Raw genomic sequence first — 280,140 nt, 5'->3', positions numbered from 1 at the left:
TTTTTGTGTTTTTCAATTTCAGTGGACTAGGAGAAGAATAGCCAGAAGCCAGAAAATAAAAGCAGTTAGAATAAAATAGATCATTTGAGGAGTTGAGATATAAAAGAGGGAAATTGATCTGACTGGTTTACCTGAAGCCAAGACATGAGGAGACCCCAGTCTAAAATAATATCCTCTGAAATGCCACCACTAAGGAGTTCTTTTTCAGGCTTTATGTCTTTTTAAAATGCAAAGAGGCTTCTAATTTATAGCAGCTGATGACACATTAAGATCAATAAACTCATGAGTGCTTTTTGTGTTTTTGTTTTTGTTTTTAATAGAGCAAAGTATAGAGAAAATGTAAGAAGGCTGATTGCCTGACACAAGCAGAAGGGATTTCTACCAAGAAACAAAAAAGTTTTTTTTTTAAGTGAGAAGGGCCTATGGTCCTGAAACCTGAAAGTACCAACTTCACAAATTTGTCCAAGTCCTAGAGTTTCAGAAAGGCTGTGAATCATAAAATCAAGATCCATCCATAAAGCCCATAATCTATCCTTTGGCCACCATAAAATTAGCTGGGGAGAAAGACAAGTCAACCTATAGGAATTACACCAATTGATAAACAAGATGGTTTAGCATTTGGTTGTTGCCCAAGAAGATTCCAGTCAGACTGTCAGGAACTTAAATTTCACCTTTGTCGTTTTTTTGGTGGCAAATTACATCTCTGTGCTGAGTAGTCTCATCTCTAAAATGTGAATAATAATATAGCCATCAGGTTGCGAGGATTAAATGAGCTAATTGTGCTGGGCACATGCAGTGAGCCCCCGTTCTCCACAGTTTCCATGGCTTCAGCTACCTGCAGCCAGCCACACTGGGAAGCAGGTGATCTTCCTCCTGAAGTATCATCAGCTCACTCGCTGCCTAACAGACCTCACAACACCTAATCTCATCAGGTAGGCATTTTACCATCTCACAGCATCTCAGGAAGAAGGCTGAGCCCAGCGCAACAAGCTGTGCTGAGAGACTGCATTCACGTAACTTGTGTGAAACTATATTGTTATAATTGTTCCGTGTTATTAGTAATTGTTGTTAAGCTCCTACTGTGCCTAACTTACAAGTTAAACTTTAGCATAGGTATGTACATATCAGAAAAAACATAGTCTGCATAGGGCTGGGTACTGTCCAGTTTCAGGCATCTACTGGGGTCTCAGAACTCACGTATACCCCACACATAAGGGGGAAACAACTGTACTAGGTGCTCTGTAAATATTTACTGTGATGATGATGGTAATGCTAATGAAGAAGAGGAAAGTAAAACAGAATATGATAGTGGTGAACTGGAGTGTTCTCAAGGGTTGTAGGTGTGCGAAGAAAGGAAATGGTCAGAGGTTTTCCAGATAAGAGCATATCAAATGAATTTATGACTCTGGGTAAACTATATCTTCTTTACAAGCTCAGCAGTTCAGGTTCTTAATATTACTGGGATTTTAAATCCTCAAACAACAACAAACAAACAAAAAGCCAAGCACCTGGTGGCTCAGCTAGTTAAACATCTGACTCTTGATTTTAGCTCAGGTCATGATCTCAGGGGCGAGGGATTGAGCTCTGCGTCAAGCTCTGTGCTCAGTGGGGAGTCTGCTTGAGATTCTCTCCCTTGGCTTCTGCCCCTCCCCCCCTGCTCTCTCTCTCTCTCTCAAGTAAATAAATAATTCTTTAAAATCTTCAAAAATTAGGGGTGTCTGAGTGGCTCAGTGGGTTAAGCCTCTGCCTTCGGCTCAGGTCATGATCTCAGGGTCCTGGGATGGAGCCCCACATCGGGTTCTCCACTCAGCAGGGAGCCTGCTTCCCCCTCTCTCTCTGCCTGCCTCTCTGTCTACTTGTGATCTCTGTCAAATAAATAAACCCTTAAAAAAAAATCCTCAGAAATTAGAGATTGACACCACAATCTACAGAATGAGCCCAGAGGAGCATTAGATTCTGACAACATGCGTCAAGTTCCTTGCCGGGAACAGGAAGGTCTTCTCCTCTTCTCCTTTCATTTGATGTGGCTTAATTTTTATTTATGATATATATTTGGGTTACACGTAACATTTTGTGATTTTTGTTCTTGTTTGGGGGGGGAAGAAAGCTTTTATCTCTAAAAAAAAAAGGTTCAGACTTCTCCCTTTTCCCTTCATTTTATAGATCAAGAAATTTCCTGCATTTTTCAGATGACAGGTATTTCTGGAAAGAACTGTTACTCCCCTGACTCAGATGAATTAACAAGCTTTGTATACCCAGGGCTGTACTCTGTGTTCTCATGAATGTTGGCATTTCATTTAGAATACTGCCTTAAAAAGCATATACACCCGGTAAAAACTCTGCTCTATGGTGGACAAGCCCAGGACAAGCCGCAACCTTTCAAAGAAGATAAAAGAGGGAATTAAGCATTCAGTCATAACAAGCCAACCCCGTCTCACGGAGAAAATGACATGGGGTATTGTCTCCTTAACTCCTGGGGTGTTGGCACCGTTTGCAGTTTCTAGGCCTTTCTAATTATAGATGTGCTGTGTAACATTGCCTCCACCTGTATGTAAAACCTAACAATGTTGAGCACTCACCACTATCAAAGACTTTTCCAGCTTGAACTAATTAATTCCAACCATCTGGGACAGATAGTATTATTACCCAGCTTTTACAGACACAGAAAATTGCAAGAGACCTTCTCCAAGGTCACGTAGCGATGGGAGTGGGGACTGGAGTGTATTTTGGAATTACTAGCTTGTTATGTGCATGAGAAGGCGACAACATTACAGAGTTTAGATTTAGGAGTAATTTGATTTTTTTTTATCAGGGTGTTAAATAGATACTGCTTTGTTTGCCACTGGCTCACTCTTTGGTTTCTTCTGTAGCTTGTCTCCCAAATGGAATGATCATACCCTTAGGAATTACCATGCACGGCAAAATTCTTTGGAATACCAGGTAGTTTCGGAGCAATGAAAGGTTGTTAACGTAGGCCAGCTGTTTCAACTCTCTTCCTCTATTACACCTGTAGTATCTCTTTTCAGTTGAGTGATATTAGAACACAGAGCTCTTGAAATGTAAAATGAAACCTCTGAAAAGTCAGTTATAAAGGCTTCTCTGTCCTCTTCTGGGAGCCAACCAACTAATTCAGATTCTTCGGAAATCGCATATTCCTCAAAGAAGGTCCTTTAGAGATAATACCAGCTTTTTCATCACTAGTTTTAGAAAGACTAAAAATAGCCCATGTTTCCCTAGTTATGAGAAAGTTAAATTTGAAACAACACTAAGTAACTCATGGGTGGAAAATCACCACCGTTGCCTTGCAGCTTTTCTGCTGGTCAAATAGTTGTGATTTGAAAGCGTGTTGTATCTTCTGGTATTTATACTCATGGTGAAGAGCCAAGAAATCATATGCTTGGAAAAAAAATATATATGTGTGTACCTTTCCAAAAAGTCAAAAGCTGATAAACTTTTATATAGGCAATGATTATGCAAAGTAAGCAATGTCAAGTGAAAATTATATCTTAACAAGAGTTCCATGTTGACTCAGACCGGTAAGACCAGCAAAGAAATGATTCTGAAAACTTTTAAACTATGTAAGGAATTTGGTGAATACAACTAAGAACTTCTTCTAAATAGGGATCTTTTGAAATCCAAGTTCAAAGAACATCTGCGTATTGTTTGTATGTGAGTCAGCATGTAATAGAATGTGTAACTCAGAGGAACTTGGAGTTTGGAAGGATAATGTGTTTTACTCTCAAGGCTGTTTTCAATATCAAGTTGTAGGTCTGGGCTATTTAATTTTTAACAAGTTCCATAAGTAAGTCTGATTCACCTCAACCTTCAGGGATCCTTGGTATCATTCCTCAGCACCCTTCTCCTTCAGGGAAGCTGAGCAGTTTGATATATTAGTTGAAGGACAATCTTCCAGGATAAACCTAAATGTGAGAAAGTTTAAGGGAAAATTTCAGAGATATATTCTCACACAGCTTTCTGAAACAGAGCAGGAAAACGACTATGCTGTGGTGATCACAGTATGCAGATGTCTCTCAGGTGTGCTACCCACATTCTTGAACAACTCCTGCGGATCAGGTGGCCTGAGGCAGGACGCTAAGACAGCTGGTAAGCTCTGCACACTCATTCCTTCAGTCAGCACGCCTGGGTCGGACTACCTGCCAAGGGGTGTGATGCCAGCTGTCCCTCTCCTTGTTTCATAATTTAACAAAATACAATCCCTGGAGCTCACTGATGACTTTATTTCTTTGTAGGAAAACATTTATCAAAGCTAAAACAGGGGTGACACACCACTATTCTTTATACCATCTCTGCCATCATCCAAAACTTCCTGAAAGAGCCTATTTAGAGACTGAAACTTTTCCATGCTGGATGCAGGCCCAGAGTGCTTTTTTTTTTTTTTTTTTTCTCCCGTTAAGTGTGGGTCAGTCCATTTGGCCATTTTCAGTTACGTTTTTTTTCCCCTCCCTTATATCCGTAAATAAAACCTGTCCTACACAGTATTGCTTGCCAAGATGTGAGAAGTCCTCAATAAATAATTCTTTCTGGGCTTAAAACATAAAGATTTAAATATTTAAAAATAAATATTTGTTCTTTTTCCCTAAAAAATATTTTGTTCAAATTTCCTAAAGTAACAGAAAGAAAACATAAAGAACCTTCTTATATATTAAGAGGGTATTTTTGCATAGAGTTAATGGAGAAAGTTTCCAGAGGTGGCAGGATATGAGGACATTCTTGTTTGCTTTTTTTTTTTTTTTTAACCACTAGTGTTTATTGGCAGGAAAGGGGGTACCAGACCTGAGGTCCTTCCTAGGGTGGCTGTGAGCTGGGTTCTGTCATCTTGGTAAGACACTGTGGCCACTGTTTCCAGAATTGAGGAGAGTTTGGGCCTCTTCTCCCTGCCTGTGCAATGTGGGTTCTGGCAGGGTGATTGACTCTAATGGCCCAAGGACAGCTTGGTGGGTCTGCTCCTGCTATCTCCTCGGTGGTATTAGACTGGCTTTGTTTACCCTGCAAAGTTATAGTGGCAAAGGACACCATCCATAGTCAACTTTCTTCACAGATCCAATCCTAGGAGAATCCAGGCATTTTCCTCTCCTGTCTTTGTCCCTTCCTCGGTAAGGGACCAGCCTGGTGAACTCCCTAGACATTGGCTGAGGCCTTCATGTTCCACCACTGATTAACATTCTCTGCCACAGCGGCTCAGTCTTCAGAAAGGCTCCATGTATGGGCCTGGGGACAAGTTCAGTCACTAAGAGCTGGTGTTGGGGCCTTAGTCCTTCAGGTATGTTCTCTCTTCTACCTCCTCAGATGTTGATTCACCAATGCCTCATAAGGTAATAATAAGGAAGGACTGGAATGTCTTCCCTTCCTTCTCAGGTAATGGAAATACCCCTCAAGCAACAGCTTTATTTATTTTGGTTCTAACTTTACTGTTGGGAATTTCTGGACAAAAAGGAAGGGAGCTTTGACTGGGTGTACCCTGTAAATCACATCAAAGACAAGGACGCCTCCTCTTTCCGTGTCCCATATCACCCCAGTGCACATGAGAGCTCATTGTCAGAACTTGTTTCAACATTTTCTATTAATTATCACTTGAAAGCATTACTCAAAGCTAAGCTGGAAATTGAATATCAACTTTGCAAAATTGAGTAGAATTTAAGGTCTTGAGATACCTGTTCCTCTATGTACGGTATTAGTAGTTGTTACCAAAGAATGTATACTGACTGAGACACCTGGGTGGCTCAGTCAGTTAAGTATCTGCCTTTGGCTCAGGTCATGATTCCAGGATCCTTTGATCAAGTCCCGTATCAGGCTCCTTGCTCAGCGGAGAGCCTGCTTCTCCCTCTGCCTGCTGTTCCCCTGTTTATACTTTCTCTCTGACAAATAAGTAAGATATTTATAAAAAAAAAAAAAAAAAAAAAAAAGAATACGTACTGACCAAATAAAATAACTAAGAAAAAGTTTGAAGTACCTATAAAACACAAACAACATAAATACAACATAAATAGAAATAATTTCCTCAGTCCCCAGTGTTTAGTTTAAGGTCAGATTCATTGCAATCTCCTAAAAGACATACTTGTTTTCTAAATAAGTTTTCTTGGTCCAGACTGTGGGATGACATGTAACTGCCAAGGCAGCAGAACTCCCTGAAAGTTTCCAGCATCAAGTTTCCTTGAAACAGGTCCGTACAAGGCTCAGTCTTCTAAAGCTGATGACTTTGCCATGGTAGGTGCTGACCATTGACTGTAAGCCATCCGCATTCTTACATAACGTTTCCAGTGGTTGTACAGTTGGAAATATATATGGGGCATACCCTTGGCAAGCGTTTGGGTTTAATAATCCTTATCTTGATGTTGATTAGAAACTTTCAGCTGGATGGTTTGGTATAAACAGAACTCTAAAAAAGAAGATGGGTGTATGCATCTCCGTGGATCTGTTATATCAAAATTTTCATGTGACATTATGGGACAGTGATCTTTGTTATCTACAGTTCCCTTTAAAAAGCAATATAAAGGGATTGATTCAATTGATTGTTATTTGGCAAATGTGTTTTGAGTAACAGATATGTTATTAGTCACTACAGCAAAATAAAGAAAAAATGAACCAATGCAGAGTTCAGAGTCAAATGCAGTAACACAACAAAATAATTAGAATAGGTTAGAATCAAAACACAGTAAAATAATTAGAATGTCTTTGTACTTTGTCTTACAAAAGTAGTCTGCATGAAATGCTATGGAACTTCCAAAGAATGAGCTACTAATTAGACCTGAATTGGGACAGTGAGTTGAACAGAATTAATTCACGTTATTCACAAAGATGATGTAGCTACTAAATATGAGCAAATATGATCTTGGGGTCTATAATAGAAGTATAATATTTAGAATCAGAATAGTAGATATAGGTAGTGACTACTTCGTACTTATCCAATTATTTATGGGAATATTGGGTTCAACTGGGGACTGAAATTAAAAGGATATTAATAAACCATAAGCTGATTCAGAAGAAACCATCCACAGTGAATAAGATGAGTAATATTTAGCTCAACTGGTATATCCAGAGAGAACTTTAAGAGAAAAACATACTAGCAGTCAGTAAATATGTAAAGGATTTTTTTGAAAAAAAAAGTATTATGATTATTACAGAAGACCTCAAGAGTAAAATAAATAAATTGATTAAAATACATGATGGATGGAAACTGAAAATATGCTAATTTTGGCTAAAGTTAAAAGAATATCCCAGAATCAGAGCTATATAAAAGAAAAAATAATCTGCCTCTTGAGTTCATAAGATTACTTTCGTCCCGGGGGTTTACTTAATTGAGGCTAGACCTTTTGTCAGCAATATTGCAAATGCACTCAAGTATCAGTTGGGTTGTTAAACCAAGTGACCTTTTTTGTCTCTTCCAAATCTTAGATTTTATAATTTGGAGTTGTGGTTTTAATATTACACATTATTTCCAAGGCATAACAAAGTAGATGAGTGTTCTTTTACTCTCTGCCTTTTGATTGTCTTATGACCAATGCATGACAGTAGGGGGTGATAAATGAATCACTTAGCAAGTGACAGCCTTAACATACTATACTAAGGTCTTGGTGGTTAATAATAAGGTCATTCTCTACCACCCAGAATATCTTGTGATTCAAAACTAGTGGGGGAAAATGTACATCAAGAAACAAACAAAGGAAGTTAGCATGTTGATGTTGAACAAAGGCTAAGTGAAGGCTGAGAGAAAGACAGCACCAAGAGGGACAAATCATGGAGCAAAAGGTATAAGAATCCTTCAGCCAGAACAGGAATACAGCTGACACTTAACACGGTGTTTACTAAGTGCCAGACGCTGTTCCTGGTGCTTCATTTCTGCTTACACATCAATCCTCGAAACAACCCTATGAACTAGGTTTTATAATAATCATCCCCTTTTGATGAATGAAGAAACATAGGCACATAGAAGTTAAGTAATAATGCCTAAGATCACATAGCTACTAGTTGATGAACTGGGATTTGAACCCAAGTATCCCCACTCTAGAATTCACACACTTAACAACTATATAAAGAATCTCTAAGCTGAGAACGAAGGAACAAGTCATAGAGGAAGAAAGAAGTAAGGGTAAACATTAAAAAAAAAAAACACACACACAAAAAACAAACTACTAAGCAGAAATGAACTAGCAATTCCAGTTCCTTAAATTCCACCTAAAAAAGGTAAATAACCATTATACATGAAAGTCTTATTTAAAATCAGGGAAAATGGGAAATTTTTCATAATGACATCCTAATTCTCCTCTGTTTTATTTTTTCAGTGTTACAAGATTCATTGTTTACGCACCACACCCAGTGCTCCATGCAATATATGCCCTCCTTCATACCCACCACTAGTCTCTCCCATCCCCCCACCCCCTCCCCTCTAAAACCCTCAGTTTGTTTCTCAAAGTCCACAGTATCTCATGGTTTGTCTCCCCCTCCGATTTCTCCCAATTCACTTTTCCTTTCCTTCTCCTAATGTCCTCCATGTTATTCCTTATGCTCCACGAGTAAGTGAAACCATATGATAATTGACTCTCTCTGCTTGACTTATTTCACTCAGCATAATCTCCTCCAGCCCCATCCATGTTGATACAAAAGTTGGGTATTCATCCTTTCTGATGGCTGAGTAATATTCCATTGTATATATGGACTATATCTTCTTATCCATTTGTCTATTGAAGGGCATCTCTGTTCTTTCCACAATTTGGCAATTGTGACCATTGCTGCTATGAGCATTGAGGTACATATGGCCCTTTTTTCACCACATTTGTATATTTGGGGTAAATACCCAGTAGTGCAATTGCAGGGTCATAGGGTATCTCTATTTTTAAGTTTTTTGAGGAATCTTCACACTGTTTTCCAAAGTGGTTGCTCCAATTTGCATTCCCACCAACAGTCTAAGAGGTTTCTCCTTTCTCCATATCCTCTCCAACATGTGTTTATTTTTTTTAAAGATTTTATTTATTTATTTGTCAGAGAGAGAGAGAGGACACAAGCAAGGGGAATGGCAAGCAGAAGGAGAAGCAGGCTCCCTGCTGAGCAAGGAGTGGGAAGTGGTACTTGATCCCCAGACCCTGGAATCATGACCTGAGCCAAAGGCAGACAGTTAACTGACTGAGCCACCCAGGCATCCCTGTTAGAATCATTTTAACAAATTCACTTTTGAATGTCTTTCAGGCACTTGCCAGTTGTGACTCATGGATCTGACCTAATGCCCCAATGATACGAGCCTGGAAGGATTTCATTTGCAATTATATACAGGGACAAAGGAAAGAAAGCACCTCTTTTAATCCTCATCTCTATACCCAAGCTCAAACTCAGGATGAATGAGAATTCAGGCACACTCAAATGCGGAGTAGTTAGAAAAGAGTATGTCTTTCACGTGGCTGGTGGTGGGGAGCAGTAGAAGAAATGTCCAAATGCTATTCCACCCCGTAAACATTAATCTGCCCCTGCTGCTATGGGCCAGGAGAATATAACGTTCAGTCCTCCCTCTGGATCCTAGATATTTCTCTCCCATGAATTTGGTACGGGTAGTGTTGGATGGGGGAAGGGCTCACAAAAATTCTTTACTATTTCTAATGTTCTGGCCTTGTTAGAGTTTAAGCCATGATGCTAGGCAGAAATTCTAGCTTCTCCCTTCTACCTACATGGCAGGATGGATCCTTGAATCTGGGGATAGGGGTTGACTGAATTCTACCTTTACCAGTTACATTCGATATGTTCCACATTAGTTTTACAGAATGTGGCCTGATACACCAACATGTTAACATTCGTAGAGACATCACAAAGTTTTTACTTTGGTAGATGTAACCTTTCAAGCAATTTCTAAAAGTTTGTTAATTAAAATCTTGTAAGATGTACCTTAATCAAACACCACCTAGAGCCACTGCAAATGAAAGTCCAAAGCAAATAAGCAAATGAAAATCCAAAGTAAATACCCAATTGTTACCTCTAATTCAAGTCCAAATGTCCAATCTGTGTTTACATGATGAGGGAAGAGGGCATAAGGATGGGAAGGGAGAGAAGTGGCCCACAGGGAAGTCTAGGAAACATCTAAAGGCATTTGAAGGCCTTAAACATGTGTCATTTATTTATACAACTTGTATTTTAGAATCTGGAAAGCCATAAAATCTTACAGAAAACCCCTAATAAGAGTCAAAGCTAAGAATTTGTGGTCAATAGGGGCTCCATGTGGGAGAAGAGAGTGGGAATGATTCCATTCCCTCCTCCTCCAGATTCTGAGTCACAAATTTAAAGCAATTAGAAACAAGCATTACTCAACAGAAAGAACATTCATTTTGTATTAGTTATTCAATATTCTCCCCCAAATGCTCCAGTGATGCATTGCCCATAATGCTATGGGTAAAGTGTAACATTACCACGTCAATTCTATATTTTGCAAAGTCAGCTGTGGATCCTTCTGACTAGATTAATATTCAATACTTTTTCAGTCTTTCAGTCTTTCCGGAGCTAGAAATTACTTGGTGTGGCAATATATATTTCATAACATTAATCAGAGAGATTAGTTTTTTCTCCTTTTTATTGAGGTGTAACATATATCCCATTAAGTGCATAAACTTTAATTGTGTGTCTTGATGAATTTTCATTTTTATTCACCAGTGTAACAATACCTAAACCAAGATACAGCATATTCCAGCACCCCCAAACCTGTTATGCTCCTTCCAGTCAATTATTACTCCCCATCTTCCAACATTCAACACAATCACTGTCTTAATTTCTATCACTATAGTTTTGCTTGTTCATGAACAAGTTATATATGTGTCTGTATATATATGTGTGTGTATATACACATAAACCTCTATATGCATATATAAACAGGTATGTATGTGTATATATACAAATACATAGACACACATATACAGAGAGAAACCAGTAGAGTAGGTACTTTTATGTCTGGCTTCTTTTACTCAACATTTTATCAGTGAGATTCACCCAATTTGTTGCCTGCAAAGGTAGCTCATTCCATTTTATTGCTTGTAGGATATATTCTGTTGTATGAAGATATCACCACTTACTTATATGTTCCATTGGTGAGCATTTGGTTTGTTTTCAGTTGGGTTTGTTATGAATATATCTGCCATAAACATTCTTGTGACATTGCTGGGGATGCCTTCCAGTGGGCAAAAACATGAATTTCTCTCGTGTATGTACCTGGTTCATAAGGTAGACGTATGTTTAGCTTTAGTAAATCCTGACAGTTTTTCAAAGTGCTGTTTCCATTTAAATCTCCATTAGCAATATATGAGAGCTCTACTTGCTCCATATTGTCACCAACAGTTGGTATCATCAGATGTTTTGTTTCTTTTTAATAGTACCCACTCTGATAGGTGTGTAGAGGTATCCCAATCTGGTTTTAATAAGGCATGTTTCTGTGTGACTAAGAGGCTGAACATTTTTCCACATATATACACCACTATGATTAGTTGGATATCCTCTTTCAGAATGTGCCTATTTAAGTCTTTTTCCCATCTTCAAGTTCTGATGTTTATCATTTTCCTAAAGACTTCATATATTCTCGCTATAAGATCTTTGTTGGATGTAAAGTCAGCAAATATTTTCTCCCTTTTTACAACTTGCCTTTTCACTCTCTTAATGGTATTTTTTGATGATTAATTCTTAAAGTTAACACGTGCAATTTATCAATCTTGTTCTTGTGGTTAGTGTTTCTTGTGACTATTTAAGAAATCTTGGCCTGTATATCTGGCCTACAGCCAGAGGATGATGAATTTCTGATTAAGTGAAAGATATAAACAGGATTATCCTATCATTCTGAAGTTGTAGTGCTTGATTGTTTAGTGGTTATATTCAAAAAGATAATAATCTCTATGGAAAATCAAATGAGCTAATGAAGTTTTCCCTTTGATTTTAGCTGCTAAAGGTTTAGAAATTATCTGACGTTCTTGATAGTCACTTTCATGTCTGTCAAAAAGACAAGAGATAGCAAGTGTTGGCAAGGATTTGGAGAAGAGAAAACCCTTGTGCACTGTTGGTGGGAGTATAAATTGTCACAGCCTCTGTGGAAAGCAGTATGGACATTCCTCAAAAATTAAAAAATAGAACTGCGATACAATTTAGCAACTCTACTTCTGGATATGTATCTAAAGAAAACAAAAACGCTAATTTGAAAAGATACGTACATCCCTGTGTCAATTGCAGCATTACTTATAGTCAAGATATGAAAATAATCTGTGTCCAATGATGGATGAATGGATAAAGAAAATGTGGTGTGTATATACAATCGAATATTATTCAGCCATAAAAACAAAAGAAATTTTGCCATTTGTGACAGCATGGATGGAACTTGAGGGGATCATACTAAGTGAAATAAGCCAGATGGAGAAAGACAAATACTACATGATATCACTTATGTGTAGGATCTATAAAACAAAGCAGAATAAAAACCTGAGCTCATAGGCACAGAGAACAGATTGGTAGTTGCTAGAAGCAGAGGGTGGTGAGTAGAGGGTGGGAGGAAGAAATGGCTTAAGGAGGTCAGGAGGTACAAACTTCCAGTTATAAAATAGATAAGTCATGTGATGTACAGCACGGTCATTGTACTTATTAATACTGTATTGCATGTTTGCATGTTTGACAGGTGCTAAGAGAGTAAATTTTTTTTTAAGATTTTATTTATTTATTTGACAGACAGAGATCACAAGTAGGCAGAGAGGCAGGCAGAGAGTGGGGGGTGGGGGGAGCAGGCTTCCTGCTTAGCAGAGAGCCCGATGTGGGGCTTGATCCCAGGACTCTGGGATCACGACCTGAGCTGAAGACAGAGGCTTTAACCCACTGAGCCACCCAGGTGCCCCTAAGAGAGTAAATCTTACAAGACCAGTGCTCTAACCCCTGAGCTATGGAGCCAACTGCAAGAGAGTAAATCTTAAAACTTCTTATCACAAGAAAAAAAATCTGTAACTATTCCCAGTGACAGATGTTAATTAGACTTATTATGACAATCATTTTGTAATTTATACAAATATTGAATCATTAAGGTTGTTGTATACCTGAAGCTAATATAATGTTATATTTCAATTATGCCTCTATTAAAAAGTATTCAGAAAAAAATTTTACCAGCAGCTAGGAAAGAGTGTGAGGCCCAACATAGAGGTATTGCCTGGGTTTAACAGCCTTCTAGTCAATGATCTTATGGTACAGTACTACATTGGGCACCCCCACACACACACACAATCACATATTGTACAATCACCTATGTACATGTGTTTTCCTTACCTTTGCAAGAACTTATATCACGGCAAAATATTAAAAAATAAAAAGAACAGAAGTCCATTTATATGTTGGACTTGGAGAAGTTCCTTAACTTCTCTGGGCTTCAGTTCACTGTCTGGAAATGAGGATGGTGATAATAGCACATATCTCGTAAGATTGTTGTGGAGAGTAAATAAATGAATGCATATAAAGTACTTAGTAAGAGTCCAACAAATATTAGACATAGTTATTACCATCATGGAACACCAAACTTGGCCTAATTATAATGATGCCCAGTTTGTTTGGGTTTTTTTTAGGATTTATTTATTTATTTGGGGTGAGGCAAAAGGAGAGGGAGAGAGAATCTCAAGCAGACTCTATACTGAGAACAGAGTCCAAAAGGGGGCTTGATCTCACAACTTTGAGATTGTGACCTGAGCTGCAACCAAGAGTCAGACATTTAACCAACTCAGCCACCCAGACACCCTTGTATCCAGTTTTAGATGATGACAGACTATGAGAGAAGTTAAGCATATACGAACTTAGCAGTAAATCTTGTCTTTAAGCCCACATCTGTATTTCATGGGCTTTCAATTCACCCTGTGAAAATTATAAATTTTTTACTGGAAACTGAACAGAACTGAATTTGGGTAAAAATTAGAAATAAACACAAGAGGTACCAAAACTTGTCACAAAATTCTTTGAGTTATACTTGCTACATCATACCCTGTTAGGAGAATTCATTTAAATGAATGATTTGTTTAAATGAATGACTTATATAAATGAATCATAAATGAATCATAAATGATGATTTAAATGAATCATCCTAAAGGGACTCTCCTTTGTTTAAACTTGATGCAAAGCTTCTTGATAGCAGAGCTGCCTCTTATATGTCATGACGTTATCCATAATAAATAGCTCAGTGCTGGGCATGGTGTTGATTTATGGATCATGGAGAAGACCTCAGAGAAGCTAGTTGCCGAGACATGTTATTTCCAGATCTGTTACATTTTAGACTTCTAAAGTTTTGCTGATGTTTTCTATAGTCTGATTTCTAACTCAACACATGTTTTTATTTCTGCTTTGGAGCATGAAGAGTTTTCTACAGCACTGGTGACTCATCACTGATGGAATTGATAGGACAGTGATTCTCAAAGTGTGTTCCCCAGACCAGCTGCAGCATCACCTAGAAACTGGTTTGAAATGCAGATTCTTAGGGTCCATCCGAAAACCTGTGAATTAGAAACCGTATGGTGTAAGGCCACATATTGTTTTTTAACAAACCACCTCCCCCCGCCCCACCCTGGGTGATTCTGATGCATGCTAAAGTTTGGGAAGAATGTGCTGGAAAAGTATTAGTAACTTACCCATTTAACTAAGTGATGTAAATTGACTTACTTATTAATAACTTGAAGATCAAATCTCCAGAAACCATGCCAGGAATAATCATTTTATTTGCCATCATTTGTTTATCCCTTTTTGGACTATATCGCTAACATGAATCAAATTTTTAAAAATACATAAAAGTATAAAAAGAAATCTCTCGTCTCTACTCTTGTGTCCTGGAGGTGAACCACACTGAAGTTTGTTTTGTATCTTTCCAGGGTGATGTTATACATATTCTAGCAAATACGTGTGTTCCTTCCTTGATTTCTTTTCTACATAAGGTGTAGTGTACTCTCTATATGCTGTCCAAATGTAGCCATCTTTAATAGTGCTCAACATATATAGTTTCAACATTAAGTTTTGTGGTTTTTACCATTTTTTGTAAAAGAGGGTATGCTTTATAGAAACTTCTTAAAATAAGGATTTGTTTTGCATTTACATGCTTCCATTAAACAAATTCTAATTATGAACACTAACAATATCATTTTATTTGATTTTCAAATATCCCATTTAAATGATCAAATATTCAGAATTATCATCATCATGAGGTATTATTTTTCCTACGTCATGTCCAAAAAGCTCAACCTCCTACAAATGTCAAGGCTTCATCATATATAACTGATTTAGTTTTCAGATTTAGATCTGAACCATGTGTTACTCATTCAATAATGCTGGAATTTATTCCAAATTATGCTGGAGGCCACTGGCTTTTAGCTTCCTATTAAGAATTATATTGAAACTCCTTTTTGAATTTACTTTTATTCTGTTCTCCCATACCTGGAATAATGCCAATTCATTTCTTACTAAAAAAAATGTAACCATATTCTCCTTCTTTATTCTTTTAGCAATATTGCAATCCTGACACTTGATCTCTGCAAGCAATTATCTGTTGTTGTTTTTTGGTTTTTTTTTTTTTTTTTTAGTTCTCCTTTTAATATTCTTTAAAGGAGTTGAAATATTTAAAATAGCCCTCTGGTCTGTGCCAAAACGTTCCCAGCTGTCTCAAAATAGGAACCAAATTATACCAGGGGACTTATCTCTTGAAAAGAAAGCCCACAGGAATGGTTCTAAATTCCCTAACTTTGACTTCAAGTCCTGTAATATTCTGCTTTTCCAGAGGTATCTCCCCTAACACTCTCAGCTCCATTTAATTATGTTATTTTTAGTTTCTTGAATTCTGGTGGTGTATTTCTCTTTCCATGACCTCATGAAGGCCAATCCCCATGCTAGCCTGTCAACTTGTTTGCTATCCATATTTCCAGGTTCCACCATGTAACTGAGATGCCCTGAACCCCTAACAATACTACTGCTTGTTTGTAAGTGGGCATATTTAATCTCACTGGGCTTTATAACTGCCTTCTGAGATAAAATGTGAGCATCCTTACCCCATGTTCAAATAAGGAAATGGAGGTCTACGGGTCTTAATCCTTCTTCTGGACTCTTCTGCATTGACAAGCTGCTCCACATACTTGGCACTCACTCTACACTACCTCATAATGTTATCTTTCTACGTGTGTATGACTTGTCATCACAGCTCAATTTCCTTAAAAACACACAGTTTATCGGACTGTCCTTGGGTTCTCCCCCACCCGTGACTTGAACAGGAAAGGAACATAGTAAATATGAGTTGTTCGACCTATTAGGATCAAAGAGTCATAAAACTTTAAGCAAAAAGGGAGCCTTGCAGATCACTTAATGAATACTTGTATGTCTTAACAGGTTTAAGGTTTGCATTGTCCTGGAGGTAAGAGATACAATGCCCCTCATTTTTACTGAAAAATTTGAAATTAAAATTACTTTAGTTTTAAATACATGCTGACATAGAATGATATAAAATGTGAAATTTAAATAAGTTTTAAGATGAATCATGAAATAAGTTTTTAAGACGAAACATGACACTTCAAAGAAACTCCAGAGAAATATCAGAACTATAATTGGCTGCTTTAGGCTAACCAGACTTCTAGGGGGTAATTTTTTTTTTTCTCCTCTGCAATTGGTGCTGTTTCTGTTGAAAACGTTGAGAAGCATGAAGTGCAATGCTAACTGAAGCCTGGAGAGGGTAAGCAAATTGCCCCAACTCACATATTAACTCAACCAATATTGACTCAGCATCTGCAGCTCAGTGTACAAACACCAGGGCTAAAATAATAAGCAAAACAGACAAGGACATCCACCTTATACAGTTTGTATCTAAGTGTGGGTGAAGGGAAGAGAGAGTCATTAAATTAATATTCAATGTATGTAACCCACAGAACCAGCCACTCTCTTGGTTCGTGCAGCAGAACGTATTAATTAAAACAGCTCAAATCTTTATTGCAGACTTTCCAGAAAATACCCAAGGGAGAGTCCATTCTTATTGCACAACAAAACATCTTTAGCATCATTTCCTGTATCTTACACATTCAATATGGCTTTCAGCAGCTGGTCACTGAGAAAAAAATTAGCTCTCTCAAAATGTTCTTCCTGACCTTCAGCCTGAAGAGCTCCTAGCACTTTGGTCTCCCACATCATCTCTCTTCCCATCTATTATTTTAAAATTTATTTAAATTAAATTTAATTAACATATAGTGTATTATTATTTCCAGAGGTGGAATTTAGTGATTCATCAGTTGCATATAACGCCCGGTGCTCATTCTTCAAGTGCCCTCCTTCATGCCCATCACCCAGTGACACCATCCCTCCACCCACCTCCCCTGCAGCAACCCTCAGTTTGTTTCCCATAGTTAAGAGTCTCTTATGGTTTGTCTCCCTCTAAATAGAAGATCACATCTTTGTTATCCATTCGTTGGTTGATGGACATCTTCTTTCTATCTATTCTATCCTCGAAAATGAAGCTACTTCTTATAAGAGATTTCAATTGTTTGTGGTAGTGGAAAAAAAAATGTGAAATCTCACGAACTGATTTTTCATACCTGTCACTTTTTTCATCCGCACAGCATGGTAAATGTAAAAGCGCAAAGTACTTGACCTAGGCTGGGGAGTTAGGGCAGACTTCTCTAGAAAGGGACCCATGAAGCTGAGCTCAGACTGTTAAAGAAGTATTGGCCAAGAAAAAGGGTGAGAACATTTCCAGGCTTAGGGGTCACAGTAAATGAAATTTCTTGGTGGAAAAAGCATTGAAATAACAAAAGGCCATTGTGGCTAGAATACTAGGTAAGAGGGTGAGGGGAAGAAGCCAGAGAGGGAGGCAAGGTCCAATTTTGCAGAGCCTTGTGGACCATGTTTAAGATGTGGTCCCTTTCTCTGAGAGCAGTGAGAAGTTATCAAAGAGAAGAAGGGCAGTCATGGGATCAGATTTTCATTCCAATACAAAGAAGTGATGGAAACTAGAGATTTGGGATATGTGCAGGAAATTCTAAGTACACTTCCGGTGAATTTAAGTCATGCCAGAATTGTTGAAAAGAAGAGTAAAAATTCAGAATCTCAGGGCACCTGGGTGGTTCAGTCGGTTAAGCATCCAAGTCTTGATTTCAGTTCAGGTCATGATCTCAAGGTTGTGAGATCAAGCCTCATATCGGGCTCCATGTTGAGCATGGAGGCTGCTTAGGATTCTCTCTCTCTCTCTATCTGCCTCTCCTTCTCTTTCTCTCTTTCCCTCTCTAAAAATAGGGGGAAAAATCAGAAGATTTTTGGGAAGAAATGACAAGGACTTATTGCTTGATTAGAAATTGCTGCGGATGGAGAGAGATATCAAGGATAACATCCAAGGTTCTGGCTTGGGCTACTAGATAGATAATAATAGATGTTTAAATAGGAAATTCTAGAAGGCCAGATTTTGTGGAGAAAAATAAAGCTTAAAATTCCTTGATGAGACAGGAAAAAAAAAAAAAAAGCAGTGATTTTGCTCCAGCAGTCATAAACCTTCAGAATTTTTTACTTATTCTTACTCTATTTGTTTTTATCATTTTATTTCATCAATAACCACTTAAGAAACACATAAAAGCACTTGGAATTTACTTGGTTATTTTTTTTATTGCTTTCAAAGAATGATATATACATAGTATCATTTAGTGAAATTGGTAAGAAGCAATTTGTTCTAAATTTCATATGAACTGGGAAATATAAGTGTAAATATTATCTATGGTCACAAAAGGAGCAGACAAGAGATGTTGGGCTGTCCATCATTGTATATCAAATCACTCTAAGACTTAGAGGCTTAAAACAGCTATATTATTTTATTATTGTTTTTCATGATCCTGGGGGTTGACTGGATGAATGTAGCTAATTCTTTAAACTTTCCTTAGTTAGATGTCTGGCTGGTAATTATTGGGTTTTTGGCTGGAATACCTCCATAAGGCAATATGTTAGCCTCTCCATGTGGCTAAGCTTCCACACAGTGTGGGAGTTGAGTTCCTAGACCACTATGCAGAAGCTGTGTTGATCTTTATGACCCAATCTCAGAAGTCATATAGCAAGGGGTAACTGGGTGACTCAGTCTGTTAAGAATCTGCCTTTGGCTCAGGTCATGATCCCAGGGTCCTGGGATCGAGGCCCAAGTCATGCTCCCTGCTCAGAGAGGAGTCTGCTTCTCCTCTCTCTCTTTACCTCCCCCTGCTCATGGTATCTCTCTCTCTCTCAAATAAATAAAATCTTTAAAAAAAACAAAAAAACAAAAACCACAACCCAACTGCTGTACTCACAGTCCTGCTTGGATTCAAAGAAAGGGATACAGTCCACCTCTCACTGGGAGGAATGACAGTTTCACTGTAAGATAAGCAGGTACGGTGGGAGATGTTTTTGTAGCCATGGTGGAAAATACAGTCTGCCACAAGAAATAAATGGACTTGGAAATAGCCTCTTCTCTACTGACCAACATCTACAATAGGACTTGGCACTGAATGAGTATTTGCTCAATGCTCAATGAATAAACAGGTAATTAGAAAGATATACAATCTTCCAAAGTTAATTCATGTTTATTATTTTTCACAATAAGCTACTTTTTATCTAGAATCTTTCTTCAATATAGAGAGAAGTGAATTAATGGGGAAAAAAACTTGAATAATACTATAAAACTATTAGTTTAACTTTGATATTTTTCTTTGAGATTCTAATTTCTATGACATAATTCCTAAATTGTTATAATTTCAAATATTTCATTTGGTTTTGTAGACAGAGACTGAGTAGTTAAAATAGTCAGTGTTTTAGGCTTAGTAATGGCACTCCTGGTCTTAATGCTCCAAACCTGTGAATTTATCTTATATGGCAAAAGAGACTTTGCAGATGTAACTAAGGTAAGAATTTGGGGAGGAGGAGACTACCTGGAAGATCCCAGTGGGCCCTAATGCAATCTCAAGTGTCCTTACAAGATGGAAGCCAAGGGATATTGGACCACAGGAGAGGAAAAGCCAAGGCTGCTGAGGTTGGTTGAATGCCGCCAGGAGGAAAGGGGGAGGCTGCAGCCCCTAGAAGTAGAAGAGAATCTCCCCAGGGCTCCATATGGAACCACCCCCACTGACATTTTGATTCCAGCTCCTTAAGACTTATTTTGCAATTTCGATCTCCGGAGTACTGGAGAACAGAGTTGTGCTGTTGTAAGCCCTGAAGTTCCTAACAATTTGTTACAGCAATAATAGAAAACCAATACCATTGATAACCGAATGAAATAGAAGAAAAATAGTTTGCATTTCAAATAATTCAAACCTATATGTTCTTCTGCTGACATAAATAGGAAATTGATACGGTAAATTAAAAGGCTGAATGAAGAGTATGCCTATTAAAATGAGTATATGTGATTATAAAAAACTTTCTTTTGAGACAAATAGTATAATCATTAATCTTCATCTTTTTCAAGGTACAAGTTCCTGCCTTTAAAATCTTAGTTATAGTTTTAGTGACATCTTGCCTATGTTCCAGCTCTAAGACTAAGATAACATGGGCCAAGAGTTACATAGATGTAGGTGACCACATCTTGCATAATATTTTAGTTTAAAATAATTTCAAACTTATAGAACAGTTATAAGAATAATACAAGAGGGCGCCTGGGTGGCTCAGTGGGTCAAGCCTCTGCCTTCAGCTCAGGTCATGATCTCAGGCAGGGTCCTGGGATCGAGCCCCGCATCGGGCTCTCTGCTCAGCAGCGAGCCTGCTTCCCTTCCTCTCTCTCAGCCTGCTTGCGATCTCGCTCTCTCTGTCAAATAAATAAATAAAATATGTTTTAAAAAAAGAATAATACAAGAAATTTCTATAGCCTTCCATCATATTCACTATCTCTATTCTGCTCCATTTGCATGCACACACTCTTTCTACACACACACAAACATACACTGTTATTTGAACCATTTGAGAGAGTTGGAGACATTTTTCTCCTTTCCCCCCAAATACTCATGTATATTTCCTAAGAATACAGACACTCCCTTTCATAAGCACACTCAAAATTTCAAAACAAAGAAATTAAACATTGATAAATGCTATTATCTAACCCAAAACCCATATTCGAATTCTGCCAGTTGCCCCCTGAGTATCCTTTCATAGCAACTTGTTCTTCCATTCAAGCATCCAATCCAGTAACTCCCACTGCATTCAGATGCCACAGCTCTGAGATTTCTGTCCTGTGTGACACTTCTTCAGCCTCTTCCCTCACCACAGCACGCTTGACAAGTGCGGGCCAATTATTGCATACAGTTATCCCTCAGTTTGGGTTTGTCTGGGGATTCTTCCTAGTTCAGGTTTGTGTGCGTCCTAGTTCAGGATGGATGATACAACATGCTTCAAAAAGTGTATCTCGGGGCATCAAACCAGGAGCCCCTTGACATCAGGCGGTCTCGGTGTTGGTGATGATCACTTTGGTCTCCTGGCTGGGTGATATATAGGAGGTTTCTCCATGATCAAGTCACTACTGTTTTTCATTTAAAATGAGTTAAAGAAATTTGTAGGGAGAAACTCAGAGACTCTGTAAATGTCCTTTCCACTTCATACTTCCACTCATGGAATGATTTTTTTTTTTTAATGATTTTATTTATTTATTTAACAGAGAGAGAGAGATCACAAGTAGGTAGAGAGGCAGGCAGAGAGAGAGGGAGGCAGGCTCCCTGCTGAGCAAAGAAAGAGCCTGATTCGGGGCTTATTCCCAGGACCCTGAGATCATGACCTGAGCTGAAGGCAGAGGCTTTAACCCACTGAGCCACCCAGGCGTCCCTGGAATGATTTTCTAACTCCACCATCCCCTCAGTGTTTGTTAGTTAGCATAGTATAAGGCAGTTCCTCTTTCTTCCTTCCTTTCTTTTCTTTCTTTCCTTCCCACCCTCCTCCTCCCTTTCTTCCTCCCTTTCTTTTCCCTTCCCTTCCTTCCTTCCTTCCTTCCTTCCTTTCTCTCTTCCTCCCTCCCTCCCTCCCTTTCTTCTTTCATTATATCAGTATAGACACAAAACTTTTAACTTTATTCAATAGGTTATTATGCATTAACCCTTATTACCTCAATGTTCAATTTGCCCCAGTGTTGGTTAGTGGGAGCTACTTCAGTACAAATTCTAAATCCTTTCGATTTGTGCTCATCTTATTTTGAGCATATCTTTACAGATACAGTAAGATGTTCCTGACTCATCTTGCACTTCTCTTGCCCCAGTTTTGGAACCAGCATTTCCCCCAAGGAATTCAGGTTCTACTTAACGGATAAAAGGTAATTAGAAACAATGATCTGGGTGACAGGTGTGCTCTTCGCTAAAATCTCTTCTGGGCCTTGTGAGTGGCTGTATCTAGAAAATTATATATACATGTACACATACAAACATATATATTTAGATTTATTTCTGCATCTGTAACTGCTACTATCTGTATAGCTCAGTCAGTTTGGGCTACTATAATAAAATACCATCTTAGATGTGTGGTTCAAAAAACAAACATTTATTTCTCATAGTTCTGAGGCTAGAAATCCCAGATTAGAGTGCCAGCATGGTCAAGTTTCTGGTGAGAACTCTCCTCCTGGTTTACAGACCACTGTCTTCTAACTGTGTCCTCACATGGTAAAAAGTGAGGTAGCTGGCTTTCTGGATTCTTATAAGAAAACTATTCTCATTCATGAGGACAGCTCCATTATGACCTAATAATCGCCCCCAACCCCAAAGCTCACCTCCAAATATCATCACATTGGGATTAGAGTTTCAACAATGAATTTGGGGATGGACACAAACATTCAATCCATTATAACGTATAAATATATTAAAAACCACGAGTTAATATTTGTGTCTCCAATCCCAATCCAGTAGCACAAGACACACTTCATTCTTTCCCTTTCAACATTTCTAACTCCCTTCAGCAAAAATGAGAAACCTGATTTTCATTATCCTCAATATATTTTTACACATGCTCAAGTCTAGAAGACACAGAGAATAGTTTTGGAATTGCTAATCCACTGAGAAAAGCAAACCTATTAGAATTAATGTTTGTTTTGGGTCCTTTGTCCTTGAGGTAAAATGTCAATGCCATGAAATGCATAAATCTTAAGTATACTGTCTTAATCTGTTAGAGCTGCTGTAACGAGTGTTATAAATTGGGGGGTTTATAACAACAGAAACTTGTTTTCCACAGTGCTGGAGGCTCGAAATCCAAGATTAGAGGGCCATCATGGTCAGGTCCTGGCAAGAGCCCTTTTTTTTGCTTCCAGACAGACTTCACACTGTATCCTCACACGGTGAAAAGAGGGTAAGAGTTCTCTGGAGTCTCTTTGATAAGGGCACAAATCCCATTCATGAAGGTGCCACTCTCATGACCTAATTACCTGCCAAATGTCCCACCTCCTAAAGCATCACTATAAGGGTTAGAATTTCAACATATGAGTTTTGGGGGAACACAAACATTCATTCCATAACATACGTGATTTGATGAGTTTGGGCAAATGCATACTCCCATATAACCCACATCCCTTTCAAAATTTAGAACATTTCCTCACTCCATAAATTTCCTTTATACTTCTTCCTAATTATCACCTTGCCAGAGACAAAATGCTCTTCTAGTTTTTTTATCCTAGATTTATTATTTCAGCATAGATTTTTTTTAACCTATTCAAGAAAATTATATAAGTATCATACAGTTCAGCAATTTAGCTTCTAGGTATTTACCCAAAGAAAATGAAAACACCAATTTGAAAAGCTATATGCACCCCTATGTGCACTGCAGCATTATTTCTTATAGCCAAGATACAGAAGTAACTGAGTATCCATTCATAGATGAATGGATAAAGAAAATGGGGTATATGCACATCTATCTATGCACACACATACACACACATACACAGATGTATATATACACAATATATACATATATATACACATGCAAACACACATAATGAAATATCACTCGGCCATAAGAAAGAATAAAATCTTGCCATTTGTGACAACATGGATGGACCTAGAGACTACTATGTGATGTGAAATAAGTCAGACAAGAAAAGACAAATATTGTATGATTTTACTTATATGGGGAATCTTAAAAACAAACAAACAAACAAACAAAGCTAAACAGAAATAGACTCATAAATACAGGAAACAAACTGGTGGTTGTTACTGGGGAGAATAAAGAGGGATGAGTGAAATAGGTGAAGGGGAGTAAGAGGTAGAAACTCTCAGTTATAAAATAAGGGGGCATCTGGGTGGCTCAGGTAAGCGACTGCCTTCAGCTCAGGGGGGAGTCTGCTTCTTGCTCTGACCCTCTCCCCTCTCGTGCTCTCTCTCACTCTCATTCTCTCTCAAATAAATAAATAAATAATCTTTAAAAGATAAAATAAATAAGTTACAGGATTATAATGCACAGCATAGGAAATAGAGTCAATAATATTGTAATAACTGTGTATAGGGACATATAACTACCCTTATCATGGTGAGCCTTTTGTAATGTATATAAATGCTAAATCACTATGCTGTATGCCTGAAACTAATATAATATTCTATGTCAACTATACTTCATTTAAAAAAATCGTGTAAGTGGAATAATACAGTGATACTCTTTGTATCTAGGTTCTATTTTTCACTGAGCATAATGTCCAAGGTTTATCTATGGTTTTAGGTATTCTTTCCTTTGGCTAATTTTCCAGTGTTTAAATATACCACAATTTGCTTATCCATTCACCTATTAGTAAGCATTTGGATTGTTTTCAGTTTTTGATGGCTATGAATATTCTTGTTTATGCCTTTTTCATTCTTCTTTGGTAAATATTTAGGAGTATAGTTTCTGAGTCATAGGATAGGGGTATGTTTCACTTTAAAAGAAATTGCCAAATCTTTTCTAAGTGTTGTGTTACTTTGCAGTTCATGGGAGTTCCACCACATCTTGGCCAATATTTGGTATTTTCAGTGTTTTTAATTTTATCCATTCTATTGGGTATGGAATAGTATCTCATTGCAGTTTTCTAAATTTTATTTTAATTCTAGTACAGTTAATATATAGTGTAGTGTTAGTTTCAGGTGTACAATATAATGATTCAACACTTTCATATAGCACCCTGGGCTCATCACAAGTGCACTCCTTAATCCCCATCACCTGTTTCACCCATTCCCCCAACCAACTCTCCTCTGGTAACTGTCAGTTTGTTCTTTATTGAGAAGGGTCTGTTCTCTTGGTTTCTCTCCCCACCCTGCCTCACCTTCCTTTGCTTACTCATTGCAGTTTTAATTTACCTTTTTCTGATGACCAATAAGATTGAACAATTTATTGTGTTTATTTGACATTCATAAAACTTCCTTTGTCATGTGTCTCTTAAAGTTTTTATCCACTTTTTTCTTGGATTTATGTCTTTTTTAAAGATTTTATATATCTATTTGTTTGAGAGAGAGAGAGAGAGAGCATGTGTGTACATGTGGAAGCCAGCAAGGGCAGGGGGAGAAGCAGAGGAAGAGGGACAGGGACAAGCTGACTCTGTGTGCTGAGCATGGAGCCATAACTAGGGCTCCACCTCAGGACCCGAGACCACGACCTGAGCTGAAACCAAGTGTTGTACACTTAACCGACTGAGCCACCCACCCAGGAGCCACTTGGATTTATGTCTTTTTATGATTGAGTTGTAGTCCACATTTAAAAATTCTGAATATAAACCCTTTGTCAGATATATGTTAACACACATTTCCCAGGCTGTTGTATCCTATTCATTTTTTTAAGTGTCTCTTGACAGAAATTTTTAATTTTTAATTTTGAGGAAGTACAATTCATCAGTTTTCTTCTATGGTTGTTTCTTTCTCTGTCCTAACTAAGAAATCTTTGCCTTTCCCTGGGTTTTGACAGTATACTTATGTTTTCCCTTTAGAATCTCTATAATTTACCCTTTACATTTAGGTTTGTGACTTATCTTGAATTAGTGAGGTAGAGGTTACAGTTCTTTTGTTTCCATGTGGCTATTTAGTTTTCCAAATAATTTATTGAAGACTTCCTGTCCTCATTGAATTGCTTTAGGGCCACTATCAGTGTGACTTTATCATATAGTTTGAAATCCAGGAGGATGATAGCTCCAGCTTTGTTCTGTTTTCTCAGGATTGCTTTGGCTATTCAGGGTCTTTTGTGGTTCCATACAAATTTTAGGACTGTTTCTTCTGTTTCTGTGAATGGACATCTTTGTCCAAAGTGAAATAACAATATCAGTGTTGGCCAATTTCTGCTCTTTAGTACATCCCTTTAATCTATTCTGTTGCCAGTATTATACATCTTTGATAACTATAACTTTATATTACATTTTGAAGTGAAGTAGTCTAAATCTTCCAGCTCTGTGATTTTATTTCATTATATTTTGCCTATCTTAGATCCTTTGCCTTTTCACAGAACTTTTAGAATCAGACTGTCACTTTTACAAAAACATCTGCTGGGTTTATGGTTAGGATTGCAATACATTTCTAGGTCAGTTTGAGAAGAATTGACATCTTAATAATATGGAGTCCTCCAAAACATGAACATGGTGTATCTCTATATTTATTTAAGTGTTATTTAATGCCTCTTTTCGGTATTTATAATTTTTAGCATTGAGGTTTTGTATTCTTTTGTTAAATTTGTCCCTGTTTTAAGTTTTTAATGCTATTGTAATGGAATTATTTTTTACCTTGATTTTTTAAATTGTTTACTGTTAATACATAGAAATACATAGATTCTTTATATTGACCTTATATCCTGAAATCTTGCTCAACTCACATTTAGTTTCAGTACCTTTTTTGTAAATTCCTTAAAATGTTCCATTTAGGGACATCTGGGTGGCTCAGTTGGTTAAGCCTCCAACTGCCTTCTGTGAAGCATCTGTCTTCAGCTCAGGTCATGATCTCAGGGTCCTGAGATCTAGTCCCACATCAGGCTTTTTGCTCAGTGTGGAGTCTCTGTCTCCCTCTGGCCCTCCCCCTGCTTGTGCTCTTACACATACTCTCTCTCTCTGACAGATAAATAAATAAATAAATAACATTTAAAAAAAAAATGTTCCATATAAACTATTATATTACCTGCAAATAGGAATCATTTTCCTTCTCCCACTCAATTATTATGTCTTTTGTTTCTATTTCTTGTTTTACCAATAAAATAGTAGTAAGGGAAGAGTCGACATTTCTGCCTTGTCTCCATCCTTAGGAGAGGAGCAGTAGTCATTCACCATTGAGAGGGTCCAAAATATGCTGCTTCCAAATATGTCACTTTGGCATAAGAATTATTTTGAACTGAAGGCAACTGAAAATCAGTAGATGGGAGAAAATTCCTCTGCCTTCCCCTTTAGTGCCTAAATGCAGGACATAAATTTCCCTTTGTAAATGTATCATTGCCATAAACTTCCTCCTTCCCCCCACCATCTCCTGAACCAGGATGAGGAGAGCAACTCTTATCACTAGAGATGAGGCTGCATAAGCAAACTTTACTAAAATAATCCTTATTTCAAATTAGTTTCTCCAATATATATAGTTACTCAAACCTCCTTTCCTGTGTCTAGTCACTTCTCTACATTACTTCGACTTTGTTAAAATGGTATATAACCCCTTAGTCATCTAATCACTTCTTTGGGTTTTCACTTCTTTTCTGTGATGCTCTCATGCATATAAAAATGTTAAAATTGATGAAATGTGTAAGTCTTTTCTCCTGTAATCTGTCTTATGTCAGTTTAATTTGCAGGCCCCAGTCACTTGCCATTGAACTCAAAATGGTAAAGGAAAAGTTGGGGGTTTTTTGGTTCCCTACATCATCAAGAATGCTATTAGCTTGATACCCTCTAGTTCCATCCACATTGTTGCAAATGGCAAGATTTTGTTTCTTATGCTACGTGAAATATGTCAATCAGAGAAAGACTATTATCATATGATCTCTCTGATATGAGGAATTTGAGAGGCAGGGCAGGGGGTCGTGGGGGGTAGGGAGGGAAAAAATGAAACAAGATGGGACTGGGGAGAGAGACGAACTGTAAGAGACTCTTAATCTCATGAAACAAACTGAGGGTTGTTGGGGGTTGGGGGTTAGGGATAGGGTGGTTGGGTTGTGGACTTTGGGGAGGGTATGTGCTATGGTGAGTGCTGTGAAATGTGTAAGCCTGATGATTCACAGACCTGTACCCCTGGGGCAAATAATACATTAAATGTTAATTTAAAAAAAAAAGGATGCCATTAGCTGAAGGGTTTTCATAAATGCCCTTTATCAAGCTGAGGAAGTTCCTTTCCAGTCTGAGTTTGTTGGGGGTTCCGTCATGAGTGTATCTGCTTTATTATGTGCCCCAAACTCTGTCCTTTAACTTTGTAAGCTATTAAGACTATATTTTTCTACTTGTGTTCTAGCCACTCTGCATCACAGATACTGGGCAGTGTCTTCAATTAAAAAGTCATGCATTAAAAAAAAAATGTCATGCATAGTACCTTCTTTCAAGAATTAACTCCCTTCTAGTTTCTACCCACTTTTGGTCACTTTCCAGTGCCTTCAAATAGACATTGTTTAATTTTTTTTCTTAGAGTATAATTGTTATAATTGTTTTCCACAGCAGTTCTAATCTGATACAAGCTACTCTGTCATTAACATAAATGTTAAACCAAATGGCCACTTAAATATATACTTTTATGTTCAGTGTAGTTGCTAAAGCCCTGAAAAATACATCTTGTTTCATTGCCCACAGGTGACTAGATTCTTAATTACCTGCACATGCATAAGGCAGAGAAGAAGGAGAGCTCACCTAGAAGGTCAGGAAACACTTGAAATGGTTTTGATTTTAAGTGCTTTGTTGACTACTGCTCTGTCCCCAGTTTCTGAATGATTAGTTTTGCAAAATGTACATTAAGTACAAAGTTCATCATTAAAATAATTTATTGAAAATTTCAAAGGAATTGTGGCAATAGAGGAAAAGGTAGGATGTTTCACAGTTTCTTTGCAATTTCAGATCACAACCAGAGGAAGAAAATGAGTTTATGAAGTCTCAATAATAAAATAACTGGTTAAAAGAATAATGAAATGGGAGAAAATCTTTTATATGAATTTCAAATAATTGTTTCCTATTAGCTCTTTTAGGGTAGGAATTGCATTTTATATATTACGTTAGACTTTACACAGTGGGTTTTTTTAAAGCATACAGAAAACATAGCATTCCATTCAGTAAACATTTTGGGATTAGCTATGAAAAAGAAAGTGACACATCTTAAACTTACAAAATGTTGTATCTCAGTTTCATCTCCATTAAACTGGAAAAAAGAAAATGATTATTCCATGGATCCATGTATTTCTTTTCCATAATAATAGTTGGCCTCTCTTAAATATTTACCACAACAAATATGTGGTGAAATATTTGGGATTGTAGGGGGCACTATTTATTTAAATCCACATTATGAGAAATGAGACATATTGTACTCAAACCAAAGAAGAACTCTTCATCAAAACCTAGATACACATGAGAACTGTCTCTTTAAATAAAAGCACTCGGTCTGCTTGGAAGGATTCTATTAATCACAAGCTTGGGTTTAAAACAATTGTAAATAAATCTTGATGAAAGGACTTATCAGTTAAATAAAACTATTTAGTTCTTCCTCTAAGAAGGCAAAACTATACCTGAAGCCCTTGGCTTTAGGTCTTGCCAAAGACTCCATTCTTCACTGGTTGAATAACTTCCTTTGGTAAAAGAATGCAAAGTTATTCTGTTTCTTATTTTAATATTCTTATAAATAGAGTTCAGTTACAGTTCAGTATCATTTGAGGTCGTCATTAATGATGAGAATCCAGACTAGATAAAAAGATCTAAGTTCTACTATTCCACTTTTGAAGCAAGAAGAAAGAAAAATACTTGTCAGTCATGAAGTAAACCTAAGTATCTTTCAAAACTATTGAACCTACTGAAAGCTTTTCCTAAGGACAACCTACAATCGATATAAAAGGCACTGCAGAGAATGAATATTTAATGATCAACAAGCCAATATGCTGAATGTGAGGAATAATGGCTTGGGAGAGCAGAGAGAAGGATTTTGTTACATTGGTGGATCAAATGAATTACAATTAGTCTAATGATGAAAACTTTTAAGTCTTTCCTTTATGGCCGTTGTCCTGAAATTCTAGTCTTGTTTTATTATAAATCCTATTTTCACGTCCACTGAGCTTCTCCACACGCACGCAGATAATACAAACTCTTTATTATCCGTGATGGGTCTATGAACCTGAGATTAAATTTAACTTTATTATTATCTCACTTATCATTTTTTGCCTCGGGTACAAAACAGAAGACGTATTGACTACCTACAATGTTTTTAAAAAAGCTGTTTCAAAGACCTCCCAGCTTCCAGTTCACCTTGGTCTCTGAATGAAAGATAAGGAATAATTCGATCAAACGGCAACAAAGAAGTCTAACAGGTCAGTCTGACCTGGGAACAGTCAACCTACAAAGGCTTGAAATCAATCCAACTGGAAAAATTTCCCCCTTTAAAAACAATGGCTTTGTTAGTCCATTCCCTTAGAGATGAAATGGCCGCCGTCCTTTTGTTCTGGGAGGAATTTTTTTTTTTTTTTTTTTTTTTTAATCTGGAGATTCTAACCTGTTTTTCAGAGGGATCCACTCAATTTCCTCAAAGCCTTGGGATTATAGGGGGCCAGTGAGTACGGTGTGTCTGTGCCAAGTGATGAGCCAGGGAATAAGAAGGGAGATGACTCTGTGTGTGTGTGTGCGTGTGCACCTGCATGTGTGTGCGTTTGGGGGGAGGTAGCTATAAAACAAGCCTCTCTTTTGAATATCAGAGTATGTTTACTGTATTATTAGTCTTTTGTGCTTCCTAAGTAAGCTTTTTTTGTGGGTATGGTTCTACTTTTATCCTTTCAAGTTCTATATTCAACAATTCATTGTTTTTGGCTTCTTGGAATACTCTCGAGATTTTCGGTTCTTACTTTTCTTTTTTTCACACTAGAGAAATGAATGAGGATATTTACAAGGGATGTAAGGCCCAAAATTTGGGGGCAAGTTAAAGCAACCAACAAATAGAAATTAAACAATTCTTAAGGCACTGTCATGTTGAAACAATTAAGCTAAGCTGTGTAACTTAGAGTAATTTATTTGACAACCCTATGTATCAATTTCTCTATCTATAAAATAAAGCTTAAAAACAGTACCCAGTATATAGAGTATTACAAAGATCAAATAAAAGTAATAGATTTAAAAACACTTAGAACAATGCCTGGCAAGTAGCAAGTGTTTTAAATGTTACACATCATTATTGTAATTGTTTGCATTTTCTTTAAAAAAAAAAATCTAATGAACAGTGTTATGCCATTTATATCAAGCAAAATCCTTTTTGATACAGATCAATTATATTTCTATATTTCTGTATAATTTTGTAAAGCAATCATGGGTTCAAGTTCTTTTATTTTACTTTATTCTATATAAACATATCTATGCATTACGTCTTCCAGGTACTTGTCATTAATTTGTATATGGTAATATATGATGGTTTTACATACTTACATATTTTTTGGCACTTGAATTAATGTTAATTTTCCCCATTGCATGTAATATTTCATGGAAAATTTTGATATGTTAGTTTTCCTCCACCGAGAGAGAGGAAATGGGTAATGGGTCAAAGAACATGTTATAGATTACCCTGAAGGAAGATGTAGCCATTTTATATTTGTACCATTAATATATAAAGTATACCCTCTGCCTCTCCCCAAAGACTTGTCAAGAATGGGTGTTATAATTTTTAAATTTCTTTCTGTAGTGTGTCAGGGAAATTTCAAATTGACTGGGTTTGCCCTTTTTTTTCCAATACAGCTGTGATATATTTTTTTAAATTGTGGTTTAGTTTATATTTTCTTAACTGTACACTTTTTGACCATTCATCAAGTGGAAAGTGGTTATTGACTTACACAATCACTGATTTTTTTTTAAAGATTTTTAAAATTTATTTTTTGACAGACAGAAATCACAAGTAGGCAGAGGCAGGCAGAGAGAGAGGAAGGGAAGCACGCTCCCTGCTGAGCAGAGAGCACGATGTGGGGCTCGATCCCAGGACCCTGGGATCGTGACCTGAGCCGAAGGCAGAGGCTTTAACCCACTGAGCCACCCTGGTGCCCCTTCTCATATGTTCTTGAGAGAAATCTATTATCAGATTATTTGTGGTATCTTTTATTTTAGAAATTTTTCTATTATTTTTATTTTATATTTTGTTGCATGGAGATTAAAAGTTGTAAATATATGTTCTATGAATCTATCATATTCCTGGTAATAACCTTCATTCATCTCTCCAGTGATTAGAAGTGCATGTTCTTTCTACATCTGGGATAAATAAGCTACTCTTCAGTTTTTAAAAAATTCTTCTATTCTTTGATACAGCTGGAATTTATTGTAGTGTTTGAGTCACATGTGTTTATGTTTCCAAGCTGATTCCTTCCAACTTGTCAGCCTACTATTTGGAAGACAGCATATTAAGCAGTTATCTCTTGCCCCGTATTTGTTTTGTCTCTGCTCTAGGTTGGGTTCATGTTTCAAAATATGATAACTCAATTCCATATGATTTTGATCACTGTTGCAGTATGTTCAGTTTTCCAACTAGGCTGGGTCTAGGCTAGATTGAGTCTACCTTTATTACCTATGAACGTGTTTTGATATTGCCATCCATTCGCTTTTCACTAGTAATTCTCATAGGAATTTTAGTTGGACTGCATTAAATCTATATGTTAAAATAAAAAATATTGGTATTTTAGTTTCTCTAAATAAGCATATGGCTTGGTTCTTTAGTTATGTTTTTATATATTTTTTTCCATTATTAACAAAAAATACCCTGTGTTTCAAATCAAATTTATTCCAAGGTATTGAATGCATTTGTTGATATGGTGAATTATGTTTTCTAGTTGCGTGTAATGACTAGTTGTTGCTTGATTACATTGAAGTTTTAAGTATGCAACCATGTAACATGCAAAGTCAGATCTGTTCACATTCTCTCTGTAGTGATAGTGGTGATAAGATAACCTTATTACGTTTCTGTTTTTTGAGTAAGCGTGAACTTAAGCGTGAACTGACTCTAGTGTTTCTTTGTTAAGAGATCTCTAACAAGAGACTGTACAATTGATCCTGGCCCTTTTCTTTTAAACATTACCATTAGAACTAAAGTTGTGTATTATATTTGAGCTATACGTTTGGGACTGAAGCCCAAAAGCAAATCTAACATAGAACTAAGAAGAGTTATAAAGGTGCAGTTGTTCAGTGCTTGGAGGTCTGACTAACCTGGTTTCTATCCTAATCCTGTATTTATTAGTTGTGCAACATTGGGCATATTTATAATCAGACTGGGTTTCAATTTTGTCATTTATAAAGTGGGTATAAAAATATCTACTTAAGGAGTGCCTAGGTGGCTGGGTCGGTTAAGCGTCAGCCTTTGGCTCAGGTCATGATCGCAGGGTCCTGGGATTGAGCCTTGTGTCAGGCTGGGCAGGGAGCCTGCTTCTCCTTCTCCCTCTTCCTGCTGCTCCCCTGCATATGCTCTCTCTCTGTCTAATAAATAACACCTTAAAAAAATACCTACTTAATAATCCAATTAAAAATGGGCAGAAGATATTACCAAACATTTTTTCCAAAGAAATATAGAGATGGCCAGGGACGCCTGGGAGGCTCAGTTGGTTGAACGTTTGCCTTTGGCTCAGGTCATGAATCCAGGGTCCTGGGACCGAGTCCTGCATCTGGCTCCCTGCTCAGCTGGGAGCCTGCCTCTCCCTCTACCTGCCGTTCCCCCTGCTTGTGCTCTTTCTCTCTCCCTGTGACAAATAAAAAATAAAATCTTAAAAAGAAATACAGAAATGGCTGATAAATGCATGAAAAGATGCTCACTGTCACTGATCCTCAGGGAACTGCAAATCAAAACTGCAATGAAAAAAAATCACAACTGTCAGATATTGAAACTGTCAGAATGGCTAAAATCAATAATATAAGAAAAGAACTGTTGATGAGGATGTGGAGAAAGAGAAACCCTCTTGCACTGTTGTTGGGAATGCAAACTGGTGCAGCCACTCTGGAAAATAGTATGGAGGTTCCTCAAAAAGTTAGAAATAGAAGTAAGCTATGATCCAGCAATTGTACTACTCAGTATTTACCCAAAGAATATAAAAATGCAAATTCAAAGGACTGTATGCCCCCCGATGTTTATAGTAGTATTATCTACAGTAGCCAAATTATAGAAACAGCCCAGTGCTCAGTGATGAATGGATAAAGAAGATTGGTGTACACACACACACACACACACACACACACACAATGGAATATTACTCAGCCATAAAAAGAATTAAATCTTGCTATTTACTAGACATAGATAGAACTAGAGTATAATGCTAAGCAAAATAAATCAGAGAAGGACAAATACCACATGATTTTACTCATATGTGGAATTTAAGAAACAAAACAAAAGAACAAAGAGGAATAAAAAGAGAGAGAGAGAGAGAGAGGCAAACCAGGAAATGGACTCTTAATTACAGAGAACAAACTGATGGTGACCAGAGGGCACGTGGGTGGGGGGGGGGGGGGGGGGGTGAAACAGGTGATGGGGATTAAGGAGGGCACTTGTGTTGAGCACAAGGTGTTTTATGAAACTACTGAATCACTATGTTGTACACCTGCAACTGACATTACAGTGTATGCTAACTAACTAGAATTTAAAAAACTTAAAAAACCCCTCTGTTTAATAGGGTTATAATGAGTAATAAAAAATTAATATATGTAAAATGTAAAATGCCTACATAAGGCATGGCACACCATCAAGAGGTTGTGGTGATCATTAGGTTAAGTCAAATAAAATGATAAATATGGAAACTACTGGCCAAACATCTGTACACACATAATAGTCCTCAAATAAAAGCTGGTTGCCTTCTCCTTTTTTGCTTTTCTTTATGGTTCCCTTTCAGCATCCACAAGGGGCTTCTACTAACCTGTCTAAGCATTTTATTCTCTGTACCTCAAGGAGCACACACCATAGAGAGCTTCTGGCAACAGAAATCTTCCGTTTGATAGTCACCTGTGCATGGAAGATGAGAGGTCATCATTTCTGAACTTTCCAATTCCCCCCATAAAGACAGACAGAAGAGCAAGGACAGCAAAATTAAAAGCCATGGACAACATCTATAACAAAACTAGCTGATAAGGTCCGTGCATGAAGCTCAAAACACCTGTAATTGAGGAAAGCTCCAGACAGCCCAAGAGCTGGGTGGTATTAGCAGCTGTATATTAGGACACAGAGGGAAGAAATGAAACGCTGAGAGATCTGAGAATCTCAAAATAGCCAACAAACACTCACACAAAAGATTGGAGGTTCAGTGTGAGGCTAGCCACTGAAACTGGAAGAAATTTGCATACCACGATGACAGGGGTGTGCAAAGTGTCTAGGGGAGAACGATGAATGTTCAAAGCTAATCAGCCAAATTTCCACTCCAGGACAAGCACTGCACGGAGGAGAACCTTGTGAGAAAATAATGCTAGTTAAATAGAACAGGGACAGTAAAGACTAAGGAAAGAGACGGTCCATGTGAAAGTAAAGTCAAAAGATCTCAGAAAGTAAGCGGCTCTATTTTTTTTTAAGATTTTATTTATTTATTTGACAGAGAGAGAAAGAGATCACAAGTAGGCAGAGTCAGGCAGAGAGAGAGGGGGAAACAGGCTCTCTGCTCAGCAGGGATGCTGAGGCAGATGCAGGGCTTGATCCCAGGAACCTGAGATCATGACCTGAGCCGAAGGCAGCAGCTTAATCCCCTGAGCCACCCAGATGCCCCAAGAGGCTCTATTTTTAAACACTGCACAAAAGGAACAGAAAAGAGCAGTACAGCTGTGAAATTAAAAAAACTGTCTCCAATCCTGCCTTACTTAAATCCTTCCCCAAAGTTCAGGAAAACTATTGCACATAAAAATTGAGAAAAAATTATCAAGCTGAAATCCCACACAAAATTCTGACAAGGAAAAAGAGACTGAGAAAGAGGATTTTCAAGGATAAAGGCTGCATATCAAATGTTATTTCTGTGCCCAAACTCAGGGATAGGGTTCCCATGAACAGTTGCTGGGAAATTGATTTGAGAACGAGCCTTGGACAGCCATAATGTTGAGACAGGATGTGTAAAAGTACAATCTGTAATAGCAATACACTTGACAATGTATATAAAATACAGCTATTAACAACATGGAAAGATAATAGGAGTAGCAAATATAAAATGAAATTTAGTTGTTTTCAGTGATCTTATTCAGTGATATTAATGGCATTATGTTCTGGGGCCTTGTGTTTGTATACTGTGTGATTAAGCAAATTAATAATCTCATAATATTCTAATTCTGTCACCTCTCTTGTCCTTGGAAACCAAGATTCTTGGCGTGGAAAGATTACAAATGGTCAAGGTACAGATACAGACAATAAGTAACAGATACAGATATAGAATATTGCCCAACTCTGTCCTAGAAATAGTGACTAACTTATTATTAGTGAACTTCTTTAATACCCAGATTGTGGTCTGGGAATACCTTTTACCATGAAAAGAAATCAGCTTCTTAGAGAAATGGCTAACTCCAAGTCTAGGTCAGGAAGTATACAAGAGAATCCTGGAAAATATTGTCATTTCTGGTAGCAAGGAAGTTCTTAAGGATGACTAATATTATATGATGAAGCCTTAGGAGCCAACTTAAAGAAGTTCTCAAAGCCCAAAGATGAGAAAATTTAATAACTATGAGTTGAAACCAAAACAGTGACCCATTTGTGAGATTTGTGAGATTCCAGGGAAATAACTCATTGTTTTATTAAAATGGTAAACAAAGGGAAAGAATTCAGTATTTTTCCTCTTTCCTATATGAACTATGCCACTGAGTAATTATATAGTATAGGGGGGTATGTTTCTTATTATAGAAATATTCCAGCTAGGGGCTCCTGGACAGCTCAATGGGTTGAGTATCTGCCTTCAGCTCAGGTCATGATCCCAGCGTGCTGGGATGGAGCCCCACGTTGGGCACTCTGCTCAGTGCAGAGCCTGTTTCTCCCTCTGTTCCTCTCCCTCTACTCATGCTTTCTCTCTCTCTCTCTCAAATAAATAAATAAAATCTTAAAAAAAAGAAAGATTCCAGCTAATAAGTGATGACAAAATGAATTATTAATGCCATTCTACTGCAAACTCTAATGAAATCATGGATGTAGGCATTAAGTGTTGATGCCCGCTAACATCACAAAAAGTGAGTCAATCAAACATTTTATACCTCCTGGTGAAAGAACATAATACCATCAATGTGGTATTCTTCCCCCAACCAAAATCAAACCCGACTCTGACCAAGCCTGTAGGACCAACCACAAACCATCAGGAGTCAGAACAAAGGAACATGGAGGTGCACTCAGCAAAATTCAGACACTGGGAAACTCTACCGCTCCAATGATCTTACTTCTTCAACAAATATATTGCAAAGAGCATTGGAGGTGGGGGGACAGGGAGGGAGAGAGAGAAAGAGGGAAATGGAACATAGAGATTAAAATAAATATTAAAAAATAGGCAAAACTAATCTGTAATGTTTGGCAATGGATACATGGATGACAAAATTACAAGGAAAAGCAAGGAAGTGATTGCCACAAAAGTCAGATGTGTTTAATATTAGGGCTGAAGGGGTGGGTCATCATCAGTAGGTTCCTTAGCAATATTCTATTTATTTTTTGACCAAGGTAGTATCAAGAATGTGTACCTTATAATATTTATTAAGTTGTGAGTTTGTTTCATGCAGTTTTCTGTGTCTGTGTTATATTTTACAGTTGAAGGCATGGTATAATAAAAAATATATTTGATCACAGTTCCTAGCCCACAGTTCCTAAAACCCTTTGAATTTCCCAAGTGATAGATGTATTTTTGTCAAAAGATGCCCCTTTCCAACACACCCGAGTTTATGCTAACAAGGTGACTTAGGATGGGACCCTTAGAGAACCTCAGGATAGAGCTGGTTATGGAAAAGACCAGGTGATTAAAAGGTTGGCCCTTTCAGCCCCAACCACCGACCTCCAGGAAGGGATCTGTGTGGGCTGCAGATTAATCTTTATGAAAATTTTTTAAAAACAAGTTTTGTTTAGCTCTCAGGTTGGTGAATGCTTCCATGTGCTGGGAGAGTAGAAAATCTCAGTTCCATGACGACAGAAGCCTCTGGACCCTTCCAGACCTCATTCTACGTATCTCTTCATCTGCTTGTTCTCCCGTGTCCTTTATATCTTTTATAATAAATGGGTATATGTAAGTACATGTTTCTCTGAGTTCTGTGAGCCTCCCTACAAATTGATCGAGCTTGAGGAGGAAGTCCTGGATCTCCAATTTATAGGCAGCTGGTCAGAAGCAGAAATGACACCCTGTGCGTGTATTTGGCATCTGAGTAGAAGCAGCCTCGTGAGACTGAGGTCTTCACCTGTGGGATCTGATGTTTCTAAGAACTGAGTTAAATGTGTAGGACACCCAGTCAGTGTTCGTGGAGAATTACATTTTTTGAGCTGGGAAACACATACTGGAGAAGGCTAAAAAAAATCTAGCCATATCTTTTTGGACACAAGGTTTGAAACAGCTCAATTAATATTTAAAGTGCTGTTTCAGGTATATGTATTTTAATGGAAAACTGTTGAAGTTTACTTAGAACGCCAAACTATTAAAATAGGTAACTCGAGGTGCTTACATGAAAAGTGGTATTTATTTTTGCTTTTCACTTTTTTAGCAACAGAAAAGTCTCTACACTAAAAACCATTGAGAGAAATGGGATCATTTCCTGGTACCATAGGCTATCTGGTAGGGTATGTGAAGAAAACATGAGAACTTCTATCTAGTTATCTGTCTGTCTGTGCATCTATATTCTTAACCTTATTTCTTTCTATTTTTGTGTATAGTTTACTGCATTCATATTAGTATTCTAGTGCTGTATATAATTTGTAATTAAGTAAATATTGGGCCTGCATCCTCAATTTTTTTTATAGATAGGGAATTATTAGCAGAATGGTTTAGAGGCCACTGGTCTACTCACTTGAAGAGTTCAGGAGTGAGCTGAAGGTTGAAATGAGGAGGGATGGCAGGCCTTGGTATCCTGGAGGGAGTGCTGTCTTGGGAATGCAAGTCTGTCCATTGCCTCAAGTTCATAGGCCAATGGGAAAGAAAATGAGTCTTATCAATAACCCTAAACATGAGTTCATATACAAATCATAAATACATGGATAATAAGTCCATATTTTATCCTCACAACATCCTCATGAAATCTAAAGAACTAATTTTATAAAAGAGAAACAGAGATCCAGACAAGTCAAATCAATTAAAACATATCTAGGAGTCAAAACTAAATCTTCTAACTTCAATCTGTGTCCTTAATTTTGGAGTGATAATGGTATGTTTTGTTGTTTGTAGTGGATGTACATTCCTATTTAAGATATGTAGACAATAATTTTTTTGTCCTAAGTTAAATAACAAATAACAATTAGGTGTGGGTTTCTAGAGCAGACAAGCAAATTGTAAATTAGTGGGAATTAACCATAATTTTGTAGGTACTCAAAAAGAGATCGGAAGTATACTTAACCAAAACAGATAAATCTTTGGTGGTGTTAAATTACTGGCCTGGATCAGCAGCCTGACTTCTCAGTGTTCTAGATACCCAAAGTTAAGATTGTCTAACTTTCTGGTAACTAATCAGACACTGACTTACCATGCTGGCACACTGCAATGTATTTTAGGTAAACCTAGTGTTAGCCCTACTTACTGTTGGGAGAAAATAATGATGATAGTATTTTCACTGGCTCTTTTCTTCATTGCCAGCCAGCCTATGTTTAGAAGAGTGATTATATTCTGAGGAATGCTTGTGTAACATCATGAAGGCTAATTGTTGTTGTTCATTTAATTTACGGCTCCTCCTACCTAAGTCATTATGATTTGCAAACATTTGTTAGAATTTGGAGCACTAAGCCCATTTGACTGCATACCATTTGCAAGGGGGAAGATCTCAGTGTCAAGCATGGATTCTTAGCTATGAATCAGGACTAGAAGGTGCAGAAAGAATGCATGAAGAGTCAATCAGTAGATTAGGCCTGGATGCTGGGCACCGGTCACGATGCATCAACATTGAACCCATTAGGTTTCATGGATTTTGCATTCTTCGCACTCTCTTTAGAGGATCACTGATCAGTTAGCAGGGCCCAAGGAGAATGGAGGCAAAATGGAAGGCTTCCTTCAGCTCGCTAAGGGCAGGAGAACAAGGCCAGAGGCATAAATTAAAAGCAAAGTCAATAAGTCTAAGTAGACTGTGATAGTCTCAAAGGTATGAGACTTCAAAGCCACAGACTTGTTATTATATTTGTCATGAAGCAATAAATACTTTGAAATTGAAAATACATCCTCCTTTTTAAGGGAAGACTCCGACTGATTGGAGCAAAGATTAGCCGATTGCAAGTGTGACACAGTTGTGATTCATTGTCAAGAGTAGATTACGCACACTAGTAGTTTCTTTAGTCATGACAGTTTAACCACTCAAAGTAAACATTTTCAAAGTGGTTGCATAACAAACTGGTGGTACTATATTTTTCTTAATTTCTACCTAATATGAAGAGGTCAAAAGTAGAATTGCAGAACAAGTTGTTTGTGTGTGAGCTGGGATAATTTTGGCATCACGCTATAAGAATGGTTCCTTCTACAGAGTCTATAAATGGAATAGAAGGTCTGTTGCAGCTCCACAATGTGGGACTTCCACAGTTCCACAGTATGCTGTTCCACAGTATGGGAGGATGAATGAGTTTCTCAGATGTTCTCAGGTCATTCTTATAAGAAGAAACTCTACTTCCTTATTATTGCTACTGCTCTGAACTTGCAACAGGAAATTTCTTTCTTGAGATACCTGATTTACAAATCTGCAGACTTCTACACAAGAACATTCCTGCTCTGACAGTTACCCTTCCGGAATATTGATGGGAGAATCCACTCAAGTCTCCAAGTCCACTGGGAAGAAGGATCGATGATTAGAAACCCAGGAGATATTTGTGAATAACTCAAGACCATTGGCTGCTCTCATGCTGTTTTCTTGCAATCATTGCTATAGCAAGTCAGTCCATGTATTTGACTGTGGATGTTTTACCATCCTGGGACACAAGAATTAAATGTCATGTGGCTGTTCACAATATATGTATTCTCGCAACAGAAAGAGGAAACAGGTCATCAACAGTATCACAAAATGCCAGCACTCTGGGTCTTCTCACTTCTACAGTTCTTTAGTACCTATTGAAATGGTTGGCTGACTAGAAAACTTCTGGAATGTTGTTTAAAACAACTGAGTCTCACTCTGAGCCAAAGGATTTGTAGACACGTTAGAATTTTACCATGAGCATATCTGACTTTCAAAAACATATATGGAAGGACTGCTATATATACGAATGTCTGTTTACAGTCAGTCCTTGATCCGTTGTGCTGTCATAGGGCTTGATTGACATTGGCCTGGTCCCTGACTGGGTAAATATTTTTGAGTTGAATTTTATGATAAATGCTTTGGTTTTTTATTCAAAGCCACTATGAAAAAGAAGCACATAAATTTCCTTACTGTTTATGTACAATATATTGTTGCCTTCCATCCAAGATGTCTTGATATGAAACATGAGTGAAAAAATGTTCTCTTTGAAATTAGTGCTAAGAAGAGCTTTGCTTCCCTTCAGGAACTATCAGCCCCTTTTGCAAATGGCAATTATGTAACTGGTTGGGGCACTTGGCTACTGAGCTCAGAGGTTTAATTTGGTTACTCAATGGTATGTTTACTCTTACCTGAATGTTTTTCCTTGGATCCTAGTGTATACTTTTAAATATATATATTTTTTTAATTTACTGTGCCGGTCTTATGGAGTTATTCAAACCCCCCATTCAGTGAGGTGCTGGTATAAGTACACCAAAATAAGAATAAAATAAGAAATTTTTAAAAAGGGATCAAGTTTGGGAATAAAATAAAATGATACCATGGAATTCCCATGAAATTACTTCCTCACAACTTAAATCAATGTATTGGAGTTTATGGTTTGGGAATTCCTGGAACTCCTTTTTTTTTTTTCCCCATTCTGATTGAGTGCAACTTTGGGAAAATTAACTGAAAGCTCTACCCAAGGGAGAAGTCAATGTTAAAATTCTAAGGGATTTGCTATGTCATCATTTTTACCACAATCACAGCATGTTAGAATTTTATGTACCGAATACTTTCTTTTATTTACTTTTTATTTTTTGAATACTTTCTTGTTAGATAAACTAGGGAAGAAATAGTTTGAAAGCATCAATTAAGCATTTACCTTTTTTCCCCATTAATGTATGAGAAATTTGACACTTATATCTGTAAGTGAAATTAGTAGGGAGAGAATTTTGGTCATTCTTGATGGCAAAACTTCAGGTAGTGAAATATTTTAAAATATTGGAATGGGTACTATTATTTACATGGTTAAAAATTCAAAAAATACAAAATTATATCTAGTGAAAAGTTTCTCTTCAAATCCTGCCCTCCAGCTGTCCAGTTGTTTCCTTCCTAACATGCAACCAATCTTAACAGTTTCTGATATCTTTTCAGAGATAGTTTATGCTTATACAAACAAAAACACACACACACACACACATTTACATACAGGTGTATATAATTCCCTCCTTTTAATAGAAAATGTAGCGTACTATTAGGTAATTGTTTTTCATCTTTTAAGAATTGTGCACATAATGTATCTTGGAGATCAGTTCAGAAGAGTACAAAGAGCTTTCACTTTTTTTAGTTTTTTAATTACTAGAACATAGAGCAGTGCTTATTAACATTGCAAGTAACACATTGTTCAAATGAAAATTTTCTATTAGTTTTTCTTTTTTTCTTCATTCTTTTTCTTTTAAAAAGATTTTATCTATTTATTTGAGAGAGGGCAAGAGAGAAAGAGAGAGCGCGCACAAGTGTGTGTGGAGGGGTGAGGGACAAAGGGAGAGAGAGAAGCAGACTCCCTGCTGAGCAGGGAGCTCATGACCTTGATCCCAGGACCCCCAGATCAAGATCTGAGCCAAAGGCTCACACTTTACCAACTGAACCACCCAGGTGCGCCTCTTCATTCTTTTCTTAAGCCTTCATAGGATGTCATTTATGGCTGTTTTGTAACTTGCCAGTGCTTTAAAAAAATCTATAAAACAATGAATGTTGGAACACTGAGAAAAAATAAAGCAAAATAAAATTTTAAAAAATCTATACTTTTTGGGGTGCCTGGGTGGCTCAGAGGGTTAAGCCTCTGCCTTCAGCTTAGGTCATGATCTCAGGGTCCTGGGATCAAGCCCCACATCAGTCTCTCTGCTCGGCGGGGAGCCTGCTTCTCCCTCTCTCTGCCTGCCTGTCTGCCTACTTGTGATCTCTCTCTGTCAAACAAATAAAATCTTAAAAAAAAAACAACTATACTTTTTTTCAATCTTTTGTTATTATAAACAATGCTGAAATGGATAAGCTTATACACATCTACCATTTCTTGGGTGTGTTAAGATCAATTCTTATGTGTAGACTTACTGACTCAAAGGACATGTGCATTTACAATCTTGTTCGGTAGCATGACTTGCTCTCAGTGGAGTCATTCTGATTTACATGCACATCTGCACTGTGACTGCCTGTTTCTCCACACTTTGCCAGCACACAGTTGTGATCCAACTTTCTAATCTGTGTGGTTCTGATAAATGAAAAAGTGTTTTTTCAATGTGGTTGTAATTTGCATTTTTCTAGTGCAGGAAAAAAAATTATGCTTTTTTTGTTGTTGTTGTTGTTAAGGACAAAGGATCCCTAAATTATGTGGAGTATAATCTGACCCTTAATACTGTTCTTAGAGTCTGTAGCAGGTTAACATTGGAGTTCAGAGATCAAGAATATGGCAACATGCCCAGAACCAAGATGGAAAGAAAAGTCAGCAGGCTCCATTTCAAGCATATTTGCCTTGATAAAGTCCCTGAAGATGTCCCTAGAAGGTAACTTCTGTTTTTATGAACATGCAATTAGAAGGTAAGTTTCAGATTCCCCAATGACCACAAAAGTTGCTTATAATTACTTAGGAGAGGTGGGTTTGTTTGTTTGTTTTTTTTTTTCCCTTTGCTTCAATCTATCTCTTAGAAAAATGAAGTAAAACAGGTTCTGTATTTATAGATAAAACTAAGCTACACAATAGAACTGTAGGGGATTGGACAGAATCATTTGGGTCACATGAGGGTTATAAAGATTAAATGATATGTTTAACACTAGGACTATTCTGTTTAGGAAGGAGGCATATTGCTAATTAGCATAATTGCCTCATGACTTGCAGTAACTATCAGTACGTTTGTTTTTCTGATTTTTTGTTTGTTTGCTTGTTTTTTTTTTTTGGTGTTTTTGCATAAGAGAATCATTCAGTGGTGTTTAGTGCTGTATCTCTTTAAAAATAATGATATCCGTAGGAAGTCATAGATGTGTTAGTTACATGTCTGTCTTTGCAGCAAGTACTTCAAAAGCAAGTTGGCACACAGCACAATAAAAAAGACAAGATCATGAGTTAGGCCAGATGGATTTGCACTACCTCTCACTAGTTGTGTGACCCTGAGTAAGTTCCTTGACCTTTCTGAGCTTCCATTTCTTCAGCTGAAATACGGAGATAATAATCTGACCTATTTACCCCGGGTCTTGTTGAGGAAATACTGGGACATTGTAATGTGGAAAGGCTTTGCAACTATAAATGGCAATGCATCTGTTAGTGGATCTAATGTTGCTAGTATAGAAAACTTAGTCAAACACAATACCCTCGGATTAATTCTCTGAAAAAGTCTCTCTTAAAAAGCTTTTTAGCAAATCCAAACTGGTTTATTATTATTATTATTATTATTATTATTATTATTATTACTATTTTTAATTTGGGCCCAGGTCGTCTGACACTTAATGGCTCAATAATCTTACATCTCTCGCAAGTGGAATAGCATCTTCGGGACAGCGTTGAATTAAAAATATGTCTATAGAAGAAAATATTTTATGAGCCTAATAGATGAAATATAGATGAAATTCATTCCGTTTAGCAAAGAAGGACTTCATCTGTGTTTAGAGAAAAGTGGGTCGGGCCTCGTTTATTATCTCCCTGGTGTTGTATTCTTTCCACTTCGTATTCCAAGATCTAACAGCTGGAGCTCATTTCTTTAACCTTTAATAGGTGTGTGCTAATAAACTTCTTAGTAGTCCGAAGATAAAACAGACCAGGAGTCGGACACTCGGAAGAGACAATCAGTGCTGGTTCCTAGCAAACCTCCGCCCTGATAAGTCTGCAACCTCCCGACTCCCTACCCCCACTCCTGGCCCGCCCTCGCTGCAATGCCCCACGGCTCGCTGGAAGCCTGAGGGCTCGCAGGGATAACAGGGGGCAAGAGCCGCAGTCGGCAGAACTCCAGTCGCCCTCGGGGGCCTGCGTGGTTCGGGGACGCGCGGTTCAGCCAGGTGCGCTGGCAGCCGCCGCTGGGCGCCGCGTTGCACGTGGCAACAGGTGCAGCGCAGTCCTGGGCTGACGCCCCGGGCCTGGGGCGCGTCCGCATTTAGCCTGGGAACGTGCGGGGCTTCGGGATCCGGACGCGGGAGCGCCAGAGAAAGGAGTGAACGGGGCTGGTCGAAGCCGCCAATCTGCCGAGTAGAGCGGAGACGAGCGGAGCGCGGCGGGAGTCTCCGGGGTCTCCGTGCCGAGGTACAGCCACGCGCGTCTTCCCGGTTTCTCCGGGCGCAGCCCCCCTTGAACGCCGCCTGCCCTTTGTCTCCAGCAGCTAGGTGCAGGCTGGGGCAGCTTGGAAGGGGTGGCAGCGGGCGAGCAGGGTAGAGGCGGCGGAGCTTTTCTATTTACAAGTTTCCCGAACTCCCCGCCTTTGCTCCACCCCCAGCCGCTCGAGAGGCGGGGAGGCTGGGGCGCCCCGGACTCCGGGTTCCCGCCTGGCAGCTGCCGCGGCTGCTGGCGTGCAGGGGTGGGGTGAGGGACGAGCCGGGTGTCCTCAGGTGCAGACGTTGCCCGCCGGGCACTGATTGCACCGCGGGTCTCCGTGGTGGGGCGGGGGGGGGGGGGGAAGGTGCTGAAGCGCCTCCGCCCGGGATCCGAAGAGCGCCGGGGCTCTCAGTCCGGGTTTCCCCTACTCTGCGTCTTGGCTCCCGGGAGAAGGAGGAGGAGGAGAGGGAGGAGGAGGAGGAGGAGCTGCGGGTAAGTGCGGAGTTGAGAGGATTGCCGCTGCCCAGCCTGCCTGCGGTGGAGATCTCGGGGCGGGGTGGGGGTGGGGGGGCGAGAGGTGGGTAGGACAACGTGAATGCGACCGTCATAGGGTGACGGAATTAGTTTTGAGGGGGGGCGGGTATTCTAGGGGCTTGGGTGCCAAAGTTGGGGGAGAAGTGGGTAGACGACCCCACTGGAGCGGAGGCTGCGGAGATCGGGTCTCCTGTGGGGTTCGCGCAGCTGGTGCCGCGGGGACCGATGCGGATCGCAGTAGCTGTCACCTTGAAAGTGACCGAAGGGGTTTACAGTAGACCCAGACTGACAGGCATATGCTTGCGGCCGGAAGCCGCCCACCAGATACTTGACCCGCCAGGGCCCCGCAGTCCCAGCCTTCTCCGGTTGCGGTTCGCTTGGGCCCATTCTCGGCATAAGCAGTCAGGGCTGAAATGTGGCATTAATGAGGTTGCTGCAATTCCCAAGGTCTTCTCGTCCCGAGCCTTACTACTTCCTGCGGCTTACTTGCGCTTTCCTAGCTCTCTAGAAAAATCCACTCCTAAGTAAAAGTCACCTGATCGACTACTACTCTACAGTAATTATGGGACTTATTTTAATTTTTTTTCTCCTTTTCTTTCTCAAGATGTACTCTTGGCAAATAACTAAATGGTTTGTTGACTTTGACTTAGCATAATTTATTTTGGAGTGAGAATGGAGAGATTAAATCATTCAGCCTGCATAAAGTTTCACCTACTCTGTTAACTGCTGTTGACTATGTAGCAGTTTGTGTGCTGAGAAAGGAAATCCAGTGTGTTTAACTCAAAGTCTTAGGCAAAACGCAGGGAGTAACAGGGTTCCTGTTTTGCCAGGTGATGGGATTTCAATCATCAGCACACTAAATCCTTAGCCCTGGGGGTGGAGGGTGGGGTGCAGGTGTTAGGAATAGGGGGAAGTTGGGCTGGCCCTCAAGGAGGGAGGGGAGTAAAAAGGAAATGAGTCGCTGCTGCTTGGGAAAACTATGACCTCCTTTAGGAGTCTAGATACACCCAGATAGCAGTGTGTGGTTAACCCAAAGAGAAACTGGAGTTTGGAAATGCAATACAGTAGACCAGCCTTCCTCCCCCCCCACCCCCAGGGTTAATTAGGGCAGGAAATGATGGACAATTTAAATTGAGCCTATGATGCCTTATTTGAGTAGTGCTTTGCCATGTGTAAGATGCTCTGATTTTTTTTTCTTCAATACAGTAGTCCATAGGGAAAGTTTAAAAAAAAATGATTAGAACTATTTATCCTTAAAAAAAAAAACCAATGGAATTGAGTTTAAAATAATATATATTACTTACTTGTGCTAACTTTTCCCTCTCTTAAAAAAAATCAGCATTATGGAGAAAATAGTGCTTGCAGAAGACCTGCACCTTTTAATTATATATAAATAATACATGGTTACAATTTTGGATTATTTCATAGCATTATAAAATCCTAGCTAGATTTCTTTCTTGGTATTTCAGTTATTAGATGGAAGTGTTTAGAAAGCATGTCAGGTAATAGCCCTCCTTAGTTGGCCTTGTTCCATGTATGCTTGCTGTATAAAAATGGGTAAATTCAGAAAAAGTAGGAATTAAACAATTCCACCACCCAAATAAAATCCGTGTTTTCTGCATGCTGGTTAATAGATAAATAGATGTATTTTTTACTTCTGTAGTTTATACAGCTATACTGTTGCATGCTGATATATATATATATATATATATATTTTTTTTTTTCCTGCTTAACCTATGAGGGAAAAGTTTGCAGGTCATTACAGTTCTCCAAGAGCTCCAAGAGTCTTATTTTAGTGGCTACATACTATTACATTATATAGAGGTAACAAATTATTTATAAGCTAAACTTTTATTTATAATTACTATTAAATATATACTGTTGCAACAAATATCCCTTATAAAACTTTATCTACAGGGCCTACTTAGGATGGAGTCCTTGAAATACAGTTTTTGGCCAGAGATCTCTTGATACAGATGGACCATTTGCTTTCCAAAAAAAATGTTTTACCCAAGTATGATCCCACCAACACTCTGAGAGTATCTGTGTTATGGTATTCTTGTTAGTAGGGGACTCATTTCTAAAAGGAAAATGAATTCTTCGAGCTTTATAAGTGAACAGTGTTTTCTTGATACCTAAATTTCCAGTTCTTTAATTACAAATCAGTACCATTTTTTTTCTACTGGGATATTAGTATTTTCCAATTTATTAGAACTTTTATGGATTGATAATAAACTTTTACATTTCGTATTGCAGATTTTTGGCTTTGTAAAGATGTCTTGGCCTTATAAAGACAAATACCATGAGTTTATAGTGGTTTTGACTTAGCCGTGTTCTATACTTTCATGTAGCCAAGTCTGCCGACTTTCTCAAAAACAGAAGTAACACTTCTGAATCATAGCTTAAGGACTTGGTGACAGTGGCAAACTTTTAAAAGAATCGACTCCCCTCCTCCCCTCCTCCCATTCTGAGTAAGATTCCTTTCAAATCCATTAGAACAACCTCCATGTCCTAGAGTAGAGACCATTGCAAACCAGATTGGGTTTGTTGATAAGACATAGTTATGTACACTATATATATATATATATATATATATATATATATACACACACACACACACACACACATTATAGTATATATAAATATGGCATATTTATATATACTACATATGCTATATACTACTAGGAACAACATTCTTCAAAGTCAGAGCAAAGTTTTAAATGCCAGGGAATAAAAATGTTTCTGATCTGTTGTTCTGTGATTCTGTAAATATGTGATTAGGCTCACTATACCTTTATTTTTATTTATTTGTAGTAGTGTCTTGCCAGATTGTTTGTATGATCATTATTATAGTTCTTACTGAATTGTTGATGGGTCCTTTTTTGATATCTAGACAGATGTATATGTAGTTTAAAATTTTTCGCAGATTTCCAACCCTATTGACAGATGAAATTGAAGAGGTGGACAAAAGCGTAACTTGAGTTATCTTTCTGTACTATGGAAGTTTAAATATACCTTAAAGACTTTTTAAAGGCCTTGCCTAGCGCCCACAAGTAAGCCACCAGCCTATACATGAGCCCCAAGGATAAGGCTGGGGTGTGTTGTGTGTGTTTTAGGGCATGTAAAAATGAGCCCAAACTTCCTCTGTGAAAGGTAACTCCCCTGCTTACTTGGTAGGGACCTGGACAGCGGCGGCTGTGGTCTTTGGAGAGGTGAGGAGTGACTGAGAATGAGTAAGGCCATGCTCCAGGGAAAGGATTAGGTCATATGAGGTATGGCTTCACCAACCTGAATTTTTTTTTTTTTTTTTTTTTTTTTCCCCAGAAAGGCCTGCTTTAACCAGGGTTTCCCATATGCAACTTCAGGAAATCAGTTATAACCAGAAACTGAGATCGACTGGCAACTACTACTTCTAATGATGTATTTTTCTAAATCAAGTTTATACAGGATTGCTCTGATGATAGTTTTGTTTTTTTTTTTTTTTAAGAAGTGACTGCAGTATTATTTGAAATCAGAACTTGTTATCCTTCCATGTGGGCATTTATCCATGATATTAATGCATGACTTTATCTTATTCACTTGGCTCAAGATGAGAAAACCTTTTCTATTTTGGGGCTGACCGATTTGGGGGCTAATCTTTACTATGTAGATAGAATAAAACTTCATTTTTCATACACCATAAGGGATTTTGCAATTTGTGATTGCCCTGATGTTTACACAATCAAGGAAAAGAAGGTTTGCTCAGCAAAGAGAGAATAATAAGGCCGAATCTCGAGGTGTTAGGTAAATAGCTTTCAAGCACTTCAGAATTCCATTTTCACATATACATCTTTGATTCGAAAACCACTTTAGGTATTCATTAAAGCTCGTAGGTTTTCTGTAGTCTGCAGTGCAAGCCCAATATTGAAGAGAAAATGTTTAAAGGCAAACTGTATTTACGTCTTGCTAATAGGCTTATGTCTAAGCTTATGAGTGTTGTGTGTACATATTACTTGCATGAGTAAAGGTAAAAATCCCACATCCCACCATTATTCTTACATGGAAGTTTTATTTCATTTTGAAGTTATAAAACTAAATAGGTTTAAAGTTTCTTAGTTTCTTTTGAGGAGACAGGTTTACTTTTAGTTGGATTGACTCCATTCTTTTTGAGCAGTGAAAGGAGATCACGTGCAGATTGTAAACTTCTCAAACTAGCTGCAAAGGGCAAAGCGGTTGCCAGAAAATTAAGTCCCGTTGGTGTTAATTTTGCCTGAAATCGTACTGATTTCGTGCTTCAGTAAAAGTTATGCTAAGTGGGAGGGTGGACCTGGCCAGCTTCCCACGCTGTTCACACAGCAAAAGAAAGCTCAGACTGGGAAGAAAACAGACTGTGAAGACACCAGGGTTAGGGGTAAGATGCCATGGAAAGAGGGGTTTAAAGCCATCAAAGTACTTATTTTCACTCTTAAAAGAGTGAATTTAAGAATTTAAAACTTAAAATTTTTAAATTTTTTGTGAAAGCTCAATGGATTGTGATTCAAGGTAGGATTCTGGAATTCCTACTTGTTGGTGAGGGAGTCAGAAGGTTTGGAGAAATGAGAAATGGGTTAAAAAGGGTAAATTTTTTTACTTGCAAGAAAAATGCACTTGTTTTATTAGCTCTCCAATCTGGACTCTGTGTGTATAATGCAATCATTTATGCAGAGTGTATAGTTACAATTATGTTTACATGTTAAATGGTAAATAAAAGGCATGAAGGAGAATCCTTGCTATTAGAAGCTGAAGTTTGGTAAGCTTCAGAGCATGAATTGAGTACTTCCTATGGGCCAAACATCACAAGGTAAAAGGGCTCAGATGTAGAAAAAAAAATTTGGCTCCAGTTTTCAGAAGAGTCAGCAGAAAACTCCCCAAAGTGTGGTTTTGGAAATGGTAGTGTTGAGGGTTCTAGAAATATCCTTCCCAGATCATGAACATTGTGCCATATGTTGGAAATTCCATCTGCCACCTTGACCAAAGTTTGGTAAAGCTAAGCCTGTTGTGACATTTTTGGTCATCTAAAGACTCTTCATCCTTAATCAGGGATCCTGATTATTCTCAGAATTGTCTCGAAGCAGGATACCTAGCACTGTGGTCTATTTTCACTTATTTGCTCTGGATAATCTTCTTAGTGACCTCTTCCAATAGGTTTTTTCTTGAAACTTGTAAGCCTCTCGAGGATAGGGTCTAAACCTTATGTTGGGTACATTTGTACTTTTACAATTATTTGTGCCAGATGGAGCCTGGAATAAATCCTCTGAGCACTAATGGCCTGGGAGTTTGAAATTCTTTCCTCTGTCAGTCACAGCTACTAGAAGGTCTTTTAAGCCAGGGACCATAATTTACTGCTTGCTTTTCTAGACTCTCTGTCCTGGCCCTCACACTTTCCCCTCACTCTCTGTGGTAGCCTCAGCCAGCAGAGAGAGGCCTGTGCCCTTCTGCAAGCAAGTGCTGTCATGCATTAGGGTAACCTGGAGCTGGAAGGTGTGAGGTTCCTATTCCTCTGAAGTTATAATTCTGTTTTATTATGAAGTGCTATTCTCAGAACATCTGGCAAACCCATGTGCAAATACTTGTATAGAATTAATTCCACTTGTGCTAAGTGACTACATTCTCCATTGGTGCAGACAGTCACAAATTGACAATTTCTCATAGATACTTGGGCTGTTTCTTTAGAGAAATATGTAATTGCATTTTAAAAAGTAATTTGGGTGAATTTTTGGTCTGGGTTGATTTCTCTCTTTGCATTTAATAAGTTTTGTTTCCAAGTAGTCTTGCATTTCTGTAAAACTTTCTGATGGTCCAGAAGACTTGCTGGCTATTGAATTTGATTCTATACTCTTAAGAGTTGACTTTTTATTTAAGGCTTAAAAACCGCTGATAGTGCTTAAAAGAGAAACTAAAGGCAACTATGCAAAGGAATTTAATAGTACATTTTCCTTCCAGTATAAGAGGAGTCGGTGTATCAATAAAATGTGGGTGGAGATAGGAAAAATCCTGCATTTCTCTTTTCATAAAGAACTTTAAATGATTTTATATTGCAGGTGCGACTGTTAAGTTACAGAATGGTTATATTGTGTTATGCCGAACACTTAAAATTTGAAACCTTATAGGTAAATAATCAAATGAAAATTATTTTCTCCTTAAATGGTCTAAGTACAGACTCCAAGGCAGGATAATGCCCCCCCTTTGTTTTCATTAAGATTGGAATAATACAAGTGGTATTTCAACATTTAGCTAGTTTTGCTCACCCTGATGTCCAGTTTGAAATCTTGGAGACATACTTTGTTAATAGAAATGGAAAAAATGTTACTGGTAGCCAGTACGTTTAGTACCAGAATATAATGGGGAGTGCACAGACTTCAAAATATGACCAAGCTGGGCTTATGTCTGAGATCATCTGTGTTAGCTGCATGGATTCAGTAAGTTACTTTCTTCCTTCTGCACCCCTGTCCCCTCATTGGGACGTGGGGAAATACCTGTTGCTTAGGCTTATTATGCCACAGTGCCAAACATATGGCACCTCTGGTGATTGACAGCTGGGAAATTTCATTTCCTCAGCTGAGCTTTGAGAAGGTGGTAGCTGGGGCCTGCTGGTACTCTCTGCTGAGAATTCGATTCCAGGCACAGGAGCCTGATTTCTTTTCTTGCTTAAAGGAATTGGTTTTTATCAGTAACAGTTGAGAATATTCTCAGACTCTAGCTTTATTACTTCTTGGTTTTCTGTGGTTCCAGTTTAGAGAGTTGGTGATATTTTGATGTATTTGAGCTATGGGTTTTTTTTTTTTTAATAATCAATATAGAGATGAATAATCTCGAATTGCCTCTCTCTCACACACATACAAATAAGATTAAAATAATAACTATGTTTTTGGATAGTACCTTATAAGCAGGACATAAGGACCTTTCTGTTCAGTTTGGACACCAACCTGTGAAGTAAAGGTCTGTCTTATACAGGAGGACATTGACTGGAACTATGTGGATAAGTGTTTTGTATTACGACGAGTTAAGTTCTAGAACCAGGACTAGGACCCGGGTCTTCTCTCCTGGCCTGTCCCCACTCCTGGTAGGATATGGATACTTGACTACTCTTCATGCCATAAAGAGTAATCACTGTTGCTAGGATTTTCTTCATACTGGTGCTGAAGTAGGATCAAAAGCAGCACTGGTTTGGGTACATAATATTTCAGATGACGTTGCTTGGAATTATGGCTTGTTATTTTTCCATCATCGAACTGCAGAACGTAAAACAGAATGTTAAATCCTGTAAGCCACTAAGATGAGTGGCACAAACGGAAAACTGATAGTTACAGACATTTCTGTGACATTTTACGGGTTTTACACTGTTTCAGAGAGCACCAAATAAGATTCTAACAGTCCTCTGAATCATTTGATGGTACAATACTACATTGTAAAATGTACCCATTTTACAGGTAGCACCCGAGGGTCATGTATGTTGAACAGGGACTAATACTTGTCTTTCTGAAGCACATTTTTCTATAGAAATATTGAATCCTATTTCCTTATTTTACGCTACATGGAGGCAGGTAATTCTTGAGCAGATGGAGTTAATCCCAGGTAGAAATTTAACTAGGAGGTGAGGCCCGAAGTCTGTCAGAACAGGGAAGAGAATGTCCCATAAAACCACAGTTACACCCTGAGTATCAGTCCTGCTTTCTAGCCCTAAAGGTCAACAGTTCTGTATTACCAAAATGACTTCTAAGGAATGTACGGTGTTAGGACTTGACAAGCAGGCCATTTTAGGGAGTTGGCTTTTTCTTCCTTTGCGCAGCCCTTAGGAGTTAGATCTGTACATATACTGACCTTCTGTGAGAGAACACTTAGTTGCCAGTGGAAAGTCTAACAGAGGTAATCATTTTCCAAGTAAAAGGTACAGGAAGTGGCTGTTTAATAAAGTTTGGTAGATTCGGTGTGAGGTGCCAACTTGCGTAACCACACACACACACACACACACTCTGACGTTTTTCAACTGGTCTTGGCAGGATTCAGATGGAAAATTATTTCCTTTTCACCAAGTGGACTTTGAGAAGATATGGCAATCTGAAGGTTTCTAAACAAGGAGCTTCTCCTGGGCATTTAACACTTTCAGGGAGACAAGTCCTTATAGCTTTGAAACTATGCCCCGTGTAGCCAGACTAGCCCCATTTCCCTCCAACAACCTGTGCTACCTTTTGGGTAATTCCATTACCCAGCTGTGTATAATTTAGAAACAAAAGAAGGCAGAGTCTTCACATCAAGTTATTTCTTCAGCCAGACTGTACAACCCCTGACAGTGTCTTTGATAGACATTGTGCACAAATGGTGGTATGGTTTTAGTTGCTTACTATTACAGGAACCGCCCTCTCTCTCTGGGCTCAGTGGTTTTCTGGAACTTAGTCTTACTGTTTTTTTTGACTCTTCTACTTGTTACTGATTTTCCTGAAAAAGCTTAATTTATGATGGAATAATTCCTATCAACAAGATGATGTAATCTTGACAATAAGAATTTAATTTTGTTCACCTCTTTATCAGGAGTACCTAGACTATGCTTTTAGTAAGCTGCTTAAAAAAACTGTTGAAGAATTCTGACCTAGACTAAGAGCTCCTAATTCAGATTCTCCGAGATCTCTTGATTTGAGACTGTAGGTAGCTGGTATGTGGTCCTAAACTCATTCTCAAAGTGATTTTTTAGGTCTGGGGCTATAGTGCCCTTACAGGGTCATGGATAGAGACCTACTCCTGTAAGAGGGTCTAGGTGAGTGTACGCAGGAGCTAACAGTAAAACATAAAACTCTGCAAGTCAGATTGGATTTCCACAAGATCAGAATGGTAGTTGGTGTTGTCAACATGTAAGATTTTCACTATTGTAGGAAGGGTTAGTTGGAAAGTAGATTATAGAACAAGAACCAGGAAATCTTTAGCTTCTAAAATGAGTTAATAGATGTGTTAGGAAATATACATACTGCTATTCACTGGCCACATGATATATGAAAAAAAATTTTAAAGATCTTATTTATTTGGCAGAGAGCACAAGCAGGGGGAGTGGTAAGCAGAGGGAGAGGGAGAAGCAGGCTCCTCACTGAGTAGGGAACCCATTGTGGGGCTCGATCTCAGGACCCTGAGATCACGACCTGAGCAAAAGGCAGAGACTTAACTGACTGAGCCACCTGGGTGCCCCCACATTTTTTAACTGATATAAAATTAAGTACTGTGCAATGCACCTAGGTTAAGTGTATGAATATGAGTCTTGACAAATGATCTCCATCTGTGCAACCATCGAGCTCTAGAACATGTCCATCACCCCTGAAAGTTGCCTTGACTCAATGAACAAGTTGCTAAGTTCTGGTCCTAATGTGAGGATAATAATAAAGCTTGTTTCACAAGGTTGTTGACAGTGTAACAGTAGCAACTGACAATGGTGTGTGTTAGAAAGTTTCCAAAAATTTCATTTAACCTTACAACAACCCTAAGAAATGGATTGTTTACTGTTGCTTCAGTTTTCACAGAGGAGGAAGATGAGGCCAAGATGACTTTTGACTTGTCCAGGCCAGGTAGGTAGCCCAGAAGCTGAGTAAATGAGGGAGGTCTCCATGAGTAATGCGTGCCCTCCACATGTAGGCAGTTCTGCAGAGCTAGGTCTGTGGCAGCAAATGCTGGTTGACCTTATTAGCTGTGGGAAGGAAGGGGGAAAGACACGAAGGGTACACATTTGACCTGGGTTTTACTATCCATTGTTACTTATTAACTATGTTTCTTGGGCATATGGGCAAGATCCTCAACTTCGGGGAAGATTTATAAAAGGGGAAGAGGCATAGGAAGTCATCATGAGACCTGTCTATGCTATGGGGCTGTCACCTGGGAGACAACTGTGAGAACATCCTGGGGACTTGGAAGTGCTATGTGCTGACATCCTTATCTCTGTCTGTGGAAGAGGTCGCTGCCTGCTTCACCCCTCCTGGCCTCACATACTTCTGGGGACTGTGGGTGGACAAGGAGGGATTGACGATGTGTCAGAGAGACATCCCCACTTGATAGTCTTGATGGGCCAAACACTGTGTTTACACAGCATTCTCTCTCACAGGTCACTGACATTCAAAGCCTTAGATTTTCCAGCTCTTATGTCAGCCAACGTCCACAATATTCTAAGTGTCCTTACTGACAAAATTAAAACCCAACTTTCTCGTGTTGTTCCTTTAGATCTTTGGACGGAAATGTTGCTAGTTGACAGGATCTGAAAGGCTCAGACACTCAGCTGCCTGTTCCTCATCCTCAGTCCAAGCTCCCTCTTCTTCAGGGAGTTCCACTCAGTCACTCTCTCCAGGTCCACACTGGTGGAGTCCATGCTCCGGTTCCCTTAGGCTGCGTTGCACCTCTGCTTTTGCAGTTTTTATAATTATTTACTTGTACTTTCTTGTCTTAACTATTTTTAGATATTTTATTTATTTGTTTGACAGAGTTCTAGAGAGTACAAGTTGGCAGAGCTATATAGGCAGAGGGAGAGGGAAAAGCAGACTCTGCCGAGCAGAGAGCCCAATGTGGGGCTCGATCCCAGGACCCTGGGATCATGACCCAAGTCTAAGGCAGCTGTTTAACCGACTGAACCACCCAGGCTCCCTCTGGTCTTAACTATTGGCTCTTTGAAGGCTCCTTAAACACAGGGACTGTCTTCACCATTGTGTCCCTAGTAGAGCAGCTGGCATGTGGTAGGCAAGTAATCAATATTTGTTGAATGAATGGAAGTTCTTGTAGTAAAAGGTCACTTAAAAGCAGGGATACAGAAACGGGCAGGGTGGTGTATGAAGTATGCGACCTCCCACTTTGTTTCTTTGGGACTGATCTAGTACCCTTGTAGAGGATTCCTCCTGTTGTAGCTAATTGGAGGTTCTGAATATTAAAAAAAAAATAGAGGAATTATCTCCTGCTTGAAAGCCTTTATTATTAAGGGAATAATTGTAAGAAAGTTGGTAAAATTTAGATCGCTAACTGTAACATTTTGCATTTATATAATGGTGGGAATAGAATTTTTCTAAACTGTAAATGGGAATTAAGTTAAATCACACTGACATTTTAGGTGTAAAAGTTAGAATGTCATCATCCCAAAGGAGAGATGTTATTTTAATGTCTGATTAAAATACTTTATACAAGGGTCGGAATCATTTAGAGAAAGGCATGAATAGATCCTGAAATTCTTAAAAAAAAAAAAAAATGGACTGTTGAATTCCAAAAATATTATTTGAGTGAATGTGGGTAAAACCTTTTCCTCCTGCTTCAAAGTTCAAATCCTCTCGCATCCATCTCTACCTTTAAACTCTGGGCCAGCTGTTCATGCAGTTAAGGCCCACCCATCTGTGCAAATGGGAGCCGAGGTCTTGGCTTTGGTCCGTTTGAGATTTCTTGGCCATAACCGAGCCACAGATTACCATTAAGTATAGGAGTCCTCCTTTCGCTGAAAAAAAAAAAAAAAAAATTTTTTTTTAAAGATTTTGTTTATTTGACAGACAGAGATCACAAGTAGGCAGAGAAGAGGGCAGGGAGAGGGGGAAGCAGCCTCCCTGCCGAGCAGATAGCCCGATGTGGGGCTTGATCCCAGGACCCTGGGATCATGACCTGAGCTGAAGGCAGAGGCTTTAACCCACTGAGCCACCAGGATTTATTGCTGAGGGTAGTTAATCCTAAGTATCAGTTTTGATTGACTTTGATATGCCATTGATATTAAAGGCTGTTGGAGTCAGTCTGTGATATAGTTGGTAACCAGACCTGGACCCTTATCATGAAGCTAAAGATTTTGTGTTGAATATATTAGTCTTAGAAATATAAAGCCAAACAAAGTCCAATTTGTGAATTTCCAAGTTTTTCTGTAGCACAACAATTTGTGTATTCAATGTCCTTAAAAAAAATTACACCATCTATTCCTCCAAGTCTATTGAGGACAGATTCTCTTAAGATCCCATAGGCTTCCTCTTCCTACACTCCCCTCTGAGAAATACAAAAAAAGTAGCTAATTTTGGAACAGTGAGATTCTGTTCTGCTTATGAGGGTTAAGGGAGGGGACTTGGCTGGGTTTCTTGCTTCCTGAGGTCTATGCTCTATTTCTTTGTACTCCTGGCACATTCCCACATTGAGCCATCCTAGATTCTCAGAGTGGATGGAGAGGAGACATCTGACAGGTGTGCTTACCTTCAGGGCCAGAGACTCCCAATAAGTAGATGTCACGGCCAGAACCAGTGAATGAAGCTTTACTCCTTAGTTCCCCCTCTGAATCAAGCTTTTCTTCTCAAATCCTAGAGCCACTGTATTGTCCTTAACATTTTCATGAGGTCTTCATTTGATGTTTTCAGGAAAAATCTGGAGAACAAACATTTTTACACAGTCAACCCATGGGTTCAGAAAAGATAGACCGTTCTTTACAAAATCCAAGATGTGGGATGAATGAAAGCGATTAATTTTGATGTGACATGATGTCCTTGGGGGAAAGGGACAAAATGAAATATATGAATGTATTTTTTCCCTATTTTTTTTTATGTGCTCTCCCTTGAAATTTCACTTGTCAAGTATTCAAACCTAGTTTGAAGTTCTTACGTCTCATTTTAGTAGTGAGCTGGAAAAACCAACTAAACTTAACTTGAAATTTGTCTTATTATAGTTGTCTTTAATAGAGGTGTAGCAGTGATGGTGTAAAGTTCTAACATCAGATATATTTAGTATTTCTGGTGGGCCTGTACCAATTATAGATGTTATAGTATGTGGCTATATTTGTAAATAGCACAAGGAAATACTTAACCTTTATTATACCATGTTGGTATATTCTTTTTTTGAAAGGTGACTAAAATTTTCTTTGAGTATTTTTATCAATACCTACCTTCTTTCCGAGGTCAACAAATCCAAAATCTGTGTTGTTACTAGGAATGACATTTGAGGAAGAAAAAACCCCAAAACTCAAAACTGAATTGCTTTAAATTTTCTAGCAAATGGGTTAAAACTCATAAAAGTAGGAAATCTCAGCTTTGTTTTGTTTTTGTTTTGTTTTCCCCGATGAAATTATGGGTAGTATGGACACTTATGGATTGCATGTCTGGAATGGGAGCCCAGCCTTGGTTGGGCCAAGGGAGGGCTGTGGGTGGGTTGGGCTATAAAGGTCATGACCCTGCTGTGCCTGGGAGGGCATTTTCCTTTGTAGCCTTTGGGAGATTCTTGCAGTTAATCCCACTGGGACTTGCCTGGTTTATGAAGGGTTTCTCACTGTCTCATGATTACCTAGGGCCAATTTAGGAATCAGAGAGGGGCAGCTGGCCTAAAAATAGTCAGAGTTTGGGAGGAGGGCCTGAATGGCACAGCGCCACTGCTCCCTTCCTGCTGCCAGAAGATGATGCCATAAGGAGACCGTCAAATGGGGAGTGTGTCTGAAGACAGGTGGGAAAAGTGTAAAGGAGAGGGAATGTTTTCTTTCTGGCTTCTGTAGGGAGAGATAAACATTTTAAAGATTGACTTTCAAAAAAAAAAAAAAACCCTTAGAAGCAGTAGAAACAAATATGGGAGGTTATTTTTATGGGGCTGGGCTTAGTGGGATATATTTCTAGATGTTTCTAATTTGTAAGAAAACGTTTTGTATTTAATGTTGGTCACAGATTGTTGAGGAATGGAAACAGTGATGTGCCTTGTTTCCTATAGTGCCTGAGAACACAAAGTGAAGCATTGTTTGAAACCTTGAAGGTGACAGGTCATTTAAACAATTTTTTTTAAATTTAAGTGTAGTTGATGATGTTATTCGACTAGTTTCAGGTGTACAATAGTGATTTAACATTTATATATCAAAGTGATCACAATAAATCTAGCTGTCACTATACAAGTTGTTGGGATATTAACTGTATTCCCTGTACATTGCATTCCATGTCTTCTTTTATAACTGGAAGTTTAAAACTGGAAGAAAGTGGTCCAGTTTCATTCTTTTCCCAAATGATTATTGATGTTGGGCATCTTTTCATGTGTCTATTGGCTGTCTGCCTGTCTTCTTTGGAAAAATACCTATTCAGGTTCTCTGCCCATTTTTTAAATCAGATTTTTTGCTCTTTTGGTGCTGAGTTGTAGTTCTTTATATATTTTGGATATTAATCCCTTTTTTGCTTTATCATTGTATATATCTTTTGCTATTTAATAGATTGCCTTTTCATTTCACTGAAGGCTTCTTTTGCTATGCAAAAGCTTTTTTTAACTCGATGGGGTTCCACTTACTTGTTTTTGCTTCTGTTGCCCTTGTCTGAGGAGATAGATCCAAAACAAAACAAAAAACAAAACAAAACAACAACAACAACAAAAAACATACTGCAAAGGCTGATATCAAAGAATTACTGCATATGTTTTCTTCTAGGATTTGTAGAGTTTCAGGTCTTATGTCTAGGTTTTTAATATGTTTTGAGTTTATTTTTATGTATGGTGTAAGAACGTGGTCCAGTTTCAGGTGTCTCGTTTTCCCGGCATCATTTTAAAGACTTTTCCCCCCTTGTACGTTCTTGCCTTTTTTTGTCATAGATGAATTAACCATACAAGTGTGCATTGATTTCTAGGCTCTTTATTCTGTTCCACTATTCTATGTGTGTGTGTGTGTGTGTGAGTGTGAGAGAGAGAGAGAGAGAGAGAGAGAGATAATGCCAAGCTGTTTTGATTACTGTAGCTTTGTAGTATAGTTTGAAATCTGGGCACATTATGCCTCAGCTTTGCAAGATTGCTCTGGCTATTTGGGTTGTTTTGTAGTTAAAAATTTTAGGATGATTTGTTCTAGTTCTGGGAAAAAAATGCTATTGGCATTTTGATAAGTATTGCATTGAATCTGTAGATTGCTTTGGGTTGTATAGACATTTTAACAAGACTAATTCTTCCGAGCATAAGCATGGCATATCTTTCCATTTATTTGTATCAACTTCAGTTTCTTTTATCCTTATTTCAGAGTACAGGTCTTTTACCTCCTCAATTATATATACTTCTAGACATTTTATATTTCATGCAGTTGTGGACCTATACATTTTAAACTGAAGTTTCTGGGAAGATTAGTTAACATACCAACAATACTTTGGATGCATTTGGTACACATTTTATGTTGAAGTCGTATTGGTTAGAAGAAAGTGCTAGACAGTCTTTCCCAATGGTAGCTTTTTCCGATTCAAAACCTAGTATTTATTTTCCAGTCTCCTTTTCTTCTTAAGGTGAAACCAGATTACTTCAGATATTTAAAATACCTGTGGCCAAAAGACCAAGAGCTTTGTTTTCCCTCCCAGCCTCCTGGGTGACTGGAGGTCTGATGAGATAAGAGGTGAGTGTTTTGTTTGAACACATTGATTTAGGGCTAGATGGTCATTGATGTATTTTTTCTTTTTTTTAAGGGATTCTTTCACTGAATCTGAGTGTTGATTACTAAGTCTAAACAATATTTTTTGAGTTAGGGTAACAGGAGGACCTGCTTGACTTTGAAGGTATTTCTTTTTATCTTTGGTGCAAGTAATGTGTTACTAACTATTCTATGTCAGTGAGTCGATTTTGTAGCATGAGGGTTTTGAGAGGGGATTCGCCAGCAAGCTGAGTTACAATGCAGAGAACTCTTGATTGCTTTGTGGAGAATCCATTGTAAAGACTCAAGGGGCTAATGACTTACTCTTTCAGGAGGGGGAGATGGGTGTCTTGGACTTAGAGTAATAGTGAAGGTGAGAAATAGTTGCATTTGGAGTATGTTTTGAAGGCTGTGCCTATTTTAATTGTTAATGAGGTGAGAGGAAGAGAGGGTAATGAAGACTGATGCTGGGTTTTTGGCGTGATCAGCTTGGGTGCATAGAGGCATCTTTTATTGGGAGAAAGGAACAGTGGAGCAGGAAAGAATTCGTGTGAATCTAGAAGTCTGGAGTGATTCTAGATGCAGGAAGTTTGAGATGCCTGTTAGGTATGCAAGTGCAAATGGTGAATTAACAGTTGATCTTCAGATCGGGGGCTTTGGGGAAAGATCCCAGCAATGAGATGCACGTGGGGCTTGCAATCAGAATATATTCAAAACAAGATGGTGCATGTGGGAAGAGAGGGGACTAGGGCTTGAGCCATGAGTTACTCCTACTGTTAGGAGGTTGGTTGGAGAAGTCAGCAGAGGCATTTGCCAGGGAGCCTCCTGTGAGTTGAGAATAAAGCTAGGGGAGTGCTTCTGAAGCCAAGTGAAGGAGGTGTCTTGGAGCTCGAACCCTATAGTGTGAAGAGTTTTGTTTACCAGACAGAGGACACTTGGGTTCACTTTTTGGAGAGTAAATGTGTGTTTAGTGATCATTCAGAATCTTGATGAGCTTAAGAAAACCACGGTAAATTCAGCCAAAATTAAAAACAAGAACAATACATCACTTGAAAACCCCCAAACATGAGATTTAATTACCCTTAGGCAGTCTCATTTCAGGGAACTGTGTACATTCTATTAATCATTTTTGAAATATCAGCAGATAGAGGAATATCAGTTCAGATAGAGGAAACAGAATATTCTCTGAGGGCCCCCCACCTCCACAAATTTTTTTTTTTTTTTTTAACCTGGCCACTTCCCACAGTGCTGTTTTGAGAGCTTCACTTGCTTACTTAGGAAGCCCCATTCTACATCCTATTAAAATATTAAAATATAACCACACTTCATATATTTAAACAGTTGAGTTGCTATTGAGTTGTTAACTATTGATATAATAGTACATCTTAAATCTTGCCACGATTTTCCTCTTCTCTGTTCCTTATTCCTCAGGTCTCAGCTAAGTATGTGACCTTCTCAGAGACCTTCATCCTATAATAGCAACAGGAATGCCTGTGCTTTTCTTCACTGAATACAATTTCTGTTTGTATAGTTGTTTTGTTTATTTTGTTCACTCTGTAGTGACACCTACCCGAGTGCTGGACATATGTGGGCACCTGATAAATTTGAATGAATGTCATCCAGTATTAGAAAACTGGTGCTTCAGTAGCTTTGGTTTGGTTTCCCAGCTCAGTGTCTTAATTTTTTTTTAAGATTTTATTTATTTCACAGAGAGAGAGAGAGATCACAAGTAGGCAGAGTCAGACAGAGAGGGGGAAGCAGCCTCCCTGCTGAGCAGAGAGCCCAAGGCGGGGCTTGATCCCAGAACCCTGAGATCATGACCAGAGCCAAAGGCAGAGGCTTAACCCACTGAGCCACCCAGGCACCTCTCAGTGGCTTTTTTAAGTGAGCTCGGTATCCTTTACTTAGAGCAAAAGTTGCCTTTTTAGGTGGGTAGCTCATTGAACTTCCGCAAATATGTTGTCAGCCACAATAAAAAAAAATAGAACTTTTTATCATGTAGTTTCTTTGTGTCCCTTTCAGCCTTCTCCCCTGACTCCCAGGTAAACGCTGATCTCCGTATTTCTTCATGGCTTTGTCCTTCCAGATTCGCAGAAAGCATTACTCTTCAAGTTGCTTTTCAAAAGGGTAATTACAATATGGTCTTAGGAGAGAGTTGGGAGTATGACATGTATCTATTTTTTTATATTTTTATTTACATACTAAAAACCATTTAGGTACCTGTTTCCACAGCGCATAAACTAAAATTGGAAAAATACAGAGAAGGATTAGCGTTGCGCCTTCCCAAGGGTGACACACAACTTCATGAAACATTTTGTATTCGTATAAGCTGAGTCCTGGGCATGTAATGTACAGTATAGTGACTATAATTGATGATACTGTATTGCATGTTTAAAAGTTGCTTAGAGACTAGATCTTAAAAGTTTTCATCACAAGAAAAAAAGTTTACCTCTTCTTGGTTTTGATCCATCCCCTGTGAGTGATGTTTAATGGATAGCTAAGAAAATCTGATTTATTAGCATTTATTGAATGCTTGCTTTATATTAAGCACTGTGTCTGAGACTTCTGTAAATACAGGGAAGTTGATTAAACAGCTCTTATTCTTGGAACCATGTGGTCAAGTTGAGATTTACTTAATCCTGGAAGAGTTTCTTAGTAAGTGGTCCTAGAGTGGAAATGTCCCATATATAGGTCGCTGTGTTGGTCTTTGGCAATAATATCAATACTGGTGCTACAGGGTTTGAAGGGCTCCGTAGGAACCTCAGTACCATGATTTAACTATGGAATACTTGCCGAGAAACCTGTTCCTAAGTTGTGTGACACATTGTGGGGTTATGTGTCTTGTGCTGAGTTTTAGGCCCTACCTGGTGTCCCCTGGGCTGGCCAGGCTGCTTTACCTGGAGTCTGCAGGACTCACCCAGTGACTACCCGCCATGGGTCCCCCTGGTCCTCTGGTGCCCCCTTCTTAATTTTAAATAACTCCTGTGGAACATAAGGAGAAGCACAGAGGACCACAGGGGAAGGGAGGGAGAACTGCATGGGAAGGAATCAGAGAGGGGGACAGTCCATGAAGAGACTCTGGGTTCAGGAACCAAACTGAGAGTTACAGAAGGGAGGGGGAGTGGAAGAAAGGGGTAACCGGGTGGTGGGTACTGGGGAGGGCACGTGTGGTGATGGACATCAGGTGTTGTGTGCAACTGATCAGTGTTGAACATTGCATCAAAAACTAAGGATATGGGGCACGTGGGTGGCTCAGTAGGTTAAGCCTCTGCCTTCGGCTTGGGTCATGGTCCCAGGGTCCTGGGATCGAGCCCTGCGGATCCAGCCCTGTGTCGGGCTCTCTGCTCGGTGGGGAGCCTGCTTCCCTTCCTCTCTCTCTGCCTACCTATGATCTCTGTCTGTCAAATAAATAAAATCTTTAAAAAAAAACAAAACTAAGGATATGCTGGCTAAATGAACATAATAATAAATGAAAATAATAAAAAGAAATTAAAAAAACAAAAGTCTTTGTCAGCAAATGTACTCTGGTTACTATCATCTTACCCTTCTCTGAAATCGTTTATTTTGTGACTTCATGTTGATACAATGAGAATTTAAAGGAATATTTTTAACAATGAAACTTGCCAAGTTAAGGTATCTGTTCACATGTATAAGTAGATTTTTTTGGTATGTGATGGTCTAACTCAGAGGAGATTCTCCCTGGCAGCTGGGTCATTGCCACAGCAGTCAACACGGTGATGCATGCTGGAGGGTAGACCCTTCCATTTGTGGGTTTAATATTGGAGATACCAGATAGTGACGAGGCAGCCCAAAATTCTAAGATACATAATACTGTATTTTTCTCCAATTCTTTAGATTGGGAAAGTTGAGGTTGCAATGAAGTTATGCTATTAGCTCTAGCTGTTCTGGTTTGTGGTTTTGATTTGTTTGTGGTAAAATACACATAACATAAAACTTACCATTTTAACCATTTTTAAGTATACAGATCAGTGGCATTAACTAAATTCATAATGTTGTGTAACCAGCACCATGATCTAGTTCCACAATTTTCCATCAATGCAAACAGAAACTTTGAACTCATTAAAGGCTAATTTTCCTTTCAGCCTTCCCACCAGGCCCTGGTCACCTCTCTGCTGCTGCTGTATGAGTTTGCCCATTTTGGTACCTCAGGTACAAGGACTGCTACCATATTTGTGCTTTGGTCTGGTTTATTTCGTTAAGCCTGTTTTCAACGTTCATCTGTTTGTACCATGAGTCAGAATTTCCTTTTTATGGCTGAATAATATTCCATTGTATTTATGTACCACATTTTTTGTTTACTCATTGCCTTTTTTTTTAAAAAGATTTTATTTATTTATTTGACACAGAGCGAGAGACAGCGAGAGAAGGAACACAAGCAGGGGGAGTGGGAGTGGGAGAAGCAGGCTTCCCACTGAGCAGGGAGCCCGATGCAGGGCTTGATCCCAGGACCCTAAGACCATGACTTGAGCCAAAGGCAGACACTTAATGACTGAGCCACCCAGGCGCCCCACTACTCTTTTTTTTTTTTTAAACATTTTATTTATTTATTTGAGAGACAGAGATCACAAGTAGGCAGAGAGACAGGCAGAGAGAGAGAGGGGGAAGCAGGCTCTCCCCGCCGAGCAGAGAGCCCGATGTGGGGCTCGATCCAAGGACCCCGGGATCATGACCTGAGCCAAAGGTAGAGGCTTTAACCCACTGAGCCACCCAGGCACCCCCACTACTCATCTTTTGATGGACACTTGGATTGCTTCAGTCTTGTGGTTCTTACGAATTTGTATACCGTGGGTATACACATACCTGTTCAAGCCCCCGCTTTTGGTCCTTTTGGTATATACCTCAGAGTGGAACACAGGGTCGTGTGGTAGTTCTATATTTAACTTTTTGAAGAGCCACCAGATCGTTTTCCATAGCTGCTGCATCATTTTACATTCTGACTATGAATTTGAGAGAGTTCCAGTTTCTTCACATCCCCACTAACATTTTGATAATAGCCATGCTAATGGGTGTGAAATGGTATCTCATGCTTTTGGATTTGCGTTTCCCAGAAGACTTTTGATGTTGAGCATCTTTTCATGCACTTATTGGACATTTGTACTCATTCTTAGGAAAAATGTTCTGTTTTAAAAAAGATTTTATTTATTAATTTGAAAGAGCAGAGCAAGAGAGAGCACAAAGGGGGAGGGGGCACACAGAGGGAGAAGTGGGAGCAGGGAGCCCGATGCAGGACTCGATCCCAGGACCCCAGGATCATGACTTGTGCTGAAGGCAGATACCTAACCAACTGAGCCACCCAGGCACCCTGGAGAGAGATCTTTTCAAGTCCTTTTTCACATGGTGTTAATGTTTTGAATTAAGTTTTTTATTCCTTGGTTTCACTTCATAGTCCTATATATTAGCTTTCTTATGGGTGTATTAAGAAAGTTGGGTTGAGTGGGGAGGAAAGTTTGTTTCAGTGAAAGATGTTAAAAAGTGACAGTTTTTTTTTTTTTTAAAGATTTTATTTACTTACTTGACAGACAGAGATCACAAGTAGGTGGAGAGGCAGGCAGAGAGAGAGGGAGGAAGCAGGCTCCCCGCTGAGCAGAGAGCCCCGATGCAGGGCTCAATCCCAGGACCCTGAGATCATCACCTGAGCCACCCAGGTGCCCCATTGTTTTGTTTTTTAAAGGATAGATTTATTTGAGAGAGCATGAGTGCATGCAAGTGTCGGGGAGGGGCAGAGGTGGAGGAAAAATCCCACGTGGGTTCCCCACTGAGTGTGGAGCCCGACATGGGGCTCAATCTCACAACCCTAAGATCAGGTTTGTACTGAAACCAAGAGCTGGACACTTAACCGACCCAGGTGCCCCTGACAGATTTTATATTTTGAAGAAAAATTTTGCTCTTAATGTTTTCAAGTTGTCTGTGTGCTGCCATGCACGTGGACCAGGCAGGCCACTCCACCTTTCTGACTGGAGTGAGGAAGGTCTGAAGCCTTATGTCTCCTTTGGGATTGTAAAGGGAGGGAGAGGAAGAGGCAGGGTGGGGAATGAAACTCCTTCCTCTTTTATCCGTTTATATTTTAGAAAGGCAGAGAACTTTCTCCCATTTTTTCCCACCCTCTTCCTCTACTGTCTTCTAACTCCTGAGACTGAAGTCGATGGCAGCCAGAGAGTCAGGCAGCAGCGCAGCTTCTATCATTGTCTTCCCGACCATGTTTTTTCCCCATTGACACAGTGCCCTAATTGGTGTCCTGCTTCTTGGTCTTTATATATACCCTAAGTGCTGGGGGGGGGGGGGTCATCTTTCTTACATTGTAGATTAAATGGGCTTTAGTTTGGGGCCCAGCCTAGGAACCTAATCATCATTAATAGCATTTCTCTAGGAAAATGAATTTTGAGTTAGAATAAATTTCCAGGGGTGCCTGGGTAGCTAAGTGGGTTAAAGCCTCTGCCTTCGGCTCAGGTCATGATCCCAGGGTCCTAGGATCAAGCCCCCGCTCTCGGGCTCTCTGCTCAGCAGGGAGTCTGCTTCCTCCTCTCTCTCTGCCTGCTTCTCTGCCTAGTTGTGATCTGTCTCTCAAATAAACAAAATCTTTAAAAAAAAATTCCAAATGAGTTTTGAAGAATACCGTGCTCGTAGGTTGGGGACTTCCTGTCCCAGCAGTATGGCACAAGGGGGTGTGATGGGTTGCCTGGGGTTGAAGGAGGATACGTAGTTGCCAGGGCTGTGGAGTTGGTCAGACCATGGGCTTTGGAATGAGCAGATTTACATCTGAATTCCACTCACCTATGGCGTGCTTGGTGCCTAAGCTTCCATCTTGGAAATCATGCTGTTCATACACATAGATGTGGGTAGAGTGTCTGAATGCTGGTTGACACGAAGTGATGAGGGTGACGTGAGGGTTTTTCCTCAGAGGCCCTGCTGTGTGTTTGTGCTACATCAAAGTGCAGCATCTTACCTAAGTTTCCCTTTGTACTGAATCGCCACTGATGCAAGCACGGGGCTTGCATCTGACTTGCTTCTGGAGTATTGAGGGCACGTCCCTTCCCGGCTTCTGCGGTAGGTGGAGCAGGCTGAGCTCTTGCGGATCCTTCCCTCCTCCATCCCCCACCCCTACCCCCGTGTTGCAATGGGACTTGGTGTTCTCTGGCGTCCTAAAACGTTTTAAAAGTTGGGTTCAGAGATGTTAATTTCCAGTGATGTTCAATTCATTATTATTTTTGCTTTTGGGAGGATTTCTAGTCTTTCTGTATGTTTCATTGTGCAACTTTGTTCTCTTGTGTCTTCACTGACATGTCAGGGAATAAACAGATGAGTTTCTCAACCCAAGTTAACTTTGCAAATCAAGTAGGAGGGAACATTCTGCATGTGTGTTGCACATGCCTAGGGAACTGGAAGAATGATTTGGTTTCTAGTAGGTAGTTTGTGTTTCATAGGCATGTATTTTTGGAGGAGATTGAATCTCCTTTTGATTCTCTATCATGGATTAAGCAGTCTTGTCATAGAATCATCACATAATTCTCATGTCACTACTTTTTTAAAGACCTGTGTTGATTTTTTTTTTTTTTTTTTTTTGCCCCTTTCTCCTATCCCTTTGATTATTTGTGATGATTGGCAAGCGGTTGAGCAGTTTTAGGAATTGAGAACACTCCTCTGGTTCTTTGCTCCGTTGAGTAATCCAGTGTTCTCATGCCTAGAACATCTGTATCATCAAGAGATACCCGGTTTAAAAATGTGAAACATAGGGTGTTTGGTTTAGGGTGTACGTTCTCTCTGTAGAAAAATGTGATCTGTCTTGAGACCCAGGAGAGGACTGAACGTCCTGGCTCCTTATCATAATTGGCATCAGCGATGGTGGCCACAGTGCTTCCCTCGTATGACATTAAAGCAGATGAAGCTGGCCTCGGACCAGATGATTTTGTCTCAGTGGACACACAGGGCAGTCACAGTTATGAATCCCTTTATCTCCGTTGTGGTGTAGTTAGTGGAAGATAAAGAGCAAGAGGGATTCGGGCTTGGGTAATGCAAGTAAATACTGACTCTTGTTTTCATTGATAGCTTTGGGACGCAGACTATTTAATATGTTGCATCGGTGCAGGATGTCTTTGGTGTTTTGCTTTGTTTTGTTTTTAACAAGTTTTCTGTAGGTTTGTCTCTAGTTTGTGCAGCTTTTGCTTTTGGTATCTTTGATGTTCTCACTGCAGGATTCCACTGCAACTCAATGCCATTTCCCTCAAGATAGTTGAATGCATAGGGTTAAAGAGGATAAAAATTTGCTTCTATCCCAAATGCACCACTAAAGAGCCCCTGAAAATAGAGTTGAGAGATCCTGGTTCTGACTGCAAGCAGCTGTATGAACTTGCAAGTCCTCGGGGCTGTTCTACTTCAGGATTCTAAGGGCACTGTTAGCATCCCCTTCCATGTCAGTGGTACTGCTGGGGTGTGAGCGATGACCCCTAGAGTCAGGCCACAGGGTCACTATTAGAAGTCCTACCTGACTCCCTAGACCACCATGTTTTTCACAGAATAAAGTTGGGTAGAATGAACTCTGATGCCCTGAGCACTGGGAGAGACCTCCACCATCCGTGGTAGACCCCTTCCATGACTGGGCCCTGTTTCCAGGAGAATTGTAAAGGGATTTTTGTTAACCAAAGTAGTGTTTTATTTCCAGAGAACTGATGTCATCATTAACAAGACAATTGCTCTAGGAAAATGAATTTTGAGTTAGAATATATTTCCCAATGAGCTTTGGGCCTCCCCTGCTTCTCCACTGGGACTGCATGCCCCAGCAGTAGAGCTCAGGGTCATGTGTGACGTGCATGGGGCTGGAAGAGGACACGTTCTTGCAGGGGCTGTGGTGTGGGGCGTGGGTCAAAGTGCCTGCTCGGGCAAGTACAGGTTTGCCGCTGGATCTCACGGCTGGAGTGTTTGACCTCCTATGCAGACCGCCTGCCTGCAAGACTTGTGGGCAAACAGTTCAGGTGTCTGTGTGGGACAACCCGTTGTTGGGATTTAAAAGGCATTCATTTTAGGCCTGTATTGACAATTGGGAAAAGTCCCAGGTTCAGTGACCCCAGTACTCCTAATGCAATTACACTGGTCCAAGATGCCGATTAAAGGACTTCTAAATCTTCCGATTTCAGTTTCTATGAAAGAAATGTTGATCCAAAAACTACAATCTGTAAAGAATGGGCTTTGCTCTATTGGAACATAAGTATTTTTACTATTTTGGTATTTAGAGAAGATTCCCAAGATGATGATAAATATTTAAATAATTATGAAGCAAATTTATTTGTACATAGACCCTTATACATAAATCGTTTGATAATCTGTGAGCACTCAGTTTCCTGTGTGTAAAGGCTATGAAAATCGTCAGATTTTTTTAGTATAGGCAGTAATATTCCTACACTAAGAAATTGAGAAATCAAATTGTATGTAGATTAATAAAGATGATATCTTAAATCTGAATTACTATTTTGATACAGATACATACTTAAGATGTTTCCTTCAACTTTTTTTTTTTTTTTATACAAGTCCCTGGAATATTCTGGGTTCTTTAATTAAGAAGCAGTCACCCAACAATGGTGATTGCTGATTTAATCTGAAAAGCAAAAATCTCTCCTATTTGCAGAAATGCTCTGAATAGACCAGTAAGTTGCTTGCTGTACAGAACTTTGTGTTTTTGTTTTGTTTTCAGTCTCACTGTAAGTAATGTACAATATAACCAAGAAACATCTGTGTGCAAGTTTTCCCCTTTAGGCTTCAGACAAATCTGTGATGTTTTGTTGGCAAAGAGTCCAAGGAAAATTCTTCAGTTTGGGCAGGGGGGTGGGGTGGTGGGGATTACACTCAGCTTTATTGCTGCTGCAGGACCCAGCTGGTCTTTGAATAACCATGATCTCCTGCGAAGATTCATTGAATGGTCTGGTGTTTGGATTTCTTTTCGTCTGTTTGCAGTTTCTGTTCTATAAAGACAGTTTTTTATGTACAACCACAAACCATTTTTTTGGGGACAAAAAACTGGAATAAGACCTCTCTTAATTTCACAGCTATTCATTTTGATATTCTCAAGAATGTAGGTAAGTTACCTTGATATAACTGAATTAAGGCATTTAAATTAAGCCAAAACTCCATAGTTAACTTTTAGAAGTGATAATTAAAAAAAAAAAAAGCTACTTTTAAAAGCTTACATACTTTTCATCTCCTTAGATTTTGTGATATTAAAACATCCCTACTTTAGGGTAAATTCTAGAATATGTAAAAATGCAAAGATTACTATGAAACAAATGTGAGTACATTCTTACCTATTATTTAGAGAGGATTTTTTGAAGAGGAAGAGAGTTACGTGTGGTGTGCTGTGTTTTGTGCTTATGTTGTCAAATACCAAAACTCTAAGCAACATGTAAAAAAGTTTATATGTTAAAACAGACTACAGTCATTTTATGGTTACGTCTGCAGTAGCAGGGAGCGTGGTAGGAAATGATAGGTACTTTGGTGTACTGTCATCTGAAATATCGAGATGGTAAGTTTTTTGGGTTTTAACTCTGAGGCAGAGGGAGAGGATCAAGTGTAAGAATAAAGAATAAGTGAATGAGGCAGAAGGGAAGGAGGGGTAGAAGGAAACTTAGAACTTCTTGAATTTTGAAAATGCTTTAAGTATGTTTAACTTGGGAATTTACCTTTCACAGTATCTTAACAACAAAATAGGAGGATTGGGGGAATGCAACTTTGTTACTGATGCTGTCTTGTGACATGTTTAAAGAATATAGGATGTCCTGAAACCGTTATTTGTAAAGGCAAATGCTGGAACATTTTACTTCGTGAAATGACTAAGCGTGCAGGAATGTGGTTTGAAGAGTTTGTGAATGTGTGGGGTCCTCCACATGGTGGTTTTGAGGTTTTAGGAAATTCTGAAGCCAGAAAACCTGGGAATAATAAAGTCCAGGAATCAGAATTCTTGAGCCTCAGTAGGTTAGTGAATTGGTTTTGTGTTGATTCTTGAAGGTGGACTCTAGTTAGGTACTTTTCTTCCGTGGTGGTATCTTTGTCATAATCAGCTAGGGGCCTCAAGCTCTCTGTGGCCCTGAAAGGCTTCCAATTGTATAGTGGGAATTATCTAAGACTGTACTACATGGTTAACAGAGTAAGCCTGTTTTCAAATGCCAGTTTTCATAAAAATGTGACCATTGGCTTAAAATAAACTTTATTTACCCACAAGACTTAAACAGAATATCAGTTAATTGTTTAATCTTTACTAGTGTAAAAATAGTTATTTTCCCTTGGATTCTTTTTTTCTGGAGTGTTTGATATCGGTTTTGAGTACTTTGGTATGCCCTCCATTTTACCACCATTCCTTGTTACCTACTGGTGGTCTTGTAACTGGGGTGATTTTCTTTCTGTTTTGTTTTTTTGTTTTTGGAGGTAAGGGGCTTGTATCTACTTTTAGGATACTTGGGAACATTTGATTGTTCCTACAAAAATGTTCTAATTTAGCAAAATGCAGGGCCTTAAAGATACTTTAAATAAAACCTCATGTGCTTTTGAGGGTGGATGAGGAAAGAGAATGATAAATTTTTGAGTTAGTTTTAATTGTTTTACCACGGCATAAAGTTTCTCTGATAGAGTTCGTAGATAGTAGTATTTTCACTTAAAAACCCTTAAGTCTGGGTGTTATAGAAAGAAGTAAATTACTTTTCCTTGGGTGACTAAACTAAATAGTATTTGTCTCTAAGCTTAATATTAATTTTAACCTAGAACTTTTATTTGTTCTTTGAACTTTTCCTTTATCATTGCTCGGAGTGGGAAAACAAAAACCTTTTGGCACCTTTTAGTTGAAACAAACTAAAGAAAAAAGCATGGAAATCTCTTGGAATTAAGCTTTTAGTGTAAATTACCTTTTGTATCTACCTAACATGTGATTATTTATGCAGCTTTCCCGTGCTGTATGTTGTAGTTTCCTTCTTAAAATATTAACATAAGTGGAACAGTCTTTTGAAATAATGTTTTATTTAACACTCGTGTGTTGGGCACTGAGTGTCTGCCAAGCTTTCTGCTGCTCCGTGCAGAAAGCACAGAGGTGAGCCTTCCGGCTTTGTCTGGCATCGCGTCTCCTCCCACCACTGTGTTCAGATCCATCCCAGCAATTTCCTGCCCTTGGTCTTTCCTCCTTGGGACATCTTTCACACTTCATTCAGCCAAGCCAAGTGTTCGTATCCATTTTAAGAGCATTGGCAGACTCATGCTGTTCCCAGAATAGAAGGCAGAACCTTGAGCTTACCCAACTGCTGCTCTGGGTCCCTCCCATGACCACTTGGAGCTTCTTACTCTTTCCAGTCAGTGTGGTCATTTCAGAGCCTGTACGATTTCTTCTGATGGAATTACCGGCCTTTCCACCTCTAGTTGTTATTCCCCTGACTTCATTTGGCACATGTGAGTCTCCTGTCAAACATGGTGTGTTGGTTACCTCTGTTGTATATGGATTTTTCTCCAGTGAGGCACTCACCTTGTTGCAAACACAAGTGTTCCCAGTCCAGTCTACAACAGCCCTGGCCTGTGTGCTCCGTGTGCTCTGGCACGTGGTAGACATCAAACACATGTTTCAAACAGTTACCCTGGTTGTATTCATTTTGTAATTTGAACAGTGCACAGTTTTTGACTGAATACAAACTTTGGTCCAAGATCCAAATGCACAACTGCCATTAATCACATGTAAGATGTGAACCATTCAAGGAGTTTTTTTTCATTGCTAAGTAAAACCAGACTTAAAACAAGCTTGATGAGGGCTCCTGGGTAGCTCAGGCGGTTAAGCATCTGTATTCAGCTGAGATCATGAAGTCCTGGGATCGAGTCCTACTAACCCTAACCCTACATCAGATGCCATTTCTCAGCATAGAGTCTACTTCTCCCTCTGCCCCTCACCTCACTCATGTTCTCTCTCACTCTGTGTGTCTGTCTCTCAGATAAAATCTTTAAAAAAATGAGGTTGATTGATGATCTTTATGAAAACAAACTAAATTTCAAAATGGTTCACAGTGATCCATGAGCTTTCCTTAAGGTCTATAAGCCCACCACCATAGTTGTCATAACTAGTGCATCTGCGGCTAAATTATGAAAAGACCCTCTTCTCCCCTATATCTATCCAAGTCCTTTCAGAATATAGATCTGAGTCGAAGACATCCTGGTTTCTAGAAAACCTCTACTAAAGTATAAATAGGTAATCCTGGAGATCTAAGTACAAACCCATTCTCTTTTCATTGAAGAGCCGTGATCTGTGGAGGAGAACGTTGGGTCTATGGTGAGTGTGGCAGAGATGGCCATTTGCCTCTCAAACCCTGTTTTTCCCCTCTCTTTTATGTTGATAGACTCTTGAGTGGAGTATGTGTAGCCTGTATCGATGTCCATTTCTCAGCAAAATGCAGAGGGTGCTATTTTGGGCCATAGGTTGAGGTCATGCACAGCAGAGGAATGAGAAAGGTAGAGCTGGGGTTTCTGACAGCTGGGTCACTTAATCCTAGACAACCTATGCAGACTTCTGCATGAGACAGAAATAAAGTTTGGTCTTCTGCCACTCCAGCTGAGGTTTGGTCTCCTGGGTCTAGACTTTGAATCTCAGCATACTATCGTATGCTCTATGACTTTGGGCAGGGAGTGTCTAGACTGGGGAAGTAGGAACTGCCTAGAAACATGGTACATTCTCCACAGTTGTCAGCGATTTGGCTGATGATGGTCTAAGAGGATTTAATGTTGGATTAGGGTTCAGAGTCCATGGACAGTTTTTAAGGCTTCCTCTAGCCTCAGTGACTTTGAAGTGTTCAGTTTTGTGTTAATAAATTACTGTATTTCATCACTTCTGAAATAGATGTTTCCACACTGGAATGTTTGTTACTGGGATGTTTCTATAAGACAGCCTCTTAGCTTTGGCATATATTCAGAGCAGTATTTGACATTGGACCTGATGGTCCATAGGCATCCCCTAAAGTAGCTAGAATTAGCAGCAGAAAAATGTTGAAGCATGAATACTGGCTCAAAATGAACAGGTTCCAGTAGCAACCAGGATTCCTGGATTGAGCAGTAGCAGAAGAAGTGACTCACTTCAGGTTCAGAAAATGGTTACCTGAAACTCAAGTTTGTATTTTCTTCCTGGAGCCCAGTTGGTGTTCTCTCTTGGCTTTTCCTAAGGTTCAGACCAAGAACAACTAAGCTATTTAGGATTTAGGAGGAACTAAGAGAACAGCCTGATTTGGAAAGCTGATTCTCTATGGAAGGAGGAAACAAGATAGATTGTAAAGGTTTGAAATACTCCTTTTACCTAATTGTTCAGTTTGTGACCTATGGTCAGAGTTAAGACGAGTGGTGCAGGAACGGTTATAAAAAAGAACAGCCCACCTTTTACTTTCAGAGGCTGTCACTTTTCCTCTCCACTAATTTTATTTACTTCCATCTTTTAAACAAAATAGGACTGTAAATATTGTCTCTGTGACCCAAGTAGTATACTATTTTAATTTTTTTTTTTTTTAAAGATTTTATTCATTTCTTTTGCAGAGACAGATCACAAGTAGGCAGAGAGGCAGGCAGAGAGAGAGGAGGAAGCAGGCTCCCTGCTGAGCAGAGAGCCCGATGCGGGGCTCGATCCCAGGACCCTGGGATCATGACCTGAGCTGAAGGCAGAGGCTTTAACCCACTGAGCCACCCAGGCGCCCCTATTTTAATTTTTTTTTTTTTTGGCCCTGTTTTTTCTCTTGGACTATCCGGCAGAAATAGTTGACAACCTCCAAAAGCACCCTCAGATTCCTCTCCGTTCTGTTTTTCAGCTGTTAGAACTTTCCAGTGTGTACTAGTTCTGTGTTGTTCCCGGAGACATCCTTATTGGACCTCTGACTTCCTGCTGCCATACAGGCTATTTGCCATCCAGGTGTAGGACACAGGGTCAACCAGGTGTTGCCGGGGCATCCTTTTTCCTTTGTCCTCTTGGATGACTCTCGTACCTAGTTTAATTCCTGTTTCCTGGATGACACTCAGACCTGGCTTAATTCCTCATTCTGGTGGCTTTCACTCTTAAATTCCTGAGAAAGCATGTAAGAGGTAAGACTGAGGCTTTCTTTGCCTAAAAATCCCTTTATCAACATTCCTATCTGGTGTATGGTTTGGTGGGATTGGAATTCCAGTCTGAAAACCCTTTTCTTTCAGAAATTTGAAGATAATGCTTCATTGTCTTCTAGCTTTCAGGATTGTAGCAAAGTCTGTCATTCTGATATCTGGGCTTCTGTATGTCCTTTTCTTCTTCCTTCCTGGCCTCTGGAATGTTTTTCAGCGTAGTCGTTAAAAGACGAGTACAAGGGCATACTGCTTGGCTTGGTCACTTCCTACCTACGTAGAGCACTTGGAAAATCTTTCTGTGCATGAGTTGCATATTGGCTGCTATTAGTAGTTATAATCCAGCTGTTCTAAAATATCACAGTGAAACTCTGTGGTCAGATCTTGTTCATTTATTGTGTAGAACAAACAGTGCACCTCTTTATTTTGGAGACCTTGTCCTTCAGCTCCAGGAAGAACTCTTGTATTACTTCTTTGATTATTTCTTAGCATGAAATATTTTTTTCCTCATTTGATTAACAGTATCAGTTGAATGCTGGATCTCTTGGATGAAGCCTTAATTAAAAAAAAAAAGTACTCTTTGTACTCTTTGGGTATCTTTTGTTTAAATTTTTAAAATAGGTCTTCTGAAAAATTTTAATTACAGCTTTCATGTTAATTTTTGAGCATTCGTATTCTCTGTTTATATTACTTGAAACATCCTGTTTTTGCATGAATATGATAAATTTTTTCAAGATAGTAATTTTCCTCCTTGCCTGCCCCAATTTTCTCTGAGAATTTTTTTTCTTGTTTTCTTTCATATCAAAGAATGTCCTCAAATGTTACGTTGATGCTTGGCTTCCTTTTCAAGAGTGAGTTCTCTGGACTCAGTTTAAGTTTTGCTGAGAATAATCCTCTCCTATTTTGCCTACGGGCTATTAGCCTGATTATAACCTTATTGTGGAGTGGAGCACTGGAAGTAGGCTGGTAGTGCCATGATTCAGTCTGCAGAAGAATTTCATTACAATTCCCTATATGCACCCCCGTGCCTTACCCTCAGCCTCCCCTAGATCTAGTAGCTCTAAATTTGGGATGTCTAATCCATTTCTTCTACGATTATATAGCTGTTTACTGAGTGGGGGTAGTTGTCCAAATGTGCAGGGAATTGGTAGGTACCAGGGGCTGGGGGGTGGGGTGGGGAGGGTATGTCCAGTGGATCCTTACAGAGAATTCCAGGCAATCTCTCCACCTTCTGTTATTCATGTGTCCAATTCCTGGATCTTTCTGGGGTTGTGCAGGGTGTTCTGCCTTGCATCCTGTGGTGTGTTCTCTGTGACCTTGTTTGACCTCTCTGTAAATCCTGCCCGCTTTCCAATATTGAGGTTTGTGATTGAAGTGTCCTATACTATTGAATGCTTTCTGTTTCTTCGTTTTTTTCCTATTCAAGAAATCAAATATTTAGATTTGTGATAATGACTTCAAATTAGGAAGTCTAAGGATGCTGGCAGCATATTTTAACGTTGTGGAAAGAAGTGGAAAGATGACCTTCCTGGTCTAGGAAGTATAGGGAAAGATACTGCTCTCCATTTTTAGTTACAGAATGAAACATTTTGGAAGTGCTCTTTTGTTCATAACATTTTATCATAATTTTCTGTATCACTTTTGTATGACTCTGCGTTGCACTCACTAAACTACCATCATACTCAAGGTTAAATTTGGCATTTGAATCCTCCAGAGCCGTTAGTGAGTTTTAAATGAAAAGAACTTGTGGAAACTTAGAACGGAAGTGGAAGTCTGTTTTGATTTTTATTGTTAAATTTATACCTACTGAAATTCTAAACTGAAGTATTAAAACATCTTCTTGCAAACAGAATAAATCCTAAGGACCCAGGTCTTTGATTTTCCTGGACCCCGTGGGGTATCAGGACCTCCATAAATGACTTAGCAGTCACAGTGTACCTCTGAGCTGGGTGGCATCTTTCCCTACATTACATGGCCACAACGGACACCTGTATGAACTCAGGTTTTTGGTCAGCAGGGAAGAAGGGCGGAATGCATCATAGGTTAGCACCTAGTGGTGGCTGCTGTAGGATTAGAGGCACAGGAGGGGCACAGGAGCCCAAGGAAGGCTGTAACTGCAGGAAGGAGCTGAATGGAGGAATGGGGCCTGTTTGTGGCCTGCGGATGAGTGGGATTGATACATTTTCACATTTCTTCCGTGTCTAATCCAGGAAGGGGGTTAGTTGCGTGCTGGATGTACTTGTGTGTGGTACTCTGGGGACACGAATCACTCATCAGTTGCCAAGTTTCTGATCTTGTCCTTAAAGTTGCAGATACTGGTGAGATTTGCTTTTGCTGGGACACCTGGGTGGATCAGTAAGTTAAGCGTCTGCCTTCTGCTCAGGTCCCAGACCCAGGGTCCTGGGATGGAGTGCCGCATTGGGCTCCCTGCTCCTTGGGGAGTCTGCTTCTCCCTCTGCCTGCCGCTCCCCCTGCTTATGTTCTCTTTCTCTCTTTCTCTGACAAACAAATAAAATCGTTTAAAAAAAAGAAATTTTGTTTTGCTAATGAAATGTGCTGTCAGTTTTATAGTCCTGACCAGCTATACCAAACTTGTTGAATAAATTGACTAAAATGGTGCCTAGTGTCAGCTGTTCTCATACTGCCTTTGAAGTCAGAATTAGGCTTTTTTTCACAAGTATTTCTTCACTTATACTATATGATAAAGCTATCATATAGTAACTTTTGCGAATTGACAGGGGAGGATTCGTGAAAACCAGGAACCAATTTTTAGTGATATTTTTCATGTTTGTTACCAGGTAATTTAGGAGTCTCATGGTATCTGGGTATCTGGTTTTATGACTGGGTATCTTATTCAAGATAAATATTAATTGACTGTACCCAGAGAGTTGAGATTACACTGTTTTTGCACTAATTAACCTTGCTGCTTTGCTGAGTCAAAAAATGAGAATGAAATAAACAATATATTCTTCCATGGGGGTATAGTACCATGGAGCTATACCAGCTCCAGGAGAGTATAGCTTGAGCGATTGCTCAAGCTAATGCATTAGAGAAAGGACTAGAGCAAAGGTCAGCATACTGTGGCCTGAGGGCCAATTCTGGCACGCAGCCTGTGTTTTGTTTTGTTTTTGGGTTTTTTTTTTTTTAAGTTGTTAATGGGGACATGCCCATGCTCATTCACTCACTAATAGTCTGAGGCTGTTTTTTCCTACAACACCTGAATTGAGTAAATGCCACGGAGACTGTATGGAGCATAAAGTCCGACAGACCTACTGTTGGGCCCTTCCTGAAAATAGTTTGCCAACCCTTGGACTAGATGAACATATGAAGATTTCTTGGAATTAGCAAATTTAAGACGATTGAAGGAAAAACGAAAGGAACAAGGAGGTTTTTCAATGTGTAGGAGAGGCATTGTGATTTCTCTTTGGGTATAATTTTCTTTCATACCAATGCAAGTACATAGAAATTACCTTTTTCCTTATCTTTAGATATTCCTGGCTTGTATGTCTGAATATTTTTTTTTTAAGATTTTATTTATTTATTTGACAGAGAGAGATCACAAGTAGGCAGAGAGGCAGGCAGAGAGAGGGGGAAGCAGGCTTCCTGCTGAGGAGAGAGCCCGATGTGGGGCTCGATCCCAGGACCCTGAGATCATGACCTGAGCTGAAGACAGAGGCTTTAACCCACTGAGCCACCCAGGCGCCCCTGTATGTCTGAATCTTATCAGTATAAGAGGAGGGGGCAAATGGAATGAGCTACTCGGTTTGTATCCACAAGGATTTGTAGATCTTGTGGTTTTCTCATATTTAGGAAGTGCTTTTTAGAGAATCTTGTTTTGCCAAAACAAGAGATGACTAAAATGATGGCGTTCTTAATGATTACTCCTTTCTTTCAAAGTAGTTATGGTATATTTAAGACTATAACTTGCTTCACCCCCCTGTCCCTCCCCCCCCCAAAAAAAACCCCTTTAAAAATAGGCTCAAATACTAATTTAATTCTTGTTCTCTTGGAGTCCAACTTGGTAATTCTTTTTTTTTTTAAATTTAATTTAATTTAATTTATTTGGCAGAGAGCGAGCAAGAGCAAAAGCAGGCAGAGCAGCAGGGAGAAGGAGAAGCAGGAAGCCCCATGCACGGCTCGATTCCAGGACAGTGGAATCATGGCCTGAGCTGAAGGCAGATACTTAACTGACAGCCACCCAGGTGCCCCCAGAATTGGTAATTCTGACTGGTGGACAATAATCTTCCAAGCAGTGATTGAGGGAATTAGGCTTCTTCGATCCTGTGGTTCCACTTGGTTCATCTGTGTCAAGCTACTTAAGGAGGGAACACCTAGGGAGGATCATATGTGAGTTTTATGGTCCAGGCCTAGAAGGGATATGGACAATGTCTGCTTACATTTTGTTGGCTAGAATTCATGGCGTCTACCTGCAAGAGAGGTAGGAAAATGTTGTCCGTGTGCCAGGAAGAAAATAAAGAAATGGGTTTTAGGGGCACCTGGGTGGCTCAGTGGGTTAAAGCCTCTGCCTTTGGCCCAGGTCATGATCCCAGGGTCCTGGGATCAAGCCCCACGTTGGGCTCTCTGCTCAGCTGGGAGCCTGCTTCCCTTCCTCTCTCTCTGCCTGCCTCTTTGCCTACTTGTGATCTCTGTCTGTCAAATAAATAAATAAAATCTTAAAAAAAAAAAGAAATGGGTTTTGGTGGCCAGCCAGTCTCTGCCACAATTACTGGTCACTACTGTCACCTTACATTTTGAAAGGAGTCAGATACTGGTGACAGACAGAAGCCTTCAGTTATTTTTTATCTTTTTTTCCTTTTTCTTCCCTAAAGGCTGTGAATCCTTAATAAGTGATCTCCACTGAAGTGGTATCATTGGGACAGAGGAACTATAGTGTCACTCAGGGCAGATTTTAGTGAAGATCCTATTTTGGTACGATGTGCCAAATACTGAATATTGATCAACCCATGTTAACCTTAGAAGTAAAACTGCCAGTTATTTTACCAGCAAAAGTTGGGTCTATTTGGGAATAAAGGAGCATCGCAATCCAGCAGAAACAAGCCGTGTCAAAACTGTAGGCAAGTCTGGGAAACAAAAGAGGCACACTTTCTTAAGGAGAAAGGGGGTCCATTGGAAAGGCTGTTAAGATCTGACTGAAAGTCCACTGGAGGAAACGGCATTCAAAGTGTGGTGGCTTCACCTTGGCTGACCTATTGCCCTGGGAATGGGGAAGGCCACTCTTCCTCTGGCTGGCGTAGTAGAGTAGTACACACATGCAAGGTCAAGTACGTCCCTTCCTGTAGCGTCTGTGGTCGTCGGGCAGGCGATCTCCCCCTACCAAAACTCCTGAATTCATTTTAGTGAGATTGCCCATTCCTGATTTTCCCACCTGTCGTGGAAGTAAATTCTTACACTACCTTAATGCTTGGCACAAATATTTCCAGTTCTGCCACTGCTGGGCAAGCTGTAAGATGGCGCTTCCCAACCTTGCTGAGATTGACTGTTGCCCTGGGGGCGTGCTGTGGTGAATGGTGAGCATGAGTCATGTGTGTCTCTGCTTGGCAGGGGCTTTGAGTGAGTGGGCACTTGGCTCTGGTCCTTTCCCAGTGTGTGGAGATGGTGGAAGTTTTTGTTGAAGTGAAGACTCCATCAGCCAGACTCTCCAGCTGACCGTGGGTATGAGCAGGGCTCCCAGCCAAGACCCCTGGGCATTTGCATTAAACTGCTAAAGTTGCTGGTGGGTTTTGTGCTGCGCCTGTCCTGGCGGGGAAGAGGGCAAGTGTTCGTGCTTTGAGATCTTCACCTCCCTAGCATTTAAGGATCCAAACTAGCATTCTATTTATAATAAAAAAGGTAAATCTTTCTATTAATTTCTAATAGTGCTAAGCATTGGAGCTATGAGTTGCTACTCATTTAGGCATCTCCCAAGGAAGAGATACTTAGGAATTTATGCCAGATTTTCACCTCATTTTTTTTCCCCCACTGATGTTGATCTCTGAAGTGAAGGACTTTTTAAACTTTTGCTGTCTTTACAAGTGGTGAGAGAAAGTCAGGGAATCTGGAGGGAATCTAATCTCTCTTGTCACTACCTATACAGCTCAGGTGCAGGTGTGGGTAAGGGGAGCAGGGATGGAGATCCTCTCACCAACTGGGCAACCCAGAGCAAGAAATGACTCAGAGGGGGCAGGTGAAGAGGGACGACCATCTCCACTCAGCCCATTGGAGGAGAAGGGATTGACCAGGGCCTGTGGCTGCCGCCAGGGAGACGTGGTTTCTGACCTTCAGGGCCTCATGTACGGTGCTGGTTGGAGTTCCCGTAATTCTGGGGGAAATAGTACTCCTGGGCAATAGTTATGTTCCATTATGGTTAAAATGTATGTATAGGCTCTCTGGGGCCCAAACAATTGCTTAAGTGTATTTTTTTTAAATAATAGAAACTGTGTTCTGAATTCTAAACAACCAATTCATAAAAGGACTTGAACAATGCACTGATTTTCCATGAACGGAGTTGTGCTAGTTTGTAACAAAGCACCATGAAATGGGTGGCCTAAAACAACAGAGATCTATTCTCACAGTTCTGAAGACTGGAAGTCCAAGATCAAGGTGTCAACAGGGTCGAGCTCCTCTGAAACTTTTAGCAGAGAATGCTGCTTTGCTTCTTCCTTGCTCTTTGTTTTTTAAAGATTTTATTTATTTGAGAGAGCGCATGAGAGAGAGGGAGAGAGCATGTGCGTGGAAGAGAGAGAGAGAGCACAAGACAGAGGGCACGAGATTGAGAGAGAGATCACGAGACAGAGGGGGAGAGAGCACGAGAGAGCACAGGAGATAGAGGGAGAGTGAGAAAGAGCTTGAGACAGAGAATGTGCAGGCAGAGGGAGAAGGACAAGCGGACTCCCTGCTGAGCTTGACCAGGGCTGGATACCAAGACCCAGAGATCGTGACCTGAGCTGAAGGCAACCGCTTAACCGACTGAGCCACCCAGGCACCCCTACTCTCGTCTTTGCTCTGGGTAACTTTGCTTGTTCATTGGCTTGTCAGCCTGACCCCAGTCTCTGCCCTGCCTTCACGCTGTCATCTTCTGGGTGTGTCCCTGTCTTCCCATAGTATTTTATTCTGTTTCCTCTCTTTCTATAAGGACTAGAGTCATACTGGATGAGGGCCCACCCTGATGACCTTATCTTAACTTGGTTACATCAGTGAAGCTCTTCTTTCCAAAAAATAGTTGACATTTATAAGTGCTGGGGGTTGGATGTCAACATATCTTTCTGGGAGAAACAGTTCACTCCATAACAGGAGTTGAAAAATATCTCTGCTCCAGTGTACTATTTTAAGTCCATCGTGCTTAAAATGGAGGGAAAGAGGAGGGAAATCATCTCCTAAATCATGATTTTTACAGAGTGGACTAACTCAATAACAATACCAAAAAGTTTAATTCAAAAATGGGTAAAGGACTTGAATAGATATTTCTCTAAAGAAGATAAGCTGATGGCAATTAAGTACCTGAAAAGATACTCTGTATCGGGAACCCTTAAGCAAACGTTAATCAAAACCACCAGCAGATACCACCTCACAAACATTTGGGTGGCTGTTATATTAAAAAAAACAACAACAACGACGACAACAGAAAAAAGTGTTGATACAAATAGAACTCTGCATGGCTTGTGGGGATACAGTGGTCAGATGCTGTGGAAAACAGTTGTGATTCCTTAAAAAATTAAACAGAATTACCATATAATCTAGTAATTCCACTTTGGGTATATACTCAGAAGAATTGTGAGCAGGGTTTTGGAGATAGCCACCCACCGATGTTCATAGCAACTTTACTCACGACAGCCAAAAGGTGGAAGTAATAGAAGTACCCATCACAGCATAAATGGATAAACAGTGTGGCATATGCATGATGAAATGTTATTCAGCCTTAAAATGGAAGGAAATACACCTGCTACAACATGGGTGAACCTTATGTTGAGTGAGAGAAGATGGTCACAAAGGAACAAAATATTGTATGATTCCTCTGAAGAGGTACCTGAAGTAGTCAAGTGCATAGAGACAATGGTAGAATGGTGGTGGGTGGGATGAGAGAAGGGGAGGTTATTGATTAATGGATGCAGAGTTTCACGTGAAAAATTCTGGAGATGGATGGTGATTTCACAGTATTGTTAATGTACCATTAGATAGCATTAAGTACAATTAAAAATAATCTTATGCTGATTTTACCAAAATAAAAAAAAGTAGAAGTCATAAATTAAGAATTAAAGAAAAATAAATAAAACTGTGTAAAACTCACTGACCTGCCCAATAAATCACACCCCTCTTCTCATCTAGGTTCTGGCCCAATAGAGAAATAGGACAGAGTAGGGGATCTGGCCTTGGAACAATCCGGTCATCTCTGTTGAAGGCTAGTTGGGTGGGGATAGCTTAGTGTGAGCGATCAAGGAGCTGGCTAGCAGCACACCCCAGGATTTGGTCCCCTCAATTACCACAGGGCTGCTCTTGGAGGTGCAGAGTGCTCCTGTACCCCCATAGTCCCCATGGGCTGACTCCTCCCCAACAAGACAGTGGGGATAGCTCAACCACGCTTGCTCTGCTTATTCTCCTCATTTTCTAGTCTGATACATGACTGTACTTTTTTGGGCGGGATGAGAAGGTCCGATGGAAGGTCCAAAGGATATACTGAACTCCCCCATTTAAAAGAAGCATCAGGCGTCGGGGAAGAAGCCTTCACCTGCAATGTCCCTACTTCTGGTTCTCTTAACAACACCTCCTACTTGCTATTTAACCCGTGGTTAACCAGTGCCTCCCAGTCGAGAGGTTGCTTCCCCGTGAAACCACTGTCTCTTTGGGTACACGTCTCACACTTCCCACGGGCAGTGGAGATATCGAAGGCTCTGGCAGTTAATGACCTCACTTCCAAGGCCCCTCTGTGCCCAGGGCTTCAGTTTGCTTTCCTCTTTTCAATCTCCGATGGTGTACAGGCATGTTGTCTTGCATAGCTTTTTCGGGGTGTGGAGTGAAATCCGATGACAAAGTTAAGGTGCCAGGAACATAGTGGTGCCTAAGTTTGAACATAATTTTTCCCTGGGAATGTGACGGTAGAAGTTTAGTTGTAGGGTTATCTAACTTTGCAAGTTCAAGTCCAAATATGTTAAAATTCAAAGGAGTTACAAGTTCAAAATAGGGAGGCTGGATGGCTCAGTTGGTTAAGCGTTTGCCTTTGGCTCAGGTTGTCCTCTCAGGGTCCTGGGATGGAGCCCCAAGCCCTGAGTAGGGCTCCCTGCTCAGTGGGGAGTCAGCTTCTCCCTCGGCTCCTCCCCACTGCTTGTGTGCTCATTCTCTCACTCATTCTGCATTGTCTTAAAAAAAAAAAAAATTAAACTAAAATTTTCTTGGCCCTTTCATAGATTCATTAATTCCACAAATGCTAATTGAAAACCCACCCTGGGTACTCTTCTAATCACTGGGGAGATTTTGGTGCATAACTCCCCACCCCCGTCCTGCCTGCCCTCCTTGAGCGGCCTTTCTGGAGACCTCGAGGCAAGAATAGAATTAAATTCCAATAAGCCTATCTTAGCAGGTCCTGTCAGGCTGAAGTATTCTTGAAGCCTGGGCGGTGGTCTGTTGTTCTGGAAGCTGTCGTCCAGGCGGCTTCACAGGAAGGGCTGTCTTTGGGTGGTCTCTGAGGTCGTGCTAGTTCTCAGCGGCCCATGTGTGAAGAGGACACAGGCAATCACAACACAGTCTTTTACCCTTTCCTTTAACCCCAGACCACATTTTGGTAACAACCCAATCCCCTAATCCTGAAATAGTAATGCAGGGAAAAAGTACATTCTTAGAACAGAGTGCATGGTGTTCCTGACGATCCCTGTGCTACGCCACGTGGGCTCCTGCCTGGTGCCGCACCTTTCACTCTTGGACGAGTGGCCCTGTTCAGGTTTCTGCCCCAAGAGCCACTTCTCTTGCCTCTTGCTCTGGATGTACTTATATCCAAGACACCCGACTCCTGAGGAAGATTGAGCTCTAATGAACTATCAATCAAGAGCTTCTTGGGGACACTTTGTTGTATTGGGATGTAATTGTGTGTGTGTGTGTGTGTGTGTGTGTGTGTGTGTGTGTGTGTGGCAATTCTCGAGTCCTTGGAAAGACCACATGGATTCCAGCTTCTCCCACTCACTACTACCTTCTTGTCCTCCAATACAGAGTAGAATTTGGGTGACTCCCTAGCCTAGGGCCTATCAGACCTATTAGTAACAGTTGAAAGCTGAGAACATTCTAGTTTTCTGTAGGGCACACAAATCTGCTTTGCCATTTCAAAGCCATAAATACTGTTGACCACTAGTGTCCTCGGACCTGTAAAGACATTGTTGCCTGCAGTGTGACTGTGTCTCTCACTGGGGCCTGCCTCCTGGCTCTCTGCTATCTCGCTGGGCTCCTGTGAAGCTTCTGCTCTCTGTCCCCACTTGCCAGGGGTAGTTCAAGATATATCCGTGTGGCCTGTGCAAAAAAAGCTGCCTGCTGAAAGTCTGTGCTTGTGCCAAGGCTCACAGAGCTTTCTTTTAGTTGTGCAGTGCTGGCCTCGTTTTCTTCCAGTTACGAGCTTGTGCAGTCTTCCTTCCATGGAACCGGCCACTTAACTGAGGGACAGAGTTGCCATGAGCTGGGGTTTCCAACTCAGATCAAATGCATGTATGCTCCTAAGCTTAAAGTTTCTTGCCCCATCCGTCCTATTTAAAACCCTTATCCTCACTGAAAAAGTGAGCTGATTGTAGGATAGAGGATGCAAACCACCAGCGTGTAAAAAACTCTGACCTGTGCTTTGAACCGAAGTGCCAGCTACCTTGCTCACAGCAGAAGCTCAGGTTACTCTGTGAGTGTTTTGCTCCTGCAAACATTACTCCTTGTTGATTTCTTACGGTTTGTTGCTTTGTATAATAGAATTACAGTTTTGAGAGGGCACAATAAAGAATAACTCCTTTTAAAGGCGCCTGGGTGTCTTAGTCAAGCTTCTGACTTCGGCCCAGGTCGTGATCTCAGGGTCCTGGGATCGAGCCCTGTGTGGGCTTCCCTGCTCATCAGGGGGTCTGCTTCTCCCTCTCCCTCTCCCTCTGCCTCCCCCACCACTCCACTCCTGTGCTCGTTTGCTCACTCGCTGTCACTCTCTGTCTCAAATAAATAAAAGCTCTTAAACACACACCACACACACACACACACACACACACACACACACACACACACACAACTTTTCAAGAGTGCGATTGGGAGTGGCTGACTGGTTGTTGAAATATAATCTCTCTCCTGATGGTTTGTGAAAAGCTACTGCCCCAAATCCCATATGCTGCTTGGGGTTGCTGCAGCCACTGCAGTTCTTTCTGGATGATTCCGTGGCCCTCCCCTGTGATGCCACACCTGAGGAGTAAACGCTTGGCTCACCAGGGCTCTGGCCTCCAGGACTGTGCTCCCGGGCTGGGGTCAGCATCTGCTCAGGATTGGCTGTGAAGCTGTGTGAGGAGTATTCATGCCTTTTTCTTCTTTTTGGTCATGAGCCATTGAGGAAAAAGAGAAAGAGTAAGGCAGTAAGATAATATTACGGATGAACTTGTAGATGAATTATAATTGCAGATTCTCTAATTAGAGAATCTTATCTATAATTATACATGAATTATAGGTGAAAAGTAGTTTGATGCATGGGGCTATGTTTGAGAGACACACTGAGCCATCAAGGCAGAGCAGAAACTGGGCAGGCCTCACCTGTACCTTTCCCCTGTCGGGGCAGAGCCTGCTCCTGGGGGAGGAGAGTAGAGCTTCTGCTGTGTGAGTAGCAGGCTTGGGCCTCAGGGAGGGTGAGGTGAGGGAGGGACTGGCCTCCAGTCAGGAGTGTAAGGGGTGCCAAGAAACCTTCAGTGGTCAAGATAAATAATATTTAACATAGGGGCGCCTGGGTGGCTCAGTCTTTAAGAGTCTGCCTTCGGCTCAGGTCGTGATCCCAGGGTCCTGGGATCGAGCCCCGAGTTGGGCTGTCTGCTCCTCCGGAAGCCTGCTTCTCCCTCTCTCTGCTTGTGTTCCCTCTCTTGCTGTGTCTCTCTCTGTCAGGTGAATAAATAAAATCTTAAAAAATAATATTTAACATAGTATTTGAAAATGAATTGATCAACAAATATATATATATATAACATGAACTATATATAAATTTAAACAATATATACATATTTATATATAACTATACATACACACACACACACACACACACATATATATTTAAAACAACTTATAAGATAGGGCTGATACTCCTGACTTTTCCCTTTGCCTCAGGCTCCAGAATGGCTCAAAGGAGCACTGTTACTGATCATCTTCAGTTCAGTGCCAGAGGTGGATGCCGCTTACCTCACCCCAGTCCTTGCCCAGCTAATTCTTCCCAGAATCCATTAAGCACTTTATTTCTCCTGGGTGGAGTGAGTAAAAGGACAGAAGAGGGCAGGAACATTACACTAACTGAACTCTCTCCACATGTGGATGTAGAAGCAACCTTCTCCATGACAGTAAAACTGCCCAATTGTCTATAGATGGGAATATTCACCCTTAGAGAGGAAAGGACAAAGCCTACATTAGCTTTCAGAGGTAAGGAAAGTCTATCCCCAGTTAGGATAACAAGTTTTACAGTTGGATGTGGAGGTAGCTGGCTGGGACGGTCTGTGAATTTTATTGATCATCTTGACTCAAAAGGTATTCTTTTCTCGAAGCTCTCTGGTTACGTCTTTGTGGCCCCAAGGGAGGTCTGTGGACTGAGAGCTTCAGCATTACCAAGGAGAGGGAGAGAAATGCAGGATCTCAAGCCCCAAGTCAGACCTCCTGAATGGATCTGCATTTTCTTCCCGGAAAGGTCCAGTTGTATGTAACATCCAACTCTGTTGCGGTACCCCCATAGCCTTCATTTTGGAATCCATTAAGCCAGTGCTGGCTCTCCTCTTGTTTAACTGGCTTCATGGGAAATCCTTACACTCTTAGGAAACTGACTGCTTGGTATGCTTGTTCTGGGTTCTCAGGGATAAGATCTGCTTTACTAAACTCTGCTGGAGGAGGTTTAGTTTGTCAAAAGGTAGGTTGTAGGAGCTAATTTGGGAGTTCAAACTTAAACTGTGGAAAGTGGTACTATCATGAGGCTTAGGGGTAAAACTTTTAGTACCTTGAATAGTTTGAACAGAAGGGAGAGTTTTTTGAAGATGTCAGTAACACATGGTGATTATTTTTTGTTCAACTTTATTTTTCACTTCAGAATAAATTGGTAGCTCAGATATTGTACACCTGTCTTCTTTTCTGTTCTAAAATAAGTTCAAGACCAGGTATACTGGGTTTTGAAGCCTAGAGAGCTCTAGTGCTATGATTTCTGATTTCATAAGAACTTTAAGAAGAACTGATATGATTCTATGATTTGAAAGCCATAAATTATAGCTGTGTTTGTATTCAAATCTTATGACTGGTTTGCCATATGTAGACACAGATAAGGAGTAAAATTCAAGATTTTTATGGCTATAAAGTCCTGAAACTGTTTTCACATGTGACTTCTGGACACCTTTATTTTGTAATTCCCATATGAGGTAGCAAGTTTATCTGTACTAAGTTCAAATTACCGGGTTGGGCATTACAGTAAAAGGAGGATATAGAAGACACCTACTGATGTATAAATAACCCTCTACTGAGTTTATAGTTCAGTAGGTGAATAAGGCACACAACTATTGTATAATCTAGTAGTAATGTTCTAGCGACCAATTTGGCCAAGTAATGTAGTTAATGTCTTACAGTTGGTTTTCTCACTTATAAAATGAGGGTGTTTGAATTAGATCTTTAAAATATTTTCTAGTATTAATATAATGACAGTGAATTCAGTTATATCCTAAGAACTTAATTTATATATAATTTATCTTTTTAGGTATATCTGTTCAGTGTAATAACTGGTGGAATTTCAACCTTTGGAGAATAAACAATCATTCTTCTTAAGCTAAGATTTGGAAAGTAATCTAATTTTTCAAGATTGTTGAAATAGCTCAAATCTTAAACTACCAGTTCTTTTCAATGGCCATTTCTTTTGGTACAGATTAATTTTTAACCTTACAAATCACTATAAAAATGTATAATTTTGGTAACCTTTCTATTCAAGAGGAGCTATTCTATCATATTCTCAAATCTTAGTAAGCAGGGAATTTGTCTCTCATCCAAAATTTTCTCTGAAAAAGATCTCTTTATTTTCCCAGATAGCATTCTTAAAAAGGAAACTTGATCGTTCTACTTTGTTCTGGTAGATAATGCTGCTGAAAGACAAGTTGAGAAGTTAACTGTTCAGGTGACAATAATTTATCCCAACCTTTTTGCCTTTATTTTTTTTTAACCTTTGATTGGCTTTAATAAAAAAGCATTGCCTAAATAGTAACTTTGAAGGTGTCACAAATGACATTGCAATTATAGAAATACAAAGACATTACTTCGTGGGTCAGGTGAACTTATCAAAGAATGAGTCCAGCATGTAGTAGAAACTGAGGAACTATTCTTTAAGTGGGAAAGGAATGAAATTGGCCATCAGACAAAATGGCTGACTTTAAACTTTGTTGACAAAATTCCTGAGGGAATCCTGGTCAACCTTTTCCTGACCATAGCTTTATCTTCATAAAGATATCTTGAAACTGTTGTTTTCTTGAGTGAATGTTGATCTTCCAACTATTTCTGGAGCTGATAATCTTGTTTTTAGTATCCAGTCTTTGTACCACAAATTCTTTACTCTTAGCTACTAACGTAGAAAACACTTCTGTAAATTTATTTCCTATGAAAACTGTCCTGAAGTATTCTTCTCAATGCATTTGGGGGGAGAGAATTTTTTTTTTTTGGATAGCTTTTCTCACCTGGTTTGGTTGGTTTTTGTGAATTAAAAAAATCATAAACCTGGGCACCTGGGTGGCTCAGTGGGCTAAGTCTCTGCCTTTGGCTCTGGTCATGATCTCAGGGTCCTGGGATAGAGCCCCACATTGGGCTCTCTGCTCAGCTGGGAGCCTGCTTCCCCTTCTCTCTCTGCCTGCCTCTCTGCGTACTTGTGATCTCTCTCGCTATCAAATAAATAAATCTTTAAAAAAAAATCATAAACCCACGTATACTAAACAGTCATGTGAAAGTTGGAATAGTTAATCAGTTCTTTACATTTTCATTACTCATCATAATTACTGACTTATAAATCTAAAACATTTTAAGCTTTGGAGTTTCACAACCATTAGAAATGTTTTCATACTATAATGACTTGGAAAAATACTTGGGGGAAAATGCTGAATAAAATAAAATACATGAACTTTTAAAGTAAAACTCAGGTCATATATTTATTATGCATAATAAATAAGTATTTATTATGAAAAAATATATATGTATGTTCCTCCCCCTCTCCTTTTACCTAACAATTTAGCAAACTAGATCAAGAGCCTAAAAAAATATCATTCGTTTGGCTTGGTAATGCTTATATTTCTAGGAAGTTTTTCCAAAGGAAATAATCATAGGTAGTTCAAGATTGCAAAAATGTTGAGTGTTATTTATGAAAGAGAAAAACTATAAAAAAAAAACAACCACCTAAATATAGAATGTCTGTATCCCATTAAACATTTGTATTCTATTCATTTTATTTATTTTAAAGATTTTATTCATTTATTTTAAAAATAATTTGAAATTCCTTAACATACAAACCATTTATTCCATTTTTATCAGAGTTTTTTTTTTTAAATAATTTTTTATGTACTTTGGAAGAAGGAGCTCAGGTAGTAAAACTCCTTAATTGAATCTAATGACTGTGTTTATGTAGACAAATGACTTCTATGATTTCCATTAAAAGCTTCTGTTTACAGTGCTCATATTTTTTTAATACCAGAATCTCTTAAATGAATATTGACTTTCATGAAAACAGACAAGGTATAACATGTTTACTGCTTTTTGAAATTATATTCGACACACATAAGTCTAAAAAACTGAATAAATGTACTTCTTGATTTAAATATTTAGTTTGAACATATTTTACACCCCAGGATTAAAAAAAAAAATAGTGTCTTCGTAAAACTTCTATTAAGGTGGTAGCCACACAACTATTACTTCAGTGATTTATTGACTTAAGAACTATGGTGGAAGGGGTGCTTGGGTGGTTCAGTTGGTTAAGCATCTGCCTTTGGCTCAGGTCCTGATCCCAAAGTCCTGGGATTAAGCCCCAGTCAGGCTCCCCCACCTCTCTGTCAAATAAAACCTTTAAAAAAAAACAAACAAACCCAAAACTATGTAAGTAATTGATACTTCCCATCAGTATATAAATCATACAGCCTTTGTTTTAGGATTCAGTCTCCTTTTGAGTGTGTGTGTGTGTGTGTGTGTGTATGTGTGTGTGTGTGTTGATAGCACACATGCATGCTGTCGAGCTGAACATTGCAGCCTTTCTTTCTTCCTGCAGTGAAGGCTGGTTTCAGGATGCGTGGCCAGAAACACATAGAGCACTGTTCGTGAAGATACAGATCCTCTCAGTTCTTCCCTGGTTTCTACTCCGCTGGTTGTATTTAGGTCACCGAAGTTTGATTACAGAGAAAGGATTACAAAATGGAAAAAAGATATTTCTTTAGTCACAAACTTAGAGGTTATAGGGTGCCATTTTCCCTCCTCATGTATGTTTTATCTCTTTCTATTTTTTTTTTTTTCTTTTTGGGGTGCAAAATGGTGGTTCATTAAAGCACAGGGACAGGACCATGGGCAGAAAGAGCTGCTGCTTGTATGTTTTATTTCTTTAGGCAGAACAGTGTCCTCTGATTGACATTTAATACCAGGATTAGAAATTCAATCCAAGTGACCATATATTTCTATGACTTATTTACCATCCTCTCTTGAGTATTGGGCCCTTTTTAAGCACTTCAATTTGACCAAAAGCATAATCAACTTCGTTATTTGCAAAAATCCTCAGATTTGAAAGTTTTCATGGGTTGTTTTCAATGATTTTTTTTTAAGTGTACAATTCAGTAGTTTTCAGTAGTATACTTACAGTACTATGCAACCATCACCATGATCTTTAGAACACCTTCATGACTTTTAAAAGAAACATCCTAATTAGCCATTACTGCTCATTCCCTTCCCTCTTATCCTTTCTCAGCTCTAGAGAACCACTAATCTACTTTGTCTTTCTAGATTTGCCTATTCTGGACATTTCATATAAATATAATACATAATAGATAGTCTTCTATGTCTGGCTTTTTTCACTTAGTGTAATATTTTTTTAAAAGATTTTATTTATTTATTTGACAGACAGAGATCACAACGAGGCAGAGAGGCAGGCAAAGAGAGAGGGGGAAGCTCCCCGAGGAGCAGAGAACCTAATGTGGGGCTCTATCCCAGGACCCCGAGATCATGACCAGAGCCAAAGGCAGAGGCTTTAACCCACTGAGCCACCCAGGCGGCCCCTAGTGTAATATTTTTAAGTTCTAACACTTTATCCATGTTATAGATGTAACAGTATTCCATCTTTTTCTTTTGGGGATTGTTTATGCCATTGTATGGGTATATAACATTTTATTATTTACCTGCTAATTGACATTAACTTCTACTTGGTTATTATAACTACACTTCTATTAATCCCATACTTTTATACAAGTGTTTGTGTGGGCATATGTTTTCATTTCTCTTTAGTAGGTATTTAAGAGTAGAAATCGGTGTCATGCAGTTTAACATTTTTAGGGAATCAACTTTTTTTTCCCCCCTAACTTTGAGATGTTTAAGAAAGGGAATAAAAACAGGGTGTTGGCATTTCTCTTTTCCCTAAGTCTTCATTGATCATCAGCTCATTTGTTGTGGTTGACAGGTCAGGACCCTTCTGAAAATGAAAAGACATTGTTACTAATTATGTTGGAACAACAGGCATAAATTGGAATTGTCCTCAGCAAATTAGCACCAGTGGCTAATCAATAAGAAGGAAAGGCTATTGTTAGATTGAGCTTCCTTCCCTTGTATGACAAATAAGAGTCAATGGGAATATGGAGGAGGTATCTCAGAAGTGAAGTCAGTCACACGGGCAGTTTTAGCACTGTCTCTGGCTTCTGCCCCATTCCCTCAAATAAAAAAGCATCTTTGAAAGGAGATGATACTTGAGCTAAGGATATCTTTACTCCTACCCACGGGTGTATGTTCTAAATGTAAAAATAAAGTGATTGAAATTAATCAAGCAGTGACTTACTAATTTTAATAATACTTACTTGAATTGATCATTTTATTTCTTCCAGGGAACAAGAAATCATTACAACTTCAAAGCATTTTAGAAACTTTCAACTGTGCTAAAACTTTGGATATGGACAGTTTTTCCTTTCCTCTCATTTGAAAGGATTTCGAGAAGAAATAAAATGGCAGAGGTTTAAAGTTAATATTCAGGATGAATGATGATAATTCAGATGAGAAGACAGAAGATGAACTTCAATCCTTACTTATCAGTGATAAAAATGAAAACACATATGCATACAACCAAAAATCACACATACAGAACTCGTCAACCAATAAGGTAAATTGGAATCCTGCCAAGCCAGATGACATGGTGGTTGATTATGAAACCAGCTCTGCTGTGGACATTGATGAAAGTCTTGCTTTAACCCCTCAGTGTGTGGAAGTACTTGATCAACCAAAGTCTTCAAGTCAGTTGATTGGTAAGGAGGTGTTTGATATCCATGAAGACTCTACACTTCAGTCTTGTGCACACGTTGTAAATACAGAGGAGCCCAAATATCTGCGCAACAGTTGTCATTCCCTAGAATCATTCCAGGACCAGAATGCTGAGACATCTCTGCCTTTTGTGTGGAAACCCAGCAATGGTGATTTGTACTATGAGGACTCTCCTACTGCTTTGGAGCTAAACCAAACATTTGACATGACCGTGGATCATGTTAACTGCACCTTTATAGCACAGCATGCCATTGAAAAGAGCCTGTCTTTGCATACCTCTGGAAATCTGCAGCCAACTGGCATGGGGAGTGGAAACCCATCTTTGTCCTGTTCCATTCATACATCTTCCCATTCTGCTAACATGCACATGAGAGAAACAAATTATGGAGAGAGCTTTGAAAACCAACAAGCCACTGCAGCAGAGGCTCAAGACACAACTTACACAGCATTTTCTGATGTGATGCAAACTGATACTGTTGTTCCAGATACTGGCATTCAGTGTCCATATTCTTCAGGACGGGTCACCAGTGACTACACAGATGGGTCACAGCAAAGACTAGTTGCAGAAAAAGTGGTACAAGCTCAAACACCAGTTTCTGAAGGCATGGACGTTCCCAATGAGTCTGTATTACAAGAATTCTTTTGTTTATCTAAAGATGAACAAAATAGTGAGACACATTCACAGAGCTCATATGGGCAAAAGGAAATGAGCCAAAATCTAAGAGAAAAAGTGTCCAATTGTCTTATAGATGATGAATGCCCATCACTGGTGCCAGCTTTTGATAAAAACGAAGCCCAAGTGCTGAACCCAGAGCACGAAGTCACTGTGGCTGAAGACCCACAAAATGCCTCTAATGAAAAGGATTTAGAAACCCAAAATCGTACCATTGAATTGATACTGAGTAGCCCACCAGGACAAAAGATGGCTTCATCAGTTGAACTGAGTCAGGATGCAAATGATATGGTCATTAGCACAAATAACCCAGTTTGCATGTCAACGCCAGTCCTAGATTCTCCAAATGCAACCTTTTCTATTTCGCCTACTGAAGCAACCAAGAAATGTAGTAAAGTGGAGAAGAGTCCTCGAGAGCTTAGAAATTTACCAAACTTGAAGGGGGCACCTATGAACATGTCTAAACCTAATTTAGGAAAATTGACAACTAAAATGAACACCCCTATCGGCAGCAAAGTTAGAAAAACCGAAATTATAAGTTACCCAAGACCAAACTTCAAGAATGTCAAAGCAAAAGTTGTGTCTAGACCGGTGTTGCCATCCAAAGACCCTGCTTTATCAAAGGTCACGCTCAGACCTCCCTTAACCAGTGCCTCATCACCTGCCTCATCAGGGTCTTCCTCAAGACAGCCGACAGCTTTGAACAAAGCACCAAGGTCTGACTTGAATGTAGATACAAAAGCAGAAATCCTAATTAACAAGACGCATAAGCAGCAATTTAATAAACTCATTACTAGCCAGGCTGTGCATGTTACAACTCATTCTAAAAATGCTTCACACAGGGTTCCAAGAACAACATCTGCCATGAAATCGAATCAGGAAGACCTTGACAAAGCAAGTTCTAATTCAGCATGTGAGACTGGGTCCGTGGCGACCTTCTTCCAGAAGATCAGAGACCTACTCCCTGTTAAAATGGAAAGCACAGAGTGTTTGGAAATAACATATGCTTCCAGCATGGATAGGATTAGCCCTGAAAAGAAGGGTGAAAAAGAAAATGGGACACCTACGGAAAAACAAGAGCTAAAGAAGGAAATTTTGAATGAGACCTTTGAATATGGTTCTCTTTTCTTGGTAAGTGAGATTTTTGCTCCCTTCGGGGAATGGTGGAGGGAGCTGAGAGATGTATTAGCAATTGATTAACACATTAGTCAATAATATTGCAGACCTAGCTGTGCAAATTTGCTTTCGGGTGTTAATCTACTATTCGGTATTTCTTTGTCTTGTAAGTTGCACACTTTAGAGTGTTAATTGCTTACAATATAGGAAAACTGCCTATGGGGAAAAGAATCAAAATACAGAATTTTGTATTGCATACCAACGTTCCTTTTAATAAGGTGAAAGAACAAGTTACTTTAATATTGTGGTGTAATTAGTTATTTGAAGTTAAATATCTGCTTATATTTTACACTTAGGGTAAAAAAGAGGGAGAGAAAGGTTTGTTTAGGAACTTTACAATGTGTTGGGCCACATTCAAGAAGTGGCAGGGCTGGGGAGAGCTGGTAAACAGGATCGACATAAAAATAACTCCTGGTCTCTTCTGGAGGAAGCTGCTCTGGGAAGTGGAGCCCTGTCCTGTCAACAGGGGGGTTGGGATTCTGCCTCTGATCAGCTAATGTGAATTTGGTCAAATACTCTTTGATACCCAGAGGGGAAAGGGTTGGCCTAGAAGAAGTCTGAGGTCTCGTGCAGCCCTAACCTATTGATTCCTGAAACGTTAAAATAAACCTCTTTTATGCATGTACAGCAAAAAAGCCGTCTGTTGTCTGTAGCACCTGTCGCATATTTGATGTGTGTGTGTAGTGGGGAGGAGGATGTGTGTGTGTAGCGGGGAGGCGGAGACTCGGTATAGTTCCGTTTAGGCAAAAAGTTCACATGCAGTTTAAAGATGAATTTTTTTTTAAACATACCTATATTTTTGTCAACAGCATGAAGAAACTAGTTTTCTGAGTTTCAAAAATGTTGGTCAGGTCATTCTTGGGCTTTTTGTTCTTGTCCTTAGCACTGATTTTGCAGTAGAAACTTAACATGTCCTTCTGGCCCCACATGGGGTTTCCTTGGGCTTCTGTCCTCTGCGCCAGGAATGGAGTTGGGTGCCGGGTGGGAAGGCAGATGTGACACCTCTGCGTTCTCTGCGGAAGGCTCGTGTCTGAGAGGAAAGAAGCAGGCAAGGTGGAGTGAAGGGTTGAAGAGCTATTTTAGAAGTGTTTTTAGGGTGTGTTAGGCAACTGCTAGGTCCTTTTAGGAAATAAGCTAGGAAACACTGGATAAACCTGAGCTACATCAGTTTAGAGATGTTTTGGCTTCTCTAACTTTTGGGGGGGAACAGTAATACCCCGCTATGGTGTCTGAACTAATGCCATTGTCAATTTCAAAACTCTGATTTTAAGTTCAAGTCCAATATAGGGAACTTGTTTAATATCATTTATAATTTGATGTTTTGCCAAACTAAATTATAACCTCTGGTATTTCTAATCAACAATTTTAATTTGGTGTTTATAGATGTAGGTAAAAACAATAGATTTATTCCTCCTTGATTTATGGGAGGCTTTCATCGTTTATCGACCTCTAACTGCCAGAAAAACAAGCATAATGTTTCTCCAAAAAGCATTTGCCATAAATATAAACTGGCTGTATAATTTAAAAATTAAAAGTCTTTGTGTGTGTTGAGTAAATCTTAGGCTTTCGTGCTATACTTGGAGGACATAAAGCTGTTTTTCAGGTTCCTGTTGAAGCCAGGTAATAGAATCATCGGGTTGAAATGGAACCCAAGAATCTCAAGGAGATTCCCCACGGAGCATGCAGCCCAACGCAGGGCTCCATCTCCATTCATGACCTGAGCCAAAATTAAGAATCGGACACTTAACTGACTGAGCTACCCAGGTGCCCTTGAGTTTACTGAATTTTTAAGGTGCCCACCATCTCACCATTTTTTGGTCAGGATTTATCTGAAATTTCAGAAAGGTTCTTACTTGGAGGCAGGAATTTGATTTTAATTTGATACAAGTTGAGTGTAGCTCCCTATTACAGAGGTTCTGTATTGGGGGACCATGTGTTAGCCAGAGGGGCGGTGATCACAGGGAAGGAATGGATATTTTCTTGATGTGTGTGCTCTGACCAATTTGCTCAGGTTTTGTGTATATACATTTCATTAGGGTTTTCCCTGTATTTTTCCAGTGTATACATTTTCATTCACACAACGGGTCAGTTGTTAGCCACACTTAAAGGCTTCAGAGGGGCAACTTAGAACACACAGCTGCTAAGCAGCAAAACAGAGATTCAAACCAAGGGCTCCTGACTGGAATCCTGGCCCTTTCTGCTTCATACACCACAGGCTTTAAAAATTTTTGCAGAATGTTGACTTGAAAGGCAGAGAAAATCTGATTTGACCAGCTTACAGAAGTAAATCTTCAACAAAAATGTGTTTTACTTTTTAAAAGATTTTCTCTGAGGGATTGCCTTAGCCAGCTTTGTGGTAGAGGTAGGAGTTTTTGTAGTTTCTATGTAATCACATGCTTTTTCTGGCCAGTTTGGTGTAGTTGTCTTAGGATATTGCCTTATTTTTTTTAATGTAACCCTATAAATACTTTAAGTTTTTTATTTTAATTCCAGTATAGTTAATACACATGTTATACTAGTTTCAGTTGTACGGGATAGTGATTGAACAGTTCTGTACATCACTCAGTATTAATGATAAGTGCCCTCTTAAACCCCTTCACCTATTTCATCTAGTAACCATCGGTTTGTTCTCTGTATTTAAGAGTCTGTTTTTTGATATGTCTCTCTCTCTCTCTCTCTTTTTTTCCCTTTGCTTGTTTGTTGTGTTTCTTAACTTCCACATATGAATGAAATCATATGGTATTTGCCTTTCCCTGACTGACTTATTTTCTCTTAGCATTATACCCTCTAGCTCCATCCATGTCATTGCAAATGGCAAGATCTCATTCTTCTTATGGCTGAATAACATTACATGGTATATATATGCCACTTGTTCTTTACCCATTCGTCCGTTGATGGACACTTTGGCTGCTTCCTTAATTTAGCTATTGCAGATAGTGCTGCGGTAAACATAGGGATGCATCTGTCTCTTTAAGTTAGTGTTTCTGTATTTGGGGGTAAATATCCAATAGTATGGTTACTGGATCATAGGATAGTTCCATTTTTAACTTTTTTGAGGAACCTCCATGCTGTTTCCAGAGTGGTTGTACCAGTTTGCATTCCCAGCAACAGTGCACGACCGTTACTTTTTCTCCACATCCTGGCCAGCACTTGTTATTTCTTGTGTTTTGATTTTAGCCATTGTGACAGGTGTGAGGTGATAGCTCATTGTGGTTTTGATTTGCATTTCCCTCATGATGAGTGCAATTGAGCATCTTTGCCAGGGGTGTGTTGGCTATCTGGATCTTTTTTGGAGAGTGTCTGTTCATGTCTTCAGCCCATTTTTTAGTTGGATTTTTTTTTTCTTTGAGTGTTGAGTTGTATCAGTTCTTTATGTATTTTGGATTCTAACCCTTTATCAGATATGTCATTTGCACATATCTTATCCCAGTCTGCAAGTTACCTTTTAGTTGTGTTGATTGTTTCCTTTGCTGTGCAGAAAGTTTGTATTTTGATGTAGACCCAGTGGTTTATTTTTGCTTTTATTTCCCTTGCCTAAGGAGACCTATCTGGAAAAATATTGCTACTGCTTTTGTCAGAGAACTTTCTGCCTATGCCCTCTGCTTGGCTTTTTATGGTTTCATGTCTCACATCTAGGTCTTTAATCCATTTTAAGTTCACTTTTGTGTATGGTGAAACAGTCTTTCCTCTTTTGTTAAAGATTAATGACTACATATTTATGGGCTTATTTCTGGGCTCTTTATTTTATTGATCTCCATGTGTATTTTTTGGCCAGTACCATTATTGTTTTTATCACTACAACTTCGTAGTGTAACTTGAAATCTGGAACTATGATACCTCCAGTTTTGTTTTTACTTCAAGATTGCTTTGGGTATTTTGTTTGGGTATTATGGTTTCACACAAATTTTAAAATTATTTGTTCTAGTTCTGTAAAAAAAAAAAAAAAAAAATTTTTTTTTTTTTTTTTAAGATAAATTTATTTAAGAACGAGAAAAGCATGAGCAGGAGGTGGGCAGAGGGAAAGGGGGAGAGAATCTCAAGCAGACTTTGTGCTGAATGAGGAGCCCAATATGTGCCTTGATCCTTTGACCTTGAGATTATGACCTGAGCCAAAACCAAGAGTCCAACACTTAACTGACTGCGTGCCACCCAGGTGCCCTGCTATTGGTATTTTTTCATTGTTTTGGATGGTGTACACATTTTAATAATATTTGTTCGTCCAATCCATGAGCATGGAATGTCTTTCCCTTTCTTTGTGTCATCTTCAATTCTTTCATCAGTGTTTTATAGTTTCCAGAGTACAGGTCTTTCCCCTTTTTGATTAAGTTTATTCCTACATATTTTATTATTTTTGGTGCAATTGTAAAGGTGATCTCTTAATTTCTATTTCTGCTACTTCATTATTACTGTATAGAAATGAAACCGATTTCTGTACATTGATTTTTGTATCCTGCAACTTTATTAAATTCATTTATCAGTTCTAGTAGTTTTTTGGTGGAGTCTTTAGAGTTTTCTGTATATAGTATCATGTCATCTGCAAATAATGAAAGTTTTACTTCTTCCTTACAATTTGGATGTCTTTTATTTCTTGTCCGATTGTTGTGGCTAGGATTTCCAGTACTGTGTCAAATAAAAGTGGTGAGAGTGGGCATCCTTGCCTTGTTCCTGACCTTAGGGGGAAAAGCTCTCAGTTTTTTCCCATTGAATATGATGTTTGCTGTGGGTTTTTATATATGGTCTTTATTATGTTGAGGTATATTCCCTCTCCACTTTGTTGAGGGTGTTTTATCATGAATGTTGGACTTTGTCAGAAGCTTTTCCTGCATCTGTAGAAATAATGATACAGTTTTTAATCCTTTCTCTTTTGTTTCCCTTTCTCTTTTTGATATAATGTATCATGTTGATTAATTGGTGAATATTGAACCGCCCTTGCATCCTAGCAATATATCCCACTTGATTGTGGTAAATGATTTTTTAATGTATTATTGGATTTGGTTTGCAAGTATTTTATGAGGATTTTTGCTTCTATATTCATCAGAGTTACTGGTCTGTAGTTCTCTTTTCTTTGTGGTGTCTTTTTCTTTTTGATATCAGGGTAATGTTGGCCTCATAGGATGAATTTGAAAGTTTTCCTTCCTCTTCTATTTTTTGGAATAGTTTGAGAAGAATAGGCATTAACTCTTATTTAAATATTTGGTAGAGCATTCACTCTGTGAAGGCATTTGGTCCTGGGGTTTGTTGGAAGTTTTTTAATAGTGATTGAATTTTTTTGCTAGTCATTGGTCTGTTCAAATTTTCCAGTTCTTGCTTCTGTTTTGATAGGTTATATGTTTCTAAAAATGTATCCATTTCTTCTAGGTTGTTCAATTTATTGGCATATAGTTTTTCATAATAGTCTCATACAGTTTGTATTTCTGTGGCGTTGGCTGTTATTTCTCCTTTTTCATTAGTGATTTTATTTGACTCCACTCTTTTTTGAGGACTCTGTCTAAAGATTAATGAATTTGGTTATCTTTTTAAAGGAATAGCTCTTAGTTTCATCTGTTCTGTTGGACTTTTTTAGTTTCCATATCATTTATTTATGCCCCAATCTTTATTTCCTTCCTTCTGCTGGTTTTAGGTTTTGCTTGTTGTTCTTTTTCTAGCTCCTTCAGGTGTAAGGTTAGGTTGTTAGGTTTGAGATTTTTCTTGCTTCTTGAGATAGGCCTGTGTTACTGTAAACTTCCCTATGGAACAGTTTTTGCTGCGTCTCAAAGATTGTAGACCATTGTGTTTTCATTGTCACTTGTTTCCATGTAATTTATTTCTTCTTTGATTTCTTGGTTGACCCATTCATTGTTTAGTAGCCCTTTTTCCAGATTTTTTTCTTATGGCTGATTTCTTATTTCACAGTGTTGTGGTCACACAAGATGGATGGTATGACTTTAATCTTTTTGAATTTGTTGAGACTTGTTTTGTGGCCTAATATGTGACCTATTCTGGAGAATGTTCCGTATGCACTTGAAAAGAATGTGTAGTCTCCTGTTTTAGGATGGAATGTTCTGAATATATCTGTTTATCCATCTGTTCCATTGTGTCATTCAAAGCCATTGTTTCCTTATGGATTTTCTGTTTGGTTGATTTGTCCTTCAATGCAAGTAGGGTGTTAAAGTCTCCTATTATTGTATTGGTATCAGTTAGTTCCTTTGTTTGTTATTTAGTGTTTAATGTATTTTGGTGCTTCTTTGTTGGGTGCATAAATATTTACAATTGTTATTTCTTCTTGTTGGATTGTCCCCTTTATTATTATATGCTGTCCTTCTTTGTCTCTTTTACAGTTTTTGTTTTAAAGTCTATTTTTTTCCAGTGAAAGGCTTTTCTTTTGACTTCCATTTACATAATATTTCTCCATCCCTTCACTTTCAATCTGCATGTGTCTTTAGGTCTGAAATGAGTCTCTTATAGGTGGCATATAGATAGGTCTTGTTTTTTATCCACTTTGTCATTCTACAGCTTTTGACTGGAGAGTTTGGTCCAATTACATTCTAAGTAATTATTGACAGTTATGTATTTATTGCCATTTTGTTACTTGTTTTGTGATTGTTCTAGGTTTCTCTCTGATCTTTCACTCCCCCTCTTTCACGGTTTGCTGGTTTTCTTTAGTGATATACTTGGAGTCTTTGTATATATAGTACTGGTTTGTTTTGATTTGTGGTTAACATTAGGTTTGTGTAATGTCTGGATTTTTAATAGTCTATATGAAGTTGATGATCACTTAAGTTTGAACCCACTCTTTACTCTTCCTACCACGTGTTAGGTATATGATGTCATATTTCATATCCTTTTATTTTGTGAATCTCTACTGTTTTTTCAAGAAATACTTATTACCTATTTTATGTTTCCTACTTTTCATACTCTCACTTATTATCTTTCTTTTCCACTCAGAGAGTCTGCTTTAGTAGTTCTTGTAGTATTGGTTTAGTGATCATGAGCTCCTTTACTTTTTGTCTAGGAAGCTCTGTCTCTCCTTCTATTCTGAATGATAGCCTTGCTGGATAGAATATTCTTGGCTACAGATTTTTCCCATTCAGAACTTTGCAGGCCAGAAGGGAGTGGCATGATCTATTCAAAGTTTTCACTAAAAAAATCTGCTGATAACCTTATGGGATTTCCCTGGTATGTAATTGTCTTTTGCTCTTATTGCTTTTAACATTCTTTATCACTGGGGTGCCTGGGTGGCTCAGTCAGTTAAGCATCTACCTTTGGCTGGGGTTATGATCTCCAGGTCTGGGGATCGAGCTCCACATTGAGCTCCTTGCTCAGCAGGGAGTCTGTTTCTTCCTCTCTCCTGCTCCTGCCCCCAACCCTTGCTTGGTGTTTGATCTCTGTCTCTCTCTTGCGTGCTTGCTCTCTCTCAAATAAATAAATAAATCTTAAAAAAAATTCTTTATCACTACTTTTTGCCACTTGAATTATTGTGTGTCTTGGTTTGGACCTTTTTGTTAGGATCTCTGTGCCTTCTAGATCTGGATATTTTTTTCCTCCCCAAGATTAGGGAAGTTTTCACCTATTTCTTCAAATTTTCTCCCTTCTTCTTGTTTCTTTCTGGGATCCCTATATTGTGAATGTTATTACAACCCGAGTTTCCTAAGTCTGTTCCACTTTGCATAATTATCTTTTCTCTCACTTGTTCAGCTTGATTACTTTCCGTAACTATGTCTTCCAGGTAATTAATTCGTTCCTCTGTTTCCTCTAACCTGTTTATTCCACAAGTGTTTTTTAATTGCAGTTATTGTATTCTTCATCTCCGATAGGTTCTTTTTTTCTTTGTGTTAAGGGTCTCACTGATGTCCTCCACTCTTATCTCAAGTCCAGTGATTATCTTCATGATCATTACTTTAAATTCTCTATCAAGCTTATTACTTATCTCTGTTTTGTTTAGGTCTCCTGCTATGATTTTGCCCTGTTCTTTCATTTGGGACATATTCTTCTGTTTCTTCATTTTGCCTAACTCTTTGTGTCTGTTTCTGTGTGTTGGGAAAGTCAGCTCCATCTGTTGTTCTTGAAAGCAGTGGCTAGGGCCCACATTTTAAATAACACGGTCATGTTGGCCCACTTCACAGGAACCTCTCTGCTGCCTCCAGGACCAGGCCTGTCTGGGTTGCTTCAGTGCATGCAGGTGGGGGCAGGGTGCTGCAAGTTGTTCCTTTGGGTCCTCTTCCACTGGGATTGTATAGCCTCTGTAGAGACTGGAGGCCAGGCAGGGTAGCTCTGTGAAGTATGGAAAGTGAGGTCTTGGTGCCACAAGCCGTAGGTGCCATTCCTTCTCCACAGGGGACACTCAGCCACTGTGGAGAGAGGGGCTGGCCATGGCTGCTCCATGAAGTACATCTGAGTGGGAGTACAGTTTTACAAGGTGCATGGATCTTCTGAGGGAGTTCAGAGATGCAGTCTAACTTTCCCTCTTATATACCCCAGGCATTTTTCAAAATGCTGCTTCTAAGTTGTATCTCCTCAGCCTGTTTGTTCTGCTAACTCTTTTAAGGTTGAGGACACAGCTTCCTAGAGCCCTCCAGTCTCTCCTTGAGCAGCCTGCTGATTTTTAATATTCCAGGCTTTAAGTCTTGCTGGTTGTAAGAACTCACAAAATCAGCCCCTCTGATTTTCAAAGCCAAATGATGTGGAGATTAGTCTTCCCCATGCAGGCTCCTTGGTTTGATAGTCTGTTTCTTAATGTTCTCCTGTGCTCATAGCTCCTGCCTCCTGTTATCTAGAATCTCTGGGTTTAGCTTTCCACCATGTCTCTGACCTTACCCCCCCCCCCCCATCCCGTCCCCACCTTTAATGTGACCTCTTACTCACATTTACTTGTGGAGTTTGTTGTGCTAGTTTTCCGGTACTTTTCTGGGTTATTTGCACTGATGGGAGGATTATTTAGTTTATGTGGGATGACATAATTTTAGGGTCCCCCTCTTCTACCATCTTCCCTAAAAGTCTTGCCCTATTGAATTTTTAATTCACCTGGTATATGAATGCTCAGTAGCATGGGGCTTTACATATCTGTGTTGGAAATTATCTACTTATGACTTATTAAAGACAGAAGGGTACCCATGGGGAATACACAGCATGGATGTTAGAAGTATGAATTTAGAGTTACATATGCTTTCAGATTAGCTCCATCATTTGTTGGAAGAAGGACATTGGGCAAATAACCTAGTCTCTGTGAGACTCAGTTTTTCTTTATGTAAAGGGAGAGTACAAAACTAGCTTACAGTGTTGATTTTTCGTTGAATAAAGCTCGGGGTCTTGTTTTCTGTGTGGAGAATGGGAATATTTATTGGCCACTCACTGTGTACTGTATATGATGATGATTGTTGGGATACTAGAAAGAAAAGATACCACATCTGGTCAAAACTCATACCTGGTGTGGTGGGTAATTTTAAGAGATAAAGCAAAAAGGCATATTAAATATTGGGAGTATGTGTAAGCTACTATGCTGCAGAAGGTGGGATGGTGTGGTGACAGTGGGGAGAGTTGTTGAAGCTTCTAGGGGAACTATCATGTTAGCCACTAGTTGGAACTCCAAGGGCAAGTATGAATGGGAAGGGTATTCTGGGTAGAGGAATAACCTACATAACGATGAAGAAACGTGAGAATATCTTCTCATTTAGGGGACTCCAGGGTAGTGAGTATGGTGGGAGACAGCGGTGTAGAACTGCGAACATTAAGGAACAAGCTGAAGGAGATCGCAGGGGTTGCTAGACCCAAAGGGGCTGGGGTGTGCCTTGTTAGGAGTTGCCCTTATCTGGAAGACAGAGGCAGGTTGCCTAACCCAGTTTCTCCTTTGAGGAGGTTACATAAACAGTGGAATAGAACTTGAATTGGAGTGGAAGCTGGTGAGCTCAGAAATCCTGAGGAGGTGGTTTCAGTAATCCAGGGAAGAAATGACGCAGGCTTGTGCCAAGGTGGATGCAAAAGGGAAAGAAGACTGTCAGGAGTTTAGGAAGTAAAAAAAAAAGGAAGTACCTAGGAAAGAAATAGCTTTCATTGTTTATGTTGGGTGCCTGGGTATGTTGTGGTGAATATGGGAAGAGATAAGTTTTGAGATGGATGGGTAAAACTAGTTTAAAGTTAGAAACTACTTCATATGCTTCTGTGAGATGGGGTATGCTAAAAGTAACAACTTCTAGTCTATGATGATTAAATCAAATGATGATTAAATTGGAAACATGTATTTTTGAACTTTAGGTATTATTCCATAAGGGTTATACGTTGATCTGTAAAAACAACAATAATATGATTATTCTTGGCATTACTAAGTAGAGGTGCCTGAAGAAATGCTAGGTGGACAGGTAAAGAAGCGAAATACATGGGAAATGCAGGAGAGTGCTGGCAAGGACCCATCGACTGCAGAGAGAACAGGATGTATAGGTGGCGGTTAAAACAGTGGACAAGATCACCTAGGGAGAGCTTATCACAAGGAAAGACCGGGGTCACGTTTAGTACCCTTGGGACAAGTAGCATTGAGGCAGGATCCAGAGGCGGAATAACCAGACAAATAGAAGGAAAACCAGGAATGTTCTGTGTTGGAGAAATCAAAGAAAGATGGCGTCCTCAGCCTCCGATGCTGTAGGAAGGGGCTGCAGAGAACAGCTTGAAAGCTGTGGCTTGACTTCAGCTTGTGTTGCTGGTCATCTTGGAATAGTTCCACTGATGGCCACTAAAGTCAGATCACGATGGACTGAAGAATGAACTATGAAGAGGTTTAATTCCTTCATATTAAAAGTGAAAATTAAATATCTGGCGTATCTGCTTAGAATTGTTATGTGGTTGTAGCACCACAAGGAGAATGGTATGAGGAAGGTCTGATCTAGTTTAAAATCATAACTATTTTTTCACAGGGTTCTCCTTCAAAATCTGCGGCTGCATCATCTAAGCCTGACTCCTCCAATCTGAGGAAAACACCTGGTTCAAAAGCCAAAGTAGGGCCCTCTGTTTCCTGTTTGAGGCGGAATAGTGACAGTAGAAACCTCAATTCTGATCGGGCCTTATCTCCGCAGAGGATCCGGCGCGTGTCCAGTTCTGGTAAGAATGAAAGAAATGAGTTGTGCCTGATAGCATTTTGTGAATTATTTGAATATAAAATAAAGCATGTCAGAAAGCAGAAAGACAGGTTTTGGTTATAAAACTAACACATTTTGTCACTATAACATTTACGTTTTTGTGTATCAGCATGTTATGTAGGGAAGGTAGAAAAAAGAAGTCTTAGACACAGCTCTGATCTTTGAGCAACGGAAAGGCTAGTTAGAGAAAGATACAGGTGCGTAAACCAACTTCTAAGTTATTAAGAAAAATCATAAACAATTGGGTGCCTGCTATATACAATAATTTCACAATTAAGTTATTTTTATAAATGTTTAAGTGCTTAATAATACATAAATGTTATATACTAGACTCATTGTGGGCCCTCACTATGTGAAAGGAGATTAATTTTTCCTTGAGCTTTATTGAAAGATGTATGATAAAATTTCAGGGATATAAGAGTGACTGAGAAGTTTAGCTGCGCCAAGACAAACTTTTATTTACATTGGTTTATATTTTAGAAGTAATAGTTTCAAAGTCCTGTTAGGTTTATGAAATTTGAGTCCTTTAAGAGTAGCTATTAGGTGTCTTACTAAAAATTTGGCAGATAGATGGACTTTTCTGGGTTATAGATCAGAACAGGAAGTGGAAAAGTCAGCGTGTTCTGTACAAAGACAAAACACTGCTACCCATTCCAGTTGACTGAGAACACTGTGCAGGGAACACCCTTTATTTTAACAGGTACTACCTTGTGCAAATTAAAGGCATGCCCGATGGATTTAGAAGTAAGTTCCCTTATAAAAATAGTAACTACTGTTGAATGATCTGGGGGGGAAGAAAGAAAAAAAGGTACCTCTAGAATGATGTGTCAACACATGTGAGAACATTTAGCAGAAACTAACAAAACCAAGCAGGTCCCAGAGGATGTCATTACCTCTCTACACCTTGATAGTTTCAGGTTCTATTTGCTAAATCTGTCTTGAGGCCTGATGTGTGAGAAACCTGTAATGACTAGAAGTGTTTTGAGGGTGATTTATTTAGATTCAGGGCTGGCAGTAAGATCCTGGGTTGGGAGGAGCAAAGCCAGGACGTTGTATGGGTGGAGGAAGAGGGATCGGCGGTACATTCCATTCCCATCCCTGGAGGAGCTGAGTGGGAAGAAAGAATTCACTCGAAGTTCTTGTCCTTGGGAAGAAAACCAGAAGGGGAACAATGATTCTGATTTTAGATATTGCCACCGTTAGGGGGAGTTGAGGCACAGTGAGATCAAAGCTTTGGTTCTTAGTGTTGATGACAGGATCAGTGGTTGATGATGGGAAGGGTCGTAGACAGATGATGGGGAGTCCCTCCCTGTTTGGATGTTAGGAGCACCTGTGGCTTGGTGGCGCTAGAGAGCCATGACCAAGGGCACCTTGGCCTTTAGGTTAGGAGCTCTGTGTTCTAGTAATGTTCTGGCACAGTGAGCTACACAAGCAAGTCGTTTACCCACCCTGGGCTTCAGCCTTGTGTTGTGAAGTGGGAGGGTTTGAGAATGTAGGGACCTATCAACGTTTACACTCCTCTTTCTAGGGGCAGTTTGGGTGCTTGCCTAACTTTCTGAGCGGTGTCTACTACTAGTAAGTTTCTCTGGACCACAGGATGCTCAAAACCCAGAAAACCGGAAGTGCTCATCCTCTCAGGAGATGAGGCCGGTGCCCGGGATATGCAGTAGTCCCGGCTCTCTGGGGTTCTGTGACATCAACGATTTCAGTTAGCCTCAGTCAGTTGTGGTACAGAGGCTGGTGATCCTCCTTCTGATGTTTTGTTACAAAGTCAGTAGTAGCCTGATGCTAAATCCTACCGCCTAGGTCATTCACCTCAACCCAGCTCCTGGTGCAGGCACTTGATCCCCTCACACCATCACAGGAGGAAGGGTGAGGATATAACTTTTGTTATAGTATATCGCTATAATTATTTTATTATTAGTTGTTGATCTCTTTTTATAACTCATCTATAAATTAAACTTGATCATAGGTATGTATGTGTAGGAAAAAGCAGTACACGTAGGGTTTGGTACCATCTGTGGTTTCAGGCATCTACTGGAGGTCTTGAGATGCCCCTATGGCTGGGAGGAAGCGGGGTGGGGGTGCTGAACTGTATTTTCAACAATGGGAATCTTTTATGTAGATGATCAGTTCCACTGAAGAGTTAAGAATTTTAAAGTCCCTTTTCTGTATACTTTATAATATCCTGCCTTAAGAGAAAAGTAGGTCTGTTTACTCTGAATGAAAAGACAAGGACATTTATTGAGCATTTATTAACTTATATAAAGAAACTTGATAACTCAGTTACGTATTTAGACTTTTGAATCTGTGTTACTAAGTTTTCTTTTACTTGGTGGTTTTCTATATAGAAATGGAAAAAAAAATTAATGTAACCAGAAACTTCATGGATTCACGTTTGAGTTTTTATTTGAACTGTTGGAAGACTAACTTGATTATGCTGTATTAAAAAAAAAAGTAATAACAGCAATTAGCTTGTTTGGATGCTCACATTAAATTGAGAGGTGTTTGTTGTAGGGGACAGGAAATTTAATCACCACAGAGTTAAAAGCAGAACAGATCAAGGAGCAAAAACAGTGTGCCTTTAGATCACTGAGAGAATGTTGCCATTTACCGTACAATGTGGTGTTTGTGTATTAGAATATTGAAACCAAATGGACATCCTCTGTACTCTGTATACAAAGTTACTCTCCTGAAGGTAAGCGGCAGGAATGTTCTAGCTGGGGTTTTCAATAAATCCTTTCAGAGAACTAAGTAGAAAACCAGATCTGGACTTGAAATAATAGACATTTTCTTGAAGGTTTAACCTGAGTATGAGAGAGAACTGTGATTAAAATCAATGGAGCTCTTGCATTTTCCCTGTCAAAATCTGGAAATGATAATATGCAGCATGATGACCATAGCTAAATTTGTATGAAATCAGATGATGACTGATGACAACAAGCCAGATGCAACGTATCTTTGTTAAGAGTATGTGTGTGTTTTAACCACTCTAATTAAATAAGATGAGATTGTGGGGGAAAATAGGATAATAATAATTATAATGCCAGCGATAGCAGCGTATCCTTAAAAAATGCTTACCAAGTTTTAGGCTCTGTCTTAGGATTAAATGTCTTAATTATATCATTGAGTACATTTAACCTTCAGAGTGGTTTTGTGAGGCTTGTCCTCATTTGACAGACTGAGGAAAACACCACACAGAAATTAAATAATTTGTCAGGGTTACACAGCTAGTAAGTGGCAGAGGTAGGAGTCAAACCAGGCGGTAGGGCTCTGGAGCCCATTCTCTTAGTCTTCACATTATCAGGCTAAAGAACTACTCTTGGGGCACGTGGGTGCCTCAGTCATTAAGCATCTGCCTTCGGCTCAGGTCCTGATCTCAGGGTCCTAGGATTGAGCCCTGTATTGGGCTCCCTGGTCAGCGTGGAGTCTGCTTCTCCCTCCCTGCTCTATCCCCATCCCCGCCTGTGCTCGCTCTCGCTCTTTCTCTCTCTCTCTCTCTCAAATAAATCTTAAAAAAACTACTCTTAGTATGGCTATAAATTTTGAAAAATTAAAATTCTCACATTTAACTGAATGGCTTAGAAATTGGCATTTCTCTTCTCAGGCCCTTGGCCCGAGATTTAGAAGATGTTTAAATTTAAAAGATGTTACACGGTTATTGCAAATTGCTGCTGAGTGAATCACTGCTTCGTTAAATCCTTCATGATTCATTCAGGCGTCTCGACCTATCTGCCACCTTCTTCTGAAGGCAATACCAGTTCTTATCAGGCTTTAGATGATAAATGTGTGTTTTCCTTCATATAACGCTGTGATTGCCCTTCCAGTGACCAGCCTGAGCAAGGTAGGATTACGGAAGTCAGACAGAACACACTCCTGGCCTGTGGATCATGTAACCTACCCGGAGAGGGCAAGAGCGTGTTTATGACTCAACCACAGAGCCGCACAAAAAGGGTGTATAAAGGGTGTGGAAATGGCCCCTAAGTGCCTTAGGACTCTGGGGAAAAAGAATGTTCCGGGGTTGGTCTGATTATACCAGAGCCTGAAGAAAGACCTCATGAAAGAAATAGTCTTTAGTTTTTCTTCTGGAGAAAGAAAAGTAACATTTCAAAAGGATAAACCTTTGCTTTAATTCAGTTTATTGTGGGTTAATAAAATAAATGCCTCTCAAACCAGGAGGACATCCCATACTTGTAATGACTTGCCTAGCGTTATAGGTTTCTGAGCTTTCTTGCTAAGTTGTTTTTTCCATAATTGTTTTCTGTAAGCTAATTTTGTCTATTTAGTGTTAAAGGGAATTTAAAATCATTTCTATTCACTTTTATATCATTTTAGTCTTTTCTAGGTGAGTTTGAGAGAAATAGCTAGCAAACTTATGAGAAGGATGCTCACTATAAATTCTTTAAAAACAAGAAATTATTCCCTAATAACTTATTCTAAAAGCTAACTTCAGCAGGTTGGTTTTGATGTTTCTATATTTGCATGTAATTAAAATACTTTTAAAGAATGGATCTCAAGTTTTCTTGGCATAAAAATAATAGTCATAGTGGTGTTTTGAGCGCCAGCAACATGCCATGCTCTGTTCTAAGCTTTCTAAATGCCTGATTTCATTTACTCTCACAACTCATGACGTATAGACAGGTACACTCCTCCCACTTCTGCAGATGAGGAATTGGAAGTTTTGAAACCTTAGGTAACTCGCGCAAAGTGACACGGTTCATCATCGGTGGAAACTGGAAATGGAACAAGCAGTCTCTATGCTCTTAGCCTCTATAAATACACTCAGGGGTCCAACACCCTGACTTCTCATCTAACAAGGGTCTCGTGAGTGCCTGCCTGTGCTGGGAATGGGAGACAGGCACAAAACAGATACATTCTTGCCCTTACAGAGCTTACATTCTAGTCAGGTGCACCAGAAAATTAAATTCAGATGTTGAGAATGTAAGATGATAAATGCTGAGAAAGGCGGTGAAGGGAGTTAGATCTTAGTATCAGGTGGCTGAGAAAGGCCTCGCTGAGCAGGTGACAAATGAGCCAGTGCCTGAAGGCTCAGAAGGAGGGAGACATTAAGACATCAGATGACGGGCCTTCCTGGGCAGAGTGAACTGCAAGTGCAAAAAGATGGAGGTGAGGCAGCTTGGGGGGTGGGGGGAGGTGCTTGAGGGACCGGGAGCTGCCCAGTGTGCGCGGTGGGGGGCCAGGGAGTGCGGATGAGGCCAACCAAGTGGGGTCTTACAGGCGTCCAGGGGGCAAGTGTCTTCTCTTTTATTCCTTCCTGACATGATCACTACAGTCTTGATCATTTTACAGGCATTCCACTCCATTCTTCTCACTCGGCGAGTAATTCTGGAGAAGATTATTTTCTAGAATGACCCATGCATGAGGCATCATAGGTCACTAAGCACTTTTCTCTTACTGTATGAATTCAAGAAAAGTTTTGAGAGTCTGCTGTGTGCCGGGCACTCTACTATATTTGGAGAGTACAAACACGATGAAATAATAGCCCCTTGTCATGATCTCACTCACTGGAGGCTGAGCTGGAAAGGGGAGTTGAAGCACACCATCTGATTGCAGACTCTTCATTCTTTAAACCGCAGCTGACCTGTCCTGGCCCCTGTGATATTTCTCATTTATTATGCTGTACTCGGATTATTTTTGTACATGTCTGTCTCCTAAATTGTGAGGTCCACAAGGAGAGTCTAGGTCTTGGTTACTTTTACATGTTTCATTGCTTAGCACAGTGTACCTATTACACAACAGGTGTTTAAAAATGTTGTCTGGCCTGATTTGAAGGGAGACTTCTGTGAAGGGAACACCCCTCACTGGGCCTGAGGGCAGACCGGAGAATAGCAAGGACATTTGAACTGGCCCTGAACGTGCCTGTAGAAGTTTGCCAGACATGGAAAGTTGCTGGCATTCCCAAGGGTGCAAGTGGACAGTTATGAAAGGGTATGGGAACACCGAGGGCAGGTCCGCATGCCTCGAGCAGACTGAGTGTTGGGGTAAGTGATGGATGAGCCCCAAAGATTTTGAGGTTGATCAGTTCTCTAGCAGTCGAGATACAAACTTGTTAAGAGTTATACCAGTGTATGGGAACAGGAAGCAGAGTGAAAATATTCAAAATCTTTTGGGGGAGGAGGGTCTGGTCAGCTTCTGTTGGTGGCAGATAGTCCCACGTGTCTCCTCAGTTTGCTTCTTGGGCGGCCATGGAGTGAGACAGCAAGATAGAGTGGTAAGGAGAGGCTCTCAGGAGGAGACAGATGGGTGTAGTTGGGACATGTTGAATTTGAAGAGACCGAGAAACCCCTCAAAGTGTGTGTGTTTGAGGTTTAAGACAGTCAGAATGTATAGAGGGCAAGGAAAAGGGCTGATAAAGATCAAAGCAGCAGGGACGGCTGGCGATCACCTCAGGGACGCATCCGAATGCATCCAGGGCACAGGCGAGGAAGTCTGAGAAATAAAAGGGATACTGCAGTGTGTCTGTGTGGACCCACTTGGAGAAGAAATAGGGAACTTTGAGAGTCGAATGTTAGAGTAGCGGCTGTGGATAACGGGCTGGGCGGCTTCTTCCTTTCTATTTGACAACTTGCTTTGCTGAGGTTAGGTAGGTGATGTCTCTGAAGGGAGTTTGCGCAAAATGTGTTCATTTGCATATTTTTATACCCTTAGAGAAGTTTTGAGTCTCAGTGACCTCACTGTTCAAAGTAGCTCTGCCGAAGAACCTTGGCTTCTACTGAGCCAGGATGGTCACGGTGTGCCTTTTCCCACTGTGGTGAGGAGCCCCGTGACTGCGAGGTGAGCTCCTTCACCACCAGATAAATCAGTCTGTTGACAACCTATGAAGACCCTTTTTCATCTTTGTATGGTAGCTGGGGAAAGGATGAACCCTTCTAAGTCTTGAGTTTATTACACCTTTAGTTGTGGGACACATGTTCCCAGGCCCGTGACTGTGGAAGTTAATTTTGTTTTGCACATGAAGCAGGAGACATCTTGGGAACACACTTGCAGCGGCAGGTACGGACAGTATCACCACGAACACTGGGCTTCTGTGCAGTTCCAGTCCATGCGAGAACCTTGCTTTGTGGGATGTTCTGGTTTCTCTGTCAGATTACCACCCTGTTAATACCTGTGGTGTTTTTGTTGTGACTCACCTGTACTACCATGACTTGATTTTTGCCTTTACTCTTGAGTTTAAGCAAATAGTGCTGGTTATGCAGATTGTTTCTTGTGTCCTATGAATACAGCCTAGTCTTAGCTAACTCAAGAATGTGGGCTCTCAAATCTCTGAAATTCTGTGTTCTGGGAGATAATCCATTTAGTTGACATTTCGGGAGCGTATACTGTGCCCATCATACTCAGACCCAGAGGAATTGTGGAATGAGTAGGACAGGGTGCTTGCCCTCACCCATTACCAGTCAGCTAGGAGAGGTGATGAGTTCATCCCCATCACATGTGTCCTTAGGATATTTTAAGGAAAAAAAAAAAGCCATAGGATTTCAGAGGAAGGTAAGATTACCAATACCAAAGTTTGCTGAAACTCTTTTTTGTTAGAATATAGGTAATTCTATAATATGATTGAGGTATCCCCTTACAAATGTAAGTACCAGCCTTGGTTTAGTGTTGATGCTTTCTGCTATTTAGTAATTTTTGGCATCAAGATCCTAGATCTAGAACTAAGAAGAATACCTCTCGATCAAGGTAATTTTTAGGTCTTAACGTATTGATACACTAGGAAGTAGAAATGAAGGGACAGTTAGGGTTCAGACTATGGAATGTAGAGATTGAAGACCAAGTCAGTAAAGGTCATTGGAAATACAGAGGAGGGTGGTTAGGCAATTAGTCTACAGTCCATTGGTGTTCTGGCAGTTAACAAGCAGAGGAAGTCCAGACAGAGCCCAGCCCTGTCAGTGTGGGGGATGGAAAGGGAGAAGCATGGTTTCAGACAAGGTAAAGCTTATTTTATCCCTCTTGGATCTTGAAATTAACCAGTTAATTTGGATAGCTCATCAGGTTTCTGCTGCCCTCGTTCCAGTAGGCTATTTTTTTTTTAAGATTGATTGATTTATGTTTAAGAGAGAGTGCACACGAGTGTGGTAAAGCCTGGGGGAGGGGCAGAAGCAGGGGGTGGAGTAGAGAATATCAAGCAGACTGCCTACTGAGTGTGGAACCCTGCATGGAGCTCCATCCCATGACCCTGAGATCCTGACCTGAGCTGAAACCAATAGTACGATAGTTAACTGACTGAGCCACGCAGGCACCCCTCAACAACGTAGGCTATTTTGGAAGTATAACCCTTTCAGTGAAAATTGGAAAAGAAAACAAAAATTCCCCTTAATGTCATCAATGCCAAATAGTTTTTGACTTCGTAATTAATAACTATTCAGTGCCTTTTCTTTTGGCATGAGTTGATTGAATTTTCTTTTTCGTTTAAAAGGCGTGGTGCCTTCTTTCCTGGATTCTTACATTCTTATTCTTAATAACACGATTTTAAACAACCTTACAATATTTCATTATCAAAATGTGCTGCCATATATTTCTTCAGACTTCTTTGAACATTAGGTTTGTTTTGTTTTGTTTTAAATTTATTTTAGAGCATGAGAGAGCAGGCACGGGTGGGGAGGTCAGAGGGCAAGGGAGAGAGAATCTCAGGCTGACTCCACGCTGAGCACAGACCCTGACGCAGGGCTCAGTCTCACGACCCAGAGATCACGACCTGAGCTGAAAACAAGAGTCAGACTTAACTGACTGCGCCACCCAGGCGCCCCTTTGTTTTGTTTTTATAGTGTGTGAAATAATTCTACACTGAAGAACTTTGTACATGAGTGTAAGAGCTTGGTCAGATAAATTCATTGGATACATTCCTTTAGATGGAATCAGAGGGTGTGAGCATTTTTAAGACTTTTGATACATGTTGCCAAATTGCCCTTCAGAAACAGCATACAAGTCAGTGCTCCTTCTCTGAGTATGTTAGAGTGTTTTCCAACACCCTTGCCAGTATTTTGACATTGCTAACACTCTTTCCAAATATTTACTGTTGCAGAAGGTGCAAAACGGTATCTTACTTTAATTGGCATATGCTTGGCACTCAAATCTTCATTGAATAAGTGTAGACTCAGGGATCAAAGTGCTGAAGTACAGAAGTGAATATATAAGATGAAAACATGCCTTCCTTGAAGTTACGTTTTGGTGGGAGAGACAGGTAATACATGAGTTAAAGTATATAGGATGCTTGATAATCTGAAGTACTAAAAAGGGGGGGAAATACTAATGCAGAGAAGGGGAATGTGAAATGTTGGGGGTTGTTTTTGTGTGTGTATGAGAGAAATTTTGCTAAGTTTGACCAGGGAAAGATGGCTTTTGAATAAAGGCCAGAGGGCATCAGTCTTGGGAGTATCTGGAGGAAAAACATGCCTGTCAAGAGTGGAAAGCAAGTGGAAAGACCCTGAGGTGGAGATTTACCGATGTGCTCTAGGAAAGCAAGGAATGGGGTGAGGAAAAGTTGAAACAGACCATGAGGTTTGATAGGTAGTGGAGAACCAGGTCATGCACAGTCCTGAAAATCCCAAACATTTTGGCTTTTAACTGAAAGAGCTTAAATTTTGACAGGGTTGCTCTGATACCTGTGTAGAGAATGCATTGAATGGGGGTTAGGGCTGAATCAGGGAGATTGGTGAGGAGGTATTGCTACAATCATGGCGGGAGATTGTGGCTTCTTGGGTCAGGGTTGTGACAGTGAAGGGTAGTCAGATTCTAGACAGGTGTGTTGAAAGTGAAGCTGACAGGATTCTCTTAGATGAGGTGAGACCAAAGAGCAGAGTCACAGATGCTTTTATGCACTTTGGGTATGAACAACGGAAGGATAATGTTGCCATCCATGGAGATGGGTGTGGATGGTGGTGACACCGATGTTAGGAGATGGATATCAGGACCTAAGCTATAGAGCTATTAAGATGAATAATTTATAAGTGAAGATGTTGAGTGGAAAGTAGGATATACAGGTCTAAGGTGCAGAGAAGTCTGGTCTATGGATATAATTTGGGATTCATCAATATTTAGATCCTATTTAAAGCCACCAGACTGGATAAGGCCACCAAGAGAATGTGCAGAAGAGATCAGATCAAGGGCACCACTGGGGAACTCCCTAGACTACTCCAAAATAATCTGGAATACTCCTAAATTTTAAAGGGCTAGGGAGATAAATCTTAATAAATTATATTAAATAAATAAAATTAATAAATTTTATTGTTTCTTGTGAGACCTACAGGCATAGAGAGGCTAAGTAAACTGTGCAGACAGTGTTTGCTGGAACTGGGTTTAAAACCTAGGCAGTCTGGCTCTGGATTGTCCACTTTTCTAAAGATATAATTTATTTATTTGACAGAAAGGCAGGCAGAGGGGGGATGGGAAGCAGGCTCCCCACTAAGCAGGGAGTCCGATGTGGGGCTCGATCCCAGGACCCTGAGATCATGACCTGAGCTGAAGGCAGAGGCTTTAACCCACTGAGCCACCCAGGCACCCCTGGATTGTCCACTTTCAATCACTGTATCATACATACTGGTTCTCAAATTTTATTTCTTTAAATTCTGTTATTTTAATACCACAAATAAATGTCTTATCTGAAAAAAAAATCTTCCTTTTCCTATTCTAAATTTTTATATTTCTGGGATTTATATACCAGTCTATTAATCTGTCAATATAGTTTTATGCCCATAACAGACTATGTTTATTTTGTAATATCCTATAATAACTAATAACACAACTTCCTTCTTACTGAACTTCTTTATTGTGATAAATGTTATATAAAATTTACCATCTTAACCATTTTAATAAAGATTTTATTCATTTATTTGACAGAGATCACAAGCAGGCAGAGAGGCAGGCAGAGAGAGAGGTAAGAAGCAGGCTCCCCACTGAGCAGAGAGCCCGACTCGGGGCTCGATCCCAGGACCCTGAGACCATGATCTGAGCCGAAAGCAGAGGCTTTAACCCACTGAGCCACCCAGGCGCCCCCCCAATCTTAACCATTTTTTAAGTGGGTGGTTCATTGGTGTGAAACAGATTCCATTTGTTGTGCAAGAGTCACCATCATCCCATCTCCAGAACTTTTTATCTTCCCCATCTGAATGTCTTGACCCATTAAACACTAACTCACCACTCTCCATCTCCCCAGCCCCTGGCAACCACCGTTCTACTGTCTGTCTCTGAATCTCACTACACTAGTTACCTCACATAAGAAGAATCATGCAATATTTGTCCTTTCATCAGTGGCTTGTGGAATATCTTCAAGCTTATCCATGTTATATCATGCGTCAGAATTTCTTTCCTTCCTGGGATGGAATAATATTTCATAGTACATATGTGACACACTTTGTTTATCCATTCATCTGTCAATGGTCAACTTGGGTTGCTTCTACCTTTTGGTTATTATGAATAGCATTATGGACTTAGGTGTACAAATACCATTATGGACATGGGTGTACAAAGATCCTCCTTTCATTTATTTTGGATATATACCCAGAAGTGGAATTAGTGGATTTTATGCTAGGCTGTCTCTTTTTCTTTTGGGGGGAAGCAGCCATACCATCTTTCATAGTAACTACACCATTTTACTTTGTACCAGCAACGTGCAGGGTTCCAAGTTGGTCACGTCCTAACCAACACTGTTATTTTCTGTTTTGTTTCTATAATAGGCATTCTAATAGCCAGTTCTAATGTTGTATCTTACTGTAGTGTCGATCTGCATTTCCCTAATGACTAATGATGCTGAACAGCTCTTCATGTGTTGTTGGCCATTATGTATTTTCTTTGGAGAAAGGTCCATTCAAGTACTTTGCCCATTTTTTTTTTTTTTAAATCAAAGCTTTCTGTTCTTCAGCTGTAGACATCTCATGTTTATGCTCCAAAATTTTTGGCTATTATTATTTATGCTAAGCTAATTTAAACAGGTTTTTTGAAAGTTGTCCCAAGTTGTCCTTTAAAATAATCACATGTGGATTTAGATGGGAATACCATTCAATTAATATATAATTCAGGGAAGAACTAACATGTATATTTACTTATTCAAATCTTTTATGTTCCTCATTAAAAATTGTTTACCATAATATCAGCACTTTTTGATTATTTATAGAGATAGTATGTGCATATACATGTCTCCATGTGCATTTACTTTTTATTGCTAAAGGATCTTTTTTCTATTTTTCCTGCTACATCAAAAAGCTGTTGATTTTTTTACAGTACTGATTTTGTAAGCAGCTTATGAGATTTATTTACATAGTTTTTAGACAATAACACTATATACCAAAGTGAAATTTTCTAACATCTTCATTAAGATTAATGAGAAAAGTTGGTCCTTTTGTGTTGAGTAAAAACGAATCTGAAGCCACAGTTTTGAGTATAATTTATTTCTCCCGTAACTTATCATTAATTTTTTTTATCCCTTTGGGTAGACTTACATTAGCTTTATAATAATTCCCAGCTACTGTAGATAATTAACATAAAGGTCACTCTCTCTACAGAGTTGTGCTAAAAGAACCCAAGTTGTAATTATAGCTGAAAACATATTCTCATGCTTTGTGTTTTAACTATGCCTGCTTGGCATTTTCTCTTCCTGACTAGTTAAGGGCCCTGCCTTATTGATACTTATTATATCTTATAAAATACAATAACTTATGTTTTAAGCTATATATATTAATACGTAGTGTCTGTATTCCAGATTGGCGTCCTTGTCCAGTGAAAATCCCCACGGCCTCTAGTCCTGGCAAGTGCACTTGCCTCCTAAGCTTCTCTCTGATTTCAAACTCCATTTCAGACTCTTCCCTGCTGGCCTTTGGTCAGTTATGCACACTACCCACCCTGGAACAAACCCTGGAGCAAAAGCCAAGAAAGCTGCAGTTAAGGGCTGAAGTTCTTAGCCTGGCATTTCATGCCATCCTGAAAGGTAAACTATCTACCTCTCCAGTCTCATCGTTCTTTTCCTTCCCCGTGATGCCTGCACACCTAGTAAGCCACATAAACCACAGTCCTATTAAAAACATTTTAATGAGGGGTGCCTGGGTGGTTCAGTGGGTTAGAGCCTCTGCCTTCTGCTCGGGTCATGATCCCGGGGTCCTGGGATCAAGCCCCGCATTGGACCCTCTGCTCAGCGGGGAGCCTGCTTCCTCCTCTCTCTCTGCCTACTTGCAATCTCTGTCAAATAAATAAAATCTTTAAAAATTTAATGAGCTCCTATGGACTCTCTAGTATTCATAATTACTACTGAAAACATTTGGGAGCGATTTCTATACAAAATGTCGGGTGTTTCTAGCACCCTATACATTTGTGCTTTGCAATTACCTTACTTTGCAGTTACGTTTCCTATGTAGGCAAGTAAATACTTGTGCAGCATCACCCCTCCTGGGAATCCATTGTCTAGATTTTTATTAAGATCTGTATCTTCAAATATAGGTAAAATAGTAGCTAAGGTTTTGTGGGGAGGGAGGTTGTTGTTTGTTCTGTGGTTTTGGGTTTTTTGTTTGTTTTTTGTTTTTTTTTGTCAGCTCCTTAACACTTCTTCAGAACACTTTAATTTCATCCAATGTAAAGAACAGCTCATTTTGTTCAATGTGGGAAAAATCTCATGAAAAACATATTAAGGCTGAATTTCTCCTGGTCTGGTTAAGAGTTCAGAGAGAGGAATTTGCTTTGTCCAGCAGATGTTTCTGTGGCCTGGGAAACTGCTCTCATTACTTTGAAGGCCTTTTGCAAGCTGGTGGGACTCCCCTCCTTTCCCAGCCTGTCCTTTAGCAGTGGAGCAGACCAGGCTAGAGCTGAGAGACGGCGCTACCTACCTGTGAATGCCTGGGGAGCTTTCTCCTGGACAATGAATCCTTTAACATAAGTGTCAGACCAAAGGCATACCCTTTAGGAGTTCATCCTTCAACTTTAATTTCCAGTCCTAGGAACACACCATTATGTTCTCATGAAGAACTTTCTGGTAGCAGAGGGACCCTTTTCATCATAACCATATAAAAGCATCACTTAACTCGTTGATTTCTGTGTTTTTTTTTTTTTCTTAGTAAAATTAAAAGGACTGAAGAATACCTCATGTTTACAGAAGCACAGGAATAAAAATGATTAGAATCTACTTACCTTAATTGTTGATCCAGTTTATGCTTTCTTGGTTTCTTTATCTGTTTTGAACATCTTTATCTGATTAAATACTTGACTCCACTGACTTCTATAATATCTATTAGTGTTTTAATGTTTTATGTTAGCTTTTATGATAAAATATGCTTATTATAAAGTGTGAAGAGAAAAAAGCATATGAAAGGTGGGAAGAAAAATTATCCATTTCTGCCCTTTCCCCTTATTTTTCCTCTAAGTCCCCCTGTTTTGTATTTCATAACAGCCTCCTAAAGTTCTGGTATATCTCCTGGAATTTTTCAATATGTAGGTGAGTCTGAGCTTAAAAAGCGGGGTAATATTAATATCTTTTTTCCACATAATAAATCATTTTATTAGATTTTTAGTTTTACAAGGCATTCCTCATTGATACTCTGTTGTTAAGTATAGAACATTCGACCGAATTTTCCAAGGTGGGTATCTGAGTACCTTGCTTGTTCATGAGGCCATACTTCAAACTCAGTAGACTCTCTGTGTTACTATCTAAGGCTAAGTGCAAATGCTACCTAGTCCTTCCATGTCTTCCCTAGACAAAAGATGGTAATAATTACAGGGTCAAAACAAATCTGTTGTCTCTCTGTAAGATTATGCTAACAGCATAAGCTTAAAATAAACCACTTAGGCGAGTAATGTGTCTTCAGGTAGGTCTTCAATCTTGATGGTTTACATCTGGGATCAGTTAGATGCTATGAAGCGAATGGGGTCCTGTAAGGATTTCCTTGTTTAAGAATCTGGTTCTCAGGTTACTCAGTCTCTCAGCCCAATGTTGCTATGTCTTACTTTTCATATTGGTTATGATGTGTATGTTTTACTGCTTCTTTGTATGAAGTCCCAATTATGGGTACTTGAGGTCAACTTTGCTCTTCAGTTAAACCTGAGGACTGTTGGTGAAACAGTGAAACACCTTGGTAGCCCCCTTCTAGAAAGAGGAGCTCAGGTGGCCTCTGGCCTGATTCTCCTTTCCTCCACCTGATGCTTCTATTCTGCAGCCCCAGAGAGGGAATGCTGGGCTGGCGGTAGGTTGCCTGCCTTCCTGGCATCTCTGGCACTGCTGAGGTATGTGACTGGAGGAAGCCATTTTACCACCCAAGTAACTCTCTCATCTATGCTCTGGGAATAGTAATGGTGGTGTACTGTTAGGATTATTCTGAGTTTCAGAGGAACAATTCTGTGGTGCAGCAGGCTTTGTTCCGGGCCCTCAATGCCCAGGAGTCAGACTAATGGTTGAATAGGGAAGACTTTTGCTAGGACTGCCAGTTGCCATTAGGTGGGAGGGACAGCGAGCCTTGGGAATGGGGTAGGACAGGTCATAGCAATCACAGGCTGGCAGGGCAACCTTGCTTCCGGTGTGCGGCTGCGTGTTGGAATCAGAGAGGCTACAGGTCTGTAGTACTTCTGAGGCACACTGAGAAATGTCTGTAAACCCATGATGCTGTCAGAAACAATGCTATGAAATATCCCTTTCTGAAAAACAAATTGAGTTTCCAAACTTGTTTAGCTTTGACTACCTTAGCTATGGCCCAGAAATATTCCTCTGTTACTTGCTCAACCTTGTTCATTGTTTCCGATGATGATGAAGACTTCCATGTTTTTGCTGTCAAGGGGCCATAATTTAGTAACTGTATAGTTTAAAAGATCAGTTTTTTCTGTACCTCCAAAAACAAGTAAAACTGGTAGTTAAATATAAGTCTAAAAATCAAGTGAATAATTGATTATCTATTACTTGCTAATTACTATAAGGACTATAAAGAAAAATGTCTCCTTTTATCTAGTTAATAGACTATTTGAAGAGTCCCATTAATATTAACAAAGGACAAATAAGCTTGTAAAAATTAAGTGTTTAATGCTTCAGTGTAGATGAGAGAAGGCATTATCGAAATTTATTTACTCCTGGCCTGTGAAAAAAAATTTTAATAGCTATTACTATCATCTGTATAATTCTGCATTTACTTTTTCCCCAATTTCATTGAGGTCTAATATGACATTCAAAGTGTAAAGACATTTAAAGTGGTGATTTGATGACACATGTTATAGAATGATTTTCGTTATGGAGTTCATTAACATATCCTTCACCTCACAGATTTTTCTTTTTTGTTGAGGATATTTAAGTCCAACTCTTAGCAAATTCCAATGATATACTAGTCTTATCAACTACAGTCACCATGTTACATTAGTTCCCCAGACCTTATTCTTCTTACAGCTGAAAGTTTGTCCCTTCCCCCTAAACTCTCTTTATTTCCTGAACCTTCCTCGTGGACTTACAATAAAAATTCATTCCACAAATATTTATTAAATCTCACTTCATGCCATCCCTTGGCTAAGTCCTGAGGGACAGAATGGAATCAGGTCTTCTTCTTGTTCTCAGGAACCTTAGAGAGTAGTCCGAGAGCCCAATGGAAACAGATGTTATTGTGAAAGCAGGTGTGGATGTGGTAAAGGGAGGCGTGGCCCATGGCACACAGGGAAGGTGCCCTGGCAGGATTGGTTTTACAAAGAAGTTCTGATTCTCAACAGTGCTTCTCACGCTTGGGTGTATTCAGATCACCAGGAGATTTTGTTAAAATGGAGGTTGTGATTCAGTAGATCTAGCGTAGGGGCTACAGATGAGTGGCAAGGATTCGAAACAACTGTCGCTTTGTATTCACTAGGCAAGATAGGGGATTAGATGGAAAGGAGGCTAGTTCATTCACAAAGATGAACATAAGCAGAAGAGTAGAGTAAAAAGGCCTGGAAAAATAAAAGTAAGGTGTGTATATATGTGTGTGTGAGTGTGTATGTATGTGTAGGGATGAGAGCATGGCAAAGCATAATGGGGAAGAGGTTGATAGGAATCAATCCTAGGACTGTCATTTACAGCTTTAAAATTAAATATTAAAGGGATTAAAAATAAGGTCATCCTATAGATCGGGAATCACAAATTTTAGACTGGGTCATAACCTTTTTTTTTTCCATGTTCAGAAGATCAACGTGAGGGACTTGGAAAGGGTGGAAGGACAGAGCTTTAGGAGTCGAATATAGTTGTTGAGGCAAAATATCAGGGGATGAATGAGGATTTGTAGGATTTGGATTGAGCGGAAGAAGACGTCTTTGAAAAGAAGCAATGTGAGTCATGAATTAGCATAGTACTTCTTGGTGTGAGAGAGGAAACTAGCTTGATCGGAGCAGAACACACGCCAGCGTAAAAGAACAGCCTGTGAAATGAGCAATGGGAAACCTCACCAAAATGAAACTGCAAGGTTGGGCGCGGGGAGCCCTCCTGCCCTACCACCGCTCTGCCGGGAGCGGTGCCAACAAAAAGACTAACTTGCGAGCAGATACTGCGTGATTAACCCAGCAGGCGGAAGGAACTCTTCCTTCTCCCCGCCCCGCCACAACGATCCAGCCAATCAGACGCCGTCACGGCGCAGCCAATGAGAAGCCACTGTCCTTTTCAGCGCCCAGTTTGCTCGGGTGGGCTTTTATTTGTATCAACCTTCCCAGCTTCCCGCTGTCCTCGCCTCTGTTGGACGTATTTGCGTATAACTTTGCCATCGCTTGCTATTATTCTCTGCTATTCCTAAATAAACTCCTCTTTTGGTAGTAAACCTAACCAGAAGTTTGATGTTTACAGTTAACAAGTACAAAGATAAAGCTGGAGATGGGTAGAGCTTTAAAGTGGATGACTTTCAGTGCCAGATCTGAGGAGTTTAACCTCTTTATTCTTAGGAAAATTTTATGAGCAAAATCACTGAACTCCTACAAAGCCTTGAGCCTTGCTTTCCAGAAATATCACTTCACTCACTTAAGGGGCCATTAGGAATATAGGACACCATCGTTTTCATGTAAATTCCTTTTCAGCTCTTCCTATTTTTCAGTGGTGTAATACCCTTAGCACTGAGAGTCTTCATGTTAGATTATATGGGGATGTGGGGAAGGAAGGACAATTCCAATGTTCTGGAAAAGGAAAAATGGATTTATAATTAGCATAAGGGAGGAGGGTATGGAAGTGTTGAAATTCAAACATTCAACAAAGAATTTAAAATGGGAGTGGCATTGGTATTCAAAAAAAGGATAAGGCTGCAAGGGAGAATTTGGGATTCATCCAGATGGGCAAGGGTTAGAGTGAAATAAATGAAGATTCTGCAAGAGAGATGGGTGTGAAGAAAGTTTTAAGGATTGAACTTGGGAAATGCCCGTAATCAGGTAGCAGGAGTGAGCATCGGGATTGTATGATTTCAAATGTGCCAGAGAGCATGAAGCATACATAGTTCATTGCTAAATGGAAACACTTATGCTGCAAGAAAGAGAAGTTTGAGTGAAGCCAATTTAAGTTTGGCAAATTGGAGCCAAGATGAAGAGGAGATTAAAAAAAAAATCCAGCGCCACCTGGTGGTAGGCGTTAGGCATTTTTAAAAATGAATTTTTAAAAATGAATTTAATTGAATTTTTCTTTCTTATTTTGGTTTTTAAATTATCTATTTTTTAATATGGTACCCTAGTGTATGAGTGGACTAGTTTGTTTTTTAATCAACAGTATGAGTGGAAGTCGGAGCTTTGATTTTAACTTTTCCAGAAACCTCTGTGTCACGTGGCTTTTTTGATCTCTTGTCACACAAGACCTGAGCTAATTACTCCAGTTTACACGGTTACAGCTACCCTTCGCATGTCCTGATGGTCTCATCATCGCCTCTGCTCTTCTGCCTCCAAGTCATCAAAAATTTAAAAAACATCTATCTAAAAATTGCATGATGCTGAATATTCAGTTTGTGTTTTGACTCAGTAGTTAGTGCAGGAAATGAAGTTTATAAGCTTAAACCTTTCAAAATGAAGTAGAAACTTTTTTTTTTCTTTAATCCCAAGGAAAACCTACATCCTTGAAAAATGCACAGCCGTCTCGGGTGAATTTGCCTAGACCACTTCCTAAATCCAAAGCATCTTTGAAAAGTTCTGCACTGAGGAGGACGGGAAGCACCTCCTCTCTTACCAGCACCCACAGTGATCTGAGTACTTACAGCAATAATTGTAAGTCGGTCTTCTGTCAAACTTCTGGGATCGTTGCAGCCATAGTTATAAGAGAAGTAATGTGCTCAAATAATTGTTAGAATTTTGATTTTGTGATTTAGGGGAAAATAGGAATGCTGCTTCTCCCATGGACTTTCTCAAAAAGTTTGGCAAGAAAAGCAAATTCTTCAAATGATGTTCTCTTTTGATGAACATGCTGTGAAATACTGAAATATTTATGTGTTGGGGGTACCAAGTATTTTGTTGCATGGAGAATTCTAAAGTGTATCATTTGAAACAATGGTGGGTTTTGGTTTATTTTAGGAAGGGAAGCAGTCTGGGGGCTGTTGGAACCCATCTGGACATCAGAATAGAACTTCGGTGTGATTTGCTTTGTAAAAGACTGTATTTTTTATAATCTTGTATTTGGATGCTAGAGTCAGGGGAATTTGACTAGTATAACTTCAAGCCTAATTTTAAGTAGTTTAAACTCAATATTTCTAAAGTTTTCAGTTAGGATAAATTCTGTTTTCTGTATATAAAATGGGTGAATTCATTAAGCTTTTTCATTCGAAGGTATATTTGGTCCTAATATTTATTTGTTTATTTCTTTTCTAAATTCCCTCACACGATAATGAACAGATTTATTAATTTGAACAGCTGTGGAGTGTCTACTGTGTATAGGCACCATGATAGATGCTTAGAGGAATATGGAATGTAAAAGAAATGGTCCTTATCTAAAAGGTAGTTGCAGAAGATATTTACCTGGGTAACTGGAATACCAGATAAAATAAGATTATTAAGCATGAGGTGGAGAGGAAGGCAGTTCTCTCTGCTTTAAGGAGGGATCAATTAGTTTCTTGTGTGGGAACAAAGACAAAGTGGGGTCCTAGTTATTGAACCTTTTGGGGCAGGGGCCTTTTCACTCAGGAGCTTATAAGCTGTTATAAGGTTGCCAGACATTCCTTCTTTCTTTCTTTTTTTTTTTCTTTCTCAAATAACTTCTGCCACTGCCTTGATTGTATATATGAGGTGAAGGAGTGAGGCTCAGAGAGGTTGTTGCTGGCCCAGGGGCACTCAGCAGCATGGGACAGAATAGAGAATGTGAATGTGTGGAGGAGAAGGCATTGAACTAGTGGCTGAGTTAATGAGCACATTTCCGCGAGGTCCCTTAGCCGCGGTAGCTTGTCTCCTGTGATAGTGAGTAGCTGTGTCCTGGAACTCCGGGACTATTAAAATGTGCTGCTTAAAACTAAAAAGGCTTATTATCCACGTATTGTTTCACTTTTGGAGTTGTGGATAAATAGGAAAGGTTTGCATGGAGCCAGGAATGCTCTCTGAGTTGGAAAAGGGAATCACCCGTGTATTATTTTAAGGTTATTTCCCTTGCAGCTTACTCTGTTGGTGTGAATTTTAAAAACAAACCGACAAAGCAGAATCACCAGCGGGCTCTCAGAGAGCTGGGTAGCAACGGAACGTGTGACCCCCTGGAAGCAGGCACGTTCTGGAGAGCTGCTCTCCAGCCTTTTCCGTTGCCAGCCATGTTGACTTGGCCACCGTTTCAGGACTGGGTCAGACTCTCCTAAGGAGGTTGTAAAATGCTTTTGTCCGTTCCTTTTTGTCCTGTAACAAAGGAGTTTTCCGTACACCCACAGAGCCTGTCTAGCGCTGGTGTCCCTGTTGCAGATTAAGCATTTAAATCAATGAGTCTTTTCTTAGTTTGATTTGCTAGGGGGTTTAATCTGTTTTGTGTAGTGCCTTGGAGCTTACAGATTTCCCCCCCCCTCCGTTCTAACTCACTAAGAGCAAGCAGGAGGGATAGGAGAGTGAACATGGCTGCAGTTTTTCCTGCTTAAGATTGCTTGGATCTTTTTAAATGACTGTACCAGGAGGATTTCGCAGTTGTACAGAGACGGATATTTCTTCAAAAATATTTATCAATTCTACACTCACCCCACCGGCTGGTTCAGAGAAGCACTATGATGCTACCTTATTGACACTGCTGGTCCTGGGATCCTACAGCCTTTGTATAGTTCCTTTGTTAGCCACGCTTACTGGGAAAAGAAGTAGGTCGACGATTTCTGGTTTGATTCTTTTCTTTGTAAGCATGCTTAAATTTTACTCAATAAATTGATTTAGTACCTCTTGATTGTTATTTTGGTAATTCGTAATTTGTTGATTGTAATATTGGCGCGTTTACGTTTAAGTTGTGAATGGTTCTGAATAGAATCAGATTTGTTCTGTGTTTTCTGTGTTTTCAGGCTTAATATAATTCAGTAGCATTGTCGAGGTGCTGAGTATATGAAATTACCTTATTACTAAAGACTATTTGGTCTCCTTTCTCCTTCAATAAGCTGTAGTTTTGTGTATGTAGCTCATACTTGTATGAGGATAGAACAATATTTTCCTAGAATTAAAATATCGCTTCTTTGATTATTCTGCTCATTATATTCAAATAAATTAAAGATGTGTAACTTTGAAAGATTACCTTAAAACATGAAAAAATCATTTTGAACTGATTTTTTTCCTATTTCTAATAATGACGGGTCATGTGAGAAAATAATCTTTTGATCACCGTTTTGATTCAGACTGAGTTAAGCATTTAAACCCCTTTCAAGAATGTGTTCTCGCTTTGCTGCTCATTTCTTTGTGATGTGATACTGTTAGTGGCATCATTTAAGAACTTTTGAGGTCCATAGTGCTGTTGTAAAATTAGCAGCTGGTTCTTGGTACTTTGGAATCCTATAGAAATAACATTATCGAGTTAAAAGACCAATGACTAAATTAAGAAATATAAGACAAGACATTTTTCTTGTTTGGAGGTTTTAGCAGGTTCTTTCTGTGTATTCTTGTATGCGTAGAAAATTTAGAAGTTAAGATAGTGATTTTCTTTTGGATATTAGCCTAAAACATTACATAGTAGCTTCTAGGTCAGATGTACGCATGTATAGAGTTTAAACATTCTTAAGTTCTCCTAGACTCCCCTAAAGTCCAATTTTTAAGATTATATAAAAATAGGTATTGTAGGTCTTGAATAGAGTTGAAGGTTTGAGGGCCATTGTGTATGTGTGAGAAGGAAGCCTTTAGTGAGTGTATAATTTTGCCCTCTTACCAAATGTGAAATCCAAGGCTTTCTTCTTCCCAGTTAGCCACACACACACACACACACACACAAATGTTTGTTTGTTTTTAGAGACAGATGGTGAAAGGGGAAATGCAGGAGGTGCACACCAACAGTGTTTGTACTCTTCTGGAATTTAGGAGAATCGGAGGGTAGCTACAGAAATGGAGTATTCTTTGCCTTTGCCTTCATGGCCAGCCCTGGCTCAGACGGAGTCACACATAGAAAAGGGCGTTCACCTCAGACTCATCCCAGTGTTCCTTCCAGCTCATGGGAAGGAGGATGATTTTCCACTCTCTCAGCCTCGGAATCCTCACCTGAAGAACGGGAGGGCAGTACTGTCACCCTAAAAATGCTTGTAGCAAAAATGTTTCTCACCACTTCGATTTCCTTCACTTCAATAAGATGGTGTCAAAGAGTCTGGAAGGTGGGTGTTCAGGTTGTTGAAGTGATCAGGCTGGTAGAAGGATTCCTCTTACTTACCTGCAGGCTGATGGCAAGTGAGTATTGTCTCACCTGCCTCCACTGGTCAGTTGGTCAGAAGTACCTAAAGTGGATCATTGAACGGTTTTCAGGCTGCTTCCAGGTTCAGAGGGAAAGTTTGTGTTTGACTAGTGATGTCTGCCATAGGTGAGGAAGGGGACGAGAGGCAGTGGACATACTCTAGCCCTGTATCATGTGCTTAATACTTACGCATATCCAAATAGATGACTAAATAAGAAAATACTGTTATCTAGACTGGCATTAATTTTGTTTTCATTTTTGCAATGGTTTTCTGGGATACAGAGAGACATTCTTGTTCGTACACTGTTGAATAACTCTGCTTTTGGAATTTGGAGTGTAGACTTCAGTAGCGACTTGACTTCAAGCCAGGTGGGCACATGATCTGGCACAGTGGGTAGCATTACAGACTGACAAAAATTCCAGAAATAAGCAGAATGTTGGCTCTGTGTGTGTACGTAACTCAATAAACAACAACAACAAATAACTGTTAGTCAGATGCCAGAATGTAGTATGAAATGTTAGTTTGCAAATACGTCTGAAACAATGAGAAGCCCTTCTGTAATAAGAAAATAATTTCTTCTGCCTGGGCTTCTCTGAGAATCTCTTCATATTCTCTTCAGACTCCATTATTTCTCTTACTCTCTTTCATTTGAGTCACACTTGGACCATGGGGAAATGAAACTAAGGATTCCAGAAAATCTGTTATTCTGACATAATCGAGGCTACTAGAACCAAGGATCACAACAGAACAGGGGCAGTTTTAAATTGTTATTACAGCTGCTGGGACCTGGGTGACCGCATGTGGGATATCACTTACTGACTCTTGAGATGAACTGTCGCTCAGGGATCGTGGCCCTTATAGACTGTGCTGAGGAGAATTTTGAGGATGTTGTAGCTTCAGTGGGTCTATAATAGGAAAGCCTACAGTTCTTCCCTCCTATATCAGGAAAAGCCAGTCCCTTCGTTCTGCATCTCCTTGACTTTCACACTGCTACCCCACTCACAAGACTTCGCTCTGGTCACCAGACGTGTGGCAGTTTCTACCCCAGCAAGCAATTCCTTGGGACACCAGCCGGGTGATCTTCAATCCTGACACCGTCTACTGGGGATGGCAGCAGATCCCACAGGTTAAGGGGTCACTCCTGCAGGACTGGCCCCCACGTCCTTCAGATGCCAGTCACAAGTCCAGGTTGTCAACTGTACTTTTCACAACGAGCCTTCAGTGGGCGATTCCAACAACTCCTCTCTTGGGAATGATGAATTTGCAAGAGCAGCGCACAAAACTGAAGTAAACGTTTACTTTACTTACTAATAAATGCCCGGTTCTTATAAAAGGGTTTAACCGAGGATATGGAGGACCATTAGATGGAACTGATGCATAGGGCAAGGTATGCAGGAAAGGTGAAGAGGGTCCATCCCCTCTGCAGGTGTGCGCCAACTCCGAAGCTCTCCCGTCTCCACAGTTGGAGATTTTTATGGAGGCTTCCATAAAAGGGCGTGATGGATCCTTAAGTTAATTTTTAGCCATTTTCCCTTCTCAAGAAAATGGAGGGTATAGTTGAAAATTCCAAGATTCTAACCATGGCTTGGTCTTTCCAGTGACCATCTCGCATCTGGGAACCCACCCAGAATCACCTTTTTAGAACAAAAGATACTCCTGTCACCAAAGAAATTAGGATTTCAGGAGATCTGTGTTAGGAACTGGGGGCAGAGACCCAATATATATTTTCTATATCTCACCATATTTGGTACCTGAGTACCATATTTGTTCAGTGAGGGCCCTGCGAAAGCATATGTACCATTTCCAAACTTGATTTTTCAAACCCCCTCATTATACATAGAGAGATGAAGGGGTTCATAGCTATGCAGTGGCCAAGTCAAGACCAGAACTCAGATCATAGATTCGGTTCCACAACTTGAAATTATGGTAGTTATTATATTGGAACTTTGGTCACCAAAGAGTTTCTCGTTTGGATATAATATCTCTGGATAATGGAAAATTTAGATACCATCAGGATACCCAATCAGCTGCCATGGTAGGGACTGAAATGAGCAGGATAAATAGTTTCAGGATATCCTGCCTTATAGAGAAGGACATCGTTCAAGTGGGCTTTACTAGGAAGCAACACACCAACAAAGAGTATTTAGGGAACTGAAAGATGTGTAACTGTTGGTCATAAAAGTGTGTACAGCTCAGCATAGATTGTCCCCACCATTGGTGAACTGGGAAGGAGTGGAGGTGGGAAATGTGTCAGTCGATCAGAGAGACAGAGAGAGAGAGAGAGAGAGAGAGTGTGTGTGTATGTGATCGCACCTGATCAAACTCAAAACTTTTATCCTTGTATATGGATTTGATCCTCCCATGTTACGAAGTTGATGATAGATCTGGGTCCAGTGTTTACACTGAGCCTAAAGAGTGGCAGTTGGTTTCCAGGACAACACCTCTAGTCTGGTGTGACAGAGAGCAAAGGGACAGGAGTATTGTGCCTCATGAGAATTTTGTCTTGTGCTTTAGTGAAAAATCCCTTTAGTCTGTTCTTTGGAAACTGAAGGTCTTTGTTTTTAAAGCTGAGAAATGAGAAGTACGAATGAATTTGCGATCATACGATTTTATATTAGGTCTATAAATTCAACTCAGTTCAACTTCTCAGAACCTGAATAGGTGACTTATTTGCTACTGATGAATTAAAAAAAAAAAAAAGTTTCAGGAAGGCTAAAATCCCGGTTGTTAGAATACATGGTTAAGACTTTAATAACATCATTGACTTCCTTTCGGAATTTTAATTTAGCAAGGGTGAAAATGCTAATTGAAACCCACTTTATATGAAAACCTAAAAGATACGCTCTACAAAATTTGGCTTCTGTTAAGACCGTGAAGTCCTTTCCCACCCATCCTTAAAAAGGTTATGTTGAATTTTATAGCAGTGGTGTCTTCAGTACTGTCATTTACATTAGCTCCCTGTAATTTTCACCTTCAGAAAGACCACGTCTTTGGGTTCTGGAGAAAGATAATTGGAAAGAAGCGTAGGAAATTGACAGAAACCTCTCAGTGGGAGTGAAGACTCTGTTGATCTGACCTCATACGGGAAATGTTATATGGGCACAGGAAGAATGAACAGATGGCTCATTGTAGAGTGCCTTGACATAGATCAGGGGAGCATAACAGCATGTCTTTACAGGTTTAACTGTAACATCTATAAACACTGTTCTAGGAGTTAGGATAGTATAACTGAGTGAAAAACTACTGTCTTTGAATTTAAAACATAGTTATAAATAAGAATCTCACCTTCTTCTAATGTGAGGTAAAGAAAGGAATCAGCATTGGTAATAAGGAAATTTATGATTATGCATTGAGTATTAGAATATAACTGGATGCTTAGAACTATGATTTGACCATCACTGGATTTTGTAAAAAATCCAGTCTGGGTTGGTGGCAGGGAAATTAATCTTGGGAACCAGGTAGTGAAGGAGCACACCTCATAGATTTCTCCTCTGGCTCAGTCTATGGTGATTTAAAAAAAAAAAAAAAATGCTCGTGGTTTATACAGTTAGCAAGGGGACATGGATAAAAAGATTAACTTTTATGGGGGAAAAAAAGGACCAGAAAACTTTCCAGGCATTTTTTTTTTTAAAGATTTCATTTATTTATTTGACAGAAAGAGCTCAAGCAGGGGGAGCACAGAGGGAGGAGAAGCAGGCTCCCCGCTGAGCAGGGAGCCTGCCATAGGGCTCTATCCAGGGGTCCAGGGATCATGACCTGAGCTGAAGGCAGCCACTTAACCAACTGAGGCACCCAGACACTTTTTTTCTTAGATATGGAGAGAAAAGGACTAAGTGCTGGGTTTATGCTCTTGAGTGTTGTATAACATGGTAATCTCTTAGGAAAAGTGAAACAGTAATGTTAAAAATCCTTAGGAGCTAAGCTTCTGGACAGTGTATTTTTTTCAAAGATGATTTAATTATAGAGAATGGTGAATTTAGAATGGTGTTTTAAGGAAATACTGATTTTTTTTTTTTTTTGGTCCCCTTAGGTATTGTTGCTGATTTTTGTTTGTTTGTTTGTTTTAATACCACTTAATGAGGTTTGAAACTGTTTGTTTTGATCTTTACATGCTGGTACTATTTTTCAAATCTTTACTCTGAGGTTTTTGACACTACTGAGATTTTATTTTATTTTTTATTATTTTTTATTTTTATTTTTATTTTTTTAATTTTATTTATTTATTTGACAGACAGAGATCACAAGTAGGCAGAGAGAGAGGCAGAGAGAGAGAGGAAGGGAAGCAGGCTCCCTGCTGAGCAGAGAGCCCGATGCGGGGCTCAATCCCAGGACTCTGGGATCATGACCTGAGCTGAAGGCAGAGGCTTTAACCCACTGAGCCACCCAGGCACCCCTTATTTTTTATTATTTTTTAAAGATTTTATTTATTTGAGAGAGAGAGTGAGAGAGAATGAGAGGAGAGAAGGTCAGAGGAAGAAGCAGACTCCCCATGGAGCTGGGAGCCCGATGTGGGGCTTGATCCCGGGACTCTGGGGTCATGACCTGAGCCGAAGGCAGTTGCTTAACCAATTGAGCCACCCAGGCAGCCCAACACTACTGAGATTTTAAACCGTAGATTCCCCCTGCCCGAAACACTGAAATAAATGATAGTAATGGTGTTACATTCCTAAAGTAGACACAAAGCTCACTTAATCATACCATAGCAGAAGAACACTATTGCCCAGGTTCTCATCATGGATCAAAAATAGATGAAAATATAACATGAAAATGCATTCTTATTTGGAGTTCGGAGTGTAGGAAACAAGCCCTGTTCCTTTCCTTGTCCTCTGCCCTTTTCCCTGCACCAAGTACAAATATAAATCTTAACCATTCTGTAGAAGATTTGGTTTCCCTTTATAATCCAATGAGAAGCCAGCCATAAAAGTCAAGAGAAATGCACAATTTTGAAAAAATCTGTATGAATATGGGCTACACAGTTGCCTCAAGCAACTGAAAGATACTTCGTTTTTATTTGTTTTGATACTTAGTTTTGTTGGTCATTACTGGGCAAAAGCAAAAATAAGAAGCAAGACATCTACTTCAGGTTTGCTGAAGGTTCAGGTTGCTCTGATTCTCCATGGTTTCAGACTGTGGTTCTGATAGGAAATTACAACCAGTTGTAAATGATCACTATTATTTTTTAAAGCTTGTTCTTTATTCTGAAGTCTCACTGTCCATCGATGTGTTAAGTTTGTCTTTTGAATCCTAATGAAGAACCAGAGGCAAAATCAGAGACGAGCAAAATGGCAGGAGTCTTCTCCAGGGTTCATGGGCCAATTACACCTTAAGTGTAGTATTTGTTCACTTAATTTTTCCCACTAACTTTTACCCTGACATGTTCCCTGGGAGATGGTGTAGGTCTACTTCTTTGGCAGTGCCCTTGGCCTAATTAACTGTAATGGACTCAGAATTTTAGAGCATAGCATAAGCAAAGTTGATGAGCACCATAGTTTCTCCAAAAGTTGTTGAGTTGTTCTTTTACCTGGAAACCACTTGTGTTTTCTTTTCTTTCCAAGAGGATTTCCATGTGAGTAGAGAGGAAAGATTGACGTGCCATGTCAAAGGTGGTTTTCATGATTTAAGTGGGATTTGCTTTTATGTTTCTGCTTTGGGACTTAGGCATCTCTGTTCCAGGGAGGATGATGGAGTTCTCCCAGCTGGAGCAGGGGAGGAGAGAACCAGATCTCAGCCTTGGAGCTACCAAGGCATTTGCACGTTCTTGTTCTCCTATTAGTAGCACAGCTGCCTGCCTGCATTTATTCTTACTAGATGATTGACACATTGGCCTTGTCCTTCTGGGGATCGATGCTCTTCGTAGCTGCACCTTGGGCAGGCTTATTACATGGCACGGATGGCCGTGGAATTTATCTTCCAACTTTTATTTGGGATGAAAGCTGAACTGGATGAAATATATCAACTTGGATTATGCCAGGATGTATGGTCATTTGTTTTTTGTGTGTGTGATTTTTGGGGGGGAAGGGAGTTTTGTTTTGTTTTTTTTTTTGTTTTCTGTTGTTTTGTTTTTTTGTATGGTCACTTTGGATGTAGCATTTCCCTTGTGTCCCTGAGGACAGGAGCTATAGACTATCCGTCTTCATATTTCCAAGGTGCAGGAACGGCTGGCACATTGGAGGTGCTTAGTGAGTACTTGTTGATTCGTGAAGGAAGGAATACGTGTGGACAACTGATGCTGTATTTCGCTGTAAAATGAGACGTGCTCTTTCTTATTACAGCTGGAAATGCCGCTGTCCTCAAGTATGAGGAAAAAACTCCCAAACCAGCATTTCAGAATGGTTCCTCAGGATCCTTATATTTGAAGCCTTTGGTATCCAGAGCTCATGCACACTTACTAAAAACTCCTCCAAAAGGTATGTTCCTCATTGCAGAGAAAAGCAGAAAGACAAGACTTTTTAAGTCCTTATCTTGTAGAAAGTTAAATTTTGGCAACTAGGTTCATAGCACATTGGACAGTTATTTACAAAGAGTCTGAAGAAAGACACATACTTCATTTTCACAGCAAAGGAGATTTTCTTAGAGACCGTAGGTTCTGTGGTTAAAACTTGATACCTATAAACACAGGTATAAAGTAAAAATAAATGAAACTATTCTTAGATAGTGAACTAAAACAATGAGATTGAAATCTATAATTTAATTCCCACCTTTGGTCCAAACTTTGTACTTTTTTCTGTTCTTTTTCTTTTCCTTCTTTGTACTACTCACTTAGTAATTACCATGGCTATGAAGAAGAACTTTCAGTTTACAAAATACGTGGTATATACTTAGTATGCAATGTTTTCATGCAGCTGTATCCCCAAATCTGAAGTGGATTTTAAGCACACTAGAAGTTGGATTCGTGCTTAGTGAATTGAAAGACTGCTTCACTGAAAGAATTATGAATGAGAAACTTGAAGCAGACTGTGTCACCCATGTGAGAGGTGGTGTTAGTTTTTTTAAGAGAAATAATTTTATTTACACTACTAGTAGATCTCGGCTACTGTAGTTACTCTGGGATATAACCATCTTATCGATAACAGGAAAAATATCTTCCAGTATTTCAGTTTTAACAGAGTGAAATTGCTTAGTTGTAGAGTAAGAAACAATTAATGATTTTGGCAGGCAGGGGGGAAATAAAAATTATGTATCTCCCTTACCCGATATCTAGGTTAAAATATATCTAATGAATTTTCTTGATTTCTATTAGTCCTAAAAATAAAGGAAAAATAGCTTGCAAATATATTCTTAATAGACAATTTCAATTAGAAAACAGTTTAATGAAAACAGTGCAGTGGTTTGTATGAGTGAACTGATAAGGAAGTAAGAGAAGTGTTCAGAACTGGGCAGATAACATGTCAAATACAAGTGAGGGATGTCTGCCAGGATGACACCATTTTCAAGCACTCGTTCGACTTTCACACAACTCCGTTTTACCTTACGTTCAAGGGAAATACAAAGTCAGTAGGTTATGCTCCTGAGTTGGAGTTAGGAACCCCTTTTTTTGGCTTGTAAGATTAGCCTTTTGATTTTTTTTTTTTTTTTGAAGATTTTATTTATCCATTTGTAGAGAGAATGAGAGAGCCCAGCAGGGGGAGCAGCAGGCAGAGGGAGAGGGAGAAGCAGGCTCTGCACTGAGCAGGGAGCCCGATGCAGGACTCTATCCCAGGACCCTGGCATCATGACCTGAGCCGAAGGCAGATGCCGCATTGATTGAGCCACCCAGGTGCCCCTAGCCTTTTGATCTGATAATTCCTCTACTTTTAACAATGACAGAATGTGGCAGTAGCCACAGTGGCACACACCCTCATGCCTGCATGTCAGGAAAAACACAGAACCAGACAGAGTTCTCCTTCATTCCATTAGCCGCGAGCAGCTGTTGTGTTTTCTCCACTTTTCTCAAGGCGTGGGGTGTACACACTGTTGTGTCTTGCTCTTTATTATGTGGTGACCACAAGAGTGGCTTCCTTTGCAAAGGCTGTGCTGTAGTCTGTCTTCCAGTTCCATAGTTCCTGGACTCTTTCTGACTTCTACCATGGCACATAATACCGAGGTGAGCGAACATTTTCGAGTGTGAACATTCATTGCTTCAGATCCCGATAACTTCTAATGGGGTGTCCTTGAAAGAGGAATCACCGGTTAAGCTGTATGAATCTTTTTGAAATTGTTAACATGTTACTCAGTACTTCTCCAAAAAGACGTTAGTCTCTCATGAAAGCGTGAGAGTGTCCGTTGCTGTTCCTCCTTCTCAACATTTGTGTGTATGTATGTAAAGAACCCTGTGGTAACTTGAGGTTAATCACCTAGTGAATATTGATCAACCCTTTCTCTTTCTACACTACTGAAGAGAAAAAAGGCATAAATATTGGCAAAAAGATTCTTCACTGTGCCAGCAGGTTCTTACCTGTCCATGGTCTTAAATAAGTTTCTAATGCATCCAATGACCCATTGAGCAATGACATCAGGATGTGAATCTGTTGGGGGGGTGTTGTTTTGTTTTGTTTTACAGATTTTATTTATTTATTTGGCACAGAGAGACTCACAGAGAGAGGGAACACAAGCAGGGGGAGCGGGAGAGGGAGAAGCAGGCTTCCCTCTGAGCAGGGAGCCTGATGCGGAGCTCGATCCCAGGACCCTGGGATCATGACCTGAGTGGAAGGCAGATGTTTAACGACTGAGCCACCCAGGCACCCTGAATCTGAGGTTTTTATTGATGATGATAAAGCCCCAGCATCTACACATCCACCAGTAACTGAAAAGGGATGTCAAACTCTGATACTAATTAACTTGCAGAGAATTGGAACCTCATGATTCCACTGATCACTTTATGGAACAGGGAATTCCAGTTTTCTAATACGTCTTGCTGTTGAATTTGCAAGCTTTTGTATCACAGAGTTTTTTTAAACTTTTTTCTTTATTTAAACTCAATTAATTGACATAGAATATATTATTAGTTTCTGAGGTAGACATCAGCAACTCATTAGTCTTAAATAATACCCTGTGCACATTATATCACAGGCCCTCTATAATGTCCATTACCCTGTTACCCCATCCCCCCAACTTCCTCCCCTCCAGCAACCCTCAGTTTCTTTCTTATGAATAAGAGTCTCTTATGGTTTGTTTCCCTCTCTGGTTTCATCTTGTTTCACTTTTTTCTCTCTTCCCGTATGGTCCTCTGACTTGTTTCTTAAATTTCTGTATCACAAAGGTTTTACTTGAGTGGGAATGAATGATTTTCATTTATAATGGCCACACATTTTTTTTCCATTTTATTTTATTTCTTGGCCACACATATTTTAAAAGGTTTTATTGATTGATTGATTTGATGGAGTGTGAGTAAGCTTCAGGAGGGGCTGAGGGAGAGACAGTCTCAAGCAGACTCGTGACCTTGGAGCTTGACACAGGGCTGGACCTCACAACTGTGAGATCATGACCTGAGCTGAAACCAAGAATCAGGCGCTTAACGAACTGAGCCACCCAGGGGCCCCTAATGGCCACATAATTTAAGACAATGTAGTCTTTGAGATTCTACAGATAGAATGTGGCAACCATTCTAACTAGTAATTTGCAGATGATGATGCTTTAGAATGACCATCTCTGGTCAAGTAGAAGCACTCCTAGTTTTCTTCTAGTGCCTTATCTTCGTAGCTCTGTACGTATTACCGCTACTTGTATTTCTCGTCACACTTATTAATGTATAACTGACAGTGTAGTATGTTTGGTGATTTGATACACATACACACCACAAAAGGAGCCCCTGGTTGTGTTTCATACTGTGTCAGTTTGGAGAAGAAGCTTCAGTATTTTTTCCTTCCTAGCTGAGTAGCAAGTGAATTGGATTTAATGCCTGGCAGTTTTACAAATCACAACTAGTGGTTGTCTTTCATAAATACCCTGCCTTTTTTGCTGCATCAGCAGTGGAATAGCATTAACTGTGTAATATGCATGTAAATTCAGTCCTGTTAACATTTGCACTCCAGCTGTTCTTTACTGAAAATATACTCTCATTTTCCTGTCCTAATTTGTGACCGTGAATTCATATCACCCTTAAACTCTCATCCTAATGTTATTTGGATTATCATTTTATACCTAGAATATACTTGTTAAAGTTGACTGTATTTCAGTGGTATTTCTTGTCTAGAACCTAAAATTTACATAATGGATTTTTTTTTGGAAAATACTCTTGTTTTGGGGCATCTGGGTGGCTCAGTCGGTTGGGCTTTTACCTTCCGCTCTGGTCATGATCCTGGGGTCCTGGGATCGAGCCCTGCGTCGGGCTCCCTGCTCGGCGGGAGGCCTGCTTCTCCTCCTCTCGCACTCCCTCTGCTTCTGTTCCCTCTCTCATTGTGTCTCTCTCTCTGTCAAATAAATAAATAAATAAATAAATAAATAAAATCTTAAAAAAAAAATACTCTTGTTTTGAAAATATTTTTAAATGGCTATATTTTGTGTGGTATTTTACTCAAAACGTGTTTTTTACAAATACTTCTTTTGTTTTTTAGGTCCCTCAAGAAAAAACCTATTTACCGCTTTTAATGTGGGTAAGTGACAACTTTAAATATGGAGGGAGAAAAAAGAATCTTTTTATAAAGTCATGCTATCATTGCAAGTACTTGAATATATTTACAGTGATTTTTTTTTTTTTTTTTTTACTGTTTTGTTTAAAACAGAATTTCAGGTTTGTGGCATAAACTTAACTGCTTATGACTTGGACCAGCATAGGTTAAAACTTGGTCAGCATGATTAACAAGCGATCCGACACAAAAGGACATTTTATTAACAACAGATAATTTTAGTTTTTTAAAATGATTTTTTTAAAATGTGATCTAAAGTGGAGAATATAATTTTTTCTCGATAAATGCTCTTTTAAAATTGTATAGTCTTCCATTGCTATATCTCAGCATTGGGTTTTAACACCTTTTAACAATTCAGCTTCACATTTTTCTGTTCCTTTTTACACTTCTACTGAGCAAACTTGCATCGGTCTTTAAAATCACTTCACACATTTGAAGCAAAACTGGGAATTTAAAAGTTTTGTCTCTTGAGAAGCCATAAAGATTCATGAATTGTATTACTACAGTCCTGTATTTGGTCTATAGTTGATCAGGTCCCCATATACTACTGCATTTTCTAATTTAATATTCATTTATAAGACAGTTATGTGGCTTCTAAATGCATTGAAGATTAGAACAGGAATTTAAAAGGGAGAAGGGTATTAGAGCACAATGACTACAGTTTATCGTGCTTGTGACCATGTTCAGTGCTAAGGATACAACAGCAAGCCAGAGATGAACAAGGGCCTTCTCTTCAGGAAGCTAGGCAGGAGGTGTAAGTTTGTGAGGCCCTGTATTTAGGAAGTAACAAAAATAGGGTTGATATATTAGTATAAGGAATAGGTAATACCCTTGATGTTGCCAAGCTGTGTCCAGTTTCTCAGGTTAATCAAACGTGTGAGGGAATTATATTATAATTGTTAACCTTTTGTGAGCTCGTAAAACTAGAGCTCTAAAACCATCCAGAGTAATTTAAATTCTAAATGTCCCCAATAGCCTGAGATTAAATATATTTTTACTAAATCTTCTCTAATTTAAAAAAACATAAAAAACTATTCTAGACCCATTGAGATTTTTATTTTCTTTTGTTTTAAATTCCTAGCAAAACTGGGTATTTCGGGGAAAAGAGAGCTAATATGCTGTAGAATGATTTTATGTTCTAGAAAATCAGATAACATTTAATAGGAAGCTAGATGGTATAACTCTGTTTAACTGAGAAACTTCCAGAATGTTTTCCAAAGTGCACCATTTTACATTTCCACCACAGTATATGAGGGGTCTAGTTCCTTCACATTCTTGGCAACACTTGCTTTCATCTTTCTTTATTATAGCCATTTTAGTGGGAATGAGATGGTATCTCGCAGTGGTTTTGATTTGCATTTCCCTGATGGCTAATGATGTTGAGAATCTTTTCATGTGTTTATTGGCCATTTGTAGGTCTCCTTTGGGGAAACATTTATTCAAATCTTTTGCCCATTTAAAAATTACTTGTATTGTTGAATGGTAGGAGTTCTTTATATATAACCTTAAGAACCAGATCCTTATCAGATCCTGATTTGTGAATATTTTCTCCCACTCTTTTCACTTTTTAATAGTGCCATTTGAAGCACTAATATTTCCAGTTTTGATGCAGTCCAGTTAATTGGTTTTTTTCTTTTGTCGCTTAAGCTTTTTTTTTTAAATTGTAGTATTGTTGACATACAATATTTAAGGTGTAGGATACAGTGAGCATTTATATATAGCAAAATGACCACAATAAGTCTAGTTACCATCTGTCACCACAGAAAATTATTAAGATATTATTGACTGTATTCCCAATGCTGTACTTAACATGCCTGTGATGTATTTATTTTCTAAGTGGAAGTTTCCACCTTTTAATCTCCTTCACCCATTTTCCCATCCCCCAACACCTTTTCCTCTGGCAGCCGCCGTTTTGTTCTTGTACAGTTGACCCCAGAACAACATGGGTCTGAACTGCATGGGTCCACTTATACATGCCCTTTTTTCAATAAATACAGTATAGTACTGTAAATGTGTTTTCTTTCCTTTTAATTTTCTTATTAACATTTTTTTTCTAGCTTACTCCATTGTAAGAATATAGTATATAATACATATAGCCCACAAAACATGTGTTACCATACTCTTTATGTTATCAGTAAGGCTTCTAGTCAACAGTAGCCTAATAGTTAAGTTTTAGTACAGATTTTCAGCTGAGTGGGAATGTCAGCACCCCTAACGCCTGGATTTCTCAAAGGTCAACTGAATTTATGAGTCTATTTCTTTTGTTTTTTAGATTCCACATATAAATGAAATCATATAGTATTCGTCTTTACTGTCCAACTTGTGTCTCTTAGTGTAATACTTTCTAGGTGCATCTATGTTCCTACAAATGGCAAAATCTTACTCATTTTTATGGCTAAGTAATATTTCATTGTGTATCTATACCACATACTCTGTCCATTCATTTATCGATGGACATGTAGTTTACTTCCAATTGGTTATTACAAATAATGCTGCACGGAGTATAAGGGTGCACATATCTATTCAAGTTAGTGTTTTCATGTTCTTCAGATAAATATCCAAAAGTGGAATTGCTAGATTGTATGGTATTTCTATTTTTTATTTGTTGATGAACTACCATATTGCTTTCCATAGTGGCCGCACGAGTGAATGTTCCCACCTATGGTGCATGAAGGTTTTCTTTTCCTCATATCCTCACCCACATTTGCTATTTCTTGTCTTTTCAATAGTAGCCATTCTGATGGGTGGGGGATAATATCTTACAGAGGTTATGACTTGCATTTCCCTGATGATTAGTAATGTTGAACATCTTTCCATGTATCTGTTGTCCATCTATTATATGTCTTTGGAAAAACGTCTATTCAGTTCCTCTGCCCATTTTTAATTGGACTCTTGGTTTGTTTTTGTTTCATTTTTGGTGTTGAGTTGTGTTAGGTTCTTCATATATTTTGGATATTAACTCCTTATTGGATATATCATTTGCAAATATCTTCTCCCATTCAGTGGGTTGCCTTCTCATTTTTTAATGGTTTCCCTTGTGCAAAAGCTTTTTAGTTTGATACAGTTCTAATTGTTTATTTTTTTTATTGCCCTTTGCTGAGGAGACAGATGCAAAAAAAAAATATTGATAAGACTATGTTTCTTAGTTTTATTTTTTCAGGTCTTACGTTTAGGTCTTCAAACCATTTTGAGTTGACTCCTGGTAATGTTTTGAATAAAGGTAATGACCATGTGCATCCTTGTCTTAGTCCTGCTCTTAGAGGAAAAGCTTTCAGCTTTTTCCTGTTGAGTATGATGTAAGCTATAGGTTTGTTATATATGGCCTGTATTATGCTGAGGTATATTCCCCGTGTACCCATTTTCTTGAGAGTTTTCATCATAAATGGATGTTAAATTTTGTCAGATGCTTTTTCTACATCTATTGAGATAATCATTAGATATTTAGCCTTCATTTTGTTAAGGTGGTTTATCATGTTGATTGATTTATGGATGTTGAACCACCGTTGCGTATCTGGAATAAATCTTACTTGGTCATGGTGTATGATCCTTTTATTGTAGTGTTGAATTTGGTTTTCTAACGTACTGTTGAGGATTTTTGCATCAATCTTCACCAGGAATGTTGGCCTGTGATTTTTTTTTTTAATTTTTTTTTTATAAACATATAATGTATTTTTATCCCCAGGGGTACAGGTCTGTGAATCGCCAGGTTTACACACTTCACAGCACTCACCATAGCACATACCCTCCCCAATGTCCATAACCCCACCCCCCTCTCTCGACCCCCCCTCCCCCCAGCAACCCTCAGTTTGTTTTGTGAGATTGAGTCACTTATGGTTTGTCTCCCTCCCAATCCCACCTTGTTTCATTTATTCTTTTCCTACCCCCCAAACCCCCCATGTTGCATCTCCCCTTCCTCATTATCAGGGAGATCATATGATAGTTGTCTTTCTCCGATTGACGTATTTCGCTGAGCATAATACCCTCTAGTTCCATCCACATCATCACAAATGGCAAAATTTCATTTCTTTTGATGGCTGCATAGTATTCCATTGTATATATATACCACCTCTTCTTTATCCATTCATCTGTTGATGGACATCTAGGTTCTTTCCATAGTTTGGCTATTGTGGACATTGCTGCTATAAACATTCGGGTGCACGTGCCCCCTTCCTGCCCTTCTTGATGTTACTTTTCTTTTGTGTCTTTGTGGAAGAGCTGTTCTGCTAGTCTTGAGGGCATTCTCAGAGCGTTGTCTATTTGTAGTTGAAGCCTTGGTGTGTCTGGGGGAGGAGGTAAGCTTAGGATTCTCCCACTCAGCCACCTTGATCCTCTCTCTGGTTCTAATGCTCTGTAGAAGCCGTTGATTGATGCAAAGTCATGAAGCTTTATGCTCTATTATCTTATAAGATTTTTAGACTTTAAGCTCTTAGGCTTAGGCCTGTGATCCATTTTAAGTTAATTTTTGTAACTGAAATAGAGGGTCCAGCTTCATTGTTTTACATGTAGCTATTCAGTTGTCCCAGAACCGTTTGTTGAAAACACTAATCTTTCCATATTGAAATTGTCTTGGCACCTTTGTTATAAATAGTTGCCTATAAATGTGAGAATTTATTTCTGGACTCTCAAATCTATTCCATGGATCTATGTGTCTCTCTTTGCTAATACCACACTGTTGCTTACTGTGGTATATAATAAGCTTTGACATCAGGTAGTGTGAATTATTCTAACTTGTTCTTTTTCAAGATTCTTATGGATATTCTGGGTTCCTGGAATTTCTGCATGAGCTTTTGGGTCAGTGTCTATTTCTGCAAAAAATCAGCTGTGATTTTAATAGAGATTGCATTGAATATATAGATGAATTTGTGGAGTATTGTTATTTTTACAATATCAGGTATTTTGATCTATGATTATGGGAGATCTTCCCTTTTAGTTAGATCTTCTTTTTTTTCCATCAATAATTTTGTAGTTTTCAAGATACAAGTTTTGCAGTTCTTCTGGTGAGTAATTGTATGCAACCCTTTCTATGCTTTAGAAAGTGCTATTGATATTGGTCACAGTAAAAGTGCTGGTTAAATAAATCTAATATGTCTAACTTAATCAACGTTAAATCTGAAACATGGAAAGGGATTCTTCATTCATGTCTCAAGTCTATAATCATATAAGCTGTTACAAAGGATATTTTTTTGATAGCATAGTAAATAATCCCAGTATATTATCCCTTTCTGCAATAAACTATTAGCATTAGACGTTTTTCCTTTTCACAATGTCGAACTGACTTTATGCCTTATTTCCAAAGCATATCATTGACCTTTGGCATATAAGTAACCCTTGAGAATTATGGTTATCAGATTGGCAAATTAACTCCTGATTAAATGAGAAAATAAGTGGAAATTATGAATCACGTTGTGGTTTTCTTTGGCAAAGCCTTTATCTATGGAGTAGAAATGAGGTATATGACAGATTTAGAGAATTCCTGTCTCCAGTTAACCCTTAGTAATCAATGTTGTAATAACAGCAGTGGTGAAGATGTATTTTAAAGAGTCTGTATTACAGTTTAATCTCAATTATGTGGCATGAATATGTATTTTTTTTCAAAATTCATAAACGTGACTTTTCCATTTGTTTTCCAAGTTGATGGTTACCTATTTAAGACTAACTTAGTAATTATGATGAGCCCACTGAAGTAAAGTCAGTGTGTTGGCTTTTAGAGAGGTAACTTTGTTGTTAACTTGTGTCCAAATAGACAATGACTTGGGATGGATCATGTAAGCTCTCTGATAATAGTTTCCTGTGTAGTTGAAATCACTGACCACTAAGGTTTCTGCTATAATATTCTATGACTGCAGAGCACCTTGACTTTCTTCATATTCTGCTTGCAAATGGTCTTTTAGATGGTACAGAAGACATTGTTCCACATACAAACATGTTCCTCTGAGTGTTAAATTTTAAGTATTTGTACTATGGCTTTGAGATAGTTTTCTTTTTTTTAAGCACAAATAGTGGTGAAGATTAATCTGACCATCTCTTCATATTCTTTTGCTTTAGTCACTTAATTGTAGAGTTTGCTAAATTCTAAAAAGTTTAGCATGTAGAGGTTTAAGTGTCACCCCTTGTTTTTTTTTTTTTTTAATTTTGTGATTTTAAATAAATCCAGATAACTTTATGTCCTGTTTTATTGCTTTAACATGAGTTATCACTTCTAGGGACTAGTATATTTAGCATATGCAGAAACTTTTAACTACTCCTCTTAAATATTTGAGGTACTTCTATTACATACGTAAATGATTCTATGGTTGGGCATTTATCACTCTCAGGGCTTGGGGAGATTGCTTGGGATAGGTTCTTGAAAGTAGTTTAAGTAAATCAAAACCTATGTATTTGTCGTCATTTCACTCAGATAAGTGAATTGTTTTCCAAAAGCTCCATATCCCTTTATACCATGATTGCAACAGAAGAGTATTGGTTTCACCATACTCTGGCCAACATTGGGTATTATTTTTAAATTGTGACTAATTTAATAGTTGAAAAGTGTATGTCCCTGTTTTAGCTTAACTTTTCATCAGTTACTTCAAAGACACTTCCATTATATTATAAGACAATAAAGAGGAGCAGGGAGAGTAAATTTTTGAGGTGTTGAATATTGGTTTGAATCCTAGTCTTGCCACATTCTGCTTGTGTCCTGACCTTAGGCTGTTTGCTAAGCCTCTCCAAGTCTCAAATCTCTCATTTGGGAATATGGGAATGTTCTAGGAATAATCCCCAGGATAGGAGTAATTTTGACTTCATAAAGTTATTGTATAAAAAGCTTTCAAATGGTAGCCCCTTCTGCTGCAAGGGATGGTGATGATGGGAATCCCTTCCATTGTTCTGAGAATTCTGTTGGCTTATTCTGAGTTCTTTTGCAGAGGTTGAATTATTTTAAATCCTCAAAGCAAGCAGGAAAAGCCACTTTAAGTCAAGAACTAGCCTCATGGGGTGCCTGGGTGGCTCAGTGGGTTAAGCCTCTGCCTTCAGCTCAGGTCACGATCTCACGGTCCTGGAATCAAGCCCCGCATCGGGCTCTCTGTTCAGTGGGGAGCCTGCTTCCTCCTCTCTCTCTCTCTCTCTGCCTACTTGTGGTCTCTGTCCACCAAATAAATGGATAAAATCTTTAAAAAAAAGTTGTTTAAGAACTATCCTTATGAGGTCTAGCTGCTGTAATTTATTTAAAGACTCTGATGCTAAAACATTTTAGCCAACATTGATTCTAAATAAAACTTGGTTTACTGTTTATAAGGAAGATGTCACATGTACCAATACTATAATTACCTTGGTTCTCCTGCACATTAAAGCTGTTTGAGATACCAAAGCATGAGAGATGTATTTATCCAACCTCCACCGCCCATTGTTTTACAGAAGATTTTCAAGCTCAGGAGCCCTGGTGTCTGCCTTGGAGACTAGAAAATGCACTGCTCCTTGCCTGCCCATTTACTAAATACAGCACAGGAGGATAGGGTTGCTTTTTGTACCTCCTATTTCCAAGTGTTGGGAAACAGTTGAGAGCTGCAGACCTGCTCTGATGAGGTACTAGTGTAGCCAGCATTTCTCCTGGTGAAAAATGGGATGAGCCTGTCTTTCCGTGCTGCTTTAGGATTGTAACTTTTATCCTATGTAAAAAGCAGTTTTTGTTTTGATGTGTAATAAATTTAGTGTTTCACATCAAGGAAACCTGTGTCTTATTTAGTAAATCTTGTCGGAACAAAGCCTATCTTTTCAGCAGAAGCTAGGTACCTACTTCACACACCACATGCAAAAATGTTCCTTTTTGGTGGAAATTTTAAACAAAAAGTAGAATGAAAAGAGTGCTAAGAATATGGACTTGGCTAGAAAAGGCTTTTTTCCAGGAACATTAGTACAAAAGAAAAGGTGGATAATTATGACAACTCAAGTTTTGTCTTGCCTTTTGTCACACACATTATAAACAGGGTGGGGAATATCAACCATAAGTAGATTTATTGTGGTTATTTTTCAATTTATACAAGTATCAAATCATGTTGTACACCCACAACTAATGTGCTGTCCATTATGTCTCAAAAAATTATAAACAATATTAATAGCAAACACATTCTTTCCAGATAGGATTCTTTCAAACCAGCCGGTAAAGATGACCCCGCGGTAGAAATGTAAATGGACAGACATGCAAAAAAAAAAAAAATATGAAGCACTAGGAAATGAGAAAAAGTTTACAAATGGCTAATTAACATAATGTACTATCAGTGCTTGCATGCTTTTTTTTTTTTTTTGAAGATTTTATTTATTTACTTGACAGAGATCACAAGTACACAGAGAGGCAGGCAGAGAGAGAGGGGGAAGCAGGCTCCCTGCTGAGCAGAGAACCCGACGTAGGGCTCGATCCCAGGACCCTGAGATCATGACCTGAGCCGAAGGCAGAGGCTTAACCCACTAAGCCACCCAGGCACCCTAGTGCTTGCATGTTTTTAAGAGGAGTACCTGGTGTTGGTGAATGAGTGAGGAATAGGAACCACGCACATACTGCTGAGGGCATATAAATGATAGCAGCCTTTGTGGAGGCGGTGTGGGGACATAGAACAAAAGTCTTCTACCCAGGAATTCCATTTATCAGAACTGTTTAAAGGGAAATTACTGATTTTCTAATTTTTTGCCTTTCAGAATTGTTTAGAAGTGGGGGGGTGAATTGGAAACAACCTGAATGATTTAAACAACACCTGTGTAAGTTAAACCACTTGTTTAAATTATGTTCATTGACATTTCAGTGATAATTCTGAAGCCTTTAAAAAACAATATAGAGGGTCAGATAAGTGAGAAGTTAAGTTTATTAAATTCAGTCATCTTGTATTAAGTTTAAAAATTTAGAGAGAGTTATGATGTATGTGTAATTTAACTCTTATTTTTTAAGGAATATTCTATAGTAATGGGTTTTAGCTTTTAAAAACCTTTTACATGGCTAAAACATAACATCTTTCATTTTTTGGAGACCAAAGAAATAAAAGGCCATGTCACTGGTCTTGGAGAACTTAAAATCTTATGGGTAGGTGGAGGCTAAAATTTTTTATAATTGTTTTATGTGGTTTTTAAAATATTCACAATGTAGGCATTCTTCTTCCTACTAAGGAAGAAGACATTATGGAAGAATTGGACCTTGAGTTGAACTTCCTACTGTTGGAACAGAGATGTGAACATAAGACAGTAAAGATGATGAGGCATAAAAACGAAAATATGGCAGTCGTGCTGTGTTAGGGACAGTACGGAGGTCAATCTTAAGATGGGTACACTTGGTGTTCGAGTTCTAGGGAAGATTGGACAGAGATGCTTGGATCCCTAGTTTGAATATTAATCCTCTGCAGATTCTTCATGATCGTCAGTAGTAAACACATCCGTCCTAGTGTAGTTGTATTTCCTGGCATCTAAGCAGCCCTGCACAGTGCATGCTTGAATCATATCTAGAATCATGACATCACTGTGCTCTAAATTGACTCTGATTAACTACCTGTGCATGTACATGCATGCGTGCACATGTGCACACACACACACACACACACACACTCTCTCTCTCTCTCTCTCTCTTCCACACAGACTGCAGTGGAATCTGTGGTTCTCTTGAATGTACTAGGATGCTATAGCATATTGACCTTCCAAACACTTACATCTTCCATATCACATCTTTTTTTTGTTTGTATATTAAACCTTACTAAAGACTTTGCACAATTTTTATTTTTTATGTGTGTCATTAATAGAAGCTCCACTTAATTCTGTACCCTTATTATAAAGCTAATCTGTCACTTCAACTTACTTAAAAGTCTATTTTTTTGGACTCTGTGTTCCTTTTTTTTTTTTTTTTAAATGGGAAAATAGAGAAACTTACGGCAAAGAAATTGAAAATCCTGCCTACTCCAATTCTCATCATCACTGACATTTTTGTATACTTGCTCAGTGTTTTTTCTTGTTCTTTAAAGTTGAAATCCTATGATACATAGTTTTATTTTTAAAGAATTTATTAGAGCAGAGAGAGAGAGCATGCGCATGAGCCAGGGCGGGGCATGGAGGGGACTGAGGGAGAAGCGGACTCCCCATGGATGACTGAGGACCCTGGGATCATGATCTGAGCCAAAGGCAAACGCTTAAGTGACTGAGTCACCCAGGTGCCCCTATCCATATAATTCTAAATCATGGTTTTGTTTTCCCACTTGACATCCAAGCACAAGCTTTGCTGCTCCTCATAAAAACTCCTCTTATTCCTAAATTTTTTTTAAAGATTTTATTTATTTATTTGACAGATAGAGACCAGAAGTGGGCAGAGAGGCAGGCAGGGAGAGAGAGAGGGGGAAGCAGGCTCCTGCGAGTAGAGAGCCTGATGTGGGGCTTGATCCCAGGACCCTGAGATCATGACCTGAGCCGAAGGCAGAGGCTTTAACCCACTGAGCCACCCAGGCGCCCCTCTTATTCCTAATTTTTATAATTGTAGTAACATTGTTCTTAGGTAACAAAAGTTCCTTTAAGTTTTGTTTTTTGTTTTTTTTTGTTTGTTTTTTTGTTTGTTTGTTTGTTTGTTTTTTACTGTCCTTGGTCATCTTTAGATATTCTCTTCACTTAAGACTTTGTATAATGACAAAGATGGGCACTTCTCTTTAGGGTTTCTCCTATATTTGGAGGAACTTAAGAAACTATGCTGGTACCCAAGTGATTACTGACCAAATAAGTAATCAAAAGAAACTTTTGGAGCCAATTTAAAAGTCCATGCTTCCGTGTCCACCCCTATCCAAAGTTTGTGTCATAAAAATCGTTGTAACTCCCCACTAACCACTCATTCGGTTATTTAAAAAAGTGAATACATGTGAGTATTTAGGGGAGTATCTGGCACCCAGATTCTGAGAGTCGGTGGTTACTCTTCATGAAAAGGCTCACTTGCGCTAGCTTGCCACCAGGGGGCAGACTGTGTTGGGAAAGCCGTGAAAACCCAGCTGGAGCCGTGGTGTCTTTTATCTAGTACACCTTCTTTTGTGTGTGCACGCGTACGTGTACCTGACTGCGCAAACAAGGAGTACTCTCCCGACTTCTGACTTTCTGACTAGCACTTTTTATTCTTAGAGTTCCTCGTTCTGCTGTTTAAAGAGATCATTCGAGCGATGTTTACTTCTAATATATGTGGTATAACTTCGTGTAGTTAAAGTGAAAATTTTAATGAATGTGGTGGGTTGGTGGCATGTTGCTGATTTCTTCTTTTGGTTAATCTAGGCTAAAAGATTTCCCTTCTAACCAGTTTAGCCTGGAGTTTGCTATTACTTCACAAGCAAAAACAAACAAACAAACAAAAACCCCAAACAAACAAAAAAACAACAAAAAAACCCTGCATGACAGCTGAAATGGGATGGTATATCAGGTCTGTTTTTAACAGCAATATTTAGTTTGATTCTATTTATGATTGTAATGTTGATTGATATTTCAGTTGTTCCAAGGTTTTTATGGGGGGAGGGGTGGCAGGAGGAGAGGCGATTGTGGCATATTCATATGCAGAATCTGGAAAAAGGGTGATTGTTTAGTAATAAACTGTGATAAAGTGGAAAGGCAACATCTCATTGTAGCTTTTCTTTAATTCCTTGGTTATTGGTGATTGTGTTGCCATGGGTGTGGTGTGTTTTCAAGATCCATCCTGTATCAACAAGTTGTACCTTTCCCACAGCTAACCCTTGATAGATAATTGGGTTTGTGTCTCTTATTGACAGCTTCTAAGATGGTAGGCTCCAGGTTTGAGGAAGAGGAAGAACGAATTATTTGGAATGTCTTTCCTGCCCAGCTCCTTCTGTCTTCACACCCTAAATGCTCTGTAGACTTTCTAAAACAGTAGCTGTGCCCTGCACATTTTGATAGCATTTATTAGGGTTATTTACAGCTACCAGTTTCTACATTTATTTCTAAGTCTTGTTTTCTTAGGAAATCTTGGAAACAAGCTGAGATCCTTTTCTGCACATTGTTTTCTTTTTTAAATGAAAAAAAGGGTTTTTAGGTTGTTCCTGATTATTAGTATTACTTTTGCTTAAGTGAGCATATCAATGGCATAATTTTCTTACATCCATAACTTCATCTTCCTTTAGTTTTTCTCATCGTATTTTAATGTATTTTTATAAACTATTCTATCTAGATAAACATTTAACAGCAAAACAGATCCAAACTTGTTCCTAGTCTCAAAACATTACTATGAGAGACCATCTGATTTTCCATAAATACAACTGATTAAGCAGTAAACATCGTCTTGAAAATGTGGCCTGATTAATTTTATTCCTCTGGAACTATTATATTTCATCTGGTAGGGAGATTGCCAAACATGACTATTAAAGTTGAGCTTTAACCTTTTATCAACCTGTCATTAATAGAAGTTTTATTAAAAACTGTATCTGGGAACATCTATTACTTGAAGCCATTTAAAAAAATAAGCGTATCCAAAGTATCAGGTTTATATATAGATTTATATACAAAATATTTGAAAAAATGCCCCGTGTTATCAGTGTGAATAAATTAAAATTTTAAAAATCAGAATATAGATGAGTGAAAAAGGAGTCTTAATTTTCTCCTAATTCCTAAATAAGGATTTAGTAATCAAAGTAATTTCCCTTAGCAATCTTTCAAGTAGTGAGAGAATCCGTGACATTATTGGTTGTTATATAAAGCTCCTAAGACCACCCACTTTCTCCTCCCCTTTACCATCTCGGATGAAAACCATAACAGCCCCTAAGCATGTACAGTGTGATGTAATTCGGAGACTGCTTACTGCTGGATCTGCGAACAGGAGATTTTAGTCAGAGGAAGGGTATTGTTTTGGCAACATCTGGAAGTGAAAGCGGAAGCCAGGAACACTTGGATAGCTCTGGGCTTTTTTTTTTTTTTTTTTTTTCTTTTGTGTATGTGCGATGGAATGACATTTGCTATGTAGGCATGTTTTCTCCTGCTGTTTTTTCTTGGCTTTGAAGAGTACTGAGTTTACAAAGACAGTATGTGATAGTCCCTGGAAGCTCCTTCTTCTGTGAGATCTTTTCACCTGTTCTGAAGACATGTTGTTGTCTCCCAAATTCTCCTTATCCACCATTCATGTACGACTGACTGCCAAAGGACTGCTTCGAAACCTCCGACTTCCTTCAGGGTTTAGGAAAAGCACTGTCATTTTCCATACAGGTTTGTCTTGCATAAATCTCTGTTGAGTGGTTCATGGGGGACTTGATTGATTAACTTGCAGCTGCTTATCAGAAATTTTCTAAGGAGATAGGCACTTGAGGAAAGAAGGCTGACAGAACAAGGCTTTCTTCGTAGAAATAGGCATCTTGCCCTTAACATTTCAATGTATGAGCATCTGATACTTTGATTCTGTATAAGCAGGTGTGTGTGTGTGTGTGTGTGTGTGTGTTGTTTATAGAGAGCAGAATTGTTGCCTTGGTGCTCTCTTTTCTGATGCGAACAAGATCTGTGAAAATCAACAGCTGTTAAATTTACATTTTCCTTCAGATGATTTTGGAAACGGGGCATGTGTGAATTAATATTTCTCCTAAAAGGAGGAGATGAAGTGAGAAGGTTTCTATAGTTTTCATTTTGTACTTTCTCACTGAGATTGTGATAGGTTAGTTTAACATGCTGAACGATTTCTAAGCTATTTACAAAATATTTCCTAAATTATTTCCAAATTAAACATCCTGGTAGTTGTGGAGCAGTAATAAGTGAGGCACAAAAACTAAACAAAACTCAAGTTTTCCCAGCTTCCTAGTGAAACTATTTGCAGTCACAAAAGCCTGCCTTTGATATTTATGCTCGTATCTGCTTTTATGCTCTGTGCCTGAGACAAATAAATGTCGTGTGTTTCAGGCATCTGTGAACCTGCTTGCTCACTTTTAGAGGATTTAGTTAATGGCCTCACATTGTTCATTTTCTTCCCGATAATAATTGCAGTTATGGTAAATTATGTTGGTTTTATTCTGTAAAAACAGGTGTGTTTTTATATTTGATTCTGGCTGGTGAGTGTTGACTGTAATAAGACGGAGTATGTAAACAGATTTTTTTTTCTTATTTCTTACTCTTGTCAGCTCTGATGTGTCTTGTTTTCCAACAGATTTTTTTTTCTTATTTCTTACTCTTGTCAGCTCTGATGTGTCTTGTTTTCCATCTCTGTCCCTAGCGATTTTTTTTTCCAGCAGACTGTTTTTAGTTTTCCCAGAGGCATCTCCCTTCCCTGTGGGATAGCTCTCATTTTTTCCAGCACCTTCTCCTCATGTTTCATAACTCCCCTTGACCTGTCACTGAAGTCTGCCAACCTCTCCCTCAGCCTGAGCTGGCAGCTGAAGGTAAATGAGTTGTTAGGAGGCAGAACAGTGGCTCTCTCTCCCAGCCTAAATGCCTCTGTCATTTTCTTTTTTTTTAAAGGTGAAGAAACAAAAGGGTGTCTTGTATTTGCAAAAATCTGTATGATCTAAAATAGCTTTTAACTTAAAAATCTGTGCTCCAAGAAAAAGAGAAAGTCAAACTGTACAGAGGTTTTGCAATTCCAAGTGACCTGTGTCTTGCTGGGGCTCCCTGCCCTGTCTCTGGAGGCCACCACTGTCCTGGGTGCTTGCAAAGCCTTCCAGTAACTTGCTCATCATATGTAAGCCTATGTGGATTTTTTTTTTTAAAGATTTTATTTATTTATTTGACAGAGATCACAAGTAGGCAGAGAGGCAGGCAGAGAGAGAGAGGAGAAAGCAGGCTCCCTGCGGAGCAGAGAGCCCAATGTGGGGCTCAATCCCACAACCCTGGGATCATGACCTGAGCTGAAGGCAGAGGCTTTAACCCACTGAGCCACCCAGGCACCCCCCCATGTGGATTTTTATAGACTCTTTGGTTATACAGAAATTGAAGCACATATACGTATGGATATATATGTATACACACACACGTATATATATACACACACACTCTTCTATAGCTTGCTATTTAGAGTTAATGTATCTTGGATTTTCATGTCAACACGTGTTTGTCTCCCTCTGCTTTTTAATCGTCATGGGCGCCATGATCTTTTTAACCAGTCTTCTTCTAGCGAACATTTTAGGTCATTTATTGTATTTTCATGGAGCAGATAAATTTCCAAGCAGATTAAGCAAAAGATAAAAGGCTTTTATTATCAGACTTTGACTAATAGTTGCTCTTTTAGGTACCTTTTGTTTTTGGAATTTCTGTAGAAACACTTGGCAACATTCGTTTGGCTGCAGTGACATTCATGGAGCCTGAGTGCACTTAGCCGTGCCCTAGTTTACCTTCTTCTACACCAGGAAGTCAGAGGTCCAGAGAAGAGGATTAACATGCCCAAGGGCACACGGGCAGAAATGGGATCAAAACCTGGCCCCTCTGTTTAGAACTCTTGGCTTCTAGATTTTCTCGGCTGTGACTTCTGCTGTAATTGTGTTAGAGCTGGTGAATAGTAGTAGTGAAATAAGAGGTTTTTCCTATGTGGGAAGCATTTAAAAATTATGTAAAGAACGTAATTCTACTTAACCTCAGTAAGAATCTTTTGTGAGCTTATCCCATATTATATAACTTAAAGATCTGAGACATTTCTCAGTGAAATGGATATTGAAGTCCCTGCATGGATTCTTATGGGCTATAAGCTGTGACTCATGTTTGGATTCTTAATAAAGTGGGTGCTCTTGGCCTTGGTTGCCAAATTGGCATTGTGCTGACCTGGATTCTAGAACCAGAGTAGTGGCTGAGTATAAAAACAAAGAGAGATTTCAAAGGATGGAGTCTCAGATTCTTCGAACCAATTAGTCCTGGATAAATGATGAAGAACCATGATTCAGCTGTGACTGATGTTATAGGACAGGATAAAGGAAAAACATCGTGTCAGTATTAACTGAATTTGAGTGATAAGGAGAGGATGAGTTTAGATAAGATGAATTTTCAGGTGTCATACATCCAGGATTTTTTAAACTATACCCAGAAAAATTCATAGCATTTGAGGTTAAAGGGACCTCAGAAATCATCTCATCTGACTCCTTTATTTTGTAGCTCTGTGTGAGTGACCAAGGTCATCCCTTGGTTCCTAGCAGAACTAAGGCTACAACCTCAGGCTCTTGGAATCCATATCTAGTGCATGTAACTCTTGATCTCAGAGTTGTGAGTTCAAGTCCCACGTTGGGTGTAGAGAATAACTTAAATAAAAAGTTTGAAAAAAATTGATTAGGGGTGCCTGGGTGGCTCAGTGGGTTAAGCCTCTGCCTTCGGCTCAAGTCATGATCTCAGGGTCATGGGATCGAGTCCCGCATCGGGCTCTCTGCTCAGCGGGGAGCCTGCTTCCTCCTGTCTCTCTCTCTCTGCCTGCCTCTCTGCCTACTTGTCATCTCTGTCAAATAAAATAAGATCTTTTTTTAAAAATTGTTTAAAGTAAGCTCTATGACCAGCATGGGCTTGAACTCAAGACTGTGAGATCAGAAGTCACATGCTGTACTGACCGAGCCAGCCAGCCCTCCACTTTCCCCTCTTTCCAGACTGTCTTTCACATTGCAGGATTCATTCAGTCATTTCACAAGTGAGTATCTATTAGACATGGACCATGTGCCAGGTTCAATGCTGGATGCTGAAAATAAAACCAAGACTAAGTCACACATAACTCCTTCCTTCTCACAGTCCATAGTTAAACAGAACATCAAGTGATTATGGTAGAACTTGGGCTAGACACCCAGGGAAGCTCCTAGCAGGTGAAGCTAACTTTATCTAGGCCTTCCAGAAGAAGTGCCGGTTTAGCTGGAATCTCAGGATATGTGGAGTTAGCCAAGAATCAGAAAGTGTTCCAGACAGAGAAAATAGCCTGGGAAAGCCTGCAGCTAGGGAGAGGATGGCTCCTTCAAGGAAACAAAAGAATTTTAATATGCCTGAGCATAGAAGGTAGACAGAGATGTGCTAGCAAGAAGGAGGTGATCACAGGGACCCAAGCAGACCGGGGTCCCTTTCATTGGCCCCCTATATAAGGAGGCACTGTGTGCTCCAGTATGTCGTTCTTGGGTGCACCCATTCACAGAATGTGTTGTCTAATCCAAGATGTCATGGCCTCTATAAATCGGGTCAAGCCAAGAGAAAGTGAATTTGTCAGCATCTGAGTGATGTTGCTGGATGTCCAGCACAGACCAACCTCTCCACGTCAGAAAAGTGCTAATCTTCTACACAGTCCAGAGGTGATTTCACTGGCTTGCCAAAACGCTGGCAATAGCCTCTTTTGCCAAAATAGCCCACTCTGTTTCAGAATTTTGCCTCTGCATGTGGGTTCTAACTTTATAATGAGTCATGGAAGGAAAAGAATCTTCTTAGTAGAAATATTCCTGACCACCAGTTTTATTAGAATTGTTTTCCTTTGGAGTTGGAGATACCTGTATTAATTAAAATGAAAAGTGCAATTTTGAACCTCAGAAAGTTAAATATATTTTTTTGATTGAAGTGAAGGCAATTCGTTGCACTTAGATTTGTTTTCACAGACCTAGTGAGATTAAAAGCAGTTATTATAGGGGTGCCTGGATGGCTCAGTGGTTTTAGCATCTACCTCTTGATTTCCATTCAGGTCGTGATCTCAGGGTGGTGATACCCAATGCAAAGTCCTCTTCCCTCCTGGGTGTGGAGCCTGCTTAAAATTCTATCTTTGCATCTCTCCCCCTCTCTAAAAAATAAATAAAAGCAATTATTATAGCAAAGAGGAGGGGTGTAGTACATATATATTGAGGAGGAGCAGAAATAACTGTTTTTAGGGTGGGGGCAGAGGGAGAGGGAGAGAGAATGTCAAGCAGACTCCCCATTGAGCGTAGAGCAGAGTCAGGCTCTATCTTAGAGCTCCGAGATATTGACATCATGACCAGAGCGCTCCGGAGGAGGGGCCGCAGTATTATTAATAGAACAAGATATTTCATTGACCTAAAGCCGCACTAAAGAGAGCCATTTTGACTATTCAGTAAGAACAGGGCAGAATATGAATAAAATTGTTTGGTTAGAAGGCAACCATCAAATTATATTCGCTATTCATTTTTGAGACTGTCAAGAATTGCTTTTAGCTGCAATTTAAGACAGCTTAACCAAGAAGAAACTTATTTCACCTAACTTGTTTGTTTCACCTAAAATGTTGTTCAGTGGTTCAACAATGTCAGGATCAACATCTCTATTTTCTTGGCTCCCTCCTCGTGACTGTTGCCTCCTGATCTCACCATTGCTCCTCCAGGCAGGAAAAAAAAAAAAAAAGGGGTGGGTGGGTGGTGCCAACTCAAAAAGCTTACATCTCATTGGCTAACTTGCAGTCACATGGTTAGCTACCTGCAAGGGAGGCTAGGGAATTGAATGACTTCTCTAGTCTCCAGGGCGTGCAGATACCAGAGAGAGTTTTTCGATAGTATCTGACCCAGAGAGGGTCAAACCCTTAATTCTCAAAAGCTGATATTAGCTGCTTATAAATAAGGGGAGTAGATCCTTTAACAAGTCTGATCTTGCAACAGAGGTTGATACTTTTTTTCTCTTTCATGACATGTATGGGTTTTGGTAATGATTACCTATTTTGTAATTATTTCAATTAAACACTTCGAAGTCTCTTTGGACATAATTTGATTTTGATGTTAAATGAAGTAATTTTCAGTGACAATATATTGAGAAAGAATGTCTCAACTTGACATATGGCTTTTATGTATTTAAAATGTGTTAACAAAAGGCTAATATTTTCATTCGTACAGTTGTGGTAGGTATTGCCAAGGTGACACTAAATAAACTTGAATTTCTCTTGTGTTTCTCTCTCACATTATAAACTGCAGAAGTCAATGAAGCTATTTTAAAAAGTTTCAGAAGAGGTGCCTGGGTGGCTCAGTTGGTTAAGTGCCTGCCTTCAGTTCGGGTAGTGATCTCAGGGTCCTGGGATCAGGTCCTGCCTTGGGCTCCCTGCTCAGTGGGGAGTCTGCTTCTCCCTCTCCCCTTGGTCCCCCCTGACCTGCTTATGCTGTGTCTCTCCCTGTCAAATAAATAAATAAAATCTTTTTTTAATGGTTTTTTTTAAAAAGAAAGCTTCCATGAAAAAACAGACTAGAACTTGTATGTAAAAAGTTAAAGATTCAATCATTTGTAGATTACAAAAGACATCAAAGGGACCAAATTCAAGAATAACAGATGAGAGACTTAGCCTTCCACCACTCCCTTGTTCCTATACTGTGAATCCACATTCTTTTGGCTTCCTTGAAAGCAGGCTTGAAGATCTTGCTGGCCTTTTGCCACACTGATAAGCACTTACTGAGAACTGATGTTGTGGATGGCGTTCAGCTGGAAATGTTTGTCATAGATCCATACTCCACTCCCGTAGTAGCTGTGGCAGTCTTTGAGCTACAGCTTTGCTATGATGCTAAAAAGTGCTGTTCTGTAGTCAGAGTGGTCTACTTAAGAAGGCAGTGATGTGCTAAATCAATTTTCACTCATAATAGGTAATGTTTTGATGAGTTCTTTTTAAGGATTTTATTTATTTGTCAGAGAGCACAAGTGGGAGAGCTACAGAAGCAGAGGGAGAAACAGACTTCCCAATGAGCAGACAGCCAGGTGCGGGACTCGATCCCAGGAGCCTGGGATCATGACCTGAGCGGAAGGCAGAAGCTTAACTGACTGAGCCGCCTGGGCATTCCATGTTTTGATAAGTTTTTAAAAGTTAGCTGTAACTCACAAGTTTCACATAGCTGAAGTTTTTACTACACAAAGTTGTGTTTTAATGTAGGAATCTGTTTTCTCCCAAACGTGGGAAGTACATCATATATTACAGTTTGGAGTTGGAGTCAAGATAGGAAGCATAGCAGTGTCTTTCACCAGGAGCAACTAGAGGGCTACGGCAAGAAAATTTAGTAACTATGTAATCAGAACAATTGAAATATTCTGATTGAGTTTTGGTTAATCAAGAACCAACCTATAAATAAAACAATACAGATTTTAATACTTTGTGTTAGCTCTAAAGCATGTTTTAGAGCTAAAAATGTTTCATTAAAAGTATATGCTTATTATTTATTAGGTAAAAGGACATCAGATGTGGTTTTAAATGTTTCCAACATTGAACATCATTTTCCTGTATTTGTCTTAAGTGATAGGTCGAGTTATTTTAGCCTGTGTTATTTTTATAAATAGCAATTATCCAGCTCTTAGGAAAACTAGGACTAATAGAGCTTTCTTTTGGGTGAGAGACTTGTCTTTTTCCCTTTGTTCCCTGGTGACCTGAGTTGGAGGCCTGGTCTCTTCAATTTCTTTTTCTTAACTGGTTAGTACTTTGAGAATAAACTTCTCTTTTCTGTGGTTTGTGTCATAGAAGTTTCTAATGCTGATTGTTTTAATTGGCTATTTTTTGTTTCAGCTGTAATATACTCTGTGGTCTTTAATACACATTTTTGACCCACTTTGGCACATTTGGGCACATTCCCCACCCCCCCAGCCCCCACGTTCAGGTCTTTTGCGTGCATGTGCTTGGGTTCAGCTGTGCTGTTTTCCTGGGTCTCCTATGTGGCAACATGGGTTTGCAACAACACAGATGCAGTGGTTCAGGACGCTATCTGCGGCCGTGAGTGAGCCCTGACCCACAGGGGATGGCCTCACAGACACAGTGGTGACCTCACATGAGCTGGCTAGCTCAAGACGTAAAAGCCACAGAAGAGATAGCATTCAGAAATCCCAGGCTAGCAAATGTGCTTGAGGTAGGCACTGCGAAGGGAAGGGCCTTGTAGAATTTTTGGACTTATTTTGGAATAAGTTCCAAGTGGTGACAAAATGTTATTCTCAGTGCTGTATTCTTCTCTGTGTTAAATAAAAAAGGCACCTTGGGGGGTGTATGTCACAATTGCTGAAATCCAAAGAACCGGTTAGTATAAGCAGGCTTTGGGATGTCAAGCAGTTCTTTAGCTACCTCTTGATTTGGGTAAGTCAAAATGATCATTCAGACAAAAAAAGACATCCACATGAAGGCTAGAATTTAATCTTTTAGGTAATTTGTTTAATAATAAGAGGGGAAAAGCCCATAGCAGTGACTGCTGTCTTGAGAAACAGCTTCTCATTCACATTGGTGGGAACTTGGTGGATATGTATGTTATCCCTTTCCTTGTGTTCTGAAAAGTCCTATCCAATTTGCTCATATATAGTGAGTATAACAAGAGATACTTGTTTCCTGTTTAAGTTGATTTTTCCTCTATTTTTTGATGAAATTCCACTGTACCTGATGAAATTTTGCTGTTAGATGATTACAATTAAGATATTTACATTCAGTATCTTCAGAATTGTTAACGCTACAGGATGAAAATTGTATGACTTGCAGATTTTTTGCTCTGTTTCATTTGTATACTCTTTTAGTCCTGAAATTCATAAACTTACCTTTAAGGTGAACCTCTAGATTATTTAGAGAATCAGTGAATCGAGGGAGGTTAGTGTCTTCTTGAAAGTATTTCTGGATGTAATGAATTTGTTTTCTTTGTAGTTTGTAGTCCATTTTAAGAACATGAGAAATTTGCTTATTTTCTGCTAGGTGCATGTAAAATGGTTAAGGTCAAGTTTGGAGTTTTGATTTTTTTTGTTGCTGTTTTTATTTTTTGTTTGTTTTGGAGAAAAAAAATTATTCTGAAATGGGAGTTTTTAGTATGAATATACTTTCTATTTTGTAATCTACTTTTAAAATTCATTTTTTTTAAGATTTTATTTATTTGAGGGAGCATGCAAGTGAGAGAGCATAAAGGGCTGTGGGGGTGGGGGGCAGAAGCGGACTCCCCCCTGAGCAGGGAGCCTGACCAGGGCTCATTCCAGGACACTGCAATCATCAGCTGAGCTAAAGGCAGACACTTAACCAACTGAGCCACCCAGGTGCTCCGACTTTTAAAATGTACAGTAAAACCCTTTTACATGTAATACAAACCATTGTAAATAAATTCTGATTATATATGGTAATGACTAAATATTTCTTTTTTTTTTTTTTAAGATTTTATTTATTTATTTGACAGATGGAGATCACAAGTAGGCAGAGAGGCAGGCAGAGAGAGAGGAAGGGAAGCAGGCTGAGCAGAGAGCCCGATGTGGGGCTCGATCCCAGGACCCTGGGATCATGACCTGAGCCAAAGGCGAGGCTTAACCCACTGAGCCACCCAGGTGCCCCAGTGACTAAATATTTCTGACAAAATACAGTAATGCAAAATTTTAAATGTTGAGGTGTCTTAAAGTCTCACCCTCTACCCCAAAAAGAGTTAGCTCAGGTAATTTTAATAGTCTTCGTGTCACTTTCCTGGGCTTGAATGGTTTCATGTAAAGAAATGCCATACCTGCCTAGGCTAGAAAAAATTGTATGTGGCTTCTAAATTGATTACTATCTTTTAGAGTAAACAAATAATGAAAGGAACACTACAAATGTTTACATAAATTTAAGGTAATAATTGATGACCTGAATGACAAGTTAAACATCTTGGTGAGATGACACAGGTTACCATGGGTTTACTGTTCCACTGAGGCAAGTAGGAAGTGTGGGTTCATACTCGTGTGTTAGGGTCAGTATTCAGGACAGTAGAAGATAAAGAGCTGATTGCTTCTCAGGCAAAAGACACTGCAGGTGATTAAATTTGGAGAGTGTTACAGAGCAGGTGAGTTTAGAATGGACCCTTTTAGGAGCAGAAAGAGCTGTGTCAGAGAATGTCCTAATGCCTTCCTCACTGTGTCCCACACCAGATGCTTCCTCTCTCTCCGCCCTCACGCTCGTTCCCACGGGCTCATCTACTCATCTTGTGTTGTTTCCTAGCTGGAAACTCGTGACTCCTCCTGGGTTCCCCTTGATCCAACTGGTCACAAAGTCCCCCTCTTCTGCCTCGTAAACACACACACCATTTCCTCCCTGTTCTCACTGTTGCTGACCCATGGCTTCTCTTCCTGGGCCTTCCTCCTGACCTCCCTGGGCTCCTCTCCTCTCTTTTATGGTGCCCTCAGACCCCTGCTCTGCCACCTCCATGATAAAACCTTGTGTGGCACGTGTGTCAGCACCCTGATTATGCCTCAGCCCCCTCACTGTGCTTTAACCTCGGGAGTATCCAGGGCCCCCAGTCCCCTAGCGCCTCTGCTGGCCTTTGTTCCTTCTCTGTCTCCCAGATGTGCACATGGCCATGCAAACTCTGCCTCCTGAACCCTTATTCTGACTGCTCCGGATCTAGGTGTTTCTCCACCTGGACTCACCACACTCTGCATGTGGTTCAGTTAGCTAATTATCAAATCATATTGCCATTGCTGATGGCCTCTCCCTCTCAGATGCATGCAAGTTCCTTAAGAGCAGGGAGCAGTTTGTCAGAAGCACAGCCAATTGACATTGACTGAACAGTAGACATCTGGGCGATTGGTTATAACTGGGTCCTCCCTCTTATTAGAACATGTATTTCCCAATAATTTCCTTTTAATGCTTTGTTTTCATGGGATATCCCGGCATGAGCATCCATCAGCCAATGCCTAGAAAATGGACTGAAAGAACTTATGTAGAGATACGTGTCTCTATTAAGGGTTTTGGAGTACTGGGTCACACTAAGGCAGAACGAATGGTATCGGTTGTCTGTCCAACCCATTAGTTCATTACCTGTATTTTATTACCCCACACATATTAGTTTTCAGTGCAGATAAGGGGATTCTGTGTGAGCTGAACAGAAAGAGAAGTATACAAGGGAACCATGATTCACCCAAGACTCTGGCAGTCTTCATGCATGCCTGTCCAACAGCACCTTCTCTACATGCCTCCCCTCCCCCGCCCCAAGACACCGCGACGGGTCTTTCCATCACCCAGCAAAGTTACCATAGTAGATTTTCGAAAAATATTTGGTGAGCAAATGACTAGGTTAATAGGTATGCAAAAAAAAAACCTAGATATGTTAGTTACTAAACACAGTATATAGTTTTGCATTTTGTGGAAGCCAAGACAAACTATTCTTGAGGTCTTGTCTCTTACTTGACTTTGCTATTTGGAAAGCCAGCACATTCAATAAATGGTTTGTTTGGCCGTAAGATGGATGTGTCTCCAGGAGGCAGTGGGTTGGTCCATGTCTTAATGGTTGAATTGTTCTCGAAAAACCTTTTTGTCTTAACCTGGGAATCTGTGTGCCTGAGTGACTAGAGCCTGAAAAGGGGACCAATTCCTTTTTTACCCAACTACCTCCTCAGGATGATGATAAATAAGTTCATTAGGCTAGTTTGAAACTGTATTAAACTGAGGTTTTAGAGTAGAAGGAACAAAGATAACAAACAGTTGGTTTTCAAGTAAGCACATGACTTTGATTCATGACTTTTGTTTTCCTGAAGGAGGTTTCAATTTCATCAGGGTAACTCCCAGGACGATTGGATCAGACATGATATTGTTAATTATCTTGTTGACGAATGTCCAAATCAATGTAGAAGGAAAGACGCCATTTTAAGGGTTTCTGACTAAGTTGATTCTTCGAAATCACATGTCCTGTTAATGGGTCTAATAAATTCTTTTGTATTTTTATTATTTTTTATTTTATTTATTTTTTCATTGTGTTATGTTAGTCACCATACAATACATCATTAGTTTTTGATGCAGTGTTCCAAGATTCATTGCTTATGTACAACACCCGGTTGAATAGAGCTGCATTACCAAAACAGTTACGTGTTAAAAAGGGGGACACAGGGACAAGTTTGGTTCATATTTTAATTTCCTATAAATCATGGCTCCTGTAGAGTTTAAGGGAAACTGTGTTTTAGTTATGAAGTACCCTATTTATGAGCATTTTGGCTTTGACCATTGTTGGAGGTTTTTGCATCCTCTCTGATCTTCAATTGGGCCAGGAGTGAGGAGGGGGGAAAGATGTTAAAACTAGGTCATCAGCTACCATGTGGCACAATTTTGTCCTTAGGGAGCACAGTATATGGAGCAGAAGATTGAGGCCACAGCTTGATTTCCCAGCTCTAGGTAGAGGGCAGTCTGTTTGCTGATTTGCTCTTACGTTAAATTTTGAAGACCTGTGCTCTTAGAATACGTCAGTGTTTTGTTTCCTCCTTAAATCCGAATGTATTTTGAGTTGTCACATAGAAAAAACCTGTATTATTTAGATCTTCGTCTCTATTCCCCAAGGAAGAAACATGGATTAATTATATTTTTATGACTAAGTGTTAATGATTTAGGTGCCCAGAATTGTTTAACCACCTTTATTTTTTTTTAAAGGTTTTATTTATTTATTTGTCGGAGAGCTCATGCACACATAAGCGAGCTCGAGCACAAGCAGGGGGGAGCAGCAGGCAGAGGGAGAAGCAGGGAACCAGACCTCAGCACCCTGGGACCATGACCTGAGCTGAAGGCAATGCTTAACTGACTGAGCCACTCAGGCACCCCCAATTTAACCACCTTTAAAAAATATATACTCTTTAATTTTGAAAAGGTGGTATTTTTACACCATGATTAAAAAGTAAGGAGAATATATCAGAACATCTTATACCTCTCTGGTTCCTATTCTCTTTTTGAAAAGGTAAGCATTGTTAGTACTTGTGTGTGTATTATGAAATAATTTTGTTATGAATTTATAAGCAAAATAGAAAATGTGCTCTTATATTTTCATCATCACACAGCAGAGCATTCTGTCTACAGTCCTCTTTACTATGGTTTTCTCATTTACCACAGAGCGTGCCCTACTTCTGTTACAGCTGTGATATTTCACTATATGACTGTACCATAAATGTGTTTAACCAGTCTTCTATCTGGACATTTGGGTTGTGTTTTGATCTTGTCAAGTTTGCGGCGGGAGTCCTTCAGTTAACGTCATTGCAAGCCTGTGCTTCTCAGTAGGATAGATTCTTGCTGACCAGCTATGAATTCAACAGGTGATGCTAGCATGTGTCAGAGAAGGCTTATCACTAAGCTTTTATTGTTATTAAACGTCAGTTTGAGTGTATAAAGTTAGGCAGACAGACTTGACCTGAATTGTTTTTTAAATGTTTGCTTGAGATTCTTGGTGGGTTGCTTGGAAAACCCTCGTGATGTACAGGTTTGACAATTCCAGCCACTACCTGAGGCGGAGCAGTGTTGCATTCTAGAGGTGGCATTTGAGGTCTTCGTGGCTGGATCAGTAAGAGCTCACGCCCATTCGAGGGGTTCCCCGACTCTTGAAACGCCGGTCCTCCAGCGGTGACGAAAGCCTGAGAGAAGAGGCAGCTGTCATGTGGGCACTGGCTTTTAGTGGAGCACAGGTGCCGTCCCTCCCCCGATTCCCTGGCAAGAATTAGCACCTTAGCCCGGCAGCTGCAGGTGAGACAGTAACCAGGCAGCGCACAGACAAAAAGCAGCTAAGCACCAAGCACCTTGCACAACTGGGGTGCGGGCAGACTCCAGCGGTTGTTTTCCGGGGTGTACCTTAACAAAAACTACTTAACATTCATTCTAGAGTGATCTTCGCAGCATTCCTAATACAGTGTTGGGTCCTAGAGAGCTTTCTAAACTTCCAGAGAGTATACGAGTCCTGACACAGTTAACAGTTCCAAAATATGGAGAATAGGACCTTCATAGGCACAGATGACACTTTGTTACGAAAAGCTAAAGCAATCAAAATATAATAAAGGAAAGATACAGTCGCCAATCTCGCTTGTGGACGTTAAGTCATCCAAATCCTCAGCAGCAAACTGGGGAACAGCTTACACTGTCGGACTGACATATCTGAGAAAAATGAAGTTTGTTTTCGGGGGTGAGATGGGGTTGTCAAATGGGTGAACAGGGTCAGAAGGGACAAACTTCCCATTATAAAATAAGCAGGTCATGGGGATGTAACGTACAGCATAGGACTAGAGTTGATAATACTGTATTGTGTATTTGAAACTTGTTAAGAGAGGAGAACTTTAAAATTCTCATAAGAAAAAAAAAATAGGTAACCACGTGTGCTAACATGTTAACTAGACTATTAGGGTGATCATTCCCCAGTATATAAAAAAGTGAATCATTATGTTACACATCTGAAACTAATATAATATTGTCAGTTATACCTCAAAAAAATGGGGAGGGATTACATTTCAGATGATAAAAAAAGTTTTATAATTAAAGAAAAGAGTATGTCTTAGGAATTTGAAGCCACTGTGGCTTAGGAAGAGCCTTTTACAAAATGGATTAAATGAAATAGAAGCTACTGAAAACCATGATGGTTCAGAGGCCTAATATAGAATCAGCAAATCCAACCTATATTTCCTAAACACTTCAAAAATAGTATGGACAGATTCTTCACATGATGTAGATGTTTTATTGTAAAATCTATGTACACTGAGAAACATAGCTAATCTCACACCAAGAGAAAAATAAAGCTGTTTCCTTTAAAATAATGTTAGTGACAGAATTAACTATCTAATAAGGAAAAAAGATAAGCAATATCAAGTAATTAATCCAAACAATATTACGAGGAAATACTTTAAATATAGTAAATTGTAAAAATGTAATATGGTGAAAGAAATTTAGTTTATAAAGAAACCAAACATAATATGTAGCTATCGCTTAACTTTGGAATAAGAAATAATTTGAAAGAAAATATAGAATCTGGTGCTACAAAAGGAGTACCTGTATTTTGAACCTGAAGGTGGAAAAACAATGTTTAATAAATTAAATTTATCTCCATATGAGGTAATGTACTAGAACTTGACCAGTGAAATTCATTTGGAAGTCTCAGTAGGCAAGAATTTTAAAGAATGCTTTCTTCAAAAATGTTAGAATAAAATATTTACATCTCAGACTTTTTAAATAATTGTAATCTAACAGTTTTAAAACTCTGATATTTAATTAGCGTAGAAATTCTAGAGAGTCAAACATCGTTAAGGGATTCAAGGAATGATAAACTCAAAGCAGTCTAGCAGTAAATAAATGAATATTTCAGGAAGTATTGGTAGGACATACAGCAATTATGTCAGGAGAATGAATTTATATCTGCAGTATGTTACAGGAAATTCTAGATGGTCAAAGGGTTGAAAGCTGTTTTTGGCTGTTCTGTTACACAGGCCTGATAAGCATAAAGTAACATTTTACTACAATTACTGCATAAATGATTGTTGTTAGTTTTCTGTTACATCTCCACCCCATCTCCACTTTCCAAGGTGGGTCGTAGTGGTAGAGAATGGGTGTTGGAGGCCTCGGTTCTGAATTTGAATCTGTCCCATAGGTGCCATCTGTGCATGGGCAAAGTCCTTCCCACTCTGGAGCCTCGCTTTCCCTATGGAGAGTTACTAAGTGGGTGAAAGAGAGGAAAAGGGAGGATACTCCGTGAGCAGTAAAACACTATGTAATTATTATATGTTACATGAGAAATAGAGCTCCTAAGGACCTTTTAGGAAATGACATGAAATAAAGGAATACTAATTTCAGATACTTTGATAAACTGTAAAATATTTTTCATTAATTAGTTCACTAATATGTGAGTCTATAATAAAGTTCTCCTTTCAGGACTTTAATTACTATGACTATGAACTTGGTTGCTTTCTTCATCTGCTTTGGAAATGGTGGTTAGTGCTAAACAGTTTTTAATGATTACTAAGAAAGACTAATGGACAAATACTTTCCCCTTGAAGTCTTTTTGAAACATAGAAGATAGTTTAGTCGTTTTAGAACAGTGAATTATCAAGTATTAATGCAAATTTGAATTGTTGAACCATAGGAAATACCATAGAAAATGAGAGCCTCCACCCCTGCCTTTTTTCTAAAAAAATATATTGAGTGTTTTTTGTCATTGGTTCTTGGAGCACGAATACTGAGGTTTATTTATTCTCCTTCAAGAAATTACTCTGGTTTTCCTCCCCCTGAAAAATTAGAGAAAATAATTCCTATCTATAAAATTTTCTTAGGTTGGCTTGTTATCACAGAATGTGAATGTCGTAGGGAATGCCTCTGAAACAAGGGAACATTTTTTTTTTCTTAGTTTCTTGTATCTTTTTTTCAGATTTAGTTTTGTTTTGATTACTTGGCCTAATTATTTTGAGAAGCTTAGCAGCGTGTTTTGTGGTCTTCCAATTCCGTTTGATATTTAAAGTGACTGAGACATTTGGAGTAGTTCCAACACTGAACAGTTTTTCATTTAAAATAGAGTAATTCCCAGGACACCGTGGCATAGAAAGTGAATAATCACTTAGCAAAGCATCTTAGTTGGATTTGGAGCATTAGCATGAGCTTAAACAAAATACATAGGCCATTATTAGTACTTGGAGAGGGGAAAAACAATAAAGCTTGTGTTTCATAGAAAACAGAAAAGGGTAGTCAAGAGTATAGTCCTTTTAACAGTGAACTTAAGGGGCAAAATGTGAGTAGATTTTCAGTATATGTAATGATTTACTAGAGATTAGGAAATGACTCATCAGCAGTCTAAATCTTTGTAATGACCAGGCCATCAGCAGGAAAGGATGAGAAGTTTGTAGAAAATGCGTAGGAGGAGGGAAGGGCACTGAAAGTCCAATCACTTACATATTTCTCTCAGCGTATGTGATCGGAATATAGAGCCAGAAGACTTGTCATAGTCACGTTACTGTACCAATTTACCTAGAAAATTAGAAACTATGATGTGAATATTATTTTGCATATAATTCCCATGTTTCTGGATCGCTACATCTATTTGTTTCACATACGCAATTCTCTGCCCCGTGTAAATCTCTTCAAACTCAGAGCTAAAGATATTGTCCGTGTTTATAAATTCCAAACATCTAGATATTTGATTAATTCCTGCTCTGATCCATATGCTTTCCTTATATAAACATAGGTTAAATGCATTTCTGTGGCTTATCTAGTTGTTTTTGAACCCAGATGGTAGTGATTATAAAAAATCACATATTTTCCTGTGTATACTTATTCCTTTTACAGTTGAAAAGGGCAGGCAAAAGAATCCCAGAAGTTTGTGTATCCAGACACAGACATCTCCAGATGTGCTCTCCTCTGAAAAAACGCTTGAGTTGGCTCAATATAAAACAAAATGTGAAAACCAAAGTGGATTTATCCTACAGCTCAAGCAGCTTCTTTCCTGTGGTAATACCAAGTTTGAAGCATTAACAGTTGTGATTCAGCATCTACTCTCTGAGGTAAGGATGTCTGCCCTCTAACAGTCTTTCTCATTGAGGTGAGGGGGGCAGTAGGGGGGCAGTGTTCATGCTCTTGTCTTGGGAATACTTTCCGGTTGATGAATGGTACGAGCAGGTAGAATTCACCCAATTTGTCAACTTGCTTGATAACCAGAGTCACTCTTTAAAAATTTGGGATTGAAACATTTCTACTACTTTCTTTTTGTTTCCAGAATCACTTAGACCAACAATGGCATGAGATAATCGTTATATCCATCTCCAGCCTATATGAGCATTATCATTTTTGCACTGTATTTTTTTGTCTAACTGTACACAGCTTTCCATATCACCTTTAGTTTAATGCTTTGAAAAAAGAGATTGATTATATTTGTGGGTTAAAGAACACTTCTGAGGTAACTCACGGTATGGGTCTGGGGACTCTTGAGAATTTCCGTCCATTCCTAAAATAGTTTGTGGTATGACAGATGCAAAACAGATTTTCTTTGCTTCCTTATTCTTCCCTGACATTCTTAGAGGATGTTAGCTCAGGGACTAGTTAGAGTTCATTGAGAAGACCAAGTTTCTGGGAACGGATGCTACTGGCCTAGCAATAAAAACTGCAGGTGCCTAAGGGGGGAGCACTGGGATTATATTTGAGTTCTTTAGATATTTTTTTTTTAAGATTTATTTATTTGAGAGAGAGAGTGTGCACGTGCTTTAGCTGGGGAAAGAGGGAAAGAATCTCAAGCAGATCCCTGATGAGCAAGGAGCCCGACCCAAGGCTTGCTCTGTCTCGTGACCGTAAGATCGTGACCTAACCTGAAATCAGGAGTCAGTTGCTTAACCCACTGGGCTACCCAGGCTTTTAAAATATTTAAAATATTTTTTAATCACAGTCTAAAAGGATGGGTATCACATAACATCTCAAGAAAAAAACCGTTCCATTTGCTTATTCTGGAGTTCAGCTCAACCCAGCAAACCTATGTTCATTGCCTATAGAGCTATGGTGATATAGTTGCCAGCCTGGGGTAGGGGAGCGAAGCACTTGGTCAAGCCAGGCTCTTGGTCTGTGCCTTTGCAAGTTACCACGCTAATAGACAGTTAAGATCAATACTTGAACATTTTGCAACTTTGTCCAGAAACATTTTTTTTAAACATTTTATTTATTTATTTGACAGAGAGAGGTCACAAGTAGGCAGAGAGGCAGGCGGGGTGGTGGGGGGAAGCAGGCTCCCTGCTGAGCAGAGAGCCCGATGCGGGGCTCCATCCCAGGACCCTGAGATCATGACCTGAGCCGAAGGCAGAGGCTTTAACCCACTGAGCACCCAGGTGCCCCATTTACCTAGTTTTTATATACAGTAGTATATAGCCCTTCTGTTTCTCTTTAATATGTAAGGAAGGAATTGGAAAGCTGGCTTATTTAACCAAGTAAGCTAAATTGGAAACGACATATCAAATATCAAATGTCAGAAACAATTAGTTTGTCTATTTTGTGATAAACCAATTACTTTGTTTTACTATATCTAGCCTATATAGAACCCCTCATTCAACTCCTTTCTCTCCTTTCCCTCCCATGTGAGATGAGTCAAGTGCTGTGAGCCCTCATCCCACAGAGTTGCTCCCCCTTTTCCATTCATACTGATTCCAGCATTGTTTGGACTCTGGATAACTGTCCAATAGATTATGATAACTTCTTAATTAGTCTTTAGGCCTGCACTCTCTTCGCTATAATCTACTCCAAGCACTGCTAACAGATTCATCTTTCCAAAGCATTCCACTGTACTGATTAAAACCTTCAGTGGTTCTCCATTGTCTACAGCCTACCTGTCCAACATGGCAGCTACTAGCTTTATGAAGCTACCAAGTACTTAAAGTACAGTAAGGCTAAATTAAGATATGCAGACAAGCGTTAAAATATACGCATAGATTTCAAAGACAGTATGACAAAAGGGTGTAAGATACTTTGTGAATAATTTTGAAATGATATTGTGTTGGATATACTGGATTAAATAAAACACATTAAAATTTAATCTTACAAACTTTTAAGAAATGTGGCTACTAGGAAACTAAAATTACATACATGACTCACATTATACTTCCTCTGGATGACTCTGGGGTGTAACTTGAAATCTAAGACTATAATTTGGCACAAGCTGCCTTTTTAGCCTCACCTTTAGTGAGGTGGAGGGGAAGTAAGAGGGATATAATGTTTGTTGAATATTTAGGAAGTTCTAGACATTAAATGTTATCCAAAGACACCAGATGGAATTTACTAGGAAGAAAATGGAGGCATAGAGCTGTTAAGTAACTTGACTATCAGCAGACAGAGGAAGACCAGGACTTGCACCTGGGCCTAAGACACTAGGAACTCAAAATCACCTATGAACTTCCTATGCTTTTTCATCCTTTGTTCAAATACCATTACTGGGCTACTGCCCTTCTCCCTAATGTACCTACATGTTCAGCTCTTAGAGTAGCATCCCATCACTACCTACATGGGATTCACATGGATTCATGGATTCATTATACAAACAGCCAAGTAGAAAATGCAAGTTAAATAGATCAGGCAGGCCTGCTTTCCATGGTGAGGAAAGGCCCAGAAGTGGATGTGGGATGAAAGACCCATATCTGTTCTTCCTTTGGTTCCTAAATCCTTTGTGTGGCACGAACCTTCCGCAGTCTGCATGCTCCTGGGGTTTCAAGATACTCTTTTCCCACACAGCTTCACCCGCAAACACAAACCAAATACTTTATGAGATGCTCAGTGGGAGAAGGAGTAGATGGAACACTAGAGGAAAAACCTCCCTCGATTGGACACGGTGACAGAGGTTTTGTCAGTTAACAACAGGACAAACTCTTACTGAGTTTCTGGGATACTTTCACTGTACGGGAATTTCATCTTGCACCTGACTTTAAAGGTTTTAATGCCCATGTAATTGTGACTCCACTGAATTTTCTTAAAATTCAGCTCAAAAGCTCCCTCTTTTAGGGGCACCTGGGTGGCTCAGTCTGTTGACCATTTGGCTCTTGGTTTTGGCTCAGGTCATGATCTCGGGATCATGGACTCAGCCCTGCATCTGGCTCAGTGCTTAGCAGGGCAGTCTGCTTGAGGATTCTCTCCCTCTGTCCTTCCCCTTGCTTGCACACACACACACACACACACACACACACACACACACACATTCTCTCTCCCTAAAATAAACAAATCTTCAAGACAAAACAACTTCCCTCTTTTATTTCATGGTCCTTCTAGCTCTATGTTCAGTCTACCTTCTGGATTCTAGGAGCACTTAGATTTCTGTCACTCTCTCCCTTATATTACAGATAACCATCTGCACTCGTTCTGCTTTTTAAGACCAGAAGCTCACTGAGAATAGGATCTGTGTCTAGTTCCTTCTTAGGAACCCACCTCAGCAGCTGTGGCAGGGCTTTATACTTAACAGACATGTCATTTGTACCTGAACGAACAAATGAATGGGGAGGATGGATTCCCAGGTGTAAAGACGAACATATAAAGTCGTTATGTGAATGTTCTTTGCTCTTTAAAACCAATCAGCAAATATTTACTGATTGCCTAATGTTTACAGGACACTGTTACAAAACAGAAAAGAAAGACATAACCAGGGGAAAAGTTAAGTAATTCTTCAGAACAATTTTCCTCTTAACCCTTTGGTCCTCTCATACCATTATAGAAGTGATTGACTGATTGATGTACACGTAGGTAGATATGGATGGTAGATGTCGACTGATGTATATATACATACATATCTTATTGCTAAGTTTTTCTAAATGGTTTTAGAGCATTAGAGTGTGAATAAGAAGGATTGATTATAAGGAATCCTAGAACTATGACTTATCCTTTTGTTGCAAATCTAATAATGATAGATCATTATCTATAAGTTCTATAAGTGCCTCATCAATCTGGAAACTAACACCACACTTTCTGTTTTCGGGAGGACACACTGTTGCTGGTTTTAGTTTGTTCCCAACCTCGGTTTATCCTTGCATAGTTGTGCAATGTTCTGTACAAACAGCCAGTGTGAAATCCAACCTAAAGTAGTACCCAAAGAAGGTGAATTTGGAAGACACTAGCAGTCTACTATAAGTAAAAATGTCTCAGAACAAAATAGAGTGGACATGATTCATCATGTGAGTGGTGGGGAGGAGGTCAGAGACAGCACACATCTGAGCCATCCGACTCAGGTTTTCTGCAAAACCCACTGTGCTGTGGATGCTTTTCAACAGCTAACAGATTCAGGCCCCCTGATGGGATGGCAGCCAGAGCTTAAGTGCCTGTATCCTGGGACTCCTAATTAAATTATAGTGAATCCAATTTTTCCTTGGAACACTTCATACATTTAGCACATGCGTAGAAAAGCATATTTCTATCCAGATACCTGCCTCCCTCTTTTTTCATATTGTGTGGAATTCTGCATGTTAAAATACAAAGAAGATTAAATAAACTTGTTACCTAGACTATAAAGAGTTTCTCATCTAGGACAGAAACACAGATTTGGGAGCAGCTGAATAAAAAGAAATGGGTAATCAGTATCAGAGTGACAAAATGTGTTTTTATCATCTATAAGTAAAGGATAGGTATCTTAAAGGGCAAGTTTCCAAAGAGAGTCAGGCAGAAACTGACATGGACTATGGTGTGGACACTGCAGTTGGCATTTCACATAGGATTTTTTAAAAGCCCTTGGTTTTTCCATTATCCTGTACTGCTTCCCCCCAGATGAGGTCATTTGCCTTGAGTGATGACTGAACAATTGAGCGTGGACATTTTCGACCTACCTAGGTCCCAAGTTTCTTTTCTTTTTAAAAATTTATTTAATTGAGAGAGAATGAGCGGGGGAGAGAGGCAGAGAAGAGGGAGAGGCAGACTCTCCACTGAGCAGGGGGCCCGATGCGGGGCTCAGTCCCAGGACCTGGGAATCATAACCTCAGCCAAAGGCAGACAATAACCAACTGAGCCACCAAGGCACCCCAGTTCCTAGCTTCTTGAGGGCAAGAATCATGTCTTAAATTTCTTTCATGTTTCACCCAGCATCTGGAATGGTCCTTGATTAATTGGTTCATAGCAATAACTTGCCAACCAATTTGGAAAGATAAATGTCTTCTCTAGGCTTTGAGGGGAAGGAGATGGTAACTGTGATTGACACTGAGGTTTATATAATGGGTCAGGTAAAAGACCACGCATTCCAGATTGTGAAGGTAGGACACATGGCAAGTGTGACTTGAACAGAACAGGGAGGGAATTAGAGTCTAAACAGGACTGGAATAGGTTCTTAGAACTAGGGCAAAGTTTCTTTTTCACATATCCCGTGGAATACTCTTCAAGTGAGGGACATGAACCTAGCAGCCCTCTTCGAGGTTGTGTGGAGGGTTGCTCTCACTAGTGCAGGAATGAATCGGTGGAGATCAGGACTGCGGTGGAGGTGGAGGGGACACTAATAGAGAAAGTGTGGTAGATTCAAGACTCATTAGAACTGACTAACTTTGGAACAACTCATTTAGACAAGAGACTGGCTGGTGACCTCACAGCCTTCCTGTCACTGTGTACTCGGATTGACAGAGCTCGGAAGACATCGGTGGCTTCTGGGCATTGAGTAAGGAAGGTAGAGTGTGGGAGGGTTGGGGGAAGGGTTCACATGGACTGAAATTCCCTGTCCCCAAAATCTCTTTAAGAAGCCAAGGGATCATGTGGTATGTATCTCTGCTCGGATGTAAGCATTTCTACAACATTACTATACGTCAGCTTAGTTTTTCAGTCCTCACTTAGCACATTTAGGAAAGTTTGAAAAGTAATTTAATTTCTTGCCAGTTTTGCCTTCTACTAGCAATTTAACTACTCTTAGAAAGTGAACTTTAAGTAAGTCCTGAATGTTTTTCAGGATTGCTTGTGGCTATTAAGCTTTAGGTTTTCTTGACGTGGAGTGACAAAGCTTGCTATTACTTACTTGAACTAAATTGCTAAGCAAACAAAATTAAGGCTTAAATTCATGGCATCAGGAGAAGCATGTAATTTATGTATTTTTATGTGCTTTCCTCCCAATTTTATCCAGGTTGATTTTCCTCAAGGCTTAATTTCTATATCAGAAAACTCATGACTTGTTCATTTTTTAAAAACCTGGATTCACTGATTTGTGATTTCAGAACAACTTAATACTGCACTTAAAAATCAAGCATTTAGGGGCGCCTGGGTGGCTCAGTGGGTTTAAGCCTCTGCCTTCGGCTCAGGTCATGATCCCAGAGTCCTGGGATCAAGCCCCGCATTGGGCTCTCTGCTTGGCGGGGAGCCTGCCTTCCTCTCTCTGCCTGCTTCTCTGCCTACTTGTGATTTCTGTCTGTCAAATAAATAAATAAAATCTTAAAAAAAAAAAAATCAAGCATTTAGAATACATTAACGGCAAAACCTACTCAATGAAGACATGTCCTGAAATCGCAGTCACTGTTAACTGTCCATATGACCGCATTAGCACATTGTTCAAGTTCTCAGCTCTTTTAGTGAGAGACCACCACAAAGTAAAAAAAGCTTTGGATGATGTCTGCTCTCCAAGTCCCAAATCAGCATTTCACACTTGCCCTTTTAACACCAGTGGACCATGTTCTAAGCATTGAGATGAAGTTTCGCGGCAAGCACCATCTGTTTCATGATAATGTCCTTTTAAATTGTAGATCACAAAACGCACACTTGGACTTTCCTTCACCTAGTTCATAGGCTTCTTCGGTATACAGGTTTCAGAGAACAAGTTTTTCTTTTCTCTTGGTAAGTGTGATAATCTAATGACCTCAATTAAAGAGGGGGTCTAAAAAGGCTCACAAATCTAAAAATAACTCCATTATCCAGGCAGAGAAGGTCCGTTTTTCTTTCCACTGTACCAGCTGATATTTAAGTAAGTGGCCATCGATCAGTCTAATGTCTGGCTCTCGTTTTTCATAAATGAAGGGCTGTGGCTTTAAGTAATCGCAGGCTGCTTGTGCCAAAGGCAGAAGCTGCAGAATCAGCTTCTGCCAGGAGAGAGGCATACGGTAACCTGCAGGACGCGAAGTAAGGCTAACCGAGGACCAATGGCGCTCCTCCCGATAGAGCTTTGAATGTAGGCAGACCTGACCGGTGGGTGGTGTGGCCACCTGTGCACTTCTTGGACAGTGCGGGGGGTGGGGACAGTTGGAGACAGAAGCTGGAAAATGGGCTGCTCCAGCAGCAAAATGTGCCTCTATCCTCCATGTGCAGCAACAAGGGTAATTAGTATTTGCTTCTAGTGCGTTTCTGGAATAATATCAGGGACCGAGGCCGAGGTGGTCTGGAATTGGGGGGGGACATTTTGAATGGCAAGCAGCTCTTGCCTGCAGAAGACTGGGTCTCATGATCTCTGCAGTAGTGTAAGCAGGATGCCGCGGGAGCTCCGTCCGGGGTGATCCTAGTGAGGGCTTTGAATTCTGCCTTTTCCTTAGTTAATCCCTGGTGGTGGGGAATCTACCTTTTAAGAAACTATTGCTGTGTGTGTGTGTGTGTGTGTGTGTGTGTGTGTGTGATCTCTTTGAGTTGCTGGGAACTTGGAAATTGTTCTTCTTTGCAGTATAAATAATAGCTTTTTTGATACTGAAACAGTTGCCTGATTCTCTGATTTGTTTCTCTAATGTCACCTTACAATCATAGCTGATCCCAAATTTAATAATCCTTAGAAAACTAATGCGGCGCTGAGTAAAATTAATCTAATTTTGTCTTTTTTTGAAGGATTGTTTTTGGCTGTAGCTTTATAACAAACTTGTATGTCCCTTTTAGAAGGATTGACCTTGCAACAAAACTTTTTTTTATTTTTTTTTTTGCAAATACAGGACAAAGTGCATATAAATGCATACATTTAGAACATTAAATATTTATCTTAAACTGATTACTGCTTTATTGCCCTTGGAGGAGGAGAATGCATTAAGTCTTAAGTATGCATTTGCTGAGAGGTTCTGCGGATCAACAGTGAAGCCTGGCTCAAAGTAAATATTTTTAAAAGTGCCATGCAGTGCCTCAAATGAAAGTTTCACGAGGACCTGAGAAAATAAAGATTTTTGAAACATGAATTTCCTTAACAACTAAGGGACATCTGTGTTTTGTTTTGTTTTTTTAACAACTCAAACTGTTAGTCTAAATGATTCATATCTTGGCTTCTCCATTCTGAGTCTCATTTTCCTGGTGATAACGAATGTGTGCCTTTCTGAAAAGGACCCTCTTGAAAACATTAGTAACTTGATGTGTGTTTTCCGCAGCGGGAGGAAGCACTCAAACAACACAAAACCCTATCTCAAGAACTTGTTAACCTTCGAGGAGAGCTAGGTAAGAGCTTGTTTTTTTTTTTAATTTCTTTGTTGGTTTTTTTGTTTTGTTTTGTTTTTACTAAGTTTCACAGCACAAGGGGACAGCTGGAAAATTTGGTTTTCCTGTCTGCGTCGCGGCTGGAGTTGCATGCTGGCAGTGGCTAGCTGTCCCACTCTGCTATCTGTGCAAACACTTACTATCAACATTTCTTTTGAATCTTGGCAGCTTGACCTCCAGTTCACAGAATTCCTGGCACTGATCTGACTAAGCCTAGCAGAGTTTCTGATGACCAAAACATTGCTCTTCCTAAAGACAGGGCAGAGTGATTTCTGGAATTGTATGTGTTCCTGTTAAATAATCCTGTCATACTTTTTTTCTGAACCTCTTTCTGTGTTAAAGAGTGATGAGAAAAATGCCTTTTCTGATAATATGTAACTACATTACACTTGCTTGGGGCACTTTGAGAGGAGTGAGCCTACGGAAAAGAAGGATGTGTGCATCCACGGTGGCCTGCCTAGAGAAGGCATCCTCTGTGCCCTGTTACAAGTTGAACAGGGCTTATGGTGGGTAAGGACCTGGTTCCTCCGGTAGCCATGGGTCTCCGATGTCTGTAGCACCCACTACCCAGGGCTGTGGTTCCCCAGCTGAGCTCAGTTTTGGGTCTTGTCTCTCCTGGAAGGGTCCTCAGGGTTTGGGCAACAGAGGCAGTACTGCCTTTCCTACCTCATGTGCTGTGTTGGAGTGAGCCAGCTGCCTTGGGATCCCCCAGTCAGCCACAAGCATCTCAGCCCAGGAGAATCAGCTTCCGACTTTCGCTTCAGCCAGGTCTGGAGTTGTTCATTAAAAGGCTGAGTTCCTTGCCCTTTGCAATTTTCTGTGTATGCTCACAGCCTCCTCTTCAAGTGTGAGTGGCTGTGCATATAAATAATGCAAAAGCAACAGCCAGTGTTCATCCAGTTCTAGAAGAAACTGCCCATTTTTCTTTGCACAAGACCAGAATTTCAACATTGTCAATATAATTTGCTGGACTTGAAGGTTTTCTTCCCTTGCCCGCAACCCCCACGAAGACAAAGATCAAAGAGCAGTTAATGTGGGGCCATGACTTGTCTCTGCGTTCCTCTCCCCACTCCACCCACCAAGGAGAGACAACCCCAAACTCTTGGCTCACGCTCCAGGTTCTTATACCTGGCCGGGGGATCATTTTCTCCTGGCCTTATTTTAGGCTATGGAAATGAAGAACTCTTTATAAAAAAGTAACGTTAAGACGTTAAGACAGATGGAACTTTGGGACCCCAAAGACTTGCGAGTTCTAGGGAAATAGTTCAAGGAAACCACAGCTGGAGACTTTCCGCCGTGTCAACCAGACTGCTCTCCTTCCGGTCGCCCAGATGACCACCTTAATTTGCTTTTGTCTGTGCCTTAAATAGTGTAATGGAGCTGGAGTGAGCAGGTCAGGAAAGAGGCCTTTGTGTGTGTGTTTCGGAGTTCGTTATGACCCAGCGGAGGTGGAGATGAGCCTACCTGCTGGTTCACATTTCAGCCTCTCCCCAGCGGTGGAACACTGCGCTCATTCACGCTGTTTGAATGGGGGATCCTCTTTTTACCTGTTAGCGGAGAGCACGGTGAAATGATCCGAATGGGGATCCAGGTCCTCAGCACTCCCGTTGGTCACAGAGCCGGACAGGAAATGGCCTGGCAGTCAGTACCCATTCTCCCCTTTTCTTCCGTTTGTGATGAGGAGAGTGCGCCCTGGTGTGTTTCCCTGCCGCTGGCCAAGTGTCCGGATGCAGGGGTTGGCCTGTGTGTATCGTTCATCACACAGGCGGGAGCTGGCTGAACCTGGAAGTAGAGGATTCTGGTCAGGAGAATGAGTGAGACGACAGCGCGAATGTCAGTCAGCGGAGGGGATGACGGGGACTGTGTCGTTGCTCCTGTTGCGTGAGGGAGGACTGCCCAAGGAACTATGGAAAGCATTTGGGGAATGGTTCACTCCCGTGAGGGGAGAGAAGAAAAGGCTTTACATAGTTCTTCTGATGGAACAGTCCAGGAAGAACATCCTAAAAACCGCCAGAGGAATTGTTCGTAGCGTGAGCCGAGATGAAAGAAGATAGGTCACATAGCAAAGTAGGAGATGCAGTTTTAAAATTTGAGGCAATAGGGGCGTCTGGGTGGCTCAGTGGGTTAAAGCCTCTGCCTTCGGCTCAGGTCATGATCCCAGGGTCCTGGGATCGAGCCCCACATCGGGCTCTCCGCTCAGCAGGGAGCCTGCTTCCCGCTCTCCCTCTCTGTCTGCCTCTCTGCCTGCTTCTCTGCCTGCTTGTGATCTCTGTCAAATAAATAAATAAATCTTAAAAAAAAAAAAAGATTTAATTAAAAAAAAAATTGAGGCAATAGTACAGAATGCTTAAACTGTGTGGTCACACTGTCAGGGTCCAAATCTTTAGTGGCTGGGTGATGTAGGAGCAAGTCACATGACAGATCTTGAGTCGCAGTTTCATTCTCTATTCAGTGGCACTAATAATGGTCTGCTCAGGGGTGGTCGTGAGGATGACATGAGATAACTCACTGTGAAGTGCCTAGCACCAGGTGTTACCTACTACTAAATAGTAGGAGTTCACATGTGTGCAGTTTATAGCTGTGTAGTAATTACCCACATTGGCTGTTTGTGGGGGGGCATGGACTACACTGCAGGAAGGAATTGTAATTAGACCAAATACTATTAGAAATCCCTCAGGATGGGTTGGGTGTTTCGTTTTCCGACTCCAAGGGCAGTGAGACATGGTGGGTCCTTTCCTGACGCAGTAGAAGGGCTTACGATGTGGAGTCTGCAGTATAGGATTGGGTCCACATGTCCTAGCTAGGAGTTGCCTCACTTCTTTGAGTCTAATTTCCTCACGGGAGATAGGAAGTTAATATGTATTTGGCTGGATTGTCATGGAGCTTGGATAAAACAGTGAGATGTATGAAGCAGCTGTCATAGCGCCTGGTCCGCCACAGGCACTTCAAGAAGAGAAAGATCTGCTACCATCACTATCATCCAAGTGTCCACCATTTCTCTCCAAAATAGTGGGGGGCTCTTGTTTTCAGTCTCCCGCTGGATACTGTTTCTTTCTCTTCTCTATGAAACTATAGGCAAGGTTCCTAAACCAAGAACTACAAAAAAAAAATAATAATAATAATAATAATGTAATAAAGGACAGTTGAAACTCAGGAGCACTGAAACCCAAGTAGAGTCTGTGATAGTGACCTTTGGAATCTAACTGCCTCCAACTGTCTGTTCCATTGACCGACTTTCTTGTTGTCTCACTGGTCACTCTGACAAGTGTCCTCTTCTGCCAAGTTCACCCAACTGAGCTCAGAACAAAAGCCGTAAGCACCCCCCTGCCCCTGGAGTCCTCAATACTTTACAACCATGTATTTATTGTGTCTTGTGTTTTCTTGTTGTCTTCAGATAGTAAATTGCTTCATTTCAGAGATTCTTTTCTCCTTACTATGGAAAAAATATATATGCTTTCCATTTTCCCAAGTAATTGATAAGTATTGATGGGCATTTGAAGTGTTTGAGTGTTGGTTTCTTTGTATTTAAGGACATTGTGTGGAAATTAAAATTGCAAAGTAAGAGGAAAATAGCCCATAGTTATGGTACCCTTGACAGAGCTTTTATTTTTGCATATTCTCTTGTCTTTGTTTATATGAATATATATGACTTCATATCTTGACTTGTTTGTGAAGTTATGACTTACATAGAGTGGAATGCTTGTTGATAAACATGTATATAACCTAGACCTTTATCAAGGTATTGAAGATCTCTGTCCTCCCAGAAAATCTCCTCATGCTCCTTTCTGGTCAATGACCACCCCCCACCCCCAGAAGCAAACACTGATCTGATTTTTATCATGTAGGTTATCTTGTGTATCCTAGAATTTCATATAAATGGAAACATGCATTATGTTGTGTCTGCTATTTTTCACACAGAAAAAATCCTTTTGAGATTCATTCATGTTATTTTATGTGTCTTCTGATCTGTTTAGCACATGTCAAACACTTTTCCATCTTGCCTCTTAGTCTTTGTTATGGTTATGTTGAATGACTTGGGAAAGTCATTCAGATGTTTCTTGACTTCACTAACCCCTTTAGGGTTGGAGTAAAGCGAGGGTTTTATTGTCCGCTGTTATCCCCTCCATTCCCCTGGTTTCATCTACAACCTGTGGGTCATGATGCACTGATTTATTATCCTAGTTCTCTCCTTCCAAGCTGTAGATGAGTTTTGCCCAGTGCAGAGCTGCCTCCAGGAGAGCCAGTGGTATAATCAGACCTTCGGACTCCCCAACCCCTTGCTTCCTGAATGTTCCGCAGTGTCTCCTCATTCAGGCCTCTTTTCCTCAAAGTCTGTTTATCATCTTCTGCAATGACATCATCACTCACTCACCGCCCAAGCTAACAACAGGTATCACACACCTTTTCCTCCATCTTCCACGTGATAGTCTGTGTTCTAAGTATCGCAGTATCTGAATCTGTCCCTCCTCTGCCTTCTGGCTGCTGCTGTTCTAATTTTAAGCCCCATAATTGCTCACGCCAGATACATTCCAGTGGTCACCCAACAGGTCACCTTGCTCCAGGCCTGCTTCTGTCCTCTCCACATGCCGGGACCATATTTAAAATAAATCTCACATCTGTCCTCTATTGGACATCTTTAACAAACGTCAGTGACTTCATTTGGGCTTTGGCAGAAAGTCCAAATGTCCTCTAGCTGCCATGTATGGTTTGACTGGAACTCTCAGCCCAGCTTCGTGATGTCGGGACATTCCTTTGCCTTTCTTCACACCTTCTTTCCTCTCCTCACACCCCAGCCATGGGTCCATTCATACCTCTCTGACACATGATATCCTCTCTGCTTGAAATGCTCTCTTCTTTTTTACTGCCTTTCTATTTTTGCTTCTTAAACTTCTCCCTAGCTACAGTACCTCACTAAGTCCTAATGAAAATATCATATCATCAGTTGAGTTTTACCTAATCTTGCAAGCAAGTTAATTGTGCCTTCTACTGTGACTTTCAAGAAACTCTGTTCTTTGGGTAGTTTCTAGACCTCTTCTCACAATCCAGAACTATGAGTCCTTCAGAGACAGTATCTCCTTCACGTTTGCAGCTCTACCTGCTGATACCTTTGTGCCTGGCACTTACTACCCCGGTGAATGAATGACTTTTATATTGAAGATGGTAACTAGGGAAAGTTGGTATTATCCTTAAAAATTATAATACTCAGTGGTTTTGTGTATGAATGTTTTCCTATAAACCATTTAAAAATAACATGCATGTTTTTAAGACTGAATAATAATAAAGTAAGGTGAACTATAATTCCCTTGGAAATATTTTATAATTATGTCTGACAATGCTGTTAGATCATTTTGAAAGTGTTAGCCCTTGAAATAGATGACAGTTCAATTTAATGGTTTGTATCTGCAGCAAGCATTTGGCCTCTGGGATAAGTATATCATTCTGATTTTTTTAAGAGTTGTGTTGGATCAAAACCAGTATGATAGAGAACCATAAATTATCTTTGGGAGTTCCTACTGCTTTTTGTTAATCACTAGAATCACATTTTTATCTAAATTAATGAAGAAAAGTTATTTTTTTATTGAAAAGGTATTTTATGTTTAGCCATCAGAATTAATAGCTAATGTACATCTTTTTTTACAGATGTTCCATCTATTTTTATTAAAGTTTTTAATCCTACTGAGACTTAAATACCTGGTCAAATGAACTAGATTTCAGAACCTTGGAATTCCTCTATCCACAGGCATTCCTCTAAATTTAATATCATTTGCACTGAGCTGTTTGGACAATGCACATCTCTTTTATACATTTGTCCTAATAGTTTCTATTTAATGCCACAAATAGGATTTGAACTCTTAATTCACTAGGACTAGTTGATTGTTTTTCTGTGTATATAAAAATTATGAGCTGGATATGACAGTAAGATCTACTGACTGCCAGCTCTTTCCCAACAGCAATACTCAGCTCTAAGTCTACTGGTTAGTATTTTATTAAAAGACAGGAGAGGGAAGGGAAAGGAGGGAGAGAGAGGGAGGAAGGAAGTAAGGAAAAGAAGCTGAGGCTTAAAAGTGAAGTAACCTTCTTAAGGTCTGACAGCTAGAGAGCGAAGTGCCTGGATAACGACCTAGGTAGCATCGGTAGGTCCAAAACAGGGAAAGCATGATGAAAATATTCGAAAGGTCAGAAGATCATCTGATATAAGTACTCCTTTGCATTGGTAACAACTTTTAGGATCTTTCTATTCAATTCAAAAATTCAGGAAGTACTGTCAGATTAAAATAGGACTTGTAATTATCAGTTAGGGAAAAGTGACTTGGCTCTGCCAGAAGCAGTGTATAAATTGTCTAATCAACACCTGATTGGTGTCTATGAACTTGAGCCTCCCACACACCTTGTGGAATGTGTTAATTCTTTCATGAGTTTTGTCTACAGTTATGACTTAACAGCCCGTGTATTTAAAATAATTTTTAAACTCTGTAAGGTTAAGTCACTTTGGAGTTGCAGAATTCCAGAAGTGGTTTTTGAAGTGGGCTGTAATGAAAAAACTGCTAATATAATGAGAACCAACTGTATACCCAAAGAGAATTCTTTCTCTCCCTGAGCTGATTGAGGATGGTTTTGATACCACCTCAGACATAAACCATTTTCCCCATCCATGGCCATCCATCACATACTCAGCCTTTGGCTGGCTGTGTCTTCAAGTAAAAGGTCACATTCTGTCACCTATACAGATACACAGTAATACCAAGGATATCTGTTTTGAAAGCCTATAGAGTCTTCTTCCTTATTCTGTAACTTGTCCTAACTTGTCCTTGTCCAGTTTTGATAGGATCAGTTTTGACTAATGTCATATGTCCAGAATGCTGGTTCTCAGACTTCCTTGTGTGATAAAATAGACCAAGTTAGAATCCAGATTCATAGTTGTGACTCAGGTGGCTTGGGAACAGAGCCCAGCAATGTGCTTCTGATGACCGTGCAGTTGATTACCCTATAGTGCTCCATGGAGTACACTTTGATACCACCTTGGTGTCCAGAATGTCATTTTTTGATTTAAAGTATATACGAATCAAGTAAGCCCAGCGAGACAGTCAACAGTAATGCTGGGAAGCACCAACTGAATTGAGTCTGTTCTTGTACATCAGCTTCCAAATAAGCTTTAGATACGTTGTTGTGCTGTCAGTGTGATTTCTTTAAAGTCCTAACTGATTTTTCTCTGGCCTGAAGCGTAGAACCCTGTGTCTCTTACCCAGCCAGGCTTGCATCTCTGATTTCGTGCCTAAATGTTTTCACTGGTCCATGGAATGTTGCTGTTGTCATTGTGAGAGCATCTGTTTTGCAGCATGTTGTTGGCCAGTGAGTAAGTTGAAAAACAGCAGAGCCTTTCCAGACTTGTATTGGCAGCGGGACGCAGGGGCTCTGAGGAGGCCCAGCTGGCCCCTCTGTACCTAGATTGTCTGGCTGGGCTGGATCATCTCTCTCCACCCCTCTGCCCCCCTCCCCCGCCATTCAACACAAATCAGTACTGAGGGGGTGAGATCTTTTTTTTTTTTTTTTTTTTTTAAACCTCCCTTATCTTATCTTGCAGTTTTTCTAGCTTCTACAAGAGAACATGCCTTAATAGTCTCAGACATCCCTTGCAGGTAGAGATTAAATTCTCGCTTACACGTCGCAAGTTGTGGGGCACCTGGGTGGCTCAGTGGGTTAAGCCTCTGCCTTCAGCTCAGGTTATGATCTCAGGGTCCTGGGATCGAGCCCTGCATCAGGCTCTGTGCTCAGCAGGGAGCCTGCTTCCCCTTCTCTCACTGCCTGCTGCTCTGCCTACTTGTGATGTCTCTCTCAAATAAACAAATAAAATCTTAAAAAAAAAAAAGACACATCGCAAGTTGAGAAAATAGCCCTCAGAACCCAGATGAGGTTCTGAGCTCTGTGCTGTATATCTGCATTGAAAACATTGAGTAGATTGGCATCCTGGACCCAATTCTGCCCCTTCAGTTCCCTTGCCAGTAAAAGGAGATTGAAGATAATATCTCTTTTATTAATTCAAAACACCATTACATGAAATCATAGGCATGAGAGCACCTTGTAAAGCATGACCTAAATTGAAAAGGAAACTAGTATGAGTTATGGGAGAATTGAGAGGCCAGGCATTTTGTAAAGCAAATTCCTAATAAGTTAGGATTAGTGAGAGGCTTTTGAAAAAAATAGTTCATGTTGATTCACATAATTCCCAGGAGCCATCAGAAAGCTGTCTGTAGCTCATTTTGAGTCGCTGGATTCAGAGTCCAGAGTGCTCACCATTACACCATGGAACCGCCGTGTAGCTCATTTTGAAATTTAGAAGAAGACTGTTCTCTGCCATGTGACTGCCAAATTTCTTGGTCAGAGAAGGAAGTAGTACATTTTGGAAAGAAACTGGAGGTCTTCTGAGTCAATGATCATGGCACAGGCTGTTTGTGAAGACTTGCTCTATAAAATCCTTACCAAACACTAAAGTTAGCGGAGCGGGTGGTGTTTGTTCCTACCTTGCTCACCAGGAAACTGAGAGGCAGAAAGTAGGAATTGACCGTGGTTGGATAGTCTAGGTCCCTACCCTTTGGTTGTAGGCTTCTGGTCCTTCCCCCATGTAGGGATTTACTTCTTAAAAATGGCTTCTTGATAACTTTATTCACTTGTATCTTTCTCCCATTTTAAACAGATGAGACCCTAGTTTAAGAGAGCAACCTCCATAGTCATTCACTGTGGGAGTGGGTCATTACCAGATATTCTGAAGTAGTTATGCTACTATGGTAAAAGACAGTGTTCCCATTCACGCTTCTGGGGCTGGGGTACAGGAGAAGTAAGATAAGACACTTGTTTCCCCTTTACTTTTATAGACAATTGGGAGTATATTATACATGCATTTCTGCACCTTGCTTTTCCACTTGACAGTTCTTGAAGTTCAATACATTAAGAACTTTATCAGTCTTTTTAAATAGCTGTTAAATTGTCTTATTTTTGGAAAGCATTCCATTGTTTTGATACACCACAATTAATTTAACCGGTTCCTTCCTAGTAGACATTAGGGTGTTTCTGATGTTTTGCTGTTATGGAAATGCTCCAGTGAAAACCCCCAACATCTTTCATTTTATATATGTGGGAATATATCTTTATGAATTCTTACTAGTGGAATTGCTGGGTCAGTGGACTATGCAGAGAAAACATGACAGGCCAAAATTAAGGGACATTCTAAAAATACCTGACTCCAAAACTGTCCTGATGGGGGGCTGGGGGGAAGACCCACTCACAGACCAGAGAAGACTCAGGAAACATGACAACTAAATGCAGTGTGGTATCTTGGATGGGATCTTGAAACAGAAATAAGGGATAAAGTTTGGAGTTGAGTTCATAATAGTGTGCCAATGTTGGTTTCTCAGTTTCAACAATGTCCCTTGGTAGTGTGCAATGTTAATGTTAGGGGGAAAGGGGTGAGAGGTATCTGGAAACTATTCTCTCTTCGCAGCTTCTCTGAAGTTCTAAAATTAATCTCAAAGTTTTTTCTTAAAAAAGCATTAGTGGAAAAACTGGTAAAGTCCAAATGAAGTCTATAGTATGGTTACTAGTATTGTTCCAGGGTTAAATTAATTAATGTATGTGACATTTAATTAATTAATCTGTCACAATTAATTGTGACAGATCCCATGATTACTTAAAATGCTGACATTTGGGACAGCTATGTGGAGAGTATATAGAAACTCTGTGTACTATCTTCTATAAATCTAAAATTTTCTACAATTAAAAGGTTTTTTTTTTTAAGCAACTATACTTCCCTGAGAAGTATGTGCTTTATTTTTCCTTTTCAAATTTTTATTTAAATTCTAGTTAGTTAACATATAGTTTAGTAGTAGTTTCAGGAGTAGAATTTAGTGATTCATCATGTACATACAACACCCAGAGCTCATCACAAGTGCCCTCTTTAGTTCACATCACCGATCTAGCCCTTCCTCATCCCCATTCCTCCATCAACCCTCAGTTTGTTCTCTGCTAAGAGTCTCTTATGGTTTGCCTCTCACTTTCCACCCCCCCCGCCACGTTCTCTATTTCTTAAATTCCACGTATGAGTAAAATAATATGGTATTTATCTCTCTGGCCAACTTAATTTGCTTAGCATAATACCCTCTAGTTCCATCCACATTGTTGCAGATGGGAATATTTCTTTTTTTTTGATGGCTGAGTAATATTCCTGTGTGTGTGTGTGTGTGTGTGTGTGTATACACACCACTTCTTTTATCCATTAATCAGTAGATGGACATTTGGGCTCTTTCATAATTCGGCTATTGTTGATAACGCTGCTATAAACATTTGTGCCCCTTCAAATCTGTATCTCTGTAGCCTTAGGGTGAATACCTATTGAAGTTTCTGGATTGTAGGGTTTCTATTCTTTTCTTTTTAAGGAACATCCATACCTCTTTCCAGAGTGGCTACACTGGTTTGCATTCCTACCAACAGTGGAAGAGGGTTCCCCTTTCTCCTCAACCTTGCCAGCATCTGTTGTTTCCAGTGTTTGTTAATTTTAGTCATTCTGACTGGTGTGAGGCAGTATCTCATGGTTTTGATTTGTATTTCCCTGATGATGAGTGATGTTGAGCATCTTTTCATGTGTCTGTTTCCCATCTGGATGTCTTCTTTGGAAAAATGTCTATTCATGTCTTCTGCCCATTTCTAAACTGGATTATTTGGTTTTTGGGTGTTGAGTTTTAGAAGTTCTTTATAGATTTTGGATACTAACCCTTTATTAGATATGTCATTTGCAAATCTTTTCTCTCATTTTGTGGGCTGCCTTTTGGTTTTATCAATTGTTTCCTTTGCTGTGCAGAAGCTTTTCATCTTGATTAAGTCCCAATAGTTCATTTTTGCTTTCATTTCTCTTGCCTCCAGCGACATGTCTAATAAGAAGTCGCTATGGCCAAGGTCAAAGAGGTTGCTGCCTGTGTTCTTCTCTAGGATTTCGATGGTTTCCTATCTCAACTTTGGGTCTTTCATCCGTTTTGAATTTATTTTTTTTACATGGTAAAGCAAGAAAGTGGTCCAGTTGAGAGAAAAGAGTGAAGGTGTCCAGCACTAAAGCAGGTGTCTGACTTCCCAGGTGGCTAGAAAGAGAGAGGGACTCAAAGCAGGAAAGAAACATTAGACACCGGCATCTCATCTCCCTCATAGCTGGTGCAGAGAAGGGGAAACACTGCTTGAAGAAGGGTTGGCACCCACAGCATGCTTACCAGAAGCTCCTGGAGAAAGTGTGTCTGTACAGTTGGGGAATGAAGTCCTCTTATTTTTCTCTTTATCTTTCCTTTCTGTCCCAGTGTGTGACACACAATATGTGGCATCATGAAAATTTGTATGATTTCCATGTGACCTTACCCCCTCCTTTTTTCCTTTTTTAGACTTTATGTCCAACTTAGATAAAATCCTCTAAAAGTTGGGAAGATTCTGTTGCACCCAGTGTTAAGAGCAATAGGAGTAGGAAGTGAAGGTTGGAGGTGTGTGGGTACCATAGTGCCCCACCATATGTGTGTGTGTGTATATTTAGGTTTGACTACTCAACAAGCAAGGCTGCTTTTTAACTGTCACATTGGGTCCTGGGATCCCAAGCATGCCTTTGAGGACTCTTCAAACACATTTGAACTGGTGGACTTTTTCAAGGCCAGGAATAATAGTAACAACAGCATTTATCACATACTGACTTGGTTCAGGCACTGGGTCAAGTGCTTCTCCTGTATTATCTTCTTTAGTCCTGCAGGGAAGGTGCTAAATATTATCTGCATTTTAAAAAATGAGGAAATGAAGGCTTAGAAAGCTTAAGTAATTTGCTCAAATCATATGGCCGGTAAATGGTATGACTGAGAATTGAACCTAATTATTCTAGCTCTTGTCTTTTAAGTCATTTATTTATACTCCTGAGGATTAAAGTATTTTGGGTTGTCTCATGATGAAGCATGCTACCCAGATACAAAAGTGAAGAAAGCTCTGTAACATTTCACAAGAATATTGCAGCTGGAGGGCCATGGCTGTGTAATGGTTTTCTATATAAACAGGACATTTATCAATCTCCAAAGTGAAATGGTCTCTACGAGATGGAGAGAATACAGATCTAGCCTCCTCCTCTTAGAAAAGGCCACTGGGACTAAATAGGTAACGGCTGTGCTTCTGCTCCTTGGGGATAATGGCTAAGGGGCCCAAGATGAATCCAGTTCTATTTCTCAGAGGTTCTAATTGACCGTGACATGGGGCCTTTTCTAGAGGTCCTCCAAATAACTGTGCGAAAAGGGAAAATGCTGAGCATCTCACCACTTTTTCTGAAATACTTTTTCCTTCTCAGTATGTATGCTGAAACTATGTTGTTCCTGTGCTATCATTGGCTTAGAACTCTTCACAGGCATGGTTTGTCCCAGGGTGAAAACACCACCTTCTGTTCTATGACCTTCTGCTTTAGGGGTGGCCTTGTAAATGAGTTGGTTTCTTTCTTTCCTAATTCTGAAAACTCTTTCTTATTCTAAGGTGGACTGCTGGAGATAGCTTTTGCAGTTCCTCTGCTCTGTCTCTCGACAGTGGTCTGTTGGCACCCTTCATCACGGACAGGCTTTTAATAAACGCCTAATAGGACAGATTAAAACATCAGGACAGAAAGATTACTTTGTACTCTATGGATGTTGTATTTGTGCAGTAACTCCTTGAAAACCGTATCACCTAATACTATGAAAGCTCCTTGCTTGCTTGCTCAAAATCCTGCAAAATCTCCTGTTTTGTTCTGGCTTTCGTTGGGTGCCTGATGACTTGCCTGAAAGGGAGTGGAATTCTGAAGAGTAAGCGAGGAAGAGACAAGGCTGAGCACAGGGAGTGAGAGAGAGACAGGTGGCATTAGAAACTGCTCCTCTGCTGTCCTAAGCACAAGGGCAAGTCCATGACTAAACCCAAAGGGTCATATCCATCACCCCTCCCCTCCCCCTCAACAGTGTGTTTTTGGACTAGAGGAGCACTTAGAACCTTGAGGCAATGTTGACATGGATGTCCTTTCAAAAAGTATTTCATGAGCCAAATAAAAATGTCCCTTCAGGATCCCAGGCCAGTTAATTCAGAGTGAAGCTGTTTGTGTGAGCGATGATTTCAGCCCAGCTGTTGTCCACACTGCACACCAGGCCTGTTACAGAGCAAGGGTCCATGCACAGCTGCCGGCTGATGTCACTGCCTGGAGCTGGGCCTGCGATTCAGATTGTGGTACTGACTGTGAGCAGTAAATCCTCCCTCCCCAGGCTGACCCTGACCCATTTTTCCTTTCCCCTCCCCTCTGCCTTCCCTTCACCTCGCTCACAGTGGCCAAGGAAACTTAAACACTTTTAAGCTTTGTTTTCTTTTCTTTTTTTTTTTTTTCTTTTCCTTTTTCAAGATTTTATTTATTTATCTGAGACGAGAGGGAGCACAAGCAGGGGCAGGGGGGAGGGGGCAGAGGGAGGGAAGCAGGCTCTGTGCTCAGCAGGGTGTGAGGCCTCAGAAGGAATACCAATAAGGGACATGTGACTAATAATATTTCTACTGCCACATGGCATATTCCCAAGAAAACAAATCTACCTCATTGTTGGAAATTCATCCCAGAAACTGGCTAATTTCACATTACTTAAGTAGAATGATCATTAAGCTAAACTGTCCTCTCTGCCCTGAAACTCTTACTCCTTCTACAACTGCAGAATTTTTACAAAAGAGAGGTAAGGATTAACAACTGACTCACCAGGACTCATTTTACATTACTGCATGGGCACTTTGGGATACTCCTGACAGAGTATCACTCATTTCACCTGTATTGAATGCCAGCGAAGGAAAGCTGGAAAAGTCAGAAGTCAAGCTTCCTGAGAAATGGTAAAGATATTCCAGGATTTATTATAGTGTGGGTGGGTATGCATTTATGTGCAAGTTCTGCAATATATCGTTAATCGTTATGTGTTTTCAGTAGGGGGGTGGCGGGTAGGATGCTTGGATTTTAAATTATGCCTTTCAGATGACTTTGTCTTAAAAAATAATGACCTTCTGATATTTTTATATTGTAGCTTTTAAAATGTGTTTTTTCTAAAGCTGGTATGCTCTGGTGATCGTGTTCAACATATTCTAATATTTTGCTTTTATTACTGTACTTTTGAAATCAGCTCAAATTAAGTCAAAGCTTAAAATCCCTTTATTTCTTCTCTCTCATCTTCCCTGTTCCCTGTGTCTTAGCTCCTCCCTACGGGCTGGCCGGCCTTAGAGACGCCTCGGCCAATCAGAGTCTCCTCTCCTTATGGCCCCTGCACTGATTGGTCAACATACAAAAGGGTGATCCTCCCTTGGAAACCGGGTTTTTCTCAAGTACTTCTGTTATTTCTTGCTAGATGGTTGTGTGGGGGGTTTTGTTTTGTTTTGTTTTGTTTTGGGAGGTTTTATTTTGCTGCCAGCGACCATTTCCTCTTGTTCCTATTTCTTGTTCACTTTTATACCATTACATTTGAAAATCTGGTCGAGAGAGAACGAAGTACTGCGAGAGTCCTGTGTCCGTATTTCCAGACTCATCACAGCTATGCGTGAATGTGATGAATTTAGGACATTGCGCAGATGAAAAATATCTTTTCCCTTTTTCATCTCTTTTCAGTCACTGCTTCATCGACCTGTGAGAAATTAGAAAAAGCGAGGAATGAGTTGCAAATAGCTTATGAAGGGTTCGTCCAGAAGCTAAACCAGCAGCACCAGACTGATCTATCAGAGCTAGAGAATCGGCTTAAAGAATTTTACACTGGGGAGTGTGAAAAGTTCCAGAATATTTACATTGAAGAAGCAGAGAAGTATAAAACTCAGTTGCAAGAGCAGGTCTGTGCCTTTGGAGCCTGAGCATGTTATCGGTCATGGCTATTTATTTAAATTCTAATTGTGGGATGAGGAACTTTCTTTGAACTTCTATTTATTTAAATAAGTGAAAAAAGGGTTTATCATTTTTTTTCTTATGATCAAAGCAATGTTGAGTGAAAGAAGGGAAGAAAAAAAAAGTTAAAAAAAATCCTTTATCATGCAACCTGGAAGTAATCCCTTTGTGAGCATATTGATATTATACTGCTAAATGATGGGTTTGCATTTCTTCCTTTTCAGAGTGACACTTAATAACCCATATTTCACACACATTTTTTTTTTTTTTTTGGTGAGAAAGATTTATTTAGTTAATTTTAGTTGCACATACCTACTTGGCAATAGAAGATAGTGGGGGGTAAGAACCAGATTCAGAACCACATTTTGTACAATATTTCAAAATATATCCTCTGTTAATTAGTGAGGTATTATCAATAAATCCATAGTAAAACCTAGATTAAAACAGAAGAATATTTTAACTCAGAGGGTTAGAAAAGTTTTTATTTATAAAGTTTTTTATTTACTTATTTGAGAGAGAGAGAGAGAGAAGTAGGCTCCCTGCTGACCCTGGGATCATGACCTTGGCAAAGGCAGATTTTTAACCCAGTGAGCCACCCAGGGGCCCCAAGAAAAGCTTTTAAATTAAAAAGTGATAGAAGAAATAACAGAGGGAAAGAAAAATGTTTGTATTATGTACAAATGTAAAACATTGAAAAACAACTTACGTAATCAAAAGGAAAAAACTGGTAAAAATAAGTGGCAGTATATAAACAAAGAAATGCTTAATTTCTTTATCAGAGAGAGCCCATGTCATAAGCTTCTCTTTAATTTTCTTGCTTCCTTTTAAAATCAATTCTCCATTTAGTAAATATTTACTGAGTACCTACTAGACCAGTCATGTGCTAAGGACTGAGGATATAAAGACCAGTATTATAGGCATGGATCATACGTGGTCCTATCACCATGAAACAAAGCCTCATTCCTCATGATGGAGTTGGCTATTTGCATCAGAGGACCCTGGAGAGCCTGTGTGTTGGTGTTCCTGAGGGGGGACAGAGTGAAGAACTGGGAAGGGCAGATCCAGATTGGGTTGCTCTTTCCAAGCACTGGACAGCCCTTTAACTTGAATACACACTATGTATCAAGTCTCCTAATGCTGTTGCTTATTACTCAAGACTTTTTTTTTCCCTTCTAGTTTGACAATTTAAATGCTGCCCATGAAACCTCTAAGTTGGAAATTGAAGCCAGCCACTCAGAGAAAATCGAATTGCTAAAGAAAGCCTATGAAACCTCCCTTTCAGGCAAGAATGCTTTTTTTTTTTTTTTTAAATAGATTCAGATCTAATGGAACAACGTGATATGTTTTAAAACGGAAATGATTCATAACTTTCCCTTCCAGAGAATACCCTGTGGTATTCAGTTTGGAGTGTTTTTGCTTTCTTTTTGCATTGTTCATTGTTAGCAGATGCCCTTTTCCCCTTAGGAGGCAAATAATAGTTTGTCACAAATGCCAGCCTTTTTAGAAATAAGAGCTTTTAAAGAACGTAAAGGCCTTTTTGGTAGTAGTTGTTCTTTACCACTTGAAGTCCTGGGAAGTTAAAAGTGTTAGTTTACATCCTAGCCACAGTAAAGGATCAGTGCTAACAATACTTGCTCGCCAACACTTACACACCAACAACGCCGTGACATGGAGAAGGCACTGGTTGAGTCAAGAAAGAATATTTTAAAATTATTTTATATTTTAAAATTATTTTATCATGATTGGAAAGGCTGAAGTAGAAGGAAAAGGAGCCATTTCTTTAAGAACACAAAGGATCATGGAAGTTGTTACACTTAGCTCCGTGCACCCCTCAGAGAAGCCTGTAGATGTGGGCTAAGAACAGGCGGGCTCCCCAGTGGCAAAGGCCTTTTCTCATCAGAAAAATAGAATTGTCCTGAGAAGTCAGAGATGACAACATGTCAAAGTGACTGGCCAAGGGTAGATATTAGTAAACACTGTCGTTCTTCCTTCCTGCTAGAATTGGGTTTAATTTTAGACTTCTGTTCGGTTCACGAAGAGCAAATGGAAAAGCACGCGGGAACTCCAGAGCATGAGGGCAAAGGCCAGTGTTGGAGGAGCCCTCCCCTGAGGAGGATGCTGTTTTCTCTGGCCTCTGGGGGCCTCTGTGCTCTCCATCATAAAATGGAAATATCTGCCCTACTCCCCTCACAAGGCTAATTTGAGAACAGAGAGCTTAATTCTTATGAAAGCATCTTACAAATATAAAGTAACATGGTCCTACTGCTTCATAATCAACTCTTAGATCTACATGCTCTAACAACTGTAGAATACAGTGATCTCATAGGATGCCATTGCCTCCCCAAAAAATCCCTTCTTTTCAGAAATCAAGAAAAGCCATGAAGTGGAAAAGAAATCACTTGAGGATATGCTTCACGAGAAGCAGGAATCATTGGAGGTGGGTCTATCTCATTTACCCCACCCCCCAGAAATATCCCCATTCCTGAGGTTTGTGTGGTTTGGGTAATGTTTCTGTGTACATTTGCTATGTTTTTGGTGTCTGCTTGCTAACTTGTGCTCCACATTTCATTGTTTGTTTTAGAAACAAATCAATGATCTGAAGAGTGAAAATGATGCTTTAAATGAAAAGTTGAAATCAGAAGAACAAAAAAGAATATCGAGAGAGAAAGCAAATTTAGTAAGTTGTGTGTGCTTCTCCATTACTACTGAGTTCTTTTCTGCTCAGCTGCCTGTGAGGGTCAGCCCGTGTTCAGCAGCTGGGGAAATGATAGCGGTTTGGAATCCTTTCCCTATGTTGCAGAGTAATTTTTAAACTGGCTTCTTTGTTTACTGATGGCTTTTAGAAATCCCAAGACCTGACATACAGAGGAAGCCCAGTATATTGCGAGTGGTCTAAACTGATAACTATGGGAAGACAAGAAAATTGTCAGTGAGGGTCAGGGTTTCATGAGAAGACTACTACTTTTTTTTCTTAAAAAAAAACAAAAAAAAACCCAAAAAACAAAAAACCTCCGTGGTATATTGAGATAAAATTGACATAGCACAACATTCACCCTTTGTTAAATGTGCAGTTCAGTGGTTCACAAATTGTGTATTGGTCACTATTATCTACTTCCAGAACATTTTGTCACTCCAGAAAGAAACCCTATACCCATTCCCCACTAAATCCCCCCAAACCCCCCGTCCCTAGGGAACCACCATTCTACTTTCTTTCTCCATGGATTTGCCAACTCTGGGCATTTCCTATAAATGGAATCATGTTCTGTGTGGCTTTTTGTGTCTGGCTGCTTTGGCTCAGCTTCTGTCCTTGAGATTGATGCGTATTGTAATATGTATGGACACTTCATTCCTATCTGTGTCCGACCAATAGGTCATACGGATTATCCTCACTTGGGAAAAGTACAGATTTATCTCATAAGCTCACCTTTCTCTTGCAACTTGTATCCTGACTCACCTGGCCCCACCTTTTCCGTTTCTGTCTTCAGTGCCACCATTTCCCTTCCATATGTTTGTGCCTGAGACTGCAGAAGCAAAGTTCTTTTGCCATTTAAAATCTGCTAGCTTGGAAAGCACATGCGCGTGGGTCTCTTAGTGAAATTTTTCACGGATGTCTTTGGATACCCTCTAGGCTTTTGAATACAATTGGATGAGACGAGGTCATACCCAGTGAAACTTCAAAGCTATTTATACTGGAAGATTTTTAGACAAAAGAGCAATTTCAAAAAAAAAAAAAAATCTAGGCTTACATGCAGGGTGTAAACCTTATAAGTGGTTCCAGGAGTGGGTTTTAAAGGGCTTCCTGGAACTGCAGCAGCTTTTGAAAATGAACGGAAACAGATTGAGGAAAGCAGGGTTACCTGAGGCCTGACCCCTGTGGGAATGCACCTGATACCCTGGGAGAGCACATTTGAGGAAGGCCCGGGCCAGCACGGACATCAGCAAAGGTGTGGTGGAAACAGGGCTGTGAATGCTCGAAGTTTAAAAATGGACATGGTATTGCTTCTCGGCCTTTTGGCTATGATCAAGTATAAAAATGGACAGAGTAAATGACAGAGTAAATGATGTCTCCTTTTAAGAAAAATGAGGTACTTGTTTTTTTTTTTCCCCCTAAAGATAATACATCCTGTGTCAAAGGATGAGAGTATTTGAGGCCTATGAAATTTGGGCAAGAGCTCTGGATTTGCAGACTTGGGTATTAAGCCTGCCCCAGCCCTTTCCCGTTCTGGCACCTTCCCTGAGCCAGTCCCCTGGGTTGTGGGACTCTCTGTATCCTATGGAGTGAGGGGTTTACATAGGTAGTCCTGAGGACCCGTTCCCTGATCATCCCTGAGGCTTGGTCTGGAGCCCAGGAGTATAATTTGGATGACTTACCCACTGACACCTGTCTGAGATTAGACATCCAGTTGGTAGATCTGACATGGTCAGTTTGTATGTTTGGGATGATTCACTTAGATTTCCAGAACTAAAGCAAAGAGTCAGGATTCCACTCTGGTGGTGTACTCTAAGAGGATCTCTCCCCTTATGTAGCATTTATTTTGGACAGAATTTTAGTAGTGCATGTGCTGTATGCCGTAGGGTGTCACAGAATAAACAAGAAGGACAGGCCAAGCCAATAGAGTCCCCTCATAATAAAAATGCCAAAGACTCAGGACACGATTGTCACTCTGTTTTCCAGAAAGCCCTAGAAATGCACTGTCCTTTCACTCCTGATCAGTTACCACCTTTGTTGACAGAACAGTTGTTCCCTTTTCTCCCCGCCAAACAGCAGTAAAGGACTATAATGGCCTCAACTCTAGCCAGAGTTGTTTTGCGTTGTAAGCAATGCTTTTTTTTTTCCCCTCTTCCAGTGAAATATTTGGTGTGACCAATATTTTCCCATGTTAAGATCCTGATAAATGAAAGAAGTGTTTGTTTTCAAGGATGAAATGATTTCATTCTTATAACCGAAGACTGTGAGAGTACTGTTCTCTTAACCCTTTATCCGCCTCTTCCTCTAGCTGCTGTGAGAAGGTTAGAAGTCTCTCCCCCAATATCTAAATCTAATCAGAGACTCTGTCTATTAAGAATTTAACAACGTGCGGTTAAATAACCAAAGCTGGGTTCTGCTATGTCTGTTCCAGAAGAACCCTCAGCTCATGTACCTGGAGCAGGAGTTAGAGAGCCTGAAGGCCGTGTTGGAGATCAAGAACGAGAAACTCCATCAGCAAGACATCAAGTTAATGAAAATGGAGAAACTGGTATGTTTCTTTCAGGGGTTTACCCGGCAGAAGTGAAGTCTGTGGCATAGGGACTGGGCTCTGAGCTAGAACTGCAGAGTCATTTTAACTGCTACTTCAAGGTACTTGGAAATGTGCAGAAGGTAACAGAGGCTACATTTGCTTCTGTGGGTTTGCTCCAGGTTTATTTATTGTTGCCTTCTGGAACTTTTTTTTTTGTTTCCCAAGGAATATAGAAAGCAGCATTTGGGTCCTTGGAAAAACCACAACAAACAAATTAGACTTCCATTTTAGAGGTCTCTGGATCTTAATGCATCGATGAAGAATCTTAAAAACCTGTAAAAACAGTACTTTAATATATCACCAACTCTGGGCTGTTGTCTATGTCACAGTTAAAAATGTAAATGAATCACATTAGGGCAATGCAGTTTGCTATCTAAATTCATCCTCTTTCTTGTGAATTAGAATGTAATAGAAGAGTCGTGCTCTCATAAAATTAATCTGGCTGGACAGATGCAAACATTATGAAAAATATGAATGAAGTGGAGTTTGTAGCCTTGAGGGCAGAGCACCGATGTCAGCCAGTGACAAGTTTACTGAGAAGTCTGTGTTTGGGTGGTGTGCCTAGCCCTGGCACACGGCTGCTGGGAGACAGGAGTCTCACCAAGTGGGCAGGGTTTGACAAGGAAGCTTAAGTGATCCCAGCTATTGCCATACTTTGCCCTTGACTGTGCCAGCTGCCTCACTGTGCCTGTCCCTTGTCCCCGAATTATGAGTGATTCATTGTTGAGTGACTGAGTGCCTCGTTCAAGCCCAAACCAGCACTGGACAACAGGGAGCCTGGAGGCCACTCTTTGTTTGCTTCCTGGTTTGTCTGAGTTTTAGTGTTTGGTTTGGTTCAGTTTTCTAGAGACACCATTACCTCACTGTTGAGGCATGTAAGGGCTAAACCCCCACCTGGATATATGGGCACTTTGACATGCCAGGCAGTTTTGATATTTCTTTTAAAGGAAGGAAAGAAGAATTCTTATGGTTTATTAATGAGCCTAATCTGGCATAGATACCAGTTTCTGCCAAAGGTCATCCTGTTCCATCAAGCCTGATAACTCAGCTAATCTCACAGTCACTGGTCCTGTAGATCACACTGCTAATAGTTTGTTGCCGCATGTACCATTCCTGCATCCAAACTTTTCAAAATACCATATACATGAAGAACAGGCTCTGTTATAAAGTTGACAACACATTGTAACTTTTGTTGACCCAGAAATATTTTTGTTTCTGGCCGTGCCTGAGAAGTATCATGGTATTTGTTAGCATTGAGTTGCTGCAACAGGCCACATCCAAGATAAAGTGGTTACTTTATCTTCAGGCATACCTCAGTGAACGATATTGTGGGTTTGGTTTGAGACCGCTGCAACGCCAGTATTGCAATAAAGTGAGTCAAATGCACTTCTTGGTTTTCCAGTGTACGTAGAAAGAAGTCTGTTAAGTCTGCAATAGCATTATATCTAAACAAAACTAAACAAAAAAATCAATGCACATACCTTAATTAAAAAGTGCTAACTATCTGAACTTTCAGTGAGTCGTAATCACTAATCACAGGTCACCATAGCAAAGGTAATAGTATTGAAAAAGTTTGAAATATTTCCAGAATGACCAAAATGTGTCAAAAACCTTGAAGAGAACAAATGCTATTGGAAAAGTAGCACCAGTAGACTTGCTTGACCTGGGGTTGCCACAGATCTTCAATTTATTAAAACGAACAAAAAATCCCCCAGAAAACCCACAATACCTGCACAGCACAAAGAAGTGACATATAATAAAATGAGGTATGCTTGTATTTGTAAGCTTGGAGCCTGTGTAGAAAATAAGACTCCTAGAAAGCAAGGAGGCTTTCTCAGTATGAAAGCTTTGGTATGAAAACTAGCTCTGCGGGTGGTTGGCTGTGTGGGAACACGAGGGCTAGTTTCCTGTGAAAGGACACACTGGATGAGATAATACCATCAGGCCAATCCCTGCCCAGTCTCTCATTCCAGATTTCCCCACCTCATGTGTCATCTTGAATTCCTTTGTAATTACAGGAAATCCCAAGGCTCCCTTTCTCTTACAGTGTCATTTTTGGGAAGGTTATGCTTGTCCTGAGCACTTTCTGGATAATAGGAAAGATTAAGAACAGTAGGACTCCCAACCGAGAATCATAATCAGAGTGGATTAGTCATACACTGCCAAGACAGGGATTAGCATTAATTCTGACAGAGCTATGATGTCACCGCCTCAGCAAGTAATAAAATCTTACCTTTAGGAAGTAATGGGATGTAATCAGCTCTTCCTCACGTTAAGTGATGAAATGTCTTCTGGGATTTTATCCTTGAACCTCTCCCCTGATCAGTTTGTTTTCCCTGGAAGTTTAGCCTGGGCAGACCCGCAGGAGAACGGATGTCTCTTCCCTTGAATGGAGGAGGGAGGCTTTGTGTAGCGAGTGCTCCTTCTCCCGGTTAGTGCTCCACGGAGCTTGGTGAATCCGTGCTTTGTGTGGCCACCCGAATTTAAGACTACAGAGAAACTCCAAACCGCGTTAAGACCATAATGAACAAGAACTGTCAGCTGTGGGCCTACTATGAGTTTTCTTCGAACACGGGGATTTTTTTTTTTCTCCAGAATTTACCCCAGGAAGCTGTAGTGCAGGCCTGCGCTATTGTCATTTTACCACCTTGCAGCTGAAGGAGGCGCCCAGGGCCCATGGTTGCCCAGGGCCGGGCACCAGTTCTCAGGGGCAGTTGTAAAACCTCCCCGCACCCCGCCTCCCCCCTCCCCCGACCCCAAACAAGTCCATCACCCCCGGGGCCACATCAGGGACCTGGCAGAGCTTTTTTAAAAATACATGTTTAAAAAATTATTAATCTATTAAAAAATAGATTTTAAAAATCTATTTTTTTATATTTCAACTTCATTTTTTCAGTGTTCCAAGATTAAAAACACATCTAGATGCCCTGTTTTGCTGCCTCAGATTCTTTGGCAGCATGTGTCCAAGTGTAGGTATTTCGGAATTTGACTAAACCTTCCTTAATGAAATCTCTCCAAGTGGTTAGTGTCAGGAATGTGTCTGAGGGAAGGAGGGGCTTTCCTGTTTCATGTCTAAATGCCAGCATCTCGTTCACACCAAGGTGGACAATAACACAGCCTTGGTTGACAAACTGAAGCGATTTCAGCAGGAGAATGAGGAATTGAAAGCTCGCATGGACAAGCACATGGCGATTTCCAGGTAAGAAAGGTCCCGTTTTCCCTGAGCTCTTCCTGCCCTCGTTACTATACTCCGTCCCCATGGAGCGTGAAATGGGACTGAAGTGGGTGGTTCACCAGCTACTGACTTCCATGTGGAAAATAGGATGGGAGCCAGTGGTGTGGACCACTGTGGCCCCCGGCTTCCTGATCCTGAGATGCTTTCAGAGAAGGAGCATCACAAGACCCAGTAAGAAACAGCCTCAAGCATGAGACAGTCATAAGACATGGAGAAGAGCTGTGGTAGGGCCACCCAGCCAACAAGGAACTCGCCCCCAAAGGTACTTTTCCTTGGGCTGAGGCTTACACTCCCAGCGTTTCTCCAGCAACCAGGCCCCCCGTGTCCAGTCAGCCGTGGGCAGGACTCCCTTTTGTTCCAAAGGGATTGTTTCGTGGGCTCAAATTTTAAGTGGTAAGAATTTTTTCAAGTTCCTTCGAACTCAGGTCCACGTGGTTTGTGGCTCTTTTTCTGTCCTCAAGGCAACTTTCCACCGAGCAGGCTGTCCTTCAGGAGTCACTGGAGAAGGAGTCCAAGGTCAACAAGAGACTGTCCATGGAGAACGAGGAGCTGCTGTGGAAGTTGCACAACGGGGACTTGTGCAGCCCCAAGAGGTCCCCCACTTCTGCTGCTGTCCCCTTCCAGTCACCGAGGAACTCCGGCTCCTTCCCCAGCCCCAGCATCTCACCCAGATGACGCTTTCTGGAAGCTGGGAGACTGTCCAAAAGCTTTTGTACAGGTCTGCGGGACTGACCCTAACCACGCTCATGGGAGCGAGCACTACGGTAGTGGACGCGTGCTGACCACTCTGGAACTAGAGAGTCGCCACCCCCGAGGCTCCTTAGGAGACTGGAACTCTGGAGAAAGACTTGGACCCCGTCCCAGAGCCTCCCCCCAAAGATCTCAGAATGGATCTACATGGACGCTGTTGCACAAAGCACTTCAAGAACAAGAGGGTCTTGTTCATTGCCTTTTTCACCTAAGCATAAGGGGAAAAAAACTCTCAGGGGCCTGTTAAGATAAAGATTTATAACCTTTATAATGTTCTTCACCACAGACACCTTCTTGTGATTTTTGTTTTGGTCTGACTGGGGATGTGTGAATGAAATGGGTGCACAGAGTGTCATGTGTCCGACGCTGCCTCCTTTGCTCTGAATTGAAAGTCCAATGCTGTGTAAATCTGGGTATGTACTAATCTAATAACAGTCAGTGTATGCATTTCTGCAAAAGCCATAGGAGGAGGAACGATAGTCGCTTGAATTAAAATTCTCTACCACCATCTTGGCTCAGCCCTTGACGGTGGGGAGTGGTAATGACAGGAAAAGCTTTGGCTCGTCCATGTCTATCCAGCTCTGTATCCTTCTGGAGTAACTTGTTGGCAGGCTTTCGGTGCTTGGTAATGTCAGCTGAAACTAGTTAGATTTTTAATGTCCCCACGTGAACCTAACATGATACTACAATCTATTTTCTCAGGCTATGCGCAAATAGAGAACCCTAATTTTTCTAAAAATCTGTATAAAGCAAAAGGGCAGTACTGGTTGATTTACTTCTGCCTTACTTTTACTTTGATCTAAGCTATTCCCACGGGTTGAAACTATCTGCCCTCCCATGATCCTCACTTCCCCCCCTTCCTCTTCTCCCAACCCCTCCCCTACTGTCCCCCCCTCTCACCAGAGCCACAAAAGCAAACCTTCTACCTCCTACCTACTTTTCTCTGGGACAAGAAATACGCTTTTCCAGAGCCAGCTCATCATCGAGGTGCCAAAACCACTTTCCAAATAAACCAAGGCCTGGATCTCCTAGTACAAATTTTGGGAAACCTTAGAGAGAATAAAGAGTAAGTCATTAGCTAGTTAGAACTAAGGTAGGATCTGTGCTTCTCGAGGAATAGGAACAGCCTGTTTAACGCAATGATGCCGTATTGAGTAAAACATTTGGAGAAGAGATGCTGTTTTCATGCATCCTTTGAAGAATCCTTCCGTCCTTGAGAAAGTAGCAGAATGGTCATTGAATGAATGGACAATATGCAACTCCCTCCAAGTTGCATTGCAGTTTCTTTTCAGAACTTATTACCTCCCCCCTTTCTAGTACTTTGGGGGGGGGGGAGTAGAAGGAAGACCTGTGGCTTCATCTCCCTCTCCCTGCATGTCAGTGTTTACTAACCTGTGTCGCTGATGCCCAGTGGCTTTACAAGTAACCGCTATAGGGTAAGAACGGACTTGGGATACTAGAGGTGGATATGGTCCTCATTTACATGTATACTACATAGCAAACTGATCTTCATGATGCATGGTTGTTTTTATTAGTGATTGTGTCTCAAGCCTTTAACCTCCAACCATTTCTTATGTATGTAACCTTCCATGTTTGCTTCTGATAAATGGAAATATAAGTTCACTGCCACCTCCTGGCATAGCTCTCCCCTTGCCCTTCTGAGTTGTTTTCAATGCCATTAGCCAAAGTCGTGTTTGCCATCCATCTCCTACGCATGGGACGTCTTGTGCTGTTCCTTGCTGTCCTCCATACCGTTTAGGTGTCTGGGGAAATCAGTCTTTTACACAGTTAATACAAAATGTCTTCCGATAAATGGGAGGCAACAGGAGAGTAGATAGGAATGAACCAGAGAACTTTGATTTTTTTTTTTTCCAAACCAAATGTTTTTCATGTAGGATGCAAAATGTTGGCACGTCATGAAAATATGGATGTATAAACTGTAGTTGTGCTCAGTTTGTAGTGATGGAAAGTGTATTTTACTTTGATCAAATAAATAATGCTGGAATATTCAATGTAAGAGTTGTAACCTCTGACCTATTCCATCCTCCAAAGTGTCACCCAGTTTTTAGCCCTTCTCAAGACCCAGGTAGCCATCAGTCTCCTCTTCAGCTGTTTCCCAGGAGCTTCCAACGCAATGACAGAATTAGTCATGGGGCTGAAATCTGGCTTTCAGAGTTAGACTTACAAGTAAGCTTCTCTGAATTCCCAGCTATGTGTATTGGAGAAATTTTGACTGATTTTAGCAATTTCTTCTGTATAAGGTAAGAAAATGGGAACAGCTAAAGTCTAAATATTTTTAAAGATGGTAAAAAAGCCTAAACGAAGTTGAGTCTTCCTTGACGTGGAAATTTATTTTATATTGAAAGTTGAATTTTTAGAAAATACTCAAGAATGACTCCTTTAGAACTCGTACTTTTGAGTATGGCAGCTTAGAAAGGCAAGTTTACACCATTTTTTGATACCTTTGTATTTGCATTGTAGATAATGGCTGACCCATGTCTTACTGCATTTTTAGGTCCTCATGTGTTGTAGTCGTGGTATCAAATAGAATCTTGGGTAATGATCCAAACATTGCTGCCAGCATGTCCGTCTGGATGCACTTCAAAACCAACTAAAAAATGAACCCTTAGCTCATTTTATTTTTACAGAAACTTGCTTATTTAATAGAAATGAGGATATAAAGTTAATATCAATGCTTTTTTATTATAAAAAGTAGAAATGCATGGAGATAGGTAAGCAATCAAAATACATGCTCTCTGTCAGAGGAGTTAACACTTCTATTATTAGACCGGATGACTTCCTTTCAGTTTGGATGTCTGGGTCTGACTCACAGGGCAGGGGGTGGGGTCTGGCACTTGACATCAGCCTCTGGCAAAGCATTGGTTAAAAGAACCCCGAAGCGGGTTATGGACACAAATGAACTTTCCATTAATTCTTCGTACTTCATATGCCAAGTCAGGAAGACTCAACAGTGGTAGCAACTGTGGTCTCCCCTTGGAGATTGTGAGCAGTGCAAATATAATATCCTACATCAATGGTCTCAAAGTCTTCGATTGTCAGGGTGCTCTGGGAGATTCTTGTGGTGTGCGCCAGTCCTCTGTGGATCAGCCTCCAACTGTCTTGAATTGTCACGGGCCTTTCATCCTGTTGAACGACACCCCCATGTGCTGAAGCACAAGCAAAAGGCCGCTACAAACAGCTCCCATTCACCCAGCACCATTGGGTGTTGTTTTCCAAGGCCAAAATACGTACTTATAAAAGATTATTTGGTATGCGTAGCACAGGGGAGCTTTTACACTGTATAAACATAATACTATTTGGCACGCTCTTTCTGGTCTTCAGTAAGTGGCTACTTAATATGAAATTTATTCTTTTGGAACTCCAAGAATGTAGAACTGGAATTAGGCAAAAAGAAAACAGGGATAAAAATTTCCACTGCTCTCCTCTTGACATTGCCCACTCAGTAGTTCTGTGTCACAGAATTTAAAGGCAATTGTGAATGAGTAAGAGCTCTTGATTGTTCAGATTTGGGGGAAGCAGAAGTAGAAATAGATATTCCAAAGGACTCCGGGGAAGAGATAAGTTGTACCCCAAGGATGGATAACATGATGCCCTAGATGACATAACTTCCTATTTCTAGAAAGTGAGATGGTCATTTTAAGATGCTTCATCCAACTTTGGTGATAAGGATGTAGTGTGTCCTGGATTAATTTAACATAACTCTAATATCACCAGTATTTTAAAAAAAAATACCCTTTCTGCTCATAAAAAAGAAAAACATTCTGTTGCAAATCACTGATGTCTTCAAAGTGTGACATTGCTTTTTAAAAACATGTACCTAGTCCCAGGAAACTACTTTTTTCCGGGGAGAGTTATTTTCTACCAATCATAGTAGCCAATACACTTGTGGCTTATGGGCCAAGTATGTCTTAGGAGGCCAAATCTCTTCTGGCAAGGAAGGGATTATTCCATGGTGGTAGAAAGCTGTTTATTTTGGTGAGCAAAACAGGCACAGGGGCTAAATGTGCGGTGGTTGCTCTTATGGAAAGTCTATTTTAAAATAATCTCTGGCCTCACAGCACCTTTTTGCCAGGGCCTAGGTTTTTATGCCCACTTGGTGGATGTCCTCACCACAGGGCATAGTTTGTATGGGGAGAGCTCTCTGCTGGAAACCAAGTGGCCTCCAACTGACCCAGAATTGGGGGTGGAGAAAGAGGGAAGCTCCCTCCTTTGCCTTTCAGGTCTCATCCGTGCTTAATGGAGAAAAATAACATATAAAGAGGGTATGCTGAACTGCCTGATGGAACCCATTTTTTTTTTTTCCAAAAAAGAAAAGCCACTTGTAAATATAATAAAATGTCTTAGAAAACCAGTAAGCCTGGGCTCCTACTGTGGTTCCACACACTTCCTGAACTTCTCAAGTTCTGATCTCTTCAGTTACAGGTGGGAATGGAGGACAAAACAGCGAGCTGAGAGAGCTGGCTGGGGCGGGGGGACAGCCCTTACCTTCTGTCCTGGATAGATCCACCTGAATTCCACCTCAACGTCAGGTTCCCCGAGGACTGTACAGAGGACACTGATGTCATCCCCACTTCTCACCTTGTTTGAGGACGCCAAGATGGTTGTTGACGGAGGGCCTCTGGGAACTGAAAGGAAGCAAAGGACAGGGAAAGTGAGATGGAATCCGTGTGACCTTGCAGACAAACCTTGAGAGGCATTCTACTCTTCGAACAGAGCTGTAACGTTTCTGCCTGCCTTCCAGCTTCCCGGTCAACTTTCGGTGTCCTTTGGGGCCTCTTCTCTACCTTGATGGTCTGGGGTGTGTGCTTATCCAGGACTCCCAGGCCTGGCCCTTATATTTACTGGGAGAGGAGGCTGAAAGTTCTGGGAATAAGGAGGGGAATAAGAAAGTTGAGGGAGAAGAAGGTGCGTGGGGAAAGAGTAAGCAGAAGGTAGAGAAGGGGTGGGCTGGGAGGAGGGGAGCTGAAGGGGTGAGGAGGAGCCAGGCAGGTATGTGACTGTCCATCCTCAGAAGGAAGAGGAGAATGAGTCGAAGGAAAAAGATGTTCGCAGGAAGGGCGCAGGTACTACATCTGTTGGCAGTCCTTTTACTTCACAGCGATGTAGAAACGTCTCTTCACTGGGGTCAGTTCCCTCAAGTAATTGTGATGGCAGCCTTGAGTAAGGCAATGGACTAGGAGCTGGGACAACCCGGACGTGGTCTCTGAGCCCTTGGGGACCTCTCTTCATGGTCTGGAGGGGGCAGACACTAAGCAAGTAAGTGTGCGGTTTATATAAAACGTGAGTTCTGTTAGGAACTGTGAAGGAGAAGCCCAGCATGTTCTAGAAGCTCAGAATAGTCTGCAGAGCAAGAAAGGCTTCCTTGATTGAGGGAACAATGTTTGAACTAAAATCGGATGGCTGAGCTTAACAGGCACGGAGGGAGAAGCAGGGAGGCAGCTGCGGCCTGGGGAATCCCAGTGTGTAGAGCCCCTGCCGTGAGGTGGACGAAGGCCAGGTAGGCTGCAGGCTGGGGAGGGCGGCAGGGACTGGTCCGGCAAGGCCCCTCAGTCCACCTGCAAGATTCTGACTAGAGGTCTAGGATACATGGGCACCTACAAAGTGGTCTTAATTGTAATTATAGTCAGCTATGGTATGGAAGATGAAGAAAGAAAAGGGGGAAACCATTGAAAAGAATTGCATTAGTCCCAGGAGGAGAAGATGATAGTTTGAACTTTTTTTTTTTTTTTGCAATGAAGATAGGGAGAAATAGGGCACTAAAAGATGATGTGAAAATGATTTGATGAAAAGGTGAAAAGGCCTGGGAGGGAGGAGACAGGGCTGTCAGGTTGACTCCCAGTCCTGAGCCGGCATGTGGGTGACAGTATTACCATCACGGAGACCAGGAAACCCGATGAACCAGACCCTGGAGGAAGACCTGAGTTCAAGGCAGGGCCCATGAGGCGTCCAAGTGCAGACAGACATGAAGCTGTCATTCGCAAATCTGGGCCACACATAAGCACTTGGGAGCTAGCAGTGAGCAGATAGGAAGCAGAGCACGGGTATGGCTGAGGCTGGCCAGCAGGACAGCGAGGCTTGAGAAAGAAGGGTGTCCCATGGACCTCCAACATTGAAAGGCTGGGAAAGGCAAATGCTGACAAAGCAGAATAAGAAAGTGGGGGTAAAGTAGGAAAACTTGAAGCCAAAGAGGCATTTCACGTAGGTGTGGCAGAATCTAATAGGATGAAGACAGAAACTTAGCTACTGGATTTGATGTCCTGGGAGTCCCAAGGCCTTTAGCAAGAGCTGATTCAGTGGGATACTAGGGAGATAAATGAGGAACGTGTAGGAGGGAGGGAAACACAAGGAATGGGGAGCACTATTTCAGGGTATTTAGCTGTGATGGAGAAAGAAGACCTTAGCCGAGGGCTGAGGCTGGTCAAGGAAGTTCTGAAAGTTACTCAGCAGCAGCATTACTGGGGGGCATGGCCTACTGAGTAAGTCCCAGGGCTGAGAACCAGAGGCATGAAGGAGTCCAAATTCTCATCTCGGAGAACTGTTTGTTGTTGGGGCCACTCATGCCTCTCCAGGGCTGCTCAAGCAGCAGCATTGCAGAAGGACTCCCCTGACCCCCAACACATAGACCACTCACCCCAGGTACAGAAGAGTTCCTATAGTCCTTCAACAGAAACAAGTCCCTGTTGAAGGACTATAGTACATGAAAAGGAACCATTTCTTCCACTCCCCTAAAGGGGCTGGCAAGGGGGTGCTTTTGGTCCCAGAAGTCAGGAGAGGGAGCCCCAAGAGTATCACTTGTTAAAGGAAGAGGACACCATGTTATTCTGCAGGAGGAGATCTGCTTGCTGGCTGCGCCTATGCCACCAGCCCAGAGCTGGAAAACACTGGGAATGATGGTACATGGGGGCTTCCAGGGGCACGGGAGACCCAGACTGTGTCCCTGCTGTGAGTTCCTCATTCTTACATGCTCCAGAGCCAGAGGAACAGAAGGACATAGAGACATCAAGGACTATATCCTTTCTAAGACCACACTGCTGATCAGGGCAAAGAGGTACATGAGAAGAGCAGAGGCCTTTAGCTGAGGGTCCAAAAGGAGGATGGGGCTGAGTCCAACACAGGCACTGCAGGGGCTACTTAGGGGTGAATTCTTTATCATCCCATGGCAAGACCTTGGAGCCACCATCTGTCCCACTGGGTTCAATAATAAGCCAGGTCAGTAAATACCACCAAGAAACAAATGTCTCTGGGCTGCAGGCTCTCTCCTTCTCCCCCAAGGCCGGCACCAGAGCAGGGAGAGAAGAGGAGGGGAGGTAGACTGTCGCCCTCCACCACTACAAACCCCCACTTCAAGATGATGGAGTCACCAGTGCTACCTGCATGCTGGTGGACAGAGCGGGAGCAGTGTCAGGTCAAGGGTGGAGTTAATGATTTTAAATGAACAGTGTTAGAGACAGGAATAAGACTGTCTTACTAACCCAAAGTGCCCGTTGGATGTAGAGTAGACTGAGCTATCATTAATGGACTTTGCTACCCTTAGGAAAGCAGGTTTTTAACATGGCAGAGTTGAAGGAAGTGAAAAAAGTATTTCATATATAAATCCACTGAATTGAAACTCCTCATTAAAATGATCACATTAGAAAAATACTTCCATTTTTAATGGAGAGATTTGAGGATACTTCAGTTGTGTCAAGAAGTAGGTAGTGAGATCAGCTGGAAGAGACTGAATTTACCCATCCATGGGATTTTCCAGTAGCTCTCGTCGTGGAGAAAGGGTAGAGTCATGTTCTCTAGGGTGGGATTTCCCTGGCAGTGGGGGAACAGGTGGGCAAGGAGTTGAGGGCATCAACAGAGAGCATAGCAGTGTGAAGCCCTGGACCCCAAGCTGGGAGGGTGGGGAGGGAAGGAGGGCACTGGAGAATTTGGGGCGGAGGGTGGAGGTGAGAACAGGCACAGAGGAGTCACGGAACATGGAGCAGTAGTTGAGCAGGGGTGAGGCTGTGCATGGAGTTGGAGGTCTGGTTCACTCAGTGATTCTCCAGTCGGAGCAGCAGTAGCTGAGGACAGGCTGAAGTTGCAGCCGAAGGAGGGGTGCCTGAGGTGGAAGGGATGAAGTGGTCAGGGAACTGGGCCCAAAGAACTCCAGCTGGTTATTGACGTCACAGAAAGTGAAGAGACAAGGAGGACAATGAGCCAATAAAGGGAATGACTGGAAAAGAGAAGAGAAAGTTGGTGGAGCCATAATGCCCAGAGGAGCTGAGGTTCCTAACAGAGGATGGGAGGATGAGGGTGAGGAAGCCGGAATAAGCACAAGAAGAACCTGACCTTGAGTTGGGGAGGGATGGTGCCCTCAGGAGACCACGGATTTTGGATACAACAAAGAGGATGTTCTCATCAGAGAGGATGTTCTAAGCAGGTGGAAATACTGGAGAATGGCTGATGCATCACACAGAAGTAGGACCAGAGAGAGCAGTGGACAAAGGGAGTGAGGGGGTTGGGTCAGTTCACGGGCAACTCGAGAAATGGCGGTACAATAGGGGAGACTTCAAGAACAGCGTTCTTTGCCTCCTGATTTCCATCCGTAGCTGGGAACATCAGTACCGGATACTGACTACTGGCAGAGGTTAAACTCTAAGCAGTGGTAGAGGCAGGCTTACCTTCCACATAGAGAAGTTGGTACTTGACTGAGATCTGAGACTTGCCCCCAGCCTCCGCCTTGCAGTAGACCACCCCCTGGTGGTCGGCATGAGGTTGGAGATACACAAAGCCTCTCTTCACATCATAAACAATGTCTGTTCCATTGGCTGGGATTTCCTTGGCAGGGAACTCCCTGTGGAGGGTGACTTTGGCCGACAAGACAGTCACTCGACAAGGAACCACAGCCTGCCTGTCCGGGTTCAGATAGACAACATCAAAGTAACTGGGAGAAGGTACAAAGAGTTCTCCTTTCTCTGCAAAGGGAAAGAGAGAGATTTATTAATTCTGGAGAAATAAGGTAAGAGTACTTTAAGGATTTTTACATTCTCAGGGCACAGAGAGGGAACTGGCAATATATTCAGACACTAAGTCCTTATGCATAAAAAAAGCTATTTGTTAATGATTTTCCTTTTCTTGTAAAAAAGATTTCACTTCCCATCTCCTTAAAGGAAACAAAAAAAATTTTTAGGTCAAGCCCAAATCAGGCCCATGAATTAGTCCACTGAGAAAGCAGGGAAGGAGATGGATTTCCTTATGTTAAGAGAATTTTAAGGGCACCTAGATGGCTCAGTTGGTTAAGCAAGTGTCTTCAGCTCAGGTCATGATCCTGGAGTCCCGAGATCAAGTCCCACATCAGGCTCCCTGCTCAGCAGGGAGTCTGCTTCTCCCGCTGACCTCTCTCCTCTCATGCTCTCTCTCTCTCTCATTATCTCTCTCAAATAAATAAGTAAAATCTTAAAAAAAAAAATTTAAGACTTGTGAAAAATCTGCTGTGTCCCTGGAGAAGTTAGCCCCAAAGCCTATGCTTGTAACTGCCCATTGAGAATGGTTCCCCAGCACAGCAGAATCTCTGAGAGGCCCGGCCTAGCAAGGGTGCTGGCCTCCTCACCTGTCCTTACTCGCAGCCCAGAGGACCTCATTCCTGCCAAGGTCAATGGAAAGAGAATTAAGTAAGGACAGACAACGAAACCACTAGTCTCAGGTTCTAAGCTCTGCTCATCCAACACTAGGCTGGGGAATTCAGTCAGTTTCTCATGTCCTCCTATTTGCCCTGACATCACTCTCCCTGTACGTGAAGTTCTAGATGATGGCATTTGATCTTACAGTAATGAGAGAAACAAGGACTGGCTTGCCCATACATCCATTCCTTAGGATAGTCTAGGGACTATGGTTTAGGGTTTTGTTTTTGGCATGGCACATTAAGTCCTTTGTTTTCTGGATGATTCTGTGAGGGAATATTATGGTGATTGCTAAGGGAAATCTTTGAACTTAAAATTTTTCCCATGTTCTTTAAAAATAAAAATTTCTTTTTCCCCGTGTTTTTCCCCACCATGTTTCTGAAACAAATAATTATTCTTGGCTTCTCCTTCACTAGCCCTCTTTGTGCCATAGTTATCTGATATTTTAGGTTGGGGACAGAATTCCTATATACATTAAAAGCCTTCATGGGCCAAAAGTTCTTTGGCCATGAGTGCCAACTTCACTGACATGGAGGTCTTCTCTGGCTCTGAGATCAAGAGGGACTATGTCATGGCTCAGTTAAGGCTCTATCTTTTCCAAGAATTTCTATCATGCTAGGGGATTTGTGCCACTGTCTTAATAATTATCAACTGACTTCCAGGCTTAGTTAAGGGGCACCTTGGTCAATGTTGTATCTAAAACCCACATGTTCATACAGAGTTAAGTCTATACGGCCTTGGATATGTCAACTTAATCTCTGTGCTTCCACATCCCTATTTGCAGAGAGAAGAATCTGAAATAGCAAAGATAGCTTTTGCTTAAAGGCCTTTAAGGAAAATTTCTGACTGTAAGATTTAGAAGCCACCTCGCTTTAAAGGTTTTGTAGAGGAAACTGAACGAATGAACAAAGCCAATAGAATGAGTGAAGAGTCCAAAGTCCCAAACAAAAAATGTGACTTTACTTCTTGTATTATAAAACAGTCTTTGAAAAAGTGACCACACCAGTCGCTTTAATAAACAGAAAAAACATATTTGTGATTAGTGGATCCCATCTACCAACAGCAACAAAAAACTTTGCTGAAGTTCATTTTAAAAATTTTAGATTACATATGACCCCTGCAAACGCGGTTGTAGCTACTCAAGTGGATGGCAAGCATTACTTTAAGAAAACTAAACATGGGGACACCTGGGTGGCTCTGGGTTAAAGCCTCTGCCTTCGGCTCAGGTCATGATCTCAGGGTCCTGGGATTGAGTCCCTCATCCGGCTCTCTGCTCGGCGGGGAGCCTGCTTCCTCCTCCCTCTCTCTCTCTGCTTGCCTCTCTGCCTACTTGTGATCTCTGTCAAAAAGTAAATAAAATCTTTAAAAATAAATAAATAAATAAATAAATAAAAAGAAAAGAAAACCAAACATGTAGAAATTCAGATTTCCAAAAATTAAATAGGCTATAAATTAAAATCAAAATTTCAACAAACTCCAGATTTAGCAAGATGCTCATGAATGTGGTTTTACTATACGTGTAATGGGTGCCCAAGACTTTGCTATGAGAAAACTCTACTGCTGATAAGTTACATGCATATATTCATTTAAGGATAATTTATTGAGCTGTATACTAATAATTTGTGGACTTTTCTTTGTAGGGATCATACTTGAATAAGAAGTTAGAAAAAAAAAAAAAAGCCCTCTGATAGTGCCCCCTCCATAAAGATCAAATACATGTGGCAGTTGCTTAATCAAAAATTGCACAAATTAACAACAGCCAGAAAGAGGCTTTAGTGTTTGCAATCAAACTCTGGGAAATATACAAACATAACTAATGCCAGACGTTTCTCTATGTGGGTAGTGGGGAAGCATATGTTCTGGAAGAATCAGAGCCAGCAGTGGGAAGCTCCGCTTCCGTAACAGCTCATCTTGGTTTTATAAACCCACCATGCCTGAAAAGATAAATGCTAAACCTTGTACTGAAAATCCAATTGGCCTCTTGGCATGGCATTGAGAAAAAAGAAAATGATACAACACATTAGGTCATGTCCCTTTTTGATCCAGGTTTCTTTAAAGTTGAAGTAAATATTTCAGCCTTCCTGTGACTCACTAGAGAGCTTCCCATAAATTAGGAATGAGGACCCAGCTTCAAAACTCAGAGAGCCCTTAATCCTAATGGGATGTTCTGCTCAAGGGAGGTCTTCAGTTCAAAATCTCAACTCAAAACCCAGTATTTTAGGAAGATGTGGTAGTGCCAGTCATGGCAAGACATCCTCATTCTGCCATTTGAAATATAGTTATCAGTTCTTGTCCAGAATAACAGGAGCTAAGGGCATGTGGGCAATTCTGTGCAGCACATTCCAGAATGAGGATCACAAGGGATTACCTGTGAACAACTGTTAGCAATTCTCCTGACAACACCAGTTATGCTAGCTAGTGTCTGTCTGCCTGTTTATCAAGCTACCCATCACCCCATCCTAGAAATGGATCAAGGCAGTAAGAACAGGAGATCCTAGGTCAGAAAACCAGGAGTGGACTCTTTCTCCTCACTACCAGGCATGGAACACTGAACAAGTCACCTTGCCCTTTCAAGCCTCAGTGTCAGCATCATAAGTTCTACAACAGAGACGGTAAAGTAGCTTCTCCTTATTTCCTGAGGGTGTGGTGATAATGAGACCCGTGTGACTCCAGAATCACAGAGCACGTGCTCATGAGTCTTCTCACCAGAGAGGAGCTATGTGGGAGGGATGGGAGAACACGTGAGATTTTGCTAAAGCATTCACAAATGGCCAGGACCTAGGATCATCCGGGTAACAATGGCTAAGTCAGCGTAAGTCTGAAATGTAAGACAGCACTCAAGAAAGCCCCAGCCTAGACAGGAAGGAAGCATTCTGGCTTCACCTGAAACACCAAGGCCAATGCCAGCACCAGGTGGTGGCATTCTAAGATGCCTGAAAGCTGTGCTCTCCTCTGAACCTGCTGAAGAGAGACTGGCAGGCTATATGGCAATGCCTCTTTCTCCAAGAGCAGGTTTCAGCTGGCAGAATGCTGCTCAGAGAAGAGGTTTCCCTCTGACCCGCATACTTTCAGGCACCTCACTTAGCACAGGGAGGGGGCTGGACCACACAGGCCACCACCTTTGGGAATCTTGCCCACAAAACTTCAGCTCACAGTACTAAGAACAAATGTGGGGGGTGGGAGGCTGTAGCTAAGCCTCTTCTGACTAGGGAGGCTCCAGAACGGAGGTCACCATAGGTCCTGGGAGCACAGTGACCAAGATGGCCATGTTCTCTGTCTTCAGCGGCCACAAGGAGAGCCACCAGCCACGTGTGTCCAAGGAGCACTTGAAACCTGGCAAGGGCCACTCAGAAATTGAGTTTTAAATTGTTTAATTTTAAATAATTTCCATCTAAATAAAAACCGCCACCCACAGGGAGGCCTGCGTGGCTCAGCTGGTTAAGCAACAGAATCTTGATTTCGGCTCAGGTCCCCATCTCAGGGTGGTGAGAATGAGCACTAGGCATGGAGCCTGCCTAAGATACTCTCCCTCCTTCCCCCTCTGCTCTTCCAGCCCACTTCCCAGCTTGCGCACATGTGCTCTCTCTCGCTCTCAAAAAAATGATAACAATAATAATAATAATAGTCACACATGTTTAGTGCTCTCATATTGGCCAAGGCAGGTACAGACCCTAGAATCAGACTGGGTTCAACTCCTGGTACCACCACTTAACCCGTATGACCTTAAGGACATATTTCATCTCTCTAAACCTCTACTTGCCCATGAAAGCCACAGCAATGATCTCAGTAATTACTCTGGAGGGCTCCTGTGAGACTTCCATGAAATAACTGACATAACCCGACAGAGCCTGGCCAACAGGGAGAGCTGTCATTGTTGTTATTAGATATTTGGAACCGTAGACTCTAGGCCAAGTCCGGCACTCTCAAGAACCCCACCAACACCCCAGTTTACCTGTAAAAAAGATGTAGGTGGAGCCTGTCTTGGTCTCGTCCCTCCTGCAGATGTAGCCCTGGCAGAGCTGCCCCCAGCAGCTAAACTCGCCCGTGTCGGCAGCCGTGGAGTTGGCAAGGGTCAGCTGCCCATAGCGCTCATGCTGCTTCACGCTGTCAATCAAAACAAAGCCAGCTCACACCCGGCACCGGGGGCTTGCGGCCTGCACTTGGGGCTCTGCTGTTCCCGCGTAAAGTCCCTGGTGGCTCCGGGCAGAAGGCCCTCCTCAGAGGGCAAAAACTGCTGAAACCGTGCTTTGCGGGGAAGTGTTTGTAGGGGAGGTGCATTGTCAGAGAGAGAAGCTTCTAAAATGAAACAAAAAAGGACAACTATATTTTCTCACTGGAGGAAATTCTGATGTTTCCCCTCAGTAGCATCACTGGTGTGTTAGCCCCACAGCCACAGAAACTCAGTCAAAAAGCCTTTTCAGGGCGCCTGGGGGGCTCAGTTGGTTAAGCAACTGCTTTGGCTCAGGTCATGATCCTGGACTCCCAGGATCGAGTCCCACATCGGGCTCCCAGCTCCATGAGGAGTCTGCTTCTCCCTCTGACCTTCTCCCCTCTCATGCTCTCTCTCTCAAATGAATAAATAAAATATTAAAAAAAAAAAAAAGCCTTTTCATTCAGTCACAAAAGCTTTTGCTTCTCATGCGTTCATTTAAACAGCAGTCAAGGGGCACCTAGGTGGCTCAGTCTGTTGGGTAGCTCTCTTCAGTTCAGGTCATGCTCCTGGAGTCCCAGGATTGAGCACCCCATTGGGTTCCCCATTCAGCAGGGTTCTGCTTCTCCCTCTGACCCTCCTCCTTCTTATGCTCTCGCTCTCACTCACTCTTTCTCAAATAAGTTAAAAAAAAAAAACCTTTAACATAAATAAAGAGCAGTCAACATGAAAGAAAGCACCTAGCATCATCCTGTGTGCAAAATCTCTTGGATCAAAAAGAATAAATCTCCGAATATAAGCTTGGAATCTCTAAGATGCCACATTATTATAATAAAAATGAAAACTTTCTTTGGGGAAAAATGCTTGGTAGCTAAGATGCTGAGCACCAGTTACACAGCCTATGTTGTGTACAGTATTTAGAACTTTGGAGCATTTAGCTTTTCTACTGGCCTCACTTTTGTTTTGTCATTCTCTATCTCTCATATTTTTGTCTTCTGGCATGTGAATATATTTGCAAACTGCTTCAGTTCCTTCTGAAATGAGGAGAGACATAAATAATAACATTGAACACTACTATTAGCTGATTGTAATGGTAATTAATTATATTATATTGTGACAAGAGTCCAGATGTAGCACCGATGGAACAGATGTTCCCCTGTAGCTTATGATCCTCCGCATGTAGGGAGGTCAAACTAAGTGGTTTTAATCTGAGGATGCATCTCAAATACCCAAATGGCTAACCCCTCTGAGATCCACAGAACTTTGTGATGCAGTTGTGATTCTTCTGTTATATTTTGTAGCAACATCAGTGTGGTCACCATGTTAAATTTAGCACACAACAAAGTGTCTGGTTGGTTGGTTCTAAACACAGCCCTGTTCTGGTTCATTACTGAAGAGCTGCTTTGCCCACCAGTTCTGCCAAGAGGGGCCTCCAAACTCCCACTCCATCAACTACCTCTTTCAACTGGACGGAAATCTCTCCTCCTTCAGGAAGCTTTTAATTAGAAGCAACTCTCGCTTTCTCCTAGTGATGTAATTAACTCCCTCATTCTCTACCCCTCAGACACCCATGGCTTCCTGTTATTACAATGGATGGTAAAAACTTTGGAGGGCAGGGACTGTGGCATATTTGCTTTATATTTCCTAAGCAAAAAATCTTTGCAGAAAACACAGTAAAGATTCCCTAGAAATAAGTGCACTGAAATTGAATTGAACCACTGGGTTGGAACTGGAAAGAATCTTGAAAAGAAGGCATCCATCCAGTGATGTATGGAAAAAAGAAAAAAAAACCAAAAAAACAAAAAACAAAGGCATCCAGCTTCCAGTACTGCAGGTGAAGAAACTGAGTCTCAGAAACTGACTTTCCTGAGACCCACAGCTGAGGAACACTGAGTCAAAAATTTAAGTCAATTAAGTATGTATGGAATAGCCACTCGTTACATAAGCAAATGCATGTAAAGATCTGCCTGCCACACCAGGTTCATTGTATTATTTTAATTATAGCTTAATTACATATAATTGCAGACTAGTAGTAATTACTGTGAATATCACTACAACAATGACAAATAATACATGTCCAACATTGGAAATAGAATAGCAAAAAAAAAAAAAAAAAGAGCAGACCTCAAAGATATTACAATCCAAGTAAGGGGTTAAGACTAACGTACATGAAAATATTGGAGAATGACTAAAGGGGTATTCACAGCAAGAAGAGTAAGAACTCTGAAAAGGTATTCATCCCTGTGGGTTGAAGAGACTGAAGGCAGCTTTGAGGAGGTGGTGAGACAAGCTGGCCTTTTGAAGGCAGAGGTGGAAAGGCAGGGAGTGAGTTCACTCGCTCAGGAAACTGCAGCCCCAGGAGGGCTGGAACATACCTGGTCTGCTCATTTTACTGCACCGCAGTGGCCTGAGTGCCTGGTGGGTGCGAGGCACTCATTACTGATTTGAGGATTTAATACATTCATCACAGAGGATACAGAGGGAGGGGCTTGGGAGTCATGGGGCATATAGTTGAGAACAGGCAGCAGGGACCACTCTCATGTTTGGAGGTGGGATGTGATGGGCCACCTTAGCCAGGGCAAGAGTGAAAAGAACAGGCATGGGAGAGGCAGGAGGAAGAGGGGGAGGCTGAGAGAGCCTGTCACTGAGATGGACAGCAAGGCAAGTGCTAGGACCAGGCTGAGTGTTGGCAGGGGAACGGAAGCAAATTCAAGGCATGTTTTCTTGGGGGACATATATGACCAACTGGGTATAAGAGATGGAATAAAGAGAGAGATCAGTCATAACCACTTAATTTGTATTTCTGTGTGTCAGAAATTTTTAACCAACTGAGATGGAATCACGGAGAAGAGAAAGGAGATTGGGGTAGGCAAAATACTAGATCCACCACTGGAGATTTTAAATTTGTGATGAAATGTGGGTCACTGAAGTGTGGGTGTCAGTTGATGTGGGAGTTGGAAACACAAGCTGGGGCACAGAAAAGATGAAACAGCACCAGAGTTGTATTTGGGGGAGTCATCTACAGAGGAGTAAGAGATGAAGCTAAAAGAAAGAATGGCCTCAACAAAAGAAAGCATAGGAAAAAAGAAGATTGAGGATAAAATCTAGAGTCAAACTAGGGGCCCAATAGGAAAAGAAGATGTAGAGAGAAGAATCAGGAAAATATCATCAAGGAGAGGATTCAACAAATGGATGTGCTTGGACGCTTCAGATGCCTTTAAGAGAGATTCATGACCACACACACACACACACACACACACACACGAACTTCATTTGGCAGAATGAAAGTTTTTGGCAATGACAAAAGGGTAATTTCAGTTGTGAGGATAGAGCTGGCTTTCAGCAGATAAAAAATGGGAAGGTGGAGAGAAAATGGAGGTGGATATCTTCCTAGGTGGACCAAAATATCTGACTACATTCCCCATAGAGCTCAGAACTGGAGTACAAAATCAGTATGTAATTGATAAATATCCTGAGCACCTTCTGTGGACCCAACACTTGCTAGCACTGTAGTGATAGGAAGTATAAGATGCCATTCCTACCAGGAAAGTAACTGGTAAATAAATAAATAAAAATTTAGCACTTGGGAATAACCCTACCACCATGAAATCTGCATGCTGTATCTTTAGCAGGATTGGGGGTGGAAGGAAGGAAAGGCACTGGAAAACATTTCTGGATTTTTTCCACCCCCTCTTGCATGCAAACAATATAAAACAGGAAACAAATTATTTAGCAGGATTATAGTTTAAATGCCTGGGTTTAAAATGTTCATTTCTTCTAATGGTCTCATACAGTCCTAGCAGCAGGCTACCCAAATGGGTGGACTACGACCCAAGACCTCTGGGGACAGAGTCTACACAACGGAATGGAGACAAGGATTCACTGAGCCCTGCAAAGAACTGGGAATCACTTCACATGAGAACTCTCCCCTTTTCTTATAACCATTTAACGAATCCCCAGGAATGGAACAGTGGATGGTGTAAAGTTTGAGTGAAGCAAAAAGAGGTGCCCAAAAATTATATTTAAGAGAAGCAGAATTTACCCTAATTGGAGGCAGCTCTGAGCATCCTAGCACACCTCAGTATAGGTCTTTCTCTTCTAGACCTGGCCCACAGTGAGCTCAGTATTGAACAAGTCCAAGTTTCAAAGAGTATTTAAAAATTTAGAACTGTGGGGGCAACTGGGTGGCTCAGTCAGTTAAGCATCTGCCTTCAGCTCAGGTCATGATCTCAGGGTCCTGGGATGGAGCCCTGAGTCAGGTTCCCTGCTCAGCAGGGAGTCTGCTTCTGCCTCTGCCCCTCCCTCTGGTCCTGCATGCTTGCATGCATGCACTCTCTCTCTCTTTCTCTCTCTCACGTTAAATAAATAAATTCAAAAATAAAATTTAGGACTGTGTATGTGCATGCATGCATGTGTGTATGCCTTCCATCAGGGTCCTGTGGCCTTTACAAAGGAGTGGAGTTACAGTGGAGGCTTGAAGCTTCCACCAGGTTGCCCAGCCTACTCTCTTCTGGGGGTGGGGAGGGAGTAGGCGGTAAAAAGACTATGTCATGGGACATAGAAGAGAAGGCTGATAGCTCTTAGAGTTAGGGGCCACTGTGGATTTCACCTGGGACAGTGACCAGGTAATGATGGTGGGGTTCATGTTCCTAACCTTTCCCTAGACTCTACAAGCCAGGGGCAGGAGGTAAACCCTGGGTTACAAAATAATTAGTTATCAGTCCCATAAATACTTCATGAGTGCAAATTAAATGGGAGGTTCCAAAGTGAAGAGTAAGGGACTCATTGTTATCTAAATAGCTTCCTGCTCTCAAGTTCCCCCTATACAAAATGCCATGGAAATCCAAGGAGGGTAACCAGGAAAAACTTAAGGGCTAGGAGAGTCTTGGGAGAAGGGAAGGATTTCAACATACACAAAGTAGCAGGTATATATTCCAAGGGAAGGAGATCCCCTGAAAAGAGAAAAAAGGAACTTTGGTGCATGGCAAAGAGATGTTTGACCGGAACATAGGTGGACAGAGGCCCAGGGTGACAGGCAGCAGTCATATGAGGCATAAGATCATGGACTTTGGAGCCATACTGATGGGATTCAAACTCCAGCTCCACCAAGACCTTCAGACTCCTTACCTGGAGCTCATGCCTTCCACCGTCTGGCCACACCTACTTCTTCAGACTTGAACTAACAAGAGCTAATGCTTAGGAATGCGAGGCATCACACTAAGCCCTTTGAATAAATTCAAGACTTAGAACAGTGCCTGGCACAGAGTAAGTGCTTTATACATTTTGGATATTGCTGTTATGATGATCCTCTAGTTTTCATGGCCAATTAGGATGGAAGTATTACTTTTCCTCTTTTACTGATGAGGACACTGAAGCTTAGAGAAGTACCTTGTCCACTGTTTTCCAACTGGAAACAGTAGAGCTTCTAATCCTAATATCATGAAGACTTAACTTACAAATGTTTGTAAGTGAAAAGGGCATGGATATCTATCCTGCTGAAAGGAAATGAACCGAAGGAATTTTGACTAAGAGATGGTGCCTCTAACTAGCTTGCAAATCCTATTAAATATGGACACACACACACACACACACACACACACCAAGCAAAAACATGGAAGAGCTGATTAAATTAGCTGAGTAATATTTATGATATCCCATTTTCTATGTACATGGCCAATTAACAGTTCAGTGAGTAATTGAAGGAAACAAGGGAAGGAAAACAACTAGCTATTAAACATCTACTGTATAATGAACCCAAGACACACATTACTTTTTCTCAGTCCCAGGAGATGGAGATAATCTAATAATAATAACTAAAACCTAAGTAGTGTTTAATACACGTTAAGCCCTGTTTTAGGGATGTCTGGGTGGCTCAGTTGGTTAAGCATCTGCCTTTGGCTCAGGTCTTGATCTCAGGGATCTGAGATTGAGCCCCACATCGGGCTCCCTACTCAGTGGGGAGGCTGCTTCTCCCTCTCCCCCCTGCTTGTGTTCTCTCTTTGCTTTCTCTTTCAAATAAATACAATCTTAAAAACAACAACAACAACAATAACCATCATATATATGTTTTTTAAAAAGCTTGTTTTAAGCCCTTTATAGATTTTGACTGATTTCATCCTCATAAAAGCTTTGTGAAGTAGGTGCTATTATCCCCCCTAAGTTGTAGGTGAGCAAATGGATGCTGAAGAAGCTAGGTAACTTTCCCAAGTAAGTGTTGGAACCACATGAGAAGAATTTGAAGGTTAGTTTAAACAAGGTTCCCAGGGCCACTCAACTATCAGAACCCAGATTTTCTGCATTGGAGACTGTGTTGCCTCTATTGACATAAAACAGAAGCATAAGGAATAAGGGGGAAAATGCAATCCAAAATCCTCTTCATTCAACATTCACTTCAAAAATTAATTATTTAGCTTCTACCACATGCAAGGAACTATGCCAAGCATCAAAGGAGATAAAGATTCATGTGTATTTGCTTGTTCATATTTCAAGTGTTTGTACAGGGCCTCGTGTTTAAGCTTCTTTTAAAGAACGTGTCAGAAAATAATTTCTCTGTGGTATTCTGGGAATGGAGCCATATCAACAAAGTACAAACCCTGGGAAACAGACAGCTGGTAAAACATATCAAAGTTTCACAGTTTATGATTTTTTTTTTAAAAATGATGAAAAGAAATATGTATGAGAAACTAGTAGAGAACCAAATATGCAAAATGAGGAACAAAGTGAATATAGTTTCAATGTCAAAAACTAAACTGAAACATCCCTCTCCCTTTCTTTCCTTCCTTCCCTCTCTTTTCTTTCTCCCTCCGTTCCCCTTCTCTCCCCTCCCTCCCTCCCTTCCTGCCCCACTCCTCCTCCCTCTCTTTCTTCCTCTCTCACCCCGGTCTCTCCATCCCTCCCTCTGTACATTTGAGGACTCTCCAAGGACATACTCAAAACCCTTGGAATATAACTACCATATTTCTATGCTAACAACAGGTTATGTTAATGTATGTGAATGGGATTCAAGACTTTCCTCGTACAATGACTTATACCAGATTCTTCATATTCTTAAAAAAGAAGTAGTAGGAGGGGATCAAGTTAACAGAGAAGGAAAACCCTGAGCTCACCTGCTCACAGGACACAACAAAAGTGCAACTGCATATAGAACAACTATCTCTGGGAACAACTTGAAGATTAGCAGAGCAGCTCCAGAACAACTATAGATATAAACAAAAAGCTACACTGAGATAGGTAGAAGAGTCAAAGACATGGTCTAGTCAGGACCCACACCCCTGGCATGATGAGGAGGTACTCCCTGAGAAGTGAGGGGTTCAAGCTCCACATCAGGGACCCCACTCCTGGGCACCTGAACTAGGAAAACAAGCCCCAATAATGTCTTGCTTTGAAAACCAGCAAGGTTTAACTCCAAGAGAGCCAGAGACTATAAGAAACCCAAACTCCACTTTTAAAGGGCTTAACACAAATGACTCCCACCGAGACCTAGCACAGAGGCAGCAGTTTGAAAAGTGCCTGAGTCATGTGTGAGAGAGATTTAGTGACTAATTTTAGTGCATGCACTGGAGGGGCAGGGATCTGTAGGAACTTCATCTAGAAAGGAAAGTCTGATAGGTATCATTTTATTTTACTCTCCCTCTATCTACCTGGCCCAGCACCGGTGGGTGCCATTTCTGACACATGGCCATCTACCTTGCTAGCACCACTCACCCCACCTCCACATTCCCCTGTGGACCCATGTGACCAGGATATGGCCCACTAAAGTGGCTGCCACTCTGCCATACCCAGGAGGTGGCTTTGGCTAGTACACCCCAATGTGATTCCCAGTATGCCCTGCCAAACTTGGTGGGCCACCTTGGCATGGACCATCACCCCTTGAAATGAATCACATCCTGAGAAAGGGGAGCCTACCACACCCACCAGCACAACCACACACAGCAGCATAATCACAAATCACAGCTGGTCTTCACAGCCTGCTGAACCAGGGGACATCCCTGCTCACCAGCAGTCCAGGAGCAGCTAAAGCCCAGCCACAGGTGTGTACAGACTGCACAGGGAGCACCTCTAGAGTGCCCAGTTCTGATGGCCCTGGGGGGATTCCTCTTCTGGACCCCAGAGGACACCTACTACAAAAGGCCACTCCTTCAAGAGACACGGGTGATCTACCTAATATATAGAAAAACAGAGAGTCAGACAAAATGAGGAGACAGAGGAATATAACAAACCTCAGAAAAAGAACTAAAAGGAGGAGGGATAAGCAATAAGCAATCTACCTAATAAAGATTTCAAAGTAATGGTCATAAAGCTGCTAACTGAACCCAGAAAAATAATAGATGAACACTGTGAGAACTTCAACAAAGAGAAATGAAATATTAAAAAGAATTCATCAGAGCTGAACTTTTAAAAATACACTAAAGAGGATCAACATCAGATTAGAAAATGCAGAAGAACTAATTGGTGATCTGGAAGACAGGGTAGTGGAAATCATCCAGTGGAACAGAAAAAAATTGTTTTAATAAAGATAGTTTCTAAAAAATATTTATTTATTTATTTGAGAGACAGAGTGAGAGCATGTGTAAAAGAGAGAACACAAAAACGGAGGTGGGGGGATGGAGAGGGAGAAGCAGACCCCACTGAGCAGGGAGCCCAACACAGAGCTCAATCCCAGGACCATGAGATCATGACCTGAGCCAAAGGCAAGCACTTAACTGACTGGTCCATCCAGGGGCCCCTTAATAAAAATAATTTTAAAGACCTCTAGGCAACATTAAGCATAAAACATCCACATTATAGGGATCCCAGAGGGAGAAGAGATGGAAAGGGACAGAAAATTTATGTGAAGAAATAATAGCTGAAAACTTCCCTAACCTGGGGAAGGAAACAGACATCCAGGTCCAGGAAGCAGAAAGAGCCCCAAACAAGATGAACCCAGTGAGGTCCAAACCAAGATATATTATAACTAAACTATAAAAAATTAAATATAAAGAGAAAATCTTAAAAGAGGCAACAAAAAAGCAACTAGTTACCTACATCAGCTGATTTTTCAGAAGAAACTTCGCAGACCAGAAGAAAAGGACATATATTCTAAGTGCTGAAGAAAAAGCCTACAGTCAAGAATCCTCTTTCCACCTAAGTTATAATTCAAAATTGGAGGAGAGGTAAAGAATTTCCCAGACCAAAAAAAGTTAAAGAGCTCATTTCTACTAAACAGATTTTACAAGAAATGTTAAGCAGAAAAGAAAGATTCCTTTAAGCAGAAAAGAAAATGTCACAGCTAGAAGAAAATTATAAAATAAAAAAAAATCAACGATAAGAGTAAATGTATAGTAAAGGTAGTAGATCAACCACTTATAAAGTTCGTATGAGAGTTAAAAGATAAAAGTAGTAAAATCAACTAACCTACAATAGTTAATGAGTACACAAAATAAAAATATGTAAAATATGTCAAAAACAAAATATGGCAAGGGAGAATAAAATTTAATGCTTTTAGAATGCATTCAAACTTAAGTGACCATCAATTTAGACTACTATATACATAGATTGTTATATATAAACCTCATGATAACCATAAACCAAAAACCTATAATATTAATATATTATATATAAATATATAATATATATAAAATATTTAATGTATAAATTAATATTAATATAATAAATTAAAAGAGAAAGAAAGGAAACCAAACATAACACTAATTAAAATCATCAAAACACAAGGGAAGAGACAAAGAAAAAAGGAACATAGAAGAACTGCAAAAACAACCAGAAAAAAATGGCAATAAACATATACCTATCAATAATTACTTTAAATGTTACTGTAGTAAATGCTCTAATCAAAAGACACAGGGTGAGTGAATGGATAAAAAAACAAGAACCATCTACGTGCTGCCTACAAAAGACTCAATACAGACCTAAAAGAACATATAGACTAAAAATGAAGAGATTTTAAAAAGACAATCCATGAAAATGGAAATGAACAGAAAGTTGGTAGGGCAATATTTATATCAAACTTTAAAACAAAGACTGTAACAAGAGAAATAAAAAGGGCATTATATATTGAAAAATGGATCACTCTAAGAGGATGTAATGATTGTAAATATCTATGCACACAACATAGGAGCATCTGAACATATAAAGAAAATATTAACAGACATAAAGGGAGAAAATGACAGTAATACAACAATATTACGTGACTTTAACATTCCATTTACATCAATGGATGGATTATCCAGACAGACAGCAATAAGGAAACACTGGCCTTAAATGAAACATGGGACTACATAAGCTTCATAGATATATACAGAACACTTCATCAAAAACAGCAGAATGCACATTTTTTCATGTGCATAGGGAACATTCTCCAAATTAGATGCAATATTAACAAAATAATTCTCAATACATTCAAGATTGAAATCATATCAAACCTCTTTTCCAACCACAATAATCTGAAACTAGAAATTTTCACAAGAACGAAACTAGAAAAAACACAAATGAGGCTAAACAGCATGCTACTAAATAATCTGGGTCAATGAAGAAATCAAAGAGGAAACTTAAAAATACCTTGAGAAAAATAAAATAGAAGCACAATATTCCATTATCGATGGGACACAGCAAAAGCAGTTCTGAGGGCGCAGTTTATGATACAGACTGCCTCAAGAAACAAGAAAAATCTCAAATAAACAATCTAACCATATATTTAAGGTAACTAGAAAAAGCATAAGAAACAAAACCCAAAGTAGTAGAAGGAAGAAAATAAGAAAAGGAGAACAAAAATAAATAAAATATACACTTAAAATCATGGAAAATAATCAATGAAACTGTGAACTGTTCTTTGGACAAAAAGAAACAAAGTTGATAAACCTTTTGCCAGACTCATCAAAAAAAAAAAAAAAAAAAGAAAGAAAGAAAGAAAGAAGACACAAATAAATAAAATCAAAAATGCAAAAGAAGAGGTTACAACTGACACTACAGAAATACAAAGCGTTGAAAAAGGCTGCTCTGAACAATTATTTTCCAACAACTTAAACAATCTAGAAGAAATGAATAAATTCCTAGAAATATGCAGTTTTCTAAGGGTGAATCGGGAAGATATAAAATATCTGAACAGAATCATTACTAGTAATAAAATTAAATCTGTAAAACAAAAGCCTCCCAACAAAATCTAGGACCAGACATCTTCACAGGTGAATTCTACCAAACATTTAAGGAGAGTTAGCAGTATACTTCTCAAACTATTCCAGAAAAATGGAAGACAGAATGTTTCCAAATTCACTCTACAAGTCCAGCATTACCCTGAAAACAAAACCAGACAAAGACACTATTAGAAAAAAACAACAACAACAAAACTATAGGCCAATATCCCTGATAAATACAGATGCACAAATCCTCAAGGAATTATCAAAGCCAAATCCAAATACACCTTAAAAGATTAATACAACAATTCCACCTGTATGAATAAATCACAGCTACCTATCTGTTCACTGCAGCAGTGACTCAGATAGGAAAACTGAAAAATAACCTGAAATTCTAACAATAGAAATTTAGTTAAACATAATATGGTATTATAGGCATAACACAGAAAAGCACTCATGATATGTTAGGGAAAAAATCATAAAACAGTTTGTACATTTTGACCTGGATATTTGACCTATAAAAATAAAACTGGAACTCTACACCAAAAGGCACTAGAAAAAGAACAAAGTACAAAGCCAGTAAAAAGAAGGAAATAAAAGATTACCGCAGAAATAAATGAAATAAAGATTAAAAAACAGTAGAATAGATCAATGAAACTAGAAGCTGGTTCTTTGAAAGGATCAATAAAATGTATAAACATTCAGCCAGACTCATCAAGAAAAAAGAGAGAGAGAAAACACAAATAAACTCAGAAATGAAAGAGGAGAAATAACAACCAACACACCAGAAATACAAAGGAGTATAAGAGAATATTATGAAAAATGATATGCCAACAAATTGGACATCCTAGAAAAAAATAGATAAATTCCTAGAAACATATAACTTTCCAAAACTAACCTGGAAAGAAATAGAAAATTTGAATAGATCAATTACCAGCAAAGAAATTGAATCAGTAATTAAAAAACTAACAAACAAAAGTCCAGGACCAGAGATCTTCACAGATGAATTCTACCTAACATTTAAAGAAATCATACCAATTCTTCTCAAATTATTTTAAAAAATACAAGAGGAAGGAGAGCTTCCAAATTCATTCTGTGAGGCCAGCATTACTCTGATACCAAAATGAGGCAAATATACACACACACAAAAGAAAACCAAAGGCAAATATCTCTGATGAACATAAGTGCAAAAATCCTCAACAAAGTATTAGGAAACCAAATCCAACAACATATTTAAAAAATCATTCACCATGATTAAATTGGATTTATCCCTGGATGCAAGGATGGTTCAATATATGCAAATCAATTCAACCTTTTACATCACACCAACTAAAGAAAGGATAAAAAATCCTGATCATCTCAATAGATTCAGAAACATCATCTGACAAAGTACATTATCCATTCATAATAAAAACTCTTGTAACAAAGTAGGTTTGGAGGGAACATATTTCAACATAATAAGGGCCATATATGACAAACACACAACTAATTGAACATATTGAATGGTAAAAAACAGAAAATTTCCTCTAAGATCAGGAACAAGACCAGGATGTCCACTCTCACCACTTTTATTCAACATAGCACTGGAAAGGCTAGCCACAGCAATCAGATGAGAAAAATAAATAAAAAGCATCCAAATTGGTAAGGGCAAATTAAAACTTTTACTATTTGCAGATGACATGATTTTATATATAGAAAACCGTAAAGGTGCCACAAAACAAAAAACAAAAAAGACCCCTACTAGAATTGATAAATAAATTCAGTAAAGCCACAGGATAGGAAATTAATATACAGAAATCTGTTGAATTTCTCTAAACTAATAATAAAACTGAAGAGAAATTAAGAAAACAATCCTATTTATAATACCACCAAAAATAATAAAACTGGATGTATCACAACCCCAGATTTCAAGATATACTATATAGCTATAATAATCAAAACAGTCTGGTACTGGCACAAAAAAATAGACACATAGGTCTTTGGAACAGAATAGAGAATCCACAAATAAACCCACATTTACATGGTCAGTTAATCTATGACAAAGGAGGCAAGACCCTAACCCTAACTATACAAATGGTTCTGGAAAAATTGGACAGCTACACGCAAAGGAATGAAACTGAACCACTTTCTTAGACTAGATACAAAGCTAAACTCAAAATGGATTAAAGATCCAAATATGAGACCTGAAACCACCAAATTCCTAGAAGAAAACATAGGCAGTTATATCTTTGATATCAGTCATTTCTCTAGATAGGTGTCCTCAGGAAACAAAAGCAAAAATATACTGTTGGGACTACACCAAAAGAACCATCAATAAAACTAGGCAAACTACTGAACAAGAGAAGATATTTACAAATGGTAGAGCTGATAATGGATTACATCCAAAATATATAAAGACCTTATACAACTAACTCAACTCCAAAAGAAACAAACAACCTGACTAAAAAATGGGCAGATGACCTAAATAGACATTTTTCCAGGGATGACACACAGATGGCCAACAGACACATGAAAATCAGCATCTCTAATCATCAGGGAGAGGCAAGTCAAAGCTACAATGAGATATCACCTTACACCAGTAAGAATGGCTAGAATCAAAATGTATGTTGGTAAGGATATGGAGGGAAAGGAACCCTCATACAGTGCTGGTGGGAATGCAAATTGGTGCAGACATTGTGGAAAACAGTATGGAGACTCCTCAAAAAATTAAAAAGAAAATTACCATACGATCCAGTAATTTCATTACAGGTATTTACCCAAAGAAAACAAAAACATTAATTCAAAAGATGTATGTATCCTTATGTTTATTGCAGCATTATTTACAATAGCCAAGATATGGAAGCAACCCGCGTTTTATCAACAAATGAATGGATAAAGGAGATGTGGTATATATACAATGAAATAATACTCAGCTATAAGAAAAAGAATGCAATCTTGCCATTTACAACAATATGGATGGACCTAGAGGATATAATGCCAAGTGAAATAAGTCAGTCAGAGAAAGACAAATACCAGATGATTTCACTCATACATGGAATTTAAGACATAAAACAAATGAATAATGAAAAAGAGACAAACAAGCAAAAAACCAGATTCTTAAATACAGAGAAAAAACCTTCTGGTTTCCAGGTAGGTGGGGGATAGGTAAACGAGTGAAAGGCATTAAGAGCACCCTTATCTTGATGAGCACTGAGTAATACAGAGAACTAGTGAATGATTACATTATACACTTGAAACTAATGTAACACTGTATTATTTGTACTCCATTAAAAATAAAAGTAAAGCTAGAAGATTCTATGTTATTGTGTTAACAGTGTATCCTGGGAGTTTTAGTAACCTGTTCTTTTTACTTATCTATAATTTCTAACTTTCTAAATTATATAAGCATAAACAATTTCATAACAAAATCAAAATGATGATAAAATCAAAGCAACTTAAACCTCTTAAAAAAACTTTAGAACAGATACTCTATAAATGTGTGACTGTGGTTGGCTCATTTGTAGTTTAAAAATCTGGAGGCGAGTTTGTTGTTTTGTTTTGTTTTTAATCATGTTGCCTTTCTAGCCCATGGATTCCAGAAGGCAGGAGGCATAGAAATTTATTTGGAGACCCCAAAAATCCAGTATGTTATTTTGCTCTGATTTTAAAAAATTACTGCCATTTGGGGTACAAAAATAACTGAGTGCGGTGTGACTTTGTTCTCAAATCTGCCTTCTTCCTCTTGTAAACTGTCCAGGCTACGCCACCTCCCTGGAGTTTATACCTGGCTTCCCAGGCACCCAGATTTCACTCAGCCTCCCCTCTCACCTAGTTCCCATTCGTGGCTTTGTTATTTTTTTCTGATGGAGCCACAATTCCATCTGTCACACAGACTGAATCTTGCTATCAGGCTGAATCTTTTTTTTTTTTTTTTGAAGATTTATTATTTTATTTATTTATTTATTTATTTATTTATTTATTAGACAGAGAGACACAGAGAGAGAGGGGGAACACAAACAGGGGGAGTGGGAGAGGGAGAAGCAGCCTTCCCGCCAAGCAGGGAGTCCAATGTGGGGCTTGATCTCGGGAGCCTGGAATCAGGACCTGAGCCAAAGGCAGACGCTTAACAACTGAACCACCCAGGTTCCCCCGGGGCTGAATCTGGATATCAACTCTCCATGTTGTTTCCATTCCCTACAATTTATCAACCAACAAATTGATCCTTCCAGTAAAATGTCTGTCTCCTCTATCCCCTTCAGATGTTCTACAAAACTGTTCAATATATTTTCCTAAAAACCATTTTATTATTACCTCAAGCTTTACAACAACAGCAACAACCAGAGCAAAGCTAGTCAACTGAGGTCATCTTGGCTTGGTATTCAAATCTCCCAACACCTCCATCATTTACCCCCCTCTCCACACAACAGAACTCCTCACCTACCCCAAACACACTGGGTTATTTCTATCCCCGTCTTCCAGCCATCTCTTTTCCACCAAAAGCCTCTCTTATTTGCCATCTGGCCTAAATCTAGTTATTCTTCAGAGTTGTATTTTTAGCAAGATCGTTTATGTTCAGTGGCATTTGTAAAATGGTGATATGAATAAGAAACAGGCCCAAAATAGAGTCACTTAGGTTAAGTCCCACGAAGACTTAATACCTAAACTAACTGCAATCTCAGAGTCTTCTAGGAGTGGAATGTTCAACCAATGAATCTGGAATTTCTTGATCAGCACTAGTGAGGTCACCTGTATGATAAGACCTCTTGCCATTCCCCCTGAGGAAAGGTGACCATGCTTGAAACAATCCTTTCTCTTCTTTTGCTAATAATGTCCTTGTCCCCACCCCTCTCATTTCTGCTGATAAAAGCCTTCCATTTTGTATAACTCCTGGAAGCCTCTTCTATTTGTGACATGAGATGCTGCCTGATTCATGAACCTTTGAGTAGAGCCAATTAGATCTTTAAATTTACTTGGTTGAATTTTTGTTCTTTAACAGACTTAGTGGCAGGAGAAAGACTGGCAGAGACTTCTGTTGCAGGATTTCTTTCCCTTTAGCGCCCACAGTTCTTGGTCACATCACTTCAAAGAATGAAGAGATAGACCAGATGAAGAGTGGTGGGCAGCAAAGCAAATTTAAAGCAAAGTTTATTGACCAAGAATACAAAGCTTCCAAAGAGGGAGGGGACCCGAGAGGGTTGCCATTTTGGCATTTAAATCTAGGGGTTTTTTAGGCTTTTTGGCATGGGCTGTTCTAATCTGATTAAGCCTCCGTGCACCTGTCACCCAGTCAGGGTCTGGGTGACCCATGACCTCATCTACCTATCAGGTAGTTGTTCATGTAGGAAAGGGTTGAGGGCTCCTTCCAGGGTGGTTTTTCCTAGCCTTTGGAATCAAGACAGCACAGCCACCAATGCCCTAAGGTATGCCACCCAGCCACAGGCCACCAGATCAAGCTCTTCATTTGAATAGCCCACTGGCTGCTGAGCTGAACCCCTGGGCCTGGGTTAGGACACCCAAAGTCATTTCCTTTCTTTCTGTCACAAGTTGTAAGTCCTCCCAGTAGGAAGACTTAAAGCTAGGACACTGAATAAAGCCTAGAATAATAGGATGAGCTTTTTTTTCCTTTTAAGGTTACTTTTCCTTGGGATGGGGCCCCTTGTCCCTGCCTGCCTTTTCCCCCAACTATCCCTCATTACTTCTAGCAGCTCTGGCGACAACAAGAAACACAGATGTGGCAGCCACAAATACCTTGAGTTCTTTGAGTTCTCTTTCTCGCCCTTTCTGATGGCTATGGGTAAGTACCTCTTGGTTCTGGGCTCCCCTCACTCTGCATCCAGCTCCAGATCTAATTGGCCTTCCATAGTTACCTGTAGAGCTCTTGGTTCTATCCCCAGATTCCACAGTGGGCAATGCTGGTGGCAGCTGCAGTTCCCCATCGGTTTGGAATTAGTCCATAGTCCCCATTTTTGCATTCTGCTGGTTCAATCCTTTCCCCAACCCCCAGATTTCATATAAGGAACAGGTTGGTGGTTATCAGCCACCAGCAGACTAGGTCCAACCTAAAAACTGGACTGGGCCTAGGATCTGTTCTTTCACTTGGACTGGGTCCAATTTAAAAACCAAACTAGGTCTAGGATTGGGTCCAATTTGGGTAGAAATAAGTCCTGTGGGAGGCCTCAGTGAATACTACAGTGAATACTACCATTAGCTAGCTGCTAATGGAAACCTCAGAAGTCAAAAAAGCTGCAAACATTAGTGAGTATGGGTCAAGCATTTAAAAGTTGTTAGAGCACATGTACCTCAAGAAGACTCTTGTGATGGACTCCCACTTACTCTCATCTTTTCCTTTTTTTTTTTAAACCTGAGTGCTTACATTTTACTAATTATCTGTCTGAACTGCCTTTTCACTGTGAAGAGACTATTAGTTACCTTTTAAAATAAAACTACTTGAGGTTATAGACAAACCTCTTTGGGTATCCTTTGTTCCTTGGTCAGAGACTGAAGTAAGGGCCATAGTTAAAGAATCTTCTAAGCCTAAGGAGGAATTCCAAACATATGAAGAATTTAGAGTCATTGGGCCTGTGTCCCAGACTGCCAGATCTTTACCAGCCTGCACACATGTAGGTAGGACCTAGAAACACCCAAAATGGATGCAAGAAGCAAGATGACAAAACCCTGAAGAGGATATCTGAGATCCTCAATATTTAACATCTTGGGGCCCAGAAAAGGCTAAAAGTTAGCAACAGAACTTTTACAAACCATTCCTAGAGTCTTCCCTGCCTTCACTGATTGATGTAATATCCAGACACGCAACCAAATAAAGATAAATCTGTTGCATACTTTAAAATCCATTTGGAAGTCCTTTCTCTATGCCATTCAGGGTTCCTGACAATAAGTGCACCCAGTCTGCTCTAAAATGACAGCAAACAGGATAGGAAGCCACCCACCTAATTGAACTTGTGTCTCAGCAAAGCATTTTATTTTTTATTTTTGTAAGTAGACTCCACACCTGGTGTAAAGCCCACCATGAGGTCTGAACTCAGGATCTGGAGATTAAGAGTCCGTTGCCCAACCTACCAAGCCACCCAGGTGCCCCTAAACTAAGCATTTTCTTTTTAATTTTTTTTTAAGATTTTATTTACTTATTTGAGAGACAGAGATCAGAAGTAGGCACAGAGACAGGAGGAAGCAGGCTCCCCACCGAGCAGAGAGTCCGATGTGGGGCTCGATCCCAGGACCCTGGGAGCATGACCTGAGCCGAAGGCAAACACCTTAACCCACTGAGCTACCCAGGCGCCCCTAAACTAAGCATTTTGAAAGGACCCTGGAGCAAGATTGCAAGCAAAAATCCTCCAGGCTATTAGCTTTACAGATACAACAGATCCAAGGCCAGAGACCCATCAAAACACTGGTCCAAAGATTGATGCCCTCACTATGATCAACTGGAGGGAAGAATGAAAAAAGACTCTTCTTCAAGGTCATATGTAAATTATTCTCAAATGCCCTTATACCTACTCCTAAAGGAGGGTTCCCATATAGAAACTCCCACAACTGATGATACTCTGAGGAATTTTCCAGTGAACTAGTATTATAGTTATTCCCTTAAACAACCATGGGGAAACTAACATTAAAACTGATGGGAAAATTTGCCAAATTTTAGTTGATACTGGAGTTATGCTTTCTACTTTAAACCCCACCCTCAGGAGAACATTTCCCTCAGGGTAAAAAAGAGATTTCCATAGGGCAGGAATCTCATAAAGTTTGGAGAGAATTTTTATCTCAACCAGTACAGATGACTCTGGGATCTTCAACTAAGAAACATTCCTTTTTTGTATGTGATACAACCCCAACCAGTCTATTAGGTAGAGACCTTTCTAAATTACAAGGGGTAATATATTTTACGGCCAATGATGACCTTATGTTAGAATTTCCTGACCAACCTGTTCTTTTACGTTCTCTACATTCTATCTTTGTCATAAAAGAGGAAGAATTCCAACCAAAGTATTCTAATTTAATTGAATTGCTCAAAAATCTGTGGGCTACTTCTAATATGTGCATTGGAAGAATAAAAAGTACAGAATCTCTAAATATTCAGAGAGATAAAACTAAACCTCTCCCCAAAGTATCTCACTATCCCTTACATCCTGAGGCCATACAAGGCCTCACACCCATAGAGGAGACAATCATTCCCTGTACTAGTCCCCACAATAGGCAGATCTTGCCAGCCCAAACCTCATAGTTGGGATGATAATTTGTCTAGGATTAGAGAGCTATTGATAAGATATTTACTCTATTAGTTCCAACCTGGACACTCTGCTGGCCCACGTTCCATCAGACTTAATATGCTTCACTATTGCAGACTCCTGTTAAGTCTTTTTCAACATTCCTGCAGACACCGAGAGCTACTATCTGCCTTTACTTGGAACAACAGATAATCTGCCTGGACAGTCATGCCTCCACAGTTCCGTGACACCCTTTCTTGTTTCCTCAAGTACTTAGCCAAGATGAAAACCCCCTCCAGTTCCATGCAAAATTGACCCTTTTGGAATATGGAGATGACCTTTTGCCCTGCTCAGTTACTAAAGAGATATATCCCTCAAAGACTATATTTACTTGCTGCAATAGTTAGCTGAAAGGAACACAACACCTCTATGGAAAAGTTACAATGATCTCCACACGCTGTTCATTACCTAGGTCATGATCTAAGTGCTAAAGGAATTCAACGGTCTCCAAAAGCAATGAAGGTAATTCAGGAATTTCCTCAATCCATAACCAAGCAATACCTTCACAGATCTCTGGACCCGGCTGGTTATTGTAGACTATGGGTTCCTAATTTTTCTCTATTAGCTTCCCCACTCCATGAACTTACTAAAATTTCCATCCCTGAGTGCCTTCTTTGGGACGACAAACGTGCACAGGTTTTTATGAGGTTAATACAAATGCCGTAAGAACCACGTGCCTTGGGGCTCACTATTCAAAAGCTTCCAATTTGCATAGGAAGGGGATCATCCAGCCCCGGGAATGCTTAAGCAAGAGCACGGTAATAACCATAGGCCTGTGGCCCATGCTAGCGTACAACCTGATGGAGTCGGTCATGCCCACCTCGCCCAGCTGTCTTAAGACTATAGCCATAGCTGCAAAGTGAGCGGAAGACTCAGCAGACTTGACCCTAGGCAATGGAGACACCACACGCTGTCCAAAGTCTGAACTCTGAATTGATTTGATATTTCTCTGTAAGTGGATTACCTTCTTTTTTTTAAAGATTTTATTTATTTATTTGACAGAGATCACAAGTAGGCAGAGGCAGAAAGAGAGAGAGAGAGGAGGAAGCAGGCTCCCCGCTGAGCAGAGAGCCCGATGTGGGGCTCGATCCCAGAACCCTGGGATCATGACCTGAGCTGAAGGCAGAGGCTTTAACCCACTGAGCCACCCAGGTGCCTCTGTAAGTAGATTACCTCCTATGAGACCCTTCTGCACCACCTCCTCTACCCCGACACACTTATCCATAACCCTGCCATGTTACTCCCTTGTACTTGAGGAAGGCAGACCCCATCACTGTGAGGGAACATCAACCCATTTTGTGACTACTGATTTACAAGAAAGCCCTCTAACTACTCCCGAACTAATTTTGTTTGTTGATGGGTCACACTGTAGGAATGAAGGAAGGAATTTGCAAGCTGGTTATGCTATTACAATGACCTACTCAGAAGGGGAAACCCCTTACAAGCTAAAACCACACACCAAGCAGGGCTCCATGGCCTCACCCAAGTGTGCCGGTTATTGGAAGGACAGACTGTTCATATTTACATGGACAGCCTGTATGCCTTTGGGGTTGTTCGTGGCTTGGGGATGGTATGGAAACAAAGGGGTTTTCTTACATCTTCCCTGGGACCCCAGGGAAAAATTAGTAACAAATAATCTTCTTACTGCTCTTCTTTTACTTTCTGAAATCGTCGTCATCAAAACTGAGGCTTACACTAAAAGGACTGAAACTGAGTAGCAGGGAAATGCCCCAGCCGACTTTCACGCAGAGGCAGTACCAAGAGAATCTATAAAGACTGTAGTACGTGACCGTCAAGTCTATTCTGCTTTGGCAAAATAGGACTGTCCATTGCAGAGTTTTGCAACATGTTTTGTAACATGGCGACAGTCTGCTCCTGAGCCAGAGAAATTAAGATGGGTCAGCGATAACTGGTGAGTAAATGACCAGTTGGGACTATGGGAAACCTAGGACAGCTTCTCGGTTCTTCCTGGCTCCCTGGCAAACCTCATTTTTCAGTTTGTGCATTTCTTCACCCACCATAGTGCATTTAGATGACTCAAATAGCACTAGTAGTAATGTTAGGAGTGAGGTGGACCGTTAGGTGGTTGGGCCAGGGTCCCTGACAAGAAAATATGGAGTCAGGACAGCTCCAATAAAATAGCACTGACCTCCTGTTTTGCAGCTTAGACAGGACTACACTAGTATTCTGCTCTGTAGCCTTTGCAGAAATGACTTCTGCAAAACATCCTAACATAAGACAATTAACCTGAAAGGTAGACAGGTACAGGACTGAAGTCCTGACTCAACACACCCTGATTGCTTAAGATAGTTCCACAAAAGAGCTCCTAAAAGCCCCCAAATTGAGAAATTCTGAGGGTAGCCCACTTGGGTCCCCCTTGTTGGCCGGGAGATTTGTATCCTTGCTCAGTAAACTGTGCTTTGCTGCCCACTACTCTTTGATCTACCTCTTCATTCTTCGAAGCGGTGTGACCAAGAACCTGGGCACTAAGGGGACACCCAAATCCTGTAACAGGGAAAGGTCTATAAAATTACCAAAATAGTCTACCAGCATTTTCTGACCTGAAAGGTCCATGATCCTGGAAAAACTACATTTTTTTTCCTCACAGAAGCTTCAGACCTCCTCCCATCTGGACCCTTTGAACAGCTTCAGCTGGCTTCATTTCACTGACACTTAGTTTGGGCTATCAATATGTTCTTGTTATTGCCCATGTGTTTTCCAGATGGGTTGAAACCTTCCACTACTGCAAAGCTGATGCCCTCACAGTGACAAAAAAACAAACAAACAAAGAAAAAACTGCTAGAAAACATTTTTACCACTTAGGGTATACTTTCCACAATTTCCAGTATTGAGGTATCCACTTCACTGGGAAAATCATACAAGCCTTAAGGAAAACTTTGCAAACTTCTGGGAATTATCACTGTCCTAATTATCTTCAACCATCAGACAAGGTCAAGAGAACTCATCAGATTCTTAAATTTAAAATTTCTGAACTTTCCAAAGCTACTGGACTCCCCTGGCCTATGGTATTGCTTTCGGTCTTGCTGACCGTTCACAGAACATCCTCTGGAAACATAAACATACAAGATAGTCATTAGCAGACCAACGTCTATTAGTATACAACTTCTGGTCCCTATGACCAGGGACCACCTACTGTACATCTTTAATGTTTTATGTTCAAGATAATATCAATAAAGAAGTTTCATGGGTCCCAATTCCAAGGATCCTGTTGGTTACAGTCTAGAGCCTGATGACTAGGTATTCTGGAAGTGTCAGCCGAGGAAGATGGTCTTTGAGCCTTGTTGTAAGGCACCTTACCAAGTGCTTCTGACCAATGACACTGCTGCACAACCAGAAGGCATTGAGCCTTGGATTCACATCTTACAGCTAAAGAAGAAACCACCTGATATTTGGCCCCGTAGAGATGTTTCAAATGAAACTGACAAGGAAGAGAAATAGCAGACATCAAAGTAGACAAGATGCCAGATCAAGGCTTCATACTTTAACTCAGTAAGCCCCCTCCCCTTTTTCTTTTCTTTATTCTGTCATTGGCCTTGAAAGATAATGCCTTCCTCTATCTCCCAAGGCACTCCTAATGGGGTAATCTTTCAGATTGCTAGATTTGTCATGGTATAAGAGCTTCCCTGGTCTTCCCTGTGACCACTTACTCTATTCCCAATAGAGGAAGTCATTGCAAACTACAATTGACTCATCTTAGAAGTATGTACCCAGTTAGACACATTTGCCTATGTAAACCTTAGTACATGGGTACCCTCCCATTCCCATGATTATCCAGATTTGCCCCCACTGACTTCAAAAGATCTCACTAGCCCATCCTTGTGAGGCACTTAGGATGACTTTTTATTTCAGAATGGGAGATTCTCTTCCCATATGCACTAAAAACCTAACTGACCCTTGGCTTAGGAGTAAACATAAAGGAGAATATGATCAGAAACCTCTCCTTAACTCTTGGAGACACTTCAGATCCCATTGCCGAGACACTAACGGCCCAGCAAAGATCCTTACACTCTCTGGCCAGTGTTATTTTTGGTAACATAATTCTCTTTCAGCTGAGCAATAAGGTGTGTGTGCTGTAGTCAATAGCACCTACGTTGTCCGGATTAACACTTCTGGGGATGCTGAAACTCAGTTACATAAAATCAAGAAGCAAACCACTAGGCTTCTAAGGGGGACTCCTTCTACAGAGGTCTTCTCCCTCTGGTTTGGGTCCTGGGGACCATGACTCCAAAGTGCACTCCAAACTTTGGGAATTATTCTGCTTACAGTTATAATAATCTCTCTGGCAGGTTGTATTCCCTCAAAAGCTTTAAATGTGTGTTTGATCCACTAATGACCAAGCAAATGTCTCCTTAAGACTGGAATGTCAGAAAAGGAATGAAGAAGACGACTGACAAAAAAAACTGTGAGCCTGAAGCCATGACCTGTGAATATCACAGAGTTTTAGCAAAAATAGGATCACCAAAAGTTTTGAGAACTACAACATGGTGGCTAAGAGCGGTGCTAGTACCTTAAATCTTTATTTCGTCTCTCAGGCTGAGTTTGATCAAAAAGTGGGAATTGTTAAAAGGAAACAATAGGCTGGGGCGCCTGGGCGGCTCAGTGGGTTGAGCCTCTGCCTTCCGCCCAGGTCATGATCCCAGGGTCCTGGGATTGAGCCCTGCATCGGGCTCTCTGCTTGGAGGAGAGCCTGCTTCCCCTCTCTGTCTCTGCCTGCCTCTCTGCCTACTTGTGAGCAATCTCTGTCAAATAAATAAAATCTTAAAAAAAAAAAAAAAAAAAGAAAAGAAACAATAGGCTCAAAATGGAGTCATGTAAGTTCCACCAAGACTTAAGATCTAACCTAATTGCAGTTTCAGTCTCTTCTTGGAGTGGAATTTTAAACCAATGAATCTAGAATCTCCTGATGGGCATTAGTGAGGTCATCTGTATGATAAAACCTCCTGCCATTCCCCCTGAGGGATGGTGACCTTGCCCCCTCAAAAATCCTTTCTTTTCTTTTGCTAATAGCTTCCTATACCACCCCATTTCTGCCTATAAAAAGCTGCCTGCATTTTTGTTCTTTAAGGAGTGGTTGAGAGCATGCATTCAGGACTCAGATTTCCTTGGTTCGAATCCTCCCTTCACCAGTCACTACTGGCTCTGTTAGAGTAGACAGGCTCTGATAGGATAGTTACAGGTCAGCAAAGGGGAAGTCATGACCAGCTATCCAGAAGGTCAGAGCGCTGTCCTGGCAGCACTCCACAAGAAGCCAGATCAAACTAGGCAAGCCAAAGATGGCAGATGCTATGAAAGAAAACCCTCTACTAAATGAGGAAGAAGTGCAAAACTCTGCTTCCCTGCTCCAATAACTATTCTGGCCCCAGTTAACAACTGTCGATAAAATCTAGAAAACCAGACCCTGTGGGCACAACACACATGTTTTTTCTCTCTCTCTCCGCTCTCTCTCAAGCAGTCTCATATCTTCAAAGTGTACTTTTTGCTTTAATAAACTTTCCCTTTTGTGTTATTCATCTACTTTGCTATGTTGCATGTCTGTCCTTAAATTCATTTTTGTGACAAGATCAAGAAAATTTGCCAACTCCTTTGAGTCTGTCTGGGTCGATTCCCTAAGTCCTAGGATTTCCCCTAGGCACCTGGTAATAGCTCCGTGACCATGAACAATTTACTTAATTTTACTGTACTCTGTTTCTTCATCTGAGACATGGAGATAATCATAGTCCTTACCTTGTAGGGTTATGAGAATTAAATTAGTTCGTAAATGTATGAGATTCTAGAAGGATGCTGGCACAGCCTAAGTGCCCACAAATTTTAGGTGCTGTTGGTGCAGCCCCAGTACTCATTGATCTAAGCGTCTCATATCCTACACTTAATGCCTTTCTTACATAGTATTTGCAGCATGGAACTTCTAACTCCCTATTATTTCTATTGAAATGATTTCTTCCCAAGCAGAAACCATGTTTGTCTATATCCCCCAGAGCCTTCTGCCTGGCATAATGCTATGCAGATGAGAGTTACAGGTGACTGAGCAGAAGGGAACAGAATTCAGTGAGTGAAACGGAGTTGAAAGTTCTTACTCGTTGGCCCCATATAGTCTGTCCTGAATTAAGTAGAAGTGTCAGAAGTCATTTTTGAACTAGAAGGGACCTAAAGAATCATCCAGTTGGATCCTTCATTTTATAGAGATCCAATGACTCGCCCAAGGTCACACAGTTAAAATCAGAGCTGGGAATGGACTCCCTTGAGAACAAAGTCTGGCATACTTTCCACTGAGCACTAGGAAGGAAACCTGTGTGTCATTTCTAATATATAACCGAATTCTGACCATATGTGTGACTTAGAGGAAGTTGATGGATGATGGTAGGAGATAAGCTGAGCAGATGTGCACCCACCATGTAGAGAAACTCATAGAAATAACAAATCATTGTTGTAATGTCATTCTGATCAGGTCATCTTTCAGACTTGGCAACCATAGGATTCTGAGGTATAGGGGTTATTTAGGTTAACAATTCTCATTACTGTATTTCCAGCAATTCTAGTCATACTAGGTAGAGCAAGCCAGCCCATCAGCACTTCTCTGTATAGCATGAAGAAAAGGTTCACCAGCTCTGCTTAGGTCAGTGGTCAAGGCCACATCTCTAGGGAAGAATAGTCCCTGGCAGAGGAGGGGCAGAAGACAATGGAGCCAGCCTCCACCACCCTCCTTAGGAAAACAAGCTGTGGGTTACTAATCTGCTGGCACACAGCCATAGTGAGTGTGTTATGGCCGAGTCATAACAGTGAATGCAGAGCCCGTGGGCCAGGCCCCATTCATACCCTGCACGAGGAATTCACAGCAGAGAGAGATGCACCAAATCTCCCATCTCACTAACATTTTCAAGGTGCCCACTCACGCGCATGCCACTTGGAGGGTGAATCCGGACAAGCCTGAAGAAACAGACTGCCTTCTTGAGACTAGAGGGGCGTTGGGACCTGGATTCAAGCCTGGTTTACTTCAACTAAAAGCTGCACAAACTTGAAAAATCCCTTAACCTCTGAGCTTCTAACCTAATCATTTATAAATTATAGGATCCAGGCTGAATCAGGGGTTCCCCAAGCTAATGGCATAGGCTGATCCCTTGGGGAGGTTTTATTCTCTTCTTCCCTTATCTCCCAGTCTTATCCTCAAGGCCTCACTCAACAAATTGATCTGCCTCTCTAGCCCTTGCTGACAGCTACCTTCTCTCCTTCCCATCAGTCCCCACATACTCACACTTGACTACAAACTGTCCATAGTTGCTCTGTAATTATGTATGGTGTGGATGTCCTTATCCCACTAGTTTAGAAGCTTCTGTGGTCTGGACCACTTCTGTTTGTTTGTTTGTTATTTTCATATACTCCTTCCTGACTCAGTGGACCCTCTTTATAAATTAGACTGCCAGTAATTCTATCTGGCATGCACTCTGCTCAGCTGAACACCTATTAGTCTCAAGCTGTGACACACTTGCCCTAGTCACCCCTCCTGCTTTTATACACATGGTTGTCGTCCCGTCTTCCCCCAGGATGGCCACCAGCTGATCACGTATCTCGTACCATTTCATGAGCCACCTATGTAAATAAATGTATAAGGGCATATTCTTTCATATGATTTTTAGTTGATATACAGGGTCCCACATCTTGCTTTGTCCCATCTACTATGTCAAGTTCATAAAGAAAAGCAAGGTTCTAACGGCGAAGCGTGAGCTTGCACCGCCAGACCTTCCCTCTGAGGCAAGTGAGGCATCGTGGAACGTGGCTACTAAGAGGTAGGGTGGGGTCAGAATTAAGGCATAACACCGTAGGATGTGATCTGAAAGGCAGAATCCAGGGCAAAGTCCAGATTAAGCCCAAAGACCATCTGAACAAAAGTTCTAAGAGGTAAAACACCAGAAAGGGGAGGGGAGAGGATCCCAAGGCCCCAAGCCAAGGGAACAGTCTGGGAAAGTAGGAGGGTAGGAGGTAGAGGATCTGGGTGGATTCCTGAGGGTAGGACTTTGCACCTGCCCACCTGTGGCCAGCAGCCACACTAGAGGATGTTGCTCTTAGGGGAGCCGAGCCCAGAACCTGGAGGCAAAAATCTAACATCTCAGCTCAGCTGGTTTTTATAATGTGTCATTCTATACAGTTATATACCAACAAACATAACATTGTCCACTTCATGGTTTATCCTTTATTCCCCTTTTCTTGCTTCCTATTCTGACATACCTTTCATAATGGTTTTATTTACATTTTGCATATTTAAATACTTGGTGGAAGATAATCATGTTACATTAACATCCATTTTCAGTTTCTGCTCATTACATCCCAGATCTCACACGTACCTACATTTTTGGGTAAGTGGTGGGAATACAGGCTTTTTAAAGCAGGGTTTCATTTGTAAAATACAGGCAATCCCTGAATGTTATCCTATAAACAATGTACCATTTTGCAACAGTCTCCCAAATGATCATCAAAAGTACCAGGTGGTGGGTATTAGAGAGGGCACGGATTGCATGGAGCACTGGGTGTGGTGCAAAAACAATGAATACTGTTACGCTGAAAAGAAAAAAAAAAATGTCTTTAATAAACGTTGCATTTAAAGGTATTAAAAAATAAAAAATAAAAAATAAAAATAGTAGTGCTGTGATATTCCTATAGTGTCTTTGGTTTGATGCATTAACTCGACTTTACTGTAATCTTACTATCTTTTAATGTTGTTCAACACCTCTGGGATTATCAAACCCAGCCTTATCAGAATGCTCAAGAAATTAAATGTTTTGGTTAACATTCTTTTTAAATAAGAGCAGGAAACATTTTCCCCAAAACTGTAATTCACTTCAACCCATTTCTCTACCTTAATGCCTAGCAGACTGGGGGTAGCTGGCTCTTCAGTTATTCAGGACTGTGAGCCTGATGTCAGTAAGCACTCCACAGCACTACGGACATCTAGAGTTGATACAAGATTGAGATAAATGTCTACAACAATTTTTAAAGACAAAATTCCTGAAAAATTGGCTGTTTTTCTTCTGCATGCTTCTACCGTCTTCTGAATAAAAATAGCTCCTCGTAATTGAGATGGCTTACTGTATATGCCAAGCTTCACTTGCATGACCTCATTCCATCCTGACAACAGCACAATGCGGCTCGTTCTATTATTGCCCTCCCCACCCATGTCCTGAACAGAACAGAGCTGTGTTTTTCTGCAACCTGAACACTGTCAGAACATCTAGTACACCCTGAAAGTCTTGTATCCTGCCACCCCCACCAATCCATCTCTGGGGGAAATGTTGGGAGGCCTGGCACTGGCGCCATTGAGTCTGAGAAGAGAGAGCTGTACCTTTAAAGCTGGATAAGCTTTTTTTTTTTTTCCTTTTTTTTTTTTTAAAGATTTTATTTATTTTTTTGTCAGAGAGAGAGAGAGAGAGCGAGCGTGAGAGTGAGCACAGGCAGATAGAGTGGCAGGCAGAGGCAGAGCCTGTGAGCAGGCTCCCTGCTGAGCAAGGAGCCCGATGTGGGACTCGATCCCAGGACTCTGGGATCATGACCTGAGCCGAAGGCAGCCGCTTAACCAACTGAGCCACCCAGGCGTCCCTTTTTTTTCCCTTTTTAAGTAGGCTCCATGCCTAGCAGGGAGCCCAAGGTGAGGCTTGAAATCACAACCCTGAGATCAAGACCTAAGCTGAGATCAAGAGTTGGATCCCTAACCAACCGAGCTACCCAGGTGCCCCAACTATTTACTTTTTATTCAGCTATTTTCTGGAGTAGAAATCCATTTGAAGGTCAGTGTCAGAGTTTGGCTGCAACATATGCTTCTACTTCCCACTGCAAGTTGGACCCAAACAGCACATCCAGATAAACCCAAAAACCAAGGGAGAGCCCCAAGTTTTCATGAAACCTCATCATGTGTTCTGCTCAGAAAATAAAGCAAAATGCACTTTGAAGGAAAGTGAGTTTTTGTTTTGTTTTTAGAAGATTTTATTTATTTGACAGAGAGAGAGAGACTACAAGTAGACTGAGTCAGAGCAGAGAGAGAGGGAAGCAGGCACCCTGCTGAGCAGAGAGCCCGATGTGGGGCTCGATCCCAGGACCCTGAGATCATGACCTGAGCTGAAGGCAGAGGCTTTAACCCACTGAGCCACCCAGGTGCCCCGGAAAGTGAGTTTTGAATTAAAAAGAAACCTGCACAACCATACTGCCTCTGAATTGTACACTTAAAAATGGTCAATGTGATTATAATGGTCAATTTGGTGTTATGTTTGTTTGACTGACATAAAATAAAGCAAAGCAAAAAAAAGACATCTTGCTCAGTACAACATTAGAATATTACAATATTTACCAAAATCTATGCAGATTCCTTCTGGACAGTGGGATTCTGCTGTTTATAAACACTGCTAAACATCTGTCTCTTTTCTATTTAAAATGTCCTCCAGACCACACTCCTTTGCAATGTTGGAAAGGATTAGATTGGCCTGGAGCCAGCTGTCTGCTGCTTGGGCTGCTCTGCCTTCGTGTTGTCTGTGGGTGGGGTGAGCTGTTGCCCACTGTGTGAGTGAGAAGCCAGATGCCCTCCCTTCTTTCTGGAAGGCTATTTATTGTTTTAGAGGAACCAGCCATCAAAGAGATCTCCTGTGCCCCACCCACTCCTCCCAGCTTAAAGTTCTGGACTGGAAAATGCTAACATCCGACCAGACACACAGAAACATCCTGAAAGACAATGCCTGGGCCCTGATTTTCTAGGGAGGGGAGCTGGGGTTTCTTTATGACCACATCAGCCCAGCTTGTTTTTAAGTCTCTGACAATGCTAACAAGCTAGCTTAAATCTACAGTGTCTCCCTGCTCTTACCCAACACTGACTTACATTCAAGCCATCATCTGGGCCACCTCTCTTAAATTTCTTATTTTCTTCCTTGGTTCAGCATTGTACCAAGATTCCCCTGCTCTGAACTCTGAAAGTCTTTTTTTTTTTTTTTAAAGACTTTATTTATTTATTTGAGAGAGACAGAGTGAGAGAGAGCATGAGAGCAGAGAAGTCAGAAGGAGAAGCAGACTCCCCATGGAGTTGGGAGCCAGATGCGGGACTCGATCCCAGGACTCCAGGATCATGACCTGAGCGGAAGCAGTCGCTTAACCAACTGAGCCACCCAGGTACCCCTGAACTTTGAAAGTCTTAAGACAGGAATAAAATGTTTCCAGAAAAGATGGAAATGAATTGTGCTGATTGCCTAGTAGAGATTAATCAGATGGTCCAGAAAATTCTTATATTAGTGTTTTTTTTATAGCATCAACAGAGAAAAGCAATTTTTTTTTTTTAATTTGCAAAGAAAACTTAGGTCCAGAATATATCCCTAGTTTGTGGAAAATGGTTGTGAGGTGCATGGAGGGACAGAGGGTACGCCTGACACTGGGAAGTGATGTTGTCTTTCTCCTAAAGGCAGTGGGGAGTAATAACCCTCACAAAGGGTGTATATATCTCTCTGTACTTTCTATGTGTGTCTATTTATGAAGGCTTTAAGTCAACAACTCCTAATGCCCTTACATTTCACTCTAAATTCCTCAGCATAACTGATAAGGCCCCGTAAAGACAAACTCCGGCTTACCTTCCAGCATCATCTCTCCATGGCCACCCCCTTTCTGCCAAGCTACCCCATCTTCCTCCAACACCTTCAGTGTTCCAGGTGCTATACTCTCTCAGCTCTAGACAATTCCTTATGCTGTTCTCTCCTTCTGGAATTTTCTTATATTCTTCTCCCATCTCCTTCTTTACCTGGTTAATTCTCACCCTTCAGGTATTAGCTTGAGTTTTCTCCTCTCTGACCCTGTGCTTCTGCTAACAAGGCTTTCCTACAACTATATATTAAAATATTTATTTAATAGTGCCTTGCCCTGCAGTTAAAAGCTCTACAGGTACAGATGTTGTGTCTATCTTGCTCACCACCATATCTCCAGCATCTACCTAGCATAGGACTGTGAACATCATAAATGCTAAATAATAATAATAATAGTTGGAAAAGAAGAACAGAACAATTAAGGGAGGGTGGCAGTGGGAAGACAGTGAAAAAGCAGGAGAGCAGGAAGGGGGCAGGCAGAGGAGTCAGGAAACAGAAAAGTCAATAAATGGTCCCAAATACAGTCAGAAAAATATCCTTGCTCTTTCCAGTCTCAAAAGAGAGTAGAGATCTATGTGATCTGGGACGGACTGAATCTTGAATTAAAATCTGGGTCAATTTTAGCACCTAGAAATACAGAATCTTCACATTGCTGTAGCATCTGAAGCATCACCTAAGCTGTTCAAGGGCCTGGTGCTCTGGGAAGACTCAGCGGGACTCAGCACTACCAGTGAATTTACCCTGGTGTGTGCACATGAGCTTGCAAATGTCCACCTCCTTTTTTAATTTGCTAGGAAACTGAATTCTAGACTGTGTAAAATATAACTTGAAACTGTGACTACTGAGTAGCCTAAAAGGAGGGAAGAACCATCAGACAAAAGCGCCATCGTTTTTTCCAACTGGTCTTCCTTGTTTCTTTCACTGGTGAAAGGAAGAAAAGTCTAACACAGCTGAAACCTGCCATCTAGTGGGCCTTCTAATGACATGAGTTCGCCACTGAAGAAGCCCGCAAGCTCACATCATCTCAGGTCTTCCCTGGGGGTGGTAGATACCCACCTTTGAGAAGGAGGGATCATTTATGGCCTTCTGACAGAGCTCCTCTTTCTAAGTAGCCCAATATAATGTTTTCACATTCTGATGTCCAAAAGGTTAACAGAAATCAATGTGAAATTTCGATCACTTTAAATTCAAAGCTATCCTAGCAAGAAATCAGTGCCCCCTTTGGAAAAGCATACAAATCTTAATTCTGTTTTGAGTCTTAAATTTAGAAATCAGATTTATAAGTCAAGGGCCCAACTTCTTTTTTAGAAGTTATTTAAGAAGAACTCTCTTCTTAAAAAAGAAGTAGTAGTACCAGTAGTAGTAGTAGTAGTAGTAGTTAGAAGTAGTAGTAGTAAGAAGTAGTAGTAGTAGTAGTCATTGTTGTTGTTGTCAACAATAAATCTATCTTCCCTGAAGCAACTACCTACATGAGGCCAAGAGTGGTCTTTGGTCTAAAGGGCTTTGGTCTAAATGTGTCCCATATGGCATAACTCAGAACACTTGCACAGAATAGCAGCTCCATGTCAGGAACCAAGAGGCCAGGTTCACACTGCTGCTCACCCATTGTCACTCAGAACCAGCCATCTACCTTCCATGAGTCTCTGTTTCCTCATTTGTTAAAAAGAGACACTTAAGCTTAACAACTACTAAGTTCCCTTTGATCTCTCAAGTTCCATGAGCTTGTTCCAGAGTTAACAGGTCTCCTGACCCCAGCGGCCTGATTTTCGACCCACTCTGTGCTCAGTGCCCAGCACCACACTTGCACCGAGATACCGACGGAGGGCCTGAGTGTGCTGGTAAATAAGCAGATGTCACCTCTGCCAAGCCAACTGCTGAGTGAGGGACACAAACATAAAACAGGGATTGTGCCATAGGGGATGAGGGCTTCAGGGAGAGTATGTAACTGGGCCTAGAAGAGGGTGGGGCCTGGACGGAACAGGCCTGGATCTGAAGATCTGTGAGTAGGTTTTTCCATAGGTGCCTTACAAGCAAGAAGACGCAAATGGGCAAAGGCCCAGGCGAGAAGGAGACTGGCACACCTGGGCATCAGAGTCCACAGAGCCTGGACTGTGAACAAGAGAGTGAAGTAAAATGAAAGAGGAGGGAAAGGCAGAGGCTATATTATGCATGGCCTTGTGGGCCATACCAGGAGTTGTAATTTAATTCTAAGAGCAACAGAATTGCTCTATTGAAGGGCTTGAAGCAAAAAAGTGACAGGACCAGATGTGCTTTTGTGAAGATCTGACTGTTATGTAAAAGACTGAGGTCAGGTTCAAAATTGGATGCAGAAAAGCTAGTTACAAGATTATGCTGTAGTCCATGTAAGAGATAAGGGTCATTGCTGCCATGATGGAAAGAAGAAGGAAGATGCAAGAAATCATTAAACAACATCATTAGGGTATCCGGTAGTAGCTGATTGGACATGGAAGAAAAAGGGAAGCATCGAAGATGATTCCAGGCTTTTGATGAAGGGCAACTGGGTAGAATTAGTGCCATTCACTGAACTGAGGGACACAGGAGAATGACCAGGTATGGAGAAGACTTATGAGCTCCAGTTCAGATGGTTCTTTTCAGAGAAAGGCTCAGGTAGTTAGAAGGATGCTGGGCAGTCAGATAGGGAGCTCAACAGAACGATTCAGGACTGCCATATGATCAATGGAGAGCAAGTGGTAGCATGTAATGAGAAGAGAAAAGGACACAGAACCAACATTTAATGTTTGGGAGAGTGAACAATGCAGAGCTGGTGAAGCAAACTTCAAGGAGGGGCCCATGAGGCAGGAAGAAAACTGGCAGAAAATAATGCTGTGGAAGCCAAAAGCAGAGTGTTCCTTTCTGTTGAATGGACCTGGTGGGGCAAGTCACATGGGGACTGAAAAGAAAACCCTGGGTTTAATGACCTTGACCTTGGTGATTAAGTGCCATGTAGAGTAGTGGGGCAGGAGTCAGGTTGTCTAGGTGGAGGATGATAGGAGATGGACAGTGGAGGGTGACAGTGAGGGTGGAGAGAGACACTTCTGAGGGGCCCGGTTCTGAAGGTGAGAGGGGACAGTGGCTGGAGGGCATATGGGGGCTAAGGCCAGATTTCTTAATATGGAGAAGGCTTATGGAAGGGATCCCGTTGAGAAGGGGAGGTTGAAAATGCCCAACAGGGAGACAGTAACTTATATCTCAAGTCTCCTGAGAATGCATCCAAGGGTGATATCCGGGACACAGGCCGAGATTGGCCTTAGTCAGGAGGAACAACCCTTCTTCTACTATAACCGTCAAGAGTAGGGAAGGAAGGGATGTGGTAAGATGGAGTCAAGGCAATTCGAGGGCTCCAATTTCTCAGTAAATTAGGTGAGAATTTCATTAGCTCAAAGGAGAGAGATGGAAAAGATCAGAGGTTTAGGAAGAGAGAAAAAGTGAGCTCTCTAGAAAAATCTATCCAGCAGTGCCCAACACAAGTGAAGTGACCACAGTCTAATGGCACCCCCCGGCCAGCTGCATGCTTTCCTCCACCAGGGTTCAGTACCCAAGTGTGGGCAAGAAGCGAGTGAACAGGTTCATGGGGTTGTAAATTTCCAAAAGAAAAAACAAAGGGTAACATAACTTACTTAGGATGGATTCAAGAGGTTGGTAGAAACAACAGACCCTGGAGTCTGATGAGCATAGAAGGGGACAAGACGGATAAAGCAGGAGAAGCTCCTGGGGGTGGGGGTGGAAGGGTCAGCTGACAAAATGGCTCCATAAGGTGAAGCAAGGACAGGCTCTGAGAGAGTGGGGATGGATACTAGGTGGCACAGCACTATAGATATAAAACATAGTCACATTTTTGTTGTCACTCCCCAACCCATATGAACAGCGCACCTGTCGCGCTAAGTATATTTATCTTTGAATGTTGAATGAACAAATGCATGCCCACGAACATGGCTTCTGAAATGACCACCAAATTCCTGGGGAAACCAAAAAACTGTTCCCTGAGTTTTGGTGTGTGTTGGGCACTCTTCACAGTGCTAGGAATAGGATAATGAACCAAACAAACATGGATATTGCCCAGCAGTGGCTTACATTTTCATGGGGGGGAAGATGGGGATAGGCCCCAGATTACAAAGAATTGATTAGTTCAATGAAAAAGGAAAGAGGGGTACCGTATTTTCTGGATATTCTAAATTATAAATTACATCGGCTGTGCAACATTCTCTGATTTGAGTCTTGATCAGAATTAACTGCCCCAAAAGATCCCTTGATGATCATGCTTGAGAAATACACACTGCTTGGTAATAATTAGTTGCAGTTTATTGAACATTTGCCATAGGCCAGGTAGCACTTACATTAGGTAATATCATCTCCATATTCCAGATGAGGAAAGTGGGTTCTAGGCAAATTGCTGCTCAAAGAGCACTTTGTTGCCTAGTGGTAAAGGCAGGATTAAGCCTAGCTATGCCTCTGCCTGACCTCTCTGTTCCATAACCCATTCCCCTCTTCTGGTCAGAAGACTGATGGACAAATGTGGTAGCACTGTGAACTTTGTTTCAGAAAGCTACCAAAACTGCTTAAAATGACCAGGCTTTGTTGGAAGCACACCTGGGGAGGCTTCCAAACCCAAAGCTGTCAGAACACTGGTAAGAACTCATTCCACAGGAAAAGAAAACACAAGATGAATACTTCTCTTCTCTCCAAAGTTACCACGTTCTGGGAAAGATGTCAAGAGTCAATTTGTTGAATCTCTGGTGTCAAATAACTTGTGATTTTGTTGTTGTTATTTGAAATAGTTATGACTAGATGTTTTTCACATTTTTCGGTAAAGTCTTGGAAGCCCACATCTGTCTTTACTTTCTTATAAAACCCTGACTGGGCTTTGAATGAATACAATTTAATGTTACAAAGTCAAAATTGGGTTTTTTAGCTCTTAGATAGTTCTTTTTGATTCAGATTCATGTTCACTTTACTTTGAGTCCTTAAGATATTTTCAAAAGTATTCTGGCTAATACAACTTTGAAAATATATCTGGAAAATACTATATCTTCAAGGGCCAAATCATCTAGGTTTAAAATACTGTCAGTCAGGGCACCTGGGTGCCCTGGGTTAAAACCTCTGCCTTCGCTCAGGTCATGATCCCAGGGTCCTAGAATTGAGCCCTGCATCGGGCTCTCTGTTCCGAGGGGAGCCTGCTTCCTCCTCTCTCTCTGTCGGCCTCCCTGCCTACTTGTGATTGGTCTGTCAAATAAATAAATAAATAAAATCTTTTTAAAATATACTGTAAGTCAAAGATTAACTGTTCAGAATGATTTTAAAAAGCTCAATTCTGAGGGTTTTTTTTTTTGAAGTATGTAAATCTCACTTTGGGAACTAAATCATTTGAAAGGTAGTAAATGGTAGTAAATCTTTCCAGATTCCTCAGCAGGGGATGCACACACATACTTTAATACACTCACACACACCACTCTCCATTCTCCATTCCATATCTACCAATATCCCTCAAGGAAAACTCTACAAGATTACATCTCCTGACACCAGAAGAGTATCCTCAGAATAAAATGGGAAAGAGTCTTAATACAAGAAGGTAGTGAGATGGAGAGATATTACTTTTATATATTTTAACTTATTTATTCTCTAAGGTATATGTGTGTCAGAAGCGGGAGAAGATTGTCTAGTCACTCGATAGCTAAAGCTAAATGCCAAGGACTCAGTTAAGCCCCATGAAAAACACAGATTTAAAAAAAGGAGTCCTAAGTATAAAGTGATCAAAAGAGGATGCATCCCGGGCCTTGGGAAAGCAAAGCCTGGGAGGTGGGACAGCCTTCCCTGAGAAAGCCACAGGCAGGCTGAAATTGGCCAGGTTGACGAAGGGGCCTGGAGGGAGCTGGGTACATTTGATGATCTTACAGGAGCCCAGGCTAGTGAAACCAGAGATACTAATCTAGAGATAAGAGGTGACTCTACAGAGATTCTGAGTTCAGGGAGGGTCTCATCAGTCAGGTGAAGATGTTGGACTTTATCCCCAGTGGAGCCCTACTCTTTAAGTAGGGAAAGGTCATGTTCAGATCTTAAGACCTCAGCCCAGTGGCTGTGAGAAGAAGTCCAGGAGGACATCTGGGTGTGGTTACTGCATTTCAGGATTGGGGATGAGGGACAACATTGGCTGGGACTGTGATTGGACGGGTTCACAGATTGAGAGGATATGGGGGCATGAGGGGAATTGAGGGGGAAGGCAAGGATGCTCCCCAGTTTAGTGTCCCAGCTGCCATGTTCCAGTGGCCTGGAGGGAAGGAAAGAGGTTTCGGGGTGGAGTTTGTATGGAAAATGAACCTGTCAGGAACACCCAAAATTTTTGATCCTAAGATCCTCATTCTTACTCCATTCGAGTCATCCCAGACAATATCCTGCTTAGATTTCTTTTCCTGAATCATATGAAGAAAAAGATGGAAAGATTCTTAGAAGTCATGCAGTCAGAGCCCCTTCATTCTGTGCATGAGAAAAAGGAACCCCGGGAATTTCTGGGGAACCCCCACAAAGATGCACTGGAACCTCAGCCCTTAAGGCCCTGGGATCCTACCAGGACCCACTGAAGTGTGCTCCGTGTTTGTGCTTTTTAACACTTTTTCTAAGCATCATCTTCGCCACTTTTCTTGTGCAAGAAACCCGGGCTCCGGAAGATACTCATTCAAATATAACCCTCTCACCAACTGAGGCTCTGAACGTGAACCTCACATACTCTGGAAAGTAAACACAAATCAGAAGCAGCTGAGAAGTTCAAAATCAGTTTAAGTTGCCTTCTCCTCAATGTGCTTATAGGCATCTCCAGTTAGATCATTTCGGTTTTCATTATGATTACATAAAAAATAACAGAAAGCAGTGATTGGGCTCATTATTTTTTGATATGAATTCTTCAATATCTATGCATCATGGTTTCAATTATTTGTCTTTTGGCTTCCAATAAAATTTCACCATTTTAACCCATGTGCATAGTATTTGCAGTAATTTTTTTAAAAAAGGACAAAGAAGTAAAATCTATGGCTTTTACTCATTGGGCTTTCATTTTTGTATAAGCTATGAGGGTGAAATGGTAGATGGCAGAAACAACACCATATTTAATACTAAACCCTTGACTAACATAAGTAAAAATAAACAAACAAATGCTCACCTAAGGCGAGAGTCCTTAAAGGTGTCAAGATAGGCGGGATAACTCCATTCAATCTTGTTCCCTTTACATCGAAGCTCTAGAGTTTGGCCTGCCGTCAGGCTCAGGGTTGCTGCAGGCTTCTGGAAGCGGCCTTTATCCATCATATGTATCATTATAGACTGAGTCTTTGGTGGGGCATCAGCTGCATCCCTGTCCTTTATTTTAGGAATTTTGGGTTTCACCTTCTTGTTGGTAGGCTTGATTCTATTCTCTCCAGGCTCCTTTGGACGCTTGTTCTTGGGAAGTGGTTGGCCAGTAACTAGGACAAAAGTGAGGAGAGAACAATGCAACTCAAGTAGCAACGAACCAGTGGATTCTGCACCTAAAACAGGTAAATTTTGGACACTCTTCTCCTCTATGAAAATTATTTTCAGGAATTATCATTATTTTCTAATGACTGAGAGGTAAGATATTTCATTTTCAAAGATTTTACTCCAATTCAGCAATTTAGCTCATTGTACATTATGAGCTAAAATTTGCACTTGCCAAATAACAAGACTATTTCTTGTAGTTCACCCTGTCTCGCAGTCCCTAAGGGGTCATGGAGAATGGCAGCATCAGAGTTGCTCAAAGCTGTTGCCCGTCCTTGTGGCCTCAGAGACAGCACTGTTCATTCTGAATTTACTGTTTAAATGCAGGAGAATGTCATCTCCAGGGAGTACAGACGTGAATTGCACCATAAACCCTCTCAGAGGAGTTCAAGCCACTATGAACTTTCTCCCAAAGGAGTGCGCACAGCGGAGTCTGGGTGTATCTGGATGGACAATGTCCATATGGATGTTGTCCATATAGCATGCAAAGCTTAAGAAGGAGTAAGTCCCAAATATTCCCTCATTTTTTTATTTTTTATTTTTTAAAGAGTTGTTTTAGAGAGAGAGCACGCAGGGCAAGGAGCAGAGGGAGAGAGAGAGAATCTCAAGCAGACTCCCCACTGAACAAGGAACCCAACAGGGGGCTCATCCCATGACCCTGATCATGACCTGAGCCAAAACCCAGCTGGCTACTTAACCAACTAAGCCACCCAGGCACCCCAAATCTGTGCTCATTTAAAACTTCTGAAGAAGTTATTAAAAGCTCAACAGTAACTATAGCGATGGTTTAGAACTTGGCCAACAAAATATTGGGGGGTAGATTATTTGATCACCAACATTGTTGATAATTGCTGGCAAAGGGTGATAATAAAAAGACGATCTAATTAGAGTCTATTTTATCACTGTTTTTCCTTTCTCTATAGATGTCCACCCCTGATCACCTACATCCAGGGATGATGGCTCCCACTTTCCTTCCCTTGCTATGCCTCTGGGCTCCAGAATGTCCCACATGCCTGCACAGCCTTGGACTTGTGTTTGCCCAGCAAGGACGAGAAGAAGATCATGCAGTTTCAGTCTCCCCTCTGTCTGCACGAACTCAAGGGCAACCTCACTATATACCCACAAAATTACTAAATGTCCCAACTTACGGGGCCCTGAGAGGTCATTTAGGTAAAATTCTTACATTGTACATTTAAAAAAGGAGACGCTGTTGCACTCAGCTGGTTGGTGGCAGAATGTGAGAGTAGAATTCAAGTCTTCTGACTCTTACTGCAATGTAAAGTATGTACCTTATTATGTAGGTAAGTATCCTGTATATATTTTAAATGGATAGCCACACAAATCTTGGCCAAGATTGTACAAATACAGGGCATTTGTAGAAAATGAGAAAGAGTGTTAAAGCTGGAGAAAGTTTTTTCCTTTTTGATGTATTTATTTAACTAACACTATGTTGGTGTATTTAAGACTCGGGGTGGTCAAAAGTATAAATGGGGATCAAGAAATAGAAAAAGGTAAGTGTTGCAAGCTCTTATATGGTGGGCCAGGCAGGTGACCACAGAAGATAAGCCAAGTGGGCCTGGTGATGCCATGGCCTCCCTAAGGGACAGCTACTCCTGCTTCAGCAGGGACAACTCCCTGCCTGCAGAGAGTACATGCCCACACTTGCCAGATCTAAGACCTCAAAGGATGGCAGAAATGCAGATTTCCTGATTTATAAGTGCCAGAATCTCAATTTTTAGACACTTCCTGTTTGAACCCCTGAGGTTAGAAGTCTGGTAGTAATTGTCCTTGAAGGGGTAAGATGACCAGGAGGGGGCATGAGGGGAATTTCCAGGAACATTCTCTCTTGATCTGGGCTAGTTACAGGCGTGTGAACAGTTTGTGAGTGTTTCATGAAGCCAAACTTTAAGGCTCTAAAAATTTAGCTGCTCTGGACTCAACTGCTTAATGGTAAGCTCGGCTTCCTTTGCATGTTGCCCTGTGCCCTTTGAAAGAGGAGTCATTCAGATTCCATTTTTAGTTCAGCTGAGCCCAGACTCTGGAACCAACCCCACTCGGATCCCAGTATCCATCAACATCAGCTCCTCAGCCTGCTGCCTTCTTTGGGCTTATATGTCTTGCTACCCGAGCCCTGCTCTTTTCCATGGCTTCGGGGCCTGTTGAGACCCTTCCTTCTTTCCCTAGGCCTGAGTCTCTTATTATTTCCCATCCTTCCTCTACTCTAGTGCTCTGGGTCATGGGCCCTGCTGAGCTTCTTCAGTCCTTCCAGAGAGCACAGTTGTGTCCTTGAGCCCCAGATTCCAAGGTGAGTCCCCAGTGCCTGCTGCTGAACCTGCTGTTCGCTGAGACCTCCCCTGATCCTGCACATTTGCCTTATTTACCCCCAAAGTTCTAATGACAGAGGAGGGTGGGTAGTGGCACACATGCACATATTTCCCCAACCTTCTAGAAGGAGAAGCCCTGTAACCACTGGGAACATGTCAAATCAACATGAGTACGCTCATCCAGCAACGTCAGTTGTGGACTTAAGTCTCAGTTTTGCAACAGAGTAAAAATCACCATACTTTACTTAGGGTAGCAAATTCAATTGTACCATGAGAATGTCCGTCATCCGTGCCTTGCAGGCATTTTGATCACACTATGCCTATGGAATTCATGGACTTCTGGGTTAAAGTCGAATTTGATGTGTTTTCTTTATCATGGAACAGGAATCCAGGGTATCAGAAATTACCACAACTGGCCGTAAATCCTATGGAATTTAGACAAACAGTGCAACTCACCTGACTTCTAACCTCTCAGATCCTGTGGGACTCTGTTTCTCAGGAAACTAATAAGGGATATTATGCATCCAAATGTGGTATTATCCCTGCAAAGTAATTTGACTTGTTCAACAAATAGACATAGCAACTGATCTAACTGTATAGTTGGTCCATCTGCCTGACGATGGAATTGGTCCACGGTCTGATAACAATGACACTAAGTTACAAGAGCCAGCTACCTGACCCCATAAGGCATACAGACAGACCTGGGATTGAGTGATTCCCAAATTCCATGTCTAACTTCTTAAAGAACATGACTTTTCTACCTATGTAAATTATTTTCCAAAGATCTGAAAAATTTATATTATAGATAAATAAAAGCAAAAGCCCGTTACCATTGTGTTTTTGAGATGATATCATAGTAGTATATTTTATAGAGAAATAAGTGATAAAATTCACACATCATTAAATATCATTATTGACTTCAGATCCTGACGGCCACTTATTAGCTATGTCACAGCAGGATGTTATCTACCCTCTCTCTGTTCGTTCATCTATAAATTGAGAATTATATGTTAACAATGACTATCTTATCAATAGTTGTGGAAGATTACATGAGTTAATTCATTTAACACACTGAGAATATTGTCTGACCCATAATAAGTAAGTGCTAGGTAAGTGTTACTTGCTATTTTGTGATTGTCTTGTGATAACGTCTCACGGTGATCTCCATGATAAATTTGTAATGGAAGCAATGAAGCGAATATTCTTCCTAATTTACAGGTGAAATAACTGAGCACAGATGCCAAGTAGCTCACTGCAGGTTACTAAGAAGTTAGCTAAGAAACAGATCCTTGGATGTCGGGTCTAGAGTCTTCTCTAGTTCATGCTGTTGTCTCTTGATTCACTTAAAGATTAGCATATTGTAACAGTTTCTTTTCTTTTTCTTCTTCTTCTCCCCACTCCCCGTCCCCTGACCAAAATCTCATGCATAACACGCTGTCTAAATGGTTTCTTTGTGTGATACGCCCCAGGCTTTGACAAGAAGTTCCAAATCAAACAGAACATGATGCCAGGGAGGCGAGTACAACCTTCCTGGAAGGGCTGGGTATGCTTTTCCAAGGCATACATTAGAATCCCTAAGTGAAGAGACACTGGTCAAAAGCCTGTCTCCAAAATAAATGAATAAATGTTATAAAATAAGAAGTAAACAAGACAAAGGACTATAACCCTTTGGCACAAATTGAGGATTGCAATCAAACCCTTAATAAAGGCAATTTAACTATTAACCTCTCTAATTCTATAGACTAGAATTATGTTGGAGGAGTTAAAAAAAAATTCACTAGCAGAGTGACTATATATGAATACTGTCATTAATATATATGCTACTCACAGGAAGACTATATATGAATACTGTCATTAATATAAAGATCTGTAGCTATTTGCCTTTTTCTTCTCGTGGACAGTTAAGGGTAAAGGTCTGACATGAGGGTTGCATAAAAATAACCACACTGTAAATTGGCTGAGTAGCTTAGGGCTTCCCTAGTGAGTTATATAAACTGATGAACATGCCCTACTCTAATTTTTTGGTTCCTCATGGACATGCCAACAACAACGTTGAGAAGGTAAGAAAGCAATGACACTTGGGAGAAGAAAATATAAAGATGAGAGGCTTTCCTTTCCTTACTCCCTTTGAGAGACTCACTCTGAAATACCCTCTTACCATTTCTTAAAGTATCATTTTCTTAAAATAGCAATTTCTAAGAATAAACACTTCTACTCCAGGACAAAGATGTTACTTTGACAGCTCCTGCCTAACTCCATCAGGTCGCTGGCCTCTGCCAGGAACAGTGCACCCCCAAAGTGGCCCCCACATGACTAGCCTCACCCAAAAGTATGCCCACAGCAGCTGTGTTCCAGCCACAGCAGGAAGGCACATGCAGCCCATACAAGGTGACCCTGGAATGTCTGGTTCTGGTGACCAAGAAGGACCGCTCTTCCAAGCCCCACTGGACACCCTTTACATGACACCATATTCTTCAAGACTGGAAGATGTAGCTAATCTACCTAAAACATAGAAACAAACACAGAGAGTGAGAGAATGAGGAGACAGAAGAATATATTCCAAACAAAAGAACAAGACAAATCCTTAAATAGGACTAAACAAAATGAAGATATAAGCACTCTATCTGATAAAGAGGTCAAAGTCAAGGTCATAAAGATGCTCACTGGATTCAGGGAAAGAATGGATGAATACAGTGGGAACTTCAACAAAGAGAAAGAAAATATAAAAAAAAAATCAGAGTTGAAGAATAAAATAACGGACATAAAAAATACCCTAAAGGGAATCAATAGCAGATCAAAAAATGCACAAAAGTGGATCCATGATCTGGAAGGCAGGGTACTGGGAATAACACACAAGATTAAACAAAATGATAATAGCTTAAGGAATCTCTAGGACAACATTAAGCATACTAACATTTGCATTATAGAGTTGCCAGAAGACAGAAAAGGACAGAAGATTTATTTGAAAAACAATGGCTGAAAACATTCCTAACCTGGGGAAAGAAACAGACATTCAAGTTCAAGAAGCACAGAAAGCCTGAAACAAGATGAACCCAAAGATGCCCATACTAAGACACATTATAATTGAATATCAAAAATTAAAGATCTAGAATCTTGAAAGGAGCAAGAGAAAAGCAACTAGTTGTGTACAAGGGAACACCCAAAACTCAGTTGGTTTTTGAGCTGAAACCTCACAGGCCAGAAGGTAGTGTTATAATATATTCTAACTGCCAAAAGAAAAAAAAAAAAAACTGTAATCAAGAATACTCTACCCCACAAGGTTATCATTCAAAATTGAAAAAGAGGTCAATTTTCCCAGACAAACAAAAGTTAAAAGGGTTCATCACCACTAAACTGGCCTTATAAGAAATGTTAAAGGGACTTTTTAAGAGGAAAAATAAGTGGAAGAAAATTGTGAAAGAAAAAATCTCACTAGTAAAAGCAAATGGAGTAAAGGGAGTGGACCAGCCACCTATGAAGCTCGTGTGAAGGTTAAAAGACAAAAGTAGTAAAATCAACTATATCTACAATAATTATTTAATGGATACACATACCAAAAAAATGTGATATGATGTCACATATGTAAAACATGGGAAAGGTAAAAATATAGCATAGTGCTTTTAAAATGTGTTCAAACTTAAGCAATGATTAACTTAAAACAGATTGCTATATACATAGGATGTTATATATAAACTTCATGGTAGCCAGAAACAAAAAACCTAGAAAAATTTTACAAAAGAGTGAGAGAGAGAGAGAGAGATTTCTAAACATAGCACTAATGAAAGTCATCAAGTCACAAGAGAGCAATAAATGAGAAAAGGAAAAGAGAACTATAAAAGCAACCAGAAAACAATGCACAAAACACCGTAAGAATATATCTGTCCATAATTACTTTAAATGTTGATAAGTGTTCCAATCAAAAGACATAGGGTAAGTGATTAATTTAAAAAACAAGACCCATCTTTATGCTGAATATAAGAGACTTAGTTCAGAGGTAAAGATACACACACACCGACCAAAAGTGAAGGGATAAAAACAGATATCCATACAAATGGAGATTAAAAAAAAAAAAAAAAAAGAAGACGACCTGGGGTAAAAATATTTATACCAGACAAAAGAGTTCGTTTATTTATTTGAGAGAGAGAGAGAGTGAGTGTGAATCGGGGAGGGATGATAGAGGGAGAGAGAGATTCCTAAACAGACTCCATGCTCATCACTCTGAGATCATGACCCAAGCTGAAATCAAGAGTCAGATGCTTAGGTGACTGAGTCACCCAGGGGCTCCCAGACAAAAGATACTTCAAAATGAAGATTGTAAAAATAGCAAAGAAGGGTATTATATACTGATAAAAGCATCAATCCAGCTGGAAGTTATAAACACTTGTAAATATCCATGCACACAACATGGGAGCACTAAATACAAAAGCAAATTTTAACAGACATAGAGAGAAAATTTCACAGTAATGCAGTAAGAATAGGGGACTAAAACTCCCAGTTATATCAATGATCATCCAGACAGAAAATCAATAAGGCATCAGTGACTTTGAGGAATACATTAGACAGATAGACTTAACAAATATATACAGAACATTACATCCCAAAACAACAGAAAACACATTCTTTACAAGTGCATATAGAAGATTCACCAGGACAGATCATATGTGAGGCCACAAAACAAGTTTCAGTAAATTTAAGGAGACTGAAATCATATCAAACATCTTTTCTGACCCCAAGAAAATGAAACTAGAAATCAATTATGAGCCAAAAACAAAACAAAACAAAACAAAACAAACAAAAAAACACCAAAACCCTAGAAGAAAACACAAGCATGTGGAGGCCAAGCAAAATGTTATTAGCCAACTAATGGGCCATTGAAGAAATCAAAGAAATAAAAAATACCTAGAGACAAATGAAGATGGAGATGGAAACACAATTTTCCAAAATCTATGGGATGCACCAAAACTGTTCTAAGAAATTTATAGAGATAGAGACCTAACTCAGGAAGCAAGAGAAGTCTCAAATCTAACTTTACACCTAAAGGGCTTGGGTGGGGGGCGGGGAGCCCAAAGTTAGTAGAAGGAAGGGAATAATAAAGATCTGGGTGAAAAATAAATAAAAGACTAAAAAAAATACAGAAGAAGATCAATGAAATGAAAACTGGTTCTTTGAAAAGATAATGAAAATTGATAAGCCTTTGGCCAGACACATGAAGAAAAAAACAGGACCCAAATACAGAAAATCAGAATTAAAGAGAAGTTTCAACTGACACAACAGATATAAAAAGAATCACAAGAGACTACTATGAGAAATGACACCAACAAATTGTACAACCTAAAAGAAATGCAAGAATTTCTAGAAATATAAAATCTTCTAAGAATGAAACAAGAAGAAATAGAAAATCTGAACCTACTGATTACTGATCATTAAATTGAATGAGTAACCAAAAAATCCCAAGAACAAAAGTTAGAACGAGATTGTTTCACTGGTAAATTCTACCAAACATTTAAAGCAATGTTAATACCTAACCTTCTCAGACTATTCTAAAATACTGAAGAAGGATTGCTTCCAAATTCATTCTATAAGAAACTATCACTCGTATACCAAGACCAGAAAAACACTACAAAAAAGGAAAATTACAAGCAAATATTCCTCATGAACATGGATGCAAAAATCTGCAACAAAATATTAGCAAACCACAGTCAACAATACATTAAAAGTATTATACACCATGATGCAACAGGATTTATTTATTCCCTTGAATCAAGGATGGGTCAATATCTGCAAATCAATGAACATGATACACCACATTAACAAAATAAAGGATAAAAACCATATGATTGGGGGAGGAGTCAAGATGGCAGAGAAGTAGCAGGCTGAGACGACATCAGGTAGCAGGAGATCAGATAGGTTATCAAACCATTGCAAACATCTACAAATCCAATAGGAGATTGAAGAGAAGAAGAGCAGCAATTCTAGAAACAGAAAATTGACCACTTTCTGAAAGGTAGGACCAGCGGAGAAGTGAATCCAAAGCGACGGGAAGATAGACTGCGGGGGGAGGGGCTGCCTCCTGGCAAGCGGCGGAGCAATGGAGCACAAAATCAGGACTTTTAAAAGTCTGCTCCACTGAGGGACATAGCTCCAGAGGATAAACAGGGGTGAAACCCTCATGGTGACAGCATGATCTCAGGTCATGTGGGGTCACAGAAGGATCGGGGGTGTCTGAGTGTCACAGAACTCAAAGGTTTTAGAGCGGGGAAGCCAGCTACAGAGACAGGGCTGAGGAGTGAGCTCACAACTCAGGGTTACCTTATTGTGATCCATAGCACAGGTCACTGCTCTGTAAGTGGGGACCCCACAAGACCCAGGGAGACTCCCCTGGAAGAGCTCAGGGATCTGTGGGGATCAGAGACTCCAGGCGGGGCTGTGTGCCAGAGACAAAGATGCTTGGTCACAGGTGGGGTGAGCTCAGAGCACAGCCAGAGGCCAGGGAGACGGGAGTGATTGAGCGCTTTTCTCCACCGGCGCACTGGGAGTGGGGCCCAAGCTCTCGGCTCCTCTGGGCCGGAGACCAGGAGGCCGCCATCTTCATTCCTGTCCTCCAGAACTCTATGGAAAGCGTTCAGACAACAAAAGCTCCCGAAAGCGAACCCGAGCAGATTACTTAGCCTGGCCCCTGGTACAGGAGGTGCAATTCCACCTCAGGCAAAGACACTTGAGAATCATTACAGCAGGCCCTTCCCCCAAGTTCACTTACCAAGGAGAACAGCAGAATTCCAGGGGAGGAGAAAGCAAAGAATGGAATTCATGGCTTTCTCCCCATGATTCTTTAGTCTTGAAAGTTAATCTTTTTTAATCTTATTTTTTTCTACTGCTAAAATTTAACTTTTACCCTTTCCTCTTTTAACGTTTTTTAATTAGTTTATCTTAACAGTACCTTTCAAAAAAATCATTTTTGAATCTTCATTATTATAGCCACATTTTATCCTTCATTGTATCTAACTTTATTTTTTGTATACACATAGGGTTTTTTCTTCTAAAAAAATTTGGGATACAACTTCTTCTAATAGATCAAAATATACTCTAAATCTAGCACAGGGCTTTGTTCTAGTCTCCAGCCTGAGCAAATTCACTCCACTTTCTTTTTCTTTATTCTCCCAACCAACTTATGAACTCCTTTTTTTAGAAATTAAAAAAAAATTTTTTTTTCATCTTTATAGTCATATTCCATCCCTTCATCATGTTTACCCTTATATATGTTTTTCATTCTTTAAAATTTGGGGAGGTAGTTTCTTCTAAGAGACCAAAATACTCCCAAAATTAAGTGAGTAAACCTGTTCTATTCACCAGTCTAATATATATATATTTTTCTTTTTTATATATTTTTTATATTTTTTCTTTTTTTTCCCTCTTTTTAATTTTTTTTATTTTACTGAACTTTTTACCCCCTTTCTTCCCTCCACAATTTGGGGTCTCCTTTGATTTGGTTAAAACAAATTTTACTGGGGTCTTTGCCACCCTTTTATTATTTTATTCACTCCTTCATATATTCTTATCTGGATAAAATGACAAGGCGGAAAAACTCACCACAAAAAAAAGAACAAGAGGCAGTACCAAAGGCTAGGGACCTAATCAATACAGACATTGGTAATACGTCAGATCTACAGTTCAGAATGACAATTCTCAAGGTTCTAGCCAGGCTCGAAAAAGGCATGGAAGATATCAGAGAAACCCCCTCCAGAGAGAAAAAAGACCTTTCTGGAGAAATAAAATCTAACCAAGTTGAAATCAAAAAAGCTATTAATGAGGTCAATCAAAAATGGAGGTTCTTACTGCTAGGATAAATGAGGCAGAAGATAGAATTAGTGATAAAGAAGACCAAATGATGGAGAATAAAGAAGCTGAGCAAAAGAGAGACAAACAACCACTGGATCACGAGGGGAGAATTTGAGAGAGAAGTGATACCATAAGATGAAACATTAGAATAATTGGGATTCCAGAAGAGGAAAGAGAGAGGGGAGCAGAAGGTATATTGGAGAGAATTATTGTACAGAATTTCCCTAATATGGCAAAGGGAACAAACATCAAAATCCAGGAGATGCTAAGAACACCCCTCAAAATCAATAAAAATAGGTCCACACCATGTCATCTAATAGTAACATTTACAAGTCTTAGCGACAAAGAGAAAATCCTGAAAGCAGCCCGGGACAAGAAGTCTATAACATATAATGGTAAAAATATTAGATTGGCAACAGACTTATCCACAGAGACCTGGCAGGCCAGAAGGAACTGGCATGATATATTCAGAGAACTAAATGGGAAAAACATGCAGCCAAGAATACTATATCCAGCTAGGCTATCATTGAAAATAGGAGAGATTAAAAGCTTCCAGGACAAACAAAAACTGAAAGAATTTGCAAACACCAAACCAGCTCTACAGGAAATATTGAAAGGGGTCCTCTAAGCAGAGAGAGCCTAAAAGTAGTAGATCAGAAAGGAACAGAGACAATCTCCAGTAGCAGTCACCTTACAGGCAATACAATGGCACTAAATTCATCTCTCTCAATAGTTACCCTGAATGTAAATGGGCTAAATGCCCCAATCAAAAGACACAGGGTATCAGAATGGATAAAAAACAAAACCCATCAATATGCTGCCTACAAGAAACTCATTTTAGACCTGAAGACATCTCCAGATTTAAGTGAGGGGGTGGAAAACAATTTACCATGCTAATGGACATCAGAAGATGTCTGATGGTAATTCTTATATCAGATCAATTAGATTTTAAGCCAAAGACTATAATAAGAGATGAAGGACACTATATCATACTCAAAGGGTCTGTCCAACAAGAAGATCTAACAATTTTAAATATCTATGCCTGTAACATGGGAGAAGCCAACTACATAAACCAATTAATAACAAAATCAAAGAAACACATCAACAATAATATAATAATAGTAGGGGACTTTAACACTCCCCTCACTGAAATGGACATATCATCCAAGCAGAAGATCAACAAGGAAATAAAGGCCTTAAATGTCACACTGGACCAGATGGACATCACAGATACATACAGAACATTCCATCCCAAAGCAACAGAATACACATTCTTCTCTAGTGCACATGGGACATTCTCCAGAATAGATCACATCCTGGGTCACAAATCAGGTCTTAACCAGTACCAAAAGATTGGGATCATTCCCTGCATATTTTCAGACCACAATGCTCTGAAGCTAGAACTCAATCACAACAGGAAATTTGGAAAGAATCCAAATTACATGGAGACTAATGAGCATCCTTCTGAATTGAAGGATGAAAAATTTCATGGAAACAAATGATAATGAAAACACAATGGTTCAAAATCTATGGGACACAGCAAAGGCAGTCCTGAGAGGAAAATATATAGCAGTACAAGCCTTTCTCAAGAAACAAGAAAGGTCTCAAATACATAACCTAACCCTACACTTAAAAGAGCTGGAGAAAGAACAACAAAGAAAGCCTAAACCCAGCAGAAGAAGAGAAAGAATAAAAATCAGAGCAGAAATCAATGAAATAGAAACCAAAAAACAATAGAACAAATCAACAAAACTAGGAGCAGGTTCTTTGAAAAAATTAATAAGATTGATAAACCCCTGGCCAGATTTATGAAAAAGAAAAGAGAAAGGACCCAAATCAATAAAATCATGAATGAAAGAGGAGAGATCACAACCAACACCAAAGAAATACAAACAATTATAAATAACATATTATGCGCAACTATATGCCAGCAAATTTGACAATCTGGAAGAAATGGATGCATTCCTAGAGACATATAAACTACCATAACTGAACCAGGAAGAAATAGAAAGCCTGAACAGACCCATAACCAGTAAGGAGATTGAAGCAGTCATTAAAAATCTCTCAACAAACAAGAGCCCAGGGACAGATGGCTTCCCAGGGAAATTCTACCAAACATTTAAAAAGAATTAATTCCTATTCTCCTGAAACTGTTCCAAAAAATAGAAATGGAAGGAAAACTTCCAAACTCATTTTATCAGGCCAGCATCACCTTGATCCCAAAACCAGACAAGGATCCCATCATAAAAGAGAATTATAGACCAATATCCTCGATGAACACAGATGTGAAAATTCTCAGCAAAATGCTAGCCAATAGGATCCAACAGTACATTAAAAGGATTATTCACCACAACCAAGGGGGATTTATTCCAGGGCTGCAAGGTTGATTCAACATCCGCAAGTCAAGCAATGTGATACAATACATCAATAAAAGAAAGAACAAGAACCATATGATACTCTTGATAGATGCTGAAAAAGCATTTGACAAAGTACATCCTTTTCTGATCAAAACTCTGCAAAGTGTAGGGACAGAGGGTACATACCTCAATATCTTCAAAGCCATCTATGAAAAACCCACAGCAAATATCATTCTCAATGGGGAAAACCTCAATGGGGAAAATGCTTCTCCCCTAAGGTCAGGAACACGGCAGGGATATCCACTATCACCACTGCTATTCAACATACTACTAGAAGTCCTAGCCTCAGCAATCAGACAACAAAAAAATTAAAGGCATTCAAATCGGCAAAGAAGAAGACAAACTATCACTCTTTGCAGATGATATGATACTATATGTGGAAAACCCAAAAGACTCCACTCCAAATCCACTAGAACTTGTATAGGAATTCAGTAAAGTGTCAGGATATAAAATCAATGCACAGAAATCAGTTGCATTTCTTTACACCAACAACAAGACAGAAGAAAGAGAAATTAAGGAGTCAATCCCATTTACAATTGCACCCCAAACCAAAAGATATCTAGGAATAAACCTAACCAAAGAGGCAAAGAATCTATACTCAGAAAACTATAAAGTACTCATGAAAGAAATTGAGGAAGACACAAAGAAATGGAAAAACGTTCATGTTCATGGATTGGAAGAACAAATATTGTGAAAGTGCCTATGCTACCTAAAGCAATCTACACATTTAATGCAATTCCTATCAAAATACCATCAATTTTTTTCAAAGAAGTGGAACAAATAATCCTAAAATTTGTATGGAACCAGAAAAGACCTCGAATAGCCAGAAGAATGTTGAAAAAGAGAAACAAAGTTGGCAGCATCACAATTCCAGACTTTAAGCTTTATTAAAAAGCTGTCATCATCAAGACAGTATGGTACTGGCACAAAAACAGACAGACAGATCAATGGAACAGAATAGAGAGCCCAGAAATGGACCCTCAACTCTATGGTGAACTAATCTTCAACAAAGCAGGAAAGAATGTCCAATGGAAAAAAGACAGTCTCTTCAACAAATGGTGTTGGGAAAATTGGACAGCCACATGCAGAAGAATGAAACTGGACCATTGCCTTACACCACACACAAAAATAGACTCAAAATGGAGAAAAGACCTCAATGTGAGACAGGAATCCATCTTTGGATGGATTTTCTTGAGGAAAACACAGGCAGTAACTTCTTCGACCTCAGCTGCAGCAACTTCTTCCTAGAAACATTGCCAAAGACGAGGGAAGCAAGGGCAGAAATGAACTATTGGGACTTCATCAAGATCAAAAGCTTTTGCACAGCAAAGGAAACAGTCAACAAAACCAAAGGCAACTGACAGAATGGGAGAAGATATTTGCAGATGACATATCAGATAAAGATCCAGTGTCCAAAATCTATAAAGAGCTTAGCAAACTCAACACCCAAAGAATAATCTAATCTAATCTAAATAATCTAAGACATGAACAGAAGACATAGATATTCCAGCAAAGAAGACATCCAAATGGTGAACAGACTCATGAAAAAGTGCTCCACATCACTCGGCATCAGGGAAATACAAATCAAAACCACAGTGAGATACCACCTCACACCAGTCAAAATGGCTAAAATTAACAAGTCAGGAAATGACAGATGCTGGCGAGGATGCAGAGAAAGGGGGACCCTCCTACACTATTGATGGGAAGGCAAACCGGTGCAGCCACTCTGGAAAACAGTATGGAGTTTCCTCAAAAAGTTGAAGATAGAGCTACTCTACAATCCAACAATCGCACTACTGGGGATTTACCCTAAAGATACAAATGTAGTGATCCAAAGGGGCACGTGAACCCAAATGTTTATAGCAGCAATGTCCACAATAGCCAAACTATGGAAAGAACCCAGATGTCCATCAACAGACGATGAATGGATAAAGAAAATGTGATACACACATACACACACACACACACACACAGGAATACTATGCAGCCATCAAAAGAACCCCAAGATCTTGCCATTTGCAATGACATGGATGGAACTAGAGGGTATTATGCTAAGCAAAATAAGTCAATCAGAGAAAGACAATTATCATGTGATCTCTCTGATATGAGAAATCTGAAAGGCAGGGTGGGGGTTGTGGGGGAACATTAAGAGACTTTTAATCTCAGGAAACAAACTGAGGGTTGCTGGGGGAGGGATAAGGTAGCTGGGTTATGGACATTGGGGAGGGTATGTACTATGGTGAGTGCTGTGAAGTGTGTAAGACTGACGATTCACAGACCTATACCCCTGGGGCTATTAATACATTATAAGTTAATAAAAAAACAGTATGAAGCTTCCTCAAAATATTAAAAATAGAAATGCCATATGATACAACAATTCCACTTCTGAGTATTTATAAGAAAATTAAAATACTAATTCTAAGATATATATATATATGTTATATATATATATTTATATTTCTACCTTCATTGCAACATTATAATAGGCAAGATATGGAAGCAATCTGAGTGTTCTTTGATAAATGAATGGATAAAGATGTGATATATATGTAACAATGGAATAGTACTCAGCCGTTAAAAATGAGATTCTGCCATTTGCAACAACATGGATGGAACTAGGGTGTATTATGCTAAGTGACATAAGTCAGACAGTGTTAGACAAATATGATTTCACTTAGATGTAGAACCTAAAAAACAAATGAACAAATAAAACAAAAGTGAAGGAAACACACAGATGTAAGAAATACAGGTTACCAAAGCAGGGGTGGGGGGCCAGGGAACAGGTGAAAGAGGTGAAGGAGAATAGGAGGTAAAGCTTCCAGTTCCAAAATGAGTCAGTCACAGGGCTGTAAAGTACAGCATAGGGAATAGAGTCAATAATATTGAAATAGCTTTGTATGGTAACTCCAGTCACAGAGGTGAGCATGTCACAATGAATGTAAATGTTGAATCAGTAGGTCCTACACATGACATTTATGTACTAATGTACGTTAACTATATTTCAATAATAAAAACCTTGCTTTGAAATATTCCTTATCATGTTCATTCGAACAGTGTTGATTGCTCTTATTTAAAAAATATAATTGATATATTCGTTTCAGGTGTACAGCCTAAAGATCGGATATTGGTATGTATTGAGAAATAATCACTCTCTTCTTGAAGCACTCTGTTTGCCTGCGTCCTAAAACACAGCGCCGTCTTTGCTTTTGGTGTCTATTTTGTTTTTACCTCCGTTTCCTGCAAATCCTTTTCAGTCTCTTTGGCAGTGTTTGCTCATCGTCCTTTCCTGCATGACCCAAGCGCCGAGGGCTTAATCCTTGCAGCTCACCTCAGCCGTTTAGGACACTCAATCTCTAAGTGGCCTGACACAGCCTCCTGGGTCGTGCTGCCAGCTGCTGCCTGGTCCTGACTTTGCCTCGAAACTCCAGATCTGAATATTCCATCGCTTACTCAGCACGGCCACTTGGAAAGCTAGCAGGCATCTCCAATGGAACGTGTCCAAACTGACCTCCGGAGGCCCCTTCCGTCTGGCTCCTTCCCCCGTGTCCCTCTACCAGCCTATGACAACTCTATTCACACAGCGGCTCAGGATAAAAACCCCAGAGTCCCATGTGGTTCTTCCTTTCTCTCCTGGGCCACATCAAATCCAGCCACAAATCCTTTTGGCTTCATAGAACCCGATCGTCGTCTATAGGAAGAAGTGCCTACAGCCACGGTAGCCACGCCAGACCAAGCCACTTAGCACATGGACTATTAAAACCGCTCCCCGTGTAAACTCCCAACTTCCTCCCGAGCACTCCTGCCTTTAAAAACATCAGTCGCATCAGGGGTGCTCCTGTCCTCAAGACGGTCCAGTGACTTCCATCTAATTCAGAATAAAGCCCCGAGTCTTCCTGTGCTCTACTAGGCTTGCCAGTTCCTGTCTCCCACCTATCGGTCCTCTGGCCACACTGGCCACAGGACCACCTGGAAACTGCTGCAAGGCTCCCCCACCCCCAGACCCCTCCTCCCTGCACCCCGCCTTGCCCTACACACCTCTTCTTCCCACACTTGCTACCTGTACGTCCTCTCTCTGGCCAGGCCTCTGACTCTCTTATCCAAACCATGCTCTCCCTCCCTCTGTGCACCTTCTATCCTCTGACCCTATGTTACATGTTGACTTGTGCCCACCAAAAGGCACACTGAAGTCCTACCCCGTGGTAGGGCTGAGTGTGACCTTATTTGGAAATAAGATCTTGGTGGTTGTAACCAAGTTAAGAGGAGGTCATCAGGGAGGGCTCCGATCCAATGTGCTGCTGTTCTTATAAAAAGACACATGGGGTGCGTGGGTGGCTCAGTCAGTTAAGCGTCCAACTCTTGATTTCAGCTCAGGTCATGATCTCAGCGTCGTGGGATCAAGCCTCCGGGCTCAGTAGAGGAGGGGAGGGGTGGGTTTGGCGTGGGTGGGCTGCTTCAGGACTCTCTCCCTTGGCCCCTCCCCCTACCTGGCCACACTAATAAATCAATCTTTAAAAAAAAAGAGGCACACACAGAGGGAAATGCCACGTGAAGTTCAAACACACATAGGATGCAGAGCACCTTGTGGCAACAGGGGGCAATCGGGGTGATTCAGCTACAAGCCCAGGAGCAGGAAGGACAGCCAGCCACCACCGGCAAAAGCCAGGAAGAGGCAGTGAGACCCAGTGCTGCAGACACAGCTGGTCCTGCGGACACCTTGCTTTCTGACCGCTAGCTTCTAGAACTGGGCGACACTCAACTTCTGTTGTCCTAAGCCACCTGGTCTGTGGTGCTTTGTTTCAGCAGCCCTGGGGAATGAATATGTCCAGGTTATGATTCCTCATGCCGCTTAGCACTTCCTGCTATTTTTAGCTTTTCTTGTTGGTCCACTTGCTGTCCTCCCCATTAGATTATGGGCACCAGAGTCGGGGCTTCTCAACCCTGTCCAGGGAGAGGCATCAGTCCTCAGGACTCACTCGTCTGGCCATCACCTGCCTAGTCTCTCTGTCACCATCAAACTCTTCTTGTTTTTGACTCTAAGGATGGGAGATTATTTCGTATGTCAAACATCTGGGCCAAGATCCCATGTGCTTAGAACCATTATTTGCATTCCTAAATGGTGAGGATTTTTATAATTCTTTTTTCGTTATAAGGATTTCTGAGCTAATTTTTATACTCCTTTTCCAAGGAATACATGGAGATGCAAAAATGCTAGAGTCCTGATTGAAGATTCATGAGCCTGTGTCTCCCTCCCTACCTCCTTAGAGATAGGCTACTTCGCCCTGGTATCACAGCAAATTCCTGCTGTCCTCCCCAAGACAGAACCTTCCATGGGATACAAACAAGCCCATGTGAGACTGAAGATCACATTAGCATTGACCAAAGGTCTGGGGTAAATTCAACAAAACAGGAACAAATCCATTTTTATGGATGTATTAAGTAAATGAAATATATTAAAACTATTTATGTAAATATTTATGTAAATGAAAAACCAGTAAGGGCTTGGGATTTTATAGTCTAGTATGTAAGAACAGCAGCACCATATGAAGAAACCCAGCAGGTACAGATTCCATACAAATGCTGACAATCCCGGGCTGGATGCCGGACCTGACTCTAAAGGGGGTCCGAGCTATTTACGGTCTCAGTCCCTCACTTTCATGCCTCCTGAGTAGCAGGTGCCTTTCTGGCTCTCATTCTTCATGAGACAAGATTATACTACTTCTAAAAATGTAAACAACGCATTTGAGATTTAGGCAAGGCAAACATCACTGGGGTAGAACCAGATGTAGAATCAATATGTGCTCGCAGGGTAGCCTTCGACTATCAGAAGACCTTTTTTAGAAATGATCAGAAAAACAAAAGGCAGTGGCCTGAGCTGAGTCATGGGCCTTGTGGCTGCGGTGTGTGCTCTGCGATGGACTGGGTGCAGCGTGGTCCAAACTGCCCATCAGACTGGCGCTGGACGGCTTCTGTATATGCCTCGGTCTTTGGCTGGTTCCTGACCCAGCCAGCCACGTGATCACTCAAAATAGAACAAAACAAAACAAAAACAAATATTCTTAATGGGTTTAAGAAAACAGTTACATAATTTAATGAAGCAGGTATACTTTTCTAATTATGGATTCAGTATTTTCTTGATCACTCGTCTACATATACTTTTAAAAACAAAGCCACAGTACTATTAGCACAACTAAAATGTACCCATTATTTCTTGTAAAATAGCCTTTGTGCTCAGCTTTCTCTGTCTCGCAAAGGTTTCTTGTTTTTATGAATCACATTGGACTTAAATAGAGACTAGCGGATTCAGGTAGTTATTTGCAATCATCCCCATGGTCTGGACACATACTGGCTGGGAAAGACCCAGGAGGTGGTGGGCGAGCCAGCCTCCTGGCCCTTGGAGGGAGGCATCATGGGTGTACCGTATAACCAAGCAAATGGGCTATTGGAAGTTATTTTGTCTGGCCATCTCCTGACCTAGTAAAAAAAAAGAGAGAGAGAGAGAGAGAAGATACCAGATTCTGTATTTCTGGCACTTGAGCAGTCACATTCAAGGACCTGCCAGGAGCCTCTTAATAGTGCCTTTTACAATGTGACCTCATGCCAGCTCCTCTCTGGGCAGAGTAGCCCTTGCTCCTGGGACAGAAGCATTGCCCACCTTTGATTCAGCAAGTCTCTAGGGCAGGAGGGTGTTCACCTCAGTTTCAAACCCCAGGACCATCTTGGCCTTCGCAAACTAGAATATGGTTGGGGGGGTGGGGACACAAATGCCTCCAGTTTCACGGGAAATACAGGAACTGCTGAGGACTGAGTAGTGGATAAAATGTGAGCCAGGCTGAGGTGGTTCCAGAGTGAGATTGCATAATAGCAAAAGCTGCTTTCAAGCAAAACTAAGCAAAAATCGCGGCTGTAGCTGAGGAATTCCGAGGGAGGTTCCAGGATACCAGGATGTACCCAGGGGCCAAATGTACTATACCCGTAAATAACACTGTTTGAATAAATAATGGGGCCAACCCAACAAAAACCTAAAGTCATATATAAACATAGATACAAGAATACACACACACACACACACACACACACACACACAAAGCCTGACCCTGGTTGTGAGTCTAAACAACGGGGTGAGCCCAGGGCAGGCCCACACTCAAAAAAAGTCCAAGAGGCATTAGGGAGCCCCTATGCTATAAAAAAAAAAAAAATGCATTTTCTTTATCTTTTCCCTATCAGTTAAGAAGTGCTAACAGCGGCTGGATTTTTTAAGTAGATCTTGCAAGATTCAACCCCAGAGTAGTATACGAAAATAAATCAAGGACTGCCGCAGGAGAAGGATACTTCGAATTTTGCCAAAGAATCAGCAATCGCCTTGCTGGGATGGCACCGCCCTCAGAAGCGGAGATCCGGGGAGAAGGCGCGCGCAGAGGTGGCAGCGAGCCACCGCTCCCTGCTCCCGCAGCCACCTCCCAGAAAGACACGTTGACACTGGGGGCTGGACCAGGCGCTGGTGGGGGATGCTCGGTTTGCCCGCCAAGGGCTTTCCGGGAGCACCGAGGCGTTCCTAGTGGGGACCCTAAGGGAAGGGGTAGTGGCCACCGTTCCCGGGGGAGTCCCGAGGTGGAGAGGAGATAAGAGGCAGGTGCACCCGGCAGGGCCAAAGCCGAGCCTTGGAAGGTCAAAAGTTAACAGAAGGAACTGGCTGGAGGACTGTCGGCTGCGGGAGGATGTTGGTTGGGGATCAAAGCTAAATGAAGGCACAAACTGGGTAGTCCCCGCCCAGGGTCACTCACTTTCCTCGAACGCTTCGTGCAGGAGCAGAAAACCAAGCAACAGCCAAACCTTCATCTTCAGGGCAAAGGGCGCACGGGCAGAGGTGCAGGGACCGTGGTCCGCGGAGTAGCTGACAGCACCGGGCAAAGGCTGGGGCGCAGGGGGGAGGCGGCGGGCGAGGGGCGTGTCGGGGCGGGAGTCTGGGACGCCACAGCTGGAGCATTCGGTTTCATGAGATGGAAACCAGTTTGGGGGAAAAGTTGAGTTTTTCTTTTCTTACTTTTCTTTTTTTCTTTTTTTTTTTTAATTCAGCGTTATGTGACCTCTCCTGCCCCCTAGCGGAGCAGTGGAGAGAGGCGCTTTTTCGTGCGCGGAGAGGAAGGGCTTAGGGCAAGATGTCCATTACAAAAGTCATTTCTTGAATTTCTCCACCTGGGCGGTTCACAAGTTTACTGACTTCAACGAGGCCCAGTGTAATCCTGTAGGTACTGATGGGGTCTTATTTAACCATAATTATCCAAGATATTATCCCTACTCGACTTTGGAAAGCAGAGGAGGAGTGGAGGCGGCAGGTGTGCATCTTTTCTGATTCCTGGGTCAGTTCTCGGAGAGCAGGGACCAAAGCACAGAGCAAGACCCGGCCGGGTAGGGCTGCCTGGCCAGGCTGGAAGGGTAGTTTGCCATGGGAGTAGTGTGGGAAGGAGACTGAAGCAACAGCGGGGTCCACAGAAGGCGGGCTGTAGTGGGGTGGAGAATTTAGCATTAATGAGCCCCTCTGCAGAGAAGGTCATGGGTTTCTCAGCTTGCAGACCCCTGTGATCAAAGCAGCTTGCAGATACATGCCCCTAGTGAGCAGCAGGATCTAGACCTCTAGCCCACTTCATTCTAACATTGCTATTCAAGTGAGCTTGATTCAAAATAATGGGAAGGGGACATCTCCCTCAATACTGAAAGCAAGGAATTCAGCACAAACCAGTATTCATCAGCCCCTTAACGCCCAAGGAACCAAGAATTCCACCTACCGTCACCAGCTCTGGGGCCAACGTTGCTCCCCCTTGAGTGCAGCAGAGAAAACAGTTGCCTGAGAATACGGGAGGCCAGGGTTCAGGTCCTGACACCGCCACCAACTCCCAACTCCCAACTCCCAACTCCTCCCCCCAACTCCCGTTCACCTTTCTAGATTTAAGCTCTCTCCTTGGTAGAGGGAGGGAACTAGATGATTATTTCCACATGCGTCTACAAGGTGTTTGCTATTATGACAGTGGAGACCTCATTGCTATCGTACGGAGTGGATACCATGAAAACAAGCATTTGAACCACCATAATGGGATGCGTCTCCTTGTGGGGAGCACACGCAGGAATGCTGAATCTCTCTGGTCTGCCCCCACAGAGATCGCTTTTCATGCTGACTCCACAACTTCACTCTTACCGGGTGTGGGAGCCTGGGTTCAGTCTGCACCTCCTCTCCCTGACTCCCGATAGTCACCAGGCCCTGCCTGGTCTACCTGCTGACTGCACCAAGGCCACCCCTCTTTGTTGTCATCCGTCACTCCACAGCCTCCTAGTTGGTCTCCCTGCCCCTCCTTTTTGGACCCCAACAATTCCAGCAACTACATCTGTGAATAAAACTCTAAACATCTAATGCAATTGAAACTCCTCAAAACTCCTCTGGGAAGGCTGAAACTCCCAAGTTCACTGCCCTGCTGGTCTCTCTGGCTGCCTCCCTTGGTGCCACTCTCTGCCATGCCCTCCACACTAACGGCACACTGCCTTGACCCACCCCCAGGCTTCATTGTGTGTTCGCTGCTCCTGGGACTCCCTCTGTCCCAGATAGTCCACTCTCCTGTTACACACCTGCCTGCCCTCTCACCACACCCCAAATCCTGGCCTCCCTTGCCTTCCAAAACTTGGCTCCGATCTTGCCTCCTCCCAACTGGGCTTAGCCCTTCTCTCATAATGAAAACTTCTATCACAGCATTTAGAACAAAAGGCAGAATTTTGTTGTGAATCTAGCTATGCTTCTTTCTCCTGCACCATTCTATGAGTTCAAAGGTAGGAATTGCGTCTTATTAAATTTTGAATTCCATCACCAGTTTCTGGAAAGTAATAATTGGTTAGGAACTTACTCTGTTCCAGGCAGGGTGTAATCACTGTTTCTTGTTGATCCAATCAACAAGCCTATAAGGTAGCTTCTGTTGTTAGTATTGTCCCCATTTTATAGATGAGGGTGCCCAAAGTTAAACTTGTAGCTAAGTCATAACCCAGGTTTTGCCTAATACCCAGATCTGTAGGTCTAACCCTCACTCTACTCACTAAAATGAGCTGCTGAAATCACTACGGATAAAAGTTGTCCAACGGGGCCTGCCCTATAAACTCTTTGAGATGCCACTAAATTGTCTCTCTTAAGCTCCTGAGACTAGCAGTGAGTACACCGTGACTTGCCTCAGTGTTGCACAAGACGACAGGGCAGCCAGATGAGTGGAATTGCACACCCTTCCACGGAGAGAAGAAACACACACCCTGCTCCCCCTTTTGTAGGAGCCGGAAGAACAGGTGGCCATGGAAGCAACCATTAGAACAACACAGCTATAATTTTGAGTTGTTAAGAAGCCGAATGCAGACTGGAATGAAGCTTGAGAATCTCCTGGAAGCCTCAGACTCCAGAAGAGTCCAGATTCACTCAGGAGCTCTTTCCATCACCCCTGTGGGTTGCTGGTGAGGAAGAGCGACCAGATGGCCCCACACAGGAAGAGACCTGGCATTAACGATGTGCTGCACTCAGTAGCTCCACCTGTGTTTTCTTTTATTTAAAGAAAGTTTTTTTTTTAATTACTCAACCCACTTAAAGATACTTAAAACCTCCACAGAATTATATAGGACAGAAAATGACAAAAATAATAAAAACGGCTTTTCATGTCCCCTACCCTTTTCACTAGCTATGAAGGGTTTCAAATGCAAAATACACCATAGCTTTATTGTCGTCCTGTTGATAACTAGTTTGGTTGTTTAAAAAACTCTTTTACAAAAAAAACTTCAGTAACTGTTGTGATCCAAATATCTTGATGCTCATGAGTGGTCATTCTATAAGAAGTGAAGTGAAAATGAAATTATTCAGCCAAAGGTCATGATATCTCATATTTTTGGTGAACGCTGCCAGTTTAACAAAG

At 40.4% G+C, this 280,140-nt stretch overlaps 2 protein-coding genes and 1 non-coding gene across 8 annotated transcripts; 2 read left to right on the top strand and 1 right to left on the bottom strand.

Moving 5' to 3' along the window:
• The first annotated feature begins 43,976 nt into the window (after positions 1-43,976).
• Positions 43,977-205,158, top strand: MTUS1 (microtubule associated scaffold protein 1). Of its 6 annotated transcripts, XM_032844946.1 has the most exons (15): positions 43,978-44,014; positions 94,944-97,177; positions 108,103-108,286; positions 127,324-127,485; positions 137,363-137,497; positions 141,623-141,661; positions 171,549-171,763; positions 180,008-180,074; positions 194,758-194,972; positions 196,201-196,306; positions 197,388-197,461; positions 197,606-197,701; positions 200,145-200,261; positions 203,405-203,502; positions 204,000-205,158. In XM_032844946.1, exons 2-15 carry the CDS (start codon positions 95,090-95,092, stop codon positions 204,211-204,213), a joined length of 3,810 nt encoding a protein of 1,269 aa, XP_032700837.1. In that variant the 5' UTR covers positions 43,978-44,014; positions 94,944-95,089; the 3' UTR covers positions 204,214-205,158. The 6 variants fall into 6 exon arrangements, with proteins under 6 accessions (XP_032700839.1, XP_032700837.1, XP_032700838.1 ...); XM_032844948.1 differs by lacking the exon at positions 127,324-127,485 and having other exon boundaries at positions 43,977-44,014; positions 200,148-200,261; XM_032844947.1 differs by lacking the exon at positions 127,324-127,485.
• On the top strand, positions 63,802-63,905 carry LOC116859570. The gene has a single exon (XR_004381191.1). It is a non-coding gene; the product is annotated as a U6 spliceosomal RNA (small nuclear RNA).
• A 1,808-nt stretch (positions 205,159-206,966) lies between the features above and the next one.
• Positions 206,967-277,259, bottom strand: PDGFRL (platelet derived growth factor receptor like). Its single transcript, XM_032844945.1, has 6 exons — positions 276,994-277,259; positions 256,286-256,583; positions 217,912-218,063; positions 212,961-213,254; positions 208,795-208,934; positions 206,967-207,432 (listed from the first exon to the last, which is right to left on the bottom strand). The coding sequence occupies exons 1-6, from the start codon at positions 277,046-277,048 to the stop codon at positions 207,244-207,246; spliced, it is 1,128 nt and encodes a 375-aa protein (XP_032700836.1). The 5' UTR covers positions 277,049-277,259; the 3' UTR covers positions 206,967-207,243.
• Positions 277,260-280,140: the final 2,881 nt, after the last annotated feature.

Source organism: Lontra canadensis, unplaced genomic scaffold, assembly GCF_010015895.1.
Source record: "Lontra canadensis isolate GAN:19392208 unplaced genomic scaffold, GSC_riverotter_1.0 scaffold159, whole genome shotgun sequence".
Taxonomy (NCBI): domain Eukaryota; kingdom Metazoa; phylum Chordata; class Mammalia; order Carnivora; family Mustelidae; genus Lontra; species Lontra canadensis.
Note: the sequence above shows the minus strand (reverse complement) of the source record. Positions and strands in the feature narration are given on the sequence as shown.

What these genes read in the sequence shown, in the direction of transcription:
- MTUS1 (XM_032844946.1), top strand. Translation starts at nt 95,090, where the DNA reads ATGAATGATGATAATTCAGATGAGAAGACAGAAGATGAACTTCAATCC. An exon ending in TTCAGCATCTACTCTCTGAG is followed by an intron (nt 171,764 to 180,007) that starts GTAAGGATGTCT and finishes TGTTTTCCGCAG; the next exon opens with CGGGAGGAAGCACTCAAACA. An exon ending in TAACCTTCGAGGAGAGCTAG is followed by an intron (nt 180,075 to 194,757) that starts GTAAGAGCTTGT and finishes ATCTCTTTTCAG; the next exon opens with TCACTGCTTCATCGACCTGT.
- PDGFRL (XM_032844945.1), bottom strand. Translation starts at nt 277,048, where the DNA reads ATGAAGGTTTGGCTGTTGCTTGGTTTTCTGCTCCTGCACGAAGCGTTC. An exon ending in TTTAAGGACTCTCGCCTTAG is followed by an intron (nt 218,064 to 256,285) that starts GTGAGCATTTGT and finishes TTTGATTGACAG; the next exon opens with CGTGAAGCAGCATGAGCGCT. An exon ending in CACCTACATCTTTTTTACAG is followed by an intron (nt 213,255 to 217,911) that starts GTAAACTGGGGT and finishes TTCCCTTTGCAG; the next exon opens with AGAAAGGAGAACTCTTTGTA.